The 281766-nt window shown below is 33.4% G+C and overlaps 32 protein-coding genes, 2 long non-coding RNA genes, 4 other non-coding genes and 3 pseudogenes across 54 annotated transcripts; 22 read left to right on the top strand and 19 right to left on the bottom strand.

Annotated features, from left to right (window-relative positions):
- Positions 1-4047: 4047 nt before the first annotated feature.
- LOC11434322 (uncharacterized) lies at positions 4048-5169 on the top strand. The gene is made up of 2 exons (XM_003592969.4): positions 4048-4416; positions 4511-5169. Exons 1-2 carry the CDS (start codon positions 4060-4062, stop codon positions 5066-5068), a joined length of 915 nt encoding a protein of 304 aa, XP_003593017.2. The 5' UTR covers positions 4048-4059; the 3' UTR covers positions 5069-5169.
- A 12301-nt stretch (positions 5170-17470) lies between these two features.
- Positions 17471-25683, top strand: LOC11419773 (dihydrolipoyllysine-residue succinyltransferase component of 2-oxoglutarate dehydrogenase complex 1, mitochondrial). The gene is made up of 15 exons (XM_003592967.4): positions 17471-17608; positions 17733-17795; positions 17911-17964; positions 20243-20300; positions 20402-20429; positions 21247-21308; positions 22090-22164; positions 22265-22320; positions 22439-22483; positions 22599-22859; positions 22946-23040; positions 24116-24206; positions 24290-24400; positions 24616-24810; positions 25192-25683. Exons 2-15 carry the CDS (start codon positions 17757-17759, stop codon positions 25381-25383), a joined length of 1362 nt encoding a protein of 453 aa, XP_003593015.1. The 5' UTR covers positions 17471-17608; positions 17733-17756; the 3' UTR covers positions 25384-25683.
- A 395-nt stretch (positions 25684-26078) lies between these two features.
- LOC11421158 (pentatricopeptide repeat-containing protein At2g13600) lies at positions 26079-27339 on the top strand. Its single transcript, XM_024776385.1, has 2 exons — positions 26079-27047; positions 27169-27339. The coding sequence occupies exons 1-2, from the start codon at positions 26079-26081 to the stop codon at positions 27337-27339; spliced, it is 1140 nt and encodes a 379-aa protein (XP_024632153.1).
- On the top strand, positions 27159-28381 carry LOC112419224 (O-fucosyltransferase 36-like; annotated as a pseudogene).
- Positions 28382-29249: 868 nt separating this feature from the next.
- Positions 29250-29321, bottom strand: TRNAG-UCC (transfer RNA glycine (anticodon UCC)). The gene has a single exon. It is a non-coding gene; the product is annotated as a tRNA-Gly (tRNA).
- Positions 29322-29705: 384 nt separating this feature from the next.
- On the bottom strand, positions 29706-35746 carry LOC11421157 (probable galacturonosyltransferase 10; annotated as a pseudogene).
- LOC11424199 (serine hydroxymethyltransferase 6) lies at positions 33824-39327 on the bottom strand. 4 transcript variants are annotated; one of them, XR_005644039.1, is made up of 5 exons: positions 37969-39327; positions 36696-37101; positions 36346-36447; positions 35649-36243; positions 33824-34287 (listed from the first exon to the last, which is right to left on the bottom strand). XR_005644039.1 is itself a non-coding variant. In XM_024776153.2 (4 exons), exons 1-4 carry the CDS (start codon positions 39016-39018, stop codon positions 36020-36022), a joined length of 1782 nt encoding a protein of 593 aa, XP_024631921.1. In that variant the 5' UTR covers positions 39019-39327; the 3' UTR covers positions 35406-36019. The 4 variants fall into 4 exon arrangements, 1 of the variants encoding a protein (XP_024631921.1); XR_003009224.2 differs by having other exon boundaries at positions 33824-34284; XR_003009225.2 differs by having other exon boundaries at positions 33824-34191.
- Positions 39328-49068: 9741 nt separating this feature from the next.
- LOC11423568 (uncharacterized) lies at positions 49069-55712 on the top strand. Its single transcript, XM_003592947.4, has 11 exons — positions 49069-49591; positions 49949-50073; positions 50876-51320; positions 51433-51548; positions 51784-52549; positions 52880-53356; positions 53488-53676; positions 53783-54010; positions 54306-54639; positions 54739-54922; positions 55020-55712. Exons 1-11 carry the CDS (start codon positions 49394-49396, stop codon positions 55495-55497), a joined length of 3540 nt encoding a protein of 1179 aa, XP_003592995.2. The 5' UTR covers positions 49069-49393; the 3' UTR covers positions 55498-55712.
- Positions 55713-57831: 2119 nt separating this feature from the next.
- On the bottom strand, positions 57832-65898 carry LOC11419769 (ATP-dependent DNA helicase Q-like 4A). Its single transcript, XM_003592941.4, has 25 exons — positions 65653-65898; positions 65427-65576; positions 64780-64837; positions 64151-64447; positions 63358-63528; positions 63142-63272; positions 62589-62955; positions 62376-62507; positions 62169-62255; positions 61952-62079; positions 61709-61829; positions 61445-61596; positions 61235-61370; positions 60890-61013; positions 60745-60815; positions 60593-60661; positions 60301-60429; positions 60048-60206; positions 59848-59928; positions 59567-59728; positions 59385-59440; positions 58962-59091; positions 58789-58883; positions 58612-58689; positions 57832-58539 (listed from the first exon to the last, which is right to left on the bottom strand). Exons 1-25 carry the CDS (start codon positions 65667-65669, stop codon positions 58161-58163), a joined length of 3480 nt encoding a protein of 1159 aa, XP_003592989.2. The 5' UTR covers positions 65670-65898; the 3' UTR covers positions 57832-58160.
- Positions 65899-80975: 15077 nt separating this feature from the next.
- On the bottom strand, positions 80976-84195 carry LOC120578118 (auxin response factor 17). Its single transcript, XM_039830261.1, has 2 exons — positions 83245-84195; positions 80976-81395 (listed from the first exon to the last, which is right to left on the bottom strand). Exons 1-2 carry the CDS (start codon positions 84193-84195, stop codon positions 80976-80978), a joined length of 1371 nt encoding a protein of 456 aa, XP_039686195.1.
- A 9229-nt stretch (positions 84196-93424) lies between these two features.
- On the top strand, positions 93425-98061 carry LOC11424195 (thiamine biosynthetic bifunctional enzyme TH1, chloroplastic). The gene is made up of 9 exons (XM_003592935.3): positions 93425-93585; positions 93677-94057; positions 94470-94545; positions 94641-94716; positions 95024-95158; positions 95625-95689; positions 95834-95961; positions 96129-96385; positions 97226-98061. Exons 1-9 carry the CDS (start codon positions 93499-93501, stop codon positions 97755-97757), a joined length of 1737 nt encoding a protein of 578 aa, XP_003592983.2. The 5' UTR covers positions 93425-93498; the 3' UTR covers positions 97758-98061.
- A 1056-nt stretch (positions 98062-99117) lies between these two features.
- Positions 99118-102438, bottom strand: LOC11424194 (serine/threonine-protein kinase SRK2A). Of its 2 annotated transcripts, none has more exons than XM_003592932.4 (10): positions 102285-102438; positions 102033-102191; positions 101787-101861; positions 101566-101667; positions 101221-101274; positions 101032-101124; positions 100841-100933; positions 100090-100194; positions 99915-100013; positions 99118-99663 (listed from the first exon to the last, which is right to left on the bottom strand). In XM_003592932.4, exons 2-10 carry the CDS (start codon positions 102150-102152, stop codon positions 99349-99351), a joined length of 1056 nt encoding a protein of 351 aa, XP_003592980.1. In that variant the 5' UTR covers positions 102153-102191; positions 102285-102438; the 3' UTR covers positions 99118-99348. The 2 variants fall into 2 exon arrangements, with proteins under 2 accessions (XP_003592980.1, XP_039686132.1); XM_039830198.1 differs by having other exon boundaries at positions 101566-101684; positions 101720-101861; positions 102343-102428.
- An 8877-nt stretch (positions 102439-111315) lies between these two features.
- LOC11423565 (transmembrane 9 superfamily member 1) lies at positions 111316-118014 on the top strand. The gene is made up of 12 exons (XM_003592928.4): positions 111316-111513; positions 112800-112992; positions 113078-113182; positions 114296-114313; positions 114410-114507; positions 114592-114744; positions 114869-115003; positions 115908-116074; positions 116296-116390; positions 116494-116867; positions 117108-117381; positions 117537-118014. Exons 1-12 carry the CDS (start codon positions 111442-111444, stop codon positions 117602-117604), a joined length of 1752 nt encoding a protein of 583 aa, XP_003592976.1. The 5' UTR covers positions 111316-111441; the 3' UTR covers positions 117605-118014.
- Positions 118015-118724: 710 nt separating this feature from the next.
- LOC11423564 (ferredoxin) lies at positions 118725-119527 on the top strand. The gene has a single exon (XM_003592927.4). The coding sequence runs from the start codon at positions 118855-118857 to the stop codon at positions 119305-119307; it is 453 nt and encodes a 150-aa protein (XP_003592975.1). The 5' UTR covers positions 118725-118854; the 3' UTR covers positions 119308-119527.
- A 286-nt stretch (positions 119528-119813) lies between these two features.
- Positions 119814-124610, bottom strand: LOC11421156 (MLO-like protein 4). 2 transcript variants are annotated; one of them, XM_003592926.4, is made up of 15 exons: positions 124319-124610; positions 123809-123866; positions 123225-123448; positions 122982-123098; positions 122433-122496; positions 122088-122179; positions 121817-121891; positions 121612-121697; positions 121459-121508; positions 121328-121368; positions 121058-121228; positions 120927-120962; positions 120741-120808; positions 120552-120612; positions 119814-120396 (listed from the first exon to the last, which is right to left on the bottom strand). In XM_003592926.4, the coding sequence occupies exons 1-15, from the start codon at positions 124442-124444 to the stop codon at positions 120010-120012; spliced, it is 1656 nt and encodes a 551-aa protein (XP_003592974.2). In that variant the 5' UTR covers positions 124445-124610; the 3' UTR covers positions 119814-120009. The 2 variants fall into 2 exon arrangements, with proteins under 2 accessions (XP_003592974.2, XP_039686131.1); XM_039830197.1 differs by lacking the exons at positions 123809-123866; positions 124319-124610 and adding an exon at positions 123666-123729.
- A 4354-nt stretch (positions 124611-128964) lies between these two features.
- Positions 128965-131362, top strand: LOC11419766 (auxin response factor 17). Its single transcript, XM_003592925.1, has 2 exons — positions 128965-129909; positions 130937-131362. The coding sequence occupies exons 1-2, from the start codon at positions 128965-128967 to the stop codon at positions 131360-131362; spliced, it is 1371 nt and encodes a 456-aa protein (XP_003592973.1).
- Positions 131363-134823: 3461 nt separating this feature from the next.
- Positions 134824-135541, top strand: LOC11433854 (uncharacterized). Its single transcript, XR_005644038.1, has 3 exons — positions 134824-134921; positions 135002-135099; positions 135476-135541. It is a non-coding gene; the product is annotated as an uncharacterized protein (transcript).
- Positions 135542-141440: 5899 nt separating this feature from the next.
- On the top strand, positions 141441-143371 carry LOC120578106 (uncharacterized). Of its 2 annotated transcripts, XM_039830196.1 has the most exons (3): positions 141441-141935; positions 142068-142153; positions 143145-143371. In XM_039830196.1, the coding sequence occupies exons 1-3, from the start codon at positions 141816-141818 to the stop codon at positions 143200-143202; spliced, it is 264 nt and encodes an 87-aa protein (XP_039686130.1). In that variant the 5' UTR covers positions 141441-141815; the 3' UTR covers positions 143203-143371. The 2 variants fall into 2 exon arrangements, with proteins under 2 accessions (XP_039686130.1, XP_039686129.1); XM_039830195.1 differs by lacking the exon at positions 143145-143371 and having other exon boundaries at positions 142068-143050.
- A 1716-nt stretch (positions 143372-145087) lies between these two features.
- On the top strand, positions 145088-147692 carry LOC11429212 (multiple organellar RNA editing factor 1, mitochondrial). The gene is made up of 5 exons (XM_003592919.4): positions 145088-145578; positions 145672-145769; positions 146149-146214; positions 146385-147202; positions 147382-147692. Exons 1-5 carry the CDS (start codon positions 145103-145105, stop codon positions 147391-147393), a joined length of 1470 nt encoding a protein of 489 aa, XP_003592967.1. The 5' UTR covers positions 145088-145102; the 3' UTR covers positions 147394-147692.
- A 1084-nt stretch (positions 147693-148776) lies between these two features.
- LOC11442056 (uncharacterized) lies at positions 148777-149385 on the bottom strand. Its single transcript, XR_003009209.2, has 3 exons — positions 149321-149385; positions 149081-149221; positions 148777-148972 (listed from the first exon to the last, which is right to left on the bottom strand). It is a non-coding gene; the product is annotated as an uncharacterized lncRNA (long non-coding RNA).
- A 5857-nt stretch (positions 149386-155242) lies between these two features.
- On the top strand, positions 155243-155316 carry TRNAR-UCG (transfer RNA arginine (anticodon UCG)). Its single transcript has one exon. It is a non-coding gene; the product is annotated as a tRNA-Arg (tRNA).
- An 87-nt stretch (positions 155317-155403) lies between these two features.
- Positions 155404-159400, top strand: LOC11424192 (cleavage and polyadenylation specificity factor subunit 3-I). Its single transcript, XM_003592917.4, has 2 exons — positions 155404-155887; positions 157489-159400. Exons 1-2 carry the CDS (start codon positions 155450-155452, stop codon positions 159121-159123), a joined length of 2073 nt encoding a protein of 690 aa, XP_003592965.1. The 5' UTR covers positions 155404-155449; the 3' UTR covers positions 159124-159400.
- Positions 159401-161110: 1710 nt separating this feature from the next.
- LOC11419765 (60S ribosomal protein L27) lies at positions 161111-162029 on the top strand. The gene is made up of 2 exons (XM_003592916.4): positions 161111-161256; positions 161390-162029. Exon 2 carries the CDS (start codon positions 161406-161408, stop codon positions 161811-161813), a length of 408 nt encoding a protein of 135 aa, XP_003592964.1. The 5' UTR covers positions 161111-161256; positions 161390-161405; the 3' UTR covers positions 161814-162029.
- A 4788-nt stretch (positions 162030-166817) lies between these two features.
- On the bottom strand, positions 166818-171145 carry LOC112419518 (zinc finger transcription factor YY1). The gene is made up of 6 exons (XM_024777500.2): positions 170897-171145; positions 170641-170699; positions 169139-169338; positions 168628-168717; positions 167877-168020; positions 166818-167552 (listed from the first exon to the last, which is right to left on the bottom strand). The coding sequence occupies exons 1-6, from the start codon at positions 170980-170982 to the stop codon at positions 167004-167006; spliced, it is 1128 nt and encodes a 375-aa protein (XP_024633268.1). The 5' UTR covers positions 170983-171145; the 3' UTR covers positions 166818-167003.
- Positions 171146-173508: 2363 nt separating this feature from the next.
- On the top strand, positions 173509-175843 carry LOC11424191 (transcription factor TCP8). Of its 2 annotated transcripts, XM_013606930.3 has the most exons (3): positions 173509-175275; positions 175356-175415; positions 175535-175784. In XM_013606930.3, the coding sequence occupies exons 1-2, from the start codon at positions 173943-173945 to the stop codon at positions 175364-175366; spliced, it is 1344 nt and encodes a 447-aa protein (XP_013462384.1). In that variant the 5' UTR covers positions 173509-173942; the 3' UTR covers positions 175367-175415; positions 175535-175784. The 2 variants fall into 2 exon arrangements, with proteins under 2 accessions (XP_013462384.1, XP_003592963.1); XM_003592915.4 differs by having other exon boundaries at positions 173510-175415; positions 175535-175843.
- Positions 175844-187974: 12131 nt separating this feature from the next.
- LOC11418814 (protein EI24 homolog) lies at positions 187975-195190 on the bottom strand. The gene is made up of 11 exons (XM_003592909.4): positions 194920-195190; positions 193711-193861; positions 193226-193278; positions 191070-191204; positions 190888-190951; positions 190666-190751; positions 190503-190585; positions 189930-190006; positions 189461-189576; positions 188468-188573; positions 187975-188307 (listed from the first exon to the last, which is right to left on the bottom strand). Exons 1-10 carry the CDS (start codon positions 195084-195086, stop codon positions 188507-188509), a joined length of 999 nt encoding a protein of 332 aa, XP_003592957.2. The 5' UTR covers positions 195087-195190; the 3' UTR covers positions 187975-188307; positions 188468-188506.
- Positions 195191-198464: 3274 nt separating this feature from the next.
- Positions 198465-204861, bottom strand: LOC11420627 (probable magnesium transporter NIPA4). The gene is made up of 9 exons (XM_003592906.4): positions 204353-204861; positions 202935-202991; positions 202247-202337; positions 202015-202175; positions 201795-201922; positions 201548-201685; positions 200858-200950; positions 199322-199427; positions 198465-198991 (listed from the first exon to the last, which is right to left on the bottom strand). Exons 1-9 carry the CDS (start codon positions 204507-204509, stop codon positions 198897-198899), a joined length of 1026 nt encoding a protein of 341 aa, XP_003592954.1. The 5' UTR covers positions 204510-204861; the 3' UTR covers positions 198465-198896.
- A 10213-nt stretch (positions 204862-215074) lies between these two features.
- LOC11421591 (ATP phosphoribosyltransferase 2, chloroplastic) lies at positions 215075-218621 on the top strand. Of its 3 annotated transcripts, none has more exons than XM_039830194.1 (10): positions 215075-215334; positions 215442-215528; positions 215624-215689; positions 215766-215873; positions 215962-216045; positions 217030-217131; positions 217251-217364; positions 217441-217521; positions 217704-217823; positions 218201-218458. In XM_039830194.1, the coding sequence occupies exons 1-10, from the start codon at positions 215098-215100 to the stop codon at positions 218294-218296; spliced, it is 1095 nt and encodes a 364-aa protein (XP_039686128.1). In that variant the 5' UTR covers positions 215075-215097; the 3' UTR covers positions 218297-218458. The 3 variants fall into 3 exon arrangements, with proteins under 3 accessions (XP_039686128.1, XP_024631368.1, XP_039686127.1); XM_039830193.1 differs by having other exon boundaries at positions 215077-215334; positions 215415-215528; positions 218201-218621; XM_024775600.2 differs by lacking the exon at positions 215442-215528 and having other exon boundaries at positions 215076-215334.
- Positions 218622-220321: 1700 nt separating this feature from the next.
- LOC11429211 (ribosome biogenesis protein BOP1 homolog) lies at positions 220322-227766 on the top strand. 2 transcript variants are annotated; one of them, XM_003592899.4, is made up of 18 exons: positions 220325-220553; positions 220640-220783; positions 221353-221439; positions 221538-221692; positions 223040-223157; positions 223284-223385; positions 223510-223666; positions 223760-223868; positions 223944-224046; positions 224219-224369; positions 224452-224584; positions 224709-224815; positions 224989-225059; positions 225150-225210; positions 225678-225905; positions 226012-226096; positions 226943-227121; positions 227327-227766. In XM_003592899.4, exons 1-18 carry the CDS (start codon positions 220395-220397, stop codon positions 227413-227415), a joined length of 2238 nt encoding a protein of 745 aa, XP_003592947.3. In that variant the 5' UTR covers positions 220325-220394; the 3' UTR covers positions 227416-227766. The 2 variants fall into 2 exon arrangements, with proteins under 2 accessions (XP_039686126.1, XP_003592947.3); XM_039830192.1 differs by lacking the exons at positions 226943-227121; positions 227327-227766 and adding an exon at positions 226719-226792 and having other exon boundaries at positions 220322-220553.
- Positions 227767-230145: 2379 nt separating this feature from the next.
- Positions 230146-232495, bottom strand: LOC112419265 (uncharacterized). The gene is made up of 3 exons (XM_039830260.1): positions 232272-232495; positions 231307-231510; positions 230146-231156 (listed from the first exon to the last, which is right to left on the bottom strand). Exons 1-3 carry the CDS (start codon positions 232329-232331, stop codon positions 230146-230148), a joined length of 1275 nt encoding a protein of 424 aa, XP_039686194.1. The 5' UTR covers positions 232332-232495.
- A 1542-nt stretch (positions 232496-234037) lies between these two features.
- On the bottom strand, positions 234038-235617 carry LOC11430332 (F-box/LRR-repeat protein At4g14103). Its single transcript, XM_003592895.4, has 3 exons — positions 234859-235617; positions 234433-234558; positions 234038-234334 (listed from the first exon to the last, which is right to left on the bottom strand). Exons 1-3 carry the CDS (start codon positions 235615-235617, stop codon positions 234038-234040), a joined length of 1182 nt encoding a protein of 393 aa, XP_003592943.4.
- A 4956-nt stretch (positions 235618-240573) lies between these two features.
- On the top strand, positions 240574-243660 carry LOC11433852 (G2/mitotic-specific cyclin-2). Its single transcript, XM_024776383.1, has 6 exons — positions 240574-240667; positions 241813-241912; positions 242102-242180; positions 242428-242525; positions 242618-242796; positions 243551-243660. Exons 1-6 carry the CDS (start codon positions 240574-240576, stop codon positions 243658-243660), a joined length of 660 nt encoding a protein of 219 aa, XP_024632151.1.
- Positions 242468-246868, bottom strand: LOC11421590 (uncharacterized). 6 transcript variants are annotated; one of them, XR_003008969.2, is made up of 6 exons: positions 246530-246866; positions 246347-246454; positions 245208-246249; positions 243488-243680; positions 242902-243100; positions 242468-242802 (listed from the first exon to the last, which is right to left on the bottom strand). XR_003008969.2 is itself a non-coding variant. In XM_013606928.3 (4 exons), exons 1-4 carry the CDS (start codon positions 246794-246796, stop codon positions 243664-243666), a joined length of 1428 nt encoding a protein of 475 aa, XP_013462382.1. In that variant the 5' UTR covers positions 246797-246867; the 3' UTR covers positions 243188-243663. The 6 variants fall into 6 exon arrangements, 2 of the variants coding, with proteins under 2 accessions (XP_013462382.1, XP_013462383.1); XR_003008968.2 differs by having other exon boundaries at positions 242468-243100; XR_003008970.2 differs by lacking the exons at positions 242468-242802; positions 242902-243100 and adding an exon at positions 244129-244199 and having other exon boundaries at positions 243188-243680; positions 246530-246868.
- Positions 246869-249122: 2254 nt separating this feature from the next.
- LOC25485880 (SNW/SKI-interacting protein A-like) lies at positions 249123-250215 on the bottom strand (annotated as a pseudogene).
- A 1785-nt stretch (positions 250216-252000) lies between these two features.
- LOC11421154 (nifU-like protein 2, chloroplastic) lies at positions 252001-255490 on the bottom strand. Its single transcript, XM_003592886.4, has 4 exons — positions 255296-255490; positions 255114-255210; positions 254313-254623; positions 252001-252460 (listed from the first exon to the last, which is right to left on the bottom strand). The coding sequence occupies exons 1-4, from the start codon at positions 255368-255370 to the stop codon at positions 252272-252274; spliced, it is 672 nt and encodes a 223-aa protein (XP_003592934.2). The 5' UTR covers positions 255371-255490; the 3' UTR covers positions 252001-252271.
- On the top strand, positions 253191-253316 carry LOC112419626 (U11 spliceosomal RNA). Its single transcript, XR_003009751.1, has one exon. It is a non-coding gene; the product is annotated as a U11 spliceosomal RNA (small nuclear RNA).
- Positions 255491-255767: 277 nt separating the features above from the next.
- Positions 255768-256868, bottom strand: LOC11418812 (WEB family protein At1g75720). Its single transcript, XM_003592887.4, has one exon. The coding sequence runs from the start codon at positions 256734-256736 to the stop codon at positions 256020-256022; it is 717 nt and encodes a 238-aa protein (XP_003592935.1). The 5' UTR covers positions 256737-256868; the 3' UTR covers positions 255768-256019.
- A 3004-nt stretch (positions 256869-259872) lies between these two features.
- Positions 259873-262814, top strand: LOC11421155 (uncharacterized protein At5g49945). The gene is made up of 3 exons (XM_003592889.4): positions 259873-260919; positions 261924-262127; positions 262238-262814. The coding sequence occupies exons 1-3, from the start codon at positions 259948-259950 to the stop codon at positions 262466-262468; spliced, it is 1407 nt and encodes a 468-aa protein (XP_003592937.2). The 5' UTR covers positions 259873-259947; the 3' UTR covers positions 262469-262814.
- Positions 262815-264130: 1316 nt separating this feature from the next.
- Positions 264131-266275, top strand: LOC11425119 (uncharacterized). The gene is made up of 3 exons (XR_003009270.2): positions 264131-264384; positions 264594-264666; positions 265966-266275. It is a non-coding gene; the product is annotated as an uncharacterized lncRNA (long non-coding RNA).
- Positions 266276-268283: 2008 nt separating this feature from the next.
- LOC11420626 (metallothiol transferase FosB) lies at positions 268284-272405 on the bottom strand. The gene is made up of 3 exons (XM_003592884.4): positions 272136-272405; positions 268658-268983; positions 268284-268509 (listed from the first exon to the last, which is right to left on the bottom strand). Exons 1-3 carry the CDS (start codon positions 272270-272272, stop codon positions 268427-268429), a joined length of 546 nt encoding a protein of 181 aa, XP_003592932.1. The 5' UTR covers positions 272273-272405; the 3' UTR covers positions 268284-268426.
- A 2390-nt stretch (positions 272406-274795) lies between these two features.
- Positions 274796-280900, bottom strand: LOC11433851 (ion channel DMI1). 2 transcript variants are annotated; one of them, XM_003592883.4, is made up of 12 exons: positions 280263-280664; positions 280097-280165; positions 279402-280010; positions 279051-279233; positions 278897-278956; positions 278593-278796; positions 278184-278432; positions 277870-277968; positions 276500-276694; positions 276034-276126; positions 275661-275927; positions 274796-275464 (listed from the first exon to the last, which is right to left on the bottom strand). In XM_003592883.4, exons 1-12 carry the CDS (start codon positions 280662-280664, stop codon positions 275246-275248), a joined length of 2649 nt encoding a protein of 882 aa, XP_003592931.1. In that variant the 3' UTR covers positions 274796-275245. The 2 variants fall into 2 exon arrangements, with proteins under 2 accessions (XP_003592931.1, XP_024632977.1); XM_024777209.2 differs by lacking the exon at positions 274796-275464 and having other exon boundaries at positions 275791-275927; positions 276034-276110; positions 280263-280900.
- Between the last annotated feature and the right edge of the window lie 866 nt (positions 280901-281766).

Genomic DNA, 281766 nt, shown 5'->3' with positions numbered 1-281766 from the left:
CCAATATTGTCACCATTAAAAATAATACGGTATTGAACTGAAGTAATACACATCATCATCCAGTTTATCCATTTGTGACAGAAGCCTAATTTGCCCAGAATTGCTTATAGATAAGACCAACTTACACTATCACAGGCTTTTGATATATCGAGCTTCAAGGCAACTTCGCCAGCTTTACCTTTTGTTTTGCAATGCATGTGGTGAAGAATTTCATAAGCTGTGAGAGCATTATCCATGATGGAGCGTGAGTGAATGAAAGCTGCCTGCTCCGGTGATATCCAATTACTAATCAACGGTCGGAGACGATTAGCGAGCACTTTGGAGATAGTTTTGTAAAGGACATTGCTTAACGATATTGGCCGAATGTCTTTCATGGTTTCCGGGTTATCTCTTATTCTATTGAAAATAGAAAATCTTATTTTCACTTAATTTCCATAATTGAACCTTAATGAACGGGGAAGATCTGCCAAGTCTCTCATTCTAATCTTGCACTTTAACCAACCATACGTCATCAAGCTGAAACACAGGCCTTGTGGGTCAAGCTGATTAACCACTACATACAATCATTAACACTAATCTAAAATGTCTATGAAATGAAATTGAAAGGTACACCAACATTATGGGGCCAATAGAAAGTCACAACCTCACAAAGAGAAGGTCATTCATACTAATTGAGTGCTTAAATTCGTAAGCTTATTGGAATTGTCATAATGATTATTCCTTATATGTACTTTATTTTGATTATTGATGAACTATCTCAAATATGCAAACAGTGTTGATGTCGATTCCTTGAGACATGTTAAGAGTACAAGACATCAATGTTGTTAGAGACTTCCTAATTAAAACAAAATAAAAAGGTTTTGTTTGTTGTACCAAACTCAATCAATTATGGAGAACGTTGCACTAGTGTTCATATGATTTTGTTTCTACTTTTATGTGTTCTCTGTTCAAATCCTATGTTGAGAAATGAGAATGGAGGAATATTAAAAAATAAATAAATTGATTGAATTTTGCTCTCTTGTATGATTCTATTAAACTTAAATATCTAAGATCCGTTTATTATGGATTAAAATAAAAGTGATTTTGACATAAAATAATTTAGAGACAACGGTTAAAAATACGAAAAACACAAACAATGTTTGATATAAAGTTCAAGAACAATGCTACTTAACACGGAAAGGAATTCACGAAACATTCACAATATAACTACAATAAACATCATTTTAATATTAAAAAAAAAAATCAAAGACATTTTTGGCGAAAAAAACGGCAAGGCTAATGTTTTTCTTGTTTTTCGTTGTAGCACTGTTCGTGGTAAAGAGCATTTTCCAAAGTTCAATCATCTATAAAAATAAAAATAAAAAATTCAATCAATTGTGTTTTCATCTTTGACCGCAAGAGTGACTGCAATTCCTTTCCATAATTTAAAATTTAAAATTAATAGTGCGATGTGTTGGCTTATCAATAACCATGAGTCATACTCAATACTCCTCAATATAAAATCACACTTTTTAGTCTTTATAAAATTTTCCATAAGCAGTTTTAGTCCTTATAAATTTTTCCATCAGCATTTTTAGTCCCTGTCAAAAATTTTCATCAACAGTTTTGGTCCCTAAAATACTTAAGAAAAATGTCACAAGGACTAAAAAGTGTAATTTTATTTTGTAAAGACTAAAAACAAAACTGTGAATATTTATAGGGACTAAAAACTTAATTAACCCTATATTTTGTAAGAATTTGTCATACTCAATACTCCTCAATATAATTTGTAACACAACCCACTATATGTAACACCCTACAATATTCCTACTCAACATTACAATGAGCGTATGATATCACACCTCATCTCTTTAGGATATTCTTGGGGTGAGATGCTTCAATTCTTCACATGACAAAGTTAGAGATACTTCGATTTGTCCTTCCACTCTCCATTTATATGAGAGGAAGATGACTTCCATATATTAATTGTCTTACATCACTATATAATAAAAATTGTAAGGATTACAACCATTTTGAAACAATTTTTTAGACAAATTCTTTTTAAGTTAAATTAGCTTATCAAAATTTACACAGAAGAATCTAATATGAGACAACATTTTCTTCCCTCTTCTTTTGAGATTAAAACAATACAGAGAGAAAGAAGGAGAGATTGAGAGTAAGAATACATTCTTAATGAGAGTATGAGAGATTGTCTTAAAAGTTGTTCAAAAATGATTGTATAAGTGCAATTTCTTCTTTATAATTATGGAATTTTTCAAAGCGTCAAAATTTATTCATCCACCTCTTAAAATATACTTCTTGCGGTCACATTTATAAGTAAAAAATAAAAACTAACTTTTTAGGTTCATTGAATAACTAATGTATATGACCTATATATATAGACCTAATAATTAGTTATTCAAGTAACCTAAAATGTTTTTTTTCCTTACAAATGTGACCTCAGAGAGAGTATATATATCACTACCTATATGCATTTTATTGAAAAAATCCATATGATTTCCCAACATGGATAATGATATGAGTTGATATTGGAAGGGGGCCTAATAATATATTTAATTAATGTAGACAACTTACCTTAACAAAGACTTTTTTTATTAAAAGGAGGGAGGATTTTATAATAGAGGATCAATATCCGTGAATATTTGATATGGTTTCCCTTGAAGATTGCATTTACCCTTAAAATCAGCTAATAGTTGGAAAGAGTGATTTAAGTGTCCTCCTTTCAAGATTATATATTTTGATCTTGCTTCGGTGCATTGTATCGACCCGTGCAAATCCTTCCCAAATTCTGCAATGATTTGGTGAAAATAAACCACAAATTAAAAACTAGTAGAGAATATTCAACTTTGTTATTATGTATATATAGTTCAGTTATTAATTAGGTGTATGAACGTCACTAGCAAATAATATATAACCATGTATGTTTTATATTAAGCAAACTACTAAGTGAATATAATAAGGTAATCTTTTTGGCTCCAATCTTAATTTGCTCACCCAAAATTAAGTGAAGATGATACTTCTAGTTGGCAGATTTTGGAATCTTCTCAGCTTCACACGTATAAGGGACTAACTATGAGAATTGTGTTCCAAATCTCTTAACGTTGTGTTCACTTAAAAATTATCTATAACGAAATATAATCTCAATTTTATAAAATATCAGTTAGATCTAATTGTTTAAGAGAATGCGAATTCAAATTTTAGTTAAAAGGATTATTTGATTTGACTTTACTTATCTGATATTTAGATTGTCATTGTTTTTTTTATTCTCGATAGAATCGGATGGTTAATATAAGAATAAAAAAAAAGGGTTATATCATTGTCAATTGAATTGGTTGGAACCATTATTATATATACAAAGAAGGACCCGTCACACATCACACTATATACTAGTGCTGCAGTAGTATATATCTATATCTACCTACAATGGTTGGCATTTGGCAACATGTTTGGACTTTTTTATATACTATTTCATGCAAACGAGGGTGATTTAATATTTTTCCTGCAGTAGAATATGTTGGGTCCTAAAGAAGAAAGAAGAATCAACATTGTTATGTGTAAAATACTCATCATTATAATTGAATTCACTTCTCTTTTCAAGAGAACAAATAAAAATGGACTACCTAAGAACATATAAACATGGGGAAGAATTAGCACTCAATCCAAAAGGGAACCAAATCAAAATGGAAAAATGAGAAACAGAATCTTTATGGTCAAAGTAGTCAAACATGAACACCTAATATTAAGAAACACAATCCAACATATCGTATTTGAAGGAATAACAATAACAACAAGTAAAGAGAGAAATTGAAAAATAGAAACACAAGTTTTCATGTTGCATAGTTTTGTGCTCTTTTTTCACAATAAAAACAAAAGATTCCCAATCATCTCCTCCATGGTATGGTATAGTATAGTATAGGAAACACTCATGATTGCACCCAACAACTTCAATTCAATTGAATAATCATCTCTTTTTCCTTAATCTTCCAATTCCAACTATATATATAAATCCATCTCCATCATAAACTTTGACACAAACACACATACAATTACAATCTTTGCATGATGAGTTCTAATTCTTCCATAAATGGCTTCTACAACATGCTTAACCAAGGACTCATTGACCTCCACCAAACCTTCATCTCTCATAATTTCATGTCTTTCCAATTCCTTTCACAAGTTATCTCATCTCTACAATCCTTCCATTCCCAACTCACCCTTTTGGTCCGCAAGCTTAGGTTACCTGTTGGAGGAAAATGGCTTGATGAATACATGGATGAAAGCTCAAGACTTTGGGATTCTTGCCATGTACTCAAATCTGCCATTTCTGGAATTGATAACTATTACTCTTCTGCCACTAATATAGTTTCCTCTTTACATGGTTACTACCATCATGTTACTCCTGAATTTTCACGTCAGGTTTGTTTGTGTCACTACACTTGAGTCAAATATTTTTAGTAACATTTGTACTAATTAATGTGACATATTTACTTAATAATAATTAATAATACAGGTTATTCGCGCTATAAATGTTTGTCAGAGGGAGATTTTAGGAATGGAGGAGGAAAACAAGAACTTAACAGAAACAAGGATTCAACAATTATCTCAGTGTCTAAACCAAAACACGAACATCTGTTCGAATTCAAATTCAAAACTAAATGGATTCAGTGGTTTCAGAGGTGTTCTTTTTGCAATGAGGAGTGTTAGTTCATTACTTCTGATGATTCTGCTTAGTGGACTTGCTTATTGTTGGTCTTCCTCTTGTTTTCACCATGAAGGACAAATGGTTTCAATGGAAATGTTGCAACAAAAAGTGGCAGAAGAAATAGACAACAATGATGGACAAGGGATTCTTTTGTTTGAATTTCAAAAAGCAAAGATTGCAATGGAAGAATTAAAAGTGGAGTTGGAGAATATAACATATGGTGGTAATGAGATTCAAGAAAAAGTTGAGAATGTGAAGAATTGTTTTGGATTATTGAGATGTGGTGTAGACACTATCACAGGACAACTTGATGATTTCTTTGATGAAATAGTTGAAGGAAGGAAGAAGCTTTTTGGACATGTGTAGTAGTCATAGGTAGAACTAGCTAGCTAGTAACAACTACTTTTTTTTATTTTATTTTATTTTATTATGTTATAATAAAATTTTAATGAATTAATGTTCCCTTAGATAGAATGTGATTCTTGCTTTGAAGAAAAGCAAACATTACTACTATTCTTAGATAAACCAGAATATTTAGAAGTTGGTAACTTCAATCTTTTTTTTTTTCTTTGTCCTGCTGGATCAGAAAATCAATAATTATATATATTAAAATAAAATATTTGAGAATCTTTTGTGAAGTAACTAGATAACAATGAGAAGTATTCTTATTAGTTACGTTGTGTGCTGTGGGAGAATTTCTACTCCATTACAATTTTGTATTCTAGCGAGTGTGCAAAGTTAGCTTGAATAAAACTTGTGAATCTTATATAGTGTCTGTCATTTCGTGTATAAAATGATGAAGGGAACAGATATTCTATATTATACAAGAAGATTTACTCAATTATGGTCGGTTAGTAAAAAACAATTGGAAGCAGAAGAACCATGAAGCTATTCTGGCAAGATCATGTTCTCAATAATATTCAACTGACTTACTATTTACGAGTCACAAATTCCCTTCGTAAGTGGTCCACCATAGATCATTATTTAAAAAATTGTTTAAAATTTCAATATGTCTCTTGATAATAGAAGTTAACTGTCTTTCTCGTTTTCACAATTGAGATAGTGATTTAATTGATATTCAATTCAAATAATGAAAATAACAAGTCATTATCTTAATTGTAAAGACCAAGATGGTCATAAATTTTCAATTGTAAATAATATCTTCGATTGTCGTTAAATTTTAAAAAATAATATATATAGTGGTTTGCGATAGACCATTTATAAAGTTGGTTCATATTAAAACTCACCAAAAAATAATGAACGTGGGTTGGAATGCAATTTTGAGTACATGACTGAAATGATTGTGGTGTAATATTTTATTGACTTTGAAAAGGGGTTTGTAGTTTGTAATTTGTGATCAAGCCTTTCCACAAAGGTTAGCAGTATCTGACATGGTTAAGACATAACTTTTCTCCAAGAATTACACCCTAAAGATTTGCTAACTACCTTTCACTTAAAGCACTTTAGTGTGTTTTAAAAAAAATATTAATTTTGAATGAATTGTTCGTAACAAAAAACTAATTAAATATAAAGTAATTTATGTGTCGATATGTGTTTCACATAGTTACTTCGGTTGATAAGTTAAAAGATCTTTAATTTAAAATATAGGATTCAAACTCTTAAGACTAACATGGTAACCACTAACTTATTAAATTTTCCTCTAAAAAAAAACATATTATATTTGTCTATTTAAAATTGTTTCAATATACATTTATGTAAAAGTGGCGTGAACAACAAGTTTGAGGTTAAAAAGCAACTATAGATGTATATATGCTTCAATTTTAAATTTTTTTTTGGATCAAATACATGCTCCAAATTTTAATTTCAAGTCACAAAATATTAAGGAGTCAAAATCAATTGTACTCAATATTGGATCTTTGAGGAGAGTCCTAGAAATCTTTACATTAAACTAAGAGTAACAACAACATAAGCAGCTTTATACCACATCTTCTTCCAAAATTTAATACATTATATTAGATATATAAATTTTCTCATTTATAAGTTATACAACATTTACTTTTTCATCTAATGTGAGAATTATAATTCACACCGGATACACCACCAACACTTGCTTAACCTCTAAACATTACTACAAAATAATTATATACCTCCTAAAACAATATTGCCTCTCCAAAAGTGAAACCAAAACATACACTTTGTCTCTAGTGTTAGGGTAGTTAGTTGATATATCTCAGAAGCAAGAGAAGATCTTCCTCTGTAAAAGTCAAAAGTGGTATTAGAAAGTGGAAATGATAATGATTATATAACATAGAAAAACAGGATTGTGTTGCCTGCCTACTGGACAAAGTGAGAAACTCATGAAACAAATTAATGTTTTGATGAAATAATAAATATTCCTTTTGTGTCATCTCCTTTTACCTTCTTTTTGCTTGTCTAATTCACATCCTATTTAACTTAAAGTAGGGATGAAACCAGTGCTTATTTAATTTAAGCAGCCTGAATAATTACTCGTTTTTCTTAAATAACTCTATCTAGATAAAAAAAATTGATATGTATGGACTATACTTTTAACCACATACATAAAAAATTGAACATATTCATAACTTGGACCAGCATAATTCAATTTTCCATATACAACAAAGAATGAGTTATGTTTATTACTTCATCTGATCATTTTTATAAAAGACAATAGATCAACAAAAATTAATGTATTTGATCCATAATAAATTAAATGTATAAATTATTGTTGATCAATTTATCTTTTATAAAAAAAGACCGAAGAGAGTGATTAAATACAAACTCATAGAACATCTTTAATGGAAAGTGTTTTACTCAACAGAATGTAGAGCTTATTAGTTATCTCCATTAAAGAAGAAATAAGAAGTATTATTATTTAGATGCAAGACTTGTACAAGAAATTTCTCTCTCTTTCTTAAATATGGCCTCATTCCATACTCTATTCAAAGTATAAATTTTTAAGAGTTAATGTAAAGTTATTAGTTGGACCCTATTAATAATTTTGTAAGAGTTGATGGATAGAGTGAATGAATGCTTATTAGGCATAATCTTTGAAAATTAATTGAATAAGTGACGTGTACTTGTGGGGGCACTTTAGCTACATCTTAATATAAGAGAACAGCTAGATTCATACGTGTTTGTTTCAAGTTATAATTGTTGATTTCCGGAAATAAAATGATAGGAATGTATATGTCTATGTTTGTTACAGGTTTACTAAATTTTATTTCCGGGTATAAAATGTTCCTAGGAATATAAAAAATTTCCCAAGGAAAAGGGGGGAATAAAGTTCTCATGGAGATGAGAATAAATTCATAAATAGTTTACCTATTATAATCCCTATTTTTATGGTTCCTAGGAATATTATAAAGCTAACCAAACATATTTTTCTTAAATTCCTTGGAATAAAATTCCCATCTTTATATTCCAAGGAATGTTATTCCTAGGAATAAATTTGGTAAACTTAAATCAAACACACCAGGAGTAACTCCTAAGAGGATTAGGGCCAAATGAATTATGTTTATTTGAGCTTATGTAAAATAGTTTATGCAAATAAATAAATTTTTATGTATTGTTCATAAATTTTTAAATGTAGTTTATAAAAGATAAAAAATAAAAAACATTTTATAATATGCAGGTGAGTCCTAATTCTTACTTGCTAACAAACACATATAAAATATCCAATCTCACATCATACACACATGAGAAGTTGAGACAGATATGACATATTCTCTCATATCACATAGATTAGACTTTAGAGTATAATCATCCTCTCAACGCCGACTAGATTCATTTGTAATAAAAGTAACGAGCTTATGATAAAAAAATAAAAAGTAACGAATTTTTTTGACGATTAGTAACGAATGTTGCTATGTGACCCCATTAAAAAAAATGAAATTGGTTGATTAGTACTATTTACCTTGCTATCACAAGCAGGATTTGGTCGACAATATCACTTTTCATGAGACAATATCATTCAATACATGAAACAAATCTTAATCTTGCATTAAAAGTAAATTAAGATCTCAACAGCAAAAAAAATGATTAAATTATGTTAATACCGGTAAGAGTGGGGTAGCATTTCACAACTTGTAATTGTGCATCGCAGTATCGATCAGGCCAGGGTACTATCCAAAATTAAATTACATGTTGCTATCTTTCGTTAAACAAAAATTCTACACGAAAAATTTGTAAAAAAATCTGCACGAATAATCTTTTTTATTACAAATTTCAGAGTAAAATCAAACCTCTTTTTTATTTTTTGTAAATAAAAATCTCCTTCTTATTGTTTTACCAAAAATGGAAATTGATAGTTGTACTTTTTAGGGGTATTAAATTTTTTTTCTTAGTAATTAATACTAGTATATACATATATATTCGTTTTTTTTTTTTTTGAAGAAGTTATACATATATATTCTTTTTAACTTGAATTGATTAGTTCTATTGATCTTTTTTTTTAAAAACCAAGCAATTGAGATAAAATGATTAATGAGTTTCACTAAGAATGAATCGGAAAACTGAATTCGATTCTTAGGTGAAATAATTTTTTGTCAGACTATCTTTAACTCACGACGGAACTCTGAATTATCAGAGCCTACTTCTCATGAGAATCGAAGGGTTAATGCAAAAAAAAATAGAGAATTTTATTTATGATCTATGCTTTTGCAATAAAAAATATAAGAAGAAAGACATTTGTTTTTTTGGTAGATAGACGAGATGGCAAAATCATCATAAACTCACACACACAAAGTGGAGGAACAGATGTTTGAACCCCAATCATAACGTCCGGTCTAACAATTTCGACATTTTTACCGGTTGAACTAGGACATATGGACTAAAAAGAAAGACATTTAAACAATTAAAAAGATACAATTATATTATTAACTTGTTGAAAGCACCAAAAGTCTTAAGATGGCCCTACATAGAATTGATGGTGATAGTTCGGCTCCATCTCCGGTACATGAGCTTCATGGGTCATGTACCATACAAGACTTCCATTTTCAATTTATTTTTTTTGTACAAAATGAATTTCAGCCTTTGGATGCTAATGAATGGATGAGATGTAAAGGTTATGTGGCCCACAATTTGTGAATATTTAATCATTAATGTTGAGTTTTTTAAATTGCAACGGAATATGGATTGGCTTTAATAAAAGGTGTTTTTGGCATTTTCTCAATAAATCTAAGAAACCCAGAAACCTTTGGAAGAATTTAAATGGAATTTGATTTCTTGGTTACAATTGCTAATACATTATAATTGTTATGAAACTATTAGAATAAGAAGAACAAGAACAAGATTAGAAGAACAAGAACAAGATTAAAGAGAAGAAGAGAGAATAGAGAGAGAAGAAAGAGGATTATATTATTCTCTTGTGATGTATAATTAGGTTACATATGAGCTCTATTTATAGAGAAATACAATGACTTGGGGAGCAAGCACAATATGGCCCAATAAGCTAACAATATGATCCAATAACCCAATTGTTATATGGACATCCACTTGTAATATTCATAACACTCCCCCTTGGATGTCCATCTCGGATATGCCTCATTAAAACCTTACTAGAGAAAAACCCAGTGGGAAAAAATTCCAGTGAAGGAAAAAGAGTACAACATCCTTTTGTGTTATAATCTGCCTCGTTAAAAACCTTACCAGGAAAACCCAATAGGATAAAACCATGGTTAAGGGAAAAAGAGTGCAGAACACATCTTTGTCTCCCCCTCATAAAGACAATTATATATGAGACGAAGAAGTTTAAACAATCTTTTATGCTAGTTACTCAAAATCTTTACTTGACGGTGACTCTGTAGAAATATATGATATATCTCCATACTCTTCTCCAAATTAGCAGCTCTTGTGATATCTTCATATTGAGTTGTTGAAAGAACATCCTTTTAAAATTAGAAAACCACAAGTTTCTTGTATGTGTGAAATCATAATCCTTAATAAAGAGCATTCTCCACTTCCTTGACGTAGTGCTAACATATTCAAATGATTGGATGATATTGTTGTTTCTCTAAGATACAAATTGTATGTTTGACTTTGCTGCAATATCTGTATTTACTAATATTGACAAAAAAATACCACGATATATATATAATAAGCAAAATGCGTTCGTGTCCTCACCTGACCAATTCAAATTGTTCATGATTTTCTTGAGGACATGATCTTTACTCACATCAAGTGACATCATAATCATTCTAGTACATAATCAATTAGATATGTCCATAAAAACATTTATATAACAAAATTTAGAATCTCTTCAGGAGTTCTAATATATATACGATTATAACAAATTCATTTCAAATCCTTAAAATGGACAAATGATGTCATCTTTCCAATAGATTTGATAGTACGTTTCACTCAAATGAAATCCTTCAAGTAGTTTCATATAATACAAATAAATTGTAGCACATTTTCATATAATTTGAGCCTTTCATGTGCTACTGAACTTATTCAAGTATGAAAAAGTTCTTGGATTCACTTCTGGTGAATATGTCTTTTAAAATAAATGGTAGACATTTACCAATTCACTTCAGGTGAACATATCAAACTCTGTATATATGTAATTTACCATACTAATTCCTTTTTCGCGCGAAAAATCATATATAGTCATTTACCTTCACACCTTCAAATGTGCAGACTACAAGTCCAAACAAAGTCTGCTTCATGAAACGAGTTTGATTTCAGTAGAATTGTCTCTTTCCATTCTGTAGATATTTTCTTTATCTATAATCTTTAGTTGACTTTAACACATGATCCTCATTATTACTTATCACATAGCGCTATATTATATGCAAAAACACATCAACGTTGACTTCATTTCGGTTCCATCTCATTCCATTGAGATCTTGTATTCATGACATAATTTACCAATATTTTATAAGTTTCAGGTACCTGATTAGTTCTTCCGGAACTGAAAAATCAATTATGTCAGAAAACTCTTTTAGAGTTTCTATATCCTCGTTTTGGGTTATCTTTCCTTTAAGCTCCTTTTCTTATTCAAAGCCTTTTATATTTGGAACCGATTGATCTATCATGCTTCAGGCATGATGAAGACTCATTTGCAATATTAGATTATCCGATATGGACATCTATTTTGTTTGGAGCATTAGCAGCTAATAAGATTTGTTTACCTTTGCAAATGAGTTATATCTTGAGGATCAAGAAGAGACAATAATATTTCCTTTCAAATAATTTATTTGAACTTCAGGTTCACAATTTTTAGCTGCTTACCATCTCCCCCTAATATTGGAAAAACCAAACCATTAATTGATAATCAGCCTACTAGGCTGTAAACAAGTTGGCTCAATACAATTAAAGATATATGGAGATTTATATCAAATACATTTTCCCAATATTCTTTCAAGATTTATCAAAATGCATTATATTGGAGCAATTGTGACATACACAACACATCCAAAAATTCACTTGGATGAAAAATATCAGGTTGTTAACCTTAAACCAATGATAAATTAAGGGGAGAACTTACATATAGTAATGTGTTGGCTTGATGCATATCAATATCTCAATATACAAAATTATTGATTTCCAAAATTGAGTCTATAAGGCATGATCTCATAACAAAAACAGAGTATATAAGGTATGTTCTGATAAGTATCAATCATACAATTAACTTCAGAGTATATAAGGTATGTTCTGATAAGTAAATCAATCACACAATTTTGGTGGTTGAGAAATTGAAATTGCCAAAATCGCATGGGATCAAAATTTTCTATCGTGAAGTCAATTTGCTTCTAAAAATAATGACTTTATTCAATTTTTATTTCAAAACAAAAAAAATTGTGACAATCCACTAAAACAAAATACATGATTATAATTGGTGTCTATCAATCAAATTGACAATTAATCCATAACAAACAAGAGTCATAAAGTCAGACAAAAAAACGGAATTAGTTACATTATCTTCTTGAATTAGTTTCTTATTTTGGAAAAGTAAAAATATATAGAATTTAGAAAATAATTTTTGGATCAAATTTACAAATAAAAGATAATTGATATAATTTGAATCCTTAATTTTTTGTAAGAAAATAATTAGATCTTTAATTTAATATTATATTTGAAACAAACTCAAACGTAAAGATATGTTTCAAATCAATAATATATATATATATATATATATATATATATATATATATATATATATTTGGAAATAATCTACAATTAAAGGAAACAATCTCAATCAAATAGAGATTTTTAAAATTAAACCAAAAAGATAAATAATAATTAAATCAAGGGATAATTTCAACTGAATCTTAAATAAATAAAACATGGAAATTTGGTGAAAAAAAAAATACACACCAATTCACAAAAGAAAATGAGTTTTTTCAAGAACTTTTTCATGAACTACTCACAATCAAATCATTTATTTGTGCAATCCATGCATCACTATTGAATTCTTCAGGAATTCATGGAGAATAAAATTGGTTGATTTTTAAGTTTTTTGTACGATCCTTCACTATTGAATTCTTCAGGAATTCATGGAGGATAAAGATTTGATTTTTAAGTTCTTTAAGAACTATGCAATAAATTTAAACCATAAAATAATTATCCAAGCAATCCTTCCTTCATAGATTAACGTTTTTGAATTCTTCAGGAATTCAAAGAGAAAATATTAAGTTCTTCAGGAACTACGCTGTTGAATTCTTCAGGAATTCAAAGAGAATATATAATATTTAGTTCTTCAGGAACTACAGTTTTGAATTATTCATGAATTCACAGAGAATATTAGTGAGTTCTTCATGAACCACACTTTTGAATTCTTCCAAAATTCACATAGAGTAATATTGACTTCTTCAGGAACCATATAATAGATCTCTTTGATTTTATAATACGAGATCAATCCTTATGCAATACTTCAGGAATGCATATGGAATAAATAAACACAATAATATAATACAATTCACATAATAGTGGTTCAATGTATCTCTAAGAAACTGATTCCAATTGATTGAATTATAATAGTATAGTCTATAATCATCGATATGAAAATTAAAACTTATTTTCATATAAATAGATTAAAAAGAATTACATACCTCAGTTGGTTAGAGTCTCGTGCTGATAACGTGTTATGAAACTATTAGAATAAGAAGAACAAGAACAAGATTAGAAGAACAAGAACAAGATTAAAGAGAAGAAGAGAGAATAGAGAGAGAAGAAAGAGGATTATATTATTCTCTTGTGATGTATAATTAGGTTACATATGAGCTCTATTTATAGAGAAATACAATGACTTGGGGAGCAAGCACAATATGGCCCAATAAGCTAACAATATGATCCAATAACCCAATTGTTATATGGACATCCACTTGTAATATTCATAACAATAATGGAGTTTGATAATTTTCATCAAACCTCTTTAAAATTAAATTTCATTTTATCGTTGTTCATTTACTAGTAAAAGACGCATTGGTCTTGGTCACGAAATATTTCCATAATTATTTATAAAAATGATTGAATAATTACTAATATTGTCGAATGTTTACAGATATTAATTGAAAATTTTGAGTATTATTGTTATGTGTCTGTTAAATATTTTTCTCTTATATATACAAAAAATAAATAGTTAAATAATGCTAGTTGTGGATTTTATTTGTTTATATATGCGAAAACAAATATATATTATGAGAAAATCGATATGATAAAATATTGGAAACTCATGATTATTTTTCAAAATATAAACATCAATGTGGTATTTCTATTAAATAAATTTTTATTTATATACAAAATACCGTTCAATGTTTACATCACATCTGTGCAAATTTTATTTGTTTATATCTGCCAAAAAAATTATGTACATATATGAGAAAGTCGATATGATAAAAGTGTAGAAACTCGTGACTATTTTCAAATTATCAACATTAATATAGTGTTTCTCTTAAATAACTTGTTATTTTATATTTAAAACATTCTTAAATATTTTCATTGCACTAGTTGAGGATTTTATATGCTTACATATGCACAAGAAGTTTTTATGTAACAATATGTGATAGTCGATACGGTAAAATTTTGAAAACTAATCACTATTTCAAAATATCAACATTAATGTAGCGTTCCTCCAAAATATCGTTAAATATTTATACTGCAATCGTTGCAAATGGTATGTGCTCATATCTCCAAAATCAAATTTTAGTTATACTGATATGAGAAATTTGACTTACTTAAATTTTGAAAATTACTAATTATTAAATATCAATATTAATGTATTGTCATTCCGTGTAGTAGTCATATTCAACGGTCAGATTTATTATATTTGATACCGTTAGTCGGCTGGGTCTATTTTGGTCGTCAAATGAATGTCATTTCGTGTGACTAGGTCTCTTAAGGGATAGTTTGTCGGGTTGACAACAACAATATAACAAAAAAAATATAATCTAAATTCTTTTTTTATAACGACACCAAAAACAATCTTTATTATAGAAAAAATTGTTTAAGGGTATAACTGGAATAATGAAAAAATAATTATAAACATACTCATATAGTTTGTTACACTTTTTAAATGATAAAGGAAAAAAAATCAGACATATATATATTCTTATCGTGCTTGTTACATTTGTTTTAATATTTATATTTATTGTTATATATCTATTTGCTACATGTGTGATTTGCATTGAAAATTGAGGGTATTTTTGAAAAGAAAAATTCAACCCAAAAATGCTGAAAGGAATAGTTTTCTTTATATATAGCATAGATTAGCAATTGTAACCAAGAAATCAAATTCCATTAAAATTCTTCCATTAAAAATCACTTGTTCTTAATCAAAAACCCATATTCATATTCACCTGATAAGAAAAAAAAGAAATAGATAACAAAGTTTTCAAGGGTTGTTCCTCCCTAATTTTCTGGTTGGGTTAGTTTGAAAGCGATAAAGAAAACGTCTTATTTTGCATCTAATTCATCATTGATGAGTCAATCATGGATGCCTGTTTTTAGATTGACTCTAAAATGGCAAAAGTAATTGCAAAAATATATAGAAATACAAAAGTGATTTGATCCAGTTTCTATGTTTTCAAAGTCTAGAATGGTTCTGTTTTGTTGTTGTAGGAATTTTTTGTTTTGTTTTGGTGCTCTAGTTATATAACAAATTTACACCAAACATATGATAATAAAATAATGCAATCGTTTTATATTATTATATGTGCACCAAACGCATGATAGGATAAATATATATTTTGTCACTGTCCTATCTTATATTCACTAGTTCTCTATCATATTTTTTCACTATCATATCATATATACCAAACGAATTTAAGTGTTTTGAACTTAATAACGTATCAAAGTTCGTCTCTATGAACTAATTATATCATAGCATATAATAATGTAAAACAAATAACATCGTTAACAAACCATGATATATATAAACCTAAGCAGTTTAGTAAAATTCTAAGTGTATCTAACACAATCAAGTTCATCTAAGGCTCCACCCAATTAGACACCCTTTGTCCTTTGAAATGTTTCCCTTTTTTTTTATTCATTTTGTTCTTAAAAAAATATTAGGCTTTTACTTTTCTCATCCTGTGTTATTCTCGCGCGTCCTATTTTTTTTCTTCTCCAAAATTACTCTTTATTCAGATTTTAGAATTCGGAACAAGTTTGAAGGTCACCATATGACTGAGTTCCATCATTGACAGAGTAGGATGAAACCACCTCTGAAATATATAATCCGGATTGTATGTGCATATCTCGAATTGTATAGAGACTGTCACGTATATAAACCGATTGAAAGGTTTGATGTGGACCTTCAATTAATTGATATGGTTTACCTTTTATCAGATATAGATAGATAGATATGAATGCGCCCGTGAAGAAAAATACTTGGGTGACATAGAGTTAAGTGACACCGAGGATTTTGTGAAGAAAGAATGATGTAATAATAGAACATTATCTTGGTCCTAAGATGTTTGAATAATTGTTTTTGCTTGTTTTAAACTATTAATTGTGTTTACGTTTTGGTGTTTCTTAATTTTCTAAGTTTCATTATTTATTTTAACATTTGACTCGTGCTCCGTTCGGATTTATTGTAAAGAGATTGAGATACGAATAATAAAATGTAATATATAATGTAACGGTAAAAAAATAACACGTGATAATCCATAGCAGACAAAATAAAACACTTCATAAAATGTATGAAATCTGAAAATATTATAAAAGAAAATTCGGTAATCCTATCAATAATTCGGGTATATATAACCAAGTTTACATGGAGATTAGGGTAGCCGAAAAAAAAGTATAAAATATAAGGCATCAAACGTGATCATTGATATGCTCATAGTTTATAGAATAAACGTGCAACATCAAATAAGTGCAGAAAATATGTTCTTCAAAAAAAAAAAAAAAAGGCAAGAGGATATGAATGAAATTGGTGCGATGCATTTTTTTAGATGAAATTTGTTAGGTTAAATAATTGCAAACGTAATAAAGTAAATGTTGTTAGGTTAAATAATTGCAAATGTAATAAAGTAAATGAGCGGGAAAAAATTAGGTTAAATTGCTGCAAACGTAACAAAATTAATAAATAAGGATAAAAAGTTACATTAATCTACTAAAATAAATATAAAAAGAATCGAACTGAGACGTCCCAAACACAAGTTTTAAAAAATTACTCTTCTCACTTATAAAATTGTTAATTTCCTTTTATCATCATCTTTTGACATTTTTTAGCGGTATTTAACTGCCCCTAACAATTTTAAGATTGGTTGAATCGATTTAATTTCATAAGTGAGGAGAGTAAATTTGATAGTTGGACTACATAGGCCCAATTAGAAGGCATGGAAGAAACAAAGCCCACTAAGAATAGTCAGTCAATCGAGGGGTGCTGGAAACTTCCTTCCTTCTTTCCTTTCTTCCTTCCTTCCACAAAATTCATTCGCTCATTCATTCATTCCATTTCGATCTACGTTTCTAACTCAGGTTAACCTATTTTTCTTTTAATCTTACAAATTTTAATTTTTGTTATTTATGTTGTTTTACAACGGAATCGATTGATTTATTCGATTAATAATGTTGTTGATCAAATTATTATTTGTTAAATTAGGTTTCAAATTGAGCGTTAGTAATCATGTTTGGTGTTGTTAGACGAAGGGTTGCTTCATCTTCGGTGAGTGAACTCTTCTTTTTAAGATCAATTTTTTATTTTTTTCATTTTTTGATTTATGGATTTTGAACTTGTTAAGTTTAAATAAAACCTGATACTTTTCTTGTATATACTTCAGTTGTTGAAAATCCGGTCTGGCACAACTAGAGTTTCTCCCGTTTTGGAAAAAGAGGTATTTTTCTTTACTTTTGTTGTATATACTTTATTTTTTATATTACATTTTTCCATACGAAGATGCAGTGTATGGTGGGTTTGTCAGGATCTCAGTGACGTGACTCACTCTGATTCCAAACATACAACATATGATTACTAGAGTATTATTTTTGGGATGTGTGTTTAAACTTGCAATCTATGAAGCACAGATACTAGACACATGACACTGACACTGACACACAGACTTGACACCCGTGTGAAAGTATTAAAAAATGAATTAATTCAACGTAATCACATGTGTCCGACACATGTTGGACTTGGATACCAAACACGTATTCCATCAGAAGTATCGGTGTTAAAGAGGTTTTGCAACTTACCAATCTTGTAAAACTTTTATGGTTGTGACCCTGTTTGGATAAACAACTTATTTTGTAGCTTATTGTATTAGCGCTTATCTTGTAAGTGGTTATGAATAAGCTATTTCTAGAACACAAGATAAAATATAGTCAAAATGGTTTTGTACAATCTCTAAGTTATTTTAATAAGCAATCCTGTAGAGCTTATGGTATGTTCTTCAAAACATTGTCACAAGTGTATACGCGATAAACTCAAATAAGTCAATCTAAATAAGTCCTGTATTTGATAGATAAGAATCTCAGCTTTATGTCATGGTAGACTCCTGTCTTGTGATCATGGAATTAATTTTGTATGGGAAAGAAAAATTATGAATTGTTTTACAAAATTATCATTTATTAATGGTATGAGAAAGATAAATTAAAGAATTGAAAGGAGAGATACTAATAAATAGGTAGAGTTATTATGGAAAAAACAACATTAATGCTTCATTGGTATTTTAAAGCGATTTATAATTTGGGACTTAGGTAGTAACTTTTTTGGAAACAACGTCTTGGTCTGTGATTCTGGTTTTTCCTATTGTTTGTGACTGGTTCACTCCGGTGTTTGACTTCTATTTGGGTTCTCTTGTATGAGATGTTTGTGTATGCGATTGTGCATTTTAACATGGTTGGGTGAAGATTTCCCTTTTACGTAATTGAAGTTGTTAAAGCATGCTAATTGCTAATTGATGTAAAGCTTTTTATATGAAATGCCTACATTTGCTCATACAGTCTACACAACACAACTTTACTGCGATAATCTTGTTTTGTGTGGAGAATGTCCTATTGCTGTTATTTTTCTGTTACCTAAAGTTTTATATTTTTTCCTTCCTAAGATGCAGTTTATATGTCTAATATCACATTGAGGTTTGTCAGAATCACAGTGGCGTGAGTCTGACAAACCCTCTGTGTTACCAAACTTACATTCAAATGATTACGAGAGTATTATTCTTGGGATGTGTGTTTTCTGATCATCCTATGTGAAATTGCTACTTACCAATCTTGCTAAACTTTTATGATTTGATACCAAAGAATCCTAACTTTAAGTATTGGAAGACCCCCTTCATGTGTTCATCTAGTTATTTTCATTTTATAACTTTTGAAAATAAAAATGTTAAAATGGACACATACAATTGACAAAAATATGGCGTCCCTTTGTGTATTTTAGTAATCCATGTAAGCAGTATAGGATGAAAAAGTTAGAGATAGAGATAGAGATAGAGCTATACGGTGTCATCTACTGTGTCTGAAATTGTGTTTAAATAACAACTCTTTGAAAATAATGTCTTACCCTGTGATTCTAGATTTTTCTATGGTTTGAAAAGAAATTGGTGAAAAATTATCATGTTTGTGACTGGTTCACTCAGGTGTTTGACTTTTATTTGGGTTCTCTTATGTGAAATATTTGTTTATGTGGTTGCGCAATTTCAACGTGGTAGGGTAAGGATTTCCCTCTTACTTAATTGAAGTTATTAAACCATGCTATTTGCTAATTGATGTAAACCTTTTTCTATGACACGGCTTAGGGTACAGACTACACAATACAAATTTATTGATATTCTTGTTCTTTTCTCACACTCGCTTCTCTTCTCTATATTGAATTCTTCTTTTCTCTAAAAATATTATTTTTATTGGAATGGTTAGCATTAGTTTTTGATAGAACGCTATGGTATAGTTTGATTCATGTAGCCGACCCCGCTTAGTGGGATAAGGCTTGGTTGTTGTTGCATTGGAATGGTTAGCATACCTGCTAATGTGTTTTATCTCTGGTTTTTACCTCGAGGGAGTATGTCATCATATTTTCATTGCACATAGTACTTCCTTTGTTTTACAGATATAGGATTTACTTATTATTCATTTCCCTTGCGGGTTCTTACAACTTTTTTCTATTATGTTTAACAGATTGCATTAAGCTCAGGAGGATGTGGGAATATCCGGAATTTCTGTCATATAACACCTGGTAATTTTGTGTTTTTTTTTTAAACAAAATTCGTTAGCTGGTACAAATTAAATGGTTTATGCAATTGTGCAATTCATATGACCATCCTTTTTCTATTGCAGGACGCTGGATTAGTTCAAAGCCTATAAGGTTAGTAGTTCCTTTATTAGTCATAGGCTTTAAGTTTTGCTTTATGATATTTAATTTATAAACATGTTGGCTTGTAACTAGTAAAATGAGTCAGTTATAGTAATATTTAGTTATAAATTTTGGAGACTTCAATAACATGCATATATGGTTTAAATAAATTTCTAGAATAAAAATAAATCATTTGTGAATATTTCCTGCTTCCTAACCTAACAGGCTATTCAGGGGAAGAAAATGAAAAAATGGTAATAAAATTAATTGTTAGAAAATGAAATAAGGGAATTGTTCTCTAAAACTGAACACACTCTTAATTTTTCACTATTATAGATCACATGTGTTTGCAATATTTCTCTGCCTTCTATGTTTTTTGCTGCCACTTCTACACTTTTTCTTGTATGTTGTCAGTTTTTTCTTGTGCACATAAGCATCATATTCTGCATTCAAATTAGTTGATAGAAAGGTTTTTAAATTTAGTGGTTTTACAGTGTTAGTAAGGGCATTGGTGTTGCAGACAAACAAATTAGCTGACATTTTCTTTGGAAGGAAGCATGGATATTCAAAAAACGTATTTTTTGTAATATACTTTCATTTATGCTCAAACATATTTTGTCGGTGACTTCTCACATAATTTGGGGAGCAACAGCAATAGGTCAACTTTGCTACTTCAACCTGCCTCTGCGCTTTTGTGTGTCTGTTAACGTTACGAATTTTTCCTTATCCGTGATTGCCACCAATTAATTCGTTGGTGAACAGAATGGAAAGAGTGTTTACTGTTTCTTATTGTCAGTGGTACTGCTCTGATAACCTTATTGCTATGCAGGGACATTTTTCATCAAGAGGCTTCCGTTCAAACATGGAAGCGTTCATTTTCTTCGGATAATGGTGAGATATTAACGAGACTGTCAGTTTTCTGTCATTTATGTTACCTATATCGTTCAAGTTTATTTTGTGTTTAGGGCTGTTCAAAAGAACTGGAAAACCAAACCGAACCACGCTTAACTAAACCAAACCATTTCTTTCGGTTCAAGAACCCAAACCATGATTTGCAAATAGTTTGCTACCCAAACCAAACATTAGATAACCAAACCTGAACTGAAATAACTGAACTGTACAAATTTAATTTCAATTACACAAGTTCATTTTCTGGTGTTATGGTTATTTTAAGAATCTTAACTTTTATTAAAGAGGAATATTTCACAATATCCATGGTTATGATGATAGAGTATTGCACAAGTGTATTTCTGAAATTTAACTACTGTATAACTGATTTATTGTAATAGAATTCAGAATGAATTGTTTGCTAGAATAGATAGTGTATTTCTATCCAGCGTGGTATAGAAGAATGACAATCCTTGGGAGTTGGGTAATTGACTTGATCAATGAATTTTTAGAATTATTAACAATCTGCTTAGCTACATATTACATTTGTGAAGTTATGCTCTATTTTTTTGTGCATGTTGTCGTTTTTTTTAGTGTTCTAAATTGCAGTTTCATTTAATGAGTGAGAGTTTAGAGTCTTGGGCATTGAACAAAAATTTTCTTGTGATTGCTAATATTTGTTTAGTATAACTTTTTTCTGGCATTTATGTTGTTCAATGGACTTGTTCTGTTTTTTCTTTTGATTGCTGATCTTTTTTAATATTATTTTTTATTTGTGATAAAGGAGACAATGTTGATGTTGTTGTCCCTCCATTGGCTGAATCCATCGAGGATGGGACTCTAGCAAAATTTCTGAAGAGTATGTTAACACAACTCTATATGCATTTTATTTACAGTTGTTATTTTTGGTGGTTATTGTGATTGACTGTTATATTTTTTGTTTTGATGTATGGGAGCAGGGCCTGGTGACAGGGTTAATGTTGATGAACCAATTGCTCAAATTGAAACAGATAAGGTGTTATATTGAAATAACATGCACTTGTTTATGTGAAGGATTTGGATGGTTATAAGTGAGTCCAGTTTTCTTTGTTCCTAAATTATCGTTAACACTGTTTTCCTTACTGCTGTATTAGGTGACTATTGATGTTCCAAGTCCCGAGTCAGGTGTGATTCTGAAGGTACTGTTTAATATGTTCAGAACATTTTTACTCCCACAAGCCATCCCATGAATACTAATATTATTGCTCTTATTTAATTAAATTTTGTTCATATGATATATTTAATGATGTGCAGCTTCTAGCCAATGAAGGGGATACCGTTGCGCCAGGTAACAAGATTGCAATCATTTCAAGGTCTGCTGATGCTACAACCCACGTTGCGCCATCTGAGACTGCACCTGAGAAACCTGCTCCTAAGCCAACCCCAAAGGCTAGTGAGCCAGAGGAGAAGAAAACTCCTAAAGTTGAAACTACTACAACAGAGAAGCCTAAAGCACCTACTCCTCAAAGCTCTCCAACTGAGCCACAACTTCCTCCTAAGGAAAGAGAAAGACGAGTGAGTCATTGTGATTTTTCATTGTTATAGCTTCCTGAATTATGTTTACCAATTTTTTTATTTTAATGTCTGCCTTCATTTTCAAGGTTCCTATGACAAGGCTTCGGAAACGGGTTGCTCAACGGTTGAAGGATTCCCAAAACACATTTGCTATGCTGACAACCTTCAATGAAGTTGATATGTAAGTTCCATTGATTGTCTAATTAAAGCAGAAGCTTTGTATATTGCCTCAAGATTTAGGGATTTTCGTGTGTGTACATATTTCCTGTTATGCATCGTTTGGTGATGCTTACTTTGAATTAGAATATCGGAAATTGTGGGAATATTCCTTGTGGCACATACTACATAGTAGTCTAAATTTAATAGTTCTAAACCCATATGGTGTGTTTGCTAAACCAATGGTGCATTACTATCGTCTGGAATCCGTCTATTTTCTTGGTATTTATGTTACATCAGCAGAATCTGTTACATGTTCTTCCGAATCCTACACATCATAGTAGGTGTGCGTTACTTATTTTTTGTGGTTCAGAAAAAGTGGGGATGACATCTGCATACATATATGCACTTGGGGTGAAACTTTATCTTCAGAGATTATTTTACTCAATTTCTTAGCTGGTTTTTTCATTATGCCGCTGTGCACGTTTCTATGCCATAACCAGTATCATAGGACATGCCATTGATAGGAATGTGAATGTGGAAATTTGCCTTGACTATGGACCCAAACCTAAGATATGGAGAGTCTACACTAGGAAAAGAGGAAAAGGAAAGGAATGATGAGGTGTCAGTTTCGGTGCATGTGATGCATGAGTTTTGTTAACTATATAAGTAATAGTAAGTCAGAGAATAAGGTAGCTAAGTATTCTGTTATTCTGTGGGGTCTCTTTGTTAGTGATTTGGGAGCACTGCGTGCTATGAGGGATTGATAGTATCTCACTATCAGTTTGTTACGCTTTTGTCCCTTATTTCTCTTGTAATTGTTCATCACCATTGATACAATTACAAGCTTTCACCATTTTTACATTAAAATTGTTACTGTTTTATTCACAATTTCATATACATCTCCATCAGCCATTGCTTTTGTTTTTTTGTCGGGGTGAGGGAGAGAAAAAACCCAGTTCTTATGTAGATTAACATGATAGACAAGGGGCGACTCCATTTGTTTATTATTATTTATTGGTGCTATACTTGTTGTAATGGCCTTGTATATTGAATTTCCATTACCATTCTCTACCTGATTGCTCTGCAATTTATAATAGGACTAATTTGATGAAGCTCCGTGCTGATTATAAGGATGCTTTCGTTGAAAAGCATGGAGTCAAATTGGGACTTATGTCTGGGTTTATCAAAGTATGCTCTCAAATTATGGACGTATAGATTATCTATTTCTCTGTGTATATTTTTCTATGTACTTACTTTGGTCTCTTTGGTAGGCTGCTGTCAATGCACTTCAATATCAACCGATTGTGAATGCAGTCATTGATGGGGATGATATTATATACAGAGATTATATTGATATCAGCATAGCTGTTGGAACTCCAAAGGTTTTCATCAGTCACTTCAATCTTCACTTATTTACTATGTTTGTATTATCTAGAGAAAATCCTTGGTGTTGGGTTTATTATACTAATGATGAAACATAACCATATGTCATTGATCTACGTCGATTGACATTGTCATGACTAGTTTGAAATTTTTTAATGGTTGGATTGAAAGTGCTAATCAAGTATAACTTTGCTTTTTTTGCTTGCCTTCCCAGGGACTTGTTGTGCCTGTTATCCGTGATGCTGATAAAATGAACTTTGCGGATATAGAAAAACAGATCAATGTTTTTGCAAAGAAGGCTAACGCTGGAACTTTATCAATTGATGAGATGGCTGGTGGCACTCTTACAATATCAAATGGTGGTGTTTATGGCAGCCTTTTGAGTACCCCTATTATCAACCCACCTCAGGTTTGTTTGTTCTGCTAAGAAGGCACTTATAATGGTTTTTTATTTTATAAAACATTCTTTGATTTATGGTAAGAATTAATTATTGGCTGCCCTCTTCAAAAGAGCCCCATGAAATATGTTCGATGACAGGATTTCATGCATTGTGTCATATCATGTGACCAGATGCATGCCACTAGCAACTTATCAAAATGAATTTTGTTTTCACATTACAATCAGTAAAATTCAAAATGCCTAACCAAATATTCTGCCCTTATAGTTGCCAGTAGTAAGATTTGGATAATTGTATTGTCTTTCTTTTCTTTTTAAATGATGCCAAGTAATTGTTGGGAATTTCTACACAATTTTTTTAAAGGAATCTCATGCAACTATTGTTTTTGGCAGTCGGCAATCTTGGGTATGCATTCGATTGTGAGCCGTCCAGCGGTTGTTGGAGGAAATGTTGTTCCAAGGCCATTGATGTACATTGCTCTGACATATGACCATAGAATCATTGATGGAAGAGAGGCAGTTTTCTTTTTGAGACGTATCAAAGATACCGTGGAGGACCCTCGCAGGCTTCTGCTCGACATATAAAGTGGTTCTAAAAGTCAATGAAGTAAATTAAACCTGTTAGAATTCTAATACCATAATGAGTACCCTTTTGTTTGGGCCTTGAATTTGCGGCGTGATTTACAGTTTTTATTGAGCAAGCTTTTTAGGATCATATCTCAATTTATTTGACATAAACACGGCATGTTTGTACTTCCCTTTCACCTATCCCTCTCAAATTAGAGGGTCAAAGTTTTTGGCTCATAAATTGTATGAAACGACTATGAAATATACTATGGGATTCTCCCGAAGTAATAAATAATTTCATTGTACTCTTCACTACAATATTATTTTCACAACTAAAATTTCTAAACATGACTAAAATTTCTTTTACCCTTCTGTAATGAAATTTATTTATAGTGCTGTTGGCTTTGGGTTTTGATGACTGAGAAGAACCTTTACACGCAGCTCCTCAAATACGACGTCATTCTCCGTCACTATATAGCTACCAAACACTACAAATTCGGTTTATGTGCTTCAGCCATTACTTTTTGCCTCAAAACATGCGTTTCCTTAGGAACCCTAGAATTTGGAAGAGGGGTTCATGTTGGTTCCATCAAGCTCAATTACAACTCTGATCGTTTTGTTTCTGATTCGATTATACTCAATGTGGAAAAATCAAAGATGCACATAAGGTGTTTGATGAAATTACGAACAAAGATATTTTTGCTTATACTTCCATGATCACTGCATATGGTCACTCTCGTGGTTCATGTGTTTATGGTGCTTTCAATATTGCTTCCATAATGCAGCAACAAGGGCTGCTTCCGAATCAAGTAACGTTAGTGAGTTTGATGGATGCAGCGGCCAAATTGGTTGCGCTGCAAGAGGGTCGAGCGGTTCATGGTTATGCTGTTAGGAGAGGAATTGGTTTGGGTGATGATGTTTTTGAAACAACCCTTTTGGATATGTATCATAAATGTGCTGGGTGTGTAGGGTTAGCTGCCTCCGTTTTTGCAAAGATGGATGCTCGAAAAAGAACAAAAGTTGGTTCTTGGAATACGTTGATAGCGGGTTATCTTCGTAATGGACAGGCTTTAGAAGCTTTTGAGCTTTTTCGTCGAATGATGTGTAGAAATATTTTGCCTGATTTGTTAACATTGGCCAATGTTATTTTTTGTTGTGTTGAATTAAATTATTTACATCGAGGGAAAAGTATTCATGGATACATGATCATGATGGGGGTAGAACTTGATCTTGTGGCTTCCACTGCTTTGGTTGATCTATACTGTAAAATTGATGTAACCAAAGCAAGGATGCTGTTTGAGAGATTAGAGAATAAGGATGCTGTTGTATACAATGTTATGATGTCCGGTTATCTTGAAAATAATTTACCTGCGGAGGCGCTAAACGTTTTTTGTGAAATGGTCAAGATGAATGTTAGTCCAAATGTGGCTTTGTTTATTAATTTGATTTCTGCAGTATCAAAATTGAGAGACATTAGATTAGTCAGGTCTATACATGGTTATGTTTTGAAGCATATGCACAACATGAGTGTGGAAATTGCAAATCAATTTATTCACGCATATGCAAAATGTGGGTATGTAGTGGATGAAAGGGAAGTCTTCAATAAGATGAGAACAATGGACTTGGTTTCATGGAATTCGATGATAATGGGTTATGTTCATAATGACCACATTGATGAAGCCGTAAATTTGTTTCAAAGAGAAAATATAAATATTGACTTGACTCTGTTACTCTAATCGGTCTCCTTCAGGCATTATCCCAGCTTGGATGTCTAAGTTTTGTTAAGGAAATTCATTGTTTCAGTTACCGATTTGTCTCTTACAACTTACAGAGGCATACAATCTGGTCAAAAGCATGCCCTCAACACACAGCACTGCTGCAATGTCTGCTTTGCTTTCTGCTTGCAGACTATATGGGGGATACAGATATTGGAGAGGCTATAGGGAAACAGATATTAGAATTGGAACCACATAGTTCAGGTGCTTATGCTTTGGTATCAAATATATGTGCACAAGGGGGAAGATGGGATGAAGTAGCCCAAATAAGGGCCATGACAAAGAATACAGAATTCAGAACTACTCCAGGATATATATATATATATATATATATATATATAGTGCATGTCTGGATTGACAACGAGTTTGGCGGATATATTTTAAAAGATAATAGAATTAATGCTACTACAGCCAGAGCCAATCCCACTTCCTTATCTCTTTATTAGTAAATTCAGCAAATTCAGTTGAATCCACATAGAACATTAAATGTAATTGAGCAGAGTTTGTCAAAGAGGAAAACTATTGAATGGAATCCTAAAAATGATAAATTTTTGGTTGCTATTTGTGTTTCCGGTCAAATGTCGAATCATTTGATTTGTTTTGAAAATCATATGTTTTTCCCGGAGATTCTTAATAGGGTTTTGGTGATTCCAAATTTTAAAGTTTCTTATCAATATGATATGATATGAATATGATAGAGTTGTTCATATTGATCATATTAATAAATGTTTAGGGAAAAAAGTTGTTATTTCTTTTGATGAATTTTCGAATGTTAAGAAGGGTCTATTTGCATATTGATAAGTTTCTTTGTTATTTTGCTTTGCCTCAACCTTGTTATTTGGATGATGATGAGAGGTTGAAGAAGTTGGGTGGGTTGGGTTTGGGTATGAGTAAACCTAAGGCTGTTTGGGAGGATGAGGATGCGAGGAATCCGAAGAAGACTGTTGTTATGGATAAATTTTCTTATGATGATGATGTTATGGCGATTGGTGATGTTTTTTATGTTGAAGTGGAGCATGATTGGGTGATGCAATCGGGTGGGCCGATTGCTCATCAATGCAAGACTTTTGATTGAACCTAATCACCTTATTTTGCTTACTGCTCAGCGTTTTATTCAGACTTTCCTTGAAAGGAACTTCATTGCATTTTTGGGGACACAATTTTTTGAAAATCTAGTACAACATTTATTCCTTTTTTCTGGTTTAATTTCTCGTAAGATTATGAGGTGTCTAAATTGGTGACATGAGTTTGATGTGTTAGTATACTTTTGCTTACTTCTGCATTTATTTGGAAAGTGAATTGAATTCAAATTCCTGTAATCTAAGATTCCTCACATTTATGTAGTTAGCCACTTAAACTATTGGATCAAGATCAGCTCTGATTTTAGAATAGTGAATTAGCTTTAAAAGGAAATTGAAATCAAAGTGATATCGTATGATCTTGATTCGAATTATAAGCTGCTGACTGCATGAATGCATAAAATTTCTGACTACACGGGTTTAAATTTCAATGAATTGCCAACTGCATTGTCATGGCTCATTCATTAATCATCGTTTATTTATTTTTGTTTCATGATGAACATGTTCTCCTTGAAATAATGTTTAAAATGATGCATTTAAGGTTTTTAACTCCTGAGAGGACAATGTTCATATTGAACTAACATAAATTCGGCACTTTTGTATGAACTTATAATTGTATATACTTGACTACTTCTCTAATTTTCACCTTTTCTCGCTCTTGATTTTGCACTTATGATTGGTCTATTTTTAAGGATTAATGCTTGATTGTACATGAAAAGTTTATCACGAAAGCTAATTGGCCAATTTTTTCGATTATCGAAAATGGAATAGGCCATTGCGATATATAAAAAACGATCACTTTGAAAGAGTCGTACGAGATGAAAATTCACAGTTTTTTTTTTTCATATATATCAAAGTGATGGAAAAGAACGAATCTCTTTCACATATCCACCTGATTTATCTAGTTTTCTGAAAATCATGGAAAAAAAATGGAGATAAAATCTCCTATAATGATAATGAATTGTCTAATTATTGGAGCTCCAATAATAAAGAAATTTGTTGCTATTTCGTAAAAAACTATTAAAAATGCTGCGTTTGCCGGGAGTCGAACCCGGATCTATTGCTTGGAAGGCAATTATCCTAACCGTTGGACTACAAACGCTACTTGAGACATAAATTCTAATTTTCTACTGATATATCAGTTTGCTTGAGAAGGATCCTTTCCATATCAATGGCTTTATATCTTTTTTTACTACTATGAAGATTATCATTACGACTCAAATATTCTTGAGCTTTGGTATTTAATGAACTACGGTGCATAAAATAAGAAAAAACCGTCCATAAAATAATCTTAGTTTCTTTTTGGATAAATAAAAGAAATATGTTGTTAGTAGCTAACCTACGGTGCATCTGGTCTTGCAATGTTGTTAGTAGCACTTGATTGAAACAATCAAATAAAATAATCCGTTTTGGAGGGTCGGGTTGGATTGGAGAGATTGATTGCTAATTAAATATTAACATTAAAAAATCATAAAATTAGTGTGTACAAGTGCGACCCATTTAAGCATCCAAAACGGAGAGTTCAATTGTGTGTGGATGCTCTAAGAATCACATAACCTCCCAACTCTACAAGTCAATAATTGTTTCACCGTTGCAATAGAGGATTGGAATGCTCAATGAATATGTATTTCCATAAACACCAATTGGCAACTGTGACTAGTGCTTGTGAATCCAAATCTTCCACTAAGGTTTTTGAACTTAGAGGTTTAAATTAAAGCTCAATTCAAAATCAATGAAAGTTGCATTCCTGCAATAAGGGATGAGAGTAGTCAATATGTTTTTCCCATAGGGGTTTGTATTTTTCAATGCCAATCTTCAACCAAGGTTTGGAATTTCCATTGAAATGCAGTACAACCCCTTTCTCTATCAATCGAGGATCAACCTTTGTGTAGCCAAAACCTAGTACATGCCACGACCGATCCAATTTCTAGATTAATCCATAAAATGTCAACAGTCCAGGTGGCAATGTACCGAGTTTCCATAGTGTCCGATCGGCATTCTTTGCCTGCCAATAATGGTAGATGCCGGTTACATTATTTTTCCTCCACTCAACCAAATCAAATACATTCATCCCAAATGCCCACCCGCATGCATCCAGATCAAAATGTGCTCTTATAAGAGGATGAGAATAGTTCAAGTATGTATGGTATCTATGAAATGTCTCCTTGCATGTCTCAACAGCTCCATTGACATTCCCATTCAAATCAATGGAAAAAAGATCAGAAAGATCCTTCTGAACCACAACATCGTCGTCCAGGAACACGATTTTCTTCAGTTCAGGAAAAATTTCAGGGATATAGAACCTAAGATGGTTAAGCATGGACAGATATTTAGGGTTACGAAACTTGATAGGTGTCCTTCCATCGTCGGTGTTTCCAGAAAAGTAGTATCTTTGCATTTCTGAATCTTGAAGTTGCTTAAGCACGGGAACATAAGAAGCATTTAACCAAGTAAAGTCTTCATACTTCTGAACTTGCACAGTCACCCCACGGAAATCATTCATGGCAAACCACGTCTTCATCGCAGCATAATTTATTCCATCGGTGACAAGGTGAAAAACAATCATATAGGGATTTTTAGAATTTTTTGCAGTTGAATTGACCACGACCGAAGTTGCAATAATGTTATCAGAAAACACGCAAAAGTGGTAAAGATTTTCATCCTTAATCTTCATCTCCACATGTCTTTTGTCCTTCAATTTCTTTTGCAAATCAAGGTTTTTGAACCATTCTGTTGTCAACCGGACACCAAGATAGTATAAGCTTTTAGGAACTTCTTCAGCTGCTATTTGTCCATATTTCAAATTCTTTTCTCTTACTGAGTTTACTTCTTCTTCAAGAGCTTGGAGTTTTGCTTTGAATCTCATGATCATGGTAGCACTGTCATAATGGAGTTTTTGTGCTTGGAATAACAGTAACGCCATATCATAGATAGCTCTCTCTGAATCTCTAGTCGTTAAAGGAGAATGGCTAATGGCAGCATTCGAGAGGAAAATCTGCGAATTGCGGATTTGAGCACTTAGTTCCCCAGCAAATTGGATATTCTTACTTTCTTTTGCAATTTCAACAAAAGCTTTTGCTAGGGATATTTGATCATTAAGATGTCTGGTCACCGAGTCCGAACTTAACATCTCTTCGGTAGTATTAGGGTCTTCCATAATCCTATCATCTTGTAAGTTCTCTGCACAATACGATACAAGAAGTTATTCGCAAAACAAGGACCGAATTCACCTTCCCCCCCCAACTACGTCTCCAAAAATAATAAAGTTATAATATTCTAGCTTCGAAATAACAAGTCACGTCATGCAAACTATGTTCCAATAACTTAATCAAGTTTAAGTACTTTTTTGTATTAATTTTGAACAAATTATAACAATGTGAGCAAAGACTAGCAGTAGCAGCATTGTATGAATTCAAAATCCAAAGATTATGTGAAATTTTCCTCATTACTCTCTATGTTGATAGCTTCCGCGTGATTTGACAGATGTATTACAAACTTCCAAAATAAGGCACAACAATAACTAATCTCTTATTAACTTGTCAGAAAACTAATGAAGCTTCAATAACCTAGACTATGTTCCTAAAAGAAAATAACTAAGTTCTCATTCAATTTTTTCAGCAAACAAGAACAAAAATCTACAAAACAAGTTGAGAAAAAAGAAATACCTTGGACAAAGCTGGTCTAGACTCAATATGAGTCCCAGTGATCAGAATATAGATAAAGACAAGAACCAGTGCACAGCACAATGCCCACCACAACGCATCATGAACTCTTCTCCGCACCGGCCTTCGAAGAAAATCCATTGCTCTTTGCCTCATTTTCCAAACTTGTTCAAAATCCCGATCAAAGGTTATGGAAATGACAACCTTAATGAATCTCTCCTTGATCGGCTTCAAAACAAGTTTTTCTTCAAATAGTTTGTTTCTCTTTGCCTGCGTATGGGAGTAACACAATTATATAATTTTTGACTCAAATATACACACACCTCTCATATGAAAAAAAAAAAAAAAAAACAAAAAAAGTATAGAAATAACTCATGAATTTGAAAAATTTAATATAATATAGTAACGTGAGTTTAGCTCTGTAAGGATATATGCAGGTTCGAACCTCAAACACCCTGTTTTTCTATATTTAAAATGTGTGATCTCTGACCATTAGAAGGATACTTGACAGAATTATAAGAAACAAGACCAAAGTTGCATACATAAAGAAACCGGATAAATCAATGAGCTGGTATATATCAAACATTCATGATTCAGGCATATAGTAAAGAGAACCATTCTATAGTAAAATATTAACCACGCATGCATATACACACGGGTAAGGGTATAAGAATTTTTGTGTTACGGACAAAAACATAAGTGAATGTTGACAACAAGTTGACGTTGTTCTTGTTGGCGGCGGGGGCAACACAAAAATAGGTTTTGTGTTACGTTATTCGACAAACACTGTCTCTTTGTACTTTTTTATACTCCACTGTCCAAAACCTAAACGTGTGTAAATTACTACAAACGTGTTTTTTTTTTTAAGGATTTGCAAGGTGCAATTTTTATTTAAATTATTTATTTAGTAATCCCGAAATTTTCTGTCAAAAAAAAAAAGAAAAAATTCCGAAATTATACCACGTTCGGTTAATGAAGATACGCTTGTAAAAAATAAAACACACATTCTGCCCTGCAATTTAAAAATTAGTGAATCTTGCTATGTGGTTTTTTTAATGACGTCCATTTTTTTCCTCAAATTTTCTTTTTTTCTCACAATTTTTTCAGTTCAATTTTTGTTTTACTAATATTAATTGAGGAACTGAAATAAAGAAAAAATTGATCCTTTTTATAAAGTCCAGAAAAGTGACTTAGATATCGAATTTTTTTATGATTTTTTGAAAGCTGGTTTTTGACATTAAAATAAGATCTCCCACGTAAAATTAGAATTTTCCAACAATGAACAAATTAATTATGAGTTTTTAAAGCGATAAAATCTCAAAAATCAAAACAACAAAAACCTCGACCCATAAATGAAATTTTGAGTAGTTTTTTTTTGCGTAAACCTCTATAAAAGTACATAGAAATGATCTGCAAAGTTTCGTAGCATTCTCAAAACAACTCAAAATTGCAATTTTATTCCGAGTAATCAAATACTCAAACGTCAAATTTCACTCCCCAATTTTGTAGGCATATTTAAATTATCATAAAAGCCTCCACCAAAAAGTTATTAGAGTTTTTCAACGAGGGACGAATTAATTATGAATTTATTACTTTTTTAAGAATTTCATAATTCTTCACAAGAAAAATTCATAATTAATTTATACCTCATTTTAAAACTCCTAAATTGTGATCCTATAAATATGATTGTACTATTGTGAGTTTGTGGATTTTTGCAAAGACATGGGTATTTTGGGAGAGAAAGGGCTTGATTAGTAACGATAGAAAGATGAAAAGGATTTATTTTATTTTTTTTATATAGAAAGATGAAGAGGATAAAATTCAAGCTATTCACAAACGTATCTCATCTTTATCGATACACCATTCACAAACGCATTCTATCAAATTGGTAGACACAAGTGGCGATGTGCATTTATTTACATAATTTACTTTTAGATTTTTCTTCGCAAAAAAAATAAAATTCACAAGGTATCATAGAGGATAAAATGCAAGCTATTTCGTTTGAGGTTTTAGTGGCAGTTTAGGAATCTGTTGTATGTGGCCTCTACTATGGCCTCACCTTAGCCCTAATTCTTTCAATCAAAAAACAAATCTTTGACATTGACTCCCAAGTAGCAAAAAACTAGTACAATGAGAATTCGATAATTGCTGTTAAGCCCTCCCAATTTTGCTGGAATAGCCCCCCGTTATCATAAGTTAGTTTCTGATGGAAGAAACATCAGAACGTAAGTTCCAATCGGCATTTTTGTTTGCTACTAAAATCTCTCGGAACCTAGGTTCCTGATGACCATTTTTCTGAGGTTGAGCAACCTGGGGGCAAAAACAACATTCATTTTAGAATTCTGCCCATTTCATTGTTGCCATACCGTTGTAAGAGACATTGGGTCAATATTATCCTTAAGCCTGCTTTCAAAGAACCAAACAAATATTCAGATCGCTTGGCTAACTTGGAAAACTATAATTCTCTTTCATGTCTATTTCTTAGTAGTTGTCATCAATCTGTTAGTCATTTTATTTGCGGAGATTCTAGGGGAGTTTGTGGAGTTTCTTTGAACTATACCCCCTTCTAATACAATAAACATAAAAGAGTCCAACATGTCCAAAACAATATTCTATCCTTCATTTTCAATATAAAAACAACTACATCTGTAGTATTAAGATATAAAAATAACTCCTGTGAACTTGAGAATGCAGCAGCAAGAATTTTCAAATCACTACAAGATTTGAATCTTAATGTCACTTTAAATGGTGTTATTCCTACTCACTACTGCTTCAAATCTGATGGGTAATTATGCACAAAGATGTGAAGGAAACAAGAAATATGATAACATGCATTAAGGATAATTATAGTGAGTTCAAAGAAATCTGATGGGTATGATCATGCTATGGTGGTTTGACATATGTGAATTATCAGTGATTAGGACTTGGTAATGCATGTTTATGGGGTGTAATAATCTTAATGGAGATTTGAAGCAGTAGTGATTAGAATTATACCCCCTTCTAATATAATATACATGCTATGAATGGTTGTGAAGAAATATGATTAATTTCTAATAAGTTTCACAATATCATAAAATATTATGGGGATTATATTCATTTAAAACGGTTGAAAATGCTCATGTTTATTACATTAAACGCATACATATACAATCATTTCGTACTTCCTTCAATACTCCTGTCAAACCAAATATTTACAGGTTACATCCTAAGATTATTTTAGGACAACTTACGGTCATAAGGGGGGTCTTGGGAAAGATCAGACCCATTAGATAGTCTCGGTATTACCACATTTACAAGAAGACTAATTCAATAACTCCAACTATTTGCAAAATCCACCAACCTCTCAAAAAAATTAGTAAACGTGGCAAAGTATCTAATTTAATAAATATATGAACCTAACAACTCCCCTTCAATGACCCAAAATACTTCAATCTCCTGGTATAAAACTACAAATCAATAAAAAAAATGCAGCAGTAGAGTGAACTCAAAAGAGCTTTTGAAAAATGTTTCCATTGCCAGCTATAAAAAGAATCGTCAAGTTTTTGTTTTTGAGAAAATAATTGATAGTTCAAATCTCATACAAAGGTACAAAGCGATCACTTATTTAACACATTAACTTGTATATTTAACAATGAACTCGGCACTGTATTGCTGCTGAAAAAAAGTACAACTATCATATCAAAAACGGGTAATATGTAGCAAGAAAAAACAGGACTACCATTGCTTTCACCATTAAACAGCAGGTAAAAGAATTCAAGGTGACTAACCTTAATCAGACTAATTATTTTCTGCAGATTCCTCAGAAGAATTCTGTACTCAAGTTGGTTGATCAAGAATCTCTGTTCCAACCCCTGTAATGGCCAACTTGCTGCATTAATGGTGCACCCTCCATCAAGGCAGGAACAGAATGCTTGATTACCAAAAGAAACCTCAATGGCATTACTCGCTTATGTACTATTTTGTACCACATTGTACATCGCAACATGCAAAAACCTGACAACTGTGTATAACAATAAGATGAGAGAAGCTCCACAAAATCTATGCACATCAAGATGACTGGCTTTTGTGACAAGTACGCACTGCAGCCCACTGGTGTAGCATATATAATCAATAACGCAACACACCAGTTGCATTATGTTCAAATGTCGAAACCCGGCAAGGCAAACTGAGTAGCAAAAGCTTCAACCCGAGCCCGAAGCTCAAGAATGTCCCTATTGCTCTCAAGTACCTTAGAAATAGTCTTCTGCAATTTCCCATGCTCCCTCTGCAGCATGTTTGCAATTTGTGCAGCTCTAAAGAGAAAATCAGCCATTGTCTCAAAATCGGCCTCCAAACACCCTCTTGAAGTCATGGCGGGGGTACCTTAGTAATACAACATAAAAATCTCTCATAAGAATGCACTGTCAACCAAATATCTTGAGCATACAAATCATAAAGATTCAAGCATATAAAATTATTGCTTACCTATCCTTACTCCTCCAGGAATTATAATTCCGTTGTCACCAAATATAGCAATTTTATTCAATGTAATATGACATGCCTCACAGACCTTCTCGTAAAATTTACCTTCGCACCAAAAAAATATGGGTATTGTTATCATTATATACAAAAACATAGGAGTGAAACGTCACTAATTGTCCAGCTTGAACTATATGATTTAAGCATAATTTGTGATCACAAAAGTAGCTATCAAACCCAAAGTCAATGCAAGGTGCAGAAAACATGTGAACTAAATGAGTCTAGTTGACATGTTAGCACTTAACAAAGATGCAATCAGCAATATATAGTCAAAATATCACATGATCATATAATACCTGTCAACCCCAGGGGCCTTAAATCCCAAAGTATTAAATGGTTGTCAGTACCCCCAGTTACCAGGCGGCATTTTCTTCTCAACAGAGCAGATGCTAAAGCTTGAGCATTCTTCTTCACCTGCTGCATGTATGCCTTATACTCAGGAGTGGCCACTTGTTTTAATGCAATAGCAAGTGCAGCAATATGGTTATTATGAGGTCCACCTTGCAATGATGGGAAAACAGCAAAATTTATCTTTTCTTCAAAGTCATATTGATCACTTTCATGTCCCTGAGTAAGAAGTATCCCTCTCTTCCTTGGTTTTGTTCCCTTCCGATAAAAAATTATACCACCCCTTGGACCTCGAAGACTCTTGTGAGTTGTCGATGTAACAACATCACAATAATCAAAAGGGTTCACACACTCCTGCAAGGACCAGAAAACAATACTATTAAATAAAATAACAAGTATCTGTATCTTCATATTAAAAGTGCACCATTTATTAGATACTTGTGCAAAGGGCAATAATGGACTTAATTCACCCGTCCAGAAATTCAAGAAAATTACCAACTAGGATTAACTTGAAAGTGTATTAAGACATTAAAGTGAACAAGGACAAAACAGTATTCAGATTAGCTGAAGATTTTATTAAAACAAGTAGACCACTATGGGATCCAGATAGTGATATCAAGTCTCTGACACTAAGCAGAATTCTCACAGTCCATGATCCACACTATTAACCACAATAAAGGGACTCTTCCATTAAGTCAAACTGAAATCTATATGAGCATGTGTATTGGTGAAACAAAAAAAAAAATTAGAAGAATCCCGTTAAATCTTTATTTCAATTGCAAAATAGCCATGTATAGGTATGAATTTAAAAATCTGGAAATTGTAGGGTGTTGTCAATTTAGTCTTTGAAGTTAACGAAATTATAAAATGGTCCCATAATTTAAAGAATTCTCGATCACATTGTCCCTAAAGAACAATTTCAAGGACTAAATCGACGGATCGAAAAGGACTACTAATACGATCAATAAACTTCAATATCAGGGACTAATTCAGAATATGTGCAATGTCCAGATAGATGAACTTTTGTTGCTTAGGATGGAATGGTAAAGAATCGTATCATGATAAAATAAAACTGTCATAATACCCTAACTCATTAACTAAATGTAATCAATAACAACAATGAAGGAATATCAACACAAGCCAAACTAAACTTTCAGAGTCGACTACAGACAGTGAGAAATTCTAACTCAACAAATATTGCAAGTAAAAAATATTTCACACCTTGGCTGCAATTATCCCACTAATCTGAGCCATGTCACACAATAACACAGCTCCACATTTATCTGCAACATGTCTAAACCTAGCATAATCCCATTCTCGAGGATAAGAACTCCCACCACAAATAAGTATCTTAGGACGAAAATCAAGTGCCCTTTCTTCAAGCTTATCATAATCAATAAAACCCGATTGAGGATTAATCTTATAAGCTAAACTCTCAAAGAATATTGAAGCCCCAGAAACTTTCTTCCCATTCGGAGTATAATATCCATGACTAGTATTCCCTCCAGAAGGAGTATCCAACCCCATAATTCGATCCCCGGGCGCCAACAATCCAGTATACACAGCAAAATTAGCCGAAGTACACGAATATGGCTGCACATTCACACCCCAACACTTAGGATCAAGATTAAACGCAGCCAAAGCACGCTCGCAACAAAGTGTTTCAATTTCATCTATATATTGATTTCCACCATAGTAACGTGCACCAGGCATTCCTTCAGAGTATTTATTCGTTAAATGGCTTCCAAGCGCTTCCATTACAGCCCTGCAAACAAAATTCTCAGAAGCTATCAATTCAATCCCTTTGAATTGACGCTTTTTCTCTTTTTCTATAATCTCATATATATCAGGATCCGCTACCTGTAAGGGTTGATCACCCCACGATCGAACAGCGGCTTTTCGAGACTCGAGATCAAGTAGACGATCACCTCGATCGGATTCCACGGAAGCTCTCTTGGTGGTGATTGTAGAGGATTCGGAATCTCGTCGTCTTTTGATACACATTGAATGACCTAGAATACGAAATTCTTCAACTTCTCTATCATCTTCATCGTTGTTCGATTCGATATCGATAGCGTTACCGTTTTCTTTCTCTGTTTGTGGTTCCATGAGCTGAAGAGGAACGGTGGGGACAGGGTTTGATGGATCGCGGAAGCTGGATTCGAGGTGGAGGGCGATGGAGTCGTCGGGAATCGGTGGACGGGGAGGAGGAGAAGCGTGAGAAGATGAGAAATTGAGAGATAAATTGGATTGATGGTGTGATAGATCCATCAAACACAAACACGATGAGAAATTGAAGAAACAATGCTGGGATGAAATTGGGTTGTGCTTATGAAGATTATGAACAACAACAGTGGAAGGGATAAGAGATTTTGCGGTTGTTGAATATGGAAGAATCGGTCATTGAGATATTGAAGAAGAAGAAGAAGAAGAAGAAGAAGAAGAAGAAAACCCTAACCCTAAATCGAAGAAGAATTGAGTTTGAAGAAGAGAAGGGTTGCTGCTGGGTTGGGGGATGCACCTGGACAGGACGCGCAGATGATGCTTTGCTGTACTATTTTCGTCTGTTTGATGATGTGGTACATGAATATTTCCTTTATTTCATTTCATTTTCTTAATAAATCCTTCATTTCATATTTTGCTTAGTATAAAAATTTGGTAAAAAAACAAGATTAAGAAATTTATTTAATGATATATAATGGGTAAAAAGTTTAGGTGAGTTGGAATACGAGGTTTAACGAAGTCAATACAAATTTAAATTAACGATTCTAACTTTATGAATGAGTCAACTTCTTATCAATCGAGTCAATATTTATTAGTATGAGATTAGCTTATATGCATAGATGTAAAAAATTTCTACATATATCGGTCAAATAAAGTATTTATAAAGATCTTTATAAAAAAAAGTTTATAAAGTTACTTATTTACTTTGTTTTTATAATAACAAGTATCTATAAAGATATTGGGTTTTGCTAAACGGTGTCCTAAGATATTCCATCTGTTTCTAATTATAAGCAAATTTTATTTTTTTAGGTTCATTTAATTAATGAAGTGTGTGGTTCATAATATATATAACATACATTATTAATTGAATGAATCTAAAAAATAAAATTTGCTTATAATTAGAAACAGAGTGAGTAATGGTTAGGGAACCCATAAGTAGAAATTTTCTTTTGGAAATGTAAGATGTTACATTTGACCAAGTAATGATTATACTACTTTTTATTAAAAATTTACTATTTGTTTTAGATGCTTAACCAATGCTCATAGGACATTGGTTAACATTTTCCAAAGATATTTTAAGAATAAATTTTAAAAAATGAGGTCTTGAAAAGTGATGAATGTTAATGTATATGAAGAGGAAGAAGATGGAGATTAAGATTGTAGAAAACTAAAAAAAATTAATAATTTGGCATTGTTATGTCAACATTTGACAAACACATATGCTTCATTTAACAGCGTTGAATAATATTAAAAGCCTAATCAAAGAAAGAAAAAGTTAAACTTAAAGAATCTTGAAGGCATTTGGCCTAAAATTATCGAATACATCTTTTTGTTACCTATGAATGAATTATCTCCACTACCACACTCTTATCTTAGGGGTGTTTGTTTGGGAGAAAAAAATATATTTATGAGAATAAGGGCATTAAATATGATATTCCTATGTTTGGTAGAAGGGAACAAAAATAATATACTCAGGAATAAATGATTTTCAGGAATCTTATTTACCTGTTGACTCTCTATTTTTATTTTCGGGGGTGGGGGGTTGGAATCTTCAATTCCTGGGAATGAAATCTCCACATTCATGGTGAAAACCCACCCATACCTCTATTCCTGCGAGTTTCGATGACTGATATTCGAGCGCGCATCCACCATTCTGCTGCTGTTGCATGTCAAAGGTGTTGGGCAGTCTGCCAGCCTTCAATTAAATGGCGTGTAACAACTTGAAACAGGGTACTCTTATTATGTATTAAAAAACAAATATATATCCTGACTAATACCTTTGTTGACTCGCATAATTTACTTTGCTTGATTAAAAATAACATGAAAAATATTATTTTTCATCTATTGAATGTCAAAGGGTATATTAATAATTTTGACATTTATTCCTGGGATTATACATTTTAAATAAAACATATTTTTAGTATTCCCAAAAATTTAGAAAGAAAGTTCCAAAGAATTCAAATTGGTAACCAAACACTTTTTAAAAATATTCCTAAAAATATAATTCCAAAGAATATATTCGAAAATAATTTTTGCATCCGTGAGACAAACATCCTATTGTTGGTTTGAGGTTAAAGTGTAACGGAAAGATGAAATTCTAATAATCATTCCACCTTTTAAGCTGTAGCGACCCACGAAAATTATTTCCTCCCACAATTGGAAAGAAAGCTCGCATTATACCAATAAATTTGATCAATTTCCCGTTTATGCCCTTTTATAAAATCTTTGGTAGAACCAATTTTCGTTAATTTGTTTTTTGTTTGCCCTCTTTTGTGTTAGTTTTGGATTAGACTTTGTTTGGGTTCTTTTCAGCTCTTTCTTTGTTTGTCTCATTGGATTCAGGCGTTAGTCCTCCCTCCCAATTATCTCACTTCCATATTCCTTGAGCATCGAGCGTTGGTACGTGATCGTGGTTTGTTCTAAACAATGTATCAAAATTTAATGTTGTTTTCGACATATGAGTAATCTTATTTTGTCATCAACCAAACATGAACATACCGCATATCTCAGCTGAAATTAGTATTTTTGTTCCGCACGTCGTCATAAACAACTAACTTGCTCTTTTGTTTTTACATAGGATGCGTTTGTTTCACAGACACAAAAATTATTCAACATATCTAGGAACATAAACACAATAATTTTATTCCTAAGTTTTTTTTTTTTTAAATTGTCTGGCACACCGTTGAATATTCCTAAAAAATTGAAAGTTATTTTCTTTAAAAAAAAATAAACAAAATTTCATATGAACTCACTTTTACATCATTTAACTTTTTTTTGACAAATTTTACATTATTTAACTCTATTTTAGTTTTATGGGAATGTTAGGAGTTATGAAAACTTCAAAACACTTTTAAAACTAGGAATAATGATTTCTCAATATACTCATTCCTTACTTATATATCCTCAGAATGTAAATCTTAAACTTGAAACTAGCACTCTATAAATACAAAAAAAAAAAAAAAAAAAATCCTCTAAGAAAAAAAATACAACTTTTTTACCACTATTTATAAATGATTGATATCTGTTGAAAAATTTGTTAAATACACAAGATAAATTCTCTACCTTCTGATCAAATTTCTACGTAAATAGTTAAGGGATAAAAAATGCAATTTAACTTTTTTTAATCATATAGTTGTCATGTAAGTTAAAAAAATAGCCCCTTAATTGCGGGGCCCAAAGCCCAGCAGGTTTTATGGTTGAAAATACCAGTAGTGTCTTCAGCAACACGTGTTTTAAAACTTTAGTGGTAATCTCATGCTTACGTATACTTTTGCACCGCTTTCTTTTTTATCAAGTAGCTTATGGTAAGGTGAATAAGTGGGGTGTCGAGGTTCGAACTTCAATCTCTGTATATAACAAATGCATATTCATGTCAACTGAGATATGCTTACGATGACACTTTTTTACTGTTCTATAAGAGAAATAATATTATTTTTTTTGGATAATTTCTTAATAATTATAATTTTTTGACAAAAACAACATAAATAAAAAGAGAAAAAAAAGGTCCGACGAGTTTAACTTGGTTGGTAAAGATATTGTATATTATATACAGGTGTCAGAGTTCGAACTCTAGATAGTTCACTCATCTACATTTAAAATGTGTGAATTTTAACCATTAAACTACTTGACAAAAAAAAACCACAATAAAAATATTAAAAAATGTTTCAAAAATTATTTTAAAATAGGTGTACAAATATTTTTTCGTTGCTTAATTGTTAAGGTCATGTATGTGGGCATTATAATCTAAGAAGTTCATAATAGAAAACAATTGTCTTAGAAGTACTATAAATCAAACATTTGTCTTAATTCTTTTAAAAAAATTAAAATGTGCCGTAGTCTTATAATACATAATTTTCTACTTCTAAACAATGTTTTAATAGCACTTGTTAATATTTTTTCTAATTATTATTATTATTATTATTATTATTATTATTTATAAAGGAGTACATTTAATTGATCTATATGGTTACATTATCAAATAATTTCATGTTCGTTCCATCATTAAAAGTGTTTAAAATAATTTATTTTGTCAAGAAAAAGTTTTTATTAAAAACAATTTGTGCTTGATCGTCAACTATATTAACAACTTTAGGCAAAATTACACAATTAGTCCCTTAACTTTATTTTAGGTAACACTTTTGTCCTTTATCTTATTTTTTTTGTCACGATTTAGTCCTTTATGTTATGAAATAACAACATAGTTATCCTTTTTAATGAAAAAAATAATCAAAAACTCCAAAAAAAAAATCATCAAACTCATAGGCAAATGTAAATCTTCATCATAAAAGTATATAAAATCAAATTTCTTTGAAAAAAATCTCATAAAAAATGATAAGATATTGTCATTTTATATTATAAAAGACTAAATCGTGACAAAAAAAAAGATAAAGGACGAAAGTGTTACCTAAAATAAAGTTAAAGAGATTAATTGTGTAATTTTGCCACAACTTTATTATGGTGATAGATAACTCATTTGGTAGAGCTATACGTTGAAAGATGTAAAGAAACTAAAGATAAATAATTTGAATACCGACAAATATAAAAATACTAACATACTAATTTTTTTTGTGGTGGCTGGAGTTTGAACTTCAAATCTTACATATGTACTGCATTGTCTCTACCAACTGAGCTAAATTCATGAGAACAACATAATAATTAATATACTCAAGAGAAATGATATTTAAAAATTAAAATATTGTTGTTAAATATGTTGTCCAATAAAGTTGGGGTTGGATATAATATTTTAATGTGCAAACAATACGATTGTAAAACTAAAATCATGATTGCCTCAATTTTAAAAATAAAAATAATATTTGTAAACAATTTTATAACAATTTTTTCTTACATTCACATTTGTTTTTATTCTCTATTTTCTCTTTCTTTTTTTATTATTTTTGTCCTAAGAGATAACGAAAAAATGTTATCCTAAAAATAATTGTACAAATAAAAAATATATAATTAATTTTTTTTAAAATTGAATATTGAATATTTTTTTATTATTTTTGTCCTAAGAGATAATATAAAAATACTGTCCTAAAAATAATTGTACAAATATGAATATATAATTAATTTTTCAAAAAATTGAATATTGAAAAGAATAATTGTATCCGTTTATATTAGAGATATATGTTAGTCATATAGTTACTAGTTAGTTAGTGCCTATAAATAGGCTTAAGGTGTCACATTGTAACTAACTTTGTCAATTGTAATAATATTCATTTCCATCAATAAAATACTTTCATAACTTTTCTCTCTTTCCTTTCATGGATGTCATGTTTCCTAACAGAACAGTTTATTACATGGACCACCAGAGACCCATGCATCCCATCCCATATGCCACATAAGTTACCTAATTCCTCGAATGTTTTAGTTTTAGACGTATACACGTAATAATCGTAAGATAGTAGAACGTACAGTTAGATCTATGCACACGTGGCAGAGTACAAGAAAGCTTCGCATCTTTTCTCTGTGTCCTCCAGCATAAAGGAAGGAACTCCTCCAAAGCAAAAGCAACGAGTTCTGTTAATTACGATGATATCCTTGCCATTCTTTTCATTGCCAATATTACCCCTATGCGATTGGTGGACCATAAGTACCACATTTTCAACAAGTAATAATAATAAATAAAGTCAAATGCAACCGAATAGAAGAGACCAAACTAAGTAGTGTAAAATATTTGTAGGGGCTAGGGATCATGTGAATTCAATGGCAGCGATAAGGTTTGAAAAAGGAGAAGGTTATTTTCAAGTTCAACAAGGGAGCCATAGCAGACTCTATTTAATATGGACCACTAGATGTAACAATAATTAGTTATGAAATCAAAATAAAAATATTAAATAAATTAAGGTTCCGTTTGATAAAAATAGTGGATAACTGATAGTTTATAGTTTATAGTTGATGGCTGATGATTGATAGCTTATAGCTGATGACTGATAACTTATAAGTTAATTGAGGTGTTTGATAAAATAAGCGGTTCAACTAGCTGATAAATGTAAAATAGCATAAAAGAGTATTATTAATTCATAATATAGATTATATAAATTGATATGTAACTCTAAAATAAAAATTGATATTAAAGTATTAAAGAATTCTTAGTTTAACTTTTTTTTTTTAAATTTATAAATTTAGAAAAATACTTAGCTACAATGCCTATCTAATATATCTTCTATATTATAAATCAACTTTTATTCACTAAAATTTTATTTGATATTTATTTTTATTTGAGTGTTTATACTTTACCCAACAATTAAACAACAATTGAAGGTTATCACAATTCTTAGAAAAAAAGTGACAGTTATCATAATGTGTTATTAATAACACAAAAAAAAGTATTATTAACAATAATTGATAGATATAATGAACAATATTTTCTTGATTTTTTTTACGGGACCTTCATGAAATTTATTTTACTGAATTATTAAATGCATTATCAATCAAGGAAGGTATAAATACATAAAACTTTTTTTTTTTCACAAGAGAATTGAAACAATTTTATACGGTTAAAAAAAATATACAGTTCAAAACAAGAAAAAAAAAAGTGAGGTATATTATCATTTAGAAAGAAAAAAACACACAGCGGGGAGGTATATATATGTCACTGAAATGTGCTAAGGGTAAAGATATCAGTCAAAACAAAATATATAAATGTAACTAACATTAAATAAATTATGAAGGGGCATAAATGGATTTTAGATAAATTAATAAGGGTAAAATTAAAATTAAAAGTGAGACGCTATAAACTATAAGCTCAAACGCTACTTGAAGTAGCTTCTGAAAAATAGCTTATAAGCTTTTGAAATAAACTATAAACTCGTTGTAAAAAAGCGTTACCAAGCAGAGTTTTTTTTTTGTCAGACAAACTTATAAACTATCAGCTATAAACTCTTTTTTAGATGTTACCAAACACAAAATACTCAATTTAGCTTTCATAATAAGGCATGTGGCTCTTTACAAGATAGAATTGAAATATTTAAGAACTTCTATAATACTTTATTATTGAGTTTTTTGGACAATCAAATAATGCACTACAGCCTGATTTCTAATGACGTGCGTTTGTGCATAAAGTTGAACGGCACTCTTACTCAAAAGGAAGGCATGGATCGTGATTAATTATAAGTCCTCATCACCCTTATCTTTATAGTTTCATTTCATTCATGCGAAGATGAGGTGGCCACATGATTTAGTGGTGTAACACCTTTGCTTTTGATAATGGATATCGATGGTCAAATGTTTTCTCAAATATTTGCTAGTTACCACAAAATTACACGAAAAATTAATGGTGAACACAGTGTGATATCTTTAGTTTAGTTGGGTATATTACACTCATCCAATCAATCAAAGATATGTCATATTTTTATGTTAATCTATTTTAAAATAAATAAATGTCAAGTAAAATTTACCTATTCAATACTTGTACTTACAAAAAATAGAATATTATTGTACACGTCAGTTAGGTAATAGATTATTTTTTTATGAATATTTTTAAAATATTAAATTTTCTTAAAGATATTGAATGACATTGACACTTATGCAACCGTCAACAATGTCATATATATTTAGGGCGGAAGAAGTATTTTTTATGCTAATAGATGTTAAGGTGAGTTGATATCTTAGAGTTCACTAAGATCGTGGCAGGTCTCAACTCTTTCGTCGTGGGATTTTAACACACGTGACATATCACAACATCTCTTTGTCAAGTGCGAGACTCTCTGCGTTGATGATGCAACACCGTAAATCTCTCCTGCTCCGCCAACAAGTTGAATCAAGATTTTGATACCCGTGTTGGCCATGAGAGGAGTCAGTTGGATCATTACATTGGGTTAATAACAATGACACAAGTAAGTTAGACACATCTTCACACAATACCTTAAATCAATGAATTTATGAATCTTGTTATTATACGTTGCTCAACATCAACTATTCCTTTTAATACGAGATTTAACTCGTACTTGACATTCGCAGCTCAAACAAAAATGAAAATAAGTTTAATAATTTGTTATGAAACTTAGTTTAGTAATTTTGTACGAAACTTAGTTTAGTAATTTTTTTGGATACATAACAAATGAGTTGAGTGTTAAATTTTTATATCAACGACACTCATGGAATATACATTTTCAATTGGAATTGGAATCACAGCAAACCCTATTCGTAAGCTAGCTAGAGCCTAGACGACTTTGTTTGGGCTTGGAAAGGGAAATATACCTGCCAATAGTATCATCGCCCATTTATCTACCACACATTTTTCATGATACAAACACAATTTATTGGTTTTGGAAAAAATTGGTACACCAATGCGTATAAAAGAATGACAAATACTTCTATCATACGAGAGATAAATTGCCTTGCATCCAAAGTATAATTCTTCATTTTGACACATAGCTATAAATTACCTTTCATCCAAAGCGTACAATTTAAATTATATTATAAATAATGTCATTTTAACTTCTAAAATAGCTTATTTTTGACACAATGGTATTAAATATTTTACACCGTTAATAAAGCAGAGTTTAATTGTGGTGCACTGACTGTGTAAAAGAACTTTACACAGTCAGTCAATAACATTTTGCCACATAATCCTTTTTTAAAAAGAAAATGTTTTGATTTAAAATTAATAATCACCTTAAATTTCTATCGTACCATTGCCTTCTCTTCCCAGTTCCCATTTCGTTCACCGTTGTGTTAACGCAGTGCAACATCCTTCAAATTTATTCTTACAATACTCTTGGTTGGGAGATCTAAAAATCCTTATGCTCTTAGTGTTAACTAAAAAATTGATATGAGGATATTGTCTTGGTTTTGTTTTCTTCCCTTTTATTCTACTCGTAGTCCTTGTTTCCATAGTAGATGGTAGCTTATTATTTTATTTTATTGAATCAATGAAACACAATAAACCCTTGCCAAGAACAACAGAAGCATAGAGAATAATGGGGGGAGTAACGACACAACAAAGACAAGAACGTGGAGAGGCACACCTTCAGAATTTACCTTTTATTGTATAAATTAACATTTTTTTTAAAAGGATTATGTGGAAAAAATTTATTGGTTAACTGTGTAAAGTTCTTTTATACAGTCAGTGCACCATAATTAAACTCTAATAAAGCATAATCAATCATATATATGACTATAAAAATAAAGGTAACGATAAAAATGACAATCAATTTTAAAGTTTTAAGACGTTAAACACATCATTTTTAAAATAAATTTCATTTTATGAACTTGAATTGAATTAACATTAAACTTCTTGGTGTTTGTTTGAATTTGAGCTAAAAATCGCGTCACGTTGAAAAATTGCGTCGTAAAGCAACAAAATGGTGAAAATTGCGAAGCTACTATTTAGAGCTTTTTGATGAAGTAGACATTTTTTTTTTCACCTTTTCAGTGCTAAAACAAATACAATATAACTCCTACCATGTCCCATTCTTTGATGAAAACTGTGAAGCTATTATTTAGAGCTTTTTGATGAATACACGTTTTTTTTTTACCTTTTCACTACAAATACAATATAACTCCTACCATGTCCCATTCTTTTTACCATCTACCCTTCATAGATGAATTAAATTCTTTATAAATATTCATCTAATAAATGAATTGCAATTAAATACACCTTCGGTCACTATTATAAACAAAAATCAACATTTCAAATTCATTTATTAAATAATGTATATGATCTATAATAAAGATTATATACATCATTAATAAGATGAATCTAAAATATTAATTTTTGTTTATAATAGTAATACATTGCTCCCTAAAATAAAATAATTCTACATTTATAAATTAAATAATAAATACAACAAAATAGAAATAGAACTTTGAGCAAAAGTAGATGACATTCCATTTCCAAATAGTAAAGAAAAAATTGAAAAAGTAAATGTCAAATCGAGAAGGTAGTGGATAGAGATAGGGCCACATGGATAGCAGCAATGTAGTAAAAAAAAGAGTCTCAAGGGTATTAAAGTCCGAAAGACAAAAAAAAAAACAAAGAGTGCCGTTGTGATGTCCGTGCTGACGTGTCGAATACCCTTATTCTTTCTTAATTCTCCTATAATAACAGTATTAAACGTGATTACACGCATCATAAACTAAACCCAAATTCGTTTATTATAAACCCAAACACGTCCTTCACCTTTTTTCATTTCATAAAAAACTCTCTCTCTCTCTCTAGAAACTCAAAAACAACAAAGCTCTCTCTCGAAGCTGGTTTCACTCGTCGCAACGTTTTCTCTTTTGAATCGCTTCCAATTCAAATTTTTCCACCGTTATTCTTCTTCTTCTCTCTATATATAAATCAATCATCAACCACATCGATTTTCAATTTTTTTTTCATTCGTACGGTAGAATTTCTTCATCGCCGTCGTCGCTCCGTTACGGAATTCGTTTACCGTTACGGAGTTTGTTACGATCGTTACTTCCTTGAATTGTTATGGCGGCGGGAGTGGAATTACCGGAGGGTAAAAACGGAATTGTGATGGAATTTCCAATCGGAGATGATGAATCTCTGTCATCGCCGGTGAGATTACCGAAACGACTCCGACGAAGGCTTCTTGATACGGAGTGTAAGTCACCGAGTTCGGTGGAAGAAATCGAAGAAAAACTTCGTCATGCTGAAATTCGTAGACAGGTGTTTTTACAATTCCTTTCTAAAAAAAATTAACTTTGCGTGTTTCGTTTGTTTGGTGAGAAAGTTTCGGAACTTCAACTTCAATATTCAACTTTTCTCCTTAATTACATAGTTCACACGTGTTATTATTACTTTGATTTTCAACCACAAAACAGAGTAATTACTAATTAGAGATTAATCTCTATTTATTTACAGAGTTTTTATTTTTGATTATTTATTTATTGTTATTTTTATTTTTCATTTGCGTATGCTTTGATAGTTTCTTCTTTTTTAAGGCAAATTAATTCTTTGTTTTTCGTTGTTGATGTTTTCTTCTTCTTTAAGTTTTTTATTAAAGTCTTGTTCTATTGAGTGCAGAAGTACTATGAGAAACTTTCAAGCAAGGCACGTGCAAAGCCGAGAAGTCCTTCACGATGTTCATCTCAGGATGAGGATCTTGGTCAGCGATTAGAGGCCAAGTTGCAAGCCGCTGAACAGAAGAGGTGGGTTCCATGCATCAGTTTTGCTCTTATGAAGCACTGACACGGACATGTTGACACTAGTAAAATTTGAAATAATGGATTAATCGAATGTAATTACACATGTTGGTGTCGGATACTGACATGTGTAGGACATGGGACACACTTTCCATCAGAAGTGTCTGGTGCTACGGTTATGCATCTATTTAAATATAAGCACTAAATGCATTTTACATTTATGTCTGTACGTACAAGTGCTCTAAGTTTGCATTTGAATTCTTTTAAAGAAAGTATCAAATTATGAGATAAGTTTTAGACCTATTTTGGGATTCAAATGCACTTTTTTCTTTGGTTAAAACATAATTAGGGAGGCATTATCTGTGTCTTATCTGATCATAAAATAGTAATTTTTTGGTGTTCTAGATGGAAATTGACTGTCAGTCCTTTTCTTTATCATTGGACAATTATGTTTATTTGATAAAACTAATAACTTTTCCATTTATTTATCAGCTTGTACAAGTTGTTTGTTTTACATCCTTTTGTTTGAGAAGTTTAGATAATGTTTATAAACTTGATCACAAACTTCTGAAATTTGATGGTCAAATCAATTGAAATACAGTAATCCAATCATAGAAAAATTTAATTCTTTTCAGTTGCAGTTATTTAACATGATCTTATTTTTGTATCTGATTGTTTTTGGTATGCTTTATCTGTTCCATTGATTCCCAAAGTATGTAAGACTTGTTTTTTTTTTTTTTCCTTCCAATTGTGACTTGTGCTACATTTTTTACAATCGAAATGATTTTCTTTTCTGCTTTCCTGATAGGTTGAGCCTTTTAACGAAGGCCCAGATGCGCTTAGCTAGGCAGGATCAACTGCGTCAAGCAGCGAAAAATGGAGTTGAATTGCGCCATGCAAATGAGCGCGTGAAGCTTGGGACAAAAGTGGAATCACGTGTTCAGCAGGCTGAGGCTAATAGAATGCTTATCCTAAAGGCTCGCAGGCAAAGAAGGGCATCTCTTAGAGAAAGGTCATCTCAGTCATTGATGAGGAGAATGACTCGAGAGAGCAAATACAAGGAGCGTGTACGTGCTGCAATTCACCAAAAACGAGCTGCCGCTGAATCAAAACGACTTCAGTTGCTGGAAGCTGAGAAGAAGAGGGTGCACGCTAAAGTCTTGCAGGCGAGACATGTGGCGAAGTCTGTATCCCACCAGCGTGAGATTGAGAGAAGGAAAAAGAAGGACGAGTTGGAAGATCGATTACAAAGAGTATGTTAGTTTTTTTTTGGATTCATTTTCAATGCTTCAAAAATTACACATGTTACATGGCGGTCTTAGTGGAGCTTTTTGTAACAAAGTCTCCAAATTTTTTATTGAACAGGCAAAAAGACAAAGAGCTGAATATATCAGGCAGAGAGGAAGACTGCGTGGTTATGCGTTCGAGAATTGGATTACAATGTCAAAGCAGGCAGAATATCTTTCCAGAAAACTAGCAAGGTTTTTTGCATTTGAAACTTGATATATATGTATATTCTGTTGCTAGTTTAGGAAGCCTTAATTTCACTGCTTTACTCAATTGTAGTCATTTTGGAGAAGGCCTTAATATTGTTTGCAGTATTTTTGCAATTTTTTTTGTTCATCTATTAGGCAAAACTGAAGTGCAATAGGTGTATTGAACTTCGTTTTACTGGATATTACTATATGACTTATTCTGACAATTTACTTCTTTAAGGTGCTGGAGGCGGTTCTTGAGGCAGAAGAGAACAACCTTTACCTTGACGAAGGCATATGCTGTGCTGGGGATCAACGAGAAATCTGTCAAGTCATTGCCATTTGAGCAGTTTGCTCTTCTTATTGAATCAGCTTCTACTCTTCAGACTGTGAAAACTTTGCTGGACCGGTTTGAGAGCCGCCTCAGAGTGTTTACAGCTGTTGTCCCTGCCAATTATTATACTAGCTTGGATAACATTGATCACCTTCTTAAACGGGTCGCCTCCCCCAAGAAAAGGGCTACTCCTAGAAGTTCTACAAGAAGCCCGGCAAAAAAATCAGATACAGTCAAGGAGTTAAACAATAGGTTATCAAGGTATCAAGTGAGAGTTGTTCTTTGTGCTTATATGATATTGGGTCATCCAGATGCAGTTTTTAGTACAATGGGTGAGCGTGAAATTGCTTTGGCCAAGTCTGCTCAAGAATTTGTTAAAATGTTTGAGCTGCTGATTAAGATTATACAAGAGGGGCCAATAAAAAGTTCCGATGAAGAATCTGTCTCAGCTTCTGTGAAGCGATGTACCTTCAGATCACAGCTTGCTGCTTTTGATAAAGCATGGTGCTCGTATTTGAATTGTTTTGTGGTCTGGAAGGTTAAGGATGCTCGATCTTTGGAGGATGATTTGGTTAGAGCAGCTTGCCAGCTTGAGGCTTCTATGATTCAAACTTGCAAGTTAACTCCAGAAGGAGTTGGTATTAGTCATGATATGAAAGCTATTCAGCATCAGGTAATTTTCCATGTCAATAGCTGTGAGTTTTCCTTTTCAATGGTATAGCAGTTATTTTGATGAAATTTTCAAGTAATGTCATGGAGCATCAATGACCTCAAAAGCTGACTGTAAGATTGATAGAATTAAGAAAATTTGCTTATGTTTTTCTTTAGTGTAATTTCCCTTCTCAAGCATGTTCTTCTCTCTGTTACATTTTAATTCTGAAAAGTATGGACAGTTATTTTTATGTTTTTCCCTTTCAATAAGGGGTTTTCTTCCCTTAACAGCTTTCTTATTGCAAGAGAGACCGCTTTGGCTTTATCAGTCTTTCAATGTTTTATAATACAGGTCACTGAAGATCAAAAGCTTTTGAGGGAAAAGGTGATGCACCTGAGTGGAGATGCTGGGATTGAGCGCATGGAAAGTGCTCTATCTGAAACAAGATCTAGATCCTCAAGAGTAAAGGATAGCGGAAGCCCAATGGGGTTTCCAATGACTCAATACCTGACTCCAAGCCCAACTCCACTTTCTACTGTTGCAAGCCCAACTCCACTTTCTACTGTTGCAAGCCCAAGCGAACGAAATATTTCAAATAAGAGCAATAAGACAAGCCGAGTGGTTCGCTCCCTTTTTAAGGAGAGTGACACTTCCCCCATAGAGTCAAGCTTCTCTTCGCCTATTACCAGTTCAAATACTCAGCTCAGTACTACTTCTGAAAAGTTTGTAGCACCAAACGAGGTTCTTGTAAATGAATTTCTCCATGAGCATCACCGTAGTTTTGCTGATGGCTTTGATGTCTCTGATCACATTCAAAACAGCGTTGAGGTAAGAGGATTCTGCCTGAGGCCTTTGATGTTATATTATCCCGTCTATGATTTTTTTTTAATATAGAGTCAATCCTTCGTTACTGCCAAAATGTTTTGAATTTGAATTCTCATTCACTCTTAATCTGGCAGGGTAAAATCAAACAGACAATGGAGAAGGCCTTTTGGGACACTGTTATGGAATCTGTTAAGCAGGATCAGCCCAACTATGACCAGATTATTCAACTCATGGAAGAGGTTAGGGATGAAATTTGTGAGATGGCTCCAATAAGCTGGAAGGATGATATTATTGCAGCCATTGATTTAGATATTCTGTCTCAGGTAGCAGTTACATTCTTTTCACGAGTCTGTTAAGACACATCATTGAAATATACCTTACTATAATTTCTATTTTTCTGATTATATATCTCTTTCTGTGTATCTAAAGGTGCTTAAATCAGGTAAACTGGATGTCGATTACCTTGGAAAAATTCTCGATTTTTCACTAGTCAGTTTGCAGAAGCTTTCTGCTCCAGCCAATGAGGAGATAATAAAGGCCAAACACAAGGCATTACTATGCGAGTTGAGTGAAATATGCCAATCTAGAGATGAATCAAACAATGCATGTGTTGTAGCCTTGGTTAAGGGTTTGCAGTTTGTCCTTGAACAGATTCAGGTGTGTCTGCTTTTCCTTTATTTTTGTTTTATCTCCAATTAAAATTTATTTAATCAATATGTTCATGTTCTTTCCCTTTCACTTATTTATTACGTATGGGTTATGCTTTTGAATACCAATGCTTTCGTATATAGCTGCTATATGTATTACATATATATTTAGGATTGGCTAGCCACAAAATAGTTGCTCTGTATCACACTGTAACCTTAATGAGTAAACTGCACCTCTTATTGCTTATTGCTTATATTTGTTTTACTCTGGTTGTATGTTATGTGACATGATGAATTCTTGACAGATTCTTAAGAAAGAGATAAGCAAAGCACGCATAAGATTAATGGAGCCTTTGCTTAAGGGACCTGCTGGTCTGGACTACCTTAGGAATGCCTTTGCAAACAAATATGGATCTCCATCTGATGCCAGTACCTCTCTTCCTTTAACCCTCAGATGGCTTTCTTCTATTTGGAATTTTAAAGACCAAGAATGGGTAGAGCATGTGAATTCCTCCTCAGCATTGGCTGATAATTCATCCCAAGGGATTCCTTCAACTACTCTCAGAACTGGGGGAAATATTATGCTCAAAAGTACTGGCAGTCCAATGGTCTTTTCTCCTGACGGTTCAAATACTAAAGGTTCTCTATTGACAACTTTACTTTCTGATTTTCAGTTTTCTGTTACATACTTTGAGGCAGACACTTATTTTGGTACCTGACTGTACTTTATTTGACCAGGTGATCAGCAACCAGAATGCAAAGGAGAACCAATTGATCTTGTTGTAAGGCTTGGTTTACTGAAGTTAGTAAGTGGAATATCTGGTCTGACACAAGATGATCTACCAGAAACTTCATCTCTTAACTTTGCCAGACTGAGGTCTCTCCAGGCTCAAATTCAGAAAATTATTGTGATATCCACAAGGTAAATAGCATGGTTATTTGTGTCAAGGCACTGTCGTTTACTGATTTTGTTTTTCTCTCTTCTGGCGATACTTAATTAGAAATTATGGGAATTGCAGCGTTCTTATTTGCCGTCAGATTATTATGAGTGAAAAGGCAGTAGCAAGCTCTGCAGATATGGAAAATGCAGTGTCCAAGTGTGCAGAAGAACTCTTGGAGCTCTTAGACCGTGTTGAAGATGCTGATATTGAAGATATTGTAGGAGTGATTTGCAATCTGCCGTCAGTTGACGGTGAAGATGCAGGGAAGGTTCAGTCACGAAAGGCAGTTGCTGCCAGAATGTTAGGAAAGAGCTTACAAGCTGGGGATGCTGTGTTTGAGAGGGTGTTCAATGCTGTCTATTCAGCTTTGCGTGGAGTTGTGCTTGGGGGAAGTGGGGCCCGTGGGAGGAAATTAGCTGAAATGGCACTACTGAAAGTTGGGGCTGGTGCTCTGACTGAAAGGGTAGTGGAAGCTGCTCGTGTTTTGATTGTGGCAGCCACTATATCAGTTGGTGTTCACGGGCCATGGTATAAATATTTGACTGATAACATATGAACATAATAAATTTGTAAAGTGCGTGAATAAAATATTACACACATATCTGTACATAGGAGTGTGTAAAGTTGTAAGCTGTTCATCTTACGTTCCTGTAAAGTTTAGTGATATGGTTGTCTTGAGCAGAATGCTTTTGATGTAATGAACAAATATGTAAATAGATATTTGGAGTTGTTTAAATTACTAATATATGATTCTAATCTTATCATACAAAACAATACTTATGCTCCCATTCTAATATGCACGCAAATACAATGTATTCTTGTATTTCAATCAATCCTATCGTAAAGATGTGATATGATATTTGTACAATCATTTTGGGATTACTTTTGCACAATTATTTAGACTTTTTTTTAAATAATAAGCAGAGAAATATCAAAGCTTAGTTGGTGGAATACACCTAAAGTATTTTACACATTGAACAACGGTCATGAACAGTGACATTAACTGTGATAATAACGGTAACACACTTTACAAAATTCATTTTATACCTCATAATTTTCACATCATTGTGAGAATATTTATTACTTATTTTGAAAATGGCTAAATGTTTTCTTATATGCATCACTCAACTGGTCACTATTTTGTTCCTTATTAATAACAATATTGAAGAATTAGGAATAGGTTAATAGAGACATAGATTAAAGGTAAAAATATGTTTTTTGTCCCTGCAAATATAACGAGTTTGAGTTTTGATCCCTAGTAATTTTTTTGTTCGAAATCAGTCCTTGCAAAAAATTTTGTTTTTTAAAATGATCTCTGGCCCCATTTAAGCTGCAAGGTGGCACACTGATGCATACATGGCAAACACAGACTGTGCATAAGTAGCCACATGACGTGGCAATTAAAAAAATTTAAAATTAAAAAAACCAATTTTTTAATTTCAAAAATTGATTTAAAATTAAAAAACTTTAATTTAATTAAACTTAAATAGAGAAGAGGGAAAATTGAAACTAGGGTTTCAGATTTTCCACCAATTCTTCTTCTTTTCTCCATCGTTTTCCCTCATGATTCTCCATCCTTGAAATCTTCTCTTCATCGTTCTCTTTCATGAAAAATCATCACAAATCATCAAAAACTACTATCTTCTCTTCTCACTCAAATCTCAATTTTTCACAACACAAAAAAGAAAGTCACCACCAGCAACACTCCATTCAGATTTGCGAGAACCCTTTCTCTGGTTCTGTTAATGGAGTTGTTAAAATTTGAAAGATTGAGAGAGGCTAAAGCATTGGTTTTTCAGTAGAAACAAAAAATCCATCAGAAATATTGTTGAAATGGGAAAACAACCCATTTGGGTTTGAAGAAGATGAATCACAATTAAGAATAAGATGAATACGGTAAACGACATATGCTGGATCTTGTGAATGAATGATTGTTGTTAAACAATTTTTTCATAGATTTGGTGAACGATTTTTGTTCAACAATGTTTTCATGAATTTGGTGATGAAGATGGATTTGAATGAATATTTTTGTTCAACAAACTTCTCATCTGTAATTCTGAACACGAATTTGATGTTAGTGAAGACTAGGAACTTGCTCTTGAGTGAACTTTATGTTGCTACTGTTAAAATTAAATTTTTTGTGTTATTTCCAGATTTGGGAAAGAGAGGAATAGGGTGGTTACAAATCTGAGAGGAGTAAAGATGAACACTTATGTGGAGAAAAGATAAGGAGAGATCTATGAAACCAACAAATTAATTAGTATATGAAGGAGAGATTCCTTCCAAAATTAAATGTTTTGTTGTTAATTTCATAAATATTTTTTATGATTTATTAAAATTATTTTTTAAATAGTAAAAATAAAATAATTTCGCATATGGATGCCATGTATACATGTTTGCACGGTTAGCAACGGCCACCTAATCAAGATTGTGTCAAATCAGCAAGAAAGTGGGCTCAGAGACTGTTTTAATTTTTTTTGTTGCAATAACCGATTTCGAAACTTGTTTTTACCAGGGACCAAAATCCATATAGCAGGGACCAAAATCATATTTTAGCCTAGATTATATTGTCATGGTTTTTGTAATTGTTGTTGAATATGATGTTATTTTTATGTTTGGTTTTTTTGGTTTGTGTTGTGATGAAAGATCTTATAGGATAGTGGATGAAATTTCGTTGATTGTCATGATAGTTGTCTGAAGTTATGTTTAATAGAGATTATAATTAACCTTTGAATTATGTCTAATAGATTCTAGTGGTAATACTGTTCAAGTTAACCTGCTCACTAGCAAGAACATAATTTACCCTGCACACTAGACTAATTCTATGTTTGGCCAAAAGATAAGTTTAATTAAATAAATACTTAAATAATTACACACTATATCAAGAATAATAGCATAATTGAAATGTCCAATTAATCAAGACAACCTACTATATACATTATCACTAACTCGTACATTTTCACCAGCATCAATAGCACTGATTGCCAGAAGTAAATTGGAAAAAAAAAAATATATCTTTAGCTATACTATTTCATAACCATCCAGTTATCCACAGTTTTTCTCATACATCTGCTTTTGCTATTTTTCTTCCAATACAATGCCTTGTTGGAACAAAACTCTAACCTTAAGTTACTGGAAGGCTGATCCAAGAAAAGCCCGATCACAACATTCATATCCTGAAGGACCTAATACAATACTAAGATAACAACATACACCATATCATGATGCTGTCCATTGAGGTAGTACTCTTCCTGCAGCATTTGTACCAGTTAATTTATCTAATACGACATTGTCAATATCGATACAGTCTAGGTCCTCGTCAAGGCATCCATGGTAATAGTCTTCCTCTTCTGATTCATATATCTCAGCCTTTTTAATTTGTCTCTTTACCGTCCTTTTCTTGGAGCGACCAGTACTTTTGATTAAGGCATCATCATCCTCACCATTTGAATCTGGCGTTCTATTTGCTTCTCGTCTTCTTTTGGCTGAATCCACACTGCCTTTGCTGCCGCTGCTGTTTTTATCCGTATTGTAGTATTCATTTATGGTTTTCGCAATGGTCTCCAGTAACCGATCCCCATACTTGCTTACTTTAGTCCTGCAGTATACCAAAATGTCAATGAAAGTTGGTTCAGTAAAGGACACTGCAGTATTCCTAGAACGAACTTACTTGCTAATGCCATTGATATCAAGAAGTTCTTCCTTTGTTCTCGGTAATTTCTTGCTTATCTGCTGCAGCGTAGCATTGCTAAATAGAAACAACTTATCAGATGCTTTTAAAAAAAGGGGGGGTTAAAAGTTAACTTGATTCTTGCATAAGAATAAAATGAATATAATAATAACTTACCCAAATATGTGGTGAGCCATAACACCCTCTCCAGCTTCTCTACAAAGAGTTGTCCTCAACATCCGCAGAGCAGTGTACAACTTAGCTGATAGATCCTGTAATAGATTTTTCTTAAGTATAATAATTCAAAGTTAGAAATTTCAACAAAACTGAAGGAAAAAAACATCATATACCAAGTCTATTTCAGTTTCAGGTTGGTCAGGAATGTCAATGGGAAGATTCAGCTTCGCAGATGCCAGAGAACCTTTGGCTGAAATTGAATCACATTTACCAGGCTTTGATGCTTTCACAGAAGACGGGAATCTGCAAAAGTTAAAGATGCCACTGAGTAGAATAAGAATAGATAAAAACATGCATGCAATGCTAACTTGATGCCATAGAAGGCTGAAACGAAAATTCAGGTGAAACCGAGGTCAAGTTAAATATATCTGAGGCTTACAGCATCAACATCCTAACTCTAGCATGTTATCATATTTCCATAAGCCCTCACAAACAAAAGAAGAAGAAAAACTTTCATGTAAAATTGTTTAACCAATGAGCATTGACACCCTGATTTACAAATTTAAGCATGAAATAGCTTGATAGGAAGGGCAAACCTCAATATAATTCTTTGCCCACCAAACAACATGTTACGGACCTTCTGCTCATTTACCTGAAAACAAGTTAAAGCATTAGAATAAAATTGCGGAGCGCAACTAATATAAGCTATATCACACATTTAAAGCACGATAAGAAAAACACATTAATAAAATTGCACCATACAAACATATTAAAGTACCTTCAACACTGATGATACAGATCCATAAAAATCACTTTTCTTTACCACTTCCGCAATAAAGTCCTCAACAACAAGATGATGCAATATACGGGAAGCCTCGCCCTTTGCTAGATGCTTCCCGGCACCATGAAGTCGCACAGTCTCATGCCGGTGTTTCTTGACCTAATTTTGATGTTAAAAATACAAGATTAAAGAATATAAATAAGGCTTTTAGCTAAAGAAAAAATAGTGAAGAGTGAAAAAAAATAACAAATAAAATAAGATAATGCTTGTTGACATACCATCTGGCTTAAGGAACCACGATACACCTCTAATATGTGAGATGCCGAGACCTTCTGTCCCGTTAGCTTAACTAGTTCAACCTAAACAGATGACAGTCAAAAAAGTACTTAAGAACAAGTGGATTCAAATACTACAAACTAATGAAATTTCATGACGTAGAGGAATGAGAACAATATATGGATATAATCTGATTCCAAACCAATTGTTTCGCAATTTCGGTGACATCCTTCTCAACGAAACTTGTGATCTTCACGCAATTATCACATGTTTTATGACAGTTTGAAGAATCAAACTTCTCCCCAAAATGAACTAGCTGAATAAGGCGCCGACAATCAACATCGTTTTCACAATAACTGACCTGAGCAAGTTCAAGGTGAATATTTAGTAATTTATCTTGTTATGTGTGTGTGTGTATAATGTAGTATTTCAAAGTGCTTAAAAAGATACAGTACCATGCGCAAAAGGTTTTCAGTGTTTGTTTCCAGTAATCTCCCTGAATTTGTCGCATTAAAACGACTGTAACCAGATGTCATGTTACTTTGCTCTACTGCTCCTACGCTTAACATATGCTTAACTCGAATCTGTAAACGTGAGATACAACTAGATATAAGAAATAAAAGGAAGGAGAATAGGATCTCAGTCGTGCCTTGTTTCATATGATGCTGGTCAGTGATAAGATTGCTATCTTAGTTTCCAAAAAAAACAAATTCATATTCAAGTAGTAGTGTCGTAATCAATACTAACATAGTCACTGTAGCTATAATATAATACACAGGATGAACGTTGACCATCTCTACCAGCTCGTCCACATTCCTGAAAGGAAAATCATAAAAGTACATGTAAGCCAAAAGAATCAAAATCCATGCCTAATACATACTTTGAAGATCTATAAGCACCTGATGATAACCTTCAACAGATTTTGGAAGGGAATGATGGATTACAAAGCGGACATCAGGTTTGTTAATCCCTGAAACATTAATTTTAAATATGATTTCATTCAATTTATCAATGCAAAAAGAAGTTTCAAATATACAAACATACCCATTCCAAATGCCACGGTAGCACAAATTATATTGATCTCATCTTTGCTCCATTGCCTTTGAACATGAGCACGTTGATCAGGATCCATGCTCCCATGATAAAATGCACATTTATGCCCACATTCCTAAACAATGAATTCACAAGCCACACAATTAGATGCCACCTTCACATTTACATAAGACTAAGAGTGCAGGAGGTCACGAGAGTGCAGTCATGGTTTATCAGATCTCATATCAGATAGAGACAATAAAACACAAACAACAAAGAATGATAAAACGGGGAAGATAAAAAAAGAAAAGCTTGAACACAAGAAAATCAGACAGTTCATCACAAGAAAATACCAACCTGTAATTTTTCAGCGACCTTTTCACAGTCCATTCGTGAAAGACAATAGATGATGCCGCATTCATCAAAATGATTTTCCCTGATAAATTTATCAATATCCTCCAAACACTTTTTGGTCTTGGGGACAACGGAATACCTGCAATGTTCAAATCAGACATGATTCATCCATTCAAATTATATTAATAAGAAGTTGGCACTTGTTTAACACACCATAAATTTGGGCGATTAAAACTTTGCCGAAAAACAACGCAGTTAACAAGACCAAGTGCTTGCACAACATCTTCTTTTACACTAGCTGTTGCTGTAGCTGTTAAAGCTAAAACAGGAGTATTTGGGAATTTCTGTTTCAATACACCAAGTCCCTGGGAGAATTAAAGAATATATTAAAGTTCAAACAATATATCACAGGATCTTCTGCAAACAAATATATATCACATGAAATTGAATCGAGTTGGAAGGGATAAAAGCTCCAACCTGATAATCTGGTCTAAAATCATGCCCCCATTGGCTCACACAGTGAGCCTCATCAATTACAATCCTTGAAAGCAACTCACGACCATGTAAACTCTCCAATTGTCGCAAAAGAACGTCACTTCTGCAGTAAATATACAAAACAAAGGCGTTATGAAATGAAAAATATTGTTCTTGAGTGAAAATGTATGTATACCAAGACAAATATGTTTCAAAGAATAAGCAGCTATCAACAACGGCACTCACCTGGCAACCTTTTCAGGAGTCACATATAACAACTTGTATTTGCAGTAATCAGAATTTAGTTCTCTAAGGATCTCCTGCTGTTCAGCCCATTCCAAATTTGCACTTAAGTAAGCAGCAGGTATATTTGCCTATTGGCAAACCAGAGGGAGCAATAAGCACACGTCTATGAGAAAAACACATGAAGAATGAAAGCATATAACTTGAAAATTACTAATACCTGCAATAGGTGCATTATTTGATCTTGAATAAGGGACACAAGGGGAGAAATTACTAATGTTATGCCAGGATTAATAAGAGCTGGTAGCTGTATCACAAGAGAGTCCAAAAGTCCCAGCATTGAAATTGGTAAAGTTGTATATAGACTAGTTGTGAATGAGAAAGGAAGAAGGCCATAACTCAAGACCTCTCGAAAAATATAAATTACCTGATAGGTTAGGCTTTTTCCTCCACCAGTGGGCATCAAAACAAAAACATCACACCCACTCATTGTGGCATTAATGACTTCTCTTTGATTGGGGCGAAAAGAGTGATTTCCAAATACTTTCTTATTATTAACCTAAAAGCAACAAAAGAAAAATTAAATATAACAATGATGAATTGTACACACTGGAAACTGGAAATAATTCAGTTTAAATACCTCTAACTCTTTAGTCCAAGAAAAGTCCCGGCTGCTCCACCGTTTATCTCCAGAACCTTCAATGTAATTAACTTCAATAATCTTTGGGATGAATGGTTCCCTCTCTACTGGACCTGATGGCATGCCGCATGAAGACTGGTATGATGTCCCATACGTACCATAATCCATATAAACCTGGTCGTCATATCTATTTAGTCCACTACTGATGACAGGTCCACTACTGATGACATTCCGTTGGGGTGTTTCATACACAAAAGACGTAGGTGGTGCCATGGATGTAACAAAATTCGACTTTTGTCTTTCTTCTTCAAGGTTACTGGAATGAATATATTTTTCGAGTTGTTGAATTTGGTTATTCAGCTGTGACCTAGCATTAGCAACAAATTTTACTTTCAACCCAAATGCTATTCAGTTCAAAATGGATATGCTGCAGCAATTTTTTTTCCCAAGTATAATAATGAAGCATAATAAAAATAATGTAACTATGGTGGAGATATATAAAGATGAAAACGTCACAGGGGAAATAATTCCAACTTCCAAGGTAAAGGCACACCTGTCCTGGCGAAGCTTTGCTATCTGCACAGAACTGAGATTTTCAACATTGTCGATCAGTTCATTAGAGATAGCAATAAGATTATCCTTGAATTCCTGCAAATGACTTGCTGCTTCGGGGCAAATCCCTAACTGCATCCAGTTTTAAAATTAGGCATACCAATCCAACAAATGAGCAAGGCAACTCATGACACAACAAAACATGTCCAATCAATACCTTGTAGCCGTGGATGCAATTCAAGCACAGCTCTGGTGGCAAAAAAGTATCCCCTTGTCCGGCAAAATTATCCTTATCTGCCGTTGGAGTAAAAGGAGGAAACTTGGACATTGGAGGTTGAGGAGTGCAAGTGGACTGGTATTTCTCAACAATTTGGTCAAGATCCATGCTCTAAACGACAGTCGACACATGACATTAATGAAGAGAGACATCAATATCTATATGGCTTAAGACTTCAGATAAACTTGAGTAATGGATTCGGAAAAAATAAATAAAAGGAAAAGAGAACAACCACACGAACAAGCATGAATAAAAAGACAGAATTACAAAATGAATAGAATTGTCAAAATTGCTCAACGGTTTCAATTTCACAAAAGAGTTGGGCAGCCTACAATGCCTACTAGCTGAATTACTCAATGTTAATTTTTCAGCAAAGTCATAAATTTGAACTATCTTTATTAAAATTCCAAATCAAGTCAACTAAAAATTTCGTAAGCCCTGTCCCGTGAGCATAGCTCAGTTGGTAGGACAATGCATTATTATATGCAGGGGCCGGGGTTCGAACCCCGGACACCCCACTTATTCACCTTATAAGATGAATTCTAGCCACTAGGCTACCTGACCAAAAAAAAATAAAAATCGTAAGCCCTTTGATGTTATAGTTGGTTGGTTTGGCCACATGAAAAACAAGAAAGTTTTTAACACAAAAACTTCACACTACTGGGCTTCAAATTTGCTTTCCATGCAAGAAAGGTCCAAATAAATTTGACTCAGTCAGATCACACTAAATTACCTCAAGTATGTCATCATCATCAATATTAATAGTATCAGCTACACATTTTGTAGACTCGTTGGTTTGGCCTGTGTACTTTGTGTGATTGTTCACTAAACTATCTACAACCCGAGAAGTATGATTAATGACAGTTGGAGTTGCGGCAACATCAGGATGGTTAAGCTTGTTATTCTCATAGCTTCCTTGGAAGGAAGTTGTTGTCCTGTTTTCATGAAACTGAGGAGTGACTTTAACAGATTTTCCAATTGGGACATAACTCCTGCTGGATAACTGAAGCCTTGAAAGAGCAGACCAGGCCTGTTGGAAATTGTTTCAACAGAAGTCAATGCCAGACAATAGAAGCTTAAAACAAGAAAATTTAGCATTGAATTAAGCAATTCAGAACCGAAAGATAGTCCGATAAATGTCAAGCTCAACTTGAGTAATGTGAATATTGGGGGGAAACCTTCATAAAGAGAAGGCAGGCTATGCTTATTGCTTATGCCTGTATAAATTATCTTATAAAAGGATACTGATTTCAAAGCAAACATGATTATCAATAATATGACAGGGTGAGACTCCAATAAATTGCAATAATATATTAATTCCAGAAAATAACTCACGATGAAACAGCATTTATTTAATGATACCTTATCAACCTGTGCTCTTTGTGAACTTTGAACGTTTTGACCTTGTCGGACTATAGACCTGATAGAACTAATGTGTCAGAGATCAATGTGAAAATATAGTAGAAATCTAGCTACTTATTTATCTAGTATACAAAGACACAGTTGTAGGATGATAACAGTTTAAAAAAAATAATAAAAAATTGATCACTAACTATACAAAAATGGGCTAAAAAACATCATAATCATAATCTAAGAAGAAATCGCCATGAATCAATGTAGATAAACCGCTGTAATAGAGACCGAATGATAGTTCAGTCCAGAGAATTAAAAGAAACTTCATAGAGAGATAAATCCGAATTCTCAATGTACTAGTAGCAATAGCATCTGGCAATGAAATAATAAGCTATGTATAAGCTATTTCCCAATGTACTTGTATAAAAAGCTTAATTTATAGCATAAGTGCTTTTGTATAAGCTATAAGCTGTTTACATAAGTTATGTTGGAGAGATTCTGAAAACAAGTTAAGAACATGTGAGAAGTTGTTTTCATAAGTTATTCCAAACAGTGGCATGATAAACGTTGAAATATAAGTAAAATCCAAACAAAAGCTACATGCCTAATAATAATATACAAAACCCTACAAAATCGAGTAAAAAGGCGTAACATACGTGGTAGTAGCAGCTCTGTCGATTGGTTTGTTAGTTGGAAGAGTAAAGAGGAAATTGGAAGTGAGAAACTGCGGTTGGGAGGAGAAATTATTGTGAGAATTAACATGCTTCAACCAATTGTGTTGAGGAATTTGAACAGAATTGGATTGACTGTGAAAATTAAACAAAAAATTAGTAAAAATGGGAAAGATAAAATTGATTGAGTGAGAGAATAAAGAAGGATTACCGTTGTTGTTGTTGCATAATTAGAGTAGTAATTGGAATCTGCAACGCATTCGTGGAAAGGGGGAAATGAGGAAACCCTAAAAAATGAGAAAAACGATTGAGAATGGAAATGAAAAGAGAAACCCTAAAATATGAATATGAATCAACGCGAAGCGCGAAGAGAAGAGAGAAAATGGATTCACAAGAATGAATCAGAGAGATGTGTTGAAAATGTTCCGTTGAAAGGCGGGAACTACTACTCCTCCAAAAATCAATTTCATTTTTATTCCTACTTTTAATTTAAATTATAATAATCATCAATTTTTTTTTATCAAGGGAAATGAAATTAAAAAACCAAAATTGAACACTCATATTTATATTTAAAAAAAAAAAAATCAGTCATAAAATTAATATTTTTTTAAAGTAAATTTGTAAGCACACCTCGTAAATTTCTAAATTAGCAATTTTTTATGAAATAAAAAATATTTGTCGATTTTTATATTTTTAAAAATATCATTTCATAATAAAAAGATGGTTAAATAAGTTTTTTTTGAAGGAAGATGGTTAAATAAGTTTTCGTCCATATAAATGTAGTGAATTTTGATTTTAGTCCCTAAAAAATAAAATAGAATGTTGTCATCCTCACAATTTTTTTTTTGGTCGTTAATGACCAATTTATGTTCATATGAATATCAAGATTATAACTCTTTTATGATCAGGATGTATTCATGTTATGTTCGTTTTATATGTTCATATTCTGTTTAAAAATGTCAAAATTATATCCATTAGGGACCAAAACTAAAACAAAAAAATTTGTCGGGATGAAAACATCTCATTTTATTTTTTAGGGACTAAAATCAAAATTTGCTATATTATTTATAGGGATAAAAAAACTTATTTAACCCAAAAAAAAACATCATTTTTTTTATTTATAAGAATCATTCCAAGTGTTTTACATTTCATCCTAAAAAACAATCAACATCCACTATTAAACTTTGTTTTTATGGTAAATAAAATGATTTCTTTACCATCCCCATCTAGTACGGATGAGATGGATATGTTGGGACGGGGGAGGTATTGACACTCGGTAGTTCCCCTGAGGTTACATATTAGAAATATACAAAGTAATGGAGGGTGATTGAAAAGGTCTCTTCCGAATTCAAACTTTTATTTAATTGGTTGTTCACGAGAGTCTACTCACCAATTTCTTCATAAACAGGTGGAGAGTAGAAATTTCTACTATATGCAATTTTTTTTTGTTACACATGCATGGATACCAACAAGTTTAGGGGTAGTTTCTACTCCAGTGGGCACATTCAAAACCTTTTAGTTATGGATTGAAGTGCCCAATTTATCATACTTAGAGAGAAGAAAATTAATGTGTCGATTGACTAACTAATTATAACCTCTCTTTGAAACCGTTAACTTGTGAAGATTATAACTATAATAATAATTTGTATATAATCAATGTATGACATAAATTTGCTATGATAAAAGAATCTTCAACGAATGAATTAAGTGAGAAGATAATTTTATCATGACAATCTTATCATGTTACCTCGTTTAAATTTTCTTTTTTTTCTTTTTTTTTGTTAACCCTCTGACTACTAGGAGAAATGGATCATAGTAATCCGAAATTCTGACGGAAGGTAAGTAAAATCTGACCAATAATTATTTTCACTACGAATCGAACTCGAGTTCTCCCAAATCACTCGTTGTAAGGGGAGTTCATTAACCACTTGTACCTAATCACTTGTGGATAAATTTTTTCTCCTTTGTTTGATAAATAAAAAGTAGATAACATAAAAGTTTAGAAAATTATAGATAAACTTCCCAATAGCAGTATTTAAACTTGAAGTGTGTGGTAAAACTAACAATTGAACTAATTGATGCATATAAATTACACAACAAGATAGTTTTAATGAACATTTAAATTTTCTCAATTAAGACAATGAGGATAAATATGAGGAAAAAAAATTGATATGCTGTAAGTTATAAACTCATTGCTCAAAAAAAAAAAAAAAAAGGTTATAAACTCACTCGCCGTTTAAAATAGCATATATACTTATAATATAAGTTATCTATTATAAAAGCAATTTCGGATTTTAAGTGTTTGAACGATATGCCTTATATCTAGAGGTTCTCAATTCGAGCTTCGCTAATGAGTTTGAAGGAAAGTACATTTAAATTTTGTAGTAGGTGTTTTTTTAACTTCGTATTTTCCTGGATTATGTACTATTTTCTCACCCTAAATGTTCTTTTATATATGTGTATAAAAAATAATAGCATTTTCGCATTTATGTATTTCCAGAACACATCATGATTGTTAGTTATTTTATTTTAATTTTGCAATTAAAAAATGTAATGCTAGTTTTTTTTTTTGGTTACAGAGTGAACAAAACAGAAAAAACAGAAAGAAAGAAAACAGAAAATCAAGCTCTTAGGAAAAAAGTTCCCATAGCATCATTCCTAATTGTATCTAACAGATCAGGAGGAGGTGATAAGTGTTCCAAGTAACCAACATTAGACGAAGCTCATAGCTTGGCGAAGAAATCGGCGCATTGATTTCCTTCTCTTAGAGTGTGTTGAATAGAGAAATTATGTGTTGCAATAATGTCCTTTATATCTTGGATTAACACCGCATAAGCGTAAAATTTTGATGGGTTTCCTTTAATGAGATTAACTGAGAGCTGAGAGTCCGAGAAACAGACTAAGTTTTCAAGTCCCATGTCCACTGCTACACAAAAACCTTTATGAATGGCTGTTAGTTCAGCAAGTAGTATGCACGATGACCCCTGAAGGCATCCTGAGAACCCCGACAAGAAAAGTCCAGCGCTGTTTCGGATTAAGCCACCATAGCCAGCACGGATTGGAGAGCCAAGACAGCTTCCATCAACGTTGAGGATGAAGCCGCTGTAGTTGTTGTTGTTCCATCGAATCCATCTGTCCGAGTTAGCAGTATTGGCGACGGTCTGGAAACACTTCTGGATTGTTGTGACTGAATTCTTGATTTTAAAAGTCAGTTGTGTAAGGGACCAGAAGTCAAAGTTAAAACACATTTGATTGCGTTGCCGCCAACTCCACCAGAGGCAAGCACAGAAGACAGTCGAGCGCGTGCCATTGGAGTTGATTTTTACCCATTCATGCGAGCAGCTTGTAGAGAAAAAGGTGGGGTCCGAGAAGCCAAAATTCTGCCAAATTGGCTTAGAAAACTTGCAGTCCCGAATACAGTGCATGAAAGATTCATCCTCTTCACCACATCTCCCACAAATTGCGGAAGGTATGATGTTTCTATGATGGAGCAGCGATAAGGTTGGAACCGCTTTGTGATTAACAAGCCAAATAAAGAATTTGATTTTCTCCGGCATCTGTAACTTCCAAATCCAAGACCAAGAGTGGTTCTGACTAATAATGGTGGCTGGATCCGTGAGGGAGAGAAGCCAAGAATAACCACTTTTGGTTGAGTAAACACCATTCTTGTTATGATTCCAAATAAAGGCATCATCAACGGTTGAGTTAAAAGCAGCATGAAAGTTATTAACCGTATCAGCTACGGATTGAGGGAGGGTGGTGTAAAGGGATTGGGTGTGTTGGCCATCAAAAGTTATGACATCTTTGAAGGATAGGTGAATATCATGAATGTCTATAATAGGAACCAAGGAACCGAGAAAACCATGGTGGCACCAATTGTTGAACCAAAAGGAGGAGGAACCTGAACCTGGTCGCCAAGAATAACCATTTTTGAGAATATCTTTAGCACGTATGATAGATGACCAAGTGGGTGAACTGCTGTTGAAGGCGTTCACATGAAGGATTTTAGGGCCTGCCGAATACTTTGTAGAGAGAAGACTAACCCATAATTTGTTTGTGGACTGGACCAAATCCCAAACTAACTTACCGAGGAGACATGTATTTGCATTTCGAGCCGTTCTAATACCCAAGCCACCAAAGCGCCTAGGGGTAGTGATTTTCTTCCAACTTACCAGATGAACACCCTTGTAGTTAGTACCACGCCAAATAAAGTTATGCGTTGTTTGGTCAATAGAACCACAAATGTTTTGCGGGAGCCAGTTAATTTGCATGTAGTAGGAGGGAATTGATGATAGAACTGATGTAGCCAGGGCTAGTCTACCTGTTCTATTGAGAAGCCGGTTCTTCCAAGATGCCAGTCTAGTTTGCATTTTTTCAATGATGAAGTTGAAAGCACTTCTTTTGGGGCGTCCCTTAAGCATAGGAAAACCCAAGTACTTGCCAAGAGATGTTGTGCTGCGTATGCCAGATATAGATGTGAGATTATTGATTTTCTCTTGAGGAGTCCCTGTTGAAGTAGATAAAATAGTCACAAGGAAGGGGGGTTTGAATTGTGACCCTTTAAAAATTAAACCTGTAACTTAAAATTGATTCTCAAGTTAGCCTTTGATCTCTATTTATAGAGTCTTTGGGCTCATATAGCCGTTGTAAGGTGACCAATGGTGTTATGCCACGTGTCCTGGGCCCCACAAGCTTTTACTTGAAAATTTGGGTGAACATTCTGAACATCAGAATGTTGTTGTGTTCCCAGGATGAACATCAGAATGTTGATGTGTTCTTCATCAGAATGTTTGATATTCGTGATGTTCTTCATCTAGGTTCATCCAGGATGAATGTCTGATGAGTTCCTGGGTTCATCCAATACGTGACATGAGATTTGTTCAAGTTTTATCCCTCAAAAGTTACTTCTCCATATGCATCAAAAGTTGCTTGAAAAAGTAGGATAAAGTTGAAACAAATTTGTCTTGGATTTGGTGCAGGAGAGAGAGAGAGAGGATAGTGGATCTGCATCTTCAGGCCCATGCTTCAAGGAGATTTGCTTGATTTTGTTCAGAGTACACGTTATCTCTGATGCAAGATCTCCTTTTGCTAACTTTTCCATCTTTCCACCAACCACACTGTTCATGGCTGGAAGCATGTGCAGAAGTGAACATTCTGATCTCAGAATGTTCCATTTGTTCTTACTTTAGGTTGATTTGTAAGACTTAACTTTTAATGTAATCAAACCTAATAGTAAGATACAACTGAAGTGCAGTGAATGCATCATCTAGGACAATATTCTCTTTGGAATATTCCTAGTACTTTAATGTTCATAGTCTTGGATGAACATTAAAGATCCTTTTGACATAGTTCCTTGTCCATGCTTTTATTTGTTGATAGATCCATGCAGATGTACTTTTCTGGACCTTTTATTCATGTCAAGTGTACTTGCATGTTTTTCATGTTCTTGATGAATCTGGGTTGCTTATGAACAACCTTCTGAACTATCATCAGAACGTTCTAATCAACTCTCTGATCAACATTCTGAACTAACTTTCTGAACTTCAGAATTAGTTCATGGATTCATTGTCCTTTGATTTTATGCATCTTGATATGATTCAAACCTTGTTCTTGTCTTAGTGAAAACACTCAAGAGCACAAGTTAAATATCAAGGAATTAATCAAAGTCCATTTAATCCTTAATCATTAAAGTTTATTATCTTTAAAATTATTTAGGGATTTTGCCTCAACACCTGTGGAGTAGAAAGCTCTAGATTTGGAGATATTTATCTTTAAACCTGATGCCCTGCTAAACCTATCAAATAAATCAGTGATAAACCGAAATTGAGAGTTTTTAGCCTTAGTGAAAAGGAGTACATCATCTACAAAAAGAAGGTGTGATATCTGAGGTCCCCCATTCGTAATGTGAATGGGATCCCAATTTCCTTGAAGCACTACATTATTAATTGCAACAGAGAGCTTCTCCATGCAAAGGATGAATAGGTAAGGAGAGAGCGGATCACCTTGTCTGAGGCCATGGGAAGGTTTAAAAGGATGCATTTTGTTACCATTCCATAAAATAGAGAACGTTGGTGATGTGACATAATGCATGATAAGTTTGATGGTGATGTCTGGAAATCCAAACTCATGAAGGCAGGAATTAAGGAAATCCCATCTGACATTACCAAAAGCTTTTTCCAAGTCGAGCTTGAAAGCAACATACCCCTTCTTCTTTTTTGATTTTCTCATGAAATGAACAATTTCCTGCAAAACAATTGAGTTATCAGAAGTTTCCCTACCATGCAGAAAACTGCTTTGGTAAGGGCCGATAATGTTATTAAGAATAGGTCTAAGACGATGCACAAGAACTTTTGTGATGATATTGTAGATCGTATTGCAGAGGCTGATGGGTCTAAAATCTTTGTAAGTGATGGGAGAATCAATTTTTGGAATGAGTGCAATAAGAGTGTATGAGATCTCCAGATCAAAATAACCTGTGAGGAAAGCTGATTGAACCATATGGAAGATGTCATCTCCAACTATGTGCCAATATTGTTTGAAGAAGATGCAATGGAAGCCATCTGGCCCGGGTGCTTTGTAGGGTTTCATGGAGTTAAGGGCAACAAATGTAACGGCCTCTTTGAATTATTAGATTTATTTAATTATTTAATTGAGTCTAGAATTTATTAAGAAGAGTTTAAAATATATTTATTTGATTATGTGATTTATTAAGTGGCTTATGTTGTTATTTAATAGATTAAGATTTGAAAATAGAAATAAGATTGAGTTGAGAGTTTGTTATGAGATTTTAGAGAGTTTTGGGGGAGAAAGAGAAATAAGATAAAATAGAAAAAGGGATATAAATAGGAGAAACCTAGTTTAGAAAAAACATAACGTACGATCAATTTTGGAGAAAAGGGAGAAAAAGCCGAGAGGAGGGGGAAGACCTAGGAGTGCTGCGATTTTCATCTATAAGGTAAGGGTGGGACTAACATTCAATAATCTTAAGTCATCGATTCTGAAAAATTGGATTTAACATGTTGTAGGTTTTAGTTTTTGAGAATTTGGGAATTAGGGTTAAAAGTGATTAATTGATAATTTTCTAAAATAATGTTTTTGGTCAAGTTTTATATGGTTTTGAGTCTCTTTTGATTTATATAAATGTTTAGACAAACTTTGGGATCAAATTTGGGCATAGGGAAGTTAAAATTGGGATTTTGGGGTGAAAAGTGTGTTTTTCCTGGGTTGCTCTCTGACAGCATGTCCTGTTTCATGTTCTTGCGTCTTTTTCATATGTTTCTGTTTTGAATTAGCCTTTGCTGTAAACATGAAAGTTGTAGATAATTGTGTTAGCTTTCCAGTGGCGTCGGTTTGACTTGAAAATGAATTTTGGTTTATGAGTTAAGGTCAAATTACTGCACGTAGGTCACAGTGAATTTTTATGAATTTCAGCACAACTTTGTCCGAATTTGAAATAAAAACTGGTATTGATTGGTACATAATTGGTCTTAGGTGTAAACACGAAAGTTGTAGGTATAAATGTTAGCTTTCTAATGTCGTTGGTTTGACGTCAAAAGGATTTATAGAATTTGAGTTATGGTCAAATTACTGAACGTAGGTCACAGTGAATAATTGATTATGATTGATGAATTAGTATATGTATGTATATGTTTGTGAATACGATATTGTCCATGATTAATGAAGTGTTATATGTATATATGATGTTTTAAGATGTTGATTATTATTTGATGTTGTTATATTGTGATATAATTGTATATGCATTACTTGAATTATATGTGAACAATTGAGACGTTGTTGACTTGCATTTGATATTATTATGTCATGCTGTTTTTGTATACTGTTGTGTTGCTGTTGTTATTTAACTAAGCTGCATGAGTCGGTCTAAGTTGATTAAGATGATGAAGTTCCAAATTATTGGATTATATAAGAGGTTGTCGATTTAAGATATTACGAGGTCGAGTCCATGCATTAGCATTTCATTGTTGGGGGCTTGATGCCCTGGAGCCTTTGCTCAATTAAGTTGAGGGCTTGATGCCCTGGGAGCCTTTTTACGCTCAAATAAAGTTGAGGGCTTGATGCCCTAGGAGCCTATTTACGCTCAAAGATTGGTACCACATGCATGATTAGAAGATTAAGTTGCATAGTCAAGAGGTTAAGTTGTCAAGTTATCAAGTTGTCGAGTTGTTAAGTTGTTAAATCATGAAATTGTTTAAAGCTGTGATTCTTTATATGAACTATTAAAGAAGTGAATTATGATATATTATTATCTATGATGAATATTATGATGATTACATGATGTTGTCTATGAGTTGTTAAATATGATTGATGATGCATATGTTGTTAAATATAATTGATGAATTATATGCTTAATATTATTGTTTGTGAAATCTCACCCCTTCTGTTTGCCCACCATGGGTAACTAACAGGTAACCAAGAATAGTTGATATCGTGTGAGCTTTCTCTCTCGTGTGTCTTAGGTGCTCTGATACGTAACGGGATTGGAACTTTGTTATTGCTTTTCTATTCCTTACGTATTGTTTTTGAAGATTTATGACTATGTTTTTAGATTGGATTTTTATGAGACATTTATGAAGAAGCCTTCGTGCCAAAGACTGTTTTAGTTATTGAATAAATTCCGCTGCGAAGTATTAAAGATTTTGTTATTGAATTTTAAAGGATAAATAGTTATTTATTCAGTTTATGATTTTAAGAAAAGAATGTGACATTCCGTTTTATGTGAATACTCTGATTATTTTTATGAAATTTTAATGTTGGAAAAACGGGGTGTTACAGCAAACACTTCATTTTTAGTGATAAGTTTGGTGAGGGAAAGTATGTCAGTGTCATCAATTGTGGGAGGCGCGCCTTCATGAAAGACGGAGTTGGTGGAGAGATGCCGACCACCAAAAAAAATTTTGAAATACTTTTGAGCTTCTTCTTGGAGAAGAGAGTTGTCTGAAGTCCATATGCCATTAGGGAGTTGAAGCTTGTGGATTCTATTTCTCTTCCTTCTAATAATAGTTTGAGCATGAAAGAATGAGCTATTTTTGTCACCAAATTTTACCCATTGCTCTCTTGATTTCTGGTACCAAAGCATCTCTTCTTGGAAAAGGATATGATTATATTCTTGTTGCAATTCTTTCTCAAGGAGGGTGTGACGATATGAATCAACTCTTTCCAGGTAGTTTTGAACCCCCCTGAGTCTATTTTCAACATGTCTTTTCCTCTTGAAAATGTTACCAAAGACTTCATGATTGAAGGTGATGGATTTCTCTTGAACATTAGCTAGTGCCGCTGTAATGTTGTTGTTTTGAGGAATCCATGCGCTTTTTACCAGGGCAGCGTAGTCATTATGATCTATCCAAGCTGCTTCAAAGCGGAAAGGCCTAGGACCAGTGGATAAAGGAAGACCACCAAAGCGGAGGAGGAGAGGGTTATGGTCGGAATGGAGTTTGCATAGAACCTCAACAAGAGCTTCAGGGAAAGAAACACGCCAATCAATACGAGCTATGCTTCTGTCTAGCTTTTTGGAAAGGATGCGAATTCCATTATTGTTGCGGTGCCAAGTGTATTTTTGTCATGTGATAACTTTACCTTCTCAAAGTACTTTTTTTTATTGGAAAATTTTATTAATAGCACACTAGCTAGCACAAGATTTGCATAGTTGTTGAAATGATAATTTTTTCGTAACCCTACATGGAAATGACACTGACATGGAGGTCCTTCTAAACACCAACAGAGAAGTAATTAGCCTTCACAGGGAAGTACAAATAAGCCAAGAGCTTCCAACCATGCATGTATGTATTGCAACCTTCATGCTATATATATATCTTCACAACTTTATAACAACCTTTAACTGATAAACTGTTGGAAACCCTTATCTTCTCATAGTCTTAAATTGAAGCAGAAAATAGTCTAAAATTTCATTCTTTCTAATGTAGAAAAATTACATAAAATAAATTTTCCAAGAAGAAAATTAATCATATAATTAAAGCCTACTACAACTGCTTAAGTAATTTGAACACAATCTAGCAATAGTATGCTCTGAAGAATCATATCCCAAATAAGAATCAAATTAAGGAAATCATGAATAATACAATAAATATTTTTCAAGAAATCTAAAAGATAGATATCTATAGGTTCATTAATGTCTTCTACAAATTACAAAATGGAAACTGCAATTGAAGCAGATATAGCTACAATAAGGAGACGTAAATTTTTTATTTTTTAATACCCAAGGCAACTTATGCCACGCGAGTAAATCTAATTTCCGAAAGTCCCAATGATGCCACTCGATTTCCTTAGAAAATCTTACGCCTTACGACTAATTATGATCTAATTATTTTAGCTTTTAACCCAAGTTCTAATTGGCCAAATTCTAGTTCCCTTACGAATTATTATTTTACTTTAATTTCTTAACACTTTACATACTTCAATTAACTTAGGATGCATGCAAAGAAAAACTTTTCATAAACAGAAGTGCTATATGGTGCGAAGGCTTTTTCGCACATATAACACGAACGCGTGCAAACCCATTTGCTAAGGCTACTTCTTGTTTATAATAAATAAATTAAAATAGGCAAAGTACTCCAAACTGCCATTATCACCAACGCTGTTAGTTGTTGCAATATTTTCCATCTGTACGGTGCAAAGATGATCAATACCTCAGCCATATTTAGTGTGACTATGCAGCAGTGTATTCAATGACATGCAACTCTGCAGCATGGCTGCCACTCTACAATGGTGTTTTCAATTAGGAGAGAGACATCTCTCGGTCGACATCGACATGCCGAAACTACGAGACTAATAGTGATTGAGGAAGAGGTATATCAGACGCGTTGAGAAGGAGGGATCACCTTTTCTCCATGGTTGGTGGGCGATGGCAACAACAGCATAGGAGGAGGGTTAAATTTGTCATTTCACTGAATTAAAGTGATCGTGAGAGAGGGATAGGAATATCAGACGGTCATCAATGATACAAGCCATTCGCGTGGATAGTGCAAAAAATTATGTCGCACAATTAAACATTTCTCTTTCATAAATCTTTCTGAATTAAATGAAAACGACTGAAAACTTTGTCGGAGTTTCCTACGTTTTTACAAGATTCCCTGAAAAATTTCTCAATTCTAACCTTTTAAGTTTTAATGGAATTGTGAGTTCACCATTCTACTCTAAAGCTAAATTACCTAACAAGTTCATTAGCACAAATATAATTATTTTCAAACAAATCATTGTTTTCAGTTTTTTGTGAAATTCATAGTTTGATGAATTTCTGTTCGAATACCCATGAAATTTAAGTCCATTTCGAAGGTTTTGACGAGACGAATTCAAGGGTTACCTCAAATTTTTCACTAACAACGCGAAAATTACTATTTTACCTTTGTTTGGCTCTGCTATATTCAAAACCTCTTCAAAATTCGTTCTTTCAAAATTATTCATTGATACAGATCTACAAACATCTACAAACTATAAGTTCATTTAAGCCAAGAAAATAATTTTTCCATACTTTATTCAAAACTTAGCTTTGTCATAAAAATTATTCTTGAACAAAAACCATTTTTTTTCTTGAGAGATCTACTGGTTATAATCATGGATCTATTAATTCATTGAAACAAAGAAAATTTGAAAATTCACACATACCATTTTAGGCCTAACGGCCTCTTAGGGCGGGCTAAAGGAAAAATAAATTGTTTCTTTTGTTTGGGAGTTTGAAGGGGAGATGAAGGAAAGACTTTAAAGGGATGGAAATATAACGGAAAAAGGTAAAATCTTTCACCTTTTTTGAAAGAGTAAATTTCAAGAGAATGATAAATTAATACATAGATTAAATTTGAAGAATTCATGTAAACCCTCCAAAACCTCCAAAAACTTTCCTCTAATACAATTTTTGAGTTCCCTAAATGAGGAGAGTTTTATAATTTGAAGAAAAACAAATCCCCAAAGCCTACCCCGCTTAATGTCATCTATTTATTTCACTTGCTCATTTCTTTTCAAACTCCTCCCCTGATACCTTATTCAAGATCAAATAAAACTCCTAGCAAACTAAACTAATTTTTTATACCCTACGAAAATTACATCTAAAAGAAAATGCCAAATATCAACTTTTTTCCGAGATCTATCCATCAAAGAGGTAGATCTATAACTTAGAGCAAGAAAATCTGTATAATTATTGTTTTCTTTTGAGATCTAATTCGTCCGCCACACAATAATAGGGAAAGAAAATATTCTTGAACGAAAAATGCTATTTTTAATGCACATAACCTCATGGTGTAGCAATCTTCAAGCTCCATTAAAATTCCTCATGAGAAAATTAAAATCTAAGTTATAAAATTACCAAAAATAAATTAAGTTGTCAATGAAAACTTTTCTTCAGATCCATCCATCAATATGATGGATCTTAGAACAAGAAAAAATTTCAAAACTTTTCTTCCCTCGCTTAGCCTAGGTTCGGCCAAGTATAGTCTAGGGAGAAAAATATTTTATCATGCTACATCTTACAAAATCCTTGTCATATGACTTAAGGGGATTCCTTTTCATCAATGGGGCAGAACTTTGAACAGTTCTAAGTTTTTCAGTTGAGGGGAATGGTCGACCTGATGCACGTTTGAGGGAAATAAGTTCAACCCACCACATACCGACTCGTCTTGGAATTTGTGAGACTTGAAATTCATCCCAGTTAACCTATGATATTGAGATAAAAAAAAAGGTAAGAATATGAAATTAATAATTTGAAATATGCCATAAATTGTACAATTTTTATCGACTAAAAGTATTGGAGTCAAAATCAAGATCCTACGTTGCATTAAAAGTATTTTTGGCAACATTTGCTTAAAAAGAGTCTTTTATGTTTATTCTCTCTCTTAATTATTTTTTTATTTGTTTCTCTCTCTCTTTTTTATCATCTTTTTTTACTTTTTCTCTATCCACCCGCACACACAGGAGATATTACAACCACTGTCATCAAGAATGCAAGTTTAAACCCAAAATCAATAGCCACAATACACTATTGTTTAAATAAGGACTAAATAATCGTTAAAAAATGAATGTATAAATATCATTACTCATGTTAAAATTGTGTAACTACGTTAGATTAAACTTTGGCATCCACTATAAACTTTAACTATAATACACATGAAACTAAAGTATTAGGAATTGCCTTAAAATACTACACTTTGTTCTATACATATGTTCTAAAAAATTGCTCTTTAACTAATGTTTAAGTTAAATTACAACACCCAAAATACTAAATTAATCGACAATAACCAGTAACATACTTGCTCTAATAATTTAAGAATTACACTGGGACTTATGCTATAGGGGACAAAGTAACATATAATCTACCTTCCATAGAGTAGTAACTTACATCAATTAGGTATTTTCATTGTGAAGCAAAATAAACAGGTACTTATGAAGTGTCATCTAATTATAGATTCAACATTTGAATCATTTATCAAAATTTAATCAAAGGGTCTTGTTAACGAGTGTCCCGAGATACTCTTTAAGCATGCTAAATTAAGTAAAAGTATTCTTTAAAAATGTGAAAGTTTTCAATTTCCTATGCACTAATTACACAAACTTTCATAAAAAGTTACTTTTTATGATCCTTAATCAGTGCCCCGGGGCACTAGTTAACATTTCCCTAAACTAAATACTATCCAAAAAAAATAAAAATTATACCTGAAGCATGCGCCATAAATTAGAATTACGAGATAGTTTCATGAGTTGGTCAAATTTAATCTGAAAATCTTAAAACCTATTCCACTACGGAGAAGGTCAAGATATAAATATGCATTTTGAAAGCATACACAATGAATGTCAGCCATTCGGATAGCCCTTGGATGACATAGAATTGGTGGCATTGGTCAAACACAATGTCACAAGTGGCTCTCTCTCTCTCTCTCTCTCTCACACACACACACACACACACACAAGGATTATGACATTGTGATTGGCCAATGTCACCAATTATATGTCACCCAAGTTCTACCCGAGCCATTCACATCAAACGCTATACCAAATACACCATCCGTCCCGGATTAACTGAGCCATTTGCTTATTTTACACATTTTAAGAAAAATGTATATATGAAGGAGAAAGAAAAATGATTTTAAGTGTTCTTGTTAAGTATTGGTGCATTCTCCACTATCATAAATGCAAAGTGGATTGAATTGGGAGTAATGAAAGTAACATTAATTAAAAATAAAGGGGAAAAGTAATTAATATTGTATTGAAAAGTAAAATGATTTAGTTATTTTGGGACACTTTTTTCTTGCAAGTGACTGAGCTATTATGGGACGGAGGGAGTATCAAAAGTACTTTCACCAATTTAGTTGCAATAAGACTAATATAACCTATGACCATATTATGATGTTGGCCTTCATTGTATGCGTGATGTCAATATTCAAAAAGCTTTGGCATTACTCAGGTTTCAATTATCCGGACTTTTTCTCTACCATGGTTGATCATGAATGGCTTAAGAACGGTGTTTTGGGTCTCAATTCCTTTCTTTTCGCGATTGTTCTTTGGTAGGCCTGGCGCCATCGAAACAACATGTGCTCCAGTAACAAAATTTGGTCCATAAATAAGCTCTCATTCAACATCCAGAATATGGTTGAAACTTCCAAAGCCCACTTCATTCCAACCTCTGATGGCACATCGACGGATAGGCTTATAAAGTGGAATAGTAGCAATCACTCTTTGTCATCCTTAATGTTGATGGAAGTTGCCTAGGCTCGCCTATTAGAGCTGGATTCGGTGGTGTCTTAAGAAATAATTATGGTTTTTACTTATCAGAGTTTCTGAGTTATATCCACAATTCTTCTGATATCCTTCAAGCTGGATTACTTTCTATCTACTAGGGCTTTTATTTATTTATTTTTATTTTAAACCTAAAACGATGGATATTGATGAGCTAGTTTTTTATTCTAACTCCTTACATAGTATAAATCTCATTAAAGGTCCACCCATGAAGTACCATGTCCATGTTGTTTTGATTCAAGACATAATGTCCATGTTGTTTTGATTCAAGACATAAAAGAGTTGATCGAGCAAAGTAATATCACTATTTACTACACACTTCATGAAGGGAATCAATGTCTGGATTTTAAAGCATCCCAATACAACTACTTATCTGCAAAACCATTTTCACATACTATGCCTTACCTAGTGGCAGACCCAATTTTTTTTTAATAGTGGAGGCGTTTCATTTTTATAAGCGTAAATATACATCACAAATTGGTCTCTCAATTTGCCATATTTTAGCAATATTGAATTTTTTTTATCATTTTCAATCTCAATGTAAAAACATTCATCTCTATTTAAGTAACTAGACAATAATTTAACAACTCATTCTTGATAATATTCATAACATAAGAAAATGGAGTGAAATCCCCTCAAAACATGGACTACTAATAACAAGTTTCTATATACTAAGTATGAATATAATGTGGTCCTAATCAAATATCAATATTCAATATCTCAACTTTTGTGTAGACATGAGCCCTACAACCTTGTGTTTGGCTCCGCCCCTAACAACTAGTTCTTTACACCAAATCCACAGCTCTTATAGCCATCATCTCCCTTGATATGAGAATTGTGAAAATTGCTTACATGAGGCTGTATGATCTTACCAAATAACATAATTGAACCATCACTGTCATTTTTGGTGTTGCAATTGTGAGTCGCAGGAAACTTTGTCTCAGAGGAGTTCAAAATAATATGGCTATGTATAGGACCTGATATGGAAACAAGATCATGCCTCACTCGCTGTATATCAACAGGAAAACCATCATCATTCAATAATGTTTCCTTTTTATCACTTAGTTGGGCAGAACTTTGAGTAGTTCTAAATTTTTTTGTTTGGGGGAATGGCGTCGGAGCAGGTTTGTGAAGCTCAACGCACCACGGGCTGACTCGTCTTGAAATTTGCGAGATTTGAAATTCATCCCAATTAACCTATGATGTATTCAAATAAAAAATGGTAAGAATACAATATTGATCATTTGCAATATGTGATAAATTATTGAATACAAGATTAAACCCAAAACCATTAGCCAGAGTGCACCATTGTTCAAATAAAGTTTAAATTGTCATTAAAAAATGTATAATTTATAAATTCCCTAACCTTAAAATGTATAATGTTTACTCTATACAAATGTTTTAAAAACATTGCTCTTTTTTTTGAGATGTTAAAGTAGTAGAAATTGAGTGCTTATTAGATACTAACATTAAAAAAAGAGTGATGGATGTCTATGAGATCCAATTAAGTAGTATTTAAATATACAGAGAACTCTACTGTGAATGTTGTAAGTCTTATAATTTTACACCCACATCAATTAAAATCTACTGTTTTGCCATATCACCTCACTCTTGCAAAGGTAGTTATAGAAATAGTATTGTGATATGAAAACATGATGATCTATCATTAAATTGCATGTCAGTATATAAGAGTGATGATACACACCCTCACGTGGCATACCTCCCTCACACACCCTTCCATATGTCAAAATATATATAAAATATTCCATAAAGAGTGCCAGCCCAACAAAAAAAATAAAAAATATTGAATTTTCAAATTGGATGTCACCGTTCTCCCTCCACCGTTATGTCTATCTCTCATTGCCACCGACCACGGTCATCGTCACCGTCTCACCAGATGCCACTATTGTTGCCGTGAACCACAACAATCTCCTGGGTTTTAGATCTAAACGGTGGTGGAGAGGAAGAATAGAAGAAGAGGCTGTGTTGCATATCTCGATGGTTGCGGCTATGTTGCAGAGAAGAAGAGGTTTGTGTCGTCGGAGATGGGAAACAAGATGAAGGAGGATGGGGCGCAGGTGCGACGGGAGCAGCAATGGTAGTGGTGAAGGAGCATGGATGTGCAGTCAGTGGATCTATGTTGCAGAGAGAGAAGAGAGAAGATGAAAGGCCACACGAGGATGTATTTGGGGGTATGGAACAAAAGGGTGCGGCGGTGGTGGAGGCCGGTGAGTTAGAGGCGGCAGAGTGAGAGGGAGAAGAAAGGGAGATCTAAGAGAGAGAAGAGGGTGGGAAAGAGAAAGTTGTGTGAAATTTCTAAAATACCCATGCCACATAAGGGGTGTATATGAAGGTGTACATGAATCATTACTCATAAAAATATTCTACATCGCATGTCTATTAAAAAATTACATTTCATGAATTGTCATCTAATTATAGATAAAGATATAGCATTGGACATTGGACATGTAACAACATTAAAAACTCTTATGAAGAGTTTGCACACCCGATTTACACCAATTTTGTGTGGAGCAAACCCAGGTTACACCAAAAAAATAATCATTTATAAACTTCAACTAAATACTAGATACTATGAAGCACGGACATATCAGATAAGACGTCTTCCGATATCGGACACACGTCGGTGTGTGATACAACACAACACCGACACATATATATGATTCTATTGAATTATATGATTTTTTAAAATTTATTATCGATTTAATGTGTCGATGTCTATGTCGTATCTAGTGTCCGTGTGTGTTTATGTTTCATAGCTAGATAATTGGTGTTTGTGTTTCATAGCTAGATAATATTATGCATAAGATTAAAAAAAGGGAAATGCTAACCGGTGCCCCCGGGGCACTGGTTAAGGATATGAAAAAGGAAATTATATAGTAGTTAATGCATTGAAATTGTGTAATTAATTTATAATAAAGTCAAAATCAGTTTCCTTTTATAATAATAATTCTCTTTTATGGTATGCTTAATCAGTACCCCGGAGGCACCGGTTAGCAGGACTCTTAAAAAAAAAATGAAATTATACCTGAAGCATGCGCCATAAATTAGAAGTACGAGATACAGTAGTGATTGTCCCTTGATATGGGATCCTTGAAGATTTATCAGTCTTCATCTTAACTCTCATTCTAGGGTTCCATTGAATCTTCATTGATTCATCAACAATATTACCATCCACTACAAAATCACACCAATCATCACCTCTAGGATAGTAAACAATTTCAAATGGCTTGTTCTCCTCTGCCAACTTCACTGCCTCCATTACTGCCTTCTCCAACTCATCTTTCTTTTGCTCCGCGGCGTCTTTCCTGCGAATCCCAACAAATAATTTTCCCGTGGAGTTTTTCATGAAAACAACAGCATCTCCGACGTCGAGTTTCTTCCTCTCAACAAACGAAGCCCATTCAGAGGTATAAAAGACGTTTCTCTTGGCAAAGCCGTGGCAGACATGGTGAAACTTCCAAACTTCACCATGAACGTCAGTGACGAGGAGGTGTTGAGAAACCTCCATGCCAAGCGGCGGGAACATATTTTCAGCACAAAACCGAGGTATGTAGAATGCATGCTTGCTTACATTAGTAAGGGCGAGAATCCTTGTAAACGAATCAATTACCTCATCGCAGACATCATCGTCGTTGCTGCAATTAGGAACCTCATGAGGATCTTGAACACATGAATTATTGGTTACAGGAGTGAGCAGCAGTTTAGCGAAGACCTCATCAGTGTGAGGATCGGCGAGGAGATCAACAGCGGAGATGATACAGATAGTGAAAGGACGAAAACGTTGAAGATCAAGGGAGTGAATGTAAGCATTGGAGGAGGAAGAAGAAGCATGTTCTAAGTGGCCTTGTGGAAAATAGTAAACTCTGGAATGCAACTTTGGTATTTGGACGGCAGCGCCGGTGCATGTCTGCCATATTTGAGGGTGCACATGCGATGGTTGCTGCTGCTGTTGGTGGTGGTACTGGTTGAGAGACATGGCCGCCGCCGCTGCTGCTGGAAGAGAGAAAGAGAATGAGCTGACTGATTGGGGTTTTGTCGGATATATACTACAGTATTAGAATAATGAATAATTAATAAATAGTAATTCAATGAATCTTAGGAAAATGTTTATTACCATTTATAAGAGTTGACCAGAAATTTTAGGAAAATGTTTTTTTTCTTCGGGAAATAAAAATGTTTATTAAGATACCAAAAACCCTTTAGCACTTTGAGAAAGATAGAGATGAGAGAGACAATACATATTTGAATATTAATAATTTTTTAATAGAAATATAAGCACTTAATTCGTCAAACTCAATATCTTATCAAAATAGTTCAAAAATATGATAGAGGGACCAAAATTGCAATTAAGCCTTTTAATTTTCTAATCATTAATAATATCAATCAATAGTTTATCTTCTATTATCTACTTATGAAAATTATTGACCAGAAAAAATACAATTTTATCTCATTATAATCATTTGACACCGCAACATATTTTTTTCATTTTATGTCTTTGTAACAAAACATCCTATCTAGAGGTGAGATAATATAATTGTCAAAAAGGTTGAAGTGTTTTTGTATTAAAAAATTTCTTTTATATACTTTTATTCAACAAACTATTCTAAAAAAATGATTTTATTATGATAAACAAACACGAAATAGATTCTAATTTTTTAAATTTATCTAAACTATTGAATGTCGAAATTATTTTTATTCTAATTTGTAGCAAACAGGCTCTATGAGCGTGTTTGTTATAAAAAAATTAAAAAAAATCACTTTAACGAGCATTATATATATATATATATATATATATTTTAAAAAGGATCTAACAAAAGAAGAAAAAAAATCTAAAAATAGTTTAAAATGAAAAATCTAAAAATATTTTCAAATTATGAAAAGATATTAAGAGTAGCTTTTAAAAAAAAATGTGAGGAGACGAAAATGAGTATCAAAAGATAATGGTAATTTTGTTAAAAAAAATCTATTTTATATAGTTGTATCCAAACATATTAAATTATTTTTTCAAAGATGTGATTGTTATTACGATAAAAAAAAAACATAAAATTGATTATTCTTTTTCATAAAGTCTCTAAAAAATAATCTCTAAATTATTGAATGTCAAATTACTTTTTTTAATCCATAAAAAACAAGCCATGCATTTAATTTACGGCCTTGTCTATGGTACGCAATGTGAATAGGTCTCGTACCATGCGAGATGTGTTTAGAGCAATTTTTTTTTAAAGAAGTGTGTTTAATCAATGCTAGATGTTGGATATCATGTACAATAATGAACGGTTGTGATTGAAATCAATAGTTATTCTCCTTGTCTATTCTCTCACACATATCTTAATTTTCAATACTAATATTAAGGATGTGGTGAATTTTATTTGTGAATATCATACCCACAAAATTATGGTCAACCTTAATTATATACTTGATCCAAACAACGGATAAATACATTAAGTATTAGAGTATTAGTATTGAAAATTAAGAGATGTGTGAGAGAGAACAAACAAGAAGAATAACTATTGATTTCAATCACAACCGTTCATTACTATACATGAGTCATGATATCCAACAGCTAGCATTGGTTCAACACACTTCTTTAAAAGGAAATGCTCCAAACATGTCTCGCATGGTACGATACCTATTTACACTGCGTACCGTAGACAGGGCCTTAATTTACCTCTACTATAAGTTTACGATGTTCATGTAATTTTTTTTTTAAGAAGCAAAAATGAGATATATTAACACCAACAGGGCACCTCAATTGCACAAGATGTGCCAAAGAAGACGACTAAAGTTTACAAACAAATCCTGCTCAAGAATAAAACAAATGCAATATTAACCAATACCTAAACAAACAAGAGGGCATGACCACCATCTCTGATGTTCATGTAGTTCTATCTCTCACTTTGTCTATTTGATGCAATAAAACTACCTTCTTATGCATTTTTTTCTTTGTTAGATAATTCAATGAAATTGAGGCCCGCTAGTGCCTTTGGAGGGAGGTAAATGTAATTACTTTTGTAAGTGCTCTTTGAGCTAGAAGGTCTTCCCTTCCTTGGAATGGGGCACCATCCCCTCACCCTAAAATTTTTGTAACAAAAAAAAAAAGACAATTCAATGAAAAATGACAATTGTTTATGCACATGTTCACTCTCATATTAACATTTATGTTTTATTTTTAGAAAACTCACTTTCCTATCTAACATAAACATCTCAACAATAATCCATATCAACTTTGATTTTATCGTTCAAATATTTTATTTGTTTGTTTTATTACTTTCTAATTTTATTTTAACATAATTCATTTCTTTAAATACCAACATTTTCATGGAACAACTTCTTATACTTGTCTATACAATATTAAGTTGTAATGAAATATTTTTTTATAACTATTAAAGTAAAATATTTAACGATAAAATTGATTTATTATTCTATGATAAAAGTTGCTGGTGATAAAGATGCTAGAATTACAATTCTAAATGATAAAGATGCTTTGCGTAGAAATCTATTTGCATAAAAATTAAAGTAAAATATTTAACGATGCTTTTGCATATGAAAATAAAAATATATATTTAATCCCCTCAAAAAAATATTTAATAGAAATATTACCCTAATATTGATATATTGAAAATAGATTTGAATTTTCAAAATTTAATCACGTCGACTTTCTTATATCAGTACTTAAAATTTAGTTTTGTATTTATAAGCACATAAAACTTAGACACATTGGTCTATTTCCACAAATTTAATTGTTTTTGTACTTTAATTTCTTTTCACCCATTTAACATTCCTTTTCATTTTTCTACTATTAAATTTTATAATTTTAATGATCCAGCCACTTCCTAATCTCTATATATATTCCTTGATCTATTCCCAAAAATTTAATTGTTTTTGTAGTTTCTCTCCACTCCATTGTGATTTAATGTTCCTTTTTTGTACTATTAAATTTTTTAATTTTAATGATTTGATAGAACTTTGTTTTGTGGATCATTTTTGTCTATAGATTTTACTACGATGTTGTTTTGTTTGTGATAACAATTCATGTATATTTCTTTCACAATTGCATTTACCTCCATAAAAAACACAATCGATATTTTATCTCACAAAACCAATTAACTTATAGCCTTATCCCACTAAACTACATCAATAGGCGTGAATGAGTTGGTTAACGATAGTGTGATTTCTTAAGCATAAATGACATTTGCTAAGGGTAAGCAGATCCTAGACGACCTAACTATTGCAAATAAGGTGGTGGACGATGCGAAAAAAAAAAAGAAAAAAAAAAGAAGGAAATGTTTATGTTTAAGGTGAATTTTGGAAAGGCTTATGATTCTATTGATTGTGGTTATCTTCGGTTGGTCATGTCAAAGATGGGTTTTCCTTGGAAGTGGAGGAAGTGAATAATGAAATGAGTTACTACGACTTTTGCATCAATTTTGGTTAATGGTCGTCCAACCAATGAGTTTCTGATGTGCATGGGTTTGCGCCAGGGAGACCAACTATCGCCTTTCTTGTTTTTGTTAGCGGCGGAAGGTGAGGCACCGTTTGTGTTTTCCACCTTCAATTTGCTGATGATGCTTTGATTTTGGGAGAGAAAAAAAATGGGGAAATATTCGAACGCTGAAAGCAACTCTGATATTGTTTGAACTCATCTCAGGTCTCGGAGTAGATTTCAGTAAGATCCTCCCGGTTGGTGTTAATTTGTCAGATTATTGGTTGGTAGAAGCGTTGGTGGTTTTGAATTGTAAGATAAGTCAGCTTCCATTTGTGTATCTGGGACTTTCTATTGGTGGGAATCAGTGACGCCTGTCGTTCTGGAATATGTTGGTTGAGAACATTCACAAAATGTTATCTGCTTGGAAGAGTAAAAACCTATCTATGGGTGGTTGGCTTGTACTCGTCAAATCTGTCTCGTCATCACTACCGGTTTATTTATTTTTTCCTTCTTTAAGGCTCCCACAGGATAACATAAATGACAAATGGATTTGGAAACATAACTATGTTGAAGAATACTCTTTAAAAGATGTTTATCATATTCTCACATTTACAGATCAACTTCTTGTTGACAACAATTCAGACTTAATTTGGAGCAAAGCGGTGCCTCTCAAGGTGTCGCTCTTTGCCTGTAGAACAATTAATAAGAGAATTCCCACTAAGGACATTTTTATTCGAAGAGGAGTAAGTAATTCCGTCAGATTCGATTTTGCGTTTGGGCGGGTGCGGGAAAGAGGAAACGATCAATCATCTATTTTAGGAGTTCGACTTCTTTGGTAGCATTTGGCATTTCGTTCATCGCTGGTTGGGTATAACTACCATTGTTCCATCAGATATTGGATGTCACGCACAACAACTTTTTGGCACGCATGTTTTCAGGAAGGACATTCGTTCTTGTTTTCAGGTGGTGTGGCTGGCTTGTCTTTAAGTCATTTGGAAGGATCGGAACTCGAGAACTTTCAGCAATAACATGTTTTTTATGGATCATCTTCTCAATAGTATTAAGTTTCATTCCTGATGGTGGGTAAAGACTTTCGATACATTAAGAGACTATTGTACCTATTATATATTCAGGTACCAAAATGACTATTTTGACTTTGATTGGGATCGTGCTTGAATCATAGCAAGAATGAGTGTTCGGAGACTGAGTACTTACATATTTGTTTTTGAGAATAATTTTTTGTATTTCAATTTCCATGTCTTTTACAAGGCCATTTGCCTTATCTTAAACACTGTCAAATTACTTCTCTTTCCAACTTGAGTGTCTTTTCCTTCTGAACTGTGCAAATGCAAATCCTAATTTGAAGAGCTACTTAGAATCTAATATGCAGAACAATGAACTTTCACATTTAAATATAGATGAAAGTGTCGGAACCTTTTTTGCACAACTACATTAAACGCATGGAATGTTGGCCTATCATTAGTGCAAACTCTATGATGATATAGAATTATATCAACATATTTTGGTATATATTTGTTCAACCTCTCTCAATCAAATCAATAGATAGAATCAAAGAAATTTTAGAAAGTATCAAAGCAATAACATGCATAAACAGTACATAACAAAATGCTACTTAATGTAATGCACCCAGAAAACACTTAAAAGCATAAAACTAAGGAGTGCCAATAACCCTTCATGAAATGAATGAAAAATCAGAAGCAAACAACAAAGGTAGCAAATATGGAAAACAGGCTAAAAACTTCATTCTTTTTAATGCAGAAAATCACAGCACCATTGTGCAACTACCATAAAGAAACTTCATGTCTTTGTATTGGAGTTGTAGATCTACAAATTCAAAAAGGAATCATGTTAGAGTGGAGAGTGAAATATCATAACACCAAAAAATAGGATATACATAGTGATTATATATAATAGGATTTCATGTATCTATAGACTAACCCAATAAAGGGCTATTCTCTTGTACTATTTTATATTCAAATAATGCATTACCATCCCAAATGAAGGGCTATTCATACTTGTTTTTTTTTTAAATGGTCTGAAGACTAACCCAATAAAGAATATTCAAGAGATAATGAACTTCTTTATCATAGAATAGAATACCTCATGAATTCATCTTATAGCTTATAAAAATTATAAAAGTAAAACTAATTAATTTGATTTAGGATTGTCAAATTGTTAAAAATATCCAATAGATAAACATTTAACAATACAATCAAGTCATAACAAAACATTTTATACAACACACATGAATATAATTAATTTAAATTCAAACAAATAAATAAATTGTCAAAGAGGAACTTACTTTCAACTATACCAAACTAAGCTTTCAACATAATCCTTGGCCTCCATCCACAATGATTTTGGAATTGTAATACTCGTTCTCTCTACACTATTATCCCTCATATTATAGAGAATTGCATGTTCTTCCGAATCGTTTGCAAATACCAGTGTATCAGAAAGGTATAGTGGCAAACAATAAGAATAATGTCCAGTCTCCAAGTTATGATGTATATTTTGAAGAACCTCATAACTAATTTTAAGTAATTGAGTCCAAGACTCTTTAACTCCATATTCTATCATTTGCCATATAATAAGATGGGTTCCCTCAAAATCGTGAGAAAAACAAAGACAATTCTTTAACACACGAAGAATTGGTGCTTCACGTGGCACTTCATTCAAACCCGAGGGTAGCATCAACTCAGTGTATGTCTCTGTACGCAGATCAAGCGAAATAATAAAAATTTGACCAATACTAATATCCTCCCATTTATAACGAGAATGAGTAATTGTAAAGTGCTAACCAATGAATACAACCACTCAAGTACACACCAGAATTCATCTTAGAAAAAGGAACCCCAGGTGAATTTTGAATATCTCTCCAAAAATAATTATCACCCAAGTTGAAAACTCTCACCTCTGTCCCACCTGGACGGAAGGCGACCACCTTATAAGTGTCAGTTGAATCGTCATAACCAAAAGCAAAGTTGAAAAAATTTGGAACTGTATCCTTCAATCCCTCTTCGAAAAACCCTAATTTGTTAGAAATTTTGGTGGTGGCAGGGTTACAAAAATAGAAAAAAGTCTTTCTATAATTATTCCCCACGCAGGAACCAACAAGCATATCAAAATAGGGAAGGTCATAGGAAAGTAGCTTTGGACAATTCTCGAGTAAACGACTTACTGGTATAGGTAGGATTCTGCTACCCCGAAAAGTTGAGATTAATAACGCAAGGTGTGGTTAAAGTGCATTTTGATGAAAGTTGGATCAGAGATGAGGGTGTTCCATGATTTGCAAACACACTTCATTCGCATAAGATATTCAACAGGAAGAAAGGAAAGCACTTCGAGTATAAGTTCAGGGAGGAGGATTACCTTCGCAGCCGCCGCTGCGTTGGGATCATACTGTGGCTTGGATATAAGTTCCGGGTGGAGGATTACCTTCCTCGTCGCCGCTGCTTTGGGATCATACTTTGGCTTGGATTTGCTTCTACAGTTTCCCATTTATGCGCACTGAGCGTTCCTTGCCTTTGTTGTTGTTGGAGTTGAAATAACAGTGTGATGAAAACCCTAGTCAAGGAGTCGCAAGCACGCACGCCAATCGAAGCTTTGTTTACACTTGAAACAAACTTACCTTTTTTTAATCACCAAAAAAAATTACAAACATCCTTAACAAAAAAAGCAAATCTCCGCTCCCGCTTGTCGGCGACTAATCTCTATTCAAGAACATATGAAGCATATAAGACGAGTAATCCCTTGTTGAATTTTTTTCATATGCAAGAGTCATGAATCAAACCTCTAATCACTTGCTTAAAGGACATTGGAACATAAGTCTTTTGTCACCTGAACCAATCAATTATTGGTAACAAACACGAATTATAATCAACTCAAATATTTTGTTTAGAGGAGCTCAAATAAATACTTATTCTTTTAAGGGAGAGGAGCTCAAATAAATACTTATCATTTTTTATTTATTTAAATGATATAGATTTTTTTGTTGAATTTGAATGATATAGATTGTTGATGTAAAATTATTTTTTGCTATTATCCAACGCAAAATCCAATACTTTGCAATATCATCCACTTTTCTAAGGTCATTTTGTAATTGATTGTGGTGTAACATAAAAAAAAAAAGTTGTATTAACTTGTTAAATATCATTGTAAATTATTGACACAAATAGTTTAAACTGCTTAATTAGGTATTTATATATATTTTTATCTTTAATATGTTATTAACTTAAAATTTCTTTGTAAAAAACTCAAAATAAATTTCATAAAATAACTACTACATTTCGTCCAAATATTTTCACTTTACCGAGTAAAATAAACTCCTACTTTCATTTGCCTTATTCATTCCTTTTACGATTTATGAAGGTTAAGCATAAACACTTTGAAGACAAAAAAAAAATAACATGTTAAATTTTTAATAATTTCACATTTCAATACATTAAGCTTAGATTAAATTTATCTCATTCTTCTTTTTTCATTTGAGTAAATTACATTCCCCTCCCTCAAAGATGCTTGAATTACACTCCCCTCCCCCCTTAAGTTAAAATATACACTCCCCTCCCCTCTTATTCAAAACATATTAGAAAAAAATTCACTCTCCTCCCCTAAGAGAAGTTTGAATTACATCCCCCTCCCCTCTTATGTTAAAATCTACACTTTACTCCCTCAATATTCTTTTTTATTATTTCTAATAATCTAGCAAAAAATAATAATTTAACACACTTAAAAAAAATAGTATTGTGGGTCTATTTTAATATAATAAAAAATTAAATACATATTTTTTGTTATTTTTTATTCACAATTTCATTAACATGTAGTTTTAAACCCTATTATAAAATATGAAACAACCCAAAACAAAATTAAAATATGTGTAAAATTACTAAAATCATTAAAGCATGATTATTTAAAAGTTAATTTTATACTCTAATTTATAAAATCAATAGCAATATATTTAAATTTAATTATCATTGACATTTAAACTATAAAGAAATGAATTAATTTTTCTTAAATGGTGATTCAAAATTAATATATATTATAAGAATATTTATTTATGTTCAAATAGATTAAAGTGTAGTGCATATTTAATTATTAAGGGAGGAGTTTGTAATTCAAGCATCTTATAAGGGAGGGGAGTATAAATTTTAACATAAAAAAATAATATTGAGGGAGTAAAGTGTATATTTTAACTTAAGAGGGGAGTGTAATTCAAACATCTTTGAAGGGAGGGGAGTGTAATTTACTCTTTTCATTTTAATATAACAAACACTTATAATAATATGAAAAATATATTTACCTTTCATTGCATGTATATTTGTGTATGTTTTATTCTAATGACAAAAATTATATAATTTTATTGTTGTGGTCTAAATCTAGCTCTCATAATTTGAAAACTACACAATGTTTTTTTTTAATGAACGTAAAATCTACGAGTTGTTGATATGAAGTCAACGTGGGCTTCAAGGGATCATGCCCATCCAACTCATCTATTTGACGTGATAGAGTATCTTACCTCGTCGATTTTCTTAATAACGTGGATTTTTATTTGATTTTTTTATAAAGATCGGAATACAAAGATTGCCACATCATAACAAATCTCTTGTGACAAAATATGCGACTAAACTAATGGATAACTAAAATATATAGAATTCATAAACAATGTCCTTGAACACTCGTTAACAAATTTACGTGAGTTTAACTTAATTAATATCGACAATACATAAACACATACAAACTCTCGTTGGCAAGAAGGAGACTAGTTTTTGGTGAGTGGGATACTAGATTGACCAGACCAATATATCATCATCGTGGTACTTTGAAACTCAAGTTATGATGATGTCATGCGTGTTTAATGTCGTGGATTTCTCCTCCCATTATTCTCCTCATCTTCATCTTCATCTTCATGCTCATTCACAGGTAAAAAAAAAAAAACCTCTTTTCTCCTTTTTCATTTTTCACGGGTTTTACCTTTTTCACCATTTTTCTTCTCACTCTCATTTATTGCTAGATTACTCCGCCGTTACTGTCTAAACGTGCCATCAACAGATTCTGGAATTGTAATAGTGATTCCATCAATCATCAAACACCTCGTTTCGTCAAAATGCAATCAAATATAACTTCAAATTCAATTCCCACTCCTATCCACACCTTTGACTCTGAACTCAACAAAATTCCACATGTTCTCACTGTTGCCGGTTCCGATTCCGGTGCCGGTGCCGGTATCCAGGCTGATCTCAAAACTTGTTCTGCTCGCCGTGTTTACTGTTCTACTGTTATCACTGCTGTTACTGCACAGAACACTCTTGGAGTTCAGGGTGTTAACATTGTGCCTCATGATTTTGTTCAACACCAGTTAAACTCTGTGCTCTCTGATATCAACGTTGATGTGGTAATTCAAATTACTCATTCTTACTTGCTATCACTTTTGTTTGGATTATTGACTTATTTCAAATTATCTGCTTGATTAAGCACTTGTGAGACTCTATGGAAACAAATTATGACATGTTGATGAGCTGTTTTCAACTTATTCCGTTCCACTACGATGATTTATGAAAACTACTTATATCTTGTATGGAAACAACTTGACTTTATTTTATCTTTTGTAAATACTTATATGATAAGCATGTAAGCAATAAGTGTTTAATTAAACTGTTTATCCAAACGGGACTTAGTTCTCAAAGCATAAACTTGTTATGAGGGTTGCTTATTTTCTGTTCTCCTTGATTGATGTACCATTGGTATCTTGGTTTACAGTGGTTATTAGTATTCCATTCTCTGAACTGATTATGCTATGTCTTTAGGTCAAAACAGGCATGCTACCCTCTCTAAGTGTGCTGAAGGTCCTTTGTCAGAGTCTTAGGAAATTTCCCGTCAAAGGTATTCGCTTGTGCAAAAATTTATAATATGTTAGTTTATTTGCAAATATGCAAATTCACTGACTTATGTGCTGGATTTGTTTTTGCTGAAGGCAGCTCTTGTGGTTGATCCTGTGATGATATCTACTAGTGGAGACATTCTTGCTGGTCCTTCTGTTCTTGATGGATTTAGGTAAGGATTTTTTGTACCTGAACTACGTTACATCAGTATGGCATGTAGTCTGCAGAACAGGATTCAAATACTATTCACTGCCCAAAATCCTCTGATTATGCAGTCTTATGTTATTATTTTTTATGGTTTTTGTTGTTTTTAGTGTATAACTATAATACTATATTTAAAGTTCAGTTTTATGTTCATCCTTGTTTGTGTGACACTGGTGAAATGGATATCAGATAGAAATACTGTTGAAAAATTACTCAAGTTTATCAATAAAACTATAGGGTATTGATCATGCTTATTTCTTGGTTTTTGAATGCAGGGAGGAGCTGCTTCCCATGGCTGATATTGTAACCCCAAATGTTAAAGAGGCATCAGCTTTGCTTGGTGATTTGCCAATTAAGACAGTTTCTGACATGCGTACTGCTGCAAAATTGATACATGATTTGGGTCCTAGGTTTGTTGCTGTTTAATATATTGTAGTTTTTGGTGGTGGTCAGTCTAAATAATGTTTTAGAACTTATCGGAGAAAACTCTCCAGCAGAATCCACTACATTTTATACAAGTATCATAGAAAGCACTTGTTTCAATACTAACTAAGCTTGTTAATCTCAAAAAGCAATTTCATATTCTCTGGGAAATAGTGTGATTGTTAATTCAATATCTACTATTGTCCTATTGACCAGAGCAGTGCTTTTGGAGTGTTGCTTGTTCATACTGACTTGCTCAAAGTGGACTGTTGATTTGCTTTCCCTGAATTAATGGTGCCCACTAATTGTGTTTGCCTTATATTAGCAGAAACTTCTGATGGTATTGTATTTTCAAGTGTGCTTGACTTCATGGAGAGATGTCACAAAAATAAATTTAATAAACTTCCAACTTCAGAGTATTGTGCTTTTACAAATAATCAAATTTCATTGCAGGAGCGTGCTTGTCAAAGGTGGTGATCTCCCAAATTCATCAGAGGCTATTGATATATTTTATGATGGTAATATTAAAATCTTTATTTATCGAAGACACAATGGGCAAAACAAAACTTCCAAGACACAACAGTTTTTTCTTTTACTTTCCGCCGTGTATATCCAAATATATGCTTTAATTGAACTCAATTTCTTGGTCTTGAGTTTTGCAGGTCAGGAATTTTACGAGCTTTCTTCGCCGCGAGTAAATACTCGCAATACTCATGGCACTGGTTGTACTATGGCATCATGCATAGCAGCAGAGCTGGCAAAAGGTTCATCAATGCTTTCAGCGGTTAAGGTTGGTTCAACCATCTCAGTTATCATAAATATCGGAGGACCTAATTTGCAACGACCATGATCTTATCTATCCTTGTTACTTTAAGAATAAATTAGAGAAGAGCAAATGTAAATAAAAGATAGAATTTGTTATCATTCTAATACTTTTAATCATCCGGATTCTGACAGATAGCTAAACGTTTTGTTGAGGCTGCCTTGGAGTACAGCAGAGACTTGCTTATTGGAAACGGAGTCCAAGGCCCCTTTGACCATCTTTTGGCACTTAAGAATATCAACCAGAGCTCTTATAGGCAGGATAGGTTCAATCCCAATGACTTATTTTTATATGCTGTAACGGATTCAGGAATGAATAGAAAGTGGGGTCGTTCTATTGCTGAAGCAGTCAAGGCTGCTGTAGAAGGTGGTGCAACCATTGTCCAATTAAGGTTTGTTACTTTCTTGTTTTTCATCATCCTATTTGTGATGCAGAATCAATGTTTCTTGCAACTAATATTTGCTAGCAGCTATGATTTTTATGGTATAATATGCCAAACTGGATATCCTAAAGAACTGATATTTAATATTTGATTTTTGACCACAAGGAAAATTATTTGTTCAATCTTGTTCTCGGACATTTGAGTTGTTCTCTTATACTATCTTCTTTTCTATCCCCTCCCCAACATAAAATAAAAATAAAATAAGCACCAGTGCAGAGCTAAATTTCTGGCCTGATTAGTCGAACTTTTATGCTAAATCATACTTGTTTCTTGATAGGGAAACTGGTTTTATATTTCATTTGCATTACTAAGTATGCACTTCATCTGCATAAACACTTTATGATAAGAAAACCCCCATAAAGTGCGGCAATTGTTGTAAATATGTCATGTGAACTACCATGTGGTGTTGTCTTTTAACTGTTTGAAATCAATTATGGTGGTAACCTTGTTCTCTTCCTCTTTCCTTGGTTTAATATCAACTATCCTTTACCAAAATATCTATAGCTGGCCATCTAACTTTGCCCCTTGCTTGGAAAAAGATACTGTCTCATGGTTGAAGCGATGTTAGACTACCCTTTAAAAGAAAACATTCAGATGTGACAGTAATTCCTTTTGTGCTTTGGTTACCAAATTATATAGTGACTTTTCATATCAATTATTACTTCACTAGAGTCTAATTCATAATAATGGTTATGGATATTCTTAACACTAGAAATGTTTGTTGTGTCACTCTGATTGAAGTGTCTTATGATTAAGATGCATTTTTTTTTACTTGTATTGCTCTGTCAGGGAAAAGGACGCTGAGACAAAGGACTTTGTTGATGCTGCCAAAGTATGCCTTAAAATATGCCGTTCGTATGGAGTACCTTTGCTTATAAATGACCGTATAGATGTAGCCCTTGCTTGTGATGCGGATGGTGTTCATGTTGGTCAGTCTGACATGCCTGCACGTCTTGCTAGAACTATCCTTGGTCCTGAAAAGATAATTGGAGTATCATGCAAGACGCCAGAACATGCACATCAAGCATGGCTCGATGGTGCTGATTACATTGGCAGTGGTGGTGTATATCCCACTAATACAAAGGAAAACAATCGTACTATAGGCTTAGATGGGTTGAAGGAGGTGTGCAAGGCCTCTAAGCTTCCTGTTGTTGCGATTGGTGGCATTGGTATGTCAAATGCACGTGCTGTAATGGAACTTGGTGTACCAAGTCTCAAAGGAGTTGCTGTTGTGTCTGCTCTATTTGATAGGGAGTGCATTTTGACTGAGACAAGAAACTTGCAAGCTGTAATTAGTGAGGCAGCATTGTTGACGCAATGAACATACTGCAATCAGGGAGGGATTTAATTTAATTAAAGGAGTGGTTGCTGGTTATAAGAATCCTGATTGTTTTCACCTTCAAGGGAAATACATTATTGCAGAAGATTCTTTGCAGACCATGCTAAACTTGTAGATTCAAATTTTGAATAAAATTAATGTGTGTAATGCTCAATACCTGGGATGGACAAAATATATTTGGTTGTACATATATTTGCCTTTGTTGGGTACATGCTTGAATCGTAACAAGAATGAATGTTCGGAGACTTCAGTGAATATCATGCAATTAAAGTATCTTATGCTACAAGAATGCGCTCATATTTGTTTTTTCATTCATGTAGTTCCAGCTGGACATTTCACTAGAAGCGCTAAAGCTTATGTTATTTTATAAACATGCACTCATATTGTTTGGATAGTTATGTTATAAACTTGTCTAAAATCATAAAATGAAATTTATAAGAATCTAAGGTGTCAGAAAAGCATCAAAGAATACTACCGTAAAAGAAAGGGTAGTTTATAAGTTATAGAGAAATGATATTTGTACAACCACTTTATTACAACTTTTTAACAACTTTCTCTCTCATACTCACATTATATTTTTATTCTCTCTCTTCCTTTTTCTCTCTCTATTGTTTTGGACCAATGAGAAGAGAGAAAATAAAAGTTGTCAACAAAGTTGTCACAAATGGTTGTCAATATATCACTACTCTAAGTTATAACATAACTGAGCACCAATCACGGTAAAAGAAAGGAGTTTATGCCAAGCCAAAGGAAGCAGCCTGTTGAGTATCCGTCAAAAACAATCTGAGTTACCAACAGAAGGTTTCTTCCCTGCAAGCAACTATTTCTACTAGAAACCCTCCGGTCGTTCTCGTCTTCAGCTTTTGGACACCAATGATGTTTTTCAACCACAGCTGACACTGATTAAAGGTTACAAGTGAAGATGACCGTGGGAACAAAAATTAAATTCAAAATCGATTCAGTTCAACACAAAAGCTCCGAATCATAGCTTCAGGTCCAGTGATTTTGAGGTTTGAATTGATTTACATGGCCAAACATGAAATTTTACAGTCAAACCACGTTGAGTGTTCAAAACGTATGTTTGGTGTGTTGTATCATGGAACCAAACAGGTACTTTGTTGCATAGCTTAGGACAACCTTTTATCCCAAACCTTGATCTGACACAGACATTGAGCCAGCCAAACCTTGAACAGGTGTAATGTGCCACATTAGACAACAAAAAAAACATTTTAGGAGATAAAAGTGAAAACAGAATCAAATGGAAAGAGAAAACGAACACAAGGATATACCAATACACTACACCTGACATTTTTAGCACAAAGAAAGCATAGAAAGAAGAGTATGATACAACACAAAAAACAGAACTTAATATATCTTATAATATGCTCAGTTAACAAACTTGTACAGTATTTTTAAAAATTTACAGCCATTATTTAACTATTATTTCCTATGCAGAAAACTTAATTTTATACATGAGAACATAACACACTTGCCCTAGTTTGAACTTAACCAGAGAGCGAAGGAAACCAACAATCTATAGCAGCTCTATCTAAACATAAACGTTCCCTTGTTATTAGTTGACATGGATTTCTCCGCTTTCCTGGGCCTCCTTGACTCTCTTTTCATACTCATCTTCTTCCAGCTCGGCCTCTGCTTCGTTTATTTCGTCGTCATCTTCTTCTCCTCCCCAGCCAAATCCTCCAACTGACCTAGATGCCTGAGGTGGGTTTTTAGCTTCCTCAACAATCTTCATAATGTCTTCAATGCTCTGTAGAGAATAAGTTGGATTTTCTTTTCTGTAGTAAACAGCTTGAGCCATTTCCGTTAATTCTCTAGGCAAGTTCTTTAAAAACCATGGATGGGACTTGATTTCCTTAATGGTGATTCTCTGCAGTAAATCAAAACATACAATGGCATTTTAGTAGACCACAGATGAGCTTGTCCCTTAATGAAACTTAACAGACAGAAAAATAACTACATAGCTATATAACTATAACTATCTATATACACTTGTGAGCCTAGTTCAAGTGACATCATGCACCTAACATGCGTGCGCCTCAAATTTCTTTACTAGTTTCCTTTTGAATAAATTATTAGATAAAACAATAACTCTGAAGTGCTGTTAACTATTGTGCATACCCTAGCTGGACTTGCCACAAAAATGCGAGACAGCAGATGTCTACATTCTTGAGATATGTGAACGTAATCTGGAATCTTGTATTGAACAGCCATAATTCTCTGTATAAGAATACAAGGGTCAGAAATTATATATGTTTTACAAACCTGTGAATTAAGATGATGTCAAGAAAATTACATTGATGGTTTTCCTGAAATTTTTGGGATCATCTTGGTCCTCAAATGGGTATGCTCCCACCAGCATTACATAAAGAGTCACTCCACAAGACCATACATCTGCCAACTGAAAGGACGCAAAAACAGAATAAGAGAACTACGGAAAATCAGAACATTATTAACACCACAGAAACAGAATAGAACTAAGAAGATGAGAACATCGCTAACTTTACAGAAACAAACAGAATAGAAGAACTAAGATGAGAACATCAACACCGCAGAAACAAAATAGAAGAACCAAGAAAATGATCATTAACATAAAAAACACGGAAAACTCAAGGTAAGACTAGTCCTTCCAAGGACGAAATACTTCAAATGTTTCCTCTGACATTTATAAAAATATTGGAGATAAAGAAAAATTTATATCAATTCCTTTATGTGGCTCAAGTGTTTAGAGCTTTTGAAAATTACAATGATTCAACACAAGCTACATGAACTGTCACAATTTACATTCCAGACTACACAATTCGTAATGGCTATTTTGTCCATATTCTTATGTCAGTTAAATGTGGACACATCAAGCCGTCAAATATAATGCTCATTCTTTAAATACTAGCAAAACTTTTAAGCACAATCATGCTGTTTCATGGTCTCGTACCCATAAAAATTGCTAACATCCATTTCTGAGTTTCCTCCGACAAACAAAAGTATCTGTGTTGAACCATCCCAACACATGTTTAATCTTATTCCATGAAAGAAACTGAATTATTTACCTTTCCGTCATATTCTCTACGTGAAAGAACCTCTGGTGCTATGTAGGCTGGGGTTCCCACTGTAGACTTAGGCCTAGAGTGAAGCAGAGAAGACTAGAAAAACAAGATGTTGTCAGAAATAAAACTTGTAAAGTATGACTTCAATAATTTACTCAAAGCATTTGGCATTTGAAATCAGTCCATAACTAAACCTTAGAATAACCAAAATCGCAAATTTTGAGCCGTGGGGCAGGGCTGCCATCCAATAAGGTGTTCTCGAGCTTCAAGTCTCGATGGCAGATTTGCTGCAAAAGAAGGAAAATACTTAGAAATATAACCCCAACATAGAGGCAAAATAAGAAATCATCAGCATTTTGAGATAATATTTTTTAATAGATTACCATGGAATGACAGTAGCTAACTCCTGAGATGAGCTGCTGGAAGAAATATCGAGCCTGCAATAAATCAACGAATCTTTCAGAACTTGGTAGTTAGTAAGAATGCATAAATTTAAAGGTTATATGCAGGTTTGAGCCTTTGACAAGTAGGAAAATGGGGGGTTGAGTCGCTCATCTGGTTTGAGCTAAGGGTTAAATGATCGGGGGGGTTCAAAATGTGGCGAAAAAGAAAATACTAATATACAAACATTTGCCTATAAAAAAAAAAAAAAAAAAAAATGGTGAAAATGAAAAGAGAATGAAGAAGTTAGAAAGGAATGGTAATATGTAAAATGAGAGGAAATGAACCTCGTCTTCACTGAATCTTCCAGCAGAGCAAATTCGGTCAAAGAGCTCTCCACCAGCAGCATACTCCATAACTATACCAAGATGTGTAGGAGTCAAAACCACCTGCAAAACTGAAACATGATATTAAAAAAAAACTAGTGTTCGTTTGGATTGACACGGTGATTCTGACAAACCCACCGCAAATTAAAAACATAAGGTGAATGTAATAATAATAAAGAGACCTCCTTGAAGCGAATAATATTAGGATGGCGAAGACTTCTGTGGTTTATTATTTCCCTTGCAACATTCTCATCAATCTGGAATTAAAAAAACAACAAGAACAAAATATTTCCAAAAAAGCAAAAACACGTGAATACATAAATAATAATAATAATAATAATAATGATAAAGCACATGTAAGATATTTGGATTAAAAATAATAATAATAATAAAATTGAAAGTGAAAGTGAGAGGAGTAAGTAAAAAACCTTGTGACCTCGTTCGATGTATTTCATGGCAACAAGTTGTTTGGTATCTTTGTGGCGCATGAGTCTAGCAACACCAAAATTTCCAGATCCTATATCCTTAACCACCTCGTATTTCTCCATCACCTTTCAGTGCTAGCTATTTCAACGCCGGATCGATCTCTGAGAAATAATAATAATAATGAACGAATGATTAATTATTTATTATTTGGAAACAGAAAGAAAGATTCATTGAAGCGGTGGTTATGTACTTACTTATGTTTAGAAGGGAAGAGAAGAGAAAGTATGAAAGGGACAAAGGAGCGTACTGTACTGTACTGTACTAAAGCGTGTTCAGAAAAGAAAATACCGCTGCACCTTCACTTTCACGCCTCTCATCATCTTAATCATAATCATATCAATTCATTCCTTTTATCACTATCATAACTAATTTCAACCAAATCTATCCTCTACTTTTTTTTTTTTTTAATAATTAAAAAAACAAATTGACATAAAAGTTTGATATTTTTTTACTCTTGCTAATATCATGCATTGGTTAAGAAAATCTTAAATACAAGTTTTGTCATTAAAATATAAGTTGTTGCATTTCATTATGTAATAATTATACTACATTGTATTAAAAATTTATTTGTTAGGGATATTGCATATTATATATAGTGGTTTGGGTTCGAACATCAGACACTCCACTTCTCCACAATTAAATTGTGTGAGTTCTAGCCATTAAACTACTTGATCAAAAAATAAATTACTTGTTCTAACTAGTTGATCGAAATTGGAACTTTAATAAAATCAAATTAGAGATTTATCGAAAATAAGGAAGGCACTCTACTATTTGTGGTGTTCATATTATAAAATTTGAACTACTTATTGTATTAAGAGCTTGAGCATATAATCTAAATAGCTGAAAAACTCATTTTCCATCCAAAAATAGGGGAAAATTCATTTGAGATTCTATAGTCCAAAAGTCCAACAAAGTATTTTCTAGGGAGGGGCCATGTTTTTAAGATATCTTTTATTATAAAAGCTAGACTTACCAAGCTAGCATGTTAGCCCTAACCCTTTTTTATTTTCCCTCCCTAACCAGTAATTAATGTTAATCAACTCCTTCCTACATCTCAATCGTATATCTCATAACCTCATTTTCCTTTCATCTCAGTCGTACACTTCCCCATCTATATTGCATTCCATGATCCTCTCCCACCTTCATTTGTACGTCAAAACAGTTTAGACTTAAAAATGGAAAGTGAAGCACAAACTCTCTTAGCCTTGCATTGTTTGAAGGGTACAAATAACACAACAAAATCGTTAATATAGTTTCATCTTCTTTATTGATCTCTTATGTTTTGTTTCATATATATTTTTCAACTTGCAATAATTTCTTTGAGTCGTTGATCTTTTTCAGCTCCATTAGATCCAATTCCTGTAACTGATTTGGACAAGTTTGTTAACATATTGAGAGTTTAATATAGAACTCTTCAACTTAAGTTCCGTGTAACAGACGTGAGTGCAAGATTACTGATACTGTTTTTTTAAAATTGTAACGTTTCAAATTAAAAGTTCATTTGATCATTTTTCTCCCTTACTAATTTCGGATATATATGTTTTCCATGGTGCACTTATGTTGCCAAAAACCTTTGTCTCTGATTTTGGTGCATCACTAGGTGATTACGCAACTTTTGTGGTAGCGTATTTTTAACTACTGGGTTCAATGTCATTCGCGACTTTTATGATGTCTGTTTGGGTGGAACTATTGTGATGGTGTTTACTGGTGCAGGACAGTTTGGGATTAATGTGATTAATCGATCAGGACGTGTTGTGGATCCTCCTCTTTTTATTCCTCCTATGAAATTTGAAATTGAGAAAACTATTGTGCCATCCTTTGCACATTAAGGTATTTTGGTCACAAGTGAAATCCTCTCATTTCATTATGATGAGAGTAATTTTCAAATCTGGTGGGAGAAGGATTTAACTGGTTTTGATGTCACTTCTGGATTTATGGTATTTTGTTTTTGTATTACGTTGCTTTTTAGGATCATCTATAGCACAAGATATAATTTTTTTTTTTTATATTTGTAATTTTTATGCAGATGCTTATTTACGAGGGCATGTGTGATTTAACTATCGGGAAAAAGACCACTTCATTGACAATGATTGCGGAAACAAGTGGTTTATGTCTTTAGATCCATTTTGATGTTTTGAATTATCTTTTCATTTTAATGCAATTTATGTAATTATCTTTTCAATGGAACATATTCAAATTTTAATATGCCACAAATTATAATTCTCGGATTACATATAGACAGAAAGTGCAAATCTATTTGAACAAAACTTTACCTTTTCACTAAAAATGATCAAAATTAATGTATTTGAAGCATTTGTTTTGTGAATTTATTGTCAAGCTGTTATATTCTAAAAATGCACCGTGTAAATCTTACATGTCTTACTGTCAACATAAAACTTTACCCTTTCACTTAAAACTTTACTGTCAACATAAAACAGTTTACAAATATTTATGGAACTTGATGATATTCATGTAATTTAATGATATTTCATTGTAATTAAATGAAAAATTAGTGGTAGTTATTGCTAATCAAATTTGTAATTGTGCATTGATTTCTATATACCAAATCAAACTTAAGACTATAGAGATACATGATTTCATCCATAAATCAAAACAAACTTTCAATTCCCTCTATGTCGTAAATGTTGGTGCGCCTGAAATGTGATGGGATAAAACCGCAAGTGCACGGTTCTACCGAAGTAGCAAAAAAAGTATCGTTCCGACAGAGAATTATGAATTCGATTAACTTTTAATAAATGATTAGATGAAAGTTTTAGAGGTTTTGGATTTTTAATTAAAATAAAATAATAAAAATAAAAGCGCCTTGGGATTATTGGTTCATCTAAATAACAAGTCCTTCGCAAACAAACTCTAAACCATAATTTTATATTGGATTTACTTTCTAAAGACAAGTTTCTCTTTAGCCTATCACATCTCCTTTCGGTCTCAGTGAGCGTGTTCCTCTAGCAACCACGCCTATTTTCATGGTTGATTGCTATTAGAATCCTTGAAGTTCAAAACTTTATATGTCTCAAGGTTTGCTAGACTATTTTCATGTTTCGCAATTCTTGTCTAAATTCACTTGGTCAAATATCAAAACTCCACTTTCGCTTTATGAATTGATGTTTGAGATGATGAATTAACAATTACTAGCCCTCCACTTTCGCTTCTACAGTTTGGTAATTGTTAATTCATGTGAAAACAGTGAATTTAGATTAGAAAGTAGATTTATATAAAATTAGGGTTCAAGACTTGGTTTGATTAGGGTTATGTCATTTAAACTTACCCAACAATCCCAAGACAAGAAGAGTCTACTCACTCACGTTCATTGTAGACATAGAAGAGAAGAAGAGGAAGAAGAAGAAGAACATAAAATAAAGGTGAACTTTTATTCAAAGAAACAATTGTCACTTATTATTTCAGAAAACAAAAGATGATTTGTTGTGATGGCTAGCTAGCTACTCTATTTATAGTTTACATTCGACTTAAAACCTAAGCAATACATCACTAGAATGTTCCACAAGAAACTGCGGACTTTTCGGTCAAAACTAAATAGAGTAGCTTAAAATCTAAGCAAAAGCAGCAAAAGGAAGTTTTGGGAGGTGGCACGGCCGTGCCAGTGGGAGCACGGGCCGTGCCAAGCTTCTAACTTGGCGGAGACATATTTTTGTCTCCAAATCTTCGTATTTTCGTTCTGAATCAGCTCCAAACCCATTTCTTTTGCTCCAAGACTCAATCCATCAAATATTCATTTCTGAAATATAATAATATGCAACTGAAGTAAAATAGCTCTAAAAGGAAATAATATTAAAATAAAATAAAATTAAATCTAATTAAAAAAGACTTAAATATTATATTAAAATTACTAATTATTGACTCATCAGCGTGCCTAATAATGATCAAAATTAATGCATTTGAAAAAAACTTTACCGTTTCACTTAAAACTTTACTGTCTTAAAAACACAGATTACAAATATCATTGGAACTTAATGATATTCATGTAACTTAATGATATTTCATTGTGATTAAAAGAACAATTAATGGTAGTTATTGCTATTCGAATTTGAAATTGTGCATTTATTTCTATATACCAAGTCAAATTTCGTGACATTCATTTAACTTAATAATATTTCATTGTGATTAAAAAAAAAATAGTGGTAATTATTGCTATTCGAATTTGTAATTGTGCATTGATTTCTATATACCAAGTTAAATAAACTATAAAAAAAAAATGATTCTTAACAAAAATAAATAATATTGTGTCTGAAAATTAAAACCCTAAAAAAATACATTACAGTTCATGGATATGGAACGTAGTGTAGTATATAGTGTTAGAAAGAATGTAAAGTTTTTTTTTTTTATTATTTTAAGAAAGTGATAATAGAGTCTCAATTATTCTAGGTTAAGTCATCTCTCTCCCGTCAAGGTTAAGTTCAACATGTTTTTTTAGATTCGTGCTCTTCTTGGTGCTTCTCCTCTCTCCAACCTTTGCTTCTGAGTCAGATCTCACAACTTTCAAAGCTTCACTAGATTTTAATTGTTTGCTTACTCCTTTTTCACCATGCACGCATGTGGATTTTTATATGATTATGGGTTAATGTTATTTTTATTATAATTCATGATATTTGATATGTTTGGAATTACGTAAACATGAAAATTCACTTTCTGTGTGTGAGTATGGAATCTTTCACTACTATATGGTTTTAACGAAATGTCTTTTATTAGATCACAGATGACATAGTATGAAGTTGAAGAGTCTTGAACTGAATCCCTTAAAATTAGTTATCTGAATCTCGAAAGTATAAACGGTAACTTCGAAATTAGATTTTCGGATCTTCCAAAACATAAGACACCGATATTTGAAAACAATCCTGAAGACCAAGGATAAAGTAAGTCCTCTTTGACAATTTAATTTACCTATTTGAATTTACTTAATTCATGTGTTATATAAAATGTTTTGTTATTTTTTTCAAGAAGATAAAATGTTGTGTTGTTGTTTTCTTATGACAACTTTGAATTAACTGTGTTGTTGAATTTTTATCTATTGGCTATCTCCAACGGTTTGACAATCTTCGAATCAAATTTGTTTTGCTTTTATATTTTTGTTAAGCTGAAAGATTAATTTATTTGAGGTATTCTTCATTAAAGAAATTTGTCAACTCTTGAATATTTTGTATTGGGTTAACCATTCTTTTTAACAAAACTTAATATGAAGTAGCCCTTCATTTGGGAAGATAATGTATTATCGAAATGAAATGATTTTTTTAGCAACATCAAATGAATTATTTCAATTTAAAATGCAAGAGAAAAATTTAAGAAAAAATAACTGAGTGAACGGTTGAAACGAAACATGTTTACCAACAAGTGACCGATATCATTAGGCTTGAAAGTTTTTATTATATCTATCAATCTATATATAGATGCATGAGAAAAGGGAAAACAAAAATTGTTTTGTTTCTTCGAACTTATATTTAATTTCATGTACTTCAAAACTTTGTTATAGATAATTCTTTGAATAAACTGAATGATATTCTTACGTTTTTCAGAACTTGATCATCCATTCACTACGTGTATCCTATTACTAGTGTTATGTTATTTTACTCTCTATTATAACATGAGTCGTTTTAAATTGTAGATGCAACTCTAAAGACATGACGTGTTATTGACGTCTTGACGATACATGAAGGAATGATAGGAAGAAAGAGGTTTACTGTAGCTATTGATATCTGTCTTTAAGGTTTCTAATACTTTTCTTTATCGACCCTATTGATATCTATCTTTAAGGTTTCAACAAATATATTTGTAGCAACGTGCTATTTAATATATTTTATGATAAGAATTTTATTTTAGTTTACGAGATTCACTTAGCAATTAAATTGTTTTTATTGTTTTTCTCTGTCAAATAGTCATATTCTTACTCATTTACTATGGACATGTTTATGATGTGTCAATCTTCCAAGTTAGCTTAGAACATGGTTGCATATGATAGTAATTCTTCTATGACCTGTGGAAACAATAAGAGGCTAAATTCTTCTAAAGAGGTTTAGAAAAAGTTTTATTGTATTGTTCATGGTTTCTTTGTTTGATTATATTCTTATGTGGGATAGGGTTCTTTGATTTTTTTTTTTTGAACAAGGCAAAATGAGATATATATTATTAACAAAAAGTCTTGCTCTCTAGCACAAGGAGTGCATTAAGAAGCAAAACAAACTTACAACAAATGTCCGGAACTAAAAAGAAGTGAAAATGCAACCTCAACCTATCCCTAAACAAACAAGGGGATGCTGCCACCATAAATGATAGCCAAAAGGAAATCACACATTATTAGCTTTCAACCAACGAAGAGAATACAACTTAACCATTTCCAAAAGCTGCCCTATCGTATTGGCTTTGTTCGCAAGGGTTCTTTGAAAATTTATTCTATGATTTGGCAAGGGTGTTGTGGTTTTTCTGCACTAAAAACAATGAAGTTTTAGACTCTTTGCTATATTTGCTACCATTATTATTCCTAATTTTGCATTAATTTCATGAAGGGCGAATTTTGTTTTCATGTTTAGCAAAAACCACCTTCTAAGATAGAAGTTGGTACTTCCAATATTTTGTTGACATCCTTTTCACATGCATTGGCTATAGTGTTAAAAATTATGGGCGTGGTTTAAGTTTGTTTGGTATGCTTTGAGAATTCGACAATCTTTAAAATACGGTAAATGGTCATGTTTTTCTTAATATCCAACTTGATTTAGACAAATAAAGTTATAAGCAAGTGGTTTACTCAGTGGCTCACATTTAGAGGGGACTCGAAATTTGAAAAAAGGAAAAAAAAAATTATACATACGGACAAAATCCGTCATTACATGTCATTTTTTGTAGGTAAATGTTTGGAAGACAACAATTTTGTTATTAATTAGGTATTTTTCAAAAGTAAATGTCTATCATCCGTAGGTAAAAGTCATGTTTGAACTCTTGACCAAAAAAAAAAAGTCATGTTTGAACCATTACTCATAAGTGTTGGATTCTTTTTATTTATTTTTTAAATGAAAATTGTCAAATTTATAATCGGACCTCCGAATTATCGAGGACGGCCCTGGGTTTGCTATTATTATTATTGTTGGTGTTGTTGTTGTTATTATTATTATTATTATTATCATCATCATCATCATCATCATTATTATTTTCTGAGATAAGTTGGAATGAAGTGAATTGTTGAACTATTTTTTAATAGAGAATGCTATATAGTACGGGTGTTTTTTATACCAAATTTCACGAAAGCCTATTAATGCTTACTCTCAATGCGCTCAAACAGTACACGTACAAAATAACATTAGAATTTCAACGAAAATTTTAATGATCAGGCCACACCAAACCAAAAATTGATAATTATAATCTATAATATAGCATCCATTTTATTTGTGACAATAATGTGTAAAACATATGATATGTTAACCGGGGTCCCCAGAGTACTGGTTAAGAAAACAAATATAATAATGTTATATTAAAACTTGTACACTCAATTCATTAAAAGTCTAAAAAATATTTCTTTTAATTTTTTTTCCTTAACCAGTGCCCTAGGACATCTGTTATCATGACCCAAAACATATACACGTTAAATTCAAAAATCCAAATTTTATGTATTATCATAAACATTTTTTAAGGTTAACCATATTAACTAGTATCATTGTAAATTAAATCCATAGTACATCCAAGAACATAATGTAAATTGCAGCACGTTGAAATTTCGTATGCAAATCTCCCGTAACAAATATCATTTTCCTTTAAGTAATTGGTTTGCTTTATCCATCATAATCGTTGGTTGGATTTTCTTCCAGAGAGAAGTTTTTTGAACGGAGGACACAATTGTTGTTGCGAAGTGGACACTTTCTTTAGGCTAATTAAGATTGTCTTACTTGTTTATATAATATAATATAATATAATATACTCCCTCCGTCTCTATATTTAAGCATCCATTTGATTTTATTTTTGTCCTTAAATGTAAACCTCTTTTCAAATTACTAGATGCATTTATTTTTTTTTTCCTAAATATACCCCTAATTAATACTATTATCTTGTCTTGAAATATGAAAAGTCAAATTTAATACAAATAGTGCCTCCTCATCTTACAAATCAATTATGTAGTGGCTGGTGGATGCCCGATAAGCATTAGGTGTTGGTGAGGGTGCTCGTGCGTCATGCTGCTTAGGGTGAACCTCCTCCTGATGCTCTAGCTGTCAGTACTGATCTTGAGTATTATCATGGTAATGTTGCTCATTAAGATTATAGTACTACTCCTTAATCACCTGGTATTGATCCTTCATAGGGTTAACCACCTCTGATCGACTCGTTTGTTAGGCCACTATCCCTTTAGGTTCCTACGCCCTTAGCTCCGTTTAGAAGGGATTACCGTCACTTTCTCTACAAACGTTGTCGGTTCATGTCTCCTTGTCTAGTTTGCGCCTATGTAGGTTGCCAGTCATATCTACACAACAAACAACTTAAAAAAAAATAATCAATGAACAACTTATTCAGACATTTCATCAAACACTTGGAGTGCAAAATATACATTCTTAATTGATTGTATTATTTCAATTTTTAAACCACCACATTGTACCTAAATTTTTTCTAAACAACAATTACAATGCAAACATTCAATATTTGATCACAAACTACCCAAAAATCCAATAATTTTCCCAACCATGAACACCAACATTTAACCAAATTTAAAATAAAAAAAAAACATATAAAACAATGTGAATCCAAGAGATTATGAACATTTTGGAGTGCGTTGGGTGGAGATTGGTTTGAGGGAGTTGGATGTGTTTTTGTGTTTGAAACAAAAGTTTGAGTTGTTGTTATGAATAAGACCATAACTCAACTGTCAGTCAACTGCGGTTGAAAAATTACCAAACAACAATTAATTTCGGTTACCGGTACAAATGTCATTTTGGAGTGCCTCGAAACAATTTTATTATCTAAAGAACAATTTTCAAAACACAATATAAACTTTTGGCCAGAGTTTTCGGCACACAATTTTAATTCTCCTATACCTTATCATAAATTTGTTAATTTTTTACTCTATATTATATAAATTATGGGATGAGAGATGTTTAAACCTTGATCGCAACGTTTAATCTAATAATTTTAACATTTTTATTCCATTAATAACTTATAGATAAGACGTAGTTATTTTGTATAAATAAAAAACACATTCTTACAAAGAATGCAAAGTGTCTTGTTTAGAGGAAATAATAAAGTGATAATAGATAGATATTAGATAGAGTCTCAATTCTTCAAGGTTAAGTCCTCTTTCGCTCGTTTTCGTTTCTCTCTCGTCAAGGTTAGAGATTGAGATCCACGATGCTCTTCAGATTCTCGCTCCTCCTCCTTCTACTCCTCTCTCCGGCCTTCGCTTCCGAGTCAGATCACAAGGTCAGTCAGATTTCACAATTATACTTCTCGATCTGCGTTTCCTTCAGATCCACCTTTCAATTTTCTTAGGGCATCAGATCTTAACTCTTTGCACACTCCTTTTTCATCATGCACGCATCTGTTTGTGTCCTTTTTCGTTGTTTTGATTAATTCATCATATTTGATTTGTTTCGAATTACGTATACATGATAGATAATTCACTTGTGTGTGTGTGTGTGTGTGTGTGTGTGTGTGTGAGAGTGCAATCATTCATTGTTTTTGTAATATATTAGTTTGTTTTACTGTTGTATGCATTGTCTTTGAAATTTGTAACCCCTGAATGAAGATTCAGATAGTGCCAGTCCAATAATTTTTAATAGTAAGTAAAACCTAAAACTTGTTGAAGGTTGCTGTATAGGCCCCCCAGGTTGCTCAAACCCTAATTAAAGGACGAGCGGAACATAGCTTCCAAATGGATTTTTAGTAAAAAAAAAAACGAGACGATCAGACTATATGTTCTGGTAAGTTGATAGGCTTTTGAGCAAACATGAGGGAGGGGCCTATAGAAACTATTAAACAAATTTAAATCTACGGGGCCTTTTTTGTTTATAAAATGTAATGAAAAATAAACTGTTTTCGTTGTAGGACGGACTAAAGCTAGGGCTTTAGTACTGTGCCGGGAGGTAATGGCTGATATTGACTAATAAAGGATACTCCTATTCATTGTTTTTTGGTTCCTTTATTTAGTTTTAGCTTATCTACATTTACAAGTTTGGTTGAAAATTGCAAGAGGGTTGGGGTTTTTTAGAGTTCTTAGTCTTTTTTGATGGTCCATCATCTATTTGTTTTTATCATCACAATTGTTGAAGTGGTGCGGATGGTGACATCTGGCATACTTATCCATTGGGAAAGGTTGTTTAGGAAATAAGTGACATTGGCCAACCACAATATGCCACGTGTCACTCTTTATATTACAAAAAACAAAAAATCCTTATGAAAGAGAGAGAAGAAAATCACTTGTCACATTGTGGTTGGCCAATGTCACATGACATTGGCACCACCATGTCACCCAAGTGTTGTCCCAAAAATAATTACTGGTACACAATACACTTCAACGAGTGTTCCCATTAAATTAATATCTAGAATGTACTATATGTCTTTTAAGAAATTGTAATTGTGATTCTTTATGTACCATACCCTTTTCTTGAGCTTATTAGAATGATTAAAATATGTATCTATCTATATGTAGCTTCCTGTGAACACTGAGCATCTCTTTAAAGCATGTAGTTTGTTTTGTTTTTTTGCAGTACCAACCAGATGACCCAGTTACCCTTTGGGTCAACAAAGTAGGTCCGTACAATAATCCTCAAGAAACATATAATTATTACAGCCTGCCATTTTGCCGTCCACCTGGTAATACTGCTCACAAATGGGGCGGTCTAGGTGAGGTCCTTGGTGGCAACGAACTTATTGATAGCCAAATTGAGATAAAATTCTTAGGTATGCAGACTTTTTGTCCCATTTATTTCCTTTAAGACCTATCAGTAGACAAACTGGCTTTAACGTTTTTTCTTTTTCTTTTCAGGGAATGTGGAAAGGACCACTTTTTGCCGTTTGAATCTTGATGAGGCAAAGGTTAAACAGTTCAAGGATGCAATTGAAAATAATTACTGGTTTGAATTCTTCATGGGTATGTTATGCGTTGTTTCTTTTCTTTACTCAGAATCGATAAAACGACTGTATTTATGGATAATCAATAAATTTTAAAGGCTTGATGCATGTTTTTGTCATTGGTCTTTTATTAAACAAAGACTGGAAAATATTTATTAAACAAAGACTGTGGAAAATAATATCCAACCCACAAAATATTGCCTCTTAGAACTCAGTATGGATAAACTTCACAAAAAGCACCGTTGGATTTTTTTTTAAAGAATCATTTACCTTAAATTAGCTTCTGCATTTGTGTTTCGTTGGAAGATTTCTCATTTAAATTCTCTTTACATGTGTATAAGCTTATAAGGATTTCTGTAAGTGAAAAACCATGAACCTATTTTAATTGAGAAGCTCTTATAATCCAAAGTGGGATTTATTCTCTGTCTTGTCTATCCAATCAGCTTCTCTAAATCAAAATCAAGAAGATGCCATTGCAGAAGGCCAACAGTGTTTTTAACACATCTTGAAAAACAAAACATCAAATGGAACAAAGTGGTGCTTCTATAGTTGAAAATAAGAATAAAAAATTCTCGAGCAAAACAAGTCTTTAGAAACTTGTATGTGAAGTCATTTCCTAACAGTGATGTCAATTGCCGGCCATGGTGGATTGTGGTGGTGGATTTTTTTGACAGCTGCATGGCCAATTTGAGAAGGATGGCGGCTTTTTGGATTTCCACCTTTGTCGCCGTTGATAACATTTCTGCCTAAGCATTCTAATTGATATTACAATCACCCTGACTTAAAAAAACCCAGGTCCTACAGAGCTTCTTCTGCATGTTGGGTCCATGGATCATGTTTTTTAACATTCTCTTCTAATCTTAATCTTTTGTTCTGACCAATGAAGATTATTTGTTTAAACTATATACTAAGCGTTTTCAATACCTAGCCTTGGAGATAATTGAAGAATTGAAATTATGTTGTCTTGATAAGTATAATGCGAACAATAATTTGTTTTTGGTATTGGTTCTTATTATTTGTTTTCATTTTAACATAATTATTTTTTAAAATAGCTGAATAACTTATGTTTGGCACTGTTTCTTTCCTTGCTGGTTATATTGGTTGGTCTTCAATGCGCTAAACACAAGTCCAGATGATCTTCCGTTGTGGGGTATGCCTATCATCGTCTCTGCCTCTCTCTGTCCATTTGGTATGACTGTGTTTTATTCGTTCATCATTACTGAACATTCTTTTATTCATGTTTAAGGGTATGTTGGGGAGTTACATCCTGACAAGAACAGTGACAGTGGCAAGCATGTCCTTTACACACACAAGAACATCATTGTTAAGTACAATACAGATCAGGTGAGAAAATTGTTTGGATAACTTAGCTGTTTTATTAGGTGTTTTGGGGTTCATGAAGTGCCATAATTGGTCCTCTTTTTGCAGATCATTCATGTGAATCTCACTCATGATGACCCGAAACCTTTGGAAGCAGGAAGATCGTTGGACATGACATATTCTGTTAAATGGATTGCCACTAATGTCACTTTTAGACACCGGTTTGATGTATATCTGGACTATCCATTCTTTGAGCATCAGGTGATAAATATATTCTGCCCATATTTTTTTAGCTTGACGTGGTGTTTATTATTGCCATTGGTTACATGCTATGTGCTCAATCTTGTGGATGTGTCATTAAACTTCACTTCTCTGGTTTGTGTAGATTCATTGGTTCTCTATTTTTAACTCTTTTATGATGGTCATATTCCTAACTGGATTGGTGTCTATGATATTGATGCGAACTTTGAGAAATGACTATGCAAAGTATGCTCGGGAAGATGATGATTTGGAAACTCTGGTAAAGCTTCATTAACCACTTTATTTTTTGAAGTATTTAAGAAATATATATATATATATATATATAGAGGAGGGATCCATTGACTCCAAGAGTAAGTATAAAGACTTACTCCAAATCTTAGCCATTAATTTTAATATTAATTGATGGTTGTGATCAATCACTACAAATCCTTAGCATAAGGTTTCCTACTCCTTCCTAAACAATCCAAATAAATGGCAGTTTTGATTGCTATTAAATAAATTAAAACGCAACCCACCAGCCATTTTATTCCATAGAAGATTAAAGGAAAAAAATGTGATTCAATTGTGAACCCTTAGTACATACAGATTAAAAAATAATAATCTGATTCAATTATGAACTATTGCAATTGTGAACTTTGCAGGAACACAACCTTTTATTGAATCAGTTTTTGTTTATTCGATTGAAGATCAATATAATTGAATCAGTTTTTTAACTCCACCAGCCATTTAATTGATTCAGATCTTTAACTTATTCATATATATAACCTAGAATTTTAATATGCAAGAAAGTCATTGAATAAATCATAAAGGTATCAATGAATTGTATGATTTTCTAAGCCTTATAAGCGTTGATATATTATTCTTTGAGGTAGAGGCATATGGACAACACGTTCCAAAAAGTAGGAGTTGGGTTGTTTAAGAAGAAGGAGTAGTTTTTTTTTGTTTTGAGGAAAAGAAGGAGTAGTAAAACCTTATGCTAGAAATACTAGTGATTAATCACAACCATCAACTAATATTAAAATTAATGGTCAAGATTTGGAGTAAGTCTTTATACTTACTCTTGGAGTCCATGGATCCCTTCTCATATATATATATATATCCCATTCCTGGAAATTTCATTGTTGTTATGATGGTCAATTCTTGGTCAACACAAATATTTTTAGGAAAGAGACGTCAGTGAAGAATCTGGCTGGAAACTTGTGCATGGTGATGTTTTTCGGCCTCCTCGCAGTTTGGCTCTTCTTTCAGCTGTTGTTGGTACGGGTGCTCAGCTTGCGTTGTTGATTCTTCTTGTCATCTTGTTAGCTATTGTTGGGATGTTGTATGTTGAGTAAGTACTCGACCTTGAACTAACTAAAATGTTACTCTGAATTATTTTATCAATGACTGCGCACAATACGGACTTGATGCTACATGGACATGTTATCTTCTACTTTTATGCATGTCTCGACTATCAATCAGTGATCCGTTGCTCTAGTTTTCCTGTTGAAAGTATTTTGTTTGTTCATTACTCCTTTCTTCATTATAATGCAAATTTCCTTTAATATGCAGCCGAGGAGCCATTGTCACAACATTCATTGTTTGTTATGCTCTCACGTCAGTCATTTCTGGTTATGTAAGTGGGGGGATGTACTCACGTAATGGGGGTAAGGTTTTGCATTGATCTCATTTGTATTTCTGGTTTTTTTGGATGTACTCATTTGTTTGCACTCTTTTTACAGTGACTATAACTATGCTTATCTTGTTTAGGTAAAAGTTGGATTAAATCCATGATCCTTACAGCATCACTTTTCCCATTCCTGTGCTTTGGAATTGGATTCATCTTAAACACCGTGGCTATATTTTATGGATCTCTAGCAGCAATCCCCTTTGGTACAATGGTGGTTGTCTTTGTTATTTGGGCTTTCATCTCTTTCCCTCTTGCACTTCTTGGCACAGTTGTTGGAAGAAACTGGAGCGGTGCTCCAAACAATCCATGTCGTGTTAAGACCATTCCTCGTCCCATTCCTGAGAAGAAGTGGTACCTCACACCCTCTGTAGTTTCTCTGATGGGTGGACTGCTTCCCTTTGGCAGCATATTCATTGAGATGTATTTTGTATTTACTTCCTTCTGGAATTACAAGGTGAGTTACAATGGAATGCCTTATTTGGGTAGAAAGTTTTTTTATTCTTATTGGTCTTGTGAAGATTTACTTGCACTTTTTCATAGCAGAGTCAGTAATTATTTCTCATGATATTTCTATTCAAATTACAATGACTTTTTTAGGAGTAGCCCTTGTATTCCTGTGAAAGCTGATTAAACACAAGCACTGCCTTCTTACATGTTTTTTCCATTCTTTTTCCTTCCACTTTGTGGCCAACAGGTGTACTATGTCTATGGCTTCATGCTACTGGTTTTTCTGATTCTCATTGTTGTTACAGTATGTGTGACAATTGTGGGGACATACTTTTTGTTAAATGCTGAGAACTACAACTGGCAATGGACTTCTTTTCTTTCAGCTGCATCAACAGGTGTTTATGTATATTTGTACTCGATATACTACTACTATGTGAAGACAAAGATGTCAGGCTTCTTCCAAACTAGCTTCTATTTTGGATACACTGCGATGTTTTGTCTTGGACTGGGAATTCTCTGTGGTAAGTCTTCAGTTTAATTTTACTCTTTCTGGGATCATGTATTCACTCTGCACAAGGGAAATGGGATACCTTAATCATGTGCTGAATACCTTATAATAAAAGTTCATATGTTCCTATCACCGTACTTGAGATGAATGTTTTCTTCAAATGTGCAGGAGCTGTGGGTCATCTTGGTTCGAATTTGTTTGTGAGGAGGATCTACCGCAATATCAAGTGTGACTAAGGCTTAGACGAAGCCTCTGGTCATTCGGGGACCAAGCAATGTTTATAGGGTAGTATGACGGGGTTTTGAGGATGGGAATGTATTCTTTCTCGATAATAGGGAAACCCTGAGATTTTTTTCCCTGGCTGTAATTGAAAGCTTTGATTTAGAATGCAGGGATTGATCTTTATTATCATAATTCAGATAGTAGCTAGCAAAATATCAGACTCATGTGGTTTCTTTTTTAAGTCCTTTTATTACAAAATAGGTGTCAGATTGACGAACTGATGTCTGATTCCCATACGCGCTTTATCTATTGTACGTAGAGGGGATGAAGTCTCGGAAATGAATTTTGTATCAACTCCGTTCTGAGTACTTCCTCCACATACCTTCATGGTTTAATCTAAATTTTAAATCATTACGATTATTCATTTTTGCCTTCTATTGTTTTTGAGGATGTGAATATTTTCAATTTCTCTTGTCTGTTTGTAATCTGTGTTGTTGCCTGGTCGGCTTCTTATCCTTGCTGTTTAGATAATTTTGGTCCATATTTGGAGGTTTTCTTTAAGATGTATGGGTTATATACCTCTCAAAAAAATGTGTGGGGTTATATAAATGCAATACTGCGAGGATAAACATTCAGTGGACTAAAAGAAAAGCATTTTCCCCCTCTCCTTTCTAGTTAGCATCTTACGTTAGAATTTGGCGAAAATTAAAATAAAACACTGTTTTCACAATTGTCTGCTTGTGTGCATTGTTTGTTCTTGGTAGTTTCTTATGGTATATATTTTTGAATTAATACACAACAAACGGATAAAGTAATAATCAAGAGCACCTTGAATTTGATCTTATTATTTTACTTTAATCAAAGATCAAATTAAGGTTCCTTCTTCCTCTAAGAACAAGAGGTTTAAAACAAAACAAAAAACAGGTAAACTAGTTGTGTGAAAAATTAGTTACCACACTACATAATATACGATTTTACATACTTTGAAAATTAAAAGATATACGGTGAGGATGGTGCCAACGAGGATTCTCCAAGAATGTGTGGTGTTAAAGAGAGATAGATAGAGTGAGGCATAAATGAATGCCACGTGGTAGATAGGGTTGCATGGAGTTGAAATAGCAGCTCGTTGTAACCACACTTTTTACACAAGCTCCTTTATTATTCATTCATTCCCCTATCTATCTTATTTATCAACAACACAGAGCAGTGTTAATTTGCCTTAGAAACCAAAAAAGTAGAAGAAGAAGAAGAAGAAATAATAGTAATGGCAACCACACCTGCTTTGTATGGAACTGCAGTGAGCACCTCCTTCCTTAGGAGGCAGCCAATGCCAGTGTCAATCAGCACCACCACAAAGGCTTTTCCCAGCGGTTTTGGTTTAAAAAGTAAAACAGGAAAGCGTGGTGATCTTGCAGTTGCAATGGCTACTTACAAGGTGAAGCTTGTTACACCAGAAGGAACTCAAGAATTTGATTGTCCAAGTGATGTTTACATTCTTGACCATGCTGAGGAAGTTGGTATTGACCTTCCATACTCATGCAGAGCTGGTTCTTGTTCTTCATGTGCTGGCAAAGTTGCTGCTGGTGCAGTTGATCAGTCAGATGGTTCTTTCCTTGATGATGATCAGATTGAAGAAGGTTGGGTTCTTACATGTGTTGCTTACCCTACTTCTGATGTTACCATTGAGACTCACAAGGAAGAAGAACTCACTGCTTAATTCACTTTTATTACTCTATCATGTTATGTTTGTTGCTTTTAAATTTTCTCTCTCTCTCTCTCTCTCTCTCTCTCTCTCTCTCTACAATGAGTAGTAACTCTATTAATTCCTTCACTTGTATGTGAAGTTAATAATGTTGTTCTGTCTTTATTATTCATGTTTTTTTGCTCACACTTTTCTTGGGTTCAATATTATATGAATTTTTATTTTCTCATACAAATTTCTGTGTGTTTTGAGCATGGATTTTGTTATGTCTCATCACTAGCTGAATTATCATAAATTAATACTGCACTAATAATCATTTTACAATTGTCACAAATTAGATTTGAACTATTATGAGTGAGATTGATGATAGTTTTTATGGCAGCTTCATTTTATAACTTCATATATATAATTCAAAAGTGATATATACAATATCCAATTGTCGCTCCAGTACTAGCTTGTTTCTTGATTCCACACTAGTTGCACTATTAGGAAGGAAAATATAAATAAAATTCTCGAGAGGAAAAATATGAAATCTGTCTCAAAATCCATCTTTAAGTTTAGTTATATATATTTATTTCTTCTAATAGTGTTATATATGATATGATATACATCTATGCATCATAGAGTTCAAGCATGATTTGAAAATCTATACTATACTACTCTACAGAATTCCTTCTTGCTATGCAATAGAAATTAAAATATGAAACATAAAAGTGATCATGTTTTGTGAAACAAGTCAAGAAGAGTCTCAACTTTAGCCTCCTCTCCGTTGATAACATCGTTGTAGTGCGAATTAATATGTACGGGTTCGGACAGATCGGTTGAATCTTGAAGATTGTTAGAAAAATTCAGCTGGTCTACTGAAGTTACTGTTATCTGATTCAAAGACTCTAAGTCTAAGGAAGTTGTTCGAGTTAGCGTGCCGGATACCACTGTTATCTCGTCCCTCTCATCGATCGTTGATTCTAAGGAACATATTGATCTAGCAGTATGTGAATGCAGCGAATGATCATGCTTAGACTTCTGTTTTACTCTCTTACACCAACTGTGTAAGGAATCTCTAACACTCTCCGTCACTAGAGCTTTCTTGCATCGCGATCCCATCTGCAGTTATAAAGAATGAATATCATATAAATTCACAGTTTCCAAATTTTTGTTAGAACAATGTTTCAAAATATTAGAGAAGAAAATGTGCACTAGACATATTTGTAAAAATCTAATTTTAACAGAACTTTATGGAGAGAAAGTTTAAAACGAACCTGTGAAACTATTACATTCAGGGGCACTGTCATATAGCTACACCAAAACTGAACAAGAACGCTGCAATGCAAATTAAGAAATGAGAGCATCTAAGAGTATGAAATTGAAAAGTTTTGTAGAATCTGGAAAATAAGTCAATTAAGGAGAACAAAGAATTCCTTAGAAAGAGATGAAACATTGAAACTAACCCTGATGTCAACCGAATGATGATCATGTAATGGTGTCTCATGAAGCATGATTTTTCTTTAAATCCCCACTAGACATAGACATACAGGAAAAAATGATCAAAGAATGAAAGAAGGCCTTAAGCAGATTAATTCAAGTAATGGAACAAATGTAGGCATAGATACATTCATGAAAAATTTAAATCTTACCAATGTCCATATAAATGAGGCCATTTCAAAGGCATTCTGCATGAACAATAGAGAAAATAAGGACAAATAGGAAAGCAACTGTGAAGAATGACGCGGTTACCAAATAATTATAAATGCATTACATATTTTACCTGAAATATCACAAACTGTATGATCCATAACAATATATCTGGTTTTTTGAACCAAAAAAGACCATCGCGCGGCTTTACTTGTGTTCTGGCACTAGGACCCTGCTGCTGCCAGATTTCAAGTGCTAAAATGGATACAACATGTTGAAGTTTTGTACCTATTAACATCACAAGCTTTTACGCGTAGAGAAATCATATGTTAACCATAATGATTTTCAAAAATCTGCTTCATTTTAATTTTATTGAAAAGCATGAACAGATTATTATACATACAATTGCAGGGATGAAGGAGAGCCAGAAGTATATATTCAGACCTGCAAATTTAGAAACTCAATTAATTGATGAAATCCACAAAGACACTTCATTCAGTCTACACATGTTCTATTATGAAAAAGGAAAGTTACCATGGATGTTCACAAAGATGCAGACTATAGTATAAACCCAAAGCGGCCAGCTGCAAAGTTCAAGGAGGTAATTATCACCTCAACATGCTTTTCTTTAAACAGTATGCATGAATTGATAAATAAAAATACACTTCTATTCAAAAGGGTTCATACCTTATTCCTAGAATGCCATGAAATTCGTCTTCCATGCTTCTAACCATATATTTATGAAAATCATATGATAATGGCAATTTATGTTCCTGAAAATTTACAAAGTAGGGAATAAATAAGACTAGTGGTATAAAATAAATTATATCAGTGAGGAAGAAGAAATCAAAAGAAGGAAGAAGAGAAACACTCAACAAATAGAAAAACTTACAGTGATGAAACCAAGACGGAGTGCAAGGTAATCTGATTTTTGTATAGAACTCCTAAACTGACGCAGAAAACATAGCTGCAATGCAAGGTCAGATCACTGTGAGTTATCACCCTAAAATATGTAAGTATAAGGTTGATATTAAGCATATTTAGAAGTAAAAAGGTTATTTCATTATCTTGTCATACTTTCGAAACTGATATATTTTTCAACTAGAAAGATGCAATGATTGGTTCAATTGCTAGCAAAACAATAAGTAAGGATGTGTAATTACCATCCATATCAGTATAGGATTCCTGCTCCAGGGATGAGATGCATGATGGAAAACAAAGGTTGTTTGCCGCCTCATCACTTTGTTGTTCTTACCTGTAGAACAAAATCAATTAAAGTATATGAGATGTGATTATAACAGAAACAACAACAAAGCCTTATCCCATTAAGTGTGATCTGCTACATGGATCAAATGACGCCATAGTGTGATTATGATGAAAAATTATTACATTAGAAACAAGCAGTGGAAATTTTTCCCTTCAGTCAATTGTTTTGGCATTGACAAAGTTCTAACAGTACAAAGGTTGGTGTCATCAATGAAGCAACATTTGATTTCTATGATGTTTACCTTGCAAATTTCCATCAATAAGAGCCATGGTAGCCTGATTTTCCCATCTGCACCAACTATAGATCTACAAACACATGCCACAGAAAAACTAAACCACTGCTTACTTAACATATGAAAGGTAATGTGAAATACTTTGCTAGTAAATACTCAAGTAAAGACGCTACGCTACTTAGAGCATCTCCAATGGTCATATTTTAAAGAACTCACTCTGAGTTTCATACACTTCTATCAATTGGTCACCACAATACCACATCATACTTATGAAACTCATATACATTTGCTGTAATGATAAAAAAATTATGCAACTCACGCATTTATATTTCTTTATTAGTATGAAACAAATTTTTATTCAAATGCTACCATTGCTTAATTAAGCTACTTCAACAAAATCTATGCAACTCACTTTGACACCTCAAGTTCCACCAATGGGTAGAAAATATAAGAAACATGTTCATTCTTCTATTGAACTCTAGTAGATACCCATATTGAATTAATTTATATCATACATAGTCCTATAAATATAATAAACTGGAAATTTTAATGACTGACCTTGCTCATCGCTAAACCAACAGCGAGACAACTATACAGAACATGAGTGATCCCGAGAACAAATAAAAACCGGTGCAGCTGTTCAAGACCTTCATATGAAACAAATGGTTCATGACCCTGCATTCACCAATTAATATTTTAGAAGAACTATTTGTAGTGTTGCAAAGAAACAGCATTTAATCTCAGTTTTTTCAACACAAGATATAACATCCTTCATTTTACAATTGAAGAATGCTATATTACCTCTCCACATTGATGGAGTGCACCACTATATAGCCCCTTAGGAATAGTAGTTTCATCAGAGAAAGATGAAGAGTTTACAATCATGACATGCTCAATCATGGGAAGGTCTTGTTCAGAGCAGGTATAGAATCGACTGCTGAAAAGTGATGAATTTACACAAATTTCAGAGATCCATCTCGCGCTTTGTGCCAACAACAAAGAGATAAGCCCAAGCAGCATCAGCTCTATCAACAAGGATCAGTTCAAGTTAATTAAATATATATAATAAAAAAAAAAACAATGAAGTTGCCAAAGATTCTGATAGAAAACTGAAATAAGGTAAGCATATTATTATTGAATGTTCACACTGGAAAAAATAAAATTCTCTGCTACTGATACAAAGATGATATCTATATCTAAGTTAGATCAAGCTTTATTGCTATTGCAGGAACTCTCACACACCAATCTTAGACACTGGTAATTTTTTCAGTGGTTTTCTTTCTCACTTTCCAATCAAGCACATAAAACATAGTGTAACACAATCACCCTGGTGTCCTTAACTCAATGTTTTTGAGCTAGTTGGTAGGAACAACATCTTTAATTACCTTCTTTAATTTTCTCCAGAGAAGCAAAAAGTGCCTTCCTTCTTGTCTTCTTCAACCACTGCATAGCCAAGAAAAATAAGTTTCGTGTCCTCATGAGATTTAAGAAACTACTTGTTGTTTTATTGGTCCAAGCAACATTCCACAGTTAAATTCTACTGTTCAAATTTATTAGGAGAGCTTGTTGATATGACTAGCCAACAAAATCTAGAGGCTAAAAAATAAAAATAAAAGAATGAGGATGCATGCTGGCACCTAATTAATATCAGAATGGAGTAATAAATTTGTCAGCAGATACATAGTAACATAGAGAACATAGGAACATGTCATTAATTACTTTTGGCAGTTCATGTGACTATTTTACATTATTGCTTCTTGAGCTGCTTGCTTATGTGAAATAGAAACCAATTTCAACAATAACTATTCTATCATGCCAAGTAGTTAATTAGGGATGAATAATTGCTTAAACAAAAGGCTCCTTTTAGAGAAATGAGTTTGTATGTTTTTGTTTACCTTTCCAAAACGGTAGATAGAACGCTCAACCAAGAAGCAAACAAAGACCATGACAGTAACAACGGAGGCAACTGAATATGTAGGTGTCTCAGCTAGAGAACGACCTTGCTCCACAGCATGTTCCATTATAATATTTCTTCTTACATCAACAGAACACAGTCTTTAGTTCATTAAAATGAAGAGCAGATGGGATCCAGGAAGGAAAAAGAGAAGCTCAATCTGAGAGTGTTTTGTTTTATATGATTAATTTAATTTAGTTGAAAGGTGCATATATGTGGAGAGAGGACATTAATTAAAATATTGAATATGCAAGTATAGATCCTACTCACTTTTGATTTGATCATATATTAATTAATGAAACTCTTTTGTTTATAGTTATTGTCAAAGTTACGTGCAATGCATTGGTGCTGTCTGTGACACACACATGGTACCATGCACATGGAGAGTTTTTCATTCTCCAAGGTTGTTGTTACAAACAACTTTTAGATGGTAAGTTGCAAGGGACCAAGGGGTCCCGGTCCCTCTAAGAAAAACCGGTATGGCATTAATTAATTTATATAAATATAGCAAACTGCTAAAAAGACAGGGAAAAGGAAGTTCAATAATAATTTAACGATGGAAATATTAATTCCTGCTCACCAATAAAGGACAAGGTTTTTTTTCTACATTACCCTCTATTGTTTAGATGATATTTACCTCTTTAAGATATCAACCAATCAAAATGTAATATACAAAAATTACAATGTCATTTATCTTATTTATTTGTAACACATTAGTCCTTTATCTTTTTTTTTTGGTCCCATTTAGGTCCCTTATCTATTAAAATGTGCACAAGTTAATCATTTTCTTCATTTTTCTATTAAAAAACCATGAAAATATTAATTTTATTAATAAATAAATTCATAAACCCTATAAACATTTCATCCTCATATTCATCATCTTCATCTTCTTCCTTAAATCAAAAAAATTGTCCATCCAAATAAACCTTCAAATTCCTTAAATATTTTCACTTCCATCTTCTAATCACAAAATTCAAAATCCCCAAATTTCATAAACCCTAATTTTACCAAACCCATAAATTTGGATTTTGGATTTAAAGAAAAAATCTCACAATTTGGATAGTGAACCTCTCATGTTTGAGTGCTCAAGCATAGTTTTAGTAAAGATCATCACAACTTAGATCTTGTAATTTTCTCATCAAATACAATCATCACTTTCCCTATAGCTTTCCTATCTCTGATGGTAGTGAAGGCGAGGTTCCTGCAACAATAAGAAATTGTTTATACCATCGTATAGCACTAGTCCAAAATCCAAAAAGGTTAAGAATCTAAAAAGCTAAACAGCTAGCTCATATGCACAATCCTCGCCAAGTTCACATCAAACACCATTATAATCAAATTTCATAGAAAACAAGAAACCCGATACTTTGAATTCTCGGTTTCTTTCTTTAAATCCAAAATTCAGATTTATGGGTTTGGCAAACTTAAGGTTTATAAAATTTGAGTATTTTGAATTTTAAGTTTAGAAGAAGATGGAAGTAGAAATATTTAAGGAATTTGAAGGTTTATTTGGATGGACAATTTTTTTGATTTAAGGAAGAAGATGCAGATGATGAATATGAGGATGAAATGTTCATAGGGTTTATGAATTTATTTATTTATATTAAAAAATACTCCCTCCGTCCCAAATTGTATGACGTTTTAGGTATTTCACACATATTAAGAAATGCAATTAATATTGTATGGAAAAGAGATATTATGAGTTGTTTTACAAAATTGTCCTTAATAAATAATATGGGAAAGATAAATGAAAGAATTGAAAGAAGAGAGTAATAAATAGCTAAGGTTATAATAGGAAAAGTAACATTAATGTTACATTGGTATTGTAAAGCGACATATAATTTGGGACAAATTTTTTTTCCTAAGGCGACATACAATTTGGGACGGAGGGAGTATTTTATAAAACAAAGTTATTAATAAAATTAATATTTTCATGTTTTTTTAATAGAAAAATGAAGAAAAGGATTAACTTGTGCATATTTTAATAGATAAAGGACCTAAATGGGACAAAAAAAATGATAAAGGACTAATGTGTTACAAATAAATAAGATAAATGACCTTTAGTGTTATATGATGGGTTGGATTTGATGTGAAATTTTAATTTTTGCAAGACCTATAGTGTAAATTAATTAAGATTGAAAACCTAAATATATAATTAAATTAAATGTTACCTTAGGATTAAAATTAATTTTTTATTTATAGAAAATATTGACTCATTTATTTGACATTTAATATTACATTTGTATATTACATTTTGATTGATTGATATCTTGAAAGGGTAAATACACCCTAAACAAGATAGGGTAATCTAGGCTTCACCGAAGGACACATATTGTATTACTTTTTCTTGTCATTGAACATAAGTTATTGTAATGGTCACTAGTTACTTGTAGCTTGCTTTAAAAATAAAAATAAAAATAAATAGTTTGGGAGAATCCGAATTTGATTTTTGAGCAGAATAATTTTTTCCTAGATTATATTTAATTCAAGGTTGAACTCCAAATTCACAAGACCCTCTTCCCCTAAAATCCAAAATGTTCACAGCATAGAAAATTAAAAGAAAAATTACAATTAATTAAAGTGGTACAAATAATTATTTTACAGCTACCATATATGGTGATAGATTACAAAATTAAACTTTTTGAAGAAATACCGCAGACCAAAGCACTGAACAAACACCCAAATTACGAGAAATACCGCAGACCAAAGCACCAAAATCATCTCTAATAACCCCAACACAAATAGCTTTTTGAAGACTATTGACAACAACTCCATCGATATTACATTTGATCCACCCTCTATCCGGCTACTTCCTTCTTCGATCTACTGCCTTCCATACTTGTAATCCAAGCTCCCATGTGTCATCTCTGCAATACTTTGTGCTGAGATTGTGAAGGTTTAAACTACTCGTTTTCTTATTTTATTTTTTTAACCATTATCGTTCACTCACCCATTGTATTAACGTGAAATGTACAAAATCTAGATTTTAATCCGTCTAAAATTTTTCAGCAAGTTTTGGTTATCCAAATATTTTCTGTCACAATTTTTTATCCATATGTTTAACTCAAATAATGTGTATCCTTATTTAATGAATTGTCATAGAGACCTTTAGAATATTATAATAGTCTCTGAATCAAATATAAATTTTCAAATATGCATAATGAAAGCCAAGGTTGAAATTAAAAAACAATGTATTATTGAAAATCGTACTTAATTGGGGAGGTTTAAGGCATGAAATTCAAATCATTGACCATTTTGTTCTTCGGTGCAAGCGTTTGAAATCGTCACAATTTGTGTTTCTCATCCAACGATTGAAAACATCTATCACACGAGATTTAGTTCAAACAATTCAATCTTCAACTCAAGCGACTATGTATGATTTCAAATGAGCTGATTAGAAAAGGTTAAGGAATTTAGTGAATCAATTGATTCTATAGTTGTGTGATTGATTGAGAAAATCAAATGATTATGCAATTGATTGAGCGAATCAAGTTGAACGAGTAAATTGAATGATCGAGTGACTGAGTGATGATTGATTAGATCTACAGTTATGTCATGAACGATATTGAGCATGAAATGATAGATCAATCAACATTTTAGCAACATCAAACACACAAAGATCCTAGGTTTGAATCAGGTGAAGTTCACACTAGCAATATCAACATTGCTGGTTGAGCTAGATCTTACAGACATAACCAAACAAGCCTTAGTCAAGCATACAAATTAATATTATTGTATTAATTATAACAACATTGACATTGTCAGTTGAGTAGGGTCTTATACCTAAATTTATTCTCATCTTCACGGGAATTTTATTCTCACCATTTTCTTTGGAATTTTTTTATATTCCCAAAAACATTTTATACCCAGAAATAAAATTTACTAAAATTATAACATAGAAATATATATTTTTATCATTTTTTTTTCAAGAATCTATAAAAATAACTTTGAAACAAACACATTCTAAGAGATTAATTAAATACAAAGGGGGTGTTCATTGGTTCTGGTGATCTATTCAACCTGGTGACCCAACCCAATTCGCATTTTACCGAACATGTTCGAGTTTGGATCGAACCCGTTTAACTCCAATGTAGTTTGGTTCAGATAACAAGTTTATAATTTTGAACGAGCTAACCATCAACACTTTCAATAAAATTTTATTTTTGATAATATAGTCTATGATTTTGATGTGTTGTTTCAAGTAAATTTTAAATAATAATATTTAGTCTAAATGTTTAAATTTCCTAAAATAGAATGTAATTTATTTAATTTTGAAATTTTAAAAGTTATGCTAAGTAAAGATTTTGCCTATAATTGTAAAATAGACTGAAAATATTATTAAAATATATAAGTAAAGATTGACCTATAAAAAGAAGATAAAATGTAATGAAAAGATTGAGGAATTTGTTGGAAAGATATTTTCCAAGAATATTGGGTAAAACCCTATAAGTAGTAGTTATAAAACCCTAGTCAGTCAGTACTTCCTTTTCTTATCGCTTGCTTGCTTCTCATGTCAATTTTGGTTCTTCATCCAATTCCAGATATCCTATTAGCACTTTCCCTTTCGTTCTTTTCTGCCGCCCCGCCATGTCTCTTCAGAAGCAACCATCGCATGTGCGTCCAGAAATCTGGCACACATGTGCTACCGCTGCCGTCAAAATTCCAAAGTTGCATTCAAGGGTTTATTATTTCCCACAAGGTCACCTAGAAAACGCTTCTCCTTCTTCTTCCTCCATTACTCACACACACTCTTTTCTACAAAGTTTTCGTCCTTTCACTCTTTGTATTGTCTCCGCTGTTGATCTCCTTGCCGATCCTCACACGGATGAGGTCTTTGTTAAACTTCTACTTACTCCAATAACCAACGATGTCCATCTTGAAAACCCTAAAGAAGAGGTTGCCAATCTCAACGACCGCAATGAAGTTGTTTCCTTTGTCAAGACTCTCACTCGTTCTGATGTTAACAACGCTCGGTCATTCCACATACCTCGCTTTTGTGCCGATAATGTCTTCCCGCAGCTTGACCTAGAGGCCGAATCCTCGTCTCAACACCTGTTCGTTACCGACGTTCATGGTGAAGTTTCAAAGTTTTACCATGTCTGCCGCGGGTTTCCCAAGAGAAACATGTTATATATCTCTGAATGGAATTCGTTTGTTAAGAGGAAGAAACTCGTAGCCGGAGATTCTGTTATTTTCATGAAAGACTCAACGGGAAAGATATTCGTTGGAATTCGCAGGAACACGCAGTTTGTTGCAGCGGCTGCAGAGCAGAAGAAGGATGAGTTGGAGAAGGCAGTAATGGAGGCATTGAAGTTGGCGGAAGAGAACAAGGCATTTGAAATTGTTTACTATCCCCAAGGTGATGATTGGTGTGATTTTGTAGTGGATGGTAATGTTGTTGATGAATCAATGAAGATTCAATGGAACCCTAGAATGAGAGTTAAGATGAAGACTGATAAATCTTCAAGGATCCCATATCAAGGGACAATCTCTATTGTATCTCGTACTTCTAATTTATGGCGCATGCTTCAGGTATAGTTTCCTTTTCTTTTCTTGGATCTTATGCATAATATTATCCAGCTATGAAACACAAGCAGACATTAGAATTTAGATACGACATAGACATGACACTTTGAAATCAATAATAAATTTAAGAAAATCATATAATAGAATCGTATGTGTCTGTGTCGTATCGGTATCACACACCGACGTGTGTCAGACATCAGGAGACGTTTAATCTGATGTGTTCGTGCTTCATAGTATCTAGTATTTAGTTGAAGTTGATAAATGATTCTTTTTTTTTGGTATAAACCGGGTTTGCTTTACACACAATTGATGTAAACCGGGTGTGCAAACTCTTCATAAGAGTTTTTAAAGTTGTTGCATGTCCAATGCTTAATGCTATATCTATAATTAGATGACAGTTCATGAAATGCTATACCTTTGCAAGAGTGACATGGTGTGGCAAAACACTAGATTTTGATTGATGACGGTGTAAAACTTTTACACCAATCGATATTGCATTTCATTTAAATTCAATTTAAAATTATAAGACTTAAAACATTCACACTAGAGCTCTCGGTATATTTGAATACTTAATTGGATCTCATAGACATCCATCACTCCTTTTTTAATGTTAGTATCTAATAAGCACTCAACTTCTACTACTTAACATGTCAAAAAAAAAAAAAAAACTATTAATTAATTTTAATAAAAAATGATATTTGAAATGTAGGTTGCCTTGCTCTATATTGTTTCGTGCCCTATATGATAAGTCTCAATGTTAGAACATTTGTATAGATCATTAAGCATTACAGTTAAAGTTTATACCAAAGTTTCATCTATAGTTAAATGACTCATTAAAGGTATTGCTTCTGTCATATAAGATAGATTTTAAGGTTAGGGAATTTAGAAATTATACTTTTTTAATGACAATTTAGACTTTATTTGAACAGTGGTGCATTGTGGCTAATGGTTTTGGGTTTAATCTTGTATTCTATAATTTATCACATATTGCAACTGATCAACATTCTTACCATTTTTTATTTGAATATCTTAGGTTAATTGGGATGAATTTCAAGTCTCGCAAATTCCAAGACGTGTCAACCCGTGGTGGGTTGAGCTTATTTCTCACAAACCTGCTCCGACGCCATTCCCCCAAACAAAAAAATTTAGAACTACTCAAAGTTCTGCCCAACTAAGTGATAAAAAGGAAACATTATTGAATGGTGATGGTTTTCCTGTTGATATACAGCGAGTGAGGCATGATCTTGTTTCCATATCAGGTCCTATACATAGCCATATTATTTTGAACTCCTCTGAAACAAAGTTTCCTGCGACTCACAATTGCAACACCAAAAATGACAGTGATGGTTCAATTATGTTATTTGGTAAGATCATACAGCCTCATGTAAGCAATTTTCACAATTCTCATATCAAGGGAGATGATGGCTATAAGAGCTGTGGATTTGGTGTAAAGAACTAGTTGTTAGGGGCGGAGCCAAACACAAGGTTGTAGGGCTCATGTCTACACAAAAGTTGAGATATTGAATATTGATATTTGATTAGGACCACATTATATTCATACTTAGTATATAGAAACTTGTTATTAGTAGTCCAAATTTTGAGGGGATTCCACTCCATTTTTCTTATGTTATGAATATTATCAAGAATGAGTTGTTAAATTATTGTCTAGTTACTTATATAGAGATGAATGTTTTTACATTGAGATTGAAAATGATAAAAAAAATTCAATATTGCTAAAATATGGCAAATTGAGAGACCAATTTGTGATGTATATTTACGCTTTTAAAAATGAAACGCCTCCACTATTAAAAAAAAATTGGGTCTGCCACTAGGTGAGGCATAGTATGTGAAAATAGTTTTGCAGATAAGTAGTTGTATTGGTATGCTTTAAAATCCAGACATTGATTCCCTTCATGAAGTGTGTAGTAAATAGTGATATTACTTTGCTCGATCAACTCTTTTATGTCTTGAATCAAAACAACATGGACATGGTACTTCATGGGTGGACCTTTAATGAGATTTATACTATGTAAGGAGTTAGAATAAAAAACCAGCTCATCAATATCCATCGTTTTAGCTAACAAAAGACCCTAATAGATAGAAAGTAATCCAGGTTGAAGAATATCAGAAGAATTGTGGATGATATAACCCAAAAAAATTGATAAGTAAAAACCATCATTAGTTCTTAAGACACCACCGAATCCAGCTCTAATAGGAGAGCCTTGGTAGCTTCCGTCAGCATTAAGAATGACGAAGAGTGATTGCTATTATTCCACTTTATGAGCCTATCCGGGATGTTGGAATGAAGCATGCTTTGAAAGTTTCAATCATATTCTGCATGTTGAATCTTATTTATGGGCCATATTTTGTTAATGGAGCCATGTTGTTTCGATGGCGCCAGGCCTACCAAAGAACAACCACGAAAAGAAAGGAATTGGGACCCAGAACACCATTCTTAAGCCAATCATGATCAACCATGGTAGAGAAAAAGTTCGGGTAATTGAAACCTGAGTAATGCCAAATGCTTTTCGAGTGTTGACATCACGCATACAATGAAGGAAAGTCTCTTCATGTAGATTGCACCGAGAACATGTTGCAGCTGGAGCAATGTTTCTATAAAAAAATGACCTACTACAAGAGCTCTCAGCTGGCATCTACACAAAATAAATGATTTTTTTTTTACATAAGCAAAGAAAATCAAGAAGGAAAGAACAAGATGTTTCTGAAAAACTTTTGATTTGCTTACAAAAGTATGACATTATACAAGTTCTTCTTTGCACCCATATTTCTTCAGCATTTGTTGTAGTAGTACCACTGCAAGAATGTATGGAATTAGCGTGTATCAAAATCCCACACAAAAAGCCCACGCAAATGCAAATTTGCGGTGGACAAAGCTCCCATGCAAATATTGCCCTCGCAAACATTTGTGGCGAATTTTCGGCCCATGCAAATGCAAACCAGTGGACGGAAACCTGTCGCAAATGCAAAGCTGTTTTTTTCCTGAATATGTTACCACCAACCCACTTCCCTCTCGATAAATATATAAGCTCCTTTCTCTTTTTAGCTACATTTTATTTCTTTCATGTACAAATGCTTCAGCATTTCATGTAATTCTTCTCTTAATGTTTGGATGTTTATTCTTAGCTTCTTGAATAGCTTGTCTAAGTTCTTTGTACTTTTTGACAGTAGAACACGAACTATTTAATTGACCAAGAAATCAAATAAAACTTACTCGAAACTGATCAAAACCTGAAAACCAATCATTTCTTAATAAACCATATGTTGATTCACTACCAATATGAGAATGAGCTCCTTTACCTTGGGAGGTAAATGTGATTCTAGTCTGGATGTTTCTTCATCCAATCATTTTTTTATGCAGGTTTCATCTTTGCAAATGTTTTTTCTTCTCTTCAGTCTCTTTTTATAACAACATTTTAAGTAGGCCAATTTTAATAATTTGTTATTTCGATTTTGTTCATTTCAACTCCTTTACAAGCTTCAACTTTTACAAGTTAATGTGGTGGCTCACACTCTTGCAAGAGAAGCCACATTTCTCGCTAGTCCCGCTATTTATTTTCATATACCCAATTGTTATAAGCACATTTCCCTAAAAAAAAAAAAAAAAAAAAATCATGCAGTATATTTAATTTTATTAAAATGCTGTTATTGAAGATGAAGGAGAAGTACATTTTACACAATTGCTAAGGTTGTTAGATGATGGTTAAAGATTTGTGCAAAGGATGAAGAAAATATGTGTTTGAAAAAAAAAACAGTATCATATTTCATAAGTTGAATCTATATTTTGACAAAATAGTTAAAGAGGTTATCGCTTAAAATTGGATGAAGGATAAAATCAAAAGTGGTGAAATATCAAGTGCTTAATAATAATAGTGAGTGTAAATTTTATTTTATGTAACTTGAGGACTTAAACAAAGTTTGGTATATAATCATTGGTGCACAAATACTTGAAGAAGAGTGGCGAAAATCAGCTCCTAAATATTTACGCTTAAATGATGATGTGGGTTGTTTTCTTGGAAGAGGCAAAAGAAAGTAAATTTTATCAAAAAAGGATAATGTACAATTAAATGATGTGGTTGTATCATTCAAAGTAGCAATTATAATGAAACAAAAACTTTTTCAAAAGTTACATTTTTATATTTCGATCTCCAAGCGTTTGTTCCAGCTTATTTCAGACTTTTTCACACAATAAAAGAAGAAGTTCGGCCAAACACATTTTTTGATAAGCATTTAATATAAAAAGTCACTTATTTTTCTTGTGTTAAAATACACAAATAAAGAAGTTTTGTTAAAACCGATGAAAAAGTATCTCTGTATATTTTTCAAGATTTTGTAATAGTTAATGATGTTGACATTGCAATTAGATAAAACGTTTTGTTTTCTGTTGTTAATTTAATGTTTTTAGTGTTCCATGAGTTCAACTGAGTTGATGTGGGACAATGTATAATATAATATCGGCAAGAGCGGGGTTCGAACCACCACACCAGATTTATTCACGCTATGAATTTGTAGCAGAAGACTACTTAAAAAAAAAAAAAAAAAAAAAAAGGTTCACGTGATATAGTTTCATTTCAATAAGCTTCCCAAAACCCTAAACTCTCTAAAACCCTACTATTATCTCCAATCACCATGGCGTCATCGCAAATTCTCATCCGCCGTAGCATGAGATCACTCTCCGGCCTCCACCACTCCTTCTCAGCTACTGCTACTTGGCTTTCGGTCCCAATCACCGGTTCCATTTCATCACCACTTTCACTTTCTAAATCGATCAATGTTCTCGACGGCTTTCAATCCCGTTCATTCAGATCAACCTTGATTTCTCTCTTGTCTTCTCACTACAGGGAGACATCGCAAATCCTCTTTGATGATGATGATGATGATGAAGGCTGCGATTACAATCATTGGTTCATCGTTTTTGATTTTCCCAAAGATAACAAACCTACTCCTGAAGAAATGATTCGTTTGTATGAAGAAACTTGTGCTAAGGGTCTCAATATCAGGTTGTGGTTTTTTTACTATTATCAATACAAAATTTAAGATTAAGGAAAGAAAAAAACTTGAATGCGTGTGATTTTTTTAGAGTGGAAGAGGCGAAGAAGAAGATTTATGCTTGCAAAACAACCACTTACCCTGGATTTCAAGCTGTTATGACTGAAGAAGAGTCCAAGAAATTTGAAGGTATTTGTTTTTTAGGGTCTGTCTGTTATAGATTAGGGGAAAAAAAGTGATTTTTAGCTTGTGTTTCTAAAAATGATTTTTATGAAAAGTTACTCAAAAAAGAGTAGAAATTATTTCAAACTCATTTGTTATAAATTAAAAAAGATATTTTGGCATTGCAAAATGATTAAATACTTAAAATAATTTTTTAAGATAAGTTGTTTGAATCAATTTACATTTGAAGCCTTTTTTACAAAATTATAGCCAAAAAATGATACATAATATAAATCATTCTTAAAAGAAAAAAAAAAACTATTACAACGGACCCTTAGATTTCATTGACCTATTTTAGTTGAGACAATAGAAAATGATTTTGGATTGTTGTGCTTTTCAACAGGTATGCCCGGAGTTATCCATGTGTTGCCGGATTATAACACTGCCCTTGTAAACAAGCAGAGCTATCCACCCCAACAGAGCTATGATCAAGCTTCATAGGATAAGGATTGATGCGCTTTATAGGAAAAACAGGATAAGGATTTCATTTTATCTAGATCCTGAACTTCAATGCTTCATATTAAATCCAAACTACTCTTGAGCATTGTGAAATGAAATGATTAATAAACAAGAGCATACTTAAGCATAACATAGTTTCATCTGAGATTCACGTTGGTTCCAATTATCCAAAGTTTCAAACATGTCTGTCTACTTCCAGTAAAGTTTTTGTAGGATGGGATCCCTCCCAAACTTGACAACATAAAATACACTGTCTGGAAACAATTATTTCAAACATTCTGTGAAGCTCAAAATTTTATCTATACCATTCTTTATCTGAGAAGGATATACAATTATGTGCAAGTATTGATACAGCGAAAGATATATGGGAATGCATGTCTATCAAGCATGAATACAAAAGTTGTATTGAAGTGAACAGAGGATTGCTAATAAAAATGAAGATAAAATGGAGAACGCTGAACTATTGAGGTTCTGACATAAACTATTGAGGTTCTTGAAACACAAGGTGAAGCAGAAGCTCAATAGAACAAAGATATTAAGCTCAAAGAAGGTATCATTTTATTTTTTTTTATATTAGTACAGGCAGTTTAGAGGCCTTGCACACCTCCATCAACCCGTCTAAGCCTAGTGTGATTCTTTGCCTTTGTATTAGTGGGATATACACCACCACTGCTGATGTAATCAGCACCATCGAACCATGCTTGATGTGCTTGTCTGGCTTCTTGCATGATGCACCAATTATCTTTTCAGGACCAAGGAGAGTTCTAACAAGACGTGCAGGTATGTCAACCAACATGAACACCGTCCGCATCTCAAACAAGGGCCACATATATGCGGTCGTTTATAAGTGAAAGTACTCCATACGAGCAGCATATTTTAAGGCATACTTTTCCTTAAAACAGAGTGACACAACAATCATTAATAATATCAAGAATAATTGTTACCATTAATATGTATTAAGCTCTAGTCAAGTAATCGTTGATTTGAGAATTCACTGAATAATTTGGTAACCAAGGCACAAAAGGAATTACTCTCCCATCTGAATGTTTTCCTTTAAATGATAGTCCAACATTGGATCAACAAAGAGACAATATCTTTTTCCAAGCAAGAGACTAGGTTAAATGGGCAGCCAGATATAATTTGGTTGAGGCTGGTAAAGATAAAACCAACGAATGATGAAGAGAACAAGGTTACTACAATAATTGATTTCAAATGAAATATAAAAAAGAAGTTCAACTGAAATATAAAAAGTGGTCTCCTTAGCAAGAAAATATTGGAAGATGAGTATTGCTTTCAAGAAAATATTATTTTATAAAAAGTTTCTCCTTAGCAAGAAACCTTAACTCGCAAGAAAAGTTTAGTTGTACTTTTGCCAACTCTGCTGCTATGCATGATAAGTACAACCAGTGCCGTCGTGAGTATTGCGAGTATTAATTAAAGTGGCACTTTGAGCAGGTCAATATAAAGTTATAAACAACACTTTTTTATTAACGTCTAATTTTATTTTTTTTTGTTGGCAAAACAAAATTAAAACATAGAGATACAGAGATTGGGGGGACATAAAACCTGACCCATATATAACCCAAACGAGAGTACATCTTAATAAAAACAGACTAATATGGGACTACGGGCACTTCAAGCAAGACTATGTGAGATGGTTGTAGCTGAAAAATCTGGTTGAAAATGTTAGCGGCCAACACACGAGGGGATTAGTTAAGTATTTTCTCCTTTGCCATGTTTCGAACCCTGAACTTTAACTCGTTGATTCCTTTAATCCAATAGTAGTGATATTTGAACATCGTAGAGAAGCACTATAAAAGCACTAGAAAAGTACACTTAAAACAAATGTTAGTTTGATTTTGTCAAGAAATACAATGACTTTCTGGTGCACCAAAACTTGACTTCCAACATATCTGGTTATTGTTTGTGTTAAAATAGTGCATGTGCTAAAATAAAAGAATACAAAGATGATAGTTATCCAGATATCGTATAAAATGACCGAAGAAAATGAGAAACTTGAATACAATTAAAACAAAAGAATTGATTGCCAGTTCGTCTGGTTTGTTTCCACATGTCATGTTTTTTTAACTCTAACCAATTCTTTTATCAGCGAAAAAATTCAAAACAAACAATAAGTTCAAGCCTTTCATTTAGCATACCTGTTGATCTCTCACAGCTCTTGCACCTAATATGTACCTTATTAGGTGTGTTCACCAAGAACACAAGGTGTACCCACATCCTAGCATTAATTACGATATAATTTGTTTAGCGTTCTTGGTGAACACTTGAATTGCTCCTTTTCATCTCATTTACAATTTTTTGTCAGGAATACAGTGGCTAAAAGTTAGCCAAATGTAGTTTATGAATGATTGTCTTAAAGGAACTTATATTATTGTCATGTAAATGTAAAGAGATGGAATAACCTTGTTGCATTTTTGAGCCATCAATGTGGTTTCATAAATAGAAAAGATTCCTAAAAGTCTAGCAAGTAACATTGGGCAGCAAAAGCAATGGAGGATCTGATATATGTTTTGAACTAACAATATCGATAGGAAAATCATTTCTTCTTCCCTTCTGAGTAATATAATCAAAACCAACACTACCTTTGGTGCCAATGTAGCCTTATATTCTGATGTGCCTTCACTCTTGCTGATCCATCAAATATGGATGGAAGTTCCCTGATCAGAAGTTTAGATCCTGCTGTGTCAAATAAAGATATGAACTGATTCAGTAGCAATAATAGGTACATGATCAGAATAATATGCAGAAGTACTCAATGAATAAAATTAATACAAACAAAGCAGCACAACCCTCAATATAATATGCAGCAGTACTCGTAATTATTCATTGAAACCACCAATTGAAACATTCCATTTTCAAAATTGCTTTTTTCTTTTTCGTAAGCGAAAATTCATTAATAAAAACACCGATAATAGCACATGTAGAGTGCCAAAACAAAGAAAAGGCCGTGTGCCTCCAGACCTTTTATTTTGTAGCAAACAAGACAAGCGAAAACTATAGCTTTATATAGTCATAAACTTGAATTGTTTCAGTAGCAATGATAGGTCCAGCATCGAGTGCACGAATAGTGAATGCTAACTATACTCCGGTTTCTTTAACACCATCCTAGTATACAGATGAATCTAACCCTCCTTCAAAAAAAAAAAGATGAATATATTAATCCAAAATAAGCTAGTTACACAAAAGGTATAAAAGCTTTCAGAATTCAGAATTAAAGAGATGAGGTTGACCTGAAATGCTCTTTGAACAGGAGCAGCACCACGATATAGTGGCAAAAGGCTAGGGTGAATGTTGACCGTCCCTGAGATAATTTCAAGTAAATTTTAGCATTAGATTCATATGCTTTATTTATCTATAACAACATACAAAGGGGATAAAAGAGCATACATAGTTTGCACGCATTAACGTTATCGCGATAAAAAGAGCATGCATACGGGAACGCTGGTGCTGATAATAAGAAGAATGAATGGATGACTTACCAAAAGGAGGAATATAAAGAACCTCGGTGTGTAATATATTGCCATAAGCCACTGTAATGCATAGATGGGGTTGCAAAGATTTTAAATCTGAAAAGAAAGTATCCTGCAAGCAAGGAATGAAGAGAGTGACTAATTGGATTGAATTTTCTTCCACTATCATTATTGAGATTATAAAGAATGGCAGATAGGTGGGCACGGTAGTGTCCATCTTTTGGCTAATACTTTAAAACAACAAGAAAAAACTAAGAGGGAAATGTAATGAGAGATAAAGAAAACTATTCTTCATGCTAGTAATCAAATGAAATCATTGAAAGGGAAAAATTGATTTTTTATTTATACTGTAAAACAATATAGAATGGAACATTTTTTTATTAGAATGACAAAAATGAGGACAATGGTACGATTCTCATATGCACATTTAGACTCAAGTAGAAATTTAATTATACTCTTAATTAAGTGTCAAACTGGCAATCAAGAAAAAGAAAAGAAGTAGAGAAATTGTCAGCTATACTCCATCGAATTAATAAAATGAAGTCAAGATAAAAAAACAAAGTGACTCGAGTGAGTTGACAGAAATTGTGTGGGTTAGGTGCAAAATTATAATTTTAGAGGGTTCAATATATCAAAAAATAAAAATAAAATTGGTGAAACTTTCTAAAATTCAGAAGATTCATGTGAATCCCCTCACACCTATGTGGCTCCGCCACTGCATGAAAAGCGGAACTTTGAAAGGTACCACTTTGTTCTAAATGATATTTGTAAAGGGGGCATGAGCCTGTTAGTCATCATGCGACAACGACTATCAGGGTATTTTAACTGAATAGCCTTTAGCTGGATCAAATTGAAGTATCTGCATTAGTATCCTACAAAACAACATTATTTGACAAAGAACAACACTCCCACTTCTGCTCCTCCTTGTAAGTAAGTGCTAAATCTCAAAAAAAAAAAAAAAGTGTTAAATATGCAAATTAGCCTATGATAAAATAGAATAAAAAGATTGACCTTTTTTTACTTAGATGTAGCTGCTGTAAGGTTAGCATTATACTTGGTGGTTTTGGTGTGACCTATAAAATTTCATTTGATATTCATATTGGGGTTTCGAAAGGGTTTCTAAGCAGTGAATGCTTCTTGTTTGGTTTGGAGATTTTGTTTTGGATAGTTGCTTGCTATTCAAGACTAAGTGCGTTGATTTGGATGCATCTGTGATGTTAGCATTGTTTGTAGTTTTTGTGTAATCTTCAAGACCTCAATAGATATCTGATGATATTTTAGATTTTTAATAAGCCTGTAAATTGCAATGCTTCCTGCAAGTGGGGTTTTTGGGGTGCATGATACGAATATTGGTTGTTGTAATTGCTGTTTTCGGTTCTTTTAAAAGTAGCCACTCTTATTCTTCACTCTGCGTAAAAGAAGAAAAATATGGTAGGTTGATGGTTATAGTTGAATTCATCCAAGGCTGTATGTTAACCGGAATTGCTCTATTAGAAACAGGTTGACTTTATGTCTCTTTGTACTGTGAAGTTTGGTGAATGATTTGTCTAAAGTTAGATGTGTTTTAGTGTCAGATTTTTTTTTAACAATGTTTTAGTGTCAGATTACTATATCAACAACAATATCATAACTATCATAATATGTAAATGAAAATGCTTGTATTAACTTATCCAAAAAGAAGATGTTTGTATAAATGTCGAAATGTAAGATTCTTTCTGTGGGGACTTGTGATCATAGTGATAATATTCCAACATTTTTAGTTGAATCTCAATGTGAATGTATTTCAAAACTGGGACTAGTTTAGAAGTTAAATGTGATTTAAGTGATTTAGTTCGTTTCTCAATGATAGAATTATTCAAATGGTTTGGTGTTTGAACATTATTGCAAGAAAGTCGAGGTAGTTGTTTCTGAATGTTGCCACGATAGTAATCTATTAACTATGTCATGAATCAATCATTTTAAACGCTTAAGTTTTTAGGTGAAAGACATGATTGGTTTTATATCTAACACATTGCTTCATGTTTGAATGCTTATTTGCAGAATGGAAATTTTCAAAACAATTGTAGAGGTGGTCAGAATTATATGCCATTCAATGATTTTTGTCAGGGGCAATTTAACTTCAATTACCAACAAAGGGTGATACAATATGCTGATAACATGCAGTTACCACATCAAACGTCGACAGCTATTTTTCATAATAGGCAGGTAACACATCAAATGCCGGTGCCATATGTTGGTAACATACAGTTGCCAAATAAAACGCTGTCACCCTTTACTGATAACAGGCACTTACCACATCAAATGCTGGCACCCTATGCTGATAATAGACACTTTCCACATCAAACGATGCCACCCTTTGCTGATAACAGGCACTTATCACATCCAACGCCGGAACCTATGCTGCTAAAAAAACATCAAACGACAAAAGACTTTGCTAGTAAAAGGAACTTACCACATTGAAAGCCGGAAGACTATGTTTATAATAAGCACGATCCTGTCTGTTCTATTACCAACAACAAAACTGTAGATGTGAATTCTGATTCTGCAGCGGTAGAAATAGTCGTAGAGCCACCTGCAACTGTACCGCCAGATGCATCACTGTCCAGTTTTGAAACCCCAACTGAACTTGGTTTACATACTGAAATTGAACCTCAAGTATCGGAAGCTGTAGCATATTATGAGAGCAAACATCCTACCAAGGAAACAAATATTGAACTACTACCATCAGTCTCGATGGAGATTGATGTCGCTTCAGAGGTCAGTGCTGAAACCGAAACTGAAGATGGGAGCTCTCAAGGTAATGTGGAGATGGATGTTCTTGCCACTGAGTCAGGGTCAACTATATTGCCTCAGGTATTTCTTATTTTCTGATTTCCAATGAAAGCATCGAATAAAATTGCACTTTATTTTGTTAAAATATGTGCTTTTCTGTTGTTACATACCTTTTATGAATCACTGCATTAATACTTTGCTAACTTGTTGCAGGTATCTGTTTGTCTTACGTGTAGGGATGTAGGCTTTAAAGAGGCATTGGTATATTGCAACAAATGTGAAGTATATGCTCTGCATAGGTACTTGTTATTTACTCTTTCCATCTATTCTATTGCATCTTGCTGCACATGCAAGATGCAACCACTTCTATTTATATCTGGAAATGTGACTCCAAAGAAAATTGAAGCAATACACATTACTTCGCATCAATACCCTGAACCTTTTTTGTTTCTTTTCCATCCTAATTTGTTATATAAAGCAGAAATAAAATTTTATATTTTAGTAGATATGCATGGTAATTTATGATTTTAGCAGGTTTAAATCATCACACTTAAGTAACAGATGCATCTATTTTTTGGTCATATGGACATGCTTTTAAGTTTGTATTGGTTTTGAAGGTGAATTCTAAAGACAAAAATAAGGTAATATGTAATCTAAAACATCATTTAGATGGAGGTCTGTGATGTTTTGTATCATTTGCCGATGTTTCCAATGCATCTATTTTGTAAGAGAAAATCACTGTGAATATCACGGTTCAATTTTTATTTTATTTTTAGTTGGTGAACAACTCATTTGTATTAATAATACCATGAGCTTCCATCTTTGAAGCACCGATGCTTGAAATTTTGTCCTGCGTCATACTCAATATGCCATCGATACGTTTTGGCAAATTATCAGATGTCTGTTTTTAAAAAACACTATTTTGTTCCATTTCTGCATCAGAAATATAGATTTTCGCATGCTATTTTAATTTTATTTTTCCCATCATGTTTTTCTACATATGAAGATTTTGCATTTTATAAATTTGTAGTTTCACATTCTTAAATGTTGTTTCACCTTATACACTTCAACTTCTCCTTTTCGGGTATTGTTTAGATGGGCCTGTGATTTTTACATATGAGGTTTTTTGGCTTTGTGATGACTGTGAAGAAGAGGTAATAGACATAGATTATCCTGATCAAGACACTTCAGATTCAGAAAATGGTGAAGTTGATTCTAGTGAGGAGCAATGTGCAATTGTTGTTGATCCAATATGGAGCTAAGATATTTTTTTTTTGTGACTTCTGTTAGTCTTTTGGAATTAATGGATTTGTTAACTGCTACGGCGAAAGCATTGTCTGAAGTTTAGAAATGATAAATTCACTGGACTAATTGGCCATTTGTCCAATTTAGCATGCCCTAAAGTTCATGAGGTGACAAAGCGTCTGCCTGAAGTGCTAGATGCAGAATTGCTTCAAAGATCAGATGCGTGGCTGGTGAGTTTCGCAAAATGTGGAACAAATAGTGAGAGCATTGGCCTTTATTTCTTTCCTCACAATGAAAGGTGACATTTTGCACAAACTTGAGAACATGTTTGATTTGATGAAATGGTAATGTTATGATACTCTTATTTCGTTTTGTTATTACAGCTGGTGGACAGTGGTAAAATAACCAGCGCTGGAGTTGCTCTAAGATGGTGTTTTTGGGATCCAAGCAGATGTTTTTTTGTTCAAGTGGAATGTTCACTTGACTTGGAGGCCACTCAAAAAGATACTAATGTCACTCAACAATATTGTCCTAACTTCAACCTCGAGTACAATGTTGATTTTAATGAAATGGTAATGATATGATACCAATTGAAGAAAAGCCAAATTATAAAAGTGAAATCAATAAATCAGTTAGAGAAAAGCGAAATGTGTCAATTGATCAGACAATTAAGGCAAGAAAACTAACATAATTATTCTCTTAACCTATTGGCAAGGAAAGGTGTAAAGAAAATTGATGAAATCACTCATCTCATATAGATTGAATTTTAATTCGTCAATTTTTACATATCAAATAACTTTTACAATAAATTTTAGGTTTAAGTACGATTTTAGCTCTCTTATTTTAAAATACATAAGTTTTGGTCCATCCCACAAATAGAGGGACCAACTCATTGAACGGATAAAAATAATGGAATAAAAAATGTAATTAAGCTTAAAATTTATGTTTACAATTTTTTTCTGCTTAAGTATACAACTTATTAGTCTTAATAAACATATATTTTTGCAAGTATAAATGTATTTGTATATGCCAACTGTATATTGGTCTAAGTGGTATGGGATTTGGACCCTTTGATGGATTGTTCTAAGTGGTAAGGGACTTTAACCCCTTAAACATGTGGTCAGGGGTTCGATTACTGCTGAGCGCATGGAAAAAAAATTCGATTGGAAGGGGAGAACCCGTCTTGTATATCCCACAAATTCTACAACGTAGATTAGTCACCACTAAACAACAGTGGAAACTTCGTACCAATATCATGGTAATTAAAAAAAATATTTGTTATACTCGACCAAAGAGATGTATTTGTTATGATTAATGGGTTAAAACCATCTTCATTTTCTATTTTATCTATTAATATACTTTCTCTGGTCTCATATGAGCAAAAAAAATTTTTTTTTTACGTTTTTTGAATAACTAATGTATTTGTTATATATTATAAATAATATATACATTAATTATTCAATGAACCTAAAAAAAAAAATTATTCTTTACTTATATATATGACCAGAGATAGTAGTTTTGAAAATGCAAATATAAAGCATGACACTAAGTACGTCCAAATTATTTTATTTCAAAAACAAAAGTCCAAATATTCTTTTAAAAAAAAAACTTAATGCGTCCAATGGGACGAATTATTGAGACGATTTTGATTTTTAGATAGAACAATTTTTAATCAAATTTTAATTACTTTCCAACTAAACATATGTTATCATACCCCTACGTTACCTAATAACTAGAGGATTATTGATCCAGACGTCCTAGTTCAATTGGCAAAAATGCCGAAATTGTTAGGTCAGATGCCATGATCGGGGTTCGAATTCCGATAACTCCTCCACGTATGTGTGTGAATTTATAATTGTTTTGCCATTTCGTCTATCTAAAAAAAAAATAAAAAAAAAACAAAAAAAAAACTAGAGGATTAACACAATTAAATGATATGGAATATCCACGAGTAAGCCCAACAATACAAAAAAAAACCCGGTTTAGTAACCGGTCGAACCGCCATGGCATCGTCAGATATACTTGTATCAGCATTTCATTTTACGAAGCCTCTCAAAACCCTACTTTCACCAAAACCCTTACTCTCTACAACCACCGCCATGGCATCGTCGCTAATTCTCCTCCGCCGTAGCCTGAGATCACTCTCCGGCATCCACCACTCCTTCTCAGCTACTGCGACTTCGCTTTCGGTCCCAATTACCGGTTCTATTTCATCACATTTTTCACTTTCGAAATCCCCAAACGTAGTCGACGGCATTCAATCCCGTTCATTCAGATCAACCTCGATTTCTCTCTTGTCTTCTCGCTACGGAGAGACATCAGAACTCAGTCCAGAGATTGGTCCTGACACCATCCTCTTCGAAGGTTGCGATTACAATCACTGGCTCTTCGTTTGTGATTTTCCCAGAGATAACAAACCTCCACCTGAAGAAATGATTCGTATTTATGAAGAAACTTGTGCCAAGGGTCTCAATATCAGGTTTTGGTTTTTTATTATTATCAATACAAAATTTAATTTTGAAAGTTTAAGATTATGGAAAAATTGTTTAATTTTGTATGTGTGAATTTTTAGTGTGGAAGAGGCGAAGAAGAAGATTTATGCTTGCAGTACAACCACTTACACTGGATTTCAAGCTGTTATGACTGAAGAAGAGTCCAAGAAATTTGAAGGTATTTGTTTTGAAGGGCCTGTTTTTGTTATAGATTAGAAATAAAAAAAGTGATTTTTACCTTGTATTTCTAAAAATGATTTTTATGTAAAGTTATTCAAAAGAGTAGAAATTATTTCAAACTCATTTGTTATAAATTAAATAAAGTAATTTTGACATAGCCAAAGGATGGAACACTTAAAATGACTTTTTAAGATAAATTGTAAACCAATTTTTCATTTGAAGCTTTCTTTAAAAAATTACAGCCAATAAATGATTCATTATATAAATCATTCTTAAAAAAACAAAAAAAAGATATTACAAACGTGCCCTTAGATTTCTTTGACCTTGTTTAGTTGAGACAATAGAAAATGATTTTGGATTGTTGTGCTTTTCAACAGGTATTCCCGGAGTTATCTTTGTGTTGCCAGATTCTTACATTGACCCTGTGAACAAGCAGTATGGAGGTAAGAATTTTGCTTATGGATTTATCGTCTCTCGCATTATGGTTAATTGATTGAAGCTATTCATTGCTAGTTTAAAAATGCAAGCAATTTTATTTATGATTTCTTAAATACTAAGCTGCAAATTTGATCATGAGAAGTTATTTGAGAGCAACTTTCGGTGTGTGATACAGGAGATCAGTACATTGAAGGACAAATCATCCCTCGACCTCCACCAGTACAATTTGGGAGAAATCTAGGAGGAAGACGAGACTATCGGCAAAATAATCAATTGCCTAACAATCGAGGGAATCCCTCTTACAACAATCGGGATTCCATGCCAAGGGATGGTAGAAACTATGGACCTCCACAAAATTTTCCACCTCAACAGAACCATGGCCAAGCATCACACATTCCTCCACAACAAAACATTGGCCAACAACAACCAAATATCCGGATTGATTCAACATCGCAGCGTTTTCCACCCCAGCAAAGCTATGATCAAGCATCACAGCGTTATCCACCCCAACAGAGCTATGATCAAGCATCACAAGGTTATCTACCCAAACAAAACTATGGTCAAGCTCCACAAAATTATTCAGCCCCTCAAGCGCCACAAAATTATTCCCAACAGCAAACCTATGGTCCTGCTTCGCCACAGTATCCACCACAGCAGAGCTTTGGTCCACTGGGAGAAGGAGAAAGAAGAAATTATGCGCCACAGCAGAACTTTGGACCACCGGGAGAAGTAGACAGAAGAAATTATGCGCCGCAGCAGAACTTTGGCCCGCCAAGACAAGGAGAAAGAAGAAATTATGTGCCACAGCAGAACTTTGGACCACCGGGACAGGGAGAAAGAGGAAACTCTGTGCCTAGTGAAGGTGGATGGGATTTCAAACCATCATATATGGAGGAATTTGAACAAGGCCAGAAGGGGAATAATCATGCTGAAGAACAGAAGGAGTCCCAACAAAGATTTCCGCCTCCTGGCCCTGGCAATTTTACTGGAGAGGTATGTTAGAATATAATGGAGCAATATTTAAGTTTATAAAAGTAGGAATAATAGATTTTATTTTGCAAAGGAGTAATGCTCCCCTTGTTTTATGAATCATGTGAAACTGTAAATGGCATACCTATACGTGTTTGTTTTAATCAATGCAAAATGTGATTTGTTTTTGTTATTTTATGCAGGGAAGATATTGATAGTAGTTTGGGACCTCATGGGAGGCCTTTGCTGAAGTTACCAAATTGCATTCTAAGTTGATTGCATGTCCTTGCCAATGGGGTCAATAATTGAATCTATTGATTTATCATTGTATATCTGTCCATGTTCTGTTTTCATTTACAAAGAATGTGGTATGTAGGCTCTTACCAGCTGCTTGCCTGCTTTTGTTAAAATGTTTGAACTGGTTTATGTTTGAACTAGGACATTGTTTGTGACAATGTGTTCATCTCTATCTTTAACTTATATGTTATCCTTTATAATTTGCACTACTAAAAAATATACATAAAAAATCAAATGACATTGTATTTGACATCAAAATTTTGATGTTTAGGAATCATTTTTCTTCTAATTTTATTCTGATTTCATTCAACTTTACCTGTATAAATTCTGAAGATGAGTTTAAAGCCTTCACAATTAAGTGGGTGTGTGTTTTACCGACGACTGGGAAGTTCAATGAGTGGTCCTTATCATCTTTAATTCAATGCTTAATTTGTGGCTGGTTGTGTTTTTACAATACCCCTTTTTAATGTTATAAATTTGCTTGTTCAAGTGATTGAGTTACGGAGTCTGAAATTCTTTATGTACTGTAGTAGTTGCTGCTAGTCTATTGACATGAGTTCTATTCCAGGTTTTGAATGTAATTATGAGAGTAGGTATTTCTTCATAATGAAGTTATTACATATGATGTTTTTTTGTTGCAGAGGCAAACGCAACACTATCTGCAATGTAACTCGATTTCATGTGGTTACTGTTAAATACTTCCATATGTATTGACACCATTCCTTTAAATAGTAATTCCAAAGAATACTTCATTTTTGTCCTGTCAACTTAACGATCGAAGATGGTATTTGACAATAGTGTTTAGTGCCTGTTACTACGTTCATTTCCTTTTGTTTATTCTTGTTAAATAATGTGTTGATAATGCTAGTCTTATTAAGGTCACTTTAGTGATTTCTATTCTATAAGAAACGCAATGCCATAAAATAAATTCAAATAAACATTTTCAAACGTCTCCTCAATGGGGGAACTCGAAAATTGTGAAATTCTCTAAATTCAATCAATGTTAATATAATTAAAATATTATTAATTATATTCTTTGCATAAACAGTCAAAAAAATTTAAACAGATTTCTCTGTTTTTCTCTCTCCCATTCCCCCAAAGTCTCCCTCTCCCTTTTCGTACAAACTCTCAAATAAAGTCTAAATGAAATAACATACGAATTCTCAATGCCTAAATGAAATGAAATATTCTATTTGAAGAGAGAAATGCATAAAAGTAGATAATATCTTCTTTTTTTTGACATTTTTCTTTTCAATTTGAGAAGTTACATAACCCTTTGAAGTTGAAATTTTCTAGTTACATATGAACCCTTTTGATGCCCTGAATACAAAGAGTTTCAAAACTGATGAAGCCAAATCCTTTGTTCCCCCAGCTACTTCCGTACGAGGTTTGAATTTCTAAATATTGTTCTCCTTGTTCATTCTTTCCCACACCAACAATTAATACGCAATGTCTACTAATAGTTCCTTTCGTTTTTGTAAGAGAATATACCTTAGGCTAAGAAAGAAAACAATAAAGTTAGTGTAAAAAATAAAAAACAATAAAGTTAGTGTAAAAAATAAAAAGGAACTAATAAAGGTGTAGAAAATAGTTATGGTTACGCACAAATTTGTAGCTCAAGAGGCCTTCATCGCATCTAAAGGTTCCTAGCAGGCATCCGCGGGACTCCAAAATTTGTCTCAAATAAAGGACAGACCACCTGTTCTTTGAAATGGTGAATATGTCTTCCAGATTCAATTTTGCAGCCTATAAAAATATTCAAAATGATTTTAAAAACAACTTCAAATGTAATCTAGAAAAAACCTATCGATAATAGACAGTAATTTATTAATAATTAGTGCTTACCGAAAGAAACTCAAACTTTCTGTTCTCATCAAAGTATCCCAAGTATGGACAATCAACATCCCAAGCAATGCCTCTTGTTTGGATAAACTTTAGAGCGAAGAAAGTGGACTGAACATAGTGTTGTCTCTTTGGAGTCTCAGGGTTTGATGGATCGGGTTTTGATAGGTCAATTAATGGTTGCCACAAAATATCATCAACATGAAAAGGTAATCCATCAATTAGACATTGAGGTGAAAACATATCTGCTCTCCGATTATTATGAAAGGAAACAATGGCTTAAATTAATTGAGCCGCACTTATGGCCCAACAAAAATCTGGAAAACAATGTGGCAAAAAGAAATTTAGCACGATCGCATATATCAATATCTTGAATTCTGCGCTTTATTCAAATAGATTTGCTCATTGCCAAAGTAAATGACCAAAATGCCCTGCGTAAGTTAACTTACGCTAGTGTAAATCTCTGACTTAACTCACACAGAGATATTTTGTTCGTTTACTTTGGGAATGAGCAAATCCATTTAAGTAAAGAGCAGAATTCTCATATCTTTATAAAAAGGTTTATATCAACATTTGTTTATAAAAAGGTTTGAGTCATATTTTCATGAGTTAAATAAGCAAATAATACCTCTAAATGTATCAACATTTGATATATTGCAAATGGGTCCCATTAAGTTTAAGTTTACATTCTTGTTCAAAAGAAAAGTTTAAGTTTACATTATAGTAAAACGTACACTATACATACAGTGATATACCAAAAGGAGTGCATGCAAAGCTTTTTTTTTTTTTTTTTATTTATTGAAAACGGAAGGAGCATGCAAAGTTTAATTATGGTAAAAATTCAAAATGGGTCCCATTACAGTAAAACATACAATACAGTGATATACCAAAAGTAGCATGCAAAGTTTAAGTTTAAAGACTCACCTGTTTTTCCTTGTTGTCTGACGTCGAGCAACAAGCCTTTAGGACGGTGGGAAAACAAGAACACACTATTTTTTCCTAATCCTTTTATTCTTATAAGCTTATCTTTAAGTTCTCTGAATTTATGACCATAATTTTTTTTGGGTTGAGTGTCCATTGATTGTCGACGGGTTTTATCTTTTCCTTTTGCTTTGCCTTTGCATTTTCCTTCTCCAGAAGCAGCTTCTCCTTCTCCTTTCTGTGTTTTTCCTTTTCCTCTTTCTCGGAGGGAATATGAGTGACCCGTTGTCAGTTTTGTGCTTTCCTTCCCCTCTTCTATTGCTGTGCTTATGCTTTTATTTCCATCTTCCTTGATCGGTTTTGTACTTCTGAGATAACGGTGTGGGGGTTTCAGATGGCGAGTTTTGCGTAAAGGTTTTCCGAAGGTTGAGTAAGGGTTGTGATAATGGACTCCGAGAAACAGGATAATTTTTAGTAGAGTTAATGGTGTTTTACCCCCCTGTAATATAGGTCATTTTTTGTTTTCCCCCTGTAAAATATTTTTTTTGATTTACCCCCTGTAAAAAAAAAAAAAAATTTGGAATACCCCCCTAATAGGTCATAAAAGAACGAAAAAATTCTGCAAAAAAAAAAAAAGTCGTTTTTTTATGACCTATTATGGGGGTATTCAAAAAAAAAAATTACAGGGGGGTAAATCAAAAAAAATATTTTACAGGGGGGAAACAAAAAATGACCTATATTACAGGGGGGTAAAGCACCATTAACCCTTTTTAGTATGGTCATGATGTTTTTCCAGCTGCCCTAGAAATTGGATTCTCAGTTAATAGTTTTGCGATACCGAAAACTAAGGTACTGAGTAAGCAGGGTTTTCCAACTAATTGTGATTTCACGTTGCTATTTAAAAGGATTTGAGTAAGGGCCTTTTGGGGTTTTCCTTATAATGGGCTTTAGTGGAAAGTTCCTCTTACACTTAATGACGATTTTGTTTAATACAAAAGCACTTGGAGCATCGAACTCAGTCCTTGTAGCAAATAATGTTTACGTTGTATTAATTTTTTTTGTTCATGTATTAATTTTTTCTGATAAATGGTGGAAAGTTCCTCTTATACTTAATGATGATTTTCGTTTCTTATTGTCTGATAAATGGTGTGCGACATGGTCGAATTCTATTCAGGTTGCTGATGACAGTCCGTCATATCACATTTTTGGAGTCTTTTTAATTAAGTTTTTAGTATATTTTATTAGTTTAGTATTTCACTTAGATTCATTTTAAATAAATTATAGTTTTATTTATTAATTGAGTCAATTAGTTTATTTTATTATTATTATAGTTAGTAGTCATAGGAGCAAAGAAATAAAACTTAATTGTGCTTCTATAGATTTTATTTATGTGCCACTTGCCTTTATATCATGGGTTGGTGTGAATAAGCAAACAAGGAGGTGCAGCCACAAATAAGGGGCAATGGATTATTATGCGACAATTGGACTTTGGCAAGAAACCATTTAGCTGATCCGTAAATGAAATGAAGAGGATTAAGGAGCCAAGGAAAAAAGGAAGAAGGTGGCGCTACACAGCAGGAAGGGAGGAATACGTTTTGGAACCAAAGAACAGGTAGCACACTTTCATTTTGATGTAGTATTTTTCTATCAATCAAAAGTAAGTATTGTATATCGTCTCCATAGAGACTAAAACTCATGATGTCTCAACAAATCTTGGGTAGAATCTACTCCTAACACCTTGATTTGTGTTTCTCTCTAGAAATGCCATCTTTCTCTAAAACCCAGAAATCTTCAAAAGTGTGCTACCTGTTCTTTGGTTCCAAAACGTATTCCCCCCTTCCTGTTGTGTAGCGCCACCTTCTTCCTTTTTTCCCTGGCTCCTTAATCCTCTCCATTCCATTTACGGGTCAGCTAAATGGTTTCTTGGCCAAAGTCCAATTGTCAGTTGCCTATCAACGGGGCTTATCTGATCATGTTCCTTTGATGTTAATAACTGAAGAAGCTAATTGGGGACCTCGGCCGCTTCGGATGCTTAAATGTTGGTCGAAATTTCTAGGGTATGGTGATTTTGTCCGAGAAAAATGGGGTTCTTTTCAGTGTCAAGGATGGGGCGGCCATGTATTGAAAGAGAAGCTGAAAATGTTGAAATTTAGTCTGAAGGATTGGCACCAGCAACACGTAAAGAATTTGGACAGCAAGATTATGGCAGTCAAAAATCAGATATCCACTTTAGATTCGAAAGCAGAGTTGTCAGCATTACCTGAAGATGAGTTGAAGGAGCTACATGACTTGTTTGTTAATCTACATTCTATGGAAAAGGTTCAAAATATTATTAATTGGCAAAAATCACGGATGAATTGGTTAAAGGAGGGTGATGCTAACTCAAAAAAAATTCATGGAGTTATGTCCGGTAGGAAACGTCATAATACCATTAACATGGTGTTGGTGGACGGTGCAAATGTTGAAGGTGCGAATAATGTTCGGTCATCTATCATTACTCATTTTTTGACTAATTTCAAATTGCTAAGTGCTCGTTGGCCAGGAGTGGGTGGTCTTCAGTTTCGTCAGTTGTCAGGTGCGGAAGCAGGGTCTCTAATAAAATTGTTTTCACCGGTGGAGGTGAAGCAAGCTATTTGGGATTGTGACAGGTTTAAAAGTTTGGGTCCGGATGGCGTCAGTTTTGATTTTATAAAAGAATTTTGGTTTTAAAACTTTTCTGGTTGAGTGTCCATTGATTGTCGACGGGTTTTATCTTTTCCTTTTGCTTTGCCTTTGCATTTTCCTTCTCCAGAAGCAGCTTCTCCTTCTCCTTTATGTGTTTTTCCTTTTCCTCTTCCTCGGAGGGAATACCAGTGACCCGTTGTCGGTTTTGTGCTTATGCTTTTATTTCCATCTTCATTGACTAGTTTTGTACTTTTGAGATAACGGTGTGGGGGTTTCAGACGACGAGTTTTGCGTAAAGGTTTTCCGACGGTTGAGTAAGGGTTGTGATAATGGACTCCGAGAAACAGGATAATTTTTAGTATGGTTCTAATGTTTTTCCGGCTACCCTAAAAATTGGATTCTCAGTTAATAGTTTTGCGATACCGGGCGAAAACTAAGGTACTGAGTAAGAAGGGTTTTCCAACTAATTGTGATTTCACGCTGCTATTTAAAAGGATTTGAGTAAGGGCCTTTTGGGGTTTTCCGTATAATGGGCTTTAGTGGAAAGTTCCTCTTACACTTAATGATGATTTTGTTTAATACAAAAAGCACTTAGAGCATCGAACTCAGTCCTTGTAGCCAATAATATTTACGTTGTATTATATTCTTTTTTTGTTCATGTATTAATTTTGTCTGATAAATGGTGGAAAGTTACTCTTACACTTAATGACGATTTTCGTTTCTTGTTGTCTGATAAATGGTGTGCGACATGGCCGAATTCTATTCAGGTTGCTGATGATAGTCCGCCATATCACATTTTTGGAGTCTTTTTAATTAAGTTTTTAGTATATTTTATTAGTTTAGTATTTCATTTAGAGTCATTTTAAATAAATTATGATTTTATTTATTAATTGAGTCAATTAGTTTATTTTATTATTATTATTATAGTTAGTAGTCATAGGAGCAAAGAAATAAAACTTAATTGTGCTTCTATAAATTTTATTTATGTGCCACTTGCCTTTAAATCATGGGTTGGTGTGAATAAGCAAACAAGGAGGTGCAGTCACAAATAAGGGGCAATGGATTATTATGTGACAATTGGACTTTGGCAAGAAACCATTTAACTGACCTGTAAATGAAATGAAGAGGATTAAGGAGCGAGGGAAAAAAGGAAGAAGGTGGCTACACAACAGGGGGAATACGTTTTGGAACCAATTATGTGATAATTGTGGTTGATTTCTTTATGCTTGGAATTTAAATGTTCAGTGGAGAAGAATAGTATGTGTGTGGATGTATATATAGTCGTACCTCTTTAGACATATGTTTTGGGTGTTTTTAATTTTTGATGACATCTTTTGATTTCTTCGTGTAGAAAAACTTCATAACTACTTGGGAAATTGAATTTCCAAAATAATCTTTTATGAAATGAGGTTTTTTTACACAACCATTTTCATATAAACAATTATTAGATGACCAAATCTGTGATTCAATATTACCAATATATACGTAGTAGCCTCTTAATTTTTCATGAATATTCGTATGCATTTGATACCTTATTAAAAAATAAATACTCCAATAGCTTGTAGTATTCTTTGCAATTGTAGTATTTAACTTTTCTTTTTCGCTATGTGGGGTGTTAAAAAATCAACTGGGAAAAATGCTTATAATCTTGATTTTTCATAAATATTTTTGTAAACACAATTGAGTTGGGGCAAATTCTATGGTACACCCAATAAATTTGGGTGTATCGGTACACCAAGTCGTAAAATTAATAATAAATTAGTTGTTTTTTGAAGAAAAATAATTATTTTCTATCATTGACAACTAAGATAATTAAATTTTATATACCAAAAATTTCGACGAAATAAAATTTAATTTTTAAGAATTTTTATTACAATATTTTTATATATGGTATTTTTAAGGAATATTAAATTCTCATGCCATGGATGGTATACAATATGCTCCGTTTTCTCAAATCACAAAAGTAATAAATAAACCATCAAATTATTCCTAACGTTGTAGAACACTATTTTATAAGTCTTTAACTTAATGAATATTTTAAAATGATCTCCGACTCTATTAAACTCTCAAACCAGTTCATATATTTAACCATTTACTATCAATTTAATCTCTAAGTTTATCCATTTATTATCAATTTAGTTCCTAACATAATCTTTGAAGGACTAATGTGACTAAAATTTAAAAGATTCAAGAACCTTTTGAAATATTCATAAAGTCAAGAACTTAATTGAGAGCAAATTATAAAATTAAGGAAAATAATACAGGTTTTATTCTTATTTCATGTGGCAACATTAGTTCCAAACTTTATATTAATATTCGAAAGAAGTACATAACATCAAGGACCGCATAGCGCAGTGGATTAGCGCGTCTGACTTCGGATCAGAAGGTCGTGGGTTCGACTCCCACTGTGGTCGCTCGCATAATTTAATTCTTTTTCAACTATCTTTATCTTTTTTAATTTTTGTTGCATCAAACGACGTCGTCTACACTCACCTTTCTTACTCCAAATAGGGTTTATCCAAATCCAAATCAGAATCAAAAATCAAAATGAGTTCAGTAAAGAAACGCGAATCAAACGGTGGTACCATTAACAGAGAAACCGAAGATCAATTGATAGTAACACCATTAGGAGCTGGAAACGAAGTAGGTAGATCATGCGTTTACATGACCTACAAAGGAAAAACCGTTTTATTCGATTGCGGTATTCATCCTGGTTACTCCGGCATGGCGGCGCTTCCTTACTTCGATGAAATCGATCCTTCAACTGTCGACGTTCTTCTCATTACTCATTTTCATTTGGATCACGCCGCTTCTCTTCCTTATTTTCTCGAGAAGACTACTTTCAAAGGGAGAGTTTTCATGACTTACGCTACGAAAGCAATTTATAAGCTTCTTTTGTCTGATTATGTTAAAGTCAGTAAGGTTTCTGTTGATGATATGCTTTATGATGAACAAGATATTAATCGCTCCATGGATAAAATTGAGGTTAGGTTCCTTTGTCCGCTCTTTTTATGATTTAATTATGTTTATGAATTTTGGTTTTGATTTTGAATTTATGGAATATAGGGTTTTATTTTGTTATTATGATAATGTCTATGTTTGGTTATGCGGTGTTAAAATTTTATTTTGAGTGAATTGATTCCGGCTAAAGTTGATTTGAAGGTAAAGTGATTTATGTTTTGATATTTGTATCTTAAGGTGAGTTGAGCAATAAATTTGACTGTATGAATTAGAAGCTACAATTTCTAGCCTCAAGTAGAATCAAATTTGGAGCCAAAGACAATTCTACTTTAGAGGAACCAAACATGTCAAAACCAATTATATACCTCTACAATTTCTACAATTCTGCTTTAATTTTAAAATGCATCTTTTCTTTGGTGGTTATTTGAAATAGTTATTCACCGTAATCATGGATAAATTTGTGAAAGTTAAGCATAGTACTTTACTACATTTTAAAAGTTATCAATAACGAGTAATCATGGTTAATGACTTTTAGGGTAGTGCATATGTGAAAGTAGTTATTGTAATCTCTGTTAAAATACACAAGTAAGATTGTGTATGTTTTGTTTTTTAGCTTCTAATTTTGAATATAAGTATGTGTTAACAGTAGTACTAATTGGTGACTGCAAGTTCCTACTACGAATTACATAGCTAACCAGCTCCTACAAATATAATACATTGATCAATAGAAACGTGTAAAATATATGTGCATGAGTTATGAGATTGGTTTTAAAATTATGTTTAGTCCATCTTATATTATGTAATTTTTCATTATTTTTTTGTATATTAAACAAGTACCTAACCAGAGTGAGTTGTGGTGATGATAGAGTTGCATTTCTAGAGACAGAATCTAAGTGCAAACCTTAAAGAAATACAATTAGTACTGATATTGCTGCGGAGATGTAATGTGTTGCATCAGAATTATTATTAAGTATTGTGAAATGTTTATTCCATGGTGTTTTTCCCCCCAATATATGCAAATATGCAGTGAGATATACAATGTTGCTCCTCAAATTACCTGAATAAAGTACATCTACAATCTAGAAAATGATCATTGTAGAAGAGACAATGACACATATACTTGTAGTTTTTTTGGCGCGGAGATAGGCTTGAATGAGCTGGAAAAAGCTTAAATTATCACAACACAAAATTATTTATTACACATGTGACAATAAAGACATAAACTTTTATGGTTCAATATGTCTTCTCCTGTATAAAGTCCTACAACCTGCAAAAATTTATCTTATGTCTCTTTATTACCATTTCCAGAATTGCAACGGATAAATCAAATGTTCTGCAATTTCTTTCTGTTATTGGTATACTTCTACATGTTTCTAATTATCATGTAGCCCCATCAAGCGAGTGCATTTATGTAACTTTTGTTCATTGTCTGAAAAACCACACAACTGCACAATATCAAGTGTTCAACAATCTATTCCCAAACCAATGCATCATACGCAGTTTTCTTCAATTGCCGTTGAATTTAGGGTTTTATTTTAGTTTTTGAACAATAGTTATTGTAATGTCTGTTTTTTGCTCTTAGTTTGAACATACATGTTAACAGTAGTAGTAATTGGTGACTGCAGGTTATTGATTTCCATCAAACGGTTGAAGTGAACGGTATCAGATTCTGGTGTTACACTGCAGGCCATGTCCTTGGTGCTGCTATGTTTATGGTTGACATTGCTGGTGTTCGAGTGCTGTATACAGGAGACTATTCACGCGAGGAAGACAGACATCTTCGAGCTGCAGAGACCCCACAGTTCTCCCCTGATGTCTGCATTATAGAATCCACCTATGGTGTACAACACCATCAGCCTCGCCACACCCGAGAAAAACGCTTTACTGATGTTATTCATTCGACCATATCTCAAGGGGGCCGTGTGTTGATTCCAGCTTATGCCCTCGGTCGTGCGCAAGAGCTACTGTTGATCCTTGATGAGTATTGGGCAAATCATCCGGAGCTCCAGAATATACCCATCTATTATGCTTCTCCTCTTGCAAAAAAATGTTTGACTGTTTACGAGACTTACACCCTTTCAATGAATGACAGGATTCAGAATGCAAAGTCAAATCCATTTGCCTTTAAGCACATATCAGCTTTGAGTAGCATTGATATTTTTAAAGACGTAGGACCATCTGTTGTGATGGCGAGCCCTGGTGGACTTCAGAGTGGGTTGTCGCGACAATTATTTGATATGTGGTGCTCTGACAAGAAAAATTCTTGTGTTATACCTGGATATGTTGTTGAGGGGACACTGGCAAAAACCATCCTCAATGAACCAAAGGAAGTTACTCTGATGAACGGACTCTCTGCACCTCTCCACATGCAGGTGCACTACATTTCCTTTTCTGCTCATGCTGACTCTGCTCAAACAAGTGCATTCTTGGAAGAGCTCAATCCGCCTAACATAATTCTTGTCCACGGGGCAGCTAATGAGATGGGGAGGCTCAAGCAGAAGCTCATGACTCAGTTTGCTGATCGTAACACCAAGATCCTCACTCCAAAAAACTGCCAGTCTGTTGAAATGTATTTTAATTCACAGAAAATGGCAAAAACCATTGGGAAGCTGGCTGAAAAAACACCGGAAGTGGGTGAAACCGTTAGTGGTTTGCTAGTTAAAAAAGGTTTTACATATCAAATAATGGCACCAGATGATCTCCATGTCTTCTCGCAGCTATCAACGGCGAATGTCACTCAGAGAATTACCATCCCTTATTCAGGCGCCTTTTGTGTCATACAGAGTAGACTCAAACAGATATATGAGAGTGTGGAGCCGTCAGTCGATGAAGAATCTGGAGTTCCAATGTTGCTAGTTCATGACCGCGTAACAGTTAAGCATGAGTCTGAGAAGCATGTCTCCTTGCATTGGGCGTCAGACCCCATTAATGACATGGTATCGGATTCAGTTGTTGCTCTAGTTTTAAATATCAACCGTGATCTCCCAAAAATAGTGGCCGAATCAGATGCCACAAAAATTGAGGAAGAGAACGAGAAGAAGACAGAGAAGGTTATGCAGGCCCTCCTCAATTCACTCTTTGGAAATGTGAAGGTTGGAGAAAATGGGAAGCTGATAATTAACATTGATGGCAATGTGGCAGAACTCAACAAAGAAAGTGGCGAAGTTGAGAGTGAAAATGAAGGCCTTAAAGAAAGAGTGAGAACTGCATTCCGGCGTATTCAAAGTTCCGTGAAGCCAATTCCTCTTTCTGCGCCATAGTTCTTTCTTCTCCCTATACTGTCTCGGGAGGTTGAAATGCTAGTGCTTGTGACATTAAAACCGTTGAGGAATACTAGGCCGCATGCTCCACTGACATGTAAGACAGTCGTCATAGCATGTAGTTACTAGCCATTAACATGAACTTTATTTAATTTATTGCCTGTAGCCCCCAGTGTCCTTGGTATTATTACATTTTAGCATTTTTCATTTTCTTGTAATTCTGATATGATTAAATTTTGGCAGATACAGATATTTTGCTATCACATTAGTTTCAGTATACTTTTGGGCGGGTGTTTATCAAACATAACTTTGAATGAACTTTTATAAAACTAATTTAGTTAAAACTGAGTTCGAATCAAAGTGATCTATTATTAAAAGGGTTTTAACTGCAACTTAGTCATGAAATATGTATATCAAAACATAGTCCGAAAACTGTCAATTCATAATTTGCTAAACAGTTAATTGCAAAATAAAATGGAGTTTTCTTACAAATATTAGAGTATATGTATTTGATTCCCAGCAGGGTGCGATGGGAGTGATATTTGGACTATGAGTAAGACTCTTGAGAACTGTACGCTTTGAATAGAATGTTGTAGACTGAAATTACGAAAGGTCTGTTTTGGAATAGAACGATTCTGTAATGACTCGTTCCACTTTAGCTAATTTTAACCTTCATATACTGACCCCTCCAAATCCACCTTATCTAACTATAATTATTTCAGCATTACAAAGTGTTTGAATTTCTATCTGTACTCTCCACATAAGACAATGATGCACATTGCTGTGTAATAATAAAAATAGCAGCCGTTAGTTGATAGCTGCATAGATAAAGTAATAAATTATATATATTAATGATAAAGTAATAAATTATCCATCACTAAACAAGGTGATCCACAACAACGTTCTTTCAATATGTTTGCAAATACTGCAAAGGATTGTGGTTACCATGTAAAATATCAGATTATATATTTTTTTCCCACATGAATGTCCACCTCATCATAATGGGTATTGGTAGTCAATCAAAACACTTAACACAATTTGCCTCATTCTAGCATAAAGTTTTAAGAAGCGTCAAAGGAAAAAACTTGAGCAGATTGCACAGACCTCCCCTGTGAATGAAGACAATGATCGTTAGTTACGGTGCATGGGATGACGAAGGATATGAATTTAGTGGAGGAGACTCCGAATAAGACTATAAGATGTTTTCTTTTCATGTTAATTAAATTGCTATGTTTTTTCTTTTCATGCTAACTAAATTGCTGCTATTGAATTGGGATACGATTGTCTCCATAAGTATTGAGGGTTTGATGGTGGACGAAATTTGAAGGGTAAGAAGAAAGTGTGAGAGTGAAGAAGAATGGAGGTTTGATGTGGAGGTGTTTGGAACATGAAATTTTTAAATCATGATGCAAGTTCTAAAGAGTTCAAACACAAAAGCATAAAATGTAATATTGATAAAAATAAAAAAGGAAAATTTTAGAGCACTAACATGTTTTTTATACGAAAACAAAATTAACTCATTTCATTCGTCAACACAATTTAAATACAAGATGATATATAGTCAAAAGTTTGATCATTAGCAAAGGACTATAACGCGAATACGATTATTAGATTCATAATGACTTCAAATAAAGCAACGCGAAGAGAATCTCTTAATTCAATATTGAACAAGTCGTTCACTATTAATTAAACCTAAACCTTATTGTAACAAATTTCTTCCAACAAGAAATAGAAAGAATTTGATCCTTGAGATATCTTCAACAAGATCCCTTCATTGGCATAAGCTCCACTGAATTCCGTCAATTGAATTTGCAAGTAAAATCCCATAAACATTTGGAGGAGAAAATAGTAATCTCTCTTGCATTCTCTAGAATCTTGAACCACCTCAACATACAAAATAGACACACTAAATTTACTAACCCACTTTTCTGTGAAAAGAGGGAGGGGTACTTAAAATAAGAGGAGGTAGTATTAGTGAAATCAAGAATTCTATTGAAACCCAAAAAATAAGAACAGGTCAGTTCGGCCCAACCCAAACCCATCAGAATATTTATTTAAGTTTTAGGGTTTCATCTTACTCTCTTCGTGTCGCTAGGGTTCAACAAATTCTCCATTTCCTTGTCAGATTTCGAGGTTCATTCTCTCTTCATTTTGATTAATCATATCATTTTATTGAATCACTGTTTTTGGATCCATGATTTCATTACGCTTTTTTCGATTTTTTCACATTTCTGATTCAGTTATTTGATTTTGACTTTTGTTACAGTGAAGGAGAGAAAAAAATGGTGAAATTCTTGAAGCCAAACAAAGCAGTGATCGTCCTACAAGGACGTTACGCTGGCAAAAAGGCTGTGATCGTGAAGAACTTTGATGATGGAACCCGTGAACGTGCTTATGGTCATTGCTTGGTTGCAGGGATCAAGAAGTATCCAGCTAAGGTGATCAAGAAGGATTCAGCTAAGAAAACTGCTAAGAAATCGCGTGTTAAGGCATTTGTTAAGTTGGTTAACTATCAGCATCTTATGCCAACACGTTACACTCTTGATGTGGATTTGAAGGAGGTTGTTACCACTGATGTTCTTCAGAGTAAGGATAAGAAGGTTACTGCTTTGAAGGAGGCCAAGAAGAGGTTCGAAGAAAGGTTCAAAACCGGGAAGAACAGATGGTTCTTCACCAAGCTCAGGTTTTGAGTTAGTTAGCTTCTTGTTCGAAGCTTTTTTATTGAATTTTGTTTGATTATTTGGAGTTTTAGTGTTTTGGATTTTGTACTTTGGATTTGGTGGCACTGATATCTGATAATCTTATAATGTTGAGATTTTATATTAGTTTCTGTATTGTTGAATTATTTTTGTTATGTATGGGTAATTTGAATATGTGATATAGGTTTAATTAACTTGTTTTGAGAACTTTTGCGCAAATTGGGTTTTGGAATGGTTTATGTTTTTGGAATGTTTTAATCTTATTATTATGTTTTCTAATGGTTTAATTAACATGTCGTAAATTGATAATGCTCTTTTTGGTAGTTTTTATTTTTTATTTTTTATTGTGTTGAATATTGTGTGATTCGGAGTATGTTGAATCCATGTTGCAGATGAATTAACTTAATTTTAGTGATTTGGGTAAATTGGTTTTAGATTGTTTGGGTTTTAATGGAGACCACTCTCTAATATAATCACACATGTCTTGATTTGTCCAATCACTAGATGAATTAACCCTGCTATTTTTCTCAATACGCAATTGTCAACACTGAATTTGTGTGTTTTGGCCATTTGTTTAATTTGTGTGTTTTATGGGGTTGATGCAAGGGATTTGACATGTTCAATCACCAGTGGAATTTCGTCTTGTCCTTGCTATTATTTGGGGATGCTCTTTTCTTGTAGTGATATTTTTATATGTCTGTTAATCATTCGTGATTTGTGGTGATTTCAATCCCTACCATTTAACTTGTTTGAAGCAATTCTGGAGAATTGGTTAAAGGGCTACCCTAAGATTAGTTAACTTTTTTGAAGCTATTCTGATGAATTGATTAAAGGGCTACAATAGGATTAGTTAACTTGTTTGAAGCATTTCTGATGAATTGATTGAAGGGTTGGAGGTAAAGCAAAAACCTAATGTTTTTACATGCATTTAACTGGTTTTCAATTTTGGTGAATCTAGTCTTTTGGATTATTTTTGTTACTTTTATTAGATAATTATGTTACTTTGAGAAAACTCCTTGGTTGTAGTGAAATTTTTTAATAAATGTTTTTGTGAGATATGGAAGAAAGTAAACCCTTCATATATGGATTATTTGACTGGGTTTTGACAATTATGATGAATCAGTTATAAATGGTTTGAGCTTTCAAATAAAAAGTTGTCCTTATTCGTTAATAGAATCATACAGGGTTTGTCATATTTGTTATCAGCACTGTAGTGATAAATCAAAAAACTTTTTTGTTTTCAAATTGAGAAATGATGTATTTTACGCATGCTTTACTTAAATGTGTTTATTTCCATCCAAGCCAGAGTTTATAATTTGTCATTTTTAAATATTATTTATTGTATTTAGAGGGTCTTGCTAACCGGTGTTTTGGGGGAGTTCGTTAAAGAATCCATAAATAAAAGTTGTGTCTTGAAAACATAAGTTATTACGTTTGATCAAGTAATAATTACACATCTACATTTTTGCATTCTTTGGTTTTGTGTTGCTTGCTCTTTGCAAGGAAGAGCTTGGCATAGAAGTTAAGTTTTTGATACAATTAGCAACTTTGATTCAAATGAAATATACAACACTCTACTTGAAAAATAAGATCATTTTGCATCCAACAACACAATATCTCGATGTTTGTTGTGTACTTACTTTGTGCAAATTATAGACTTCAGCACTTGATAATGATACTCTTGTTTGTTGTCAAAAGAGAAGACTGGTAGAAGAGAGTTTAGTTGCGTCTCACTGCAAGGTTTCAATGAAGACATTAGTTGGGGTAGAAAATCTGTTTACTAGTAGATGCAATTTATATGCCCCATCGCTTGACATTCATGTTCTTTCGAGAATCGTTGAGAATCTTTATCGAGACTATTAGGATGGTATGCGACAAGGTCTTGTTTGCTGTATCTGAGACTGAATTGTCTCACTCATAAGTAGGCATTGACTGAAACACGATCTTGATGAGAGTATTTGTGCCTGCAAAAGAAAGTTTTTTCTCTTTCCATTTCCTTATTTTTCTTCTTGAACACCTTATGATGTTTGCCTATACAAGGTTGAAGGCCTGTATACTCTGCTATGCAATCTGTTTTTTTTTTTTTTTTTTTTTTTAATGTTTGATATTCAATCTCTTGAACTCCTCCATCTTGTCTCTTGTAAGTTAATTGTACCTACCTTGAGGTTCCTATCCAATCATCTTCTCCTTCCAATTCTCTCACTCCGATGACCGCGAAATACAAGAAAGATCTCAAAAAACATATAATAGAATTATTTATTTTAATTTTGATAGATGTTTTTAATCATTTTTCTACTTACAAAAATAATCAATTGGAAAATAAATTTTTTTTCTCTTCTATTTTTCTTTTCTAACACATGAAATCTATTTTATTTGGCAAATCTTTCTCTCTTCTCAAAGTTATTTTTATTTTATTTAGGAAAAGAATGACATTCATATTTTGTTTATGTTAGAAAATCAAGTATAGTACTAATTTTTTTTAGATATATTTTTATAAAAGTGATTAAAGAAAAAACCAAATGCAGTCTTACATGGAAAATACGATTTTGGTTGGAGTGACAATCCTAAGAACGATTACTTTTACAACTCAAACGGTAATTCTCCTTTTCAAACTGCGTGTGCGGAAGTTTTAGTGTATGGAGCTATCATTTGTTTCAAACTATGCGTATGTAAGTGAAAAGAGGCCCTTTTTAAAAGATCGTTACAAGGTGTTGTATAGATGATGTACATCCAAAGGTGAAAATCACTATCATATACATATATACATGAGGAACATCAAACCACCATCCAAAAAAAAAACAGCCACCTAACACCAAAAGCAATTCTAAAAAGTGGAAATCTAAGAAGTAGTGGGGTAGTACTTGATAGTACTGCTGGGCAATAATTTTTTTTTTTTTTTACGCCTATACCTTGGGAAGGTCCGGCTCCATTGAGCAGTTTGCACACCGAGAGGTTAGGCCGTGATTGTCAAACTTTATTACAGAAGATTTAATATTCTAGTACTTTTATATCATTTTTCAAGACCTCGTATATCTTTTTCTATTTTTTTCTCATCACAACACTGGAGACAGAGAGCATGAAGTGATGGGATGATGATAGAGGTGCTGTTGTGGACCGGGTGGTGCTTCTGCTTTTGTAATCTATTTCAATTCCATATGGTTATCATGTAGTACAATACAGGCCACGTTGGTATTGTTTATCATTATTTGTGACTATAATCATTCTTTGAACTGAATAATGTTAAGTTACTACATAGAAAGAAAGAGCTATGGAGAATACACAACAAAAACAATGCCTTACATTTGGTCTTTGTTGACAAAAAAAGCCAGAACTCACATACATGTTTATCAAGTCCGATCAACCTCCAATCAAAGATTCTGCTGCATCAAACGAATTTCTGAATGATTTGAATTGTCAACGATATTCTCATAACATACAATACACATTTCTGAATGATTCACCTGTTCACTAGCTCAGGTGTGAGGCATGTCATGTGTCAACATATATATGAAGTGATAAATTTAGTTACATAACTTATACCTTCATCATAGTTCCAAATACACCATCTGCAAATCAAAAGGATCTTAAAAATATGAATGAGAATATAACTGGATTTCAAAATGAATCAACACAAAACATCATAATCACAACCGAGACTGCTTAGGTAATACTCCCTCCCTCCGTTCCTTTTTTAAGTGTCACTTTTGGAGAAAAATTTTGTTCCTATTTAACTGTCACTTTCAAAGTTCAATGCAACATTAAATGTTGTTTTATCAATATTATCCTTAGTTATTTATTGCGGAGAGAGAAATATATGAAATGAGATATTAAATGAATAAGGTCATTATAGTAAAAGTATAGCTTATTGCATCAAAAGTAGTATCAATTATTGATTATCTTGGTTTGTGTAAAATGTTAAAATGTGACAATTAAAAAAGAACAGAGATAGTATGTATCAACAAGATTTACAAAACAACTAATGCATTTTCAACTATAGAGTATTAGAAATAAATTGAGCGGTCAACAAAAATTCGTAATCATGGGCATTATCAAAGTTGTGTTTTTATATTTTGACTGGTCATCAGCCAAAAAGACTTGTTGCTACATCATTAGTAAGAAATTGTGAATAAAATAATCTTTCATAAGTTGAGAAAAGAGGAGGACATCCCTAATGAGAAACGTGTTTTAGACACATTTATGGACACAAATTCATATATTCCATACAGTTTCCAAGTCTCTTTGGATGCTTGTTCTCTCGCCTCACGACGGATGTCTACATTCAATGATATACGGTGTTAGAAATAGTTTGTCCAAATAAGACCACAGATCACTGATTCACTATCATCCATGTCAAAAAACCAACAATTTCCGTATCCGTAATTATTTATTTTTACACATCGTGTTAACATTGTAATTACTTATTCCCTATGAAAAAAATGTAATTATTCTATTATTCGGATAAGTCAGATTCATATAACATAGTCTACGGTTTGAGACGGGAAATCCAACAACCAAAATATTTTGGTTGAATGTATCAAATTGTTTTTTGGAGGTTAAATGTGTCAGTTGACGGTATAAGATAGAATGAAGCGAGATTAAATGAAATGACAATATCTATTTTTTACTATCTTATAGTTCATTTCATTCAATTTCATCATAGACTTGCTAATTCAAATATATCAACAGAACTGAAACGAGATAACAGTATGATACATGGAAAGGGCTATGTAAAAGATTATTCGTGAAGATAGAAAGGTAATTTACACAGATTATTCGTAATCTTTAGCTTTTTCCTAATCAGAATCCTTTTTGACTTGCTTACAATTTCAGTTGATTATAAATTTAAAGAATGAGACAGTGCAGTTCTAACTAATTATGTTTTTCTAGAGTAAAAAGGGGGGCCAAAGAGGTAGCAAACATTGGAAATGCTACTGCAACGCTCATAAGAAACTTCGCGGTACAAAATCACATCAGAAACTATAGCGATTCAGAAAATATTGAAACACAAATATTATTTCACTTATTATTAATATAAATTCATCCTAGAGTATCATTCATACTTTCGATAACCAATGCACTATGTCAAGGAAAACTGTAACACATTTCTCTAAAGCAAATAGAAAAAATCTAATATTCTAGGAAGGTAAAAATGAGAGTGAACTCAAAGAAGCAAAGTAAATATCAGTCTTCATATTCTGTTTCCTCATCATCATCTTCGTTGTTTCCAGCATATCTCCAACCATCTTCAACATTGTCACGATCCTCCTCCTCAGTTTCTTCGCTGTCTTCATCGTAAGTTTCTTCTTTCACTGGCCAAGGTTTTTTAGCCATATTAAAAGTGGCGGGGGTTGGAGTAGACCCTTTACGCTGAGCAACTTTAGAAGGAGGCATTTTCAAGCTTGGCTTGGGCCTGCTTTGCCTCTGACTTTTACCATTGGAACGTTTTCCACCATAAGCATCGTGATCACTTGCTTCATCCATTTCATTTTCAGCATTATTAGCCAGAGCATGCATGGCATTTTCATCATTTATGTGGCCAGGATGCTCCCTCTTCAAATGCAGTTTAAGCTTGTACTCATGAATGTAAGCCTTTTCACACCCTTCATAAGGACATGCATATGGGCGATCAGAGGATGCCGAACCGTATGTCGCCCCAGAAGGTCTGGCAGTTTTTGTTTGCTTTTCTGAAGGAGGAGTTGCATACTTTATCGGCACATCTATTGGTGTACTCTGCAGTGAGGTTAAGACTGTCAATCAAAAATTGTTTTACTTCACATTATTCATGCACATCTACATCCAAAAGTGCAGTCATCCATCATTTGAATTGTAAACAGATTATAGATATCGAAGATATCAGAAACCTTGCAAAATAGTATTAAAATATGTATATATTTTGCACGAGCACACGTCAAATGAAACCTCTAGATGGAAACCAAGTGCACATATTAAAATCATACCTCATGAGACAGGTAGTATCATCTATTGTGATTGTGATCACATTTAGAATAGAATATAAAAAGATCACAGTTACACAAACAGGGAATATTAACCAACCTTTTCATGATGGGAAGCAATGTGATTCTTTAGCTTGTATTCATGAGCGTATCTCTTCCCACAATCTGGGTATGGGCATATATGATAATTCTCTTGTGAATGTGTCTTCATGTGAGACCTCAGGTTAAAATCCAAGGAGAAGGCCTGCATATTGGCACAAACAAAACTTGAGTTCACCATTGAATAATTAAAAATGAATCCAGACCATATGATACTAAAATTATCTTTTCCAAATGCAAGGTTTTGACTTGTTGAAGAAGATCCTTAAACAATAATACCACAAAGAAGGTTTGAATCATTATCTACATCATACATATATATTGAGCCATGAACTAACTTCATATCGGATTCATTCGTGGGGCTATTAAGTTAGAAAAAAAAAATCATATTCAGAAAAACTCATTTATTCGCAACCCATAATGACCATGGAAACGATGATTTACAGTAACAGTACAGTCATCAACCAAACAATATTTGTTGTACATTGATTCTAAACTGACGATTTTCCAAATCTATTAATCATCTTCTATATCAGCAGTCAAAGTGACCCACTGCTGAATAGTCATATACCTCATTACAATGGAAGAATAAACAGATCAGTAATTAGGTTCAGAGTGAACGATAATAAAAGAAGAGTTGTTGCTGATATTCAGGGTATGATGGAATATGCCAAACATAAAGGTGATTCAAAATACGAAAAAATGAAAACCTTAAGAGATCAATAAACAAGGGCAATGGATCGATTTATCACCTTACCACAGCCTTCATGAGGACACACAAAATCCCTCTCCCCTGTATGAATTAAGAAATGTCTTTTTAACTTTGAGCTGTCCAGAAATTTCTGCAACAGAAACAAAATATTCTTAGTAATTTCTAAATAGACCTGACTTTTGGCAAACTTAAGAGCTGTAGATTGAGACACAGCACTAGACAGAATAAACTTTTTTATGAAACTAGATGGAAAAATTGATAAGGATCTATCTTGAGCAATTATTGGTTACAACCATACAACATAACAAGCATACATATTTGTGTTACTAAATACACCTGAAATTACAACACCTGAAATTACAAAAAAATGGAAACTAGGATGGGAGTATAGGTGATTAAAGACATGGCATTATGTAAATCAAAATGATTATTATGAAGCTTCACAAAAATTGTTACGGATTTACAATTAACCAAAGTATGTTACAACATTAAAGCCTAACATGCATTTCTGTGCTTGTGAGTGCGTGAGTCCAAAGAAACAGTTTCATTACCTTTCCACACCCCTCATAATGGCAAACAAACTGCCTCTCTCCATGGATGTGAGAATGCTTCCTCAAAGCACCAGCATCTATAAATGTCTTTCCACAGCCTTCATAGCTACAAAGAAAAAGTACTTCAGTAGTTGGCTCGGGTTCTGGCTCAGGAGCTAATGGTTCTTTTTCCTTTTCTTTCAAGGCATTTATGGTATCCTCTAAAGAAAACAAAACACAGAAAATTGTTAATATAGAGAACGTGATAAATATAATCGCATACAATATAATAATTGCTTGGATGCAAACCAAGCTTGCTTAACATTCAACTAATCAAATGCTCTATAACTGCGAAAATACATGATTTGTTCCTTTTTGCATCAATACAACCATTCAGAAATACGTGAGTTTGCAGATTGTTTTGAAAGATAACTGGAAAGCAAATTGGTAACAGAAACATAACACAAAAATGCTAAAGATTGTAAACTATAAACCAACGTAGAAATGAAGCATTACAGCAACCACCAACAACAACCAAGCCTTATCCCACCAAGTAGGGTAGGCTAGAAATGCAGCATTATGAACAGTTTTTTTTTTGGGGTGTGTGAGTATTTGAGATAGTTATGTCAGGGTTTACTGTTCATGTGTGCTATGAAAGGTTGTACCAGTACGACATGGCAATAGTCACTTTTATTAAAGCGACACATCAGCACCAGCAGTATTCATTCATTCATACATGTAGAGTTTGGCAAAATTACACCCGTGATCTCTTAATTTCAGATAACGATTTGCTCCTTTACTTTTCTTTTTCCATCAATTTAACCCTCTTGGTCCTTTTGCATATGAATTTTCAAGCTTCAAATTTAAGATTCATATGCAAACATGGGTGAAGGACCATAGATTTGAAGACTGAGAACTCACAGGAAAATAAAACCATCGATTTGAAGCTTGAAAATTCATATGCAAACGGATCAAGGGGGTTAGTAGCCCAGCTGGTTTGAGCTGCAGGATGAGGAGTTTGAGGTCCTGGTTCAAACCCGAACGAAGGAAAAAAAAAACAATCTAACTAGTAACATTTTCCACTCAAAAAAAATGCGAACGGGCCAAGAGGGATAAATTGACGGGAATAAAAAGATAAATGAACAAATCGTTATCTGATATTAAGGTAAGGACCAGAAGTGTAATTTTGCCGTAGAGTTTTTATGAAACATCATGAAGAATGCTATGCACCAATTCATGCTCTTTTTTTAAGGGATGTACCAATTCATACTTGTAAAGTTAGGAAATCACAAACCATTGTTAAATTAAGGATATGATCTACATACCAAGAACATTATGAAATTATGTTGTCTATTTTCTAATGTCTAATCAGAAAGATAGGTCAATCATAAGCATCACAAATATGAACCATCGCAGATCAACATTACAAATAACCTAAAGGGAAAATTATGGATGCTTAATTTATGGGAAACAAATTTAGCTCATTCAAATTTAAGCTTAATTGACAGTAAAAAAGGACAAACCTGTTACCCATCTTAACAGCATACACTTCCCACCAGTGGCAACAACATCTTGTGGAACCCTGATAATAACATTGCTATGATTAATACATATAATATATTAAATTCCAAACAAACTTTAACGAAAAAAATCTCAATTTTTTTTGGTTTCTCGTTCATTTGTTGGATTTTCGCTGTAGAAATTCATTCAATGACAAAGTTGAGTAAAAAAATGAGGAAAAAAATGCAAAATTGAGTTGATGAAGAAAAGGGGCAGTACCATTGTTTGACCCATTTAACAGCGGGAGCCTTGGACGTGAGAAAGGGGCGTCTCTCGAAGAGAGTGTGATTGTAGTGAGTCTCCATTGAAAATTTCTCAGAATTTGATCCACCGAGATTGAAGAATTTTAGGGTTAGGGTTTGAAGAGAAATTAGGAATTAGTTCTATCGAGGATGAAGCTTGGGGGGATTCCATTCCATGTTCATGTCGAATTCCTTCTTTTCTCAAAAAAAAAACTAAACGGAGTTGAACCGGTCTAGACCGGTTTCGGTTTGCAAGTGCTGCTACTTTCATGTTTAGGCCCATTTACACTATTTGGCCCATGGGCTATGGCATTCCTACCTCGATTTTACCATATTAAGTGTAATTACTAGTGCCACCCCTAATTTATTGATATAGTCCAAAGAGGAACATGTGATTTGTTTTTATCGGGGGATGATGATGAGTTTGGTCCTGCACTGCTACCAAACATATGGCTGCAGTAGCTTCTACCGTTTCAAATGCTTAGAACAATTTGGACATGTGGTGGAGTTTAACCATAGTGTTAATATGTAATTCTATGAACGGTTTGACTTCAACCTAGAAATCATAATTTTTAAAGCATCTAAAACTCAAAAAGACAAAATAACAGACACTTCAGCCTAGAAATCGAAATTTTAGCAGATAGTGGTAAGGATTTGCAGAGTTTCATCAAAATTTGAAAAAATCTCAGTATAAATCTTTGATTTATGTTTTCTAGGTTTGATGAAGATTGATGGATGTTGATGAAGGTGGGGTTGAAGATGATGAAAAAGAGGAAGGAAGACGAGATTTTTAATTTGAAATTTTGTTAATTCATGTTTTGAATTTCGTCCCTCTGTAAACTTTTGTTTTTTGATTTGGTCCCTATAACCATATCATTGGACATCTGGAACGACACATAAGCCTCACTTGCAGTGTCACACGTCGCCATGTCAGTTGTCGTTAGACACGTAAGCATTTTTGTAACAGATGATGACTGTAGGGACCAAAAACAAAACGTTTATAACTTACATGAGTTGTTTTAGAATAAAAAAAGATTCAGGAATGAAAACCGAAAACAAGCGAACTTACAGGAACGATTTACATATTTAAAGGAAAAAAAACATTAGTATACAAACGTTAGGTGTTTAAAAAAACCCTAAAGATTGTAAGCATGTGTCTCACTAGTCACAAAATTAGAGGTGTTTAACAATATCTCGAGTCATATAAATATATTTTTTGAAGATTTTTTAAAAACTATTATAATTTATAGTAATGTACTCCATCCGGTCACAATTATAAGCAAAACACAATTTTTTAGGTTAATTGAATAACTAATATATTTGGTCTATAAATATGACCAAATACATTAGTTATTCAATAAACCTAAAAAGTTATATTTTGTTTATAAATGTGACCGGAGGGAGTAATGAAATATGAACATGAAGATTGAGCCCACATCATTTACCTTTGGTTTTACGAAGTTACTGATTATAGATTCTTGAAGAATGCTAGCAACATTCTTTCTAATACTTATTTTTTAATTGGATCAAATCAGCATATGTCTCATTACTTTGTGTGAGTTCAATTTTCAAAATATATATCCACAATGATTTAAACCAATAAGAGAGCGAGTATTAAAGAGAGTGCTCAAAAGAAATTGTTTCTAACATTACTCATAGATTTTTAGATTAAAGAGATAAAATTGATCTCTTCGAATCTAATGATTAGACTACCCCATAAAATTAACCGTAAAGTATTCAAATTCAAATATTTTACACTAACAATGAATAATGGTTAAAATCAAAATTTTCCTACCTAGAATAAAATAACAACAAATCAAGCATGCTTAAATTCTATCGGCTAGAGTCTATGAACTTAGCTCAGTTAACGTAGATATACGTATGACTAAACTTCTGACCACTAAACTATATATATATATATATATCCATTGGAAAGGGGCAATTAGGTCTTTGTAGATCCTCCACTTAGCAAAAGATAGAGTGAACGCCCAACCAAATTTGACCATCACAAAAACAAAAAGGAAATTGAATTTTGAAAAAGGAGAAAGAAAAAAACAAAAGAAAGGCAGAGAATGTGGTTTGGGTTGGGATGAGCTGTCTCTTACTGCATTAGATGCTTTTTTATCTGTTCTGTGCTGTGCTCTGCTGTCTCACCTGCACTCGCACTCGCACTCCCACTCCTTCTGTTCAATGCAAATTATGCAATTTGATTGATGATGTTAATACTCTTGATTATTGACCACGTACTACTTTAACCATCTCACCCACCCATCCACCCACTACCCAATCATTATACTAATTAATTATCAACACTTAATTAACACTGAATGAATCAAATCATTTTGAATCTCACATAAAAAAGGAGATCGAGACTAATGCAATTTTGTAATGGACGAGATTTGAAAAATATATTTGCTGGGCCACTTGCTTGGATGTGAGACTTTTATTACTCCTACTTTATGGTTAGTATGAACTAAATTGCTCCTCTATTGACTTTCAACTATGAACCGTTTACACACACATGACATGGATATAGATAGATAGATAGATAGATAGATAGATAGATAAAAGAGTGTGGTAGAATTTTGCAGGGCATTTAAGCGAGTAACAAAGGACTTTTACGAGACCCCACGAGTGGTCTTCTGTTACATTTTTTTCCCTAAATAAGGTCCCCTCACTCACTTTCTCTCTCTCACTCACTCACTTTAACTTCGTTCTTAAATCTTACCCTTCTTCACTTCTCGCACTCTTGTAATATTGCGTCTGTTCCGGTCTGAGCAAGACAACAGTCAATCAGTAAACAAGAACCCCACAACTCAAAACTCACAGTCTCACTCACTTCACTTTGGGTCCAAACACTTTTGAAATTCTCTCTCTAAGCCTTGCCCCCACCCCCTCACCCCACTTAGTTTTTTCTCTGAGTAAGTTGTTAGTGTTGAATGAACAAAAGAAAAGTTCCATGGGGCTCATGAATTATCATCTATGAACAAATATATTATTATTATTATTTAAAAATAAAAAAAATGGAACTATCAGATTTACAAAACAACAAGCAGAAGAGAGGCACCACCAATATTCATCCCCACCACCAACAACAAGAATCATCCTCACCTTCAAATTCTCATCATCAGCAGCTTGTGGTCCCTTTTGATGGAAGGCCATCACCTTTCATTATGGGCTCCATCTCCAATATTCAACCTTCTTCAAACTCTTCTCCCTCCAATTCATCTTCTTCTTCTGCTTCTGCTTCTGCTTCTGCTTCTGCACCCACTCAACACCTCATTGATGCTTCTCTCGCAATTGCCACCAGATCTGAACCTCCTCTTCCAGATGTATCCAACAACCAAATTCAACCATTTTCTTCAACTTCAACCACCGTCACCGCTGTTGCAAATCCTCCAAAACGATCCACCAAGGACAGGCACACAAAAGTTGATGGTCGTGGACGGAGAATTCGAATGCCGGCGACATGTGCAGCAAGAGTTTTCCAGTTGACCAGAGAATTAGGCCACAAATCAGATGGTGAAACAATTGAGTGGCTTCTTCAACAAGCTGAGCCGGCGATCATTGCCGCTACCGGTACCGGAACAATCCCAGCCAATTTCTCAACGCTCAATGTCTCACTCCGTAGCAGCGGCTCTACACTCTCTGCGCCGCCTTCGAAATCAGCTCCTCTCAGTTTTCATAGCGCGCTTGCACTGGCTCATCATCCTTATGAAGAAGCTGCGTACCAACACGCGCCTCTGTTAGGGTTTCATCCTCATCAACACCACCAACAACAACTGATGAACGCTGATCAAATTGGTGAAGCACTTTCAAACGAGAATTACATGAGAAAACGGTATAGAGAAGATCTTTTCAAAGAAGATAACAACAATCAAAATGAAAGTGGTGGTGACGGTGATGGTTCTTCTTCTCCCAAAAGTTTCAAAACAAATCATCAACAACAAGATGATATGGGGGAAGGTGACGGTGGTGGTGGTGGAGCTTCTTCATCTTCTTCAATAGGTAATTCCTTTTCTGGACTTCTTCGACCATCGAATATGTTACCGGCAACAGCCATGTGGGCAACAGCAGGGAGTGGAAGTACAATTTGGATGGTACCGGTGAGTGGTGGTGCAGCAACTTCAAATTCAGAAACACAGACACAAAACATGTGGCCTTTTAATCCTCATGTACAGTCTCAAAATCAAGGAAACGCTGCTGTAACTCCGTCTCAGTTACATTTCATGCCAAGGTTCAATGTTCCAGCTTCTGGTGGTGTTGAATTTCAAGGTGGACGTGGTGGTTTACAATTGGGTTCAGCGTATCAACCATCACAGCATTTGGGATTGGCTGTGTCTGATTCCAACATGGGTATGTTTGCTGCTCTTAATGCTTATAATAGAGCTGCTCATTTCAATGTTAACAACTCTTCTGATCATCATCAACAACAGCCTCAACCTAATGATGAGAGTGGAGAAGATGCTCCTAATACCTCACAATAACCATCCATGGTTAGTTTGTTTCGTTGCATGCTTTTTCATATGTAAATTAATAGTATAATTAAACATTGTAATTTGTGCGCCACCAAATATGTGTGTACTATATTAGTTTTTTTTTTTTTTGGTTGCAGATTCCAAGTTGAATTTCTCATAACTAATTCATTTTGGAAATTCCATGGATCCCTATGCATGCTAGAGCAATGGACTTGAGTTTCTCTTAGATGTTTTTATTTTATTGAGTTGATTTGTTTAGGGTTGATATGGAGGTACTTGGTATGGTGTATTTTGGTCCAAAGGGACTTTTGCAGACAGAGAGAGTTTGTTTGTATAGGAGGAAATTTCTTTTGCTATTTTTTTTTTTTTATTTATTTATTTCGTTTTCTTGCCTCCTCTGTGTATGATAACATAATTCATCAAAAACAAAAGGATTTCAAACAAAATTTTGAATTGCTTGCATTTATCTACTCTTATTTTTTAGGTATCTTGATTTTTTTTGGCTATATATATAGTAGTAGCATATATTATACCAATACTATATGTTCCTTTTAATATCATAATGTTATTAAACAAAATACTAATTTCAAAATCTTGTATTCTTTTCTTTCAAAAAAAAAAAATTTGTATTCTTTATAATGACCAAATAGTGAAATTGTACTGGCCAACTAAGCAAAATAGGGTGCCAGATAAAGCAAGCAGAGAGAGAACAAAATATATAGCAATTGATCATAGTCATAGCTGGACAATACAAATCTCGGTTACAAATGTGTGTGCCTTTTTTGAGATAACTCCAGAAATGGGAGGCCAGGAACAGCAATGCATTAATTCTTAGTTATCTCTTTTTTTTTTTTTTTTGTTAGATAGTTTAATGGTTAGAATTCTCCTTATAAAAATTTTATTTTATTAATTACAAATGATATTTTCTCTTTTTTGGTTAAGCATATAAAATGAGGGAATATATATTGATTAGAAAAATAAAAAGCCAGGGTTATAGATGATTATCATAAATATATGTTTGTCTTAAATTTTAGAAAACTGACATTATTGTAGGAAGAGTGACGACCATCAATTATTATTACTTTATTATGCCGGTCTTATTCCATGATTATGATATTCAAAGGTTGAATTAAAATATTAATGTAAATACAAATATATGTTATTTTAGTATATTGGTTGTCGTACTTTTCTACGTATAAATTTAGGTTATATAATCCACATGCGACATAACAAAATGTTATACTAATGGTTATCATGTAATACTAGTTTTTTTTTAATGATAAATAAAATTTCATTAACAAAAGTCTGACAATAAATCAAAAGTTAAGACCGCAGAAATACAAGGTGAGGTCTCTTCTATATAATACCAGTTAAAAAAACAAGTAAATGTATAAAAAGAAAAAGTTTTTATTTTGTTTTTAAAGGTTTAACTACACAAGTTTTAAGATATTTTTACAATATTTTCTTTTAAAAAAAAGAAGAAGATATTTTTACCATATTTTCTTAACTAATATTTAAAAAACATTTTTCATATTAACAAAAACAATATACTTGTATACGATATACTAATTTAAGTGGAAGTTTTGTCAAATGAAAGCTAGAAAAGGAAAGGCTAAGCATTGAATGGAGATGGGCAAAAGACGGAAAGAAGCAAAGAAAATGAATTGTAAGTTCAAAATCAAGAAGAAAAATGCATAATAAAGGATTGTAACGTTGTCTATAAGCCAGGGAGGCAATGAAAATGACTTTGGTGTTGACTTGAACAGTCAATTTCATACCACACTGTTCATTGCCCAATCATTCTTCCCTTTTCTTCACCACCTCACACTTTTAACCATTTACCTTATTTGCTACAACAGTGATACTTTGGATTCCCAATTAATACTGCCATAGCTGTTTTTATAGGTGTGTGTTCACGTGGGGGAAAGGTTAATCATTTTCCACCGTGAAAAAGTTGAATTCAATAATTAAATTAAGTGAAGAACATATTCTTAACATGTTCTCTCAATATTAGATTTTTCTTCAAACTATCTTTCAACAATTTAAAGATTCTGAAAATTAGATTTTTCAAAATTAATTTTCAGAATTTTTAAATTGTTGGATGATAGTGTGAAGAAAAATCTAGTGTTGAGAGACCATGTTAAGAATATGTTCTTCACTTAATTTAATCATTGAATCCAACTTTCCCATGGTGGAAAAGTCGTTTCCCTTGTAAAATGCTACCGTTTTTATATAGCTCAAATTTTCAGTATGAAAAGTTTATTTCTGATGTCATTTTTTTTTGTGTACATATACATACACACGTATGTATAGCTAATAATTAGTAGTATGTTGAAATTTCTAATTTAAAAAACTTTAAATTGGCTTTCACTTGCAAGTTGTTAGTAAAAATTTCAAAAATAGTATTTATATTTGTTCTCATGATGTGGTTGCACAAACATGACTTCTTTTGATTTAAATAAGAGACCGGATAAATTCACCTTTTAAGATGAATAAGTAGGTATTTGGGGTTCGAACCCCAGCCCCTGCACAAAATATGTATTATCCCTTATCAAATGAGCTATATTCATGCGGCCATACATATAGTTTATTAATGACTTGTATAGATCAATATACTTTATTTTTATATGAATGAATTAAGTACAACAACAAATATCCCCGTGAGCATAGCTCAGTTGGTAGGGATATTACATATTATATGCAAGAGTCGGGGTTCGAAACCCGGACACTCCAATTCTCCACAATTAAATTGTGTGAACTCTATCCACTAGGCTACTTGACCAACAAAAAAAAAAGTACAACAACAAATATTAATTCTTCAATCCGAATAAAACAATAATAAATGATAAAAAAATATGATTGAATCGGAACTGAGAACTTTTAATAAACTGAAATAGATCACTTATAATCTCATTTAACTGTTCTTCGATACAACATCAATATATATATATATTATAAACAAACATGTGTGCGCTTTTCACAAGAGATCAAATATAGATCTTCAATTATAAACTGCATGTTTGTTGTTTGCGTTCACATTCACATCCTAGAAAGAGGTTTTGTCACACATCTCCATTAAAATGTGAGCCATACCATAAAATAATTGGTCATTTCTTAACATAGATATGACATATTGTGCTTCTAGAGTGGAAGAAAGAAGCACCATAGGATACCTATCTTCTAGTTTATTAGCGGACAAAAACAAAACAAAACTTTCATCCACTTTCACAAGAAGAATTACCTTAACTAATCAATCAAAATAAATAAACAAGGAGGGCAGTGAAGCATCCTCGGTCATTTCAAGTTTTATTTTAAATATACAGTATTATATTTGATCTTCTCGCGTGTTGTTTTAACCGTTGGGATTAGTTTATGTTTGGTGTTGAAGTAGTATTTTAAGGTAATTTCAAGTGAGAAATTTCAGCTAGTCCCAATGTTACCTAGTGCAAGAGAGTGAGAGACATTAGCTAAATAAATCATTATAGAAATATTGAATTGATAAATGTGAAAAAAATTGGATATTTAACTTTTTAAATTTTTGAATATGACGGTCAATACTAGCAATTGGCATTCTATTTTGCAATATATTCAGTCTCATTGTAACAGTAACAATGGTATGCATCAAGCTCATATAATGGTGTTGAGTGTGACCCTGTATATGATCTGGAAGGAGAGGAATGATAGAAAATTTCAGAATTATTATCGATATGTTCAACAACTCCTTAACCAAATCAAAATGGATGCTTACATTAGAGGATTGCAATTCAAGAAGGTGCAAACTCTGATGATTCGGGTACGAGGCTAATGGTTCTTTTTGTTTGTTTGAGCTTAGCTCTTGTTTCTTGGTTTTAGTATTTCCTGATTTCATGTAGTTTGTAATAATTGTTTTGGTTAATGAAAGTTATCTCTATTTACCAAAAAAAAAATAAAAAATTTGTTGTTTTCAATTAAAAAAATACTTTTATTTTTTTAAAGGACACTTAGTTAATATAATCCAAACTTTAAAGTATTATAAATGGGAAACACTAGTTTGACCTAATAACTAAAATAATAATAAAAATGATTTTCTTTAATACTTTTTCTACTCATATTCATAGGAAACTTTTGTTTTTTCAGATACATTAAATAAATGATGATGTATTAAGAATATATATATATATATTTCAGATAAGTAGTGTTAGTACCTTGAAATTATTATAAGTCTACACCTTGATAATAAAGCTCACATAAAGTAGTGAGATGTACATTGATTCCATCTAATAAAAGAGTGGATGTTACAAAGAGTATGTAAAAGTCAGCGTTGTTAGCATTCTTCTATCCCAGATACATCAATTATTTAATGAATATGTAAAAACAAAAACTGTTCGTAAATATGATGGAATGAATTACGTAGATAATTTTTTTTAGAGAATGTTAATCATTGTCTTTGGAGTATTTGATAAAGGGATAAAAATAGAAATATAACATTGAAAAATGGTAAAAAAATGATAATTTTAACTTTTTAAAAGTTAAAATGTTATTGAAATCAATACAAACATGTTACTTTTAACTTCCTTAATCATTGTGATGAGGACGATGGTCAGCAAGATTTTACTATTTTATTTTTACAAAGTATATGTAGATATTGGATTGGAAGATGTGTATTGCAGATTTCTGTTTTCTTTGAGGACACGAAGTAAGGAAGAATGATGATAGCAAGAGATGCATGATTAGTCAATGGTTGATTTGAAATAAGAAAAGGACGGCCAGGATGAATTGTATGTACAACTAGTACTAGTTGGAGTATTAAATTACTATAGAGTGGGACCACGTCGCTGAATAAATTGCTAGTAAATACTGTAGTGAATAGTATTATACTACTATTATTGAAGATAAAGAAAAAAGTAACACGCGCTTCACGTGCTCCAATCATATGACTCCCAAGTGCGGGTAAGTTTGCAGCAAAAGTGTGACGCGCGTGGGCTCTGAATATCATATCGATGGGACAATGATTCTCTCCTTTCATTTCTGTCTCCCTTCCATTCTTTTTCTACTTCCGGAAATAAATACTCCCTTAAGTAAAAAGATAAATAAATCAAACTATCCCCTAAATGAAAATTTTAATAACATCTATCTTATGTTTTTTTTTTTTAAGCCAAAGAGAAAATATACTAAATAAACACAAACAGGTATAAAGACCGGGGGACATTGGATCTGATCCAGAAAAATTCAAATAGAAATACATCGTAAAAAAACTGTTCAAGTGGTATAATTCTAATCTATCCTAACAAAAATATAGTAATCACGAGCGCAACCCGGCGAACCCGCGTACGGGCGCGGAACCAAGTTACAATTAAGCGTGAAAAGTGGACATCCTCATAGAACAGTTAGAGTTTAAAACCAGGCTAATGGATTGGCCGTCAACACGGAAACCAATCCAAGTGCCAACAACCCCCTGAATCAATAGCAGGCATAAAATCATCTTTCGAGCAAACAACGCGTAAAAACTCAGATCGGGGGATGAGTTCAATACGTCAGAAACCAGACCCTTTCGGGTTAAACGAACCAGACCCTTTCGGGCTTTATGAACCTCAACCACTGCAAAAAGGTCCAAATTCGCAACCACCCCAACCTCTGTTGTACAGGCACCAAAAAAACACAAACCAAACACACGAAGCTACACGGCCACCGGCGCCCACCACAACCACTTGCAAGAACAACCACAACTGTAACAGCCCGATTTTTAGCTAGATTTATTTTAATTACTTTTATTTTGTGTTTTATGTGTTTGTGTGTGATTATTCATCATTGGGTGCAATTTCATGGGTTTCCGTGTTAGAAGGGTATTTTAGTCATTTTAGACTTAAGGGTATTTTGGTCATTTTGTGAGAACGAGTAAAATTATAATTTTGGGGGAGAATTACTTTTAGTGATTAGTGCGAATAGTTATTTCATTAAGTTACTAGAGTAAATTGAGATTTTACCGTTTAGTGACCGTTAGTGACATTTTACCGTTATTAGTTAAATATCGTTTGGAGTGTAGAAATATTTTTTGTTTGAATAGAAATGGGTTAAGCCCACTAAAAATTAAGTTAAGCCCATTAAGGGTTATACCTAATGAGCTGTCTTAGGAAAATATCACTTCATTCATTTCATAAGATATTTTCTAGAGAGAAAAAGTGGGAGAAGAGAAGAACAAGGGTTAGAGAGGAGAGGGAGAGCTTGAAGAATTGAGCTTAGGAGCTAAATTGAAGCCTAAGTTGGGATTAATCTTTATCTAAGGTAAGGGGGTTAGTCTTTATCATAATCATCATCATTTTGTAAATTTTCAAATGTTGTATGAATTTTGCTTATGGATAATTGTTGCTAAATTCGTGCTCCAACTGTGATGATATATTTGTATGCATGAATTGATGATAATTGTAAGATTGTTGGTGAAATTACATGTTCAAATATGTAAAAATGATAAGTTGTGAAAATTGTGTTCAATTGGTGAATTTTGCTAAGTTGTTGTTAGATTGAGTTATGATTCTTGTTCAATTGATGTTATGGCTGTTAATTGATGTCGTGATTGATGAATCATTGCTTGGGTATGCATATTCATGAATTGAGGATAAGAATTTGAATGTTGTTGGTGTTTTGATGAAAATGATGAGTTAGTCCAATTGTCAAGTGTTTTCAAGTTTGATTGTGTCTTTATGAGTCTTTTTAGTCATATTGACCTATAAACATGTTCTGGAAACACATTTGGGCAATGAGGGGTCAAATTTGGGGGTTTTGGGTGAAAAAGGGTCCAAACCCGTAACTTTTTCTGCAAACCTGTGAAGGTTCGCTTAGAGGTTCGCTTAAGCGACCTGGTAAGCGAACACTCATAGTTTTTCTGGGTTCAGTTCGCCTAAGCGAACTGTGAGCGAGCAAGTAAGCAAAGATTTCTGGTTGCTACTAGAACTCGTTCGCTTAAGCGAACATGTGGTCGCTTAAGCGAACTGGTGAGCGACCAGTCAGCGACCAGAAAGCGAACAAAGTGAGTTGCTACTGTAACTTGTTCGCTTAAGCGAACCAGGTGGTCGCTTAAGTGAACATGTCCAGTTTCAGTCACTTTGATCTTTTGTTCCGGGTCTTTGGGGGCCAATCCGAGTTTTCTTAAATGATTCTTTAAGCATGTTTAACTACTGTTAATCCCCTAAAATCTGCTGGAACAATGATTGCTCGCCTATACTTGAAATTCTTGAATTGAGTCTTAACTTGTGAAATTGTAAGAATTCCAAACTTTGTCGGAAACATATTTTGTAAACTAGTAAAGCTTGCAAGTTGAACCTACAGCTCATATAGACTTAGGTAATACTTGCAAGAGTGGTCAAACATCTTAATCAAGTAGAAAGTGATATTTCGGGCGGGAAAGTGGAAAGTTGTGAAAACGGGATTTTCATATGAACTTAAGTTGTGCTTGGGTTAATGTTGATGATCCGGAGGCGACTTAATTTCATGAATACATTGTCGATTAAGATTGTTTGAAGGTTTTCAACTTGTCTATGTCGTTTTGTCTTGGAGTTGCCAATGTTGGCCGGTGGCCACTTGGTATAGTTTTAGTTGGAAATATTTCTCAAACCAATTGTCTTAAGAAATGTGGTGGCTATGTTTATATAACTAAATGAAGTTGTATGAATGAATGATTATGTGGGATATGATGTCTATCATGAGATGTGTAAGAAATGTTTGAATTGGTGAAACTATATCTGATAGCTGATGTTGAATGAAATTGTTGATTATTGATAATCATGTTGATGTGTGTTGATGAATACTATGATTTAATTGTGTGTGGGCATGTTTTCTTGATAATGCAATGTGTGGAGATAATCAATATAATTGGGTGTCGTCCTATATATTGAGGTTGAAATTGTGGATTGTTGTCGCATTATCGAGTCCTTATACATGTCCATGCATCATAGTCGAGATGAAATGATGATTTATTCATTATGGGCTTCGGCCTGGCAGAGATCTTTTGAGATCTAGTTATAGGGCTTCGGCCTGGCAGAGATCTTTTGAGATATGGATACGATGTTTTATTCGTTATAGGGCTTCAGCCTGGCAGAGATCTTTTGAGATCTGGATTTGGGTGACGACCCTTTTTGGAGATTTGGTACCACATGCATATATGTGTCAATAGGTGCATATCATGGCATGAGTCTTATTGATATATGTGATTGGTGATTGTTCATGAGATGTGATTAATGATTATTCATGATAAATGTGATTGGTGATTCTTCATGAGATGTGATTAATGATTATTTACGATAAATGTGATTGGTGATTGTGAATGAATAATTGTGACTTGATAATTGTTCATATGATTGATGACTATTGATGTGAAATATTTGACTTGATAATTGTTCATATGATTGATGACTATTGATGTGAAATATTGAGGTATGATGTAAGTATTAATGTGTGGTTATTACTGATCAAATGCATGATGTTAATTGAAATATTCATGATAATTGCTATTTGGATTATGATAATGTAATACTTACCCCCAGTTGTTTTAACCGCCTATCTGTCTGTATGGATGGGTAGACGTTGTGCATGAGTAGTGCTTGGTGAGTTGTGCTTGGTGATATCGGGAGATTTCTCCGATATCGGTGTTGAGTCGACTCTGATCTAGGCTTGTTGTGTCGGTCTAGATTAGGTTATTTTTGGATTTTGTTTTGTTGGAGATTACCCGTTTGTTTGGGATTTTTGAGATGCATCTATGTGATGTAATTTATTGATTCATGGCATGTACAAATTTGGATCACTCTGGTTTATATTCCATTGCAACTGTTGAGGTTTATATACATGTTTATTGTTTTTTTTTTAAATTTTGAATGTGGTGTAACCTCTATTTCTTGAATAAATGTATTATTCGCATGTTTAATTGCTTTAATAGAAATATGAGTGTTACAACAACCACCACGAGCCATACGACGACGAACGATCTGGGAGAACGACGAGGGAGGATTAATCGTGGAGGAAAGTCGCCACACCTGCTGCCGCCGGCAATGGAACAACCAGGACCGAGCACCCAAACAAACGAACCTTAGCACAATACCTAAAAAGAAACAAAACACGAACAAACAGGAAAGTACAACAGAAGAGCAAAAAAGATAACATAGATTCCAGCAATAGGCCGCGTCGCAACCTCCTCTGACTTGTCTACCAAAACCAAACCGGACCCACCACAGTCAACAACGACGACGACAACCAGAACAGAGCTAACCACCGCTAGATCCGCAGCTGGCGACGCTGGATCCAAGGGTCGCCGTTGGACAGAAACAAGCAAAAGGCGGCGAAAGCGACGAACCCAAGCTGGAACGAAGATGGTGATGCCGCCGTGAAGGCCACACCATCGGTTGCGTGGATCTACATCGCAAAAGCAAAGGATTTGGACTGACAAGGGAGGAAGCAAGTCGGTTGTTGGGGAAGGTTGGAAAAGTTAGAGAGCGGTGGGAGCGTTAAGTTAGAGAGAGGTCAGTCAATCATCTTATGTTTTATTTATGAAGTGGTTAAATCCAAGAGAAATGATATTTGAACAACTATTTTGTAATAATAATTTTATGATAATTTTTTCTTTTATATTTATATTATGTTCTTATTTTATATCTCAACTATTTTGGTTTTTTTTTGTGTTAAAATCTTTTTTTTGTTTTGTTTTGATTGTCCCACAAGTTGTTTCATAAAATTATATTACCAGACCAAAATGTGTTTAGTATAAGGCGTGTCAAAGAAGACGTGACAAAGTCTTCATTTGTTTAAGCCTCCATTGTATTGTTCCCTCTCCAACAAGTAAGTCCTAATTATTTTTCCTTAGGTTTTCTCTTCCAGTTTCTTCATTGAGGGGTGGTTTTGGGTCAATTTTTGACCTGAAATCACCCCTCTTCATCCTTTTCTCTCTATTTCATTTTAAATAAGCGATTTTCACATAGATATAGGTTTTTTTCTTCGTGATTTCGTCATCTGAGTGTCGTGGTGTGCTGTTCGTCGTCTTGTACGACGTTGTTTGATTTTCCGTCTTGTTGCGGTGTTCATTTGATTCATATTGAAAGATCGATTATTTAATCAAAGATTTAGGCGTCAACGTTGCAGATCCGGATGCATAGGTATTTCAGTCATTTTAATTTTATCATATATTTTTGTAGACATTATGCCATTATATGCTATTAACTTTGATGTTTTGAGTTTGTTCGTAGATTATCTTTTATGTTTTTAGTGGTGTTGAATGATATACTCTATCGATTTGAATGAATGAATATCGTTTTATTTTTGTAAAAAAGAAAAAATTGTAAAACTATCTTAATGATGCAGTGAATCAAAAATAGAGAAAAATATGCATTATTGATTATTTTAAAATGGACTTGCAAAACTCCTGATTTCGTTGCACTGTGTATTAGATTTTCGTAGATTTTTTGAAGAATAGTTTTGTGTAGATTTAAACATAAAAGTCGGTGAAAATGTAAGTTAAACTTCTCTTATACAAGGTGGGTAATTTTCTCAAATATTTTTTTTTTTTAAAAGGAAAAGAGATATTATTAACTTTCTCAAATAAGTTTTGCATAAGTAGTGTATTTTTTTTTTTGAAACAATATATTGATATTGACCATTGATATTTACATTATTATTAAGAGTTTTTCTAATTACACTCTGTTTAATCCTGGTTGCATCCTAAAATGATAAAATTATCATTCTATAAAATTTAATTTTCAAAAAGCATCTTCCTTTTTTCTTGGTTACACCCTAAAATTCCTCTTCAGTTTAAGTAGGTCATGTAAACTTAGTTTCAGTAGGTCATACTTAAACTCAGTTTAAGTAGGTCATGTAAACCGAATTAAGTGTACATTTAAAAGTTTAACATTGTTCAATGATTCTACGTAATCTCAATTTACGTATGTACATGTAAACTTATTTTAAGTAAGTCATGTAAACTAAGTTTAAGTGCACATACTTAAACTCAGTTTAAGTAGATCATGTAAACTCATATGTAAACTGAGTTTAAGTATATATACTTAAACTCAGTTTAAGTAGGTCATGTAAACTGAGTTTAAGTAGGTTATGTAAACTGAGTTTAAGTGTACATCTAAAAGTTCAACCTTGTTCAATGATTATACATAATATCAGTTTAAGTATGTACATGTAAACTTAGTTTAAGTAGGTCATGTAAACTGAGTTTAAGCATACATACATAAACTCAGTTTAAGTAGGTTATGTAAACTAAGTTTAAGTAGATTATGTAAACTAAGTTATATGAACATACTTAAACTGAATTTAAGTTAACCTCAACAATGTAAAACTGAACTATTAAGATCAATATATTGATATTAAAAAAAAAAATCAAAAAAAAAAAATATTGATATTAAAAATATGGAGATGGTGAAGATGCAACGAACTCTTAATTCCTGTAATTGAAAAACGATACTAAATTTAGACAATTATGATTACAATATTCTTTTTTATTCAATTTAGTAGGATAATTACCCCACTATTTTTAACGACATCGAGTTCGAGCCTATTACCTCCTATAACATAGTTTATAAGATCGTTATATTAAAGTTCCCTTAACACCTGCTTTCTAGAACCGTGAGCTCCTTTAGAGTAGATTTATTTCAAGTAAAAAAGTACTAGAGAAAATGTTAATCTCTCCATCTCAAATTAGGTGTCCTCCTTCCTTGTTTTGCAAAAGATGGTTTGGCATTTACGTAAGGAAAGAGTTAGAAAAGGAATTAGATTCTTAAGCTAAATTTAGAGAAAGTTTATGATAATAGAGATGACATTCGATTTTATTATCAAATGGCAGCAACATTGAGAGCTTTTCACCAATGAGATTTTATTGGCATCACTTTGAAGGTAGTCAAATCTCAAATTTATCACATTTTTCTTTTCTTTGAAGTGGATATGCTATTGCTAGATGTACTTGTTTTTTTGGTAACTTTATCTTATTTTTGTTAACTTGGTAGTAGATGCATGAGTCTAAAAGAGTGGTATGAGACATTTATTCTATGAAAGAAGCAAATAAGTGGTTGTTGGATTCATCCATTTTTAATACAGCAGTGTGTAATTGAATTTAGATTTGGCTCCTCAGAGTTCCTTTCAATATTCAATTCTTCATGTCGCAATTGTGTCATGGTGCTAAACTTGTATGGTCTACCTTGAAGAGGAGAGGGTTGGCTGGTCATGATTCCATTCTTTATGATTACGGCTACGGAGCTGTGAGAAAAACTAAATTCCAGTGGTGTTGATTCCAGCCCATGATTTGGCTGGTGACAATATGTGGTTGAAGGAAGAGATGGACAGATATGGGTTATTGTTGCGGTTATTCTTTGGAAGGTTTAGTGCTCCAGGGATAAGTGTTTGTTTGAATCTATTAAATACTCTATTTTCAAGATTTATGCTCATGTATTAGCCATTCATGTTATAAGCCTTAGGGCTAGTCTCACAATTTTGGTCTATGGGGATTGTGTCTTATCACTTGGAATCCTCCTCCTATTAGAGATTAAAGATAAACAGACATTCACAGTATAAAGCTTAAATGATCAACTTGAGCAAAAAAATAAATAAATGCAATGCATTAAGAAAAGTTAAAGGATCACATAAGTAATTTTGCATAAATATATTGACGAGGGTTATGAATATTATGTACAAATTAAGACTTACAACTTACAACCAAATTCAGTATAATCTATACAATGTAGAAGGTAGCGGTCGAAGGACTACAAGCAGGATTCCTAAAACACAAACCCCAAGTTAGGGCAGATCCTACACAAAGTAGAAATTCTCTATAACATGGTCGACTTAGTTCCGGCAGCAGTTTGCAGCGTTAAGCCTTTAATCTTCTGCACCTGAATTAGGAAATCATGTAGTGTGTAGTTCACTCCGCATCAGCATGTTAAATAAATTTATCCTACAGCATTAAACAGAACAAATTAACCAACCTATAGTAAAAGATAAAGTAGTGGGAGACTGGGAGGGTTATATATGCCCAATAAATATAGCATATTAAAGCACTGTAAGTGAAAAATATACATGGCTTCGGTGGACAAAATCACAGTTCGTGTTCTTACCAGTTGTCAGTTATGCCAGAAGCGTTGACTACAATAATCTTATTTTGCTTTTCTGTCTTGCATCCGGTCCCGTTTCTCCAGGGGTAAAAGAGATAAAATCCACATCCTACATAAACCAAAATCAAAGCATTTGGTTACAATGATAATAACTCCATAGGTACTTTATTTATTATACAATCAAGCCTGTCCATTACCCATTGCTATGTTAAGTACATAACGATTTCATAAACCCACCACACCCTAAGTAAAAAATCTGAATAAGAAAGAACTTGAGAACCAATTAAGAATTACTTATTAGTTATGACTGTTCAATTATCCCCTTAAAAGCATCCCAAGTCGTAACTTCGCAGAAAAATAGAATGAGAAATAGTGGAGAAGTACAAGATAATTTAATCACCAAAATATAGCTCATAAATGAAAAAGAGATCAATTATCCAATATCTTAGAATTACTTGTCAAGTAAGTTAATAGATCTTTCATATGAAACTAGGAATTAACATTAGACAATTCGTTTTCGAATTCTCTATAGAAGTATAAAATAAAGAAGGAAAGGAAAATATCAGTAACACTGTTGATAGTCAAATAATGAAACAAATAACAATATTAATAAAGTTTGAACAAATTCATTTCACGAGTAGCGATTTTCAACAATAGTGGTGAGACAGCAATAGCTTTACTATATATTTCAACTTAATAAGTTAAAGCATTTAGAGACAGCAATAAGAGGAGAGTCAAATGATGGAAGTGTATGACAACTAACAATGATTTGACAGCCTCAAAATTGTCAAATAATTACAGATAAATGCACCGTGCTTCTTTATTGAAACAACTTGCACTTACAGTGGCAATTAACGACTTCATCTAACATACGAAACCATTAGATATTAATCATTGATCAAGTACCCTTTTGGGTCACTTGCTTAGTAGCTAGGTTTTTATAATGCAATGTCTGTCTAGAGTATAGAGTGAAGGAATAAGTAATAAAGAGCTTACGACACATTATCTGCAACATAAAATATTGGAAGCCTTTCCACTCCTGCAGCTCTCCATTTATTTTTTTCAAAGGATATTTCTTGTTCAGCCTCCGACCCAGTTGCAGTTAGAACAAACTGAAACATACAATGCATGATATTAATTTAACATCACTCATGATACTATAGCATAGCATGATATTTTAGTTTTCATTTACAAAAATGAATACAAAAAATGCATAAAAAGTCAAATTCAATGTGGGAAGAATGGGTTTGGATTCCAATGTTAAAGATTCACATTTCACAATACCGTGTCATGAGAAATTTGTATATATATATATATAAAGGTTAATAAGGTCCCAGATATTTAATACATGAAAGGAGAGAAATGGATACAAAAACTTACATGACAGTCAAAATTTTAACATCAGAGAATCCAAATAAAGAAGGGGAAAAGAAATATAAGGGTCACAACCAACAGTCATACATACCAGTGGATAAAGTATAGCCATAATCCCATAACTCACAAGAGGAGAGAAAAAGAATATAGCCAAAACACAAGGACTTCCTGTAATGGCACAAATCACTCGTTAGTCTCAAATACGAAGGAACCATAGGATAGCTAGTAAAAAAAATTGTTCCATAGTTCAATATTCTTCAACAAGAAAATGGTGTTAGATTGAATTTTAAACCTCACACAAGCCTCCTAGGAAACAACACTAAATTATTGCCATTCTGCTTCGTAATTGCACACTTCCCAAAGTAGAAAGGCCTCAATCCTCATTCCCATACACCCAATCTATCCCTTCATAACAACCCGTAATATTGTCTCTCAGAAAATATGTTAAGAACCGGTTATTTTAATTTTTATTGCAAAATATATTGAGACAAAAGACCGGTTCTTCCTCCCAAGGTTTGTAAAATAAGTTGTTTTTATCTGAGAGGCATCAAAAGAAGAGATTGCATGATCTTAAACATATATTTTTTTAGTGAAACAAACTGGCATTCTTAAGAAAATTTTTGAAAAAAAAAATGTTATTTTAAAAAAATGCTAAAATCTTTACCAAAACCAGCAAAAAATGGCCAGTAAGATTCAAAGTAGTCCAGCCTTCTGTCAAGAGCCACTTCGTTGAAATTCCATTTATACCTAATCAAAAAGCATACTTTCAAACTTGTATCCAATTGGTGAAGGAGAAGATTAAGCAAGGGTGTATTTGGACCACATACTCGAAGCAGTAATATGCATACATCCACGAAAGAAGTAAAAAATTGAGCACCTTTCCTATGTATGGTATGAAACCAGTTGCATAAACCTGCAAATAACATAAGAAATTGCATGACTTTAAACAACTACGAAGAATAAAACAAACCAAAATCAAGTTTACTGAATATAAGGCATATATAATATCTTTATTAATCTGGGAACAGAAAATATAATCATTTTATTACCTCAAGAAAGAAAACGCTCAAAAGGAGTATCGAGTACACCTGCTCTCCTATTCCAATCATGACCCTGGGTTAAGCAAACACAGTAGCTGAACCTTTTAGTTCTGATTAACTCAGTAAGACTTAATATCAATTAGAAAGAAAAAAAAAATGCAGCATGAAGTAACTACTAGTTAGAACTTAACCCTCCAAGGCCAGATGGTCTTTTTGCTTGATAAGCATTTTGCATAGTTACTGTGTTGTTTTGGCCGGAGCTGTTATCCACAGTAAACTTAGATCTTCCCATTGCGGCATACCCATACTTAGCAATGTCATTGTACCTAAAAACATACCCTTATCACTTTTTGTAGGAATAAATACTATCTTATAAAGGTAGAGTGGTATCGATATATTCAACAAGAAAACAAAAAAAAATTAAGAGCAAGAGTTCGAAAAGTCGAGAAAACTCCTAACCCCAGTCTCTCAGCGAGAAAAAAAGAAAGAAAGAAAAAAAGTGCCCTCCTCTCTTCTCAGTGATTCACCCTCCTTACAACAGATTCATTTTCTATGTCCTCTAAAAGCCCACTCCCTCCAAACTCTCATACTTTCAGTAGCATTACTTATTTGATAAGTCTGCAGAATAAACCCATAGGGCCATAGCTTTTGGATCCTTTATTACAATCCAATAATTTAGATAACAAAAAGCAAAACAACATACTAGTCCATAACCACTTTGTAATACTTTATTAGATATGGAAATCTAAACTTAATAATACTTTGTTTGTGAATGCAATGAGCATATGATAATCAACATAAACATTACCCTATGGAGCCTAACACTATTTGGCAATATTGATGTGTTTGACACCTATGTTGGGAGTCATAAGCTAGAATTCCAAAAAGAATTTCAATTCAGCATTGTTTTGATAGAAAAAGAAGCAGTCCAAAATACTCGTTAGGTAGGATTGCATACATGGGGAAATTATAGGGGAATTAAGCTAATGAGTCATACCATGAAGTTACGAGAAAGGGTGATCGAAAGAAGACTAAGAAAGGAGACTCGAGTTACGGATAACCAATTTGGTTTTATGCCTGGGAGGTCGACTATGGAAGCAATCTACTTACTTCGACGCGTGATGGAGCGATATCGGACGGATAAAAAAGACTTGCACTTAGTTTTCATTGATTTGGAAAAGGCGTACGATAGAGTACCGAGAGAGATTTTGTGGAAAGCCCGGGAGAAGAAAGGGGTTAGGATTGCCTATATTAGGGCTATCAAGAATATGTATGAGGGAGGTTCGACTAGTGTGAGGACGCAGGATGAGACTACCGAAGATTTTCCCATAACAATAGGATTGCACCAAGGGTCAACCCTAAGTCCTTATCTTTTTACTTTAGTTTTGGATGTATTGACGGAACACATCCAAGAGTTAGCACCGAGATGTATGCTTTTTACAGATGATGTAGTCTTGGTGGGTGAGTTGAGGGAGGAAGTGAACGGGAGGCTAGAGACCTGGAGGCAAGCCTTAGAAGCGTATGGATTCCACTTGAGTAGAAGCAAGACGGAGTATATGGAATGTAACTTCAGCGGAAGGAGAAGTAGGTCTACCTTGGAGGTTGGAGATCATATCATACCCCAAGTTACACGGTTTAAATATCTTGGGTCCTTCGTACAAAATGACGGAGAAATAGAAGCAGATGTAAGCCATCGTATTCAAGCTGGGTGGTTGAAATGGAGAAGAGCCTCAGGTGTTTTGTGCGATAAGAAAGTACCACTTAAGTTGAAAGGAAAGTTCTATCGGACAGCAGTCCGACCGACGTTGTTGTATGGTACGGAGTGTTGGGCGGTTAAGAGTCAACATGAGAATCAAGTAAGTGTAGCAGAGATGAGTATGTTGCGTTAGATGAGTGGTAAGACTAGACATGATAGGATTAGAGAGAGAGTGGGGGTAGCACAAGTTGGTAGAAAATAGGCTTAGATGGTTTGGGCATGTAGAGAAAAGACCCGTAGATGCCGTGGTAAGAAGAGTAGATCAAATGGAGGAGAGTCAAGTTAAAAAAGGTAGAGGAAGACCTAGGAAAACTATTAGAGAAACCATTAGAAAGGATTTAGAGGTCAGTGAGTTGGATCCAAATTTAGTGTATGATAGAACACTATGGCGTCATTTGATCCATGTAGCCGACCCCACTTAGTGGGACAAGGCTTGGTTGTTGTTGTTGTTGTATGGAATTTCATTTCTTAGTAATGCAGACGTAAAGAAATATGAAATAACTTAACCGGGAGAACGGCTATCAAGGGCAGCATAATGGATCCAACATGATAAAAAAAGATTAGGAGAATAGATTAAAAAGTGAAAATTACCAGAGGGTGCTCAGAACTATGCTAAACACATATAATGGGTAAAACCAAAGAGCCTGCAAGGAGACAATCAGAAAACATAAGTTTGAAAACCACGTTTATTGAAAGCTTTTACATTACAATCTAGATATAGAAAGACATTTGGAATACATTTTAGCAATGAAAAATGAAAAAAAAAAAAATCCTCAAATGCAATTATGCAACAATCTTGCCAAGCACTGGCTTTTGAAACTTATATTTCTATTAGGCATGTCATGCTTTTCTAAATCAATGTATGGATCAATGAGATCACTAGCATGCAGAGCAACTTATTGGTGTAAATCCTATTCAATGCAAGTTATTTGAACTGCTTTTCTTTCTTTCGGTATTATTATTATTATTATTATTATATAAATCAATGTTTTGGAAAGAAAGGAAGAATAATAACAAGCAACAAAACGATTTTTAAGGTCACTGTACACTTTAAAAATAGTATAGTATGTACTTACATAAAAGAGTTGAATGAGAACAAGACGTAAGAAAGAATAAAATTTCAAAGTTCCAGCTAAGGCACACAGTTTATGAGAAACAAGCTGCGAGCATTGATCGGGTAATATCCACCACAAAGCAGGGATGACAACCGAGTTTAGGACGAATATACTGCACAAAACTTAAAATGTTCAAATCATCAAACACATAGATTATGCAGGTATAAACTAATAACTGTGAGTCAGAATTCTTCCGATCATCGAGTAATACTCTTGGTGGTTTGGGAGATGAAAATAAGGGTTAAATGATGGATTAATTGTTTTAATTAATCAATTATGTATTTTGCATAATGAATTATTAAGAATTTATTGATAATATAAAGCATGGGCAATTGTTATTAAGCAATTATCATCGAATAATTGTTTGATTAAGCTTTGTTACTGAACTAACCGGAATGGGTTGGATCGCTCTGTTAAGCCCAATGAGAGGTTTTTGTCCTTGGCTGTTTAGCTATTTAAATGTCACTCCATCAGACGGTTAAGTATACGGTGAAAACCTAAACTTTGAAATCTAGACGTTAATGAGCGCAGTTAATCCTCTCACGTTTTCTTTCTCATGCGTAGTTAAACCTAAACTCTGCAATCTCTCTCATGCTTTGCTCTCTTATTAGCTATCTCTGCAATCTTAAAGCTACACATATTCTTGACTTATCTCTATATGAATATGCTATAGTTTTGTATCTATGAATTCGGTTATGCTGTTAAAATTTCAACATTAAAGTGATAAGGTCATAGGTTCAACTCCCCACACTTTCTTGTCAAAAAACTCACCGCACTTAACAAAATAAAGACTAACAACCAACATTTGTCATCGACTCATTTCTAAAAAGAAAAATGAATTCTTCCAATCATCTTCAATGTGTCATTATGTCAAAAATGATTCATATGTATGGCAAAATATCTCATTCGTAATAGCTTTGTTTGGATAAACAATTTAAGTTGCAGCTTATAGCATAAGCGCTTATGTATAAACTACGGGCATGTTTGCATTAACTTATTTGAGCTTATCTACTAGCATAAGTTTTATGAGATTGTTTGGGAGGACTTTTGAAAACAGCTTATGACATTTTTCATAAGCTATTTTTAACTTAATTTGATAAGTTGTACAAAAATAGTTTATGTAAGCTTATACATAATAAGGTGGAAATAAGTAGTAGTAACGTAACTAACCTTCCTAAGAAAATGAAACCATTAAGGAGGAAACACTGGCCAGTTCGGAGCATAAGAGGTTTGGACCTGAGACAGAGAATAATAACGCGATGAAGACAACAAGCTTCTCTCAAACCCTCTAACCATAGAATACCACCGGACTTCAACCTTTCCATTCCTGATCGCATCAACGCTTCTTTCTTTCTTTCACTTCAACCTAAGAATCATCCCAATCCAATCAATTTTATTTTATTTTTTTACAAACGAATCAATGTTTTTTAAGGAACCGATAAACTATTTTTTTCGAGGTTACAAGAGCATCCACAATGGAGACATCTATTTTTTAAATGAGTTATACATCGTTTATTTATCATTTTTTGATAATAGTACTTAAGAGCATCCACGTTGGTGAGGTCTTCACCAATTAAGATATGGTATCTAATAGGTTCCTCCAATGTGGATTTTTTTTTTTTTTTTTAGATTTTCTAGGACCAAGTGTCTCACTTAGAGCATACACGGTGGTAAGGTCTTCACCATTTAAGACCTGGTACCTAATAGGTACTCTCATTATGGAAAAACAATTGGGGATCTTAAAAGATCCAAGGTCTAACTTAAGACCCCATTCTTAAATGGGTTCACATCACTTTTTATTAAAATAATAATTTTTACGACTATTAAATAATATTTGTGGGACCCTATTAGACATTTTTTAAGGATCTCCATTGGAGTGGTTGAGTACATATTAAGTACTATTATTAAAAAAATATTAAAAAGTTATGTGTCCATGTGAGACTCGTTTAAGACCTCAAAGTTTAGAGTATGCATTGTGGATGCTCTTAAGACCTCAATGTTTAAGTGGACCTCACATTACTTTTAATTAAAATAATCATTGTCATTGTACCGTTGCTTTTCAATTGAAATTTACTTTGACTTTTTAATGTTATTGGTGGAACCCACATAGACATTTTGTTAGAGAGTCTCTATTGAAGTGTTTGAGTACCTATTAGATACTATTATTAAAAAATATAAAAAAAAAATGATGTGTTTATGTGGGACCCGTTTAAGACCTCAAAATTGAGGTGTGGGTCCCACTTAAGATTGAGGGTGGTATCCACAATGGTAGGGTCTTAACTATTTAAGACCCGGTACCTAATGTAGGAGTATTAACTTAATTAGCATTGACCAAATCAAATAATGATGGGTGTAATAATATCAGTAAATGGAAATCATATCTTATAGTAACTAGCCAATTAGTATAGTTGACTGTTCCATGATTTGAGCAATATTCATCATTGTATTCCATGTATATATGGCTACACAAATGTAAATATATTGAATTAACAAAATACTACAAAATTAACTGAGCCTTTTGCCTAACAGCAATATTTTCCTTTACGATCCCATCTTCAACCTCCACCCTCTCACAATCTATTTCTAGCAACACAAAAGATCTCGTGGAACTCAACTCAATCAGAAAAGGATCCACTACTGTTTCTGCGTAAATGCAGACTATTCATGACATTGATCTATTCATCCATGCTCTAAATGTTTTGGATCCATCATTTAGGTAGTTTACTGCATCAACTCGGACTCGTGAAAATCCAATTTCGTTTGATGCACTTTATGTCAAACTTATTGATTATGAAATCCTGTCACTGCTAACTAACTATGCTAATCGTGGTCGTTCCAATCACCACACCAGAGGTCACGTCGCAGTCAACCTCATCATGATTCCAATTTCTACAAGTTACCAACAACCACATCTCCTCGTGCCTACTCCGCTGCTTCCACTTCATCTCTGTGTTTACTTGAACGGAAACATCATCATTTACTTGAAACCACAAGGTGCTTACTTCATCAAGCTTCCCTTCCACCTATGTTTTGGTCTTTTGCAGCCAAAACCGCTGCATATCTCATTAATCGTCTTCCTCCGACACCTACTCTAAAAATGCATTCACCATTCTTCACTCTATTTCAAACTAAACCCAATTACAACAAACTTCGTTCTTTTGGGTGTCTTTGTTTTCCTTGGTTAAAGCCGTATACCTTGTGTATTTGTCGGTTATAGTTTGTCTCAAAGTGCATACATAGGGTCAAGATAGTTCATGTATACCACTTAAAAATGTGCTTATGTGGCTAATGTGTATTGGTTGGGATAAATTACCCACCATTCATCCATGGGTACCCTAGTTGTCACCATAAATTTTACAATTCTAGACATGTTCACTTCATTGAAAATATTTTTTCCTTATTCCAAAACATCTTCACAGGACATGTCATTGTCCACCTCAAGAAACCATTCAAAATAATCTCACACCACTGCCACGTACCCAACCCACCCACACATTTAGATAATCATGAACATATAACCCACCTAATAATAATGAGCACATAATTCCACAAGTTAGTTACCATTCTCCTACAAATCAGTCATCTACTAACACTTCCACAACCTCGATCGTTCCACTCCCCAACATCACAAAACCTCTATCCAAACCAAAAGTACCAGTAACTAATCACCCAATGCAAACAAGAGCTAAGCGTGGCATTTTCAAACCCAAACAATTGAACCTTGTCACCAAATATCCTTTGCCTAATCCAATTGAACCAACATGTGTATCTCAGGCGTTAAAGTCTACCAAATGGCAACAAGCGATGCATATGAATTTATGGCTTTTATGCGTAATGGTACATGGACACTTGTTCCTCCCTCACCACATTACAATGTTATTGGTAACAAATGGGTCTTTAGATTGAAAAGAAATCCTGATGGTTCTATATCTCGCTATAAAGCAAGACTTGTCGCCAAAGGATTCCATCAAAGACTGGGTATTGATTATAAAGAGACCTTTAGCCCTGTCATCAAACCTCAAACAATCAAGATTGTTCTCTGCATTGCTCTCTCTAAATCCTGGTCTCTCACTAATTGTTCCGTGCAGGAAGTCCTAACAAATAAACCCAAAATTAGAATTAACTAGACCCAATCCAATTAAAATTGTCGATTTTGGTTTGAAAAAAAATCTTTAATTTTTCCATCAATCCGAAACTAACCCAATATGATATGATGATAAGCATGCAGTTCGGATTTTATCATCTAAGTTTAGTTGTTATCTAACATCTTATTTTATATGTGTTTAAAGTATAAAATCAGCCCATCACCAAGGCATGGCTGTGATGAATGTTAATCCACGGACCCGGTGATTAGAACATAAGCAATGTGCTTATGAATTTTGGCCCCGTTTGGCTTGAGCTTATGAAAAATAATTTATGTAAATAAGTAAGCTTTTATTTTAATTTATAAGCTCTCACTAACGAAAATTGTATCTTCATAAAAAACTTATAAATAATATATAAAAACTTATTTATTTGCATAAGTTGTTTTATATAAGCTATAAAATAAGCTAATCCAAACGGACCCTTTGTTAATTATTTCCCAAAAGGAGGACGGGGGTAGCTAATAGAGCTATTCCAGAGTGACTTGTGAGGTTGAGAATCATATTTATAGTACTTACATTTAAAACAATCCTTCTAGGCACTTTCATGTAATAAACAGTTCATTCATTTGATTTTAAAATCTACATAAAATGACTTACTTCCATAGTTTTCTCTGACAAGTGTAAATAGAAATAGGGTTAGTTACATTGGAAGGTACTGATAAAAACATTGCTGCTCTGTCCAGTTCAAAATTTGATGATGAATACATTCATTTCACTGGGATACACTATATATAATCAGCGTGCAGAAAATTACATCGGTGTTTGTCTTCAGTGTGGAGTGTAGAGAGGTGTACAAGACTAGATCAGAAAGTACAATCATAAGGAGGCCAAAAGAACAATGATAGGAAACTCTCATCCTTCCACTCCAAACTGTATCAGGAAAAAATATTATGGGGTGGGAAATAATCAGTAAAATACACAAAGACTAGGCAAAGTCCCTCCCCAGCGCCTGAAGCTTTTGAGATATTCGAGGTGTGATGCAAATAATATATCACGGCGATCTCATGATCTCATGGATTCTTGCCTTCTGAGGGGAATCCCTTCAACATCATCAAAGCCATCCTCTTCTGAATGCTTATTAAGTCTAATAGATGAACCTAGTAAACATGTAAAAGAAGATAATATTAATAAGGGAAATACTAAAGAGTGCCTTTGGGGCATTGGTTAAGAGAACATAAATAGAAAAAAAAATGGTGAAAAGTGTTGAATTCAACTTCCTAAAAGTCAAAAAGTTGGAATTTTTCATTGCAAAACTACTACTTTTAGTTTCCTTAATTAAGAAGTGCCCTAAATGTCGGGCACTTGTTAGCAAAACCCTATTAATAATCATGTTTCAAGATGGCAGGACCACACTAGGAAGTGCATTGTGAGCCCAATAGAGGGAAATCTGAAGTAACGTGAAATTACAAGAGATCACTAGAGCATACCATCTGCCATATCCTTAGTCTTGTGCAGAAGAAAAGTTCCTGAAAGTATCGTCACAAACCCACATATTTCTGTGATAACTTGTGTAGGACTTTGCCTATCCCAGTCCTGATAACAAGTTTAATATTCAGTCAAAGATGAATCTTCAAATTAGCAAACAATGGACAGACAGATATTTGACATGTATATAATATCTAAACCAATGAATCTGCACCTGGAACACGATAAAAAACAAAATGAAGGACCTCTTAAAAAAATCAAAATGAAGGATCAAACCAATTCTTAATGTGTACCAAAGGATTTGCAAGTCTCCATGCTTGTTTAAGAAATGAGCAAAAAGAAAGCCGTTTTACACCCTGTTGAAGGTATGCGAACACACATAATTTTCGATTTTCATACATTGAAGATGTAAATGCCTCAGCAGACAGTAATTTATTCTCAAAGATCTCTCTCGCTCTCTCTTCTTTTGGAACCGGTTTATCACATATATGTGGGACCCACTTATTTTGATAAGCTTGATTCTTGACTAAAACATAAATAAAATCAGGTTGACATACTTTTAGGTATCATACCAAAAATAAGTACTCCAATCATACAAAAAAATATATATGAGAAGTGTTAGTGATGCACACTTTAACACCTCTTCCCCGTCAAAAAAAGAAAGAAAGAAAAAATTCTTCCCAAAACACACTATTCTACTGGTTGAAATTCAAATGAATTTCACTAAATCATGTAGGCTCAACAGCAGCACTTCAAGTAGAGAGGTCGTGATAGGGACAGAGCAGCAGCAGAAAGGTTGTGAGAGGGAAAGCAGAATAATGGTAGAGATAGAGCGGAAGACGAGAAATGGAACGAGGAAGGAGATATGTTACGCAAACCAGTATAGGATTAGTTAGTAGTGAATAATGAAATCATTACAAAGAAAGTTGAGGCAACTCCTGTCGTAGTAAAAATGGTAGGGTTTTGATTCGGTTAGCTTGAACATGTGCAAAGAAGACCCCCATAAAACCACCAATTCGGAGTAGAGTCGTAGAGGATAGCACAATAGTTACATGTAGAGGGAAGATCAAGAAAGCCTATAAGTCAAACCATTCAGAGAAATTGAGATTTGCATGATCTATCACTGGACTCGATTCACGACGAATCTTGTGAATAGGATTTGGTTGTTTGCTATTGTAGTTCTAGCCAACAACCTGTATATAATTAAGAATCTTGTGACAAGAATAGCACAAAATGACGCTAGATATCATCTTAAAATTGAACCTTTTTTTTTTTTGTTGACAAGATCTTAAAATTGAACTTATGTGCCATAATACGTCATATCTAGCTTTCTATTTTGTCATTACATTAAAAGCAAGTAGAACATAAACATGGAATAATACATAACACATAGAAAGATGTTTTATGCTTTAAATAAACCAGTTCGACAATAGGCTTCAGAAAACACAGATTTTAAATTAAGCAACCAATCTGGATAATGTAAAAAAAGCTACGGAGTCATTAAAATAAAAATAAACCAGTCTCGTGACAAAATTTACCTTAAACATGATAACACTAGCCACGATGGTTAATGTTGTGAACATAACATAATAAATGGGAGATACCACTGCTGTATTGAAAGTATCGAGTGCCTGATTAAGAAGAAGAAAAAAGTATCACATGCATTAGCCAGCCACCCAAAAAAGATGTACCAATGTGTAAAAGTTACTACACAGTTTAATTCGTAGAAGGACCACAAAACATTTAGGATTAGGTACTGTATATTGAAGTCACATTCTAATCCTAAACATAAGTTTGAAACTATAGAGATAATGAGATTTTTACATAGACCATTCAGATACCTAAACTTGCATTTATGCATTTAAATTATTAAACCATTCATTACACTTGCATCATCAGACCTTCCTACTCACTATCCACCTGCAAGCCATTCGAATATAAGGCATCAACTTCAATGTACTAATCCTCTTCCATAAATAATGATGTAAAACATGAAGTTTTTAAAGAAAAACATTATCTTTATTATAGCATAACTGTCACAGCAGACTGCAAAATAACTTCACCACAATGCAAAATAGATATTGTATTCATTACTTCTCCTCTACAGATTAATTTTTTCTTGCTTTATTTTTTCACCGAGAAATCATTTTTATGTATTGTTTTCCATTAAGGTACTTCATGAATTACCAATAAATGTAAACATCAAGAAACAAGAAAAGCTAGCATACCTTATTTAAATAATTCATTTGGGTAAGAACACAAACAGTTACAACTAGAGCGAAAACCCAAGTTTGAGGGTAAATTAGCTGATTCATCCCAGACAGAGTTAACTTTATGGCAATTCCAAGAGCTTTAACACTCATAACCTATTAAAAGAGAACCTGACAATATAAATACAGAAAGAAGGGAAAAAAATAAACAGAGAACTAGGGGGAAACAAGGACTGTTCATCAATAACTAGATGATGAGACATACCGATAGGGAGCCTACAAGGGAACAAACACCGATATAAACCATTATGTGTGTCTGGCCATATAGAGGAATGAAGTGGAAGACTAGAATAAAGGTAGCTGTTATAACCAATGCGGCATAAAATAGAAAAGCTGCAAAAAAAAGATTGTGTCTTTTGGTTAGTAGTTCGATTACAATGTGATATTTTGAGTAGACTAACATTTCAAGGTTGAAACATGGCTACCTGGATCCATAGCAAGATCCCATACTTCTGGCACTGATTCAATTTCCCGTTCTTGAGGAGCATGTAGAACAATTGTTGTAGACCCAACGACACACAAAGCGCAACCAAGAACTCCAAATATATGTAGTCTCTCCCGTAAGATAATATGGGCAAGAGCAGCACTGCAGCACATCATCACAAATCAGAATTTACAAAGAGTCAAGCATAAATACGAAGGTTAAAATTGCCATACCTGATAATAATGCTAAGAGCACCAAGCGGAGTGACCAATATAGCTGGAGCAAATGCATATGCTGCAAAATTGGCAATCTCACCGACAATCACTGTTGAAAAAGCAAATGTTAGAATTGAAACTTTAATCCATTTGCTGGTATCAATAACTGTGTGCAACTCAGATCAATAAGTTGTACGTAGATATTTTGTTAGCATCCGTAGATTGGAATGTAGAAATATTCCCATAGAAAATGAATGAAAGCAAAACGAAGTAAGAAGATTAGAAGGAAAAGCTGAAAAGATGCAAGCTTTAGCAAAAAAAATTCCTTCTGCAATAAATCTGGACAACAAGTAACAAAAATTTATATAACTTAACCGACACTTATGACTTTTTGCTAAGAGATGATAAATCGTACAGCGATGAGAGAAAAACATACAGAAGAACACCCCTATTAAGATTTGTTAAGGTTCTGCATGGAACTAACTAACATTATACAAGTTTAGATAGGAACCGCATCACTTTCTGTAATACTAAAATCACTAGAAGCTGAAAAAGAAGCAGGATTTGTGGGGATGCACAGAAAAATCAAAGATACAGTTCACCAATACCAAACAATAAGATGTTGCACAAACACATGTTAAAGAAAATATAGACCAGCATGCAATTTAATAATCAATCACAATAAATAGAACCATGAATGACTCACTTGTTATCATGCCCACCCACCAAAGTGGTTCATACAAGTACGAATAGCCTCCACTTCCTGTAAAAGATAATTCTTTGAAAGTCAGTTACAATTGAATTGTGCATGACCTGATTGGGTATATAACAAGAAACACAAATATGAGGAAAAAAACAACTATTGTGCAGATAAAATCATAAAATAACAAAACTTCCCCCTACCCACTCCATATACAAATCAAGCCGAGCCAATAGAGTTGATAAGCATCCATTTCATTTTAACATGTTTAACCTATGAAACACGGATACTCCTCGAATTATTAGGTGTGTCCCAGTGTCGGTATGCGTGCTTCGTAGTATTTATCTGTATGCATCCATTGTATTTTAATACTCCCTCCGTTTCAAAATAAGTGTCGTTTTAGCCAAAAAAAAATTGTTTCAAAATGAATGTCACTTTCTGTTTTCAATGCAATAATAACTTTTTCTTTTCAATTGTACCCTTCAATTAATACTATGTTACACCACTTCCAAAGTATTATTTTTTCTTTAATGAAAAACAAACCAATGGTTGATTAGGATAATTTGGTAAAATTGCTATGACATTTGACTACTTTATTCCATTCCTTAATTTGTGTGCAATTGGCTAAAACGACACTCATTTTGAAACGGAGGGAGTATATTTAACTGCATGAGAGAGAAAAATGTCCATACAAACAACATGAAAACAATTTAACTTGTAGACAGTCTTTTCAACATATTTTAACATTATCAGGATCAGGCCACAGCATACTCCATTTTCTTCATGACAATTAAACAACAACATCCACTGATCCAAGTCTTATCCCTCTAAGTGGAGTCAGCTACATGGATCAAATTACGCCATAATGTTGTATCATGTATCGTATCCCTGTCCAACTTATTAATCTATAGATCATTGTTGATTGTTTATCCTATAATCTTTCTAGGTCTTCCTCTGCCTCTAGTGATTTGATACTACCCTCCATAGGATCTACGCTCCTTAGTAGAAAATCCATGAATCTTCTCTCTACATGACTCTGGTGATTTGACACTACCCTACATCTCATATGCTCTCCATGAAAATTAAATAATCCCAAGCACTCATTACTCCATATCAAAGAGCACAACAAAATAATAGATAAGAGCATCAAAGAGATAGATTAAACCCAATTAGTTTGTTGCACTGAAAATGGATAAAATACACTTACTCATCTAGGTTGTAAAATGTTATGCAAGCACTTAAAATGAAAAGGCTTGGCATTGAAAAATACAGTTTCAAAAACAGTAAAAGTTACCCATTAAAGAAAAGGGAAAAACCCCAAAAATCCAGATCTTAAGAAAAAGCTAATAATCGAATTGCAACGCAATAAAATGAAGTGTGGAGTGAGAAGTAAAGACAATTTAGTGAGGAGATCGAAGGAGTACCTGCTCTGATTCCACTGGCACCGGCTTTTTTCAAACCCTTTTTTTTAACAATGAAGCTAGCGCCGATGAAGAAACTGGATGAAAGAGCGAGAACTAAACCTTTGATATTATCAGAGGACATTCCCTCTCGCCAACTAGAAGATGAAGAACTCGCCATCTCGCGGAATCAAAAACCCTAGCGAGATGGATCGAGAACAAACCTAATCAATTATCCTCCTTTTCCCTTGGTTCTGGATACAACAGCTGTCAGAATTGGTTTGTTCTCTTTCTCTGGATCGGGAATGAATCAATGTTTTGTTGCAATTGCAATTTCATATACACAGAAAAAGGGAAAAAGAAAAAAGGTAATAATTTTACAGTGTGAGTGAGATCACTAACAAAACAACGATGTGGATAGAAGATGAGTGATACTACACTCCATTCTTGTTATTGTTAATCATCAATTACTCCGACATCAACATTTGCTTAATCGATAATCAACATACCCTTCTCTTCTTCCTCCTTTTTCTTTCAATACAAAATACAAAACAAATTCATCGCTGTCAGTCACACCAAGTAAAATACGTTTTTGCCCCTTTGGTAGTTGCATAATTCTAAAGCATTTCCAAGCCATTTTTCGGTCAGTTTTTACCTGTAATTAAACCAGCGCATTTCCAAAGGCAATATAAATCATACAACATTGAAACTCGGTCATAAACAAGAAATACAATATCTTTTACAATTGTCCATAATTAAATCAAACCGACATTTGGTTCAAATTACACAAACGTTTGAAATTCATCAAAGCGTTACAAAGTATCCATAATTAAGTGTTCATAATTAAACAACTCATTACACATGATTATATTAAATCCCTCCTTACATTCATCACAATTGCATATGGAACGAACATACATATATAATATATTACTTTCCACCATATTCCGAAACATAAATCCGACGTCGCTATCGTCTTTAATAAGCCAGGGCATATAGCTTGCCGTTTTCCATGCGTATTCATCTCTATCTTCTCCTAGGTCTATGCAGGGCATTTGACCAAACAAGTGACGTGTATATTGATTTTCACCAAGATGCTCAAAATAAGTGTTAAGTATTGCACTTATTTGTCTTTTTAAAATAAGTGTTAAGTATGCTCAAAATAAGTGTTAAGTATTGCCTTCAAATCATCAAGATAGTCTGTCGGCGTTATCATAACCTTAATTGTCTTTTTAAAAGCGGAGTACCTAGCACGGCCTTCAATTTTTGCAACCTCATACATGTTTCACTTGACAAAAACTTTAAGAAAAGAATCATAGATTAGAACAAAATTAAAAGAAATGTAATAACGAATAAATCAAATGTGTAAACATTAATAACGAATAAATAAGTATTGCACTAGTTTCACCACATAAAAGTCATATTATCATATATATATATATATATATATATATATATATCAATATAAATTACATAATGTTAATTATATATTGGCCACAAAAAATTGGCGTTACAATTTCGACCCCAAAATATACGTCGGTGTAATTTCTACAAAAAAAAAAAGAATAATACCGACAAAAAATCACTCATTAAAGACCAAGTGATTGGGGAAGATCAAGTGAATTAGAATCTTCCTCATCTTCCGCAATAACTTCAAATTGTTGTTTTGGTTTTTCGGGAGTGTCCAACAAAATAGGCGCCGCTTTGTTTGACTCCTTTTGTGGTTTCGGCGGTTTGTTTCCACTTTCAATAGCCATGAACTTCCAGAACAACTCATGTTGATCCAAATACTCATCTTTCCAAGTCACCGCCTCTTCTTTCTTGTGATTGTGCCACTCCGTAGATGATGGAGGTGGTGGAAAACCATTTTTCCTCATCTTCGGAATTGCCCCAAGGCACAAGATGAGAGCCTTTTTCTTACCCGGGGGTGGTGCCCTCTTAGTGGAAAAAAAATTGAGTTTCTAACTTCAAGATTTGTCAACACGACCACACACCTTTTGTAATAATTAGCAACAATGTGTCCCATGTTCGGAAAAGTCAACCACTTATCAACAAGATGTGCACAACCTTTTGTATTTGCGGTAGGATGTAAGCCATTTAAAATGTAGTTATAACGATCCTCACCCGCAAATACTTCAACATAATCATCTCTATGATCTTTCAACTCTTGAATAAGATGTGTACGAATCATGATATGATTTTTTTCGGTCAAGCACATGCACTCGGCTATAGCCCGGAATCCACAATATCCGTCGCCAATAACATCCACCACTTTTTCAATAAATGGAAGCATGAAGCGTGACATGTAATCAATAGGCCTCATAACCGGGACAACCTTAGGCTTTGGATGCCGAGTAGGTGGTGGAAGTGGGTTAAGTGATGTTTTACCAAGACGAGCACCTTTTTTCCTTTTATATGATGATGTTGTTGGTGATGGTGACGGTTGACTATCCGGATTTTGGGAATCAGCAACCTCCCACGAAGAAGGGATCCGAATAGTCGATGTAATTTTTCCTTTAGACCTCGCAATGTCCACTTTTTTCTTGACTCCCTTGGTTGGTACTTTTCTTGGTGGTGGAGACATCATGGTGGTTTCAGGAAATGTCAACTACCGCAAACCCTCTTTGACTTCAAGTTTCATTTGGAAAAGGGAGTTTCTCTATACGTTCTACAATAGCCTTCAACTCAACCTCGACACAAAAACCAACTTCGTTACTTTCTTCACCCATATGTAACCTATGTCAATGGTGGTGTATCTCATCCAATAAAATTGGCTTCTCTTCAAGGAGCTTAGTAGCAATTTTGCATGCACATGGTAGCTCATAAGATGTCATTTGAACACAACCACAAATGTCATTGTCCATGCATAATGTTTCCCTACAACGTGTCTCTTCCAAAGCAATGTTGTTCAAAGCATACCTATACACATGACCACCTAAGCCGGAGTACAAAGTGACATCTTTGAATCTATGTTCTAACACGCTAACGCTCTGACCAAAGGTTGTTTGTATCATAGTGAACTAAAGCAACAACATGTCATGTATTTTCTCCCAACAAGTACCCAAATCACCCACACTATTGTCCAAATATTTCTTCAATAAAGCATGAGTTGATTCGACCATGTTGGTGGTCCTGCAACCAAGATGCAACACATGGTTTGTCCATGCCCTCACTATTTTCTCCTTCACTTCATTCAAGGTGGTCATGACATAATTTTTGAAAAGTGGGAAATCACTACATGAATCTTGGAACTCCACTAATGCATTTGCATTATTGCATATAACTCTTGAGTGGGCGATTCAACCATAGCTTTCCATGCCCTCATTATCTTCTTCACAACATCGCGAGGTTTCACCTCTTTCCCATCATTTTTTCCTAAAGGATATTTACAACCTAATACGCACCTTTGTTTAACATTTGCTTGCACATGAAAGTAACAATTCATTGCATAACTTTCGGGGAAAATATTTGCAACCACTTTCATAAAAGACATATCCCTGTCAGTCACAATCACCTTAGGCATATTCATCTTTAACGTAAGAAGTTTACGCAACATTTTTAAAACCCAAACAAAGTTTTCCTCTTTCTCATGTGTCACAAATCCAAACCCAACGGAATATGTCAAATCGGTCGAAGTGACCCCAACTACCTCAAACCATTGGCATCCTGTACATGTTGGTTTTGTAGGTGGAGTCCATAATCAAAACCGTTGGAAAATTGTTAACCAACTTAACAGATGTTAGATGAGCCCAAAAGATATCTTTGATTGTAGTACTTTCACTCTGTGTTCTTGAGTAATAAGTATAGCTGTGCTCCTCCAACTTCGAGATTAGATATTGCAACGGCTTCTTGTCACCTCTATTTGCCTTCCATATTTGTTGACGTTCATTGTACAATTGCTTCACATTTGTCATGCAATGTGGTCTTTTGTTCTTCAAATGTATCAAAATATTTCTTGGAAGCATCTTGCTCTTGGTCAAGTCACGTACAATCTTCTTGTCGTCCTCCTTTAATCTACCGGCAAGAATGTGTCCTTCTAAAGCCGGCTCCATCGCATGGTTGTGAACTCCATTAAGAATGTTCAATCCCCATTCCTTTGTTTGCTTACTTTGATAACCACTAATCATGAACAAGCACCCACATTTTCTTGAGCCCGTTCTCGCATGCTTCAGTTTTTTTTTGGCACTTTGTGAGCTCCACTCCTTTCACACACTAGGCGGAACATTGAATTGATCAAGCTTGATCTTTGTGTAGCAATTGTAAATCCCGCCTTATTTGCTTGACGACGTACCCACTCAAGCAATTCTTCTCTATCTTTCGACTTAACGTCGTCTGAAAAAAACCTAGCCGTGTCAACTTCGTGGGCTTGAAGTGGGAGGACACCGAAGTCAACATATTTTGAAGCTCCATTAATGTTTGGTTTCGCTTCAACCTTAGGAGGTTTGACATCTCCGGAAAATTCGACAAAATTTGGTTTTGCCTCTCCCGGAACATCTTTCGCGTTCTCTACCATTACTATAATTAAACAACACATAAATATGAATTAACAACTAACTAATGCATAAACATCAATGCCACAATGAATTAAAACAAAATAAAAAAACAACAGAAAAGAAAAGAAAAAAAATTGAAAAGTTGCCATTTTTTTGTTTGTGAAAATTTTTCACCAAGTATTCCTCAGCACCTTACTATCGAGGTTTTCCTCGGCAGTTAACTGCTGAGGTTTCCCATGACAGAGTTCTACGTAAGTGACGTAAATACCCATAACAAAACCAAAAAATGAACGGATTAAAATGCTCAATCCCTTTTTTTTACGTCAAAAGTGTGTTGATACCTCCTATGTTTGATGCTTGAATGATTTTAGATCAAGATTTGATGAAAAAAATTATTGGATTTGGGGATTGGATGGAAGTAGTATTGAAGTTGATGATGAAAATAGTGTGTAGGGGGAGCAGGTGGCTGTTTCATCTGATGAAACATATTTCTCGGCAGTCAACTATCGAGGTTTTCCTCGGTAGTTTACTGCAGCCGATTTCAAATTCATCGGCAGTTAACTGCCAAGGGGGCAAAAACGTAAATTACTCGTGTGCCTCAGTCTTATACAGTGTGTCAACAACAATTATCATAACTAAGTTCTTTGCAAAATAAAGTGTCCCAAATGACTGAACTATTTCACTTTTCAATACAATATTAATTATTTCTTTCCCTTTATAACAATAACTTTAATTAATACTACTTTCATCATTCTCAATTCAATATATTTCACTTTACATTTATGATAGTGGAGAATGCACTAATATTTAACAAGTGCACTTAAAACTATTTTTGTCTCTCTTTCATTTATACATATTTTTCTTAATACGTGTGAAATGAGCTTTTGGCTCATTTAATCCGGGATCGAGGGAGTATGTTTTTTTTTTCCTTTCTTACATACATTTTTTTTAGAATAAAATAATATAATTTATTTGTGTGTGTATATATATTTAAAGAAATTTTTAAGAAATACCGACATAGTATTTTTTATTTTTTTTTTACTTTTTATCAAGTAGTTTGTAGTTCAGCCATTTAAAAAATGTAGAGAAGTGGAGTGTCCGGAGTTCGAACCCGATTTTTATATATATTATGCATTGTCCTTGCCATCTGAGTTAAACTCACGGATACTATTATTTATTTACTTTAAGCAAAATATAGAGTTGATTAAAAATGGGATTAAATATGTTTTTAGATCTTATCAAAGCACACATTTTTAAGTTTAGTCAATATAAAATTTTAATGGTGATTTTAGTCCTTTGTAAATATTTAAGTTTGTAAGAATAGTCCATCTTTTCAAAACTTTTTCTAAAAAATGGATATTTTTCGTCCTCCAAAATAGTTCCTATAAAATGCAAATTGCATTTTTTTTTACGGATTAAACTTGAAAGTTTATAATTTTGTATGGACTAGAAATATATTTAACACTTAAAAATGAAAAAAAAAATAAACAAAAGTTGGAGTAGATTAAAATAAAGCGTTTATTATTCTATGACCAACATAGTACCACACGGGTGTAGATAACTGGACCATTTAATTATTTGGTCGAAGCTTAAAGTTCGATCACTGACCGATCTGTATGGAGAAATATTTGTTGGGATAGGTAAATTTTGCGCTATTGCATGTGAATGATACTTTTGATTTACCAAAAAAAATGAGTTTATTATTCTCTTTTGAACAATGAAATTAGTTTTTATGCATTGATAATATGAAACTTATATGCACATCTGTCCAATCAAATCGTGAAAAATAGATAATCGTTATCGTTATTATACTAAATCATGATCAGTGATGATTTAACCCTAATTCCATCCTTTTTTGACTTGCTTAAAAGATAGAGGAGTGTTATTTGAACAATCAATTTTGTGACAACTTATTTGACAACCATACTTTACAAAGAAAAAAGTGGTATTGACACGGAAATCATAGCAATAGAGAGATAAAGTAAAAAATGATGTGAGTATGAGAGAGAAAGTTGTTGCAAAAATTATCACTTAATGAATGTTCAAATATCATTTCTATATACCCAGAGGAAATTGAACCTGATAGCACATGGCATCGCTTTAACATTTTTACCACTAAGCCATGTCCAGTTATGCTAATTTAACATTGCATCCAAAAAACATGATATTCAATACTAACGTGATCCATTTTTTTTAAGGAAAATGTTAACTTGTACCCTAAGGACACAAGATAAAGATCTTAAAATAAAATTAAATAATGAGCATTGTTAACGAGTGCCCCGAGGACACTCTTTAAGGATTCCAAAAGAATAAATTAATTTATAAAAAAGTTAAATATTTTGATTTTTGATGCATTGGTTAGGCACTGGTTAACATTTCTCTTAAATAATAAATATTGCATTGAATAGATAAGTTTTTAAGATTTAAAATACACAATTTTCAAGGTTAAATTTCTAAATTTAGTTTCTTATCTTATACCCTTAGTACACAAGTTAACAAAACCTTTTTTTAATTATCTTTAGCTTGATCATAGTACTAAATATTGAGTAGTACTATACCCGCAAGAAATCAAATCCGGTAGAAGACGGTAACGTGGCCTTTTATCGATGAGCCACTAATGTTTTTGTTGATTTTTTTTTTGATAGTTAGACGAAATGACAAAGCCATTATAAACTCACACACACAAGTGGAGGAATCGGGGTTCGAACTTCAATCACGGCATCCAGCCTAACAATTTCGACATTTTGTCAGTTGAGTTAGGACTTCTGGATATGTTTTTGTTGATTTAATATTGCTCACATTCAATACTAATGCGGCCCGTTTCCTAATTATATTCATCTTTATCTTTATTATACTAAATGTTGATTAGTGATGATTTAACTATAATCTCACCCTTTTGACCGACTTAAAAAGTCTTTATTAGAAAATATACACGTGGATTGCCTTATTAGATGGCACCCCACTAAACAACCAGCAATTCTAATGATTCAACGCTGCTTCTGCAGTAAGTTTGAAAGATGAAGGAGACTAACAGTTATCCTCATTATATGGCATGCAATGATTTAGTGCTGAGAATTGTTGTTGACATATGATAGGGTTAAAAAATATATGTAAAAGGCGAAAATGCCACAGCAGTAGTTAACTACTGAAGTTTAAAATCGGGCAGTTAACTGTCGAAGTCTTCGGCATTTAACTGCCGATGGAAAAAGAAAAGAAAAAAAAAATCAAGTGCCGAAGAACTCATCAAATTTTTTTTTAAAATATTATTCTATACTTGGAGTATACTAACTTTTAACAAAGAGTTCCATCAACATCACAAACAGAAAAACTAAAATTAAACATTTATTAAAATTGATGAGTTATCATTATCATCTTTACATCAACTATTAGTGTAACAGAATACTTGCTAACTATCAAATAACATTAACTTAACTTTCTTCCTGCACAAAGAAAGACCTCATTGGAAATTTGATGATATTTAGAAATTGGATCAAAAGTACAACATTGTACTATCTAGGGATCTGAGCTGGCCAGGCCAAGTCAAATTTAGGACAAATTAATATGATGATTCTTGTTGTGTATTTTTATGTCTGTTATGACCGTAGGATAAACATAATGCAATCAAGTAAAAATTATATTTGCATTGAAATTATATCATTTGTGATAATGTCAAAGAAGATGGCGCTTAAAAAAATTTTGATGAGTTCTTCGGCACTTAACTGCCGAGGGTTCTTTTTTTTTCGTCGGCAGTTAACTGTCGAAGAAACTTTGATAGTTAATTGCAACCGGTTTTAAACTTCGGTAGTTAACTGTCGCAGGGGCATTTTTGTCTTTTACATCTCTTCAGTACTGCCACATGGTCACTTATACACAGTCAATGTGTGCCACGTATGCAAAACTTTTTTTTTTGCAAGGATGGATTTAATTTTTTCTTACATGGATGAAAAGTCAAAATCGCTATAATTGGAGAGACCATTCAAATATTTTAGCCTTTAATTTACATGCAAAACACTGTTCAATGTTTGCATCGCACTTGTTGCAGATTTTATATACTTGCATCTACGTAATCATATTTTTATGTACATATATGAGAAAGTTGATATAATATAATTTTAAAAACCCGTGATTATTTTAAGCGTCTTGTTAACGAGTGCCCCCAGGATACTCTTTAAATATTCTATATTAAGTAATTATTCTTTAAAAATGTTAAAATTTTCAATTTCCAATGCACTTTTTTACACAAACTTTCATAAAAAGTTACCATTTAAAGTCTTTAACCAATGCCCCGGGAGCACTAGTTAACATTTCCCTTATTTTAAAAATATAAACATTATAGTAAGCGTTTACGTTAAATATTTTTTTTATATGTATGTGTGTGTGTGTGTATATATATATATATATTGTCTAGTAGCCTGGTGGCTGAAGCTCACACATTTAAACATGAAAAAGTGAGGTGTCCAGATTTCAAACCCCGCCTCTACATAAATTATGCAATGTCCATACCAATTTAATTAAGATCACGAAAACACTTTTTATTTTATATTTAAAATTTAAGTGCCTCCAAGTTATACTTCAACGTTGTGAGCACCTTTACGATATTAAATGCAAAAGTTCTAGAATTTTTTAACAAAACATAAATTAAGTATGATTTTTTAACCGTAAATTTTTTTTAATTAATGTTTTGTTAAAAAATTCAAACTTTTTTTTGAAAGATTCTTATAACATTATAATATTCCTGCAAAATTTTATTCAGAAATATGAATCTACATATGAGTTTGAATTTACTTAAAAGAATGGACCAAAAGTGAAGATGGAATACTTTTCGGGGACTACAAATCAAAGAATTTTTTTAGAGAGACTAAAACAAAAGCTTATATACTTAGACGGATCAAAAACATATTTAACCATATACTGTATATATAATGTTTCATTCGTACATTTCAGCATTTACCTTAAACTTTACTAATATAATTTAGGTTTAAATGTGTCATTGGTCCCTGCACTTTCATCAGATTTTGGCATTGGTCCCTGCACTTTTTTTTGTTTGACATTGGTCCTTGCACTTTGTAAAAATATTGGTATTGGTCCCTCTGTTAACTTTCTGTTAAAAAAAAACACAAAACCAACAGAGTGCCACGTGGCACCAATATCAATATTTTTACAAAGTGCAGGGACCAATACCAATAGTTTTGTGTTTTTTTTTTTTAACAGAAAGTCAAGAGAGAGACCAATACCAATATTTTACAAAGTGCAGGGACCAATTCCAAACAAAAAAAGTGTAGGGACCAATGCCAAAATCTGATGAAAGTGCAAGGACTAAAGACATATTTAAACAATTGTAGTGTTTGGATGTTACATCAGGTAAGCAAAAAAGTACTTACATAAATTGTAGTGTTTATGTATACAAAAAAATATTTACATAAATATTGTAGTGTTTGGATGTGACATCACATAAGCAATTATCAAAATTTTAAATATTTTTAATTTAACAAAAAAAATCAAAGAGTCGAACTAGAATATCAAGAACTTTTTGATAAAATTAATCAAGATGTAAAAAAACAATATTATAATATATTAATTATAATTATATATATAGTATAATCAATATTCGTCCTTAAAAAATATCAATATTCATATAAGACAAAATTAACATTAGATAACTATATAGTTACGTAACAAAAAAATATTCATATAGGAAAAAAAATATTAATATTCAGTTTCATTTTGTTACGTAACAAAAAAATAATAAGAATGTTCCTTCAAAAAAAAATAATCTTAGTTACCTGTGTTAATTTAGTAATATAAATATATAGCAATTTTGTTACTCATGCACTGTCAAAGATAACTAACATTATAATTAAAATATATGTTTTGAAAAAGTGGATCCAGCGAGAATCGAAAGAGGTTACATAAATTCATAAGCTCCTTGTTAAGTCGAATTGTAAGTTGAAAATTTAGGCTTATTAAAATATCGCATAAGCAACTTATGAAATTATGATAAGCTATTTTTATTTATTTACCCAAACACTTTTAAAAAGGCTTATGAGAGTAGATAAATCCACATAAATTCAAAATAAGGGAATTCAAACGGAGCCACCATATTTACATAAATAAAATTCAAAATAGTTGTTGAGATTGTCGGAGACAATTTGGTTGTTTATTTTTGACTAAATCAAAGATTAATTTAACCCGGATGTGAAAAATAAAAAATGATTTTAGAATTAAAATGAGTTCTTAAAAGGAGAGAAAGAGGATGTGTCGTGAGTTTATGATCACATGTCATTTTACTCAATGATGAGCCAAATTGGTTTGACTCCTGTTCTGCAAGTAGTCAAGTATCGAAGCAGTAGTAATTGTTGCTGCTCATCCTCATCATCAATTTCTGAAACTCAAGTACTTAATGGTTTGCCAAGCAAAGGTCGAATGTCTTCTGACACACTCGACCTTCTCAAGGACTGTCAATTGTCTGTCAAGCAAGTCAATCCCAGACAGTATGTTGCTCAAATTCCTCAGGTAGGGTAGGTAATCATTTCATATTTCATTCAGAGAATCCAACTATTAATATCAAATATTATTTTCTTACACTTCCACAGCTTTCCAATTTGGAAGTATGGTTTCAGAGGCCCAAAGACATTGTAAGAAAATTATTATCTGGAGATCTTGACCTTGGTATCGTTGGACTTGATATAGTCACTGAATTTGGTCAGATGAGCATTATATTTATATTATATGTACTGCAATTTACATTTATGTTTTACAGACGAGACAACTACCCCTTTTTATGTTTATCATTCTTTGTCAGGGCAATGACGATCTTATCATTGTCCACGAGGCTTTGGAGTATGGTGATTGTCGTTTATCCATTGCGGTGAGTTAAAATTACATTCTTTTGACTCCTATCAGTTTCATTGTTTTTTTGCAATTAACAACCTCATTTGTTTCAGATTCCCCAATATGGAATATTTGAAAATGTAAATTCACTAGAGGAGCTTGCAAAAATGCCTCAATGGACAAAAGAAAAGCCTCTTAGAGTTGCAACTGGATTCACCTATGTATTCACATTCAACTAATGTTGCATCCGTTCTGCTTTTTTCCTTTTAAATGAGAAGGTCTGATCTGAATTTCCTTCTTACTGTTCAGCTGGGTCCTAAATTTATGAAAGATAATGGCATTAAGCATGTGGCATTTTCAACTGCCGATGGAGCACTGGAGGCAGCTCCTGCGGTGAGAGATAGTCTTTGTTTTATTAGAAGTTAATCCTTTATGTTTTCAGATTTTAAAGCATATATTTGATTGTTCTGTGTTTTGTTATGCGTTATGCCTTGAATCAAATGATAGTTATTGATAAATTTGGTCTTTGCTGTATAGCTTTATACACTAATCATGGTTGAATATTTCATGTGATCCCAAAAATCAAGGATAACCATTCTGTTAATGTTTAGTGGCTGAAAGCCTGAAACAGATTACGTTCACATTTCATAGGATGAAAAACTGTAAAACGGAAGATGAATTCTATCTGGTTGGTTAATTTTTGGCTAGATATACATAGAGTAGTCAATATTCTGTATTCAAGGATGACTAATATGATGTCAACTGTCAAGAATTATAAATTATAAAGTATAGGTTTTTTGAATGTTTCTTAAATGTGTTTTTTTATTCTGCCAGAGATTATAAGCTTTACATGTTTTAGTAGTTTCCCATCTATACTTTCTTATTTGAAAGGGATATGTGCCATGTCGACCAGCAGCATTTATTAAAGTTCATGATTTTTGTAGCATTGTTTAAGTAAAACAATTAGGACCCCATTGATTTGGAAGTTTGATCTAATTATAAATTTCTGGTTCATTTGAAAGGAGGGGGATGATGTGAGACTGAGTCTTTGTTAGACTATCGAGCCCGGGTCTCGAGGCCTATTGCCATTGAACTCTGCTTCGTGATAACTGGCAACATCTATGTAGTGTGAATTTCAGTTCTGATTTTAGTTGATTTCATGATGCAAATAATGAAACTTTTTTTTGTAGAAGTTATATCCTCTTTCCATATAAAATATTTTCCCTGTTATCGTTTTCTCCGTTTTTTGGTCTTTATACATGAAAAGAAGTAATTAACTGTTTCATGACCATCTCCATCTAGTTGATGCTGCTGCCATATACTTGACCTGATCTTTTTTGATTCATTTTGATAATTGTTTGTCTTTGCTCTAATTAGATGGGGATTGCTGATGCTATCTTGGACCTTGTAAGTAGTGGAACTACATTGAAAGAAAATAACTTGAAGGAAATTGAAGGTGGAACTGTTTTGGAAAGCCAGGTTAGAAATCGTGAAAATTTCTGACCTTAACTATTGTTTTTATTTAATTTTACTACGAAACTGCTGCTTCTTATGGCTTGCTGTATCTGGTTTCACTCTGACAATTGAACACTTTTCAGGCTGCTCTTGTTGCGAGCAGGAAATCGATGATTGGACGAAAAGGAGTACTTGAAACAACTCATGAGATGCTTGAAAGATTGGAGGCACATCTGAGGGCCATGGGGCAGTTCACGGTGCATATTTAGAATTTATAACCCCTCCCAAACTCCAGTTTCCATTTGTTCCATTTTCTAATTGTAGATTCGGCAGGTCACTGCAAATATGAGAGGAAGCAGTGCAGAGGAAGTGGCTGAGAGAGTACTGAGCCAACCATCGTTGGCTGGGTTGCAGGTATGATGTGTGATGAAACTCTTTTCCCAACCCTATTCATTTTAGGGGAAGATCTTCCCCCTTTCTGTATTTTCTTTTTGCACTAGTGAAATCTGATCTATACTATGCATTATAATAGTGAGTAGTACAATCGTTCTATTAACACTCCTAATTAAGTGTCACCCTTGATTGTCTATCTGCAGGGACCCACAGTAAGTCCCGTTTTCTTGAAGCGTGATGGAAAGGTATCAGCAGACTACTATGCCATAGTCATATGTGTGCCAAAGAAGGCATTGTACAAGTCTATACAGCAATTGAGAGCGGTGAGTTTTTGAATTTATGTCAAAGCAGTTGAGTTTGAGTTTTCTACAAAAGGGGAAGATTGTTGGGAGTTTGTGGGGCCAACTTAAGAACAAGAAAAATAGAAAAGTAAGGTTGAATGGGAAGAACACAGAGAAACCAGCTCTATTGATTGTGGATATTTAGTCTGTGTGATTCCTGTTGTCCTTGGTGTGCGACAAGCATGACTCAAATTATTAGACTCCTCAAAACTTCTGCTTATCATATGTGGCATTGCATTTTGCTAAATATATCAGGACTGCTATTTGAACTGCATATTAAAAAACTATATTTCTTTCTTATTTATCATGATTCTCATAAGTCTTACCAATTTCCTGTTGACTACGTTCATATGATGCAGATTGGAGGCAGCGGAGTTCTCATATCACCCTTGACATATATTTTTGATGAGGAAACTCCCAGATGGCGCCAGCTCCTTTCTAAACTTGGACTATAGTTATATATGTGTTCCATTTATGGAGTAGTTTGTTGTTTCCCCACCCCCAAAGATACTATCAATGCAGAAGAACTGTAGCAAAGTGAAACGAAATTGCATTTCTTGCTGGATAACAGAGATATTCCCACCTCTGCATCAGCTTGTAGGTTGAGAATTTTGTAGCAAACTTGTAGTTTCTTGAATTAATTCTGTCCATAATACTTGGTTAGATAAGTAGGGGGTGGGAGGTTGAAGTTTTAACTTCAACATTGTTGTTGGAGTTATACTATGGTGTTGATTTTTAACTTTTAATGTTGTTGAAGTAATTTTTAACTTTTTTAGTTGATTTTATTTGCTACTTCCACCTACCTCAATGAGCTAGTCATCTTATTTGAAGATAAGTTTGATGCATGTGAAATTAGAAATTTGCTTGATGGCCCAGCATTAATTAATCAAACAAAGTGAAGGGAATTTTTGTTTTACATTTCCTTCTCTACTTTTCTCCCCCGTTAAAAAATAATATCAAGTCTGAAAAATAAATTTTTTACTCTTAAAATTGATAGTCTTAAAATCAGTGTCCTTTTCTCATTAATATTTAGTCTTTGTATTTTTATGAAAAATAACATATTTTAATCCAAAGTTTCTCATCATGACCAAAACCACGTTTTTTGAAGACTATTATTTTTATTGAAAGTATGAACTAAAAAAAAGTAAAATAAGTACTAATTTTAAATGTCATTTTTTTTTTAATAAAGAGGCTCGATGCATTTCATTTATAGGTGGAATATTACATCGTCGAATACTATAAAAATTACAGGGGCTCGCCATGAAGGATGACACTACTATAACTATAATTTTTTTTACCAACACTAAAGTTGGTAAAAAATTGACAACATTGCAATGCAAGAATCAATAAAATCAGTAATGTTTGCGGATAGATGTTGGATGTGATCTGCTACTACTACTATCTTGGTATGGACTACAATGATAACTTGTTGATGTCGTTTCTCACTGGTTTGAGAGCACATAGAAGAACCAAGGTTTGTCCGTTTTGTGCTACACACATGGCCGTCTTAAACGATTCAAAGGCCCCGTTTTAAACTTATAAATTGGCCCTTATTAAAATAAACACTACAAACATTATTTAAAAAAATTGACTAAAATTGCTAAAAAGTGCACTAATAGTTCCTTGAACCGAAGACCATACAATTAGAAACACAACACCTTTCCGTTGGACCAATGATACTTGTTTAAAATGATTTAACTTTGATAATATATAATGAATATATTTTGACCTTATATACAAAAAATATATATTATGGGCCCCTAAAATTTTGAGGCCCCGTGGTCTCGTCCCGCCTCGACGGGCTATGGGCCGGCCCTGTCCAAACAGAGGCGTGCAAAGGTTTCCTCGGGCCAGATGGAGATTGGCCCTCGAGTGCAAAGGCAGAAGGGAGTTTGACTGCAAGACCCACCCGTCGAGCAGGGACGAAAGTCGGCCTTAATGATCCGACGGTGCCGAGTGGAAGGGTCGTCACTCAACGGATAAAAGTTACCCTAGGGATAACAGGCTGATCTTCCCCAAGAGCTCACATCGACGGGAAGGTTTGGCACCTCCATGCTCTTCGCCACCTAGAGCTGTAGTATGTTCCAAGGGTTGGGCTGTTCGCCCATTAAAGCGGTGCGTGAGCTCGGTTCAGAACGTCGTGAGACAGTTCGGTCCACACACACAATACGTTTGTTAACATTTATCAAATTAAATTTCTCACTTATTTGAATGATTATTACTGTATTGAATACACGTTAATATAGATCTTTCGATGAAACTAATTTTTTTTATTTTTTTTTATTTTTTATTTTTATATACGAGACCAGAGGGAATACTTGAATAATATGTTAATTACATGAGTTATGAAATGATTTTATAGATAATTATGTATTTTGTTGGTCGAAATAAATAATTTTGTTTGAATTGAGAAGCAGGGGTGGATAGGTGGGCCTGATAAGCGAGACGAGCCCAATGAATGAATGAGTAGCGGCGCGGGTACTCTTAAAACCCTAGCTAGTTCACAAACCAACCTGTGTCTTAAACCCTCTCTCTCTCTCACCCTCTTCCACGATGAAGAAAAAGACGGTGGTGGAATCTGAGATGAAGAAGAAGAAGAGCAATGAGAAAGAGGAAGCACCACCGCCTCCATCTGATCATGATGATTCCGACGACGATGACTCCGATGACAGTGTAGAAGTTTCCGACTATGATTCCATTTCCGAAGACGAGGTATTACTATTATATCTTCACTCACTTTCTCCATTCACTTCTTTACTCATGCTTAATTCATTCTTCTGCTTGCTTGTTCGTTGCAGGACTCTTCTGCAGATAGCATCGACGATGACGACTCTTCTGATTCTGACTCTGATTCTAAATCTGAATTAGAAGATGAAGAAGGTGCTTCACCTACTACTCATCATAATGCCTCTGACGATTCTGACTCTCAAGACGAGGAGGAGGTCAGCTTCATCACTTTCTTTTCTCAATTTTCAACAACTTCTCAAGACATGTTTATAACCTCTTTTCACCATATTTAGGGCCTGTTTGGATAAATACTAGCACAAGCACGCTTATGCATAAGCTTCCGCAAGTTATTTTTATAGAAAAAGATAAAACTAAGTTATATTGTTTTTATGTATGCTAAAAGCTGTTTCAATCAGCTATATTGGACAACTTATGAAAGTAAGTAAAAAAAAAACTTGTAAAAATTGTCATAAGCTGTTTTCATTAGCTCTTCCATAACTTATACTCAGTGGATAAGCTCAAATAAACCAAACCAAACAGACCCTTAAGTTAATATGAGATAGCTTATGAAAACAACATATAGCTTATACCAAAACTATTAAACTTTATCTAATATTTTGCTACCAAAACAACTTACAACTTATACATAAGGGCTTGTGCTTTAAGTTGAAAGTAAGTTGTTTATCCAAACATGCCCCTGCTATTACAATGGCTGTAACTAGGAGGACCCTGTTGTTGTTGTTCTTTTTCCATCTATTAATATGTTCAAAATCAATTATTGTAGGACGTTGTCGACTCAGAAGGTGGAAGTGAAAGCTCTGATCTTCATCAGGAAGGAGGAGGAGCTGAGAGTGATTCATCTGAGGATGAGGTATCCATCATCATCATTATAATTATTTGTTGTAATCAATTCCCATTTATATTACTATGGACTTGAATTTGATTGCTCTGCGTTTCCTTTTTCCGTAGGTGGCTCCTCGGAATACCATTGGAGAGGTCCCTTTGAAGTGGTATGAGGATGAACCCCATATTGGATATGACATCAAGGGGAAGAAGATTAAGAAGAAAGAAAGGGAAGACAAATTGGGTTCCTTTCTTGCAAATGTTGATGATTCTAAGAATTGGTTAGTTTCATATATCTATATTAACTTGTTGTCTCTATTTCCATTTTCATTATTGCATTCCTTTTGTACTCACTGACACATACAAGCTAAGGTACATACAAGTGTGTCTTCTATAACTTTTGAAGTCTAAAGTTTTATTTAGAATGCTTTGTATCTCTTTCTCTCCAAGTGTGTAGATTGTTAATAGGATGCATATATTTGTAATACATTGGTCTTTTTAGACGGTATATAGATTTTGAGAGCATTTGTTGGTGTCAAGTTTTTTTTTTGGTCGCTAAGAGGATTTACATACAACCTTTGATGGATGATACTCTATCTGTGTTTCTTGTACTTGGGATGTTTTTTTTAATTTTTTACTTATAGTACGTACCACATTTAGAGTTAGAGTCATGTGCTTTGTTCTGCCTGTTCACATCATTTGATGATAATGATCTTGAACTCTGTCCCCAGTCCCCACATATTAACATGGATGTGCAGTTTTAAACTGAATGATGATGTAGAAATCTGGCCTCATATATCTCACTAATTCTTGATACTTTCGTTTACACTTATCTCTATTGAAATCCAAATTACCAGTGTCCTTTTCTCTTAAAAATGAAGAGTCAAGACTAAAAGAAACTTCTACTCATATATAAAAGGAAGCAGTACTTGGTAGGTCAGTTAGGAAAGTCAAATAGACAATAGTGAAAAATACAATTGTATGTACCTAGCCTATATTTGTCGGTGAGTGAGATATATAAATAATTTGTAGAGAATCATTTTCAATACAATAAATGTTTACCAAAAAAACAATGATGGATGAAAAGTTGCTGAGCTACACCTAAAATAACTCGGACACATGAGAGGAGGATCAATATAGGCTCCAGTTGAAGAGTTGATTACATATAGGATAGTCTGATAATTGCAGATAGAGGTAGACCAAGAAAGACCCATGTTAGGCTATTATAAAGAATCTAGAAATCGATAGCATCATTGAATAATTTGTCTTAGGAACATAATTGGATCATCCAGTTGACATTGTTGTTGTTGTTGTTATTGTATAAAGAGTCCAGTGTACCAACAATATTTTTAGAAATTTCAGGATGTGAAGTTTAAAAATCGGGACCAATTTGTTTTTACTTTTTTTCGTATTTCTTTCAGTGTACATGTCATATTTTATTTTCACCATCAACCATAGATTCCTGATCTCCAAAATAGTCATGATTTTAGTTTTTTAAATTTTTCAGTCGGTTTCAATGTTATAGTTTGGTTTGTCTTCGCTTGACTCCTATTGTGATATTATTTCACAATGGTTGACTTTTCTTTCTAGAAAATATCATTGATTTGCTTTTATTCTTGATCATTTAGGCGGAAGGTCTTTGATGAGTACAATGATGAGGAAGTGGTGTTGACAAAAGATGAAATCAAAATGGTCCGCAAACTAATGCAGAATAAGGCACCACATTCTGACTTTGATCCACATCCGGTCTGTATTTACTTTCTTTCTTTCATTTCTTTCTTTCTTTCTTTCTTTCTTTGAGTGATAATATAAGTTTTGAAACTCAATTAGCATGCGTAATTCCTTAATGCATATCTGTTTTGTAATGTGCAGGATTATGTTGATTGGTTCAAATGGGATGATGCCAAGCATCCATTGTCTAACGCACCCGAACCCAAACGAAGGTTCATTCCTTCAAAGTGGGAAGCTAAAAAGGTAACTATTTCTTCATTCACATTTTGCACATAATTTGAAATAAGTCAATTAGGTAGAGATTATTTAGGTAAAGCAAATTGATTTCTCTTATCAATCATCTACTTCTATGTTCTACTTTCTACAGGTTGTGCAGTATGTTAGAGGAATTCGCAATGGAACAATAACTTTTGACAAGCCAAAGAAGGAGGATGATTCATATCTCTTGTGGGAAGATGATTCTGGTTTGACAGAAAAAGCAAATCATTTGGCTTACATTCCTGCACCAAAGCAGAAACTTCCTGGTATTAAACGTGACTTGAATTTTTTAGTTCAGTATAATATTACCTTTTCTTTTTCGGTACCTTTGATGTTAATAACTTCATTTTGCTTCTCAGGCCATGATGAGTCATATAATCCTCCTTTAGAGTATATTCCAACCCAAGAAGAGATTAATTCATATCAATTGATGTATGAAGAAGACCGCCCTAAGTTTATCCCACAAAGGTACTGTGCTTTCATGGTAAATATTTTTGGCTCTGTCTCTCTTATGCAATTGAAATAATACATTTCAATTGCCAGGTTTACATCTATGAGAAGCATCCCTGCGTATGAGAATGCTATGAAGGAAAGTTTCGAACGCTGTTTGGATTTGTACTTGTGCCCTCGAGTTCGAAGAAAACGTGTGAGTGAATATCCGTACTAAAGAACTGATTTACTGATTACTGATTTTTTCTCTGCATGTCAAATGTTCTTATTTGTCAATTGAAATGTTCTTTTTACTTACATTAGTATTGTGCATGTGTGTTTCATATCTGGCATAATTCATTTACATCTTGTTTTTCTCCTATGTCCAGCTTAATATTGATCCTGAATCTTTAAAGCCAAAGCTTCCAAATAAAAAGGAGCTTAAACCTTACCCCATAACATGCTATATCGAATATAAAGGCCACGAAGGTGCAGTTACATCAATTTCTATTGAAGCTTCAGGGCAGTGGATGGCTTCAGGTATATTGATGTTAATAGCGAATATTTTGGTTTTGATTAAACAGTGGAGGTCGGTATCATCACTTAATTGGATTTTGTGAAGGTTCAAGTGATGGAACTGTCCGTGTCTGGGAGGTTGAAACTGGCAGATGTCTGAGACAGTGGGAGATTGGTGAAGCTGTGAACTGTGTTACTTGGAATCCTCTGTCTGATATTCATATTGTGGCCGTCTCTGCGTAAGTCTGGTTTCCTTGATTATAAACATATATATTTTATTGTATATAAAATCTTGAAGTTTTCCTTTTTGATATACACGTGACTTGATTTTGACCATAAATCGATGTTGAATCTTCCATTTAGGGGACACGATGTACTTCTGTTAAACACTGGCTTGGGTGATGAAGAAGAACAGCAAAGGATCAAGGAGCTTCTCTTGATTGATTCACCAGAAGCATCAGATGAGACTGGTAAGTTTTGTTCTTACTTCTTTCTTTCGTTTTAATATGAACATCGATCCAGAAGAAGGCTCTAAGAGGTTCTAACTCCCATGTTAACATATAACCCCAACTAAAATTTTAATTATAGAAAAGCAGGCCAGCTAGTTTGTTCTGTTATTTCCTAACCACGCTTGTGTTTGCAGGCAAGAAAGCACCTAGTGTACGCTGGCTTAAAGATGATAAACATGATGGTATAAGGTTAAGGCATTTAAAGGTATTTACTTGTCTCCATTTCTAGTTAGGTTTTCTCGTTGTTTGAAATTTTAAGTATTTATATTGAACGTTAGTGGATGTATTCATGCAGAATGTTACTTCTGTGGAATGGCACCGGAAAGGTGACTACTTTTCAACAGTGATGCCAGCGGATATCCTTTATTAGCTGATAATAATAGTAGTTACATATTTGAATGCGATGATACATGTTCATACAGTATTAATATCTTTTATATCATTTTTTCCGTTGAAATAACAATAATGCACTTAAAGGCTCACATACTTATCATTGCACATGTATGTTACTGCATCATACCTCAGTAGTAGTCTTTATGTCTTTCAACATGGCACGAGTCATCACTGACTTTTGACACATTTAATGACCTTTTATCTAGTGAGCTGTTATCGTCATGCGACCCCCCTCATTTCATGTAAGATCTGCTCCATCGGTGTCTGTGTTTACTGTGTGAATAGTTTAGTCATTGACCTTATATAAACAATATTTTAAACTGGTTCTTGATTAGCAACTTTTAGCTGATTTTTTATCTTAAGGAAAATTAATGAGGCATACAATTTTAAACTTGGGATAGATTTAATGTTTCCTTAACATATTCTTTACGTGAATCAAGATCAGTTCTGATTCACCAGTTGTCCAAGAAACTCTCACAAAAACTTCCTTTCAAGTTACATGGACTTGCTGTTAGATCAACCTTCCATCCATCTCGTTCCATCTTCTTTATTTGTACAAAGAAGACTGTTCGTGTGTTTGATTTATTGAAGTCTAAACAAATAAAAAAGCTTGATACCGGTCTCAAAGAAGCCTCGTCAATTGCAGTCCATCCTGGAGGTATTGTTATTAGTTATGATGAAATTAAATTGTTATCAGTTTTCTTCGATTCATAAATGCACTAAATCATTCATAATAACTGTGTCTGTACACACATTCCATGCAGGTGATAATTTAATTGTGGGGAGCAAAGAAGGAAAGCTTTGTTGGTTTGATATGGACCTTTCGTCTAAACCATATAAAGTTCTTAAGTAAGTATTTTCTTGTAGTTAATTGAAAGCAATTCTAAAACTCATGACATCCTGTTTTGCCAGAGTGCCCTATGCAGATTAAATTATACACCATGTGCTATCAATGCAAATGAACGTTAACTTTTCTGTTGATCTTGCATCATGGTTATCATTTTCATTATTTAAATCCTTAATTTCACAACTGCCACCTTTTTTTTTTTACTTTGTTTGTTTCCAATTCCAAAGTTCTGTATAAGAAACCTTGACTTTTTTTTATTGTTTTAATTATTGTGTACAAATCTTTGAAAAATGAGGAACTGATTGCTGTATAGTTATCGCCATTGCAGAGTTTAGGGGAGGGTTCTGTCTATTGTATTTTACCTTTATTTGAATGATAAAAAAGGTCGTTATACATGTGACCTTTCAGCGGAAGGTCACACAACTGCGAGTTCAACTGTTGAGACAAGATTAAAGAAACGAAATTAAAAGCCAACATATTTGTAATTAGAATTAGAAGTAAACACAAATGAGAACATAAACCTAGCAAGCCTTAAGTTTGACTTTGTATTTATTTTTCCTTTAATTTATGGTGAGATTAGTGTTGTCTTCTAAATACGTCTATCTATATTCATTTTGGATTTAGACTGTACCCATGTCCCGGGAAACACTATTCTTTGAAAAAAGACTACTAAAAAGGAGTGGGAACAAACCAAGTGAGCATGCTTTGCCTGCATCTTGGTGAACTTCTCCAGTACCTAAAAAATGAGCTGTTGTTTATTTGATTGGCAGCAATTTGGATAAGAAACATCACTGTCTGCATTTGATGTCATGCCACAGATTTTTTATAACAAGTTGATGTCATTGCAGGTGTCATCCAAAAGATATTAACAATGTTGTCTTTCATCGTTCATATCCCTTGTTTGCTTCGTGCTCAGATGACTGCACTGCATATGTTTTTCACGGAATGGTTTATTCTGATCTCAATAAAAATCCTCTTATTGTTCCTTTGGAAATTCTACGGGGCCATGCAAATTCAAATGGGAGAGGTGAGACTTCTGTTTGTGATTTTGTTAACTTGGTTAAAATATTGTCTGATATTTGGTGTTTCTCTTCTAGAAGAGCCTCTTTTAGAAGTCAATATCATGGTTTGGAGATGAGCGTTGACCAAAGTTGATATTCATTTTTGTACAGGATTTAGTTCAATTGAATAAGACATTTTTATCTTACCTCTTAAGTTTATTTGCACTGCAGGAATATTGGACTGCAAGTTTCACCCCAGGCAACCCTGGTTATTTACAGCTGGGGCTGACAAGATGATTAAACTTTACTGTCACCAATAAAAATATTTTGATAAATTCATGCATGATAGTCTAATGACATCTAAGAAGAAGCCCGTAACTCTATCCCCAATTTTGTTCCCCAATTGTTAAACAGAAAGCTGAAGCCACTGTTGTCCCAAATTAAGGGGTAGGGGAGTTTCTGTCTATAGTTTTGTTTATGGGAAATTGTTTGAGTTTGTTTTCTGAACATCACATTTATTTCTTTGAAGTTGAAATGCCAGGAATTTGTAGCTTACTTGAAATAGAACTGTAATTTAGATGTAGCATATATACAACTATTAGATATCAATTTTAAGAAATCCGATGGATGTTTTTCTTTCTGAGAAATGTGACGTGGAGTTGGTATGGTAATTAATTGATCATGATTGGTCATTTTACTTTCATAACGCCATTGTACAATTTTTTCGTAATATTTGGCTTTGCTGATTTTGGTATTTCGTATTTAGTACTTTTATACGCTTAAAAAAAATAAGTAGCATGAAATACGATTTGAATGAAAAATAAATAAATCCAAAAGACCTGTAGAATTGTGCCATTTTTGTGTACATTCTATTTCCCGTTAGAAATCTCCATGACACGGTGCTTGCTTTTGAAAGTTCACTGCACACTTCAAATGTAGAGTTCTGTTTGGCAGTAGTGACCCGACTGACTATTCTTTCCCTCTTCCCTTCACCTGCAACAGTTCAACAAAAACAATAACCTGTGACAATTTATTTGCTATGAGGGGAGGGTTGTTTGGATTCAATTGCAGTTAATGTTTTGGGGTCGCACAAATTGTTATTGAATTAGCCAGCCACATGCATACGCAGAAGAACAAGAACCTTACATGTACCTGTCCTTCCTTGTAGCACCAATGTTGTTGTACTAGCTTTTCTATTTATGTTTTTAGCATTAGGTGTTTAAAAGCTCCGTAAATACTTGCTCGCACTAGCACTAGTTTTTGTGAGAAAGAGGTGAAGAGTTAGATTGAAAGACGAAAAGGAGGGTTTGCAAGATTTATATGATCAAGAACAAATTCAGTACTATGATTAATTTTGAAATATATTTTGGGTGTAACCGGATTATTTGGAGTGTTCCTAGAAAAAAACATACTCCCCTAATAATGCTGATATTCTTGCCTGGTTATCAACTTGTACCTAGGATTAGGAAGAATAGAGTTTTATCACCTGCTATCCTAAATTGTTAATATAGCTTTATTTGCAATCAAATCGTTGTTCAGATTTATTTTTGGAAGGAAAACGACGTTCAGATTGTCATGCTTGGTCTTGATTTTTCCAGAAAACAACTATATTGTACAAGCTCCACATTGGAGAAGTTATATCTACTGTTCCTACAATTGGTGGGTTTTATTCATGGTTTGCTTTGTTATTATTTCTTAAACAGATAGGTCTCTTGGTCTTCTCATTTTGCACCTACTTTTCAAGTAATGCTAATAAAGATATTTTGGGCATTGTAAAGAGTGTTTAACTTATTATGCTTGCTAGTTATCTACTTGGTTGTTGTTTCTTTGTCTGTTTAAATATGCTTGTTAGTGAAGTTGGTTTTAGTATAAGCTAGAATGATATCTTGCATGATGAAGCAGAGGGCACTCTGGAGGCATTATTTTAACAACATGGATAGTTTACTTTATACGAGTATAGCAATTTCACAAGGTAGCTAGATCAACTGGTGCAGTTGAAGCAGGTAGAAGCTGTTCATTCTCAAAGTTCAATCTTTTATTTTAATCAAGAAAGGTTCTATGGATGGTTTGGTTCTGGTTGCTGTCAACAGAACCAGGTAATTGAAAATTTGGTGTGGTTTGAACTTGTTGAGCAGAGTAAAGGAGTGTTGCTAAAGGAATCAAATATCCTAACTTGGTTTCTTTCAATTGGATTGGATAAGCATGATACATAAGGTTATTTTATTTTTATCTTTGACTGTGCTTGAAGGGTTTCTGTCATCTACCATATACATGCAATGCAAAAGGTGTGTTACTTTTCTTGTAAACATTTCCTAAAGCACAATCAATGGAGGATTGCAAATGTGTAATCCAAGATTATGCTCTTCTCTCACAAGGATCACTGTCTAAAACGTTATGGTTATGAACCAAAAAGATATAGATAACACCCTCTAACTAATAAATCATGATTTATTTTGAGTTAAGATTATTTCCACATCTTATTCAGAATTAAGCAATATGTTCTATTCAATAAACAGCAGAAGTTTTATTAGTATCTGTTCTCTAGCTGCAAGAGAATAATCAATTTCCATTACATGTTCTGATAGATTGTCAAACCAGATGATGATTAGACTTTATCAGCCCAACAAAGCTTTACAAAACAACTACTCAAGAACCTCAATGCTCACTAGATTGTTTTTTTACTTTATTCTGCATAGATTTAATTTTCCCACATACCTTCGAGGAAGAGTGGGACTCCTATAACACAATGGTTAATTTGTTTAAATAAATATACCAATCATCTCATGCAAACATTTTTAATGATCAATCATGCCCATCATTTAAGCAAATGTATAAGGCACATTCATATGAAGATTCAAATCACCATGCATAAATACTTTGTTATAATCTTACACATTTACGACCAAATTTCCACAAGTAAGTGTTCAAGTCATGCATGAGTCGGGAAACAACATAGTCTTAAAATCATAACAGTTCTAAGTGCACTGAGAAAGAGAAATCATAAACCAGTAGTATGAAACAAGAAGAAAAGGAGATGAAATTGCAACATACTAAAGCAAATCATCAATAAGTGAGCAGTCAAGAAATCGTCTGACTTTAGATTTGGCATCTTTGACTATTTGAGATATCTTGGTAGACTCATTGTGCGCTCTAACCAATCTTTCTTTGCAATCAGCTTCCTTATCAGTTGCTTCTTTCAATTCATGAAATATTTCTTTAACCTTCTCTGTCAGTTCCTCCTTCCTTGCTTCCCATTTGTTCAAATCTCTTTCAGCAGCTTCAGTCACCATCCTAACGCTGTCTGTTTCCTGTATCAGCTTGCAAGTCTGCTTAAGAATTCGCCTTGCCTCAAGTATCTCAGTTAGCCTGCTGTGAAGCCATTCAACATCCACGTTCTGGTTTTTTATATAACTCACGACGTCAATCTTCTTTTCCAGGTTTTTGCTTGAGATGTTAGCAATACTAGCATTCTTTTTGTCCAACTCTGCTATGATTTCACAAATTGCCTCCAAGAACAATGAACGGAACTTCACAAACTTTGTCGTGCAGTTCTTCACAATATCTCCATGCTTGCCGATGATTTTTCTTAATACCGGCATATGTTCCGACTTTATTTGATATTCTTTAATATTGTCCTTAGGCCGGCTTTGTATTTCGGAATCAAGCTCATCATCATCTTCCTCTTCCGCCATTGCAGTTAGTTTGAGGCTAAAGGACGGGGATGAACATCCAGCCCTTGAAATACACTTCCTAGTATTCTTATTACTTATTTCATCAAACTTTTTCGAGGCTTGAATTTCCCCTGCCAATGCCTCCTGCTCAAGAGGGTCACTTTCTGTTTCAAAATTATTTTGTTCAGCCATTTGATTTGAACCATTGGACAATGACATTTCAGCCTCACCTAGTTCCTCCACCTTCACTGGTATAGCTACCATTGAATTTTCCACATTTTCAGCATCATGTCCCAAATCTGGTTCCAGTGTGAGAGGATGAGAAACTGCTACTAGGTATCTTGAACAGGATTGTACTTGATCAAAACCTGCTCCTTGAACTTGATATGCCTGCACCAAATCTCATATTAAAAATTCCATATATGCATATAGTTACTCTCTCTACAATGATATAAAACTATAACTCATAGATTTTGATGAATTTTGGCAGAACATTATATTGCACTAAAAAACTAAGATAAAATGGATGTTATTCCATACAGAATTGATAGTGTTGGATCGATCATCAGGTTGTTGGTTGCCATCAGAAGCAGAAGACTGTTCTCTTGAGGATATTGGCAGGGATGTTTTTCCAGTTTCACTAAGCCTTTTGGAGGATCTCAAGGACTGGCGGCGATCGATAATCATCTTGGAATTCAGAATTGAATCCCTTTTGACATAGACAGGGCACTTCCAAGACGTGGACTGAATATATAGACAAGGCAACAAGTTGAAAGTTAGGATTAAACAGACAACAACACAAACATATATATATTTTTTTTTTAGAGAAACCTAAGAAACATGTCATTGTACATCCTGTTTGTATACTACTGACATTCACAATAGTGAAATGGATATTGAGTACTAAGCATATACATTGATGAAGATCAAGATGTTTTGCTTTGAGATAGACAACCAAAAGTGTTGTATTGAAAGTTAACATATAGTTTGTTCATGTTGTACAATATTTAAGAAATTTTCGTTTCACACTTTCTTCCTGCACATAAAGATGTTAATTTTCAACCGGTTAACCAAAAAAAGTTGTTATTTTTTTTTTTTTATAAACTTTAAAATCATGTTATTTCATCAAGTTCATGTTTTTTTCCCAATATAAACGTCTCCTTTAAAATCAAGAGAAAATAAAAGATGCACCGACAGTGTAAGACATCCAACCAGTATCTTGTATTTTGCCAAATCACAGAGTTATTTTGGAATGAGTTATATGACATAGCAGATTAGGGGTTTCTGGTTTGACCATAATATAAAATTATTTTACCTTGTTAGAGTATAACCATTAAACTGTAAAATCATTATAATCACACAAATGATACAATGCTGCAAGGACAATCTCATTTCATATCATGCATATATGCATACAAGTATAAGAAACAAAAATTAACATGCATGTATACATTATTACATAAGCATGCATTTGGAAACAAGAAATGAGTGGATGAAATATTTACATGTTCTTCATCCAAGTTCTTCCTTTTCTGATTCCTTGGTCTTCCCACTTTTGGTGGCATAATTAATGGCTGTTTCGTTGAGTAGAGAGAAAATGAAGAGAGGTTTGAATGTGTGTATTAATTGTTGAGTGGAGAGAAATAATGAATAGAGGTTTTCAATGTTTACTTTATAGTAATGAAATGAAATGTGAAATATTGTGAGTTAGTTTAAGACTGAAATGAAAACTCTCACTCACACACACTAATATAGACCATGTTCTGCATGTTGGGACAAAAGTACGTAGTTGTTGAACTTGAAGGAATGAGACAAAACAGTTGGGTGTAGGTGTCTTAATTAATAGTACTATGAACATGAAGAAGTTCAAGTGTACATGTGTCTGAGACCGTTGAATGGAATGGAGCACATGTCAATTCTGCAAACATACCCTAAACTGGAAGGAAGATTCACCCCACACCTTTATCTTTGATTTTATTTATTTTTTCAATTTCTAGTATAGTATGTGATGCTGAGAATGGTAAGATAAAAACACACTTTTTGATTGCTTTGGAAGTGAAGCTTTTGGGTTGAGTAATTTTTATTGTTTTTCTGTGAAATACATTGATTTTGGATAAAAGTTATGTAAAATGATTTATGTTTGGATGTGTTTATATAAAAGTTGATTTAACAATATATTTAAGACTATAATCATAGTCAAATACTATAAATTCTGACTTTTAAGTAAAGCCGATTTTATTTTTTGGTTGTACCGGATGTGTTTTTTAGTGGGGTTTGATTTCCTCCTTCTTTTGATTTGTTGTAACGCTGATGTTTAGTTTTATGGTTTTCTTATTTGGTCACCTATAGTTTTAGTGGGGTTTGATTTCCTCCTTCTTTTGACTTCAAATATATATTTTTTAACATCAAAATTTATTAGAAAATTACACAGAGTACTTAACCTATAAGGGGTACTTGCATGGTAAGGAAACAACAATCCTACTTAAGAAATTAAATAAAGAAGAGGGTTTGAAAACCATTCAAAGTACCAGCACGAACCTCCTAATTTTTTAGCAATAGAGATGACTTTGATGGCCTCTACAATCTCATCTTAGAAGAAAAAATAACCCCATTTTGAGATTCCTAAATTTTCCATATGCTCAATCATCATCAGGGTTGGATCAATCAATGCTTCGTTTAGTTCGGTTGACTTCTATTGAAGAACACTATACACATTTCATGAAAATTCTTTCTAACAATAGATTCATACACATTTCAATAGATATTCTAAGCATACTGTCATTTCAAATTACTCAAAAACATAACTTCAAACTGAAACCCAATAATCACAAATTCCAAATTTCTGTTCCAACAACAGTAAACTCACAGAAACGATATGAATCAATTGTTACCTCAATGACAACAACACACAACATGCTCATATTTGTGCTAAATTAAAAAAAGTTCTCAAATAAGACATGCATTCAAAACTCATATTGGTGCTAATATTAATAACTTCCTGGTTGTGATAAAAACATAATGGTTTAGTCACATGCATTCAGAACAAATTAAAGAAATATAAAGAAAGAACTACCCAATCAAGCAAAATATAAAAAAAATAAAATTTCAAACACTATCGTTCAAAACAAATTAAAATCAACATAGCATAAGGTGAAAGTTTACAATGACCTTTATAACAACACGTAGTGCATCAAACGACCAAATCCAACAATTTCTTGGTAGAAGATATTGAAGCAAAAGACAGAATAAAGAAACTACCACTACTTTCATATCAATAAATTGAAAGTTGACATGTTGTAGAAGCCCTTGGACATGAGGATAATAGTCTTTCTACTTTAGACTGTTTCTTGTTGCACAAGATAGTCATAGTTCGTAAAACTCTTGCATTCTTTAGAATAAATTTTGCTAACATAATGTGACAATGTTGTAGGCCTGCAAATGCGAAGTCCCGAATAGTGCAAGTTGTAAGGTTTAACGAAAAGCAAGGTGGAACAAATTCGGAATCCACCCAATTTTCTTGATCATCTTCTTCAATGAACTCATCCTCCCAATTACAGCCTTGTAACTTCTGTTAATATAATAATACAGATAAAATAAAACAATACATAATAAAGGTATGTCAAGAAAAGATAAATCAAATATGATTCTTAAATTTAACAAACAAACCCGATAAAGTTCAAGATTTTGAAGCTTAGGGCAATGGTGGAGCACTTGTACAACTATATCCCCGTCGTAGTTGATCACCAAATGGATCAAATTATGGAATGTAGGGAAGTCATTAGGCTGATCATACTAAATTATATAAAAGACAAAGTATGAGAAATAAAGCAAAATCGCCAAAAATAAAATTTTCATTCCATTGGCAGGCACCATAATATTTGATAATAATAATAAGGGTCATGTTAACTTGTGCCCTAAGGGCACATGTTAAGGAACCTAAAATAAGCAACTTTGCATTCAAAACATCGTAATTTAACTTTTGAGAAGTTGACTGCACGACTTTTGATAAGTTTATTTCTATAACGAGTTCCTTAACATATGCCCTTTGAAGGCACAAGTTAACATTTGCCTAACAATAATAACGAAACAAACCTCCAATAGTTGTATACGTAGAAACTCCAAATTTGAAAGCGATTTCATCGGAAAAATGCAATGACAATCGATAATATCTGCTCTGTTCAAATTTTTTAATCTTGAGCTGCTTAAATACAGTAAAGAAGCGAAATCGAAATGGCCCCGGTTTATATTAGACAGTTGAAGATCTTGAAGAACTGGACATCCATCTAGAAGCATAAAAAAATCAGATTGTTGATGGAAGTAGAAGTCTTTCAAATGTAGGGTTTTGAGTGAGGGAAAAGTAAAAGGAAAAGGAAAATCCACACCCATAAAGAACCAACATAGCTTGAGAACAACAAGGGTTGTACTAGTAAATATAGCAGTAGGCAACGTAGGGGGTATTGTTTCTTCCCAATTAACGGGAGCATGAAGATAGAGATTGAGATATTGAACTTTGCGTTCAACCAAAATGTCTACCCATCCGTTGATATAGTAAGTTCCACAAGGGAGAAGTCCAGAGAAAAAGTGATCAATGTCGAGGATGAAACTGTTGATGGCATGAGAACCAAAGCAATCTTGCGAGTGAAAAACGGTGTTGACAAAGTTGCTGAAGCGGGAACTGTCTTCGCCATTTTTAAGTTTCGTGTCACTGAAGTCAAGATTGGGAACAAAACACCATAGATGAGTCCATCTCTTTGAAAGAATGGATGTGACAAAGGCTTGTTTGGTGGGAACAAAAGAGAGAATGTGAATCAGAATCTCGTCTGGTAAACTTCCAATCCTATCTACCGCCATCGACATGTTGTGCTCAGACATACTGTTACGTCGGTTCTTCACAGCGGCAGTGAACTGAAAGCATTCGCTTTTATAAGAAATAAAATAGGAACAACAAACTAGGGTTTGCCGTTTCTTAGTTTTGTCAAAATAGGGTTTTTGCCGTTTAAAAAAATAAATAAAAACAGCCGAATTGGGTTATAAAGTAAGTAATTGTTTCACTTATTAACCACCATTCATCTTTGGTGGAGTTCATTAACCAATTGAATACAATTACGTAATATTATTTATTTCTTTATTTTTCTTTTGTTAATATTTATTTGTTTATTTAAATGTAGTGTAGAAGTAATTTTGTTGGTAATCATATGATGGAAGTTTTTTTTGAAAGATGATGGAAGTTGAAATAATTTGTATATTGTTTATAATTGATATTTTTGTTTGTTACAACTTTTTTTTTTTTTAAATTACCGTCCTCATTCATCTTTTTAAGTGTTGTTTGACTACGAATTAATCATTTCTATTTAACCGTCGTTTTGATATTTTATGGATACAATTTATCAATTATACTCTTTCCCGATTCTCTTACCTTTTTCAATAAAACTAATTAATACTATATATTTAAAAAATTAAAGTTTGTTATTTTTTAAACAAAATATGTTTTTTGTTATCTTCAATTAAACAAAATTTTGTTACCTATAATTATAATAATGATTCCATGAATATTGATGTTGTCTTCAAACATATTTAAATCTAGTAAAGGGGATATATGTCATAGAGTGTGATCTAGTATTGGTTGAAACCATACTTGAAACTTTAATTTTGATTAATGGAGTTGGAGGAATTTTTTTTAAACTTTTGGTCAATGTAAAGTTGGAATAAATTTTATTTTCCTTTACAATTATTAAAAAAATATGCACAATATCTAGATTATTGACATTTGTTTGTTATTGGAGAAAGATAAATAGTGTGTAAAAAAATAGAATTTTGTTGGAGAAAAATAGAGTAACAATTGTTTGTTATGAGAGAAAGATAACTCATTAAATTATTGAAAAAGAAAAGTATGTGCGAAAAAATAAGGATTTATTGGTGATTAAAATGAGGGTATACTAGGAAAAGATTCAAAAGTCAAATTCCTTAATTTGATGTTACTATTCCAAAATGACACTTTAAAAAAAACGTAGTGAGTATTTTTAAAGTATTTCACATCTTTTTGTTATAATTATTTAAGATAATTTTTTTATATGAAAAACTTTCAAATGAGAAATTGGATTAAATAGCTTCTAAAAAAAATCATTTTAAATATTTTATCCTTTTGCTAATTTTCTTTTGGATAGTAAAATTTTAAAAGATGCTTAATCGACTCTTAAACATTTCATCCTTTCACGCTTCATGCTTTTCCGACTGTGGAGTCGACTAGGAGGGTCTCGTTTGCTCCATATAAACTGCTTCCAACCTTGCTCTTTGGTGATAGTGCTTATTGGAAGAGATGTGGAGAAGCTTTTTTCAAGGTATGCAATGGTTTTTTTTTTTTTTTTTTGTAAGTAGTTTAGCGGCGAAAATTCACTTTTTTCAAGCTGAATAAATGGGGTGTCGGGGTTCGAACTCCGACCCTTGCATATAACAATGCATATCCTTGCCAACCGAGTCAAGCTCACGTGGACATCAAACTCACGTGTTTTATATGACCTTATCAACCATTTTTGTGTGTATAGAAATCAATGCTTGTGGGAAGGCTACCTTATGAATTTGAGGATAGTTAGAGTGGTGGAAAAGGACAGCTTGGCAGCGGGCAAGAAAGAAAAACTTGAATCACGAGACCGATCAAGCTCACAAATGACAATGACAATTTGGTGTGGATAAAGCCAACACAAGGACAAGTTAAATGCAATGTTGATTGTGTTGTTTTTAATGCTGAACAAAAAATACGTTATATATATATAGTGCCTGCTTCAGAGGCTCTGGGTGAAATTATTCAAGTTCATACATTTTCGACACAATCATAGTATTGGGTGAATTTTTATCTCTTTAAATGAAAGAAATAAAGAGAATAATAATTGGAGAAGATCCTAACTCGAACTAGTTATTGGACATAAGTTCAAATAGTTCAGTTAAAGTTTTATAATAAATCTCTCTTTACACAATAGAGAGAGATTCATCTCGACCATTTTCAATTTAGTAATCAAACCGAGATACAACTCACATGTATCATAAGTTACTGATAACCTTGACAGAAAGTAGCAACTGCCAAGCGTTGAAGAGATTTTGTACCTAATACTTAAATAATATATTACAAAATACTCATTAGTATAAGATTTTAGAAAAAAGATACATAGACACACTTCCATGTACACCCTCCATGTGGCATGGGCATTATAGTAATTTCACACATTTTATTATTTTTTCCTTGATTCATCCTTCCCCTCTTTCACGTGTTTCTCTCTTTTCTTCCTACCACAACAACAGCCTTGCCACAACCACTCCCCTTCTTCCTACCACCACCGTTTAAATTTGAAACTCACGGCGACGGTGACACCGTGAATGGCGACGGTGATGAAGACACGGCAAGTTGCTGAGGGAGGCGACAGAAGAGGACCGGTGAGAGGAGGACGGAGGCAACGAAGTTGACAAAAATGAAGACGGCGACGGTGGAGATACCAGATCAGAAACGAAAGGACGGGAGATAGTTGTTTACATAGCCGTCGCCGGAAAAGAAGTGGGTTGGTGGCGGAGGGTAGGTGTGGCCGGTGGAGGAGTTCGAAAAAGGGAGAACGACAGAGGGAGAAAGGAGAAAGGAAAAAGGGGGAAGGAAGAGAGAGACTGAGGGGAACGTTTCAATTTTTTTTTCTTTATTTTTTGTTTTTTGTTTGTTTGAGCTGTCACTATTTTATTGGCAGGTGGGAGGTGTAGAGTGGTATATGCCACGTAGGGGTGTGTACGTATCAGTTCTCAAGATTTTATGCGAATGAGATAATGTTATTATTCCTTTGTCCTTTCTCTTCCTGCAAAAGATTGATGTAAAATTCCTTACATCTAACCCCAAAACCTTATCTATTCCAAAATTGGAAGAAAGTAAAGGGCACTCAACAAATTACTCAAGAGTAAAGACAACAATCAACAAGTAAAAGGGAGAGCTTAATGAACATAAACAGTGAAATCAACCATAAAAAGAAGTAGACAATCAATGTAATTTGTAAATTATTAAGCTGAGGAAGAACCATATATATCAAATACCTAAAGAATAATTTGGACTGGGAGAGACACTAGGGATATTTTTCACCGGGAGAGACTAATTGAGTAGAAATCTAAATTTATTTAAATTTTAATTTTTTTGGGTCAAAATAGAACGTTAGATTTTGATAATCATATTGTATAATTTAAAAATTTAAAACTAGCTAAGTGAAAACTGTTTCGAAGTAACCAATGTAGGATTGAGTTCAGAGGCTACGAATAATGGTAAAGCAGATTAAAAAAAAAAAAAAAAAATTTCAGAGCCCCAAGAAATGTTTACGATGAATGCAAGAAAAAAATATCACCAACCATTGTTTCCTTCTCATTTTATGTGTTTAAACATGGTGACTGATGGTTGATATAAATCATATTCACTCTAAAGATCTTGCTTGGCTCAATGGAAGGGAAGGGAAGAGAGCGGAGAGATTTTGAAATGTTTTGTATTTGATTCGAGAGACAAGTATGCATACTCTCTCCAAATCCACCATTTTGGAGGGGAGCTAAGATTAGCTTAGGAGAAGTTTGACTCTTCTTCCTTCCCCTCATCTCTCCAAAACAAAATGAATTAAACTTATAATAATCTTTGCCCTCAATTCCATTCCAACCAAACAGACCTAATTAAAATGATTGTTCAAAACATGCACTTATGTCTACATTCTTGAACATGTTTGTTATTTGTCTTAAGGATCCTTCATCCACATTTCAAAAATGACCAAAAAACCAAAAGCTTGTCTGCATATGCCTACTACACCACCCTTTACAATTAAGAAGAAATTTCCTATTCACGGGTTCTACATAACTAAGAAAAACTGGGTATTATGCAATGCAACTAGATATTCTAAGCATATCGGGCCAGACGAAAGAACCACTACATTCATACACAATTTAAATTACTCAAAAACATAAACTTCAAACTGAAATCCCCATCATCACAAATTCCAAATTTTTATACCAACGACAGTAAATTCACAGGAATGATATGAAGCAATTGTTAGCTCAGTGACAATAGCACAACATGCTCATATTGGTGCTAATTGAAAAAGAATGAAAAGTTATCAAATAGGACATGTATTAAAAACTCATATCCGTGCAAATATTACAAACATTCTATTTGTGATAAAAACAAAATGGTGGCATGCATTCAAAACAAATTTTTAAAAAATAAACAAAGCACTATCCATTCAAGCAAAACAAAATAAAAATACAAATGATAATCACATTGCTCTTTTTCATTCCATTCTATGGGCATGCATCATAATCAAACACGAACCTTCCATAGTTGTATGCGCATCCCCTCCACATTTGAAAGTGCTTTCATCGGAAAATAGCAATAATAGAGGGTAATATATCTGCTCTATTCAACATTTTTAAGCTTGAGCTTTCAAATTGTTGAAAATCAAAAGGAACAGATTCGCCGAAGTATAAATGAGATGCTTGAAGATCTCTAAGAGCTGGACATCCAGCTAGAAGTGTTTTAAGTGAGGGCAATGTAAAAGGAAAATTTGTGTCCACAGATAAGTGACAAAGCTTGAGATTAACAAGGGTTGTACAACGCAGAATGTTGGTAGGAAAGTGAGCTCGTCTAGGCTCCCAAGTATTGATAGCATGAATAGAGAGATACATTAACAGCATATATAGTTGAACCATTTGTTGAGGAATTTGAAATGAATTGTATTCAATGTCGAGGAAGAAACTGTTGATGGAATGAAAACCAACGAGTTCTCGCTCAAGAAAAATGGAGGAAAAAATATGGTTGAAACGCTGAAGTCTATAACGGGAACGAAAGGCCATAGGGGACGAATGTTCCATCTCTTGGAGAGAATGTGGCAAATGATCTCATCTGGTAAACTGCTCAACCTGTCTTTGGGCTGCTCAGACATCATCGTTCGTTCCCATGTTTTGTGCTGAACAAACATCAAACATGTTTGATACTTATAATCCTGAAACCCTAATAACAATCGAATATGGTTAAAAAGCTGGCTTGTGTTAGGCCCATTTTAGATCAAAAATAAATTGAGAATTTCTTTTCCACCCTATTTTAATTAAAAACATCTACAGATTACTTTGGATCCAAAAAAATTTTATTATCATTATTATTATACTATATTTTGTACTTTATGTTAAAAAAATGTACTTTGTGTTGAGTTATACATAATTCAATTTTGGATTAAAAAATAGTAATAATTAAATTAAAATGACAATACTGGATGAAAAATATGCTTCTAAAACACTTCAAGTTTAATTTTCACCATGACTGTGGTTTTAATTTGTAAAAACTTACATATATATGGGAATCACACTAGTTATTCTAAAAGAATTTAAATACGATGTCATATAAATTAGATTCTCATGAAGGTCATGTTAGATATCAAAATATAATTAATTCCTAGTTAATATATTATAGCTTGCTAGTATTTGGTTAATATATAGTTTGCTTACAGCTAATTGTAACCAGGCACATGTATAACAAAATTAGTAGCTATTATATATCACAGGCACAAATTTTGGAGTAACTGAATGTGCCAATACTTGTATATAACATCGACCATTGAGGAATATTAGTAGCTATTATTCCAGAATAGCGGTGATTGCTCGTGCTAGCAATGATGTTGAATCGAAAAAGAGAGATTAGGAGGTTGCTTGAACATACACAGCAAGACTTATTTGGGTTTTGTGGTTTTTAAAAGATTTAATTTTCTTATTTGAGGGCTCCTCTATAGGTATTTTATTTTCTTTTAGTTTAAAGTCATATACAATCAAGTGAAAATTGAAGAACAATTGGTCGTGTTTGGATTAAACGAGCTTATTAAATTATTTGCAAATTTATTGAAATAGAATCCTTTAGAGCAGAAGATGAATTTATCTTTCAGACTCAACTAAACCAAACATCAAATATTTCTTTCTCTTTGATTTTCAACCAATGATTTCTTAAAATTCTGATTTTATTTATCTTCCATGTTACTATGTATGCTTTCATGTTTCTTGCAGGGAGAGATAAGAGAAAGCAGAAGGCAGAAAGAGGCGGCCATCAAGTTATTGGAGATAGCGGTAATCTTGAGGGGAACCAGATTTCACGACCCATCACAAGGTTCTGTAATTTTCTTTTCGCAATCAAGTTTCTTGTAGTACTTTTCTTGCAGGGAAAGAAACAATTAACCAAGCTTATTTGTTGCTTGCAAAAACTTTCATGCAAAACTATTGGCAAAAGCACCAGCTGCAGTTCTTTGCTGTCTTTATTTATCAATGCACTCAAACTTAATATTTATGTATGAATCAGGTTTGAAATGAATGGTCCTCTTCGTTTGCAGAACCTGGTACCAGAATTAGAAGTGCCAGCTAATTATGACGAAGGCGTTGTACATTACTTACAAAGTTAACTATTTTGTTTTACTGTCTACATTACTTGCAAATTAACTAAAACTCTAACGGTTGGAAGAGTGATTTGATTAGTGTCACTTGATAAAAACAAGAAAAAATGAAAATGAGTATTTTAAGACGCGCATATTCGTCTTCTCTTGATTTTGTCAAAACTGATATCAATCAAGTCATCGTCTCAACTCTCAACCAAGGTTAGGAGAACCATGTATTTTTATTTCCTTACAGATTTCTCGCCAACTCTTATTTGAGCCCAAGGATCAGACTGTTAACATGGGTGCAGATGATACTATTAATAATATGGCAAAAGCTGAATATCTTGATAAGTTACACCAATTATACAAGCTGACTACAAAACGCTCTATCCCCCACCCTGATTTTTCTTGGTGAATTTCTAAACTGTAATGCATTTTCGTAGCCTGTTCGCCGGATCTTTGACATTTGAGCCAGAGAATCATGATGTTGACATGGAAACAGAAGATGCTATTAATAATTTGAATGTGGACTGGTTGGTTAAAGTACATTATCGTCTTGAATTGCAGACAGAGGCACTCTTTCTTACTATTAACATAATTGATAGATACCTCTCCTTGACTAGTATACCTAAAAGAGATCTGATGTTAGTGGCAATATGTTCAATGTCCTTAGCAGACAAATATAAAGAAATATCATATCGTAAGGTAGTTTGAACTGTGACCCTACATGTTAAATTGCCTAATTCTGCTCTTACCACCCAGATAATAGATAACTTTCTTCGCTACCTTAACACAAGTACAAATAAGCTCCAACATACAAACAACCTTGTCCTTCAAACCTCGTATTAGCGCAAATTTCACAAATAGCTTCGACACTCCATCAGTTCGAACTCATCTCATTTCGATACAGTTTTAACATCGAAGTTCTGTTCATTTGTGAAAATCAAGAAAATCAATACAAAACAGGTAGCCATACTAAAATCAGAGAATCTAGGTGACTTATATGAAGAAAATCAAGATACATGTTTGATTTGTGATATTAAATTCAATCAATGCAAAACAGGTAGCCATACTAAAAACATCACGATTTTAATATTATAATACAGACACAGACAATAAACAGTAACTTGACTGTAATAATAATGGAAGCCTTCTTCTAAACAGTAATATGACTGTAATAATAATGGAAGCCTTCTTCTACTGTGTGGAAGCATTATAATACTGAATTTACTATACATCACATTTCATTCCCAATAGTGTTCAAGAAAAACTCTAAGAATGTCATATATTTATCTTCAAAATAGTGTTCGTACCAAAATATCATAACAGCTGAACTGCTATGGCAGATACTTTTTCTCGCAATTTTTGTGTACCAGCAACACGAACAGTTATGACACCAGCAGCTGGACCTGTGATTCATACCTTTACAATTGGCTCCCCAGTGACTACCAATTCAAGAGATCCATCAGCCGCCCCAACCAGGTAAGGCCTAATTTTCTATAGAACCTGAAACAGTTATTGCATATTAAACTCTGCAAACGTTTCAGATTAATATAACATAACATATACTCTTTAACACAAGTGAAAAGGTACTGCAATTCACAATGACAATAGTAATTAAACCAGCTGATAATGATGTTAATTGATGTAACAATGATTTGATAACACAGAATAGAAAGACTCCATTCTTGTCCCATTTATTGTGTCAAAATTAAGCTTATTTAATCAGGTTCTGCAATTCCAATGGCAACGGCAATAGTAATTAAACCAGCTGATAACAATGTTAATTGATATAATAATGATTTGATAAGACATAACAGAAAGACTCCATCCTTGTCCCATTTCTTGTGTCAATATCAAAGCTCATTTGATCTTTTAGACCGGATTCAATAACCATATCCTATACGTAAAAAAATGCAGAACATTCAAAGTTTAGCCACATAATGGGACAAACCATCTCTCTTTTACTGTATCGTAGGGCTTGAAATTGAGGTTTAAGCTTCATGGTGACAGCTAGTACTCAACCTGAAATCCCATACCACCAAGTAAACTGTGTGCTGAATTTAGAAACAGAAACAAGTTAAAAGGCTAGAGATTTGCTTTCTGTCCTATAATACTGGCTATTTCTTGCATGGAAAAACAGAATACTTTTAAAAAAACTATGTGTCACTTTATCCCAAATGGTCAGAGATTCAATAACGGCTTGTCCCGATAGCATTGTAAAACTGTATAGTAATTAGAATGGTTAGAAATTTCACAAATGATATGTCTTCTATGGCTGTCATAAAATTATGTCCTAGTAATCAGCACACCTAGAAATTTTTATCATTCATCAAGAAACATCAATCATGGTTGTGTTTGGTAATAGTATTTAAAAATTGTTTTTGGGTTTTAAAAAGAAACTTGTTTCAAGAGGATTTTTGTATATGACTGATATTTGATATGTATTTTTTAGAACAGAAAAACCAGAACAATTCCAAGTTGTTTTTGTTCTCTTTTTTCAATTTTTCTAGGGGGAAAAATTGCACTCACCCCCACCAAGGTATACCTAAATTGACACATTCACCACCTCTATTTTGTAAAGGACATTTACCTCTCCTCAATTGCACGCCTCTTATGAAAAAATAAAGAGAGCGCATGTGTCATTTAAACAGAACTGATGAGAGGTATGTGCGATTTCATCAAAAATATGATGGTGAGTTCAATTTCTGCTTTTCTTTTATAAAGAAGTCATGAGACAGAAATTTAATCTCAGAAATAGCATAACATGTACTTCTGTAATTTTGGTTTCTAAATCTGATTTTATGCTCCCAGAATGATTGCAAGATCTCCATGTTGCTTCCTCTGAACCTAGCTGGCAGGCTTAAGCGATATACAAGTAAAGACTGGTTGAACCAATTTGACTTGTTAAGTCTTATTGTATTAAGTTCTAACAAGAAATTGCAATATGATTGACTTCATTCTAATCTATACCATTTCAAAACATATATCCATGATCTATATTCATAAAAAGTTAGAATAAAATATTAATACCCTTACTATTGAAGATAGCTAATTCTTTCCTTGCCGAAGAAGATATTTTCTTGGCTTCAAGATATTCTGAAATAGCGTGAGAATATTTACAAAATGGGCAGAGAAAGTTTCCCTTTGCTTCCAACTGAGCAGAATCACCCAGGCAGTTTTTATGCAGCATCAATGGGCAAGTAGTACAAACCAGTAATTGGCCAGCTTCATTGCATTTACTGCAGAGGTTTTGTCCTCTTGATTCAGTCATTGCTGGCAAATCTTGACCGGAAGCATGCTGGGAACTCAGGAATTCAGCCTTTATCGCTGTAAGATCAATCTTTTCATTGTAATACACATCACTGTCACTTGATAACTCTGCTCCACAATCATTGACAGTATCAACTACAGCTTTATCACTAGCAGCTGGCTTTTGCGAGCCCTTTAAAGATGCAACATTTGGTTCCTTTTGTTTGGGTTGAGATTCATCAGTCATATGCTGAACTTTATCTGCATTACCATCATCGTTTGTTGGAATGGGCTCAACATGTACAGTATCATTAGCTTCATCTATTAATTTGTTACGGCAAGGCTCAACTCCAGATGTATGCCGAGGATAAATGTTAGTCAGCATGCCAATACAACTTTCAGGAACCAATAGTGGAACACTAGTAGCTTCACTAACCAGTAATTGACTGCCCTTGTTAAACTTCTTATCATGACTATCCTTTTTGCGCCTTTTCATCACGAGATTAAGATTTTCACATTGATACACAGATGTATCGTCTTGAGATTTATCACTGCTAACTGTCTTCTGAGAAAGATTTGAACCTTTAAGATGCAAATCAGGTTCATGTTCATTAGCTGAGTAAACCCTATTCCTCTTAGAAGATAAGCAATTATTATCCTCTGGTATTAAAGACACTGAATTCTCTTTTTCTCCACTGTCTTGTGCGTAAGTGGAGTACCCATAGCATTTGCCAGTATGAGCCCGATTCGTTTGGAATAAGCCACTCCTTTCTTTTAAGTGATCATTAAGTGGTAGAGTACCGTCCAGTATTGATTCTTTCAGCTATTCAGCAAAATGAGAAAACAGGTGAATGTTCAATTATTTATTTATTTTCATATTTCTCAAAAAGGAAAAAAATAGAAAAGGACAGTCTAATCACCTTCTCTAACTGACATTTGACATTGTCGGCTCGTTTGTGCGCGATAAATCTGTTAACATCCCATTTGAAAAGCTCCGGTCCAGAAGTTCTTAGATTTGATAACGATACCTAATGGACAAGAAAATATTATTTTAATATTGAAAACATAAAAAGAAGATGATTGAAAATGTTATAGTTACTTACCTGATGCAATATTTGAAGAAGAACGTCTTGGGATGAAAGCGAAGAATCAAGTTCCTCCAATGTTGTTGTTGAAGAAGAAGAAGAAGGGTAAAGTTCCTCCAAACACTTCAAAGCAATCAAATCTTTGGTAGTTTCAGAAAAATCATGATGCGTTAAAAGGGAAGCATCAATCAAAGCTTGTAAAGTGGGTAAGGTGATTTCTTTGAAACCAGCTAGGGCTTCAATCACCCAATGCCATGGAAGAACAAGTGATGATTCAGATTCCATCAGTCAGGGTTTCGAATTGCGTTCTTTATTTCAGAACTCTTCTTCTTAAACTCATTCACAGGGTAATTTAGTCATTTTACTTCCCCCGCCCATTCTGATGCCAATTCTCTAATTTTACCATATAAATTTGTCCTTTTCTTTATTTAATTCATTACTAAAAAATGTTATTAAAAAAAAAAACCATAACGAAAATGTTAATGAACGCCCTATGGCCATTTTTTTTAAAGATTTTGATACATGTGTTAAGCACAAGAAATTAGGGTAGTGATCAATAATAATAAAAATGTTATTTAAATTAAATTGAAACTTAATTTATACCAAAAAAATACATCTCCCACAAAATTAGATTATATTTAAGTTATAGATCAGCATAAATTAAAGTAAATTTAGTATAAAGGGAACTTTGAGTCTTGAGGTCTCGCATAACCTTGGTGAGTCCCTTCATTAATGTTTACCTTGCTGTCACTATTTTCACCACTGCCTCTGATTAAAGTGTCTTGGATACTATTAACCATTCAAAAAGGTTGCATGGAATACAAATACAATATACTGGTTTACATGGTTGTCATTGTTTCCCGTCCTTCACATATTAAATCTTGTTGGAAATTCAACATATGTCAAGTATTAACCCTCTTCGTATTGATGATTTGCATGAAACCAAGTAAAAAACCTAATGAACGTTTCTTCATTATTTCATAAAACTGACTTAATGTCACGATTATCTCCAAATAAAACAAATTGTTCATTATGCAAATCATATGTCAACTTAAGAACAGTAGGCCGTTTATGATGCACATCAACGAAAAAGGATGGCGAATGTTCATTTAAAATAGGGTTAACAGTGTTTTTCATCCCTGTAATATATGTCATTTCCGGTCTTTGCCCCTATAAAATTTTCGGTTTGATTTGCACCCTCGTAAAATTTTTATTTTACAGAAAACACCCCTAATAGGCCATTTTCAGAATTTTTTTTCAAGAAATTTTGGTTTTTGAATGGCCTATTAAGGGGTGTTTTACGAGGGTGCCGAAAATTTTATAGGGGCAAAGACCGGAAATGACATATATTACAGGGGTGAAAAACATTATCAACCCTTTAAAATATAGAAGAGCCATGCATGCTATTTAAGCATACCATAGTGGAGGTGAGTTCAATTTCTGTTTTCTTTTATAAAAGAAGTCATGAGACAAAAATTTAATCTCAGAAATGGCATAACATGTACTTCTGTAATTTTGGTTTCTAAATCTGATTTTATGCTCCTAGTATGATTGCAAGATCTCCAGGTTGCTTCCTATGAACCTAGCTGGCAGGAAGCGATATACAAGTAAAGACTGACTGAACTAATTTGACTTGTGAAGTCTTATTTTATTAAGTCGTAACGAGAAATAAATTGCAATATGATTGATTTCATTCTTATCTATACCATTGCAAAACATATATCGATGATTTGTCATCTTATTCAAGATATTCATAAAATGTTAAAATAAAATGTTAATACCCTTACCAACGAAGATAGCTAATTCTTTCCTCGCCGGAGAAGATATTTTCTTGGCTTCAAGACATTCTGAAATAATGTGAGAATATTCACAAAAATGGGCAGAGAAAGTTTTCCTTTGCCAACTGAGCAGAATCACCCAGGTAGTTTATATGCACCATCAACGAGTAAGTAGTAGTTTTACAAACCAGTAATTGGCCAGATTCATTGCACTTACTGCAAAGGTTTCGTCCTCTTGATTCAATCATTGCTGGCAAATCTTGACCAAAAGCGTGCTGGGAGCTCAGGAATTCATCCTTTTTCGCTGTAAGATCAATCTTTTCATTGTAATACACATCACTGTCACTTGATAACTCTGCTCCACAATCAAAGACAGTATAAACTAAAGCTTTATCATTGGCAACTGGCTTTTGTGAGCCATTTAAAGATGCAACATTTGGTTCCTTTTGTTTGGGTTGAGATTCATTATTCATATGCTGAACTTTATCAGCATTACCATCATTTGTTGGAATGGGCTCAACATGTACAATATCATTAGTTTCATCGGTTAATTTATTACGGCGAGGCTCAACTCCAGATGTATGTTGAGGATAAATGTTAGTCTTCATACCAATACAACTTTCAGGAGCCAATAGTGGAACACTAGTCGATTCACTAACCAGTAATTGACCACCCTTGTTACACTTCTTATCAAGACTTTCCTTTTTGCGCCTTTTCACTACGAGATTAAGATTTTCACCTTGATACACAGTTGTGTCACCTGATATCGGTATACCACAATCACATAAGCATGCCTTTTGGACCGATCTCCATCAGAACTATCTCTCGCATTGAAGATATAGCACTAGCTTTCCATGGCCTTCTTACCCTTCTTGACCTCGGTCAAGAATTGATCAAGACCAAATGGATCAGCTTCGTCACTCTCAAACTCTACTGGCCTATCCCTCGGAGTGAGAGGTGCCCTTTCAGAAGCCCCGGTAAATCCTTTGTCAGTCTTCTCCAGCTGCTCATCTGCACCTCCATAAGCTTCATTATCCTGGTTTAATAGCTTTTCATCATGCATGACCTGTGTGCCTTGTTTAGTATAAGACATACCAAGAGCAACCTTCTCACTTATATCACGATCCTTATCTCTAGTAATCTTGCACTTCTTTCCCATGCCAACATCCTTAGCATATAACCTTCCCTCCTTTTCCGAAGCAACCGGAGGAGCCACATGACTAATTCTCTCCGAACGCGCTTTCTGAGTCCTGCTCTTTCCTTTCCTTCTCCTTCAAAAGAATTTTCTTTTGTTTAAATTTTGGTGGCTCAAACGGATCAACAGACATCTCAACCAGAATTAAACGCCGCATTCTGTTGTGAAGGTTTGTACTTTATATACTTAGAATCCTAATTATGATTGGGAACATTGACGCACTAAGCCTCACATTAACAATCTTCTCAAGTGCCGCAATCTTCGTTTCCTCCACCATTTCATCATTCTTCAAAATCATTGGTATCAAATCCTTGTGCTGGGTATATACAAATTTCTTCGCATTCTCATAGCATCATACGCAACATTACCATGAACATCAACCGTAACCGTAAGAATCTCTTCGAATTCTCATTCCTTTCCATATCAAGTGGATACTGTATCACGTGGATTTCCGGGAAAGCTCCACCTTCACCGAAATCCTCAACCGGATCGTTTCAGATACGGTGGTACAATTGGTTCTCCTCTTTGGTTGTGGTGAACAGTTGCTTAAACCAAGGATCGTAGCTATGGTGATAGTATGTTGCTGTAGATGATTTTGGTTCCGGAAGGAGTTCCTTCAGAGCCTCCATGGTTTTATGAACAGTGGAGGACGGTGGGGTGAGGTACGGCAGCGCAGGAGGAAGACGTTTGGTGTGTTTCTACTTTCTATTCTATTGTACGTATCACTCTCAACTAGCTCTTTGTTCCGAGCCACAGGCTAATTATGTTTGCAAAGTAACAAAATAGAAATTAATTATTTGTACCAAAAAAAAATTAAAAATAGAAATTATATTCATTTTTTGTTGGTACAAATTAGTGATAATGTCAATATTACATAAATAGGTTTGTACGGTTAAAACTATTATGAAATAAAATTCATCTTTTTCTTAAAAAAAGGATCTACCTAATCCTTTTATATGATCGAAACCTCAAAACACGTCAAACCACAAAACAACCAACACCCCTATCACACCATATATTTTAAAGGATATCATGTTCATTCAAAATACATAAACAAAATTGATATTGTCTTGCAAAGAACTATTGTCAGACCAACACTTTGATGTTAACGACTACTTCATACGACAATATAATCATCATCATATCCTGTGAAGAAGACAAATGACTCATTGATAATGATAAAATGAAGATAAACAAATGTGAAAACACCATTAGATTAGACGAGAAATAATATAATAGAGATCAATAGAACCATGTAAAGAAATAAATAATAATAACAAACATCAAATTGCAAAACCCTTTTTACAAATAATGCGTGACTATGGTTAGAAGGTTTAATTTTTTTTTAAGGAGGTTAGAAGGTTTAATTGTTACTCATCCATCTCACATAATGGTATTTCATTCGAGATATATACATTACTTTAGAAAATGATTGTTTATACTAATTGTTAGTGTAAAATACTCCATCAGATCACATTTATAAGCAAAAAAAAACTAATTTTTACATTCATTGAATACCTAATAATATATTAAGAGCAAAGCATCCTTGCACTTAATTTTTTTTTACGGTATTCTTGCACTTCATTTATTATTTTTCAGCCATATATTTGCAACTATTTTAATCAATAAGTGTAACGCATTAATATAAAAGTAATGAGTGATTTATTGATATTATATAATAATGATGACAAGTAGTTTGGGATAAATATGTCAAATGAGACATGTGAGAATGAGAAAGTTTATAGTAGATGGAAAATACTAATTTGAGTTCGAGTGAACAAACATTTCAGTAAATTTAATGGTGGTATCAACATTGGTGTTCATCCTTTTTGCTCTACGGGGCAATATTGGCTGCGAGTGATTGAGAGTTGAGACACGAGTGAGAGAACAACTTAGTAACAACATTACATTCGACACTCCCAACTCAATAGTGTCCCACAACTTAGATTCAACTCATATCAGCAACACAAAGGATTCAATACTATAATTCATACTTCCAATGTAGCACAGAATAAAGTTAGGCATACACACATTCCACAACAATACCACATCAAGTCAACAATCTCTTCATCGATGGCAATAACCAGCGTGTAGAGCATATCATCAACCAAGCATCCTTAGTCAAAAGATAGATTATTCTACTATCAAAGAATCTAAAATGTCTGGTCCTCAACTGACATTTCTCATCAACAGTCACCAATGTGGTATAAGTGTTATCAAATAATCCACCACTAATAGAATTTGGGATCCCTGCAACATTTTATTGCCTCACAGATAATTGATGTTTTTCCTCTCTACAATATAAGCTTCAGATATACAAACAACCTCGTCCTTTAAACCCCGTACTGGCAATAACCTCACGAACTGCCACAAATAGTTTTGACACTCCAATTCAAACATAGCATCCATATTCAAACCGTACTTGTTCAGCCACTTGATAACGTTAAGCTCTTTCCACTAGTGACAACATTATGGAGTTTAGAAAATATAGCTAACTTATATCAAGCAAATCAAGATACATGTTTGATTTTTGACATTATACTATTATAGTCAGGATAAACATGTAGCCATTCTATGAATCACGATTTCAAAATAATGGAGCTACAGATACACAATAAACATTAGTTTGACTTTGACTGTAATAATAATGGAAGGCTTCTTCCACTCTGTGAAAACATTATAATATTGAATTTACTATACATCACATGTCATACTTCATTCCCATTGGCGTTCATGAAAAATTACAAGAATGTCATTACTTATCTTCTCACTTTGTGTACCAAAATATCATAGCAGCTGAACTGCTGCTATGGCAGGTATTTTTTCTCGCAATTTTTGTGTAACAGCAACACGCACAGTCATGACACCGGCAGCTGGACCTGTGATTCGGACCTTTACTATTGGCTCCTCAATTGCTACCAATTCAAGAGTTCCACCAGCTGCCCCTACCAGGTACGGCCTTAATTCCTCTAGAACCTGAAACAGTCTCTACATATTAAACTCTGCAAATGTTTCAGATAAATATACATAAATATGCGCTCTTTATAAACTAGCTGATAACGATGATAATCTTTATATAATAATGACTTGAAAAGATAGAACAGAAGACTACATTCTTGTCCCATTTCTTGTGTCAATATTAAGCTTACTCTGATCTTTTAGACCAGACTCAATAACCATAATCCTACACATACAGAAAAACGCAGAACTTTTGAATTCTAACCAACGTACACAAACAAAGCATTTTTCTTTTAATGAAACGCATGGGCTTGATATTGAAGTTGAAGACTTTAAGCTACATACTGACAGCTAGTACTCAACCTAAAATCCCATACCACCAAATAGACAGTGTACAGAATTGAGTAACAGCAACAGTTATAAGGCTAGACATTTACTTTCTATTGTATAAAACTGGCTACTTCTTACATGGAAACTCTTGATCAATGTAAATTTTTAGTAAACTTATATAACAAAATACTTTTAAGAAATTCTATGACAGAAAATGTGTAACTTCATCCCAAATGGTTTGAATTTGACAAATGATTTGTCTTCTATGATTGTCATAAAATTGTATAGTAATTTGCACATATTGCAAAACTTATCATTCATCAATTCTTCTTTTTCCTTTGAAGTCAATTATCAGATCATCTATGTTGTTTTTTCAAAGAACTCCCAAAAACTTCAACTACAGGTGTGTTAATTTTTTTTAAAGGGCCGGTTGGGTAATTATGCCACACTCACCTTCTATTGGTGAGTGTTATATTGCTATCAAGACATATGGTAGACATAATTTTTATAAATCATAGGGTTGGGTCATTAAGCCGACCCTTCATAAAAAATATTAGTTTTTAAAAATTGTTTTTGGGTTTTAAAGAAACCTTGTTTCAAGAGACGTTTTGTAAATAGCTGAATTTAAAACTTGATTCTATTTTTCAGAACAGAAAAACAGGAACACCTCCAGGACCCAGGTTGTTTTTGTTCTCTTTTTTCATTTTCTCTTGGGGAAAATTGCATTAGTCTCTGCTTCTATTTTGTAAAAGGCATTGATCTCTCATCAATTACTCATCCCCTTTCTATTATGAATAGAAGTCAAGAGGCAGAAATTTAATCCTATTATTGGCATAACAGTTGATTATGTTTTAGAGCTTCAAACTAAATAATCCTCCTTTGTCACTCTAACCCACAAAACATGGTACTTCTGCCATTCTGGTTTCTAAATCTGATTTTATGCTCCCAGTATGATTGCAATGCCTCCTCTGAATCTAGCTGGTAGGCTTAAACGATATACAGGTAAATTTGGCTTGTGAAATCCTATAATATTTAAGTTGTAAAGACAAAAAAAATGCAAAAAAATTACTTCATTCTTATATATACCAATTCGAAAACATATCTAATGCTCTATTATCTTTTTCAAGATATTCATAAAATGATAAAATAAAGGCGAGTTACATGTCTCTTTAAATAAAAGTGATCTGAAAACAGATTTATCAGGCCTTTATTATATTATACACCACAAGTGTTTTCAAAAGCAAAAAAATAAAATAAAAATACAATCAAGCAGATGCTATATTTTTTTCATTCACTTTGATGATTTTGTTAATTTGTCAAGTCCGCCTAAGTACTATATGCTTCAATTTTCATGTACTTTATGATGTGTTGTTTCCCTCTTAAAGCTTATGTAAATACTTGTACATGTGTTGTCATTAGAGAAAGCCTAAAATATGCTATAAATTTTCTTAAGAAACAACAACATAATGAACATTCAAATAAGGAGTGTGACACATGTTGAATAAGCAGTTTAGTATATGCAATGTTACACATAACTAACCTTCTCTATATTTTCATCATTTAGCTCGAGACCAGTTTCTTCATCAGTTACCGGTTCGACTGCGACTATTTCAGGGATCTTTTCCATTAATCGACGCTCAATGCCCATTTTCATTGTCATAACAGAACTCGGACACGACCCACAAGCACCCTGTAACTTCAACCGTACAACATTTCCATCGATTTCATGTAGAGCGACATTTCCACCGTCTGATATGAGATACGGCCGAATTTCATCCAACACAGTTTCTACATTTTCAGCAGTTAATGGCAATTCCACAGCTGGATTTGGAATGGCAACGGCCTTTATAGCTGTACAAACATAATAATGAAGATCACATGTTAGGTGCCAACTCCCAATTTCCGAAACTGAGTTGTTATACTAATGAAAATGCAAAAAGAAAGAAATAGTGAAGTTGAATTTGGAATTAAGCCTCCAGTGCCATGCTTACTTACATTCATGTACATACAAAATTGTATAGATAAACAGCAGTTTAGTAACAAGCTTGTAGGTGCTTATGTATAAACTATTCCTCTAAAAAAAGATAAAGGGACTGTTTGGATTTACTTATATGAGTATATCCATTGTTATAAGTTTTGTGAGACTGTTTAGAGAGAAATTATGAAAACAAATAATGAGATTATTAAATAAGTTATTTTCAGATTATTTTCATAATTGTATAAGATAGCTAATGAAAACAACTTAATTAGTGTATATATGGATTATAGAGGTGAGCAAATTGATTCTGAAATGTTTGGTTGGTCTGGAGTAGAATTGATTATAAAAAATCAAATAACTAACCAAATGGAGGTTTATGAAAGCAGAGGGAAGGAGGCGGCAGAAGGTGGTTGTTACTAGTTGACCTAAAAGGAAGATTGGTACCAAAAAACATCGTGCCCTGCAACAACGAATAAAGTAAGTATATTAGAACGAGAAAAGAGAAAAAGAAAAAACAAGAAGATAGAAATGAAACCAACTACCACCTTTCTGGTGAAAGAAGAAGGTTGAAGGACAGTTCTGCAGTAAGATTGTGTGTTGAGCACCACCACACCTTGCATCGGGTAATGATTTTCTTTCGTTTTGTTTGACCTAATAATCAATCAATCAATCAAGAAAGGAAATATGTGTTTTGTTTTGTCCTTCTCTTCCACCACCACCCAAACACCATCGCTAATCGCAGCACCCACCAAACTTCCGTTTCTTCCTTTCTTTCTTTTTTTGGGCTTTTTCTATTAAGCCCATTCCTTACTTTACGCTCTAATTTTAATTAATACACCTACTAATAATTAATACTTGTTTTAAATATCATTTTAAATAAAAAATGTAATTCACGCAAATTATTATTATTTTTATTATTTTTTAACGAAGAAATGTAAATTATTTATTTTTGAAACAGAAGGAATGTGAAATTTGTAATGTTAATTATTCCTATGTTTCCTCCGATCTCCATAGCCATATTTGCCAAAGTTTCAATGGGTGGCAGACCGGAAGAGCTTTGTTCTTAATTTTACATATATATATATATAATACAATAGATACAAACATAAACTTTTACATAAAACTTAACCAAAACAGAAAAGAAAGAAAAAAAAAATGGCACACATCCCAGAAATTAATAATACAAATTTTAGCTTGGACCTGTATTGGCCCATAATCCCAGTCACACACGAATGAATTAAAAAAAACAATGAAACATAGATACATTAATTAAAAAGGAGAAGCATAAAGAGGATTATTATGATGATTAGTAGAATTCTTTCTCTTGAAAAAGAAATCACTCAAAAGAGGGATGATTGGCTTCTGCTTTGTGCTCTTATTATTATGTCTCTTTTTCCCTCCTCCAAAAATATGATCGTTTTCTCCAAGACTAATTATATGAGCTAGTGTTTGTGAATTTCTCATCATTTTTTCACTTCCATCACTAATATTCTCAAACCTCACAGTCTTTGCAGCTGCTTTTCCAGCTGCTGCAGCCTCTGCTTGAGCCAACTTGGACATGTTCTTGTGAAGCTCAGCGTTCATTGTTGCCAATGCTACCTCAGTTTCACTCCCTCTTTCCTTCAACATCTTCAGCTCGGTTTTCGTTTTCTCAAGCTCTGCCTCCAGCTTCTTTATTGTATCAAAAATGTTGTTTTCTTCTTCTTCTTTAAATGGTGGTTTGATGGGACTAATTGGTGATGGTGATGACGGCATTGATCTCCACGATGGTTCTCTCTTAATAGTTACCGAAGGAGAATAATAAGGTGCGGTACTGGAAGTGTCTGAGAATGAGAATGGTTTTGGAGATGGAGAGTATATTTCTCCAACAAGAAGCCGTTCTCCGAAGATGGCTACGGCTTCTTTGACGGAGCTGAAAGGACGAGAGGTGTCCACGGTGGAGCTATAATCAGCGGTAGGGGTCACCGACATAGGTTCATGTTCCATTGTATTTGTTTTGTTTGTTGAAGGAAGGATATGGGAATTGTTATGATCAGTACTAGTATTTGTTTGAAGCCAGGTTGGTGTTTTAATTAATTGTTGGTTTCTTTGCTTCTACTTCAGAGTTGATATATAGCTAGGAATAGTAAGAAATGCGGCAGGTTGTTATTTGAAGGCTAAGACACAAAAAATTGGATTGTGTTGCTGTTCATGAAGATGACATGCTAACTAACGGTTAAATCAAGGGACAAACATGTTTATGGGTTTATTTTAGTTGTTAAAAACCTAAGACTATGTGATCGAGAATGAGATGGATTACATTTACATGAACCTAATAATTTGTACCAAACTTTCTTGATTTTGGCTATTGCATAACTTTTTTTTTTTTTTTAATCGACAGATATTATTAAACGTCATCACCGCAAGTCGCAGGGTATGGACGAAACAAGATACAAATGGTGCCGCATATAGACGGTACACCATAACCACTTAAAAACACCCATGAAGATAAACCCACCAAAACACATCACCACCTAAAACAGACTCCTTCACAAAAACAAGCATTGTAAACACAAAATTCACCACCGCCCATCGTCACTATTCACCCCCAAAGAACACCCTCAAAATAAAACTCCCAGACCCCAACACCCAAGCTGAGCCACCTATCGAAGAGCACCTGACTGAATGAACATGCAGCTTCCAAAACCTCGTGACCTCCGATCCACCAAAAGAGCACAAAAACAAAAGCTCAAAAACCAACTTGAGTCAAAGAATTGACTCCCGATCTCAAATCAAAAGTGATCAGCCCACCAGACTTTAGTACCAAATTAGCAGGGCACCCCTCGCCCCGGTGTACCAGAGAAAAACCAAATTAGCATTTGTAGAGCAAGGACAAGTTTCTTAAAGAGATGGACCTCATATCTTTTAAGTAATTGCCTCATAAGCAGAAGCTAAATTGAATTGACTCCATCATTAGAAAGTTTCCATGCCAAACAATCTGCTACATTGTCCCTTAATTAGGTGGCACAATTCCTCCGCTTCCAACACTCCAAATATGCTATTATAGACAAATCGTATGGCATTCTAAAGCAGGTTTCACACTAGCAGTATGTTATTTATAAATGTTAAAGATAAAGCAAACATTATAAAGTTGTTTTTATAAGTCACTTAACCAAAGAAGTAAAGTAAATGTTAGATATAATAATCCAAATATTTAGAGATGAAGCAAATTGTATGACATTCATTCTACAATAAAAACTAAAAATACTCTTTAAATCAGAAGTCCAATGTTGGGTGCTCTTTGGCCAAAGTAGACCTCACCGTTGGAATGCCTAGACAAGATTTTCACAATTGAAAGGCCAAGAACAGCTTGAAACTGTGAAGTAATTGTTTTTAAAAAAGCCTTGTGAGGATTTTCCTCAAGTTCGTTGTATTCTTGAGTTCCTATTTCAGGCATGAGTCGGCGTACGGCTTTCTTTTTAATTTGAATCTTTGACACTTTTGGACAGATAATTATTGTTGTTGAATCTTCTTGAGAAATCTTCAAGTGGAACTTTTTACAAGTTTTGATTATTTGAATACTTCGAGCGAGGATAGTAGTAACCTTAGATGATAATTTGTGGCTTCTTTGATACATTTTGACTTTCAACGAGATAATGCTCTAACTAGAAATGTTGAAAGAACACGTATGAAACTCATTTACAAGATATATTTTTCATTCTTGCATACTAGTGTCTTTGTTTTTCTTTTCCTTTTACTATATTAAAACAACCCACATGTTTCATCGATTTGTAAACCTGTCAACTAAAAACTCACCAGAAGGGCAATATTATGATCCCACTACCTTTATTGTGGCATAAGCCATTGAAATATAGTTTACATGGGTCCAAATTTACATAATATTGTTCAAAGTTGGAATAATTGTGAATATAACGATTTTATATCCCTTCATCAGGCAACCTTAAGAAGTATCTTATTATGGTTCATTGTCACCTCTTTAACCGCCCCCATCTTTTATTGAAGCTACATTGCATGAGATTAATGTCAATTGGAATCCGTCCATACCACTTCTTTAATTGGGCACTTTGGTCTTTCTTCCTGCATAGGTCTTATTTGGAACTCCATAAGTGATTTTATTCGTGACTTCACTTGTAATCTTGATCGTTTTACTTCAGTTATGACTGAGCTTTGGGGTCTTGTTTGTGGTTAGAGGTTGACGGGTAACTTGGGTATCAATTTTCTTATAGTTGAGATGGACTTTCTCCTGATGGTGGGAATGGTGGAGTTTCGTCAATTTCAAAATCATCATCTTTTACCTCTTCTCCAATAGATGATATATCTTATGGATCATGGTCACTAAAAGTGTAAGATCAAGCATGTTTATCGGAAAGTTAATCAATGTGTTGATAAGCTTGCAAACTTGGGTCATGGAGGAGATTTTGGTTTGGTGGGGCTAAATACTCCTTCATCTTCTCTTAAGTTGTTATTGTTTGATGATCGGAAAGGATTTTCATCTCTCATATAGTTCTTTTATCTTTGTTCCTTTTTTCTTATCTATATGGAGGAAAAAAAAAAAAACTTTTATGATAACCTTCGTTTTCTCTTTTTTTATTGGTAAGAAATAGCATAGAGAGAGGAAAAAAAAAAGTAAAAACATGATTTAAGTATGGGAAATGATAGCCGGTGCCCTTAATGCAATAGTTAAGAAAACAAATATAATAATCTTACATTGGGACTTGCATTCAACTCCTCAAAAGTCTAAAAAAGAGCATTTTAAACTTAAAACTTTTTTTTTATCTCCTTAACCATTGCCCTAAGGACTAGTATGACTCTTTAAATATAAGAGAGGAGTAATGTTAGGGACACTCTATTTTCAACACTCACTCTCTTATTGGATGAAACTAGTGTATGTCCCACCACCTTAAGTGGAATCCATTTTCAATGTGTGAGATCCACCTTGATTTAAACCAATAAAGTGAGTGTTGGTAGCACTACTCTCCAAGAAAGAGCTTATAAGAGAGTTGTTTACTCACAACACAAAATAATAATGGTCTATGAAATAGTGCCAAAAAAAAAAAAGGCAAAATTAGTTTTGATTTAAGTTTGGAGTAGGTTGCATAATTAATTGATTATTATTAATTTTAGAAGAGTTGAGAAACAAGAAGAGCTAACACAACAAAAACTTAAGACACCTTTACAGCCTCATTTCCAAATTCCAATGGCAAATCCAAAACTCTTGTTCTTGTTCTTCTTCTTCGCTTCACTATGCATCTTCTCAACCCTTGTTCATTCCGATTCTCATTTCGAAGGTTTCGAAGCCGAAGACGATGACTCTGAATTCGAAGAACCTTCCATCGATCCAGCTTCTCTCCGTTCACCTCCTTCTCAATTTCTCTCCACCGATCCCAATCCAAACCCTATTAATCCTACTCCTTCTCCTTCTCCACCCTCCGATCTTCCCAAATCCACTCCTCCTTCAACCACCACCTTCGATTTCTGGGACGACGATGAATTCGAAGGTCTTCCCACTCAACCACACCCTGATTTCCAAGTTCCAACCACCGATCCCCAATCCACCGATAACACCAACACCACCGCTTCTGATAATCAAAACGTTAAGCCTCAACCACGTTCCTTCACCGTTGAGATCGTTTGCGGAAGTTTTCTTATCATGTTCGCTCTCAATTACTTCACTGGTAAAAAGGAAAACGAGAACATAGCACTTTCATGGGCTTCACATTTTGCTGCTAAAGATTCAATTTTTGAGAAAAATTTCAGTCTTTTAGGGATCGGCGATGGCGGGGATGATACTCCTTTGTTGTTGAAAGAAGGCCAAACAACGTTTAAGTTTTATGCTAGTGGTAGAAGATACTGTCAAGGGTTGTTGGCTACTATGGAGTTGAAGAGTAGACATGATCTTATTGCTAGGATTTATAACATGGTGGTTCCTTCAAAAGATGAGATTACTTTTGAGGTTTATATGAATGATGATGCTATGGATCATGTTGTTTTTGCTATGGCTAGAAAGAAAGCTGCTAAAGCTATGCATAAGGATTATAGGGATTTGCAGAGGTTTGCTACTATTATGACTCCTCCTACTTCAAGGAAGTGGGTTTCTGATGATCTTGCTGTTATTTCTGAGTCTAGGGAAGTTGCTTCTGATTTGATCACTGATGCACTCATTGACCAGGTTCAATTTTCATTCATTCTTTTCATTTTTCATGTTTTAATCATTGTATGGTTCATGCCAAGAGAGATGAATAAAAGGGAATTTAATGAATCTATCTGTTTGCTGACTGTTGAATGTTGATATCGTTTAAGCTTAAGAAGAAGCTCTGAGTTTTAGCTTTTAAGGTTATATTGGTTTTTCCAACCTAGTAGTTATCTTGGCTTATAATTTGGTCGCTTGTGTAAAGTTGTTTAGATGACATTTTTATGACACTACTTAGTCATACTACTACCAATAATGATGTTTATGATGATGATTATGTATCCAATGATTTGTAGAGGAATATTATGGTATGAATAATCATGTCCAACATTTTGGCGATGTTTGGGAAATCATTTCAGCTAACAGCAATAATAATGTTCTATCATAAACTTTGGATCCAACTCATTTAAGCTAAGCGCTTATTTAATAAGCTCTTAATATATAGAGCTTATGTCATAAGCGCTTGAATTCTTAGGTGAATATGCACACTGAAGAGCTATTTTATGTTCCCAATAACTTTTTTTGTTGTAAAAGTAGAATTTGCGGTGGATGGAAATCGAAGAGGGGATATGGGTGAGTTCCACATTAACTGTTTCTATAAGTTATCACAGAGAGGGAGCCTATCATACTCATGGACAGGTCATACACTGTCCTTCGAGATTCTCCCAAACACTTACAATTGTGTTTATGTCGCAAGACAATTTCATATATGCTCTTCTGGACATTCCCTTTATGTGGTTTCTGTATAACAGCTTTGGTTTCCCGCTTCATTTTTTTCATTTTTTTTTTCCTTTGATAGTTTTGTTTGTTACATATTCTCTTGATGTTAGATCTGTGAACTAGCCATGCACAATCATATTCAAGGTTATGTGAAGTTTGAAGTTTGTTATAGAAACTGTCTTGGATCATCTGCACAGTTCTTATTTTATTGAAGTTAAAGTTTGTTCTTGGACTCAAAATCAGCTATTTTTTGTATACTGTAGGTTTTTGGTGACAAGTCTTTTGAGAAATTTGGAAAAGGATTAATTTCAGTGCATTTCTCCGACAATCACCCTGGCATACACAAGAAAGTATTGCTGTTCAGGTTTGTTCTTCCAGCTGCTAAAAACATGGCTGATATGACTCGACTGGTGGCTCTTGTTCCATATTATATTGACTTGATTGGAAGATATAAATTGAGTTCTCAGGTGAGTTAAATTGGTCTACCATATTACCAATGTATACTTTGCTTATATTAATTTATGAACGTCTTTATGATTGGTCCTTGATTAACTCATGTGCATAATACATAATCCAGGCCCGGTCTAAGACAGAGGCTGCACGACAAAAGGTTGCCCAAGAGGTACAGAAAGAACTTCGAAATATTCAACAAGAGGCCATGCAAAGAAGAAAGGCAGAGAGGAAAAAGATGATGGAGGAGGCTGAGGCAAAGCTCGGTGCAGAGGCCATTCGAAAGAAAGAAGCAAAAGATCGTGCTCGCCAAATGAAAAAGGCAATGCCAAGAATGAAAATGTCCCGTGGTGCCTAATTCTTGATGATCTGCAGGTAGAATTGAAGGCCATCCCCCACCCAACGAACGTTATAGTTGGGTCCTTGCCTTTTGTAGAATCATGGCAATGTACTTCGTTAGTTTTCATTTCCTCCCATGTTAGCTAGATAGACGTGACCACATTTTGGTGGATTTTGTATGTACCAAAATTTGGATCTTAGAAACATTCATAAGCTCCTGATAACTTTAATCTACATCCTCAGTTTCTAGTTGATTGTTGTTTTTCCCCTTTTTTGTCAACATGCTGAAAATGCATGCAATGACAAATGCCTAATGAATTTCCTTAAAAAATTTCACTTGCTATTTGGCCTAGCAAGTTCTGTCATGTGGTGCATTTTTGTATTAATCACAGTAGCTTACTGGAAGAAGACAATGTTGTTTCTTTCAATGCTATTTTCTTATTATTTGATTTTTTTGGAGAAGTCAAGTTAAAGCATCAAGAAGCTATAAAACAAATGGATTAAAAGAATTTGAGTCTTCTTGTTAAGGCAAGAATAATTTTAAAAAACAAGGTAAACGAAATACACTCAAGTGTAAATTTGAAACCAAATTTCTTCAAGTCCTTTGCTTTCTTTCTTTAGTTACACAATGAGTCACAGTGTTACTGGTTGCTATCATTTAAATGAGTCAAGATCCTCTCCATTTTGAATTAAAGTCTCTAAATTTATCGATACATTGCCAAATCTGGTAAGAGAACCTGTTGTCCAAATGTGGCACAAAAATAGTAGGCCACTATTTTCTCCACTCCAACATTAGTTCGGATGTACTCATCTGAAAAAGTCACTAATATTACATTATTTGGAAGTGTGTTTTCAGACAATTTGTGTCATCATATAATTATCATTTTGTTCAGTTTGTACATTCCTTAGATGGTTTGTTCATAAAACAGATGGTTTGTGAGCTCGATGCACCTTTATGCAGCTCATTTGACTCTCTTTTGCGTGGGTACTGTGGAATGAGAGAAATAATAGATTATTCAAAAATAAATCAATATTTGAATTTTTACTAATTTCATATGCTTTTACCAAAAAAATAACTATCATTTGTTTAATAATGCAGGTGATTAGGACAGTGTTTATAATTAATTTTGTTTTGGTCTTTGACTTGGCAGATAGAACTTGAACCTCTTTTAGATTAAAAAACACATTCACTTTTTTATATATAAGAAACACTTTTACTGATTACCTTTCTTAAAAAAAACATCCTGAAACATATTTTAAATTATCTTAAACCTAAATTTGGTTAAAAGAATGAAATAATGTTATTCATGTTTGGAAAATTTATATTTCTTTTTATATATAAAATACAGTGACATTTATTATAAATAATTTAGGCAAAATGCATTTTTTTTACGTACTAGAAGTGTAACTCAGAGCGGTAAGAGGTTTGAGACCATAATAAAATAGTCATTAATGTTAACTTTAAGAGGTAAATATGTAATCACTAGATTATTTGGTGGCATTGCAGCCAGCCCCTTAAAAACCAACTAAACATAGTAGCTTTTGGCTTAGTACACACTATAAGGCGGGTGCTAGCGTGGGTACCTCTATAGGTCTCTCACCATGGATTAAGGAAAAAAACCTTTTATTGTAGGTTCATTCGGTTTTAATATAATATATTAGTTACAGCTATTTAGACATTGAATCCGTTTGGTTATTTTATAATAATACCACACCATCTTCCTTATTTACACTTCCAACCTTTTGATTTTGTATTTGTTTTTAATCTGATAAAATATCAGTACACAGTTAACATACTTTCTCTAGAAATAATTACACTCCACCGGGTCTTTTAACCACAATAATTGTTATAAAAATTATTCTAGAAAAACAAGATTCGTAACGTGAAAACAGCTGGGTTCGACGAATTACAGATCAAGGTCGAAGATCTCAAAGGTAACCCCACTATTCATATACCAGAATTGATGAAAATTTTCGATTTGTTTTCTTTCCTGTAATAAAGCGACCAGATCCGTTCCGATTAATCAATTTTAAATATGAAATTTATTATATATTTCAAATCTGAAATCCCTTGATTAATCTGAAATCTGATTTGTTAAGACCATCTGTAGTTATTGATGAAAAAACTGAACTTTGGTTTTCAGGGTTTTAGTTATGAACGGGAGAACAAATCGTGGAAATCCTTTGTTTTTGGATGCAGGTTTGGGCATCACACCGGTAAGCATCCACCAACATTAAGTATGTGTTTTAGCAATTAGATCTGATCTGATTTAGGGGGGGTGTATTGGATTAGGATTTTAAAAGACTATTTTAATAAAAAAAAGTCTTTTAAGATTTTAAAAGACTGTGAGATTTTAAAAGACTTTTTATGTAAAAGACTTTATACACTCAAGATCTTAAAGGATTTATCACACCGACTTTTAAGGATTTCAAAGGATTTTATATGATTTTAAAATTTCAAAGAGTTCAATGAATTTTAGGGGAAAAAGAACAAACTTACAAGCGTGAATGATAAAAATAATGAACAAATAAATTATAGCGTTTGAATAAAGAAAAATAAAACCAATAAAAAATTCTTTTACAATTGATTTTCAAATTTTAAGAATTTTAAGGATTTTATAAGATTTTAAGGGACTAAAAAACACTAATACATTATTCTCAATACACATTTTTTATTTGTTAAAAATGTTATTCCCACAAAACTCAATTGTACATATTTAAGATTATGCCAGCACTTACAAATATTTCAAAAAAAAAATTGTGTCAGCCATTACAAATCGGTTGAATTTAAATGAGTTTACCGAGTGTTAACTCAGTCAAACTCGTTAAGCCTTCCGATTTTATCAAAAACCGAATTTACCTCAGAGTTAACACGATTTTTGTACCTAAAAACGTAAATTCGGTAATCTCAAAGAGTTAACACTCGATTTGCGGAACATTGATTACGACATACTCTCTATCATAATATTCTCAATACAATTTTTTTATTTTTTTATGAGATAGAGAGAGGGAGAGAGGGGGGATGAGAGATGAGAGAGAGAGTGGAGAGATAAAGAAATGAAGAGAGAAAGGAGAGAATAGGGAGGGGGAGGGGGAGAGAGAGAGAGAAACGAGAAGAAAGAGATAGTAAGTTTTAAAAGAAAAACAATCTCAATAAATCTCATCTTTTCATGAACGATTTTTTCTTGTTAAAATTACACTACAAAATCCCACAAAATCTATCAAAATCCAATTTATTAAACAATCCTTCGAAATTTGAAAGATTTTGAATACCACAAGACTTTTTTTAAGTGATGAAAAGTCTTGATTGAATACCTCAAGACTTTTTTAAAATGACAAAGAGTCTTGATTGAATACCACAAGACTTTTTTTAAGTTGCAAAAAGTCTTGATTGAATACCACAAGACTTTTTCATAATTAAAAAGTCTTTTAAAATCCCTTATAATCATGATCCAATACATCCCCCTTAATTTGTATGCAATAAGAATTAATGTTACGGCTTGCATAATGTTACAGGGCACGACCGCAGAAAGTGATAGTAACATGTCAAGTGGTGGATCAAGTAACTCGGCCGAACCTGTGAGTTCAAACTCAAATGTTTCTTTTCCGGCCGAATCTGAAGAGGATGGAAATTCTTGTGATGATGGAAATCATGGTTCAGAAGACGAAGCAATTGTGTTTAACGACATGATGGGACAATAACAATTGTTGTCGCGTCATTTTTCGGAGATCAATGCTATTTGATTAGCTTTTGACTCACTTTATTATTTCACGACTGAACATTTAATTTTTCAAGAAAAAGGGGGAAAAAAAGTTCAAACTACCCCATTTTGAAGAAAAAAAAAAGTTCAAACTACCCCATTTTGAAAAGATTTAGGATTCGGGGGTTAGTTACATAAAGGGAAGGTATTAGCACCCTTTATGTCCGTAGTACTCTACGGGAACCTCTTGATTTTATTTAATAAATGTGCTATAACTTGCTTGCTTAAAAATGAAATTAATGTGATGATTAAAAGAAAAAGAAAGTGAGATATAATTTATCTTCATTTTTTATGATTTGGAAGGACGAGTGTCATTTATCTACGTACACATGAGGGATCAAAACCTCGTAGTTCGGGGTAGAAAACGATGTTAGATTGGTTTGGTGTTTTTTTATTAGTTTTGAAAAAAGGTTTTAAAATGAAAAGCCAAGTGGCAAATAAGAATTTGTTTGTGTTTTTTAATTTAAATGAAAATAGACTCGAAGTAGAATTAAATTGATTGATGTTTGATAGGTTTATTGTAAAAAGTTTTTTGTTATTTGCATGTTTTTGTTGTTTTTGAATAATTGGACTAAAATTAAACTAACGGAGCATAAAAATAAAAACGTGAGAATTTTGTAGTGAGGTTGGATCACCACAAAATCTCTTAACATAATCTAATTTTTTTTTGCATTTTTTATAACATAAGAGCAAAATAAAAAAAATAAATACCTTGAAATCAAAAGGGACAGAAAGGAGTAGAAAAAAAAAAGACTCGTCAACACAAGTCGAAAGAGGGAGAAGAGAAGAAAAACACAGGAAGCATCAACTGTGAATTTCGGTGTCCGTAATGCATTATGTGAGCTCTCTATTTATAGAAAAACTTCACAACTAAAAGGTGAGAAACTTTAGGGACAAGTAATTCATTTAGTACAAAAATATCTCAATTGAGTACTAAAGTATATTATATTGAGTACAAAAATATATTATGCAGTACATAAATATGTTATTCAGTACATAAATATATTATTGTGTATCAAAATATATTTCATATCAAACACTAAAATATATTAGATTGCCTATCAAAATATTTTGGATTGTGTTTCAAAATATTCTAGATTGTGTTCTAAAATATTCTAGCAAAACATGGGGACAAAGAAAAGCACCTTTTAAAAATGATTAAATTAAATATTTAACTTTTCCAAATAATATTTAAAATTGAGGTATGACAGTTGTCACATATGCATTTTCCGAAGTTCAGTTCGAACCGAGCAAAACGTGATGGGAGAATAGCATTCTCATAAATTGGACCTTCGAATTTGAAATGTATTTCCCAATTCACATGTCAACCTTACATAACCAACTGACCCGGCCCATCATTAAGCATGGAGGTCACTGAAAATAAACATAAATAATGGGTGTTCTCGTAAATTTAAATTTTAATTAGTATAGTCGACGTGCCAAATGTTAAAAATGTGCCACAAACTGTTGAATCAGGTTTAAACAAGTTATAGATAAAGCATCTTGACCATCAAATATTTTAATCTTATATCATGCGGTTATAAACTCATTTGCACAATGAAAGACCCATATTGGCCGCTCACGCTAGACGGAGCCACACTATAAACATAAACATTGTATACATAAGGTTGATATGAATGACTATAGTCTCCGCTGTGTAGTTTATGATAAATCCTCTTAAAAAGGGTATGTATACTTGTCAGTCATTGTTGTTTAAAATTTAAAATAAATAAATGGTTTTTTTGAGAGGAAAGAGTAATTTACCAATTTATGGTCATAATCATTCACTTTTATTTTATTTTTTTTAAGTGATGCCATCATATTACATTATTATCCTTAGAAATACTTTATAGTCACGGTCCCAAATCAATGTACATTCATGAACTACATATTATTTTTTATGTGAGTGTGTGTTTCAATATATTGATTTTATTTAGATGTGTGACTAAGCTAGTGAATCTGTATTATCCGTCGACTAATAGTCGACTTTTCCATTAGGGTTTGGTCAATTATGTACACAAACTAGCTAAATGACAAATGTAATTTAGTCATTTTATCAACAAAAATGTAATATTTGATAAACTAATTTCCATATTGTATTTCTCTTATTGTTGTAATAAGACATAGACATAAAACATTGACTTTATTAGACTTTCTTTGCACTATACTCTATCTCTTTAGAGAAAAATGAATGATTAAGGACGTTACAACAATCCTCATATTGAAATCCTTAACAAATCTATCACTAAAATCTCCATCATCAGCAAAGCTTCTTCTGCATGGCAGTTCTTTCCTTCTCCTGCAAAAACATGTCCAATTTGGATATAAATTAAGCTTTTCAATTTCATTGTAGTAATCATTGGATTAAATTTAAACGAAACAAAAGAAATTAATTAATTAGGAGAGTTGAGAAGAAAACATATATATATATATATATATATATATACCATAAAAGGGTACTGGTGCTTGATTAGTTGGCTGCTTTAGAGGGCAAGTGGAAATAGGAAGCACAGGGAGATTTTGGCAATTGCACATTTCAATCATATATCCATCTGGATCATGAAAGAACAATTGATCAACCTTAATTCCACCATCCTCCACAACTGCTGTTTTATACTCAATATTCATTTCATCAAGGTTCTTCATTATAAGTTTCATGTCTGAGCATTGAAATGAAATATGATTTTCTTTCGTGTTGATTTCTCCTCTTTTCACTGGAACTTTATCTGACTCAGTTTCTAGTAGGTGAATGCCAATGCCATAATTGAATAACCTAGAAGAAATGCACCATCAGTAAGCATGAAATGAGTTCATCTCGATTATTCCTTTGTACTCGTAAAATTAACAAAATAATTGTATACGTAAGATCTAATGTCTTTTTGGACAAAACTGCATAATAAATTGATAATGGTCCTGCATGGGAACTTTGTAGGCCACTAGGAATGAATTTGGGAACTAAATCGTTCTCTTATGGTCACAAACAAATACACGAGAGGGTGGGTCATTATATCTACCAGCCACAAGGCCTACGATTTATAAGCTTTAACTAATAGAACATTTCTATTTACGCCCCTCAATATCTCTTAGGTTTCCTAAATACATACTCTCTTCGTCACATTCTTTACATTTTTAAAAAAAAGTTGTTTGTGTAATTAATGTGTCTATTTTGTGTGTTAGTATTATCAAATTGTCATTTGTTTGTATGTGTATTAAATTTGATTTTTCATATTTCAAGACAAGTTAGTAGTATTGATTACGAATATGTTTAGGAACAAAATAATAACTCCATATAGTAATGTAAAAAGGGATATGTATTTAGTCAAAATGGTGTTTAGATATAGGGACGGTGGGAGTATTTGATAGTTATCTAAAGCCCTCTAAAGAGAAGCACTCTAATTAGTATTAGTACTATTTTTTGAGTTAAAATCCTCTCCATTTGCTAAAAATAGATGGATAATGTGGGTTAAGATCCTCTCCATTTATAAATTTCTCCATTTGTTGCAATTTGGAGAGAGATAGACACAAAAAATAAGTGGTGGGTCCTATTACTAAGTGGGTCCCACCATCATTAATTATTTTTTACTTTTTATGTGTCTTTATCTCTCTAAATGGAACAAATGGAGAAATTTATAAATGGAGAAGATATTGACCCGGATAATGTCATTTGGTGAGAGATAGATAAAAAAATTGAGTTAATATTCTCTCCATTTATAATAAATGTAGATTACCATTTAGAAAGAGATACACCTAAATATTAATTAAGATCTTGTCCATTTGTTAAAAGTGGATAGTGTCATTTGGTGAGATATAGGTACAAAAAAGTTTTAGTGTGTCCTGCCACTAAGTGGGTTCCACTACTATTAATTACTTTCAAACTTCTTTAAATCTTTATCTCTTCAAATGGAAGAAACGAAGAGACTAATAAATGGAGAAGATCTTCACTCATAAAATATAAATTGTGGGTCTTATAATAAGGAGTCAAGATTCTCTCCATTTATGTGTTTCTCCCTTTCTTTCATTTAGAGAGATAAAAACACATAAAATCTTGAAAAAAGTAAAATATAATTAATGATTGTAGGATCCACAATATATTTTTTGTGTCTATCCAAATTGCAAACTCTATTTAATTTACCAAATGAAGATGATCTTAACCCTCTAATAAGTGGGTCATATCATCATTAATTATTTTCAAATTTTATTGTCTTTACCTCTCCAAACGAGAGAAATAGAGGAGATAAAAAATGGAGAGGATCTTGACGCCAAAAAATTATGTAATGAGTTATACCACCAAGTGGATCCCACTTCTATTAATTGTTTTTAAAAAAAAATTGTGTATCTCTTCAAATGAAAGAAATGAAGAGACTAATAAATGGAGAGGATATGATTCAATTTTTTCTTCTTTGAGTGGGACCGGTACTATTTCTTATCAAAGTTTTTTTAATTTTTGGTCGAAACTATCCTTTTTCTTTTTATTTTATGTAATAAATACTTGTTCTTTTTTATATTTGGATTTGGATAATCTCATTTTTGCTGGAAATGGAATGATCAATGTGAGTTCGGATCTGCTCGAGTACTAAAGTAGTCCAGTTTTTCAGTTCTTTTCTCGGATGCACGACACGTGTTCAATTTAAATTTTAACGGTAGAGATTAAAGACATACAGTGAGTCGCTGAGAGCTCCTCTTCTATGATTCAGTCCAAAACAAATTGTCGTTGCCATCTCTCCTTGCTTCTTCGCCGCCTCGCTGTCACCATTTCTGTATGTGCTGCGATTTTCACCATTTTCCTTAAAGATTGTTGCTGGGTTTTTATTTTATTTTTGTTTAGATTTAAGATTGAAGATAGTTTGGTTGTTGCACATATTGAAGATTGCTCCTGAGATAATTACATAGCGATTTGGGGGAAAGATCTTGTAATTTTGTTATACCACTTTGCAAAGATTTGGGAAAAAATTGTAAAATCAAAATAGTGAATTTGAGATAAAGAAGAAGGCCAAGAACATAACACATGGCGGCGCTTCCGTATGACGATGAGAGCGTTCGAAGAGGAGGACTAGAGGAGCGTAACAAACAACAGAATTGAAGATTATTCTGATTTTTATCATATCTTAAATCTTGGCCATTGAGTTGTTTTTGGCCACGTGTAATGCATCCGTAAAACAAACTGGGAACTGGACAACTATTAGTAATGGAGCAGATCTGCACTCGATCAATGTACCATCTTGCGAGTTAAGATCATCTCCATTTAAACTCTTCTTCATTTCTTCCATTTAGAAAGATTTAAACTCTTCTCCATTTCTTCCATTTAGAAAGATAAAGATACAAAAAATCTTAAAAATAATTAATAATGGTGGGATTCATTTAATAATATGACCCACCACCTATTTTTTGTGTCTATCTTTTTCATAATTGCAATCTCCATTTATTTTTATAAATGGAGAGGATCTCAACCCCCGTTTTGTCGCACCTTCCATTTGTGAAAGCCCCTATAGACGCGCATTTAACTTTTCAACCCTGTAGTTAGAGGGTGTGCCATTCGTGACTCAACCATTATAACCTATTATTTTTTGTTTTTAATTTAAAAATACCTCATTTCATTTTTCTCTTACTACCAAATCAAGGGTTAGAATTTGTTCTCATGTGACATGAGATAATACTTTCCCTTCACCGTACATGTTTTAAAAACTACCCAATCTAGAGGCAAATAGTAGAATATCAATATAATATTTTCAACTTTTATACTGCGCCAAGTCCATCTAAGCTTTTTAGCTCGCAAATTATTCAAGAAAATGTCAATAGTTTTGATTTTAGCATATGTAAAAATATAATTTTATTTTCAATCCTTATAAACATTCTATTTTTTATTTATAATATTTCATGTTTGATTTGAACAGTAATAGAAAATGTGAAAATATATATAGTACTTACCAAGCCCCTTGAAATTTGAAAGAAGATGGCCTCTTAATGAGCACAAATCCGAGGACATTCTCATAGAATTTGACAGACTCTTGCAGACTCCTACATACAAAAGAGACGTGGTTCAGTGAAAGCAGTGGTAGAGGCATTACTTACTACTTTTGTTATTTTCTCTCAGTCTCACTCAACAATACTCAAAATATATATATATGTGTGATTATGATGATGAAGAAACAACACCACAATGCATAGAGTTTATATATATAAACTTTGGAGATAAATGTAAACTAAAATTATTACCCGTTCCCTCATCAATTTTATTACCAACCGAACCAACAATTTTCTGTCTCATGTCGTTGTATGCATGGGCCTTCATGTTCCTTTAATAAAAACGTGGGACACGTCATGTGATGGAAAACTAGTTTATGCCGCAACGCAACCATTAAATTAAATGATGCAAGTGCAACCACCAATTATAAAATAAAAAGAAGAAGAAATGAATATAATAAAAGTTGAAGAGCAAAAACATAACACGCAAAAGGCCTTTGTTGTTAGAAAGGATAATTATTATGGATTAATACATCTTTCATCTCTTAATTTATTTATTTTTTCAAATTAGTCCCCTAACTATTAAACGTTTCAATTTGATCCTTTATCTTTGTTTTCATCATCAATTTGATCCTATTTTATTAATTTTAAACCTCTCAAAAAGATGACTGTTGGATAAAGGAGGTTCATCAGATCTAACGGTGTATCACTAACACCTAATATTATGCCCTTTCATCTTCCATCTTTTATTTCTTTTCCATCCTATGAACTTCATACCAACACCACATCCCAGAAAATAATATCTAACACCACAACCTTTAACCCATTAACTCATATAAACTCATAGAATAAACTCTTTACCACATCTTCCGCAACATTTGAGTTTATGGGTTTTTCTTACAATCAAACATTATGCCTCTTTCATCTTCATCTTCAACATTCACAAAAGCTTAAAAACTTCCAATTTTAACATAGAAACTCTCACTCTTTGCATTAGGAATTGAATCAGTTACCATAACACCCACCAACCCAAACTTAAACGATAAACTCACAGATGTCAAACTTTGATATGAAAAACCGTAAAACGCGAAAACCTCTTCCTCGATTTTTCTTTCATTTCATGTGGTATGTAAAGTTGTGTAATTTATAAAAGGTGATTTTTTTCTCTGGAGAAATCTTTTCATAATTATTTTTTTTTGAATGTTAATTGTTTTTCATGGTTTATTTTGTTTGACTATGCACACACCGTAAGTTGGGATCAATACAAATAGAAAGAGGCGTGAATTATTTGTGGTGGATTATGGGTTTGTTTGTGGTGATTCATGTTGTTGTTGTTGAAGAATCAATTATTTTTGTTGTTGATTAACAGATTTAATTGATTTTTTATGAATTTAAATGATGATTCATGAATAATGATTGTTGTTGATTTATATTGTTGCTAATGGAAGAATTGTTCTAACCATGAAATCACTTCATCATCCCCAAGCAGCATAGAAGAAGAAATCACATCCAGCAACAATTCTTAAGGGGAAGAAAAAAATGGCATATGTTGCAATGAAACCCATTAAGCCTGGTTTGAAAGAATCTCAGGAACAGATCCATAAGATTAGGATCATCCGTTGGGAAGAAGATGAAGAAAGTAATATAATTAGGTGTTGGTGATACACCATTAGATTTGATAGACCTCATTTATCCAACGGTCTTATTTTTTAGAGGTTTAAAATCAATAAAATAGGATCAAATTGATGATAAAAACAAAGATAAATGACCAATTTAAAGTGTTTAATATTTAGGGAACCAATTAAAAAAAAAAAATTAAACTAAGAGACCAAACGATGTATTAAACCTAATTATCATCTATCTAATTATCAAATTTCATTCCATGGCATCCTAGCTGGAATGAAAATTGCACGTGACTGGGGACCAATAAATCATAAATGAAATGATGGAGTTTTGTGTGGTTGATATCTAGATGAATCTGAATGCTCTAATTAAACGATTTACATATGGGGTTTTGTTTTGGTAGGTATTGAAACAACGTGATTTGGATAACTCGATCGATAGATATTAAAAAAAACTTAACAAGCTGGACTTAAGTCCAATGTTTTTCTTTTAAACTAGCTAGGGGAGAGAATGTCACAGTTTAACAAAGGTGAAAAGTTAAACTGATTCCAGAAATCATTTTCAAGGAAGAATGTCGTCAGTAAAACAAGATCACCTCAGTGATTCTCATTAGATTGCTATTACTATACAAATCTCAAAGCTTTTACATAATTCATGTCTCTTCGCCAGCTGTCAACATCTTCATTTTAAGCGCATAAACTGTATAAGTAGTGTATGTGTTTCTTGGAGTCATTGTTTTTACCTTTGCATCTGTTACTATCATCTGTGTCGGAAAATATGTTATTTTTTTACTCTAAGGCTTCAAAATAGGTTCGAAACTCTGTGACTCGCCTACTATAAATCTCTCTTCATGCTTTCAAGGAAAATATAGCAGCCCCCTTGCTGAGAAGTGAGAACAAATGACTAATAAAAATCAATAATGAACTTTTTTGGATAATTTGTTTAACTTTTTTCTTGGTCCAACGGTGTAATCTTGATATAGTTTACACATGTATTTGAACTAACATGAAACTTTGCTTTTTTTTATTTCAAAGCTGCTGCTGACTTGATATGTTAAGAAACATAAGTGAATCAGTATAGCATTTTTCTCACTGAAACCTGAGATCAAAGTTTCTAAATGTGCTATCCTCTGCTACTTGAACTTGTCCCTAGTCACCTACATCTATTTATAAAAGATTATTTTACAAGTTACAACAAATATAATATCCACAATAAAGAGCGCGAGTAACCAATTCTTAGAGCCGGCAAAATCTTGGTTCCTTTCGCATTCAAGGAATCTTCAAATTCCGAGCTTCTATCAACAGTTATAACTAGCTGCCACTGTCAGTATCTTTTTGGCAAGTTAAATCGAGAATGAAAGGAATGACCATCATAGTGTAGGCATGCATGAATCTCGACGAGGACAAAACATAAAACATACGGAACAAGAATGATACTATTCCTTTCTTCTGTCATTCACCTGAGGCTAAAACAACAAAAACATCATCAAGGGACCATTTTCTTGGCACAGATTTTTCTGAAGGGTTGATAATAGCACGCTCTTGGTTGGCCAGGCGATAGCCTATAACAATCTCCTTTCTTGTACGACCCCTAATCATTATATCATAGAAACAGAGCTCCTCCTGGTCAAATAAATAGAACTCTGCTGGCTTAATACACATCTCGTTCCCCTGCCATAAATGCACCACAATTCCAGTATTATATGTCATTTTGATCTTCTAATCCAAAAGCATATAAAATAAAATAAAATAAAAACCTCAAAAATACTGAACTAGCAGTTTGACTTTAACATTTAGAGAATTGAAATTCAATTGAAATCCATCAACTAGACGAGAAGCGGAAAACATAAGTTTAAACGAAGGCTACCTCCTCCGCAAATAATTCCTCAAGAACACGGTTGATCTGCTTGTCTTCAGCTACCATAGCTAGTGCCATGCTAACCAGCTCATTGGATAATACATAATCACTGATCCTGGATACAGAAACTAGATTTCTAGTCCTAGAATCCAAAATTTCACTAATTATAATTGATTTATCTGAAGCTTGTTGCATTTCGCGGATCCATGAGTTATGAGAGAACCCAGATAACCTTAAAGAAGTTGACTTCGTATCTCGGTAAGGTAGACGTCTCGACTACAAAAAAAAAAAAAAAAAAAACAGAAAGGAGGTGTCGGAATGCAGTGCGACAGTAGTATTATATGAAGATCATGACACTGATGCGAAAAGCAGCAGTGGTTACCTGTATATCACGAATGAGCAGAAGAGTGGCTAGGGATCTTGAGTCAGAATGAGCAACAGAGTCCTCCACTGACTCATCTGCAAGAATAAGGATCTGTCCTCTTAGAGTTAGTATACAGTTGAAGAATATTTTCCTTTACTTGGCTTAACTGTCCTGAATCTGAAGAAATTCTATGACTTTTGAATTCCTACTTCAACATGCACTTTGCTCATATTTATATGTCGACATTATTATTATTTTGTCCCATCCAACAGTTACGTGGAGGCTGTCATTCTAATCAAACACCTTTTTTTAATGAAAGTATGATATAGCTGATAATTCCAAATGAGATAGAATAGAAGCATAATCAATTAGAACAAAATATGTTCAAACTCTTAACATTCACTTGGACATGGTGCGCAAATGCTAGTTTATGCATTTCAAGTCAAACTATAAATATGGATAAAGAAGAAGATTTCAAGCTTACAGAATCAAAAGTCTCCAAAGGAAGACTCTCGAGGTGCCGCCTAATGACAGCATTTCCCTCCCGGTGAACAAGCTTTATGTTCTCTAATCCAAAAACATCAAGTTCACCAGCAGCAAGTTTCCTCTCTCTTTCCTTTTCAGGAACTTCATTGAACATCCAAAGTTCTGAACCAGGGGCCAAGAATGCTTCTAAAACCTGCAAAACAATAATGATCAAGGATATGTTAAAAGATTATGAAGCAAGAATTTCGTTTCATTTTGTAGATGGACATATTAGCCTATTACAGTTATGTGACTACTTACCATTACCACAGTATATTGTATACAACAAAGGGTTAAAGAATATAAAATATAAGGCATTGGTCGAGTCTAGGAGTAATACATAGTGCAGTTTCTTACTGAATACTATCTTAGTTTGCGTGATTGCCATAAAAGTACTGTTTTGATGTTTACATAAACTATTACAAGTCAAAGCATCAAACATCAAACATCAAAAGATATCCAATATAAAAGGCTTTAGGAACTTTCTTTCAACAACAAAAAAAATACTTCAGGTACAGTAACTTGGATAAATTTCTGTTTTTTTCCGGTCTATAGGAACACTATTTGGTTAGGGATTAAATCACCAGCTCACGGAGGCTTCAAACCGACTGGAAGCACTTTGTGACCCAGGCAATGACGCGGAAAAGAGTATCACATCCAAAGGTTTTGGACTTGGAGACACTTGATAGTCTTACAAAAGAAAAATACCAGTTCTAATAATTCTTGTTATGAATATCGAAAGCTATTGAGGAATCGTAGTAGATCAAATAGATAAAATGTATTCAATCATATGAATCTGATGTGCTTGGCATATGTTGTAGCTAATTTTGTATTTTCAGATACAACCTTTGAGAGTGTCAAAATTCAATATTCTTTAGTAATAATTCCACAGTATTAGAAGTTTGAATCTTCTCTTAGAGAGAATCTATACTGTTGAAGAGAGAATCTAGTTCATGAGAATGTGATTTTGTATTTCTGATTCTTGAGAATGATTACAAAGAGGAATGAATCTATTACTAGATTCCCCAATAGGATGAACCTCACTAACTTCAGTTAGTTAGAGGTTGTTACAATGGGTTCTATCCAATGTGTGTAGAGTGTTGGGAATTTTACTCTTATAGATAGTGTAAGCTAAGCTATTGAGAATTTTACTCATTCCTCTAATACACAGTAGTCAAGATCTTTTAAATGTAGCTTGATTTGACATGTTTTATGTTTCTTGAAAGGGTAAACCAGTTCTTCTTACACATCAATTTGATGGTGCATAATAGCAATAATATAAGGATATTTAAGGCAGTAATATGGAATGGACAAAATTTAGGGAATTACCATGATCATATCATCAATGTCACGGCGCCAGCCACAAAACAGTATCTTCTCTGGATATTTAGGGGGATCACGTATCCTAGGGAAATAACCCTTGCGTACCTATACAAACTATACACTGTTAAACCATGTAATATGTAATGCTGGTTTCTGGCTACAAAAATGTATTGACTAAGTCACCTATGATCATTGATTTAATAAATCCAAGAAAATGCGCCAGATATACGACATTCTAAAACCTTATTAGCATATTTTCCAAATTATTCAAACATTAAATGGACCCAATATTGAAAGGCAAACTAGAACAGAAAGATGACCTCTGGCAGAGGGCCTGGGGCATAAGTGTCATCATCCTCAGCTATAACAAGGACTTCATCACCATCTCTCAGAACATAATTATCATCTGGATTTATGACAATCTTCCCTCCATCTGCAGCAACCTTAACTCCACACGGTATTGCATCAGGAAATGAAATTAATATGTCTTTGAAAAGAAGATCATCCAGTTCAGGCCATCTTTTTATGTAAAACTCAGCATTCTCAAATCCTAGAATGTCCTCCCATATCTGGCCAAGAGAAAAAAACAAATGAACAAACAAACACGGTACGATACCAAGTTTAGGTAACTGGAAACCAGATGTGACGGTTAAGTCATCAAATCCATAACATTTGAGCCACTACCAATTTCAGTAATGCATAAAGGGATCAAGTTATTTGAATAAAAACCTGTGCAAGGCCAGGCTGTAGAGCACACTGAATCATCAAACGTCCAATCACATCATGTGCAACAACTGTTTCAATGAGTTCTCCACCAACAAGTTTCACTAGGGGTTCATTGTCTAGGTCGCTCATCTCTACAACAACATGCCCCCTTAAGCCCTCCTTTACACCAGCTAAGCTAAGAACAACTCTCAAAGCACGTGCATCACTCTGGAGACAAATTCGAGGAAAACACTGACTAAGAATAAGTTTCTATGCAAGAAATAGTCACCAACAAAACAACAAAAGGGTGACGAATATAGCAACTGACCTGATCTGCATTTTCGTCCGCAGCTAAAACAATGATTGCACGTGCCTTTGAAACTGAAACCTACAAATAAATAATGAAGAACTAAGAATGATCACACAGACTATGCTAAGAGTTATCCTTTCCATGAATAAAGAACAAAATACCACGGCAATACCTTCTTTAGGTCAGCAAGTATTAGTGGACTGCCACTTCTACATATTACTGATGTCCCCATGAAATCGAATTCGAGCTTTGCAATATCCATTTCCATTTCCTCCTTTTCCTTTTCTGCAAGCACCACAATAACACCACCACCAACACTCTTATTGGCTATTGCTAGCTGCTTCAAAAGTGAGCCCTGCAGTAAAATATCACTATCAGCTTTTTTGTGTCATATTTATCAAGAAAAATAACTAATGCACTCAGTTGAATGGCCCTCATCATATAAACTAAATTCCTGAGCATCAAATTCTAATTCAATTTCAAAAACTCTAAATGTTTCTAAGAAAACCAACGAGGGGATTACCAATTTGTCACTCCAGCCAAGGATGAGTACATGGTTTCTTTCGATGACTTCGCTCTTTCCTTTTCTAAGTGAATCAACCTTCTCTGATATAGCATCCGAAACAAGCCCAAGCATCATGGCAAATATAAGCATGCCACCCGCACTAATTGAGACAGAGACGATTCTCTGGCCGGTTCCTTCTGTTTCAGCGTGATTTCCTGCGTCAGCTACATAAGTCCAAGAATGCCAAAGTGCTTCAGCCATGCTACCACCAGTAACCGCATACAACGCTAAACCACCAAATGCTATAAGAAAGAGAGTTGCACAAAGAAGTGCAAGTAGCTTTGCATAAGGATATATGGAGAAAAATACATCTACCATATAAGCAACTCTCTTCTTTAATGGTACATCCTCCTTGTTACTTTCTGTTCTCCTCAAGAAATTAATTATTTGAGGAAGATAATCAAGATATTTGTACAATACAAAAGGCAAAATCAATGTGAAAAGCACAATATATAAAGCTATTGTTCTACTATCTGCATTATCATCGTCATCAACCTCTTCTTGTATGGATGTTTTTCCGTTACGGGAACAAAAATCAATTTGACCACAGAGTTGAAGTTTCATATCCTGGAGCCAAAGAAATTGAATTGATAAATAAACAATGGATTCAATCCAACACAAACAAGAAATTTAAAGGGTGCAATCAGTAATACCTTGAGTTTGGCAAGTTTGTATTGTAAATAAGCTGAATAGGGTACAAGAATAATACAACAGATAACTAACTGCAAAAAATAAAAATTAGAAATGATTGAAAATGAAGTATGAACATTATAAGTTAATAGAGTGAAAACTGAAAAAGTGTAAAAGTAATAAACTAACAAGATAGAAGATGGGAGAGGAGGTAGAGTGTTGTTGTTGTTGTTTGGTGATGGAGGAAGAGGAAGGTTGTGGAAGAAGTGAGGAGGTGGTTTTGTTGTGGTCGTTGACGGAGAGGGGACGGGGATGAGGAGGAATGAGGTTTACAGGAGGTTTGGAAGGAGGAGGGGGTGGTTGTCTTCTTTTTCTGGAGGTGCTGCCAATGCCAAGGAAAGAAGGGTAGTTCCATTGTTGTTCTGAGAAATCAGTTTTAGTAGTTGAAGTTCCTCCAATTCCATTGTTGTCATTGGGATTGGGAGGAGTAACAGAAACTCTGAGATTGAGGGAAGGAAGTGTCTTTGTCTTCTTCAAAGGTGGTTTGTTCATCACATTCAGATTCGATGATTCTTCATTGCTCTTTGCCATTTTCTTTTCTTCACACTTTTAAAAAAAGAGAGAAACAGACAAATATAGATTCCTTTTATGTGTATGTATTGTACTGCGTACTGGGTTGTGAAACCGATGAAGTGTACTTTGTTGTTGTTGGAGAGAGAGAGAGAGAGATCTTGTCTTTGTGGGACTTGTTCGTCCGAATTAAGGAACTTGTCTTTCTCTCTCTTCCTTTCTAATGTCTCTGTCTCAGTCTCAGTCTGCGTCAAATATTTTATTCACTCTCCTGTGGGGACATTTTCATGTTTGACATGGGATCTTCATTTCATCGCCTCTTTCTCTTGTAAATCAATCTCAATCAGCTGCTAGTCAAATGGTCGAGTGAATCATCAACTTCGTCCTTGAATTTGCATTGATCTGCCAAGATCGTCTCTTAATTATAATTAGTCCCTGAATTTGTCATATGTCAACCAATTTAGTCCCCCGTCCAATTTAGTTGTTAACGGTGCTGACGTGACTGTTAACCTCTTACATAGGTTTTCATGTCAGATGTCACACAAGCATGGACTAATTTGGCCGATAGTGACCAAAATTTTCAAGGACAATTGATTTGCAGAAAATGTTTTGCTCTTTCTTCCTCAATGGCTTTTTCTTCCCAACGACTATTTCTTCCCCAAATATATAAAATTGGAACCCTAATTTTACAATATGTAATCTACACTCCAAAATCCTCAAAATTTCTTCCAATAATTAGTGGTAACGTTCTTCTCCAATTCAAAAAAACTTCAAACCCTAATTATTTGACTAACTATCAAATTGATCTCTATATTATATTAAAGACCATCAAATAAGTCCTTGAATTATTTAATCAGATATCAATTTGACCCTTGAAGCATATATGTGCAGAACAAAATAAAAAAGTCAGAAGACACAACTTGATCCTGAAATATTTCCATCACTTTCTGCATTTCCTAATACAACATTTCCAGCAACAACATTTTCTGCATTTTCTTTTGAAAGTGACATAGATGATGGAAAAATAAGTAGCATTAAGGGTATGTTTGGTTTAGAAGAGAGATTGTGAAGAGAGAAGTTGGTGAGAGAGATTATGGGAAGAGAGAAAGATGTGAGAAATATA

This window comes from Medicago truncatula, chromosome 2, assembly GCF_003473485.1.
Source record: "Medicago truncatula cultivar Jemalong A17 chromosome 2, MtrunA17r5.0-ANR, whole genome shotgun sequence".
Taxonomy (NCBI): Eukaryota; Viridiplantae; Streptophyta; class Magnoliopsida; order Fabales; family Fabaceae; genus Medicago; species Medicago truncatula.
Note: the sequence above shows the minus strand (reverse complement) of the source record. Positions and strands in the feature narration are given on the sequence as shown.

Bases quoted from the DNA above. Each gene is read 5' to 3' on its own strand.
- LOC11423565 (XM_003592928.4), top strand. From the start codon at position 111,442: ATGCTCTTCAGATTCTCGCTCCTCCTCCTTCTACTCCTCTCTCCGGCC. The intron at 115,004-115,907 runs GTAAAGCTTCAT...AAATATTTTTAG, and splicing joins ATGATGATTTGGAAACTCTG to GAAAGAGACGTCAGTGAAGA. The intron at 116,391-116,493 runs GTAAGGTTTTGC...TATCTTGTTTAG, and splicing joins GATGTACTCACGTAATGGGG to GTAAAAGTTGGATTAAATCC.
- LOC11421591 (XM_039830193.1), top strand. From the start codon at position 215,098: ATGTCATTTTACTCAATGATGAGCCAAATTGGTTTGACTCCTGTTCTG. The intron at 215,335-215,414 runs GTAGGGTAGGTA...ACACTTCCACAG, and splicing joins ATGTTGCTCAAATTCCTCAG to CTTTCCAATTTGGAAGTATG. The intron at 217,132-217,250 runs GTTAGAAATCGT...AACACTTTTCAG, and splicing joins GAACTGTTTTGGAAAGCCAG to GCTGCTCTTGTTGCGAGCAG.
- LOC112419518 (XM_024777500.2), bottom strand. From the start codon at position 170,982: ATGGAGACTCACTACAATCACACTCTCTTCGAGAGACGCCCCTTTCTC. The intron at 170,700-170,896 runs GTACTGCCCCTT...TGTTATTATCAG, and splicing joins GTTAAATGGGTCAAACAATG to GGTTCCACAAGATGTTGTTG. The intron at 167,553-167,876 runs GTTGGTTAATAT...ACCTCACTGCAG, and splicing joins TTGCTTCCCATCATGAAAAG to AGTACACCAATAGATGTGCC.
- LOC11424199 (XM_024776153.2), bottom strand. From the start codon at position 39,018: ATGGATCTATCACACCATCAATCCAATTTATCTCTCAATTTCTCATCT. The intron at 37,102-37,968 runs GTGTGAAATATT...TGGTCCTTGCAG, and splicing joins GTGGGATAATTGCAGCCAAG to GAGTGTGTGAACCCTTTTGA. The intron at 36,244-36,345 runs GTAAGCAATAAT...TGTATTACTAAG, and splicing joins TCCTGGAGGAGTAAGGATAG to GTACCCCCGCCATGACTTCA.
- LOC11420626 (XM_003592884.4), bottom strand. From the start codon at position 272,272: ATGCCTCTACCACTGCTTTCACTGAACCACGTCTCTTTTGTATGTAGG. The intron at 268,984-272,135 runs GTAAGTACTATA...CATTTCTTCTAG, and splicing joins TTCAAATTTCAAGGGGCTTG to GTTATTCAATTATGGCATTG. The intron at 268,510-268,657 runs GTATATATATAT...ATGTTTTTGCAG, and splicing joins AGCACCAGTACCCTTTTATG to GAGAAGGAAAGAACTGCCAT.
- LOC11424194 (XM_039830198.1), bottom strand. From the start codon at position 102,152: ATGGAGAAATACGAGGTGGTTAAGGATATAGGATCTGGAAATTTTGGT. The intron at 101,685-101,719 runs TCAATCCAAACG...TTTTTTAATATC, and splicing joins GGTTTGTCAGAATCACCGTG to ATGTTTCAGTTTTGCAGGTG. The intron at 100,195-100,840 runs GTAAATAATTCA...GCGTCCTTTCAG, and splicing joins GTAGAGAATATGACGGAAAG to TTGGCAGATGTATGGTCTTG.
- LOC11419769 (XM_003592941.4), bottom strand. The intron at 61,830-61,951 runs GTGAGTGCCGTT...TATTTACTGCAG, and splicing joins ACTCCTGAAAAGGTTGCCAG to AAGTGACGTTCTTTTGCGAC. The intron at 58,884-58,961 runs GTATATGATGTT...AATCTATTACAG, and splicing joins CTGAAACTGAAATAGACTTG to GATCTATCAGCTAAGTTGTA.
- LOC11419766 (XM_003592925.1), top strand. From the start codon at position 128,965: ATGTCTCTTCAGAAGCAACCATCGCATGTGCGTCCAGAAATCTGGCAC. The intron at 129,910-130,936 runs GTATAGTTTCCT...TGAATATCTTAG, and splicing joins ATTTATGGCGCATGCTTCAG to GTTAATTGGGATGAATTTCA.
- LOC11421156 (XM_003592926.4), bottom strand. From the start codon at position 124,444: ATGGAACATGCTGTGGAGCAAGGTCGTTCTCTAGCTGAGACACCTACA. The intron at 123,867-124,318 runs GTAAACAAAAAC...TTGGCTATGCAG, and splicing joins CTATCTACCGTTTTGGAAAG to TGGTTGAAGAAGACAAGAAG. The intron at 120,963-121,057 runs GTAAAATATGTA...TTGTTCATGCAG, and splicing joins TACAGTTTGTGATATTTCAG to AATGCCTTTGAAATGGCCTC.
- LOC11421154 (XM_003592886.4), bottom strand. From the start codon at position 255,370: ATGCAAGGTGTGGTGGTGCTCAACACACAATCTTACTGCAGAACTGTC. The intron at 255,211-255,295 runs GTGGTAGTTGGT...TCGTTGTTGCAG, and splicing joins CTTCTTCTTTCACCAGAAAG to GGCACGATGTTTTTTGGTAC. The intron at 252,461-254,312 runs GTTAGTTATGTG...AGACTGTTTCAG, and splicing joins ATGATGAAAATATAGAGAAG to GTTCTAGAGGAATTAAGGCC.
- LOC11424195 (XM_003592935.3), top strand. From the start codon at position 93,499: ATGATGATGTCATGCGTGTTTAATGTCGTGGATTTCTCCTCCCATTAT. The intron at 95,159-95,624 runs GTTTGTTGCTGT...ATTTCATTGCAG, and splicing joins ATACATGATTTGGGTCCTAG to GAGCGTGCTTGTCAAAGGTG. The intron at 95,962-96,128 runs GTTGGTTCAACC...GGATTCTGACAG, and splicing joins CAATGCTTTCAGCGGTTAAG to ATAGCTAAACGTTTTGTTGA.
- LOC11434322 (XM_003592969.4), top strand. From the start codon at position 4,060: ATGATGAGTTCTAATTCTTCCATAAATGGCTTCTACAACATGCTTAAC. The intron at 4,417-4,510 runs GTTTGTTTGTGT...TTAATAATACAG, and splicing joins CTCCTGAATTTTCACGTCAG to GTTATTCGCGCTATAAATGT.
- LOC11421155 (XM_003592889.4), top strand. From the start codon at position 259,948: ATGGCAAATCCAAAACTCTTGTTCTTGTTCTTCTTCTTCGCTTCACTA. The intron at 260,920-261,923 runs GTTCAATTTTCA...TGTATACTGTAG, and splicing joins CTGATGCACTCATTGACCAG to GTTTTTGGTGACAAGTCTTT. The intron at 262,128-262,237 runs GTGAGTTAAATT...TACATAATCCAG, and splicing joins GATATAAATTGAGTTCTCAG to GCCCGGTCTAAGACAGAGGC.
- LOC11421590 (XM_013606929.3), bottom strand. From the start codon at position 246,796: ATGGAATCTGAATCATCACTTGTTCTTCCATGGCATTGGGTGATTGAA. The intron at 246,455-246,529 runs GTAAGTAACTAT...CTTGTCCATTAG, and splicing joins TTCTTCAAATATTGCATCAG to GTATCGTTATCAAATCTAAG. The intron at 246,250-246,346 runs GTGATTAGACTG...TTTGCTGAATAG, and splicing joins TCAAATGTCAGTTAGAGAAG to CTGAAAGAATCAATACTGGA.
- LOC11430332 (XM_003592895.4), bottom strand. From the start codon at position 235,617: ATGGCGGTAGATAGGATTGGAAGTTTACCAGACGAGATTCTGATTCAC. The intron at 234,559-234,858 runs GTTTGTTTCGTT...TATATAATTTAG, and splicing joins TACGTATACAACTATTGGAG to TATGATCAGCCTAATGACTT. The intron at 234,335-234,432 runs GTTTGTTTGTTA...TTATATTAACAG, and splicing joins AAAATCTTGAACTTTATCGG to AAGTTACAAGGCTGTAATTG.
- LOC11429212 (XM_003592919.4), top strand. From the start codon at position 145,103: ATGGCATCGTCAGATATACTTGTATCAGCATTTCATTTTACGAAGCCT. The intron at 145,579-145,671 runs GTTTTGGTTTTT...GTGAATTTTTAG, and splicing joins GCCAAGGGTCTCAATATCAG to TGTGGAAGAGGCGAAGAAGA. The intron at 146,215-146,384 runs GTAAGAATTTTG...TGTGTGATACAG, and splicing joins TGTGAACAAGCAGTATGGAG to GAGATCAGTACATTGAAGGA.
- LOC11429211 (XM_003592899.4), top strand. From the start codon at position 220,395: ATGAAGAAAAAGACGGTGGTGGAATCTGAGATGAAGAAGAAGAAGAGC. The intron at 225,906-226,011 runs GTATTGTTATTA...CATTCCATGCAG, and splicing joins AATTGCAGTCCATCCTGGAG to GTGATAATTTAATTGTGGGG. The intron at 227,122-227,326 runs GTGAGACTTCTG...TTTGCACTGCAG, and splicing joins TGCAAATTCAAATGGGAGAG to GAATATTGGACTGCAAGTTT.
- LOC11424192 (XM_003592917.4), top strand. From the start codon at position 155,450: ATGAGTTCAGTAAAGAAACGCGAATCAAACGGTGGTACCATTAACAGA. The intron at 155,888-157,488 runs GTTAGGTTCCTT...TGGTGACTGCAG, and splicing joins GCTCCATGGATAAAATTGAG to GTTATTGATTTCCATCAAAC.
- LOC11420627 (XM_003592906.4), bottom strand. From the start codon at position 204,509: ATGGCGAGTTCTTCATCTTCTAGTTGGCGAGAGGGAATGTCCTCTGAT. The intron at 202,338-202,934 runs GTGAGTCATTCA...CTTTTTCAACAG, and splicing joins GTGGGTGGGCATGATAACAA to TGATTGTCGGTGAGATTGCC. The intron at 202,176-202,246 runs GTATGGCAATTT...GATGTGCTGCAG, and splicing joins GCTCTTAGCATTATTATCAG to TGCTGCTCTTGCCCATATTA.
- LOC112419265 (XM_039830260.1), bottom strand. From the start codon at position 232,331: ATGCCACCAAAAGTGGGAAGACCAAGGAATCAGAAAAGGAAGAACTTG. The intron at 231,511-232,271 runs GTAAATATTTCA...CTATATATTCAG, and splicing joins AGAACTTGGATGAAGAACAT to TCCACGTCTTGGAAGTGCCC. The intron at 231,157-231,306 runs GTATGGAATAAC...GATTTGGTGCAG, and splicing joins GATCCAACACTATCAATTCT to GCATATCAAGTTCAAGGAGC.
- LOC11419773 (XM_003592967.4), top strand. From the start codon at position 17,757: ATGTTTGGTGTTGTTAGACGAAGGGTTGCTTCATCTTCG. The intron at 22,484-22,598 runs GTACTGTTTAAT...AATGATGTGCAG, and splicing joins AGTCAGGTGTGATTCTGAAG to CTTCTAGCCAATGAAGGGGA. The intron at 22,860-22,945 runs GTGAGTCATTGT...TTCATTTTCAAG, and splicing joins CTAAGGAAAGAGAAAGACGA to GTTCCTATGACAAGGCTTCG.
- LOC120578106 (XM_039830195.1), top strand. From the start codon at position 141,816: ATGGAGATTGATGTCGCTTCAGAGGTCAGTGCTGAAACCGAAACTGAA. The intron at 141,936-142,067 runs GTATTTCTTATT...AACTTGTTGCAG, and splicing joins GGTCAACTATATTGCCTCAG to GTATCTGTTTGTCTTACGTG.
- LOC11424191 (XM_003592915.4), top strand. From the start codon at position 173,943: ATGGAACTATCAGATTTACAAAACAACAAGCAGAAGAGAGGCACCACC.
- LOC11418814 (XM_003592909.4), bottom strand. From the start codon at position 195,086: ATGCGATCAGGAATGGAAAGGTTGAAGTCCGGTGGTATTCTATGGTTA. The intron at 190,007-190,502 runs GTAAAGATTTTA...GTGCCATTACAG, and splicing joins GCCATTTTTTGCTGGTTTTG to GAAGTCCTTGTGTTTTGGCT. The intron at 188,574-189,460 runs GTAAGCTCTTTA...TGGTTTATGTAG, and splicing joins TATGTTGCAGATAATGTGTC to GATGTGGATTTTATCTCTTT.
- LOC11433851 (XM_003592883.4), bottom strand. From the start codon at position 280,664: ATGGCAAAGAGCAATGAAGAATCATCGAATCTGAATGTGATGAACAAA. The intron at 276,127-276,499 runs GTAAGCTTGAAA...CTAAGAGGACAG, and splicing joins CTTTGGAGACTTTTGATTCT to ATCCTTATTCTTGCAGATGA. The intron at 275,928-276,033 runs GTAACCACTGCT...TTTTTTTTGTAG, and splicing joins TGCTCATTCGTGATATACAG to TCGAGACGTCTACCTTACCG.
- LOC11419765 (XM_003592916.4), top strand. From the start codon at position 161,406: ATGGTGAAATTCTTGAAGCCAAACAAAGCAGTGATCGTCCTACAAGGA.
- LOC120578118 (XM_039830261.1), bottom strand. From the start codon at position 84,195: ATGTCTCTCAACCAGTACCACCACCAACAGCAGCAGCAACCATCGCAT. The intron at 81,396-83,244 runs GTATAATTTCAT...AATACATCATAG, and splicing joins ATTTATGGCGCATGCTTCAG to GTTAATTGGGATGAATTTCA.
- LOC11423564 (XM_003592927.4), top strand. From the start codon at position 118,855: ATGGCAACCACACCTGCTTTGTATGGAACTGCAGTGAGCACCTCCTTC.
- LOC11421158 (XM_024776385.1), top strand. From the start codon at position 26,079: ATGATCACTGCATATGGTCACTCTCGTGGTTCATGTGTTTATGGTGCT. The intron at 27,048-27,168 runs GTAAATTTGTTT...TCATTGTTTCAG, and splicing joins ATGACCACATTGATGAAGCC to TTACCGATTTGTCTCTTACA.
- LOC11433852 (XM_024776383.1), top strand. From the start codon at position 240,574: ATGGTTGAAACGCTGAAGTCTATAACGGGAACGAAAGGCCATAGGGGA. The intron at 240,668-241,812 runs GTAAACTGCTCA...TGTTTCTTGCAG, and splicing joins GTGGCAAATGATCTCATCTG to GGAGAGATAAGAGAAAGCAG. The intron at 242,526-242,617 runs GTTACACCAATT...GCATTTTCGTAG, and splicing joins AAAGCTGAATATCTTGATAA to CCTGTTCGCCGGATCTTTGA.
- LOC11423568 (XM_003592947.4), top strand. From the start codon at position 49,394: ATGGCGGCGGGAGTGGAATTACCGGAGGGTAAAAACGGAATTGTGATG. The intron at 54,011-54,305 runs GTGTGTCTGCTT...AATTCTTGACAG, and splicing joins TTGTCCTTGAACAGATTCAG to ATTCTTAAGAAAGAGATAAG. The intron at 54,923-55,019 runs GTAAATAGCATG...TGGGAATTGCAG, and splicing joins ATTATTGTGATATCCACAAG to CGTTCTTATTTGCCGTCAGA.
- LOC11418812 (XM_003592887.4), bottom strand. From the start codon at position 256,736: ATGGAACATGAACCTATGTCGGTGACCCCTACCGCTGATTATAGCTCC.